This window comes from Pyrus communis, chromosome 6 (genome assembly GCF_041283825.1).
Source record: "Pyrus communis isolate YQ-2024b chromosome 6, ASM4128382v1, whole genome shotgun sequence".
In the NCBI taxonomy this organism is placed as follows: domain Eukaryota; kingdom Viridiplantae; phylum Streptophyta; class Magnoliopsida; order Rosales; family Rosaceae; genus Pyrus; species Pyrus communis.
Genome location: NC_142570.1, coordinates 24180794 through 24460240, shown reverse-complemented (window position 1 = coordinate 24460240; position 279447 = coordinate 24180794). Strand labels below are relative to the sequence as shown.

At 37.0% G+C, this 279447-nt stretch overlaps 30 protein-coding genes, 3 long non-coding RNA genes, 1 other non-coding gene and 1 pseudogene across 56 annotated transcripts; 17 read left to right on the top strand and 18 right to left on the bottom strand.

Annotated features, from left to right (window-relative positions):
* The first annotated feature begins 5953 nt into the window (after nucleotides 1-5953).
* LOC137711234 (cinnamoyl-CoA reductase 1-like) lies at nucleotides 5954-8860 on the top strand (annotated as a pseudogene).
* A 603-nt stretch (nucleotides 8861-9463) lies between these two features.
* Nucleotides 9464-14500, top strand: LOC137710794 (uncharacterized). Of its 7 annotated transcripts, XM_068449921.2 has the most exons (11): nucleotides 9601-10007; nucleotides 10161-10373; nucleotides 10507-10630; nucleotides 10958-11087; nucleotides 11269-11315; nucleotides 11399-11456; nucleotides 11753-11789; nucleotides 11911-12148; nucleotides 12714-12821; nucleotides 12955-13051; nucleotides 13984-14500. In XM_068449921.2, the coding sequence occupies exons 1-9, from the start codon at nucleotides 10005-10007 to the stop codon at nucleotides 12806-12808; spliced, it is 945 nt and encodes a 314-aa protein (XP_068306022.1). In that variant the 5' UTR covers nucleotides 9601-10004; the 3' UTR covers nucleotides 12809-12821; nucleotides 12955-13051; nucleotides 13984-14500. The 7 variants fall into 7 exon arrangements, with proteins under 7 accessions (XP_088552240.1, XP_088552238.1, XP_068306023.1 ...); XM_088696112.1 differs by having other exon boundaries at nucleotides 9599-10373; nucleotides 12779-12821; XM_068449920.2 differs by having other exon boundaries at nucleotides 9602-10373.
* A 150-nt stretch (nucleotides 14501-14650) lies between these two features.
* Nucleotides 14651-16671, top strand: SWI3B (switch subunit 3). 2 transcript variants are annotated; one of them, XM_088696118.1, is made up of 4 exons: nucleotides 14651-14936; nucleotides 15629-15759; nucleotides 15836-15906; nucleotides 16104-16671. In XM_088696118.1, exons 2-4 carry the CDS (start codon nucleotides 15718-15720, stop codon nucleotides 16237-16239), a joined length of 249 nt encoding a protein of 82 aa, XP_088552244.1. In that variant the 5' UTR covers nucleotides 14651-14936; nucleotides 15629-15717; the 3' UTR covers nucleotides 16240-16671. The 2 variants fall into 2 exon arrangements, with proteins under 2 accessions (XP_088552244.1, XP_088552243.1); XM_088696117.1 differs by having other exon boundaries at nucleotides 14651-15181.
* LOC137711236 (uncharacterized) lies at nucleotides 15955-17850 on the bottom strand. The gene is made up of 2 exons (XR_015963774.1): nucleotides 17657-17850; nucleotides 15955-17326 (listed from the first exon to the last, which is right to left on the bottom strand). It is a non-coding gene; the product is annotated as an uncharacterized LOC137711236 (long non-coding RNA).
* Nucleotides 17851-37302: 19452 nt separating this feature from the next.
* On the top strand, nucleotides 37303-41867 carry LOC137710547 (AT hook motif DNA-binding family protein). Its single transcript, XM_068449608.2, has 6 exons — nucleotides 37303-37505; nucleotides 38121-38740; nucleotides 39394-39446; nucleotides 40187-40318; nucleotides 40874-41035; nucleotides 41216-41867. Exons 2-6 carry the CDS (start codon nucleotides 38212-38214, stop codon nucleotides 41453-41455), a joined length of 1116 nt encoding a protein of 371 aa, XP_068305709.2. The 5' UTR covers nucleotides 37303-37505; nucleotides 38121-38211; the 3' UTR covers nucleotides 41456-41867.
* A 250-nt stretch (nucleotides 41868-42117) lies between these two features.
* On the bottom strand, nucleotides 42118-45324 carry LOC137711005 (NAD(P)-binding Rossmann-fold superfamily protein). Its single transcript, XM_068450193.2, has 5 exons — nucleotides 44809-45324; nucleotides 44314-44656; nucleotides 43674-43951; nucleotides 43276-43472; nucleotides 42118-42741 (listed from the first exon to the last, which is right to left on the bottom strand). The coding sequence occupies exons 1-5, from the start codon at nucleotides 44996-44998 to the stop codon at nucleotides 42295-42297; spliced, it is 1455 nt and encodes a 484-aa protein (XP_068306294.2). The 5' UTR covers nucleotides 44999-45324; the 3' UTR covers nucleotides 42118-42294.
* A 7873-nt stretch (nucleotides 45325-53197) lies between these two features.
* On the bottom strand, nucleotides 53198-54261 carry LOC137709726 (heavy metal-associated isoprenylated plant protein 28). Its single transcript, XM_068448710.2, has 3 exons — nucleotides 54136-54261; nucleotides 53762-53834; nucleotides 53198-53617 (listed from the first exon to the last, which is right to left on the bottom strand). The coding sequence occupies exons 1-3, from the start codon at nucleotides 54139-54141 to the stop codon at nucleotides 53412-53414; spliced, it is 285 nt and encodes a 94-aa protein (XP_068304811.1). The 5' UTR covers nucleotides 54142-54261; the 3' UTR covers nucleotides 53198-53411.
* A 1420-nt stretch (nucleotides 54262-55681) lies between these two features.
* On the top strand, nucleotides 55682-55766 carry TRNAM-CAU (transfer RNA methionine (anticodon CAU)). The gene is given in 2 exon segments: nucleotides 55682-55719; nucleotides 55731-55766. It is a non-coding gene; the product is annotated as a tRNA-Met (tRNA).
* A 6996-nt stretch (nucleotides 55767-62762) lies between these two features.
* On the top strand, nucleotides 62763-65865 carry LOC137711440 (HSP20-like chaperones superfamily protein). 3 transcript variants are annotated; one of them, XM_068450683.2, is made up of 3 exons: nucleotides 62763-63056; nucleotides 63671-64651; nucleotides 65245-65865. In XM_068450683.2, exons 2-3 carry the CDS (start codon nucleotides 63694-63696, stop codon nucleotides 65478-65480), a joined length of 1194 nt encoding a protein of 397 aa, XP_068306784.2. In that variant the 5' UTR covers nucleotides 62763-63056; nucleotides 63671-63693; the 3' UTR covers nucleotides 65481-65865. The 3 variants fall into 3 exon arrangements, with proteins under 3 accessions (XP_068306784.2, XP_068306785.2, XP_088552236.1); XM_068450684.2 differs by having other exon boundaries at nucleotides 62895-63056; nucleotides 63643-64651; XM_088696110.1 differs by lacking the exon at nucleotides 62763-63056 and having other exon boundaries at nucleotides 63217-64651.
* A 3469-nt stretch (nucleotides 65866-69334) lies between these two features.
* Nucleotides 69335-72504, top strand: PHT1;8 (phosphate transporter 1;8). The gene is made up of 2 exons (XM_068450833.2): nucleotides 69335-70096; nucleotides 71382-72504. The coding sequence occupies exons 1-2, from the start codon at nucleotides 69372-69374 to the stop codon at nucleotides 72196-72198; spliced, it is 1542 nt and encodes a 513-aa protein (XP_068306934.2). The 5' UTR covers nucleotides 69335-69371; the 3' UTR covers nucleotides 72199-72504.
* A 2767-nt stretch (nucleotides 72505-75271) lies between these two features.
* Nucleotides 75272-79169, top strand: LOC137709888 (protein CUP-SHAPED COTYLEDON 3-like). The gene is made up of 3 exons (XM_068448868.2): nucleotides 75272-75807; nucleotides 77162-77439; nucleotides 78246-79169. Exons 1-3 carry the CDS (start codon nucleotides 75597-75599, stop codon nucleotides 78993-78995), a joined length of 1239 nt encoding a protein of 412 aa, XP_068304969.2. The 5' UTR covers nucleotides 75272-75596; the 3' UTR covers nucleotides 78996-79169.
* Nucleotides 79170-112663: 33494 nt separating this feature from the next.
* Nucleotides 112664-117787, top strand: TMT1 (tonoplast monosaccharide transporter1). 3 transcript variants are annotated; one of them, XM_068449436.2, is made up of 6 exons: nucleotides 112664-113644; nucleotides 113805-113949; nucleotides 114120-114680; nucleotides 115533-116476; nucleotides 116677-116864; nucleotides 117034-117787. In XM_068449436.2, exons 2-6 carry the CDS (start codon nucleotides 113868-113870, stop codon nucleotides 117476-117478), a joined length of 2220 nt encoding a protein of 739 aa, XP_068305537.2. In that variant the 5' UTR covers nucleotides 112664-113644; nucleotides 113805-113867; the 3' UTR covers nucleotides 117479-117787. The 3 variants fall into 3 exon arrangements, with proteins under 3 accessions (XP_068305537.2, XP_068305536.2, XP_088552235.1); XM_068449435.2 differs by having other exon boundaries at nucleotides 112830-113735; nucleotides 113860-113949; XM_088696109.1 differs by having other exon boundaries at nucleotides 112902-113735.
* A 4234-nt stretch (nucleotides 117788-122021) lies between these two features.
* Nucleotides 122022-125051, top strand: LOC148696484 (uncharacterized). Its single transcript, XR_015963252.1, has 3 exons — nucleotides 122022-122485; nucleotides 123185-123243; nucleotides 124844-125051. It is a non-coding gene; the product is annotated as an uncharacterized LOC148696484 (long non-coding RNA).
* A 6977-nt stretch (nucleotides 125052-132028) lies between these two features.
* Nucleotides 132029-133909, bottom strand: MCD1 (multiple chloroplast division site 1). Its single transcript, XM_068450757.2, has 5 exons — nucleotides 133752-133909; nucleotides 133350-133619; nucleotides 133024-133190; nucleotides 132551-132917; nucleotides 132029-132435 (listed from the first exon to the last, which is right to left on the bottom strand). The coding sequence occupies exons 1-5, from the start codon at nucleotides 133794-133796 to the stop codon at nucleotides 132235-132237; spliced, it is 1050 nt and encodes a 349-aa protein (XP_068306858.2). The 5' UTR covers nucleotides 133797-133909; the 3' UTR covers nucleotides 132029-132234.
* Nucleotides 133910-134669: 760 nt separating this feature from the next.
* Nucleotides 134670-138268, top strand: LOC137710910 (GDP-mannose transporter GONST3). Its single transcript, XM_068450070.2, has 6 exons — nucleotides 134670-135130; nucleotides 135336-135464; nucleotides 135637-135676; nucleotides 136241-136316; nucleotides 136422-136622; nucleotides 136743-138268. The coding sequence occupies exons 1-6, from the start codon at nucleotides 135121-135123 to the stop codon at nucleotides 137886-137888; spliced, it is 1602 nt and encodes a 533-aa protein (XP_068306171.2). The 5' UTR covers nucleotides 134670-135120; the 3' UTR covers nucleotides 137889-138268.
* A 2585-nt stretch (nucleotides 138269-140853) lies between these two features.
* LOC137710911 (RING/U-box superfamily protein) lies at nucleotides 140854-141600 on the bottom strand. The gene has a single exon (XM_068450071.2). The coding sequence runs from the start codon at nucleotides 141489-141491 to the stop codon at nucleotides 140991-140993; it is 501 nt and encodes a 166-aa protein (XP_068306172.2). The 5' UTR covers nucleotides 141492-141600; the 3' UTR covers nucleotides 140854-140990.
* Nucleotides 141601-144506: 2906 nt separating this feature from the next.
* On the bottom strand, nucleotides 144507-146335 carry LOC137711221 (outer envelope pore-like protein). 2 transcript variants are annotated; one of them, XM_068450447.2, is made up of 5 exons: nucleotides 146147-146334; nucleotides 145857-145931; nucleotides 145494-145646; nucleotides 145171-145269; nucleotides 144507-144738 (listed from the first exon to the last, which is right to left on the bottom strand). In XM_068450447.2, exons 1-5 carry the CDS (start codon nucleotides 146237-146239, stop codon nucleotides 144655-144657), a joined length of 504 nt encoding a protein of 167 aa, XP_068306548.2. In that variant the 5' UTR covers nucleotides 146240-146334; the 3' UTR covers nucleotides 144507-144654. The 2 variants fall into 2 exon arrangements, with proteins under 2 accessions (XP_068306548.2, XP_088552233.1); XM_088696107.1 differs by lacking the exon at nucleotides 145857-145931 and having other exon boundaries at nucleotides 146147-146335.
* Nucleotides 146336-146471: 136 nt separating this feature from the next.
* LOC137710641 (dolichyl-diphosphooligosaccharide--protein glycosyltransferase subunit 1A) lies at nucleotides 146472-150688 on the top strand. Its single transcript, XM_068449722.2, has 10 exons — nucleotides 146472-146714; nucleotides 146993-147037; nucleotides 147264-147898; nucleotides 147993-148140; nucleotides 148219-148395; nucleotides 148639-148707; nucleotides 148868-148957; nucleotides 149654-149812; nucleotides 149886-150110; nucleotides 150283-150688. The coding sequence occupies exons 1-10, from the start codon at nucleotides 146613-146615 to the stop codon at nucleotides 150472-150474; spliced, it is 1842 nt and encodes a 613-aa protein (XP_068305823.2). The 5' UTR covers nucleotides 146472-146612; the 3' UTR covers nucleotides 150475-150688.
* Nucleotides 150689-150899: 211 nt separating this feature from the next.
* Nucleotides 150900-152780, bottom strand: LOC137710642 (FKBP-like peptidyl-prolyl cis-trans isomerase family protein). Of its 2 annotated transcripts, none has more exons than XM_068449724.2 (6): nucleotides 152433-152780; nucleotides 152122-152192; nucleotides 151954-152040; nucleotides 151698-151847; nucleotides 151531-151590; nucleotides 150900-151167 (listed from the first exon to the last, which is right to left on the bottom strand). In XM_068449724.2, the coding sequence occupies exons 1-6, from the start codon at nucleotides 152719-152721 to the stop codon at nucleotides 151105-151107; spliced, it is 720 nt and encodes a 239-aa protein (XP_068305825.1). In that variant the 5' UTR covers nucleotides 152722-152780; the 3' UTR covers nucleotides 150900-151104. The 2 variants fall into 2 exon arrangements, with proteins under 2 accessions (XP_068305825.1, XP_068305824.1); XM_068449723.2 differs by having other exon boundaries at nucleotides 152122-152195; nucleotides 152433-152777.
* Nucleotides 152781-153561: 781 nt separating this feature from the next.
* On the bottom strand, nucleotides 153562-160201 carry LOC137710315 (MLO-like protein 9). The gene is made up of 15 exons (XM_068449250.2): nucleotides 159725-160201; nucleotides 159415-159472; nucleotides 159012-159232; nucleotides 158505-158621; nucleotides 156762-156816; nucleotides 156540-156628; nucleotides 155902-155976; nucleotides 155678-155766; nucleotides 155523-155572; nucleotides 155365-155405; nucleotides 154986-155159; nucleotides 154860-154895; nucleotides 154669-154736; nucleotides 154252-154312; nucleotides 153562-154147 (listed from the first exon to the last, which is right to left on the bottom strand). Exons 1-15 carry the CDS (start codon nucleotides 159854-159856, stop codon nucleotides 153893-153895), a joined length of 1521 nt encoding a protein of 506 aa, XP_068305351.2. The 5' UTR covers nucleotides 159857-160201; the 3' UTR covers nucleotides 153562-153892.
* A 3683-nt stretch (nucleotides 160202-163884) lies between these two features.
* Nucleotides 163885-173404, bottom strand: LOC137710314 (transcription initiation factor TFIID subunit 4b). Of its 2 annotated transcripts, none has more exons than XM_068449248.2 (14): nucleotides 173220-173404; nucleotides 172979-173084; nucleotides 169334-169881; nucleotides 169161-169256; nucleotides 168088-169065; nucleotides 167123-167247; nucleotides 166930-167017; nucleotides 166680-166815; nucleotides 166427-166482; nucleotides 166290-166346; nucleotides 166062-166202; nucleotides 165848-165913; nucleotides 165500-165764; nucleotides 163885-164301 (listed from the first exon to the last, which is right to left on the bottom strand). In XM_068449248.2, exons 1-14 carry the CDS (start codon nucleotides 173259-173261, stop codon nucleotides 164126-164128), a joined length of 2880 nt encoding a protein of 959 aa, XP_068305349.2. In that variant the 5' UTR covers nucleotides 173262-173404; the 3' UTR covers nucleotides 163885-164125. The 2 variants fall into 2 exon arrangements, with proteins under 2 accessions (XP_068305349.2, XP_088552232.1); XM_088696106.1 differs by having other exon boundaries at nucleotides 168088-169083; nucleotides 173220-173377.
* Nucleotides 173405-174994: 1590 nt separating this feature from the next.
* Nucleotides 174995-182232, bottom strand: LOC137711239 (MLO protein homolog 1-like). The gene is made up of 14 exons (XM_068450468.2): nucleotides 181903-182232; nucleotides 181722-181779; nucleotides 181199-181464; nucleotides 180955-181071; nucleotides 178984-179044; nucleotides 178548-178633; nucleotides 178302-178376; nucleotides 177513-177601; nucleotides 177364-177413; nucleotides 177165-177205; nucleotides 176733-176906; nucleotides 175974-176009; nucleotides 175748-175876; nucleotides 174995-175482 (listed from the first exon to the last, which is right to left on the bottom strand). The coding sequence occupies exons 1-14, from the start codon at nucleotides 182026-182028 to the stop codon at nucleotides 175099-175101; spliced, it is 1692 nt and encodes a 563-aa protein (XP_068306569.2). The 5' UTR covers nucleotides 182029-182232; the 3' UTR covers nucleotides 174995-175098.
* Nucleotides 182233-189470: 7238 nt separating this feature from the next.
* On the top strand, nucleotides 189471-192246 carry LOC137710702 (uncharacterized). The gene is made up of 5 exons (XM_068449805.2): nucleotides 189471-189663; nucleotides 190489-190621; nucleotides 191030-191126; nucleotides 191437-191523; nucleotides 191841-192246. Exons 1-5 carry the CDS (start codon nucleotides 189630-189632, stop codon nucleotides 191973-191975), a joined length of 486 nt encoding a protein of 161 aa, XP_068305906.2. The 5' UTR covers nucleotides 189471-189629; the 3' UTR covers nucleotides 191976-192246.
* A 499-nt stretch (nucleotides 192247-192745) lies between these two features.
* GAPB (glyceraldehyde-3-phosphate dehydrogenase B subunit) lies at nucleotides 192746-195717 on the top strand. Its single transcript, XM_068449804.2, has 9 exons — nucleotides 192746-192944; nucleotides 193044-193157; nucleotides 193587-193748; nucleotides 193887-194054; nucleotides 194155-194315; nucleotides 194446-194507; nucleotides 194590-194639; nucleotides 194775-195181; nucleotides 195320-195717. The coding sequence occupies exons 1-9, from the start codon at nucleotides 192846-192848 to the stop codon at nucleotides 195453-195455; spliced, it is 1359 nt and encodes a 452-aa protein (XP_068305905.2). The 5' UTR covers nucleotides 192746-192845; the 3' UTR covers nucleotides 195456-195717.
* A 780-nt stretch (nucleotides 195718-196497) lies between these two features.
* Nucleotides 196498-199729, top strand: LOC137710825 (TLR4 regulator/MIR-interacting MSAP protein). The gene is made up of 9 exons (XM_068449960.2): nucleotides 196498-196653; nucleotides 196838-196864; nucleotides 196960-197039; nucleotides 197805-197877; nucleotides 197961-198003; nucleotides 198350-198401; nucleotides 198567-198591; nucleotides 198727-198818; nucleotides 199471-199729. The coding sequence occupies exons 1-9, from the start codon at nucleotides 196555-196557 to the stop codon at nucleotides 199499-199501; spliced, it is 522 nt and encodes a 173-aa protein (XP_068306061.2). The 5' UTR covers nucleotides 196498-196554; the 3' UTR covers nucleotides 199502-199729.
* A 167-nt stretch (nucleotides 199730-199896) lies between these two features.
* On the bottom strand, nucleotides 199897-204573 carry LOC137710824 (putative protein phosphatase 2C 27). 2 transcript variants are annotated; one of them, XM_088696105.1, is made up of 5 exons: nucleotides 204119-204257; nucleotides 203754-204021; nucleotides 202244-202435; nucleotides 201016-201221; nucleotides 199897-200673 (listed from the first exon to the last, which is right to left on the bottom strand). In XM_088696105.1, exons 2-5 carry the CDS (start codon nucleotides 203976-203978, stop codon nucleotides 200115-200117), a joined length of 1182 nt encoding a protein of 393 aa, XP_088552231.1. In that variant the 5' UTR covers nucleotides 203979-204021; nucleotides 204119-204257; the 3' UTR covers nucleotides 199897-200114. The 2 variants fall into 2 exon arrangements, with proteins under 2 accessions (XP_088552231.1, XP_068306060.2); XM_068449959.2 differs by having other exon boundaries at nucleotides 203754-204573.
* Nucleotides 204574-207092: 2519 nt separating this feature from the next.
* GLR3.3 (glutamate receptor 3.3) lies at nucleotides 207093-212182 on the top strand. The gene is made up of 6 exons (XM_068450730.2): nucleotides 207093-207927; nucleotides 208070-209418; nucleotides 209545-209822; nucleotides 210883-210914; nucleotides 211017-211423; nucleotides 211543-212182. Exons 1-6 carry the CDS (start codon nucleotides 207651-207653, stop codon nucleotides 212008-212010), a joined length of 2811 nt encoding a protein of 936 aa, XP_068306831.2. The 5' UTR covers nucleotides 207093-207650; the 3' UTR covers nucleotides 212011-212182.
* A 630-nt stretch (nucleotides 212183-212812) lies between these two features.
* LOC137711485 (glucan endo-1,3-beta-D-glucosidase) lies at nucleotides 212813-215081 on the bottom strand. Its single transcript, XM_068450731.2, has 2 exons — nucleotides 213320-215081; nucleotides 212813-213188 (listed from the first exon to the last, which is right to left on the bottom strand). The coding sequence occupies exons 1-2, from the start codon at nucleotides 214731-214733 to the stop codon at nucleotides 213157-213159; spliced, it is 1446 nt and encodes a 481-aa protein (XP_068306832.1). The 5' UTR covers nucleotides 214734-215081; the 3' UTR covers nucleotides 212813-213156.
* Nucleotides 215082-215704: 623 nt separating this feature from the next.
* LOC137710594 (serine/threonine-protein kinase/endoribonuclease IRE1b) lies at nucleotides 215705-220090 on the bottom strand. The gene is made up of 6 exons (XM_068449660.2): nucleotides 219759-220090; nucleotides 219448-219661; nucleotides 217717-219146; nucleotides 217028-217200; nucleotides 216472-216718; nucleotides 215705-216300 (listed from the first exon to the last, which is right to left on the bottom strand). Exons 1-6 carry the CDS (start codon nucleotides 219914-219916, stop codon nucleotides 215850-215852), a joined length of 2673 nt encoding a protein of 890 aa, XP_068305761.2. The 5' UTR covers nucleotides 219917-220090; the 3' UTR covers nucleotides 215705-215849.
* A 5861-nt stretch (nucleotides 220091-225951) lies between these two features.
* On the top strand, nucleotides 225952-229203 carry LOC137710663 (F-box/kelch-repeat protein At5g42350). 2 transcript variants are annotated; one of them, XM_068449751.2, is made up of 3 exons: nucleotides 225952-226275; nucleotides 226556-226642; nucleotides 226974-229203. In XM_068449751.2, the coding sequence occupies exon 3, from the start codon at nucleotides 227028-227030 to the stop codon at nucleotides 228768-228770; it is 1743 nt and encodes a 580-aa protein (XP_068305852.2). In that variant the 5' UTR covers nucleotides 225952-226275; nucleotides 226556-226642; nucleotides 226974-227027; the 3' UTR covers nucleotides 228771-229203. The 2 variants fall into 2 exon arrangements, with proteins under 2 accessions (XP_068305852.2, XP_068305853.2); XM_068449752.2 differs by lacking the exon at nucleotides 226556-226642 and having other exon boundaries at nucleotides 225960-226275.
* Nucleotides 227383-230531, bottom strand: LOC148696483 (uncharacterized). Its single transcript, XR_015963773.1, has 2 exons — nucleotides 230393-230531; nucleotides 227383-230254 (listed from the first exon to the last, which is right to left on the bottom strand). It is a non-coding gene; the product is annotated as an uncharacterized LOC148696483 (long non-coding RNA).
* A 541-nt stretch (nucleotides 230532-231072) lies between these two features.
* On the bottom strand, nucleotides 231073-235858 carry LOC137710524 (U-box domain-containing protein 44). Of its 4 annotated transcripts, none has more exons than XM_088696102.1 (4): nucleotides 235601-235858; nucleotides 233815-234384; nucleotides 233410-233719; nucleotides 231073-232861 (listed from the first exon to the last, which is right to left on the bottom strand). In XM_088696102.1, exons 2-4 carry the CDS (start codon nucleotides 234364-234366, stop codon nucleotides 231285-231287), a joined length of 2439 nt encoding a protein of 812 aa, XP_088552228.1. In that variant the 5' UTR covers nucleotides 234367-234384; nucleotides 235601-235858; the 3' UTR covers nucleotides 231073-231284. The 4 variants fall into 4 exon arrangements, with proteins under 4 accessions (XP_088552228.1, XP_088552229.1, XP_068305670.2 ...); XM_088696103.1 differs by having other exon boundaries at nucleotides 235596-235771; XM_068449569.2 differs by having other exon boundaries at nucleotides 235194-235769.
* A 949-nt stretch (nucleotides 235859-236807) lies between these two features.
* On the bottom strand, nucleotides 236808-244034 carry LOC137710515 (cysteine synthase). Its single transcript, XM_068449559.2, has 10 exons — nucleotides 243582-244034; nucleotides 241347-241456; nucleotides 240873-240930; nucleotides 240015-240278; nucleotides 239192-239329; nucleotides 238873-238924; nucleotides 238677-238756; nucleotides 238346-238405; nucleotides 237831-237911; nucleotides 236808-237165 (listed from the first exon to the last, which is right to left on the bottom strand). The coding sequence occupies exons 1-10, from the start codon at nucleotides 243837-243839 to the stop codon at nucleotides 237073-237075; spliced, it is 1194 nt and encodes a 397-aa protein (XP_068305660.1). The 5' UTR covers nucleotides 243840-244034; the 3' UTR covers nucleotides 236808-237072.
* A 322-nt stretch (nucleotides 244035-244356) lies between these two features.
* On the bottom strand, nucleotides 244357-252091 carry LOC137711698 (Calcium-binding EF hand family protein). Of its 2 annotated transcripts, none has more exons than XM_068450960.2 (13): nucleotides 251658-252091; nucleotides 250078-251152; nucleotides 249216-249434; nucleotides 248896-249134; nucleotides 247739-247813; nucleotides 247212-247283; nucleotides 247028-247126; nucleotides 246710-246781; nucleotides 246519-246633; nucleotides 245850-245918; nucleotides 245379-245676; nucleotides 245217-245295; nucleotides 244357-245120 (listed from the first exon to the last, which is right to left on the bottom strand). In XM_068450960.2, the coding sequence occupies exons 1-13, from the start codon at nucleotides 251790-251792 to the stop codon at nucleotides 244557-244559; spliced, it is 3111 nt and encodes a 1036-aa protein (XP_068307061.2). In that variant the 5' UTR covers nucleotides 251793-252091; the 3' UTR covers nucleotides 244357-244556. The 2 variants fall into 2 exon arrangements, with proteins under 2 accessions (XP_068307061.2, XP_068307062.2); XM_068450961.2 differs by having other exon boundaries at nucleotides 245217-245292.
* Nucleotides 252092-264065: 11974 nt separating this feature from the next.
* On the bottom strand, nucleotides 264066-269293 carry LOC137711699 (uncharacterized). 3 transcript variants are annotated; one of them, XR_015963772.1, is made up of 9 exons: nucleotides 268895-269293; nucleotides 268049-268267; nucleotides 267732-267967; nucleotides 266554-266628; nucleotides 266047-266145; nucleotides 265731-265802; nucleotides 265537-265651; nucleotides 264863-264961; nucleotides 264495-264634 (listed from the first exon to the last, which is right to left on the bottom strand). XR_015963772.1 is itself a non-coding variant. In XM_088696101.1 (8 exons), exons 1-8 carry the CDS (start codon nucleotides 269013-269015, stop codon nucleotides 264582-264584), a joined length of 990 nt encoding a protein of 329 aa, XP_088552227.1. In that variant the 5' UTR covers nucleotides 269016-269293; the 3' UTR covers nucleotides 264066-264581. The 3 variants fall into 3 exon arrangements, 2 of the variants coding, with proteins under 2 accessions (XP_088552227.1, XP_068307063.2); XM_088696101.1 differs by lacking the exon at nucleotides 264863-264961 and having other exon boundaries at nucleotides 264066-264634; XM_068450962.2 differs by lacking the exons at nucleotides 264495-264634; nucleotides 264863-264961 and having other exon boundaries at nucleotides 265334-265651.
* Nucleotides 269294-279447: the final 10154 nt, after the last annotated feature.

Sequence of the window (279447 nt, the reverse complement as noted above, 5' to 3'; positions counted from 1 at the left end):
AATCACCCTAAATTAAGGGATACAAGTGTGTAGGTAGGACGGCTTATAGGACGGCTTATACTTTGTGGGTAGGACGGCTTATAGGACGGCTTATACTTTGTAGGTAGGACGGCTTATAGGACGGCTTGTACTTTGTAGGTAGGACGGCTTATGACTACTAACAACCTTATCAACATCCCCCCGCAAACTTGACTCCGGGGAGGAGACAAAGTTTGAACACAGAGATCGAAAACGCGCCGTAGACAGCCCCTTCGTAAAGACATCTGCAAGCTGCAATGTGGAAGGCAGAAACTGAACTCGATGAGTACCAGAAGCAACTCGTTCACGAACGAAATGATAGTCAAGGGCAATATGCTTAGTGCGAGCATGAAACACGGGGTTAGCAGCCATGTACGTTGCACTTAAGTTGTCACAATGCATCAAAACAGGAAGACGAAGAGGCACCCGTAGTTCATGTAGTAAACTGAGGATCCAAATGGTATCGGCACAAGCAAAGGCAAGAGCCCTATACTCCGCTTCAGCACTAGAGCGAGACACTGTCCGTTGCTTCTTGGCACACCAAGAAATTAAATTATTCCCCAAGTAAACACAAAAACCAGTTGTAGAACGGCGGGTGTCTGGACACCCCGCCCAATCCGCATCCGAATAGGCAGCAAGCTGAAATGGTTGAGCAGAGGGTGTGAACGTAATTCCCATGCCCAAAGTCCCTTTAAGATATCGCAAGATACGTTTAACAGCATCCATATGGTCAGTGGTAGGACGTCCCATAAATTGAGCAACAGTTTGCACCGCAAAGGAGATGTCAGGACGCGTTAACGTGAGATACTGAAGTGAGCCCACAATTTGTCTATAAAGGAATGCATCTGGAAGAGGTCAACCTGAGGTAGCAGATAAAGAAGTCTTGGCAGCAACTGGAGTAGGGCATGGTTTACACTCAAGCATATTACTATGTTTCAAAATATCAAGAGTACATTTGTTTTGTGTCAACCGGAGGCCAGAAGATAGATGGGAGACTTCGACACCCAAGAAATAGTGTAAACGCCCAAGGTCTTTAAGTTCAAACTCCTTACCCAAAACTGCAATAAAGGTTTGAAGTAGAGAAGAAGCATTACCCGTCAACACTATGTCATCAACATAGAGAAGAAAAATCAAAATTGTAGAACCCTGATGAAAAGTGAACATGGAGCTATCCGCCCTACTTTGAACAAAGCCAGAATGGACAAGGAAAGCACTGAGGCGTTGAAACCAAGCACGTGGTGCTTGTTTAAGATCATAGAGTGCCTTGTGCAATTTACACACATAATTAGGGCGAGTGGGATCAACGAAACCTGACGGCTGCTGCATATAAACCTCCTCCATAAGAGAGCCATGAAGAAAAGCATTCTTCACATCAAGTTGATGAAGAGGCCACCCAAAGTGCACTGCTAAACTCAAAACTGTGCGAATCGTCGTAGGTTTAACCACGGGACTAAAAGTTTCTGAATAATCAACACCGGCTTGTTGGTGAAACCCCTTGGCAACAAGACGCGCCTTATGACGTTCAATCGAGCCATCCGAATTCTGTTTCAACTTAAACACCCATTTACAACCGACGATGTTGGCACGAGGAACCGGAGGAACCAAAGACCACGTACGTTGTTTTAATAAAGCATTGAATTCATCTGACATCGCCTGTCTCCATTCAGGGGACCTAGATGCTTGGCTGTAACATGTAGGTTCAGAATCTTCCCCAACCAAAGCAATGAAGGCGTGAGGAATGGGATGGCGCGATGCAAAGTAAGACCGAGCTTTAGGTTTAAAGATACCCGATTTGGAGCGAGTTTGAGGTCCAATATATGGAACTGGGGCAGTAACAATAGCTTGAGATGGCTCGCTAGCTGACGGGAGTAAGCTACTAGATGCAGGTGGAGCTGTGACGCTAGGACCAGAGGGAGGCACAACACCCTGTCCAGTACCAGAATCTGAAGCAGCTGCTGCAAAGAGAGGAGCAACAGGTGGTTGCAGAGAACTAGTAGATGGCGGTGTAGGCAGAGTTTGCGTCTCAGAGGGCAGCGAGTAAGGTGCATGAATAATTGGCACAAATGCAAAGTCTGATGGTGGCATCGTGGAAGAAGCAGGAAGAGCACCATAAGGATAGGAGTCCTCATTAAAAATAACATGACGAGAGAGATATACTCGGCCAGTCGGAGGGTGAAGACATCGATAACCCTTGTATTGGTCACTGTAGCCAAGAAAAACACAAGCCAAAGATCTAGGTTGTAGTTTATTAGTCATATAATCACCAAGATATGGAAAGCAAGCACAACCAAAAGTTCGGAAAGCCATATAATCTGGAGACCGTCCAAATAGCATTTGGAATGGAGAGGTCCACTTAAGAACATGAGAGGGTAACCGATTCAAAACATAAACAGCGGTGCAAAGTGCCTCAGCCCAAAATTTAGGAGGAAGATTGGCAGCAAGTAACAATGTGCGTCCCATTTCAGAAATATGACGGTGTTTGCGTTCAGCAAGGCCGTTTTGCTGCGGGGTATGCGGACAAGAAAATCTGTGGTGAATCCCTTTTTGCGCACACAAGGTCCGAAACGATAAATTATCATACTCCTTACCCCCATCACTTTGGAAGATTTTAACCATGGTCGAAAATTGATTATAAATAAGAGTGAGAAAAGTATTAAAGTGAGTAAAAACCTCTGACTTATTACGCATGGGATAAATCCATGTATACCGTGTGTAGTCATCGGTAAACAAGACATAATAACGAAAACCGGAGACTGACAAAATAGGAGACATCCAAACATCAGAATGAATTAATTCAAAAGGAGACTTAGCATAATGTTCAGAAGAATGAAATGACAGACGATGGGATTTAGCCAACGCACAATGATTACAAAAATTTTTATTTGAAACTGAAAAAGACGAGCCTAATACATCACTAGAGGCTAATACACTAAGAACTTGACGAGATGGATGCCCAAGACGACGATGCCAAAGTGATGACGACGCTAAAACGGAAACAAAAGCACGTTTGGGAGCTGACCAATTCCTAGAGGCAAGACCAAGCTTAATGGGATAGAGGCCATCCTCACATGGGCCCTGAAAAAGAACAACACCGGTTTTTAAATCACGGATGACAAAACCCCAAGGAAAGAACGTTAAACTAACAAGATTATCATGTGTAAACTTAGCAACCGACAATAAATTCTTTTTAATTGCTGGAACATGTAAAACTTGGGATAATCGAAAAATAAACGACCCAGACTCAAATGAAATATTACCAGTGTGCGCAATAGGGAGGGCCTCACCACTACCAACAACCACCTTGTCATGAGAACCATACCCAGTAGCCGAAGTCATTGTTCGAGCATCACTCGTCATATGATGAGTAGCCCCAGTATCGGGATACCATGTTGGATCAGAGGGAAAAGCAAGATGCATACCAGCAAAGGCACGAGAGATATCATCATTTGAACGAGTAGCTTGAGGACACAATGCAGCAATGTGGCCAAATTGGTTGCAGGCCCAACACTGAGGACCACGATTGACAGGAGCAGGTCCAAGAATACCAAGGCGTTGTTGTACAGCACCACGTTGACCATATCGCCCAACACCTCCATGTTGATTCGATCGGCCACCACTAGGGGTACAGGGAAACCGATTGCCACCAGAAGCACCATTGGGGCGAGAAGAAGAGTGACCACCGCGTCCATTAGACGAACCACCAACCGTATGACGGGCAAAATAGAAAGCAGAATGGGATGATGCAGCAACCTGTTTCATGGCGTGCTTGGACTCAAAGACTAGGAGACGGGTACGCAGATCATTAAAGGATGGCAGAGGTGGAAAATTGGTCAGGGCCAAGACAAGCATTTCATATTCAGGCCCCAAGCCGTTAAGCACATACGTAACCAAATCATCATTCTGAACAGGTTGACCAATGGAGGCCAATTGATCTGCCAAATGCTTGGCCAGACCCAAGTATTCTGCAATTGTTTGGTTCCCTTTCTGAAGAGAAAGCAACTGAAACCGATTATGGGTAGAATTGGCAAGGGATTGTTGAGAAAAATTCTGACGAAGATGCTCCCATATCTCACGAGAAGTGGATAGCCCAACAGTCAAAGAAAGAACGGGCTCAGTAAGCGTAGCACGTAGCAGGCTCACAAGTGTCTGATCAGTCTGGTACCACACAAGGTAATCGGGATTAGGAGTCGTAGTGACCACAGGAGGAACCACCGTAGAAGTAACATCAGAATCAACAGAAGCAGTGGGGGAGGCAGCAGGCGCTGGGGTGGTGATAAAGAGAGGAGGACAGGGGTGAGTTCCATCAACAAAACGCCAAAGATTTTGGCCAATCAAAAAAGGCTTAACCTGACTTTCCCAAGGAAGATAGTTGGTTTCAGAAAGCTTAACGGAAACGAGGGTAGAGATATTGGGGATTGAAAAGGTGGAAGATGAAGTTGCGGAAGCCATGAAAAAAAAAGGAGGATCAGAGGCTCAATACCATGTAAACTTTTGGATTCTCATTATCTTTCTCTACAAGGTTACAAGGATTTATATACATGACTTCAAGTATCAAGATCAAATCACCTTAAATTAAGGGATACAAGTGTGTAGGTAGGACGGCTTATACTTTGTAGGTAGGACGGCTTATAAGACGGCTTATACTTTGTGGGTAGGACGGCTTATAGAACGGCTTATACTTTGTAGGTAGGACGGCTTATAGGACGGTTTGTACTTTGTAGGTAGGACGGCTTATGACTACTAACAACCTTATCAACAGTAGGTATATATGTCTCTTACTTCATGTGCAATGTGACTCTGTATGCAGGGGGTTTGAGTCATTTGGATACAATTATTGGACATTGGTGGATGTTCGTGATGTAGCTGAAGCAGTGCTTCGTGTATACAAGAACTCTGAGGGCGGCGAACGGTACGTATGCACGGCACAGACGATTGGGATAAAAGATTTGGTGGACAACTACTTGAGGATTGCATATCCTAACTACAATTATCCCCACAAGTAAGTTTGTCTATCTATCTATCAGCCAGATGCCAGCGAAAAAACAATTGCTCAATTTTTCGTCATTGGCGATTCATGTTGATATGTTATTGTTGTAATGGCAGCCTTACCCACACAGAGGAGGAAGAAGAAAAACTGAATTCGGATAAATTGCAGAGATTGGTTTGGAATTACCGGCCACTGGAAGACACTTTTATTGATTCCATTGAAAGCTAGGGGAAGGCTGGAGTCTTGGAGTAGCCAAATAAAAATCCCTTCTGTTACTCCGGTAGTATGTATGATCAGCGTCCAATAATAAGTTTACTTGGCTAATTTCAGATTGATGTGTTTGTAAAATATTTACTAGTAGATTAAATTTACACACCCCAAATTACTTCCCTTATACCCTTTAAATTTTTTAATGTTTTTCTATCAAGTTTTAGAAGTGTGTAGAAAATAATAAAAAATTAAAAACGTGTGAGAGAAATAATTTGGGATGTGTCAATATAATTTCTCTATTTATTATGCGAGTAAGAGAAGGGTTTTTTTTTTTTTTTTTTTTCTTCACACGAGCCTGTTTTGAAAAATGAAAATGTCGTTGACGTCCTTCAGGTTACTCTTCTTGCTGACGTGCTCGGGCAGCCGCCGGAGGGCTTCATGTTCCCATGTCTTGGCAAGAATCGGACAGCTGGAGTGTTTTTCTTGGCCCAAAAGTTGGACTCTTACCTTTTTGTTGGCAATAGGTTGCACGTCTTCAATTTGGCACGTCAATAGAATGCCAAGTACCGACGCACTTGTGCATGCCTTCAACTTGGCACGTCCTAACATTTCACATGATAATCCCTCTTCATTCGTTCGGAAGATTAGAGTGCTCGATCAGAAATTGAGAAGTCAATCTTCTTGTACTGATCAGTCTCCTTGTCGAGACACCAACTGCAAAAGTCTGCAATGGAGATGATGGCGGCACCGGCGGAGGAGGAGAAGGAAAGAGTATGTGTAACTGGGGTTGGAGTGTTGGATAGTGGTCAAATTAGGCTAGGAAACAAAACAATAGTGATGAGGGAACATCATGATGAGGATTATGTTTCCTTGTTTTGTGGCTTGTTTTGTGGCTTAAATTGCTTCATGTTTTGTGGCTTTTTCAAAGCCATAATTATTTGGCATAAGAAGGGGCACGGGTGAAGAGAGAGTTGTAGAGGGATGAAGAGATGTAAAGCATCCAAAGAGATGGTGAGAGCATTTGGCTCTACCATGGGTAAGGGTGAGAGAAATCAAGAGAGCTAGAGTGAAAGATCTCTTGTGAAAGAACTCTTGGGGTAGAGTGAGGCTCTTGGGAAAATTCTGTGAGTGGGTGTACAAGGGATATGGGATTGGGTTATGTCGATTTAACTCATGTGTAACTTGTACTGTTTTTCTCATAGTGAAGAGCAATATCTCTCCGAGGACGTAGGCAGGTTTTTGCCGAACCTCGTAAATGTCTCGGTGTCTTTATTTCTTGTATTTTATTTTGTTCAACTCTGTGTGATTTTGGTGAGGTTGTAATCTGAATCTCGGTTCCGCACCAACGAACGGGCCAAGGCACAACATGGAGGATTTGTGGGCTCTTGGATTGTCAAGCTTCTTCTCTCTAGCGATTATCTTGTCCACGGAACCGTCCGAAACCCCCCCAGGTCGTCTACTATAATTTTTTTCTCTGTTACTGCATGCCACTATGATCATCCTTACTGCTTTTGTATACCGGAAATTCTCAGTTCAATTAAATGATGAACATGTCAGCTACATTGTTTTAATATTATTGGTAAGGCACCGATGACGTATTGCCACGTTTTGTTGTAGTGATATTGTTGATAATGCAATGATAACATGTTGGTACATTTTGTTGACTACTAGAACGATCGATGTAGTATCAGTTGCATACTGACGGTATTAAAAAACAGACTGTGAGGCTGGCTACAAAACATCGGCACGAAATCGATGACTTTGGACAATTAGTTCCGATGGAGCATAATTCATGTTCAAAATGGTTCATACATGTTATATTACTGAAAATTAATAAACTCGTACAGATGTTAATTGTTTTCATTTTACGACTAATTAATGCAGGGGATAGCAAGTATGCTCACTTGAGCAAGCTTGAGAAAGCATCAGAGAATCTGAAACTGTTCAAGGCAGATTTGCTGGACTACAATTCACTATGTTCAGCAGTTGCAGGATGCAGCGGAGTTTTCCATGTTGCCAGCCCTGTAATTCCTAGTGCTAGTGTAACAAATCCTCAGGCAAGAGTACCTAATTCACTGATACAAGAGTGATCAAATAAAAACAGAACAGAAGGAACTATCCCATGTGAAGTGATAAAGGACTAGCTAGGACTCCGTAATACAATTAACAAATTGTTATATACGTCAATCACATTTCACAATATATCATTGCGCGGTGCAATTGCGGGTAGAGTTGATTGAACCAGCTGTAAAGGGAACGCTGAATGTCCTGAGTGCTTGCCTAGAAGCCAAAGTGAAACGAGTTGTTGTTGTGTCCTCTATATCCGCTCTTTTTGTGAGCCCGGACTGGCCTAAGGGTCAAGTCAAGGACGAGACTTGTTGGTCTGTTCCCGAATATATGAAAGCAACCAAGGTAATTAGTCTACTCTTAATTAGTGAGCAATGAAATAGTACCATATTCAGCAGCACGTCAAAGTAATACATCAGTTACAATGTTGCACTACCATTATTAATAAGTCAGTTTTGAGTGTAATTTTGGGAAGCAGGATATTTTATTTTTATTTTTAAGCTGAGCATAAATATGATTTTTATCATTGATTATCTGGTATAGAAATGGTATTTTCTTTCAAAAACGTTAGCAGAACGGGAGGCTTTGGAGTTTGGGAAAAGAACTGGACTTGAAATCATAACTGTTTTACCTTCTCTTAATTTGGGGCCGATTTCTAGCAAAGGTTCTTAAAGGTAATACCTACTTTAATTTATTTTCCACACCGTATATGTACACATTTCTTTAGAATTGAATATGACCGGGAAGTCTATCGAACTCATTTTTGCCAATATTAGTGATCCCTACTGTTAGATTGAATGCTTATTATTAACTGAGGTTAAGAGGGTATATATGTTTCTTATTTGTGCAATGTGGCTATGTACCTAGGCGGGTTTGAGTCAATTGAATACAATTATCGGACGGTGGTGGATGTTCGTGATGTAGCTGAAGCAGTGCTTCTTGTATACAAGAAATCTGAGGCTGGTGAACGATACATATGCACAGCATATGCTATTGGAATTAAGGATTTAGTGGACAACTACTGAGGGTTGCATATCCTAACTACAATTATCCCCACGAGTAAGTTTATCATTTCGGTGATTGAATTCGTTCAAGTGTTTGTGAATGCGCCTCTAATAGGATTCATGTTGAGATGTTTAGTGTTTTATGGCAGCCTTAGCCACACAGAAGAAGAAGAAAAAAACGTGAGCTCGGATAAATTGCAGAGGTTGTGTCACATCCCGGCCCGGGGCGAATCACTTCCCGGGCCCGCTCCACCACCGTAGCATGATATTGTCAGCTTTGGGCTTACCATTCCCTCACGGTTTTGTTTTTGGGAACTCACGAGCAACTTCCCAGTGGGTCACCCATCATGGGATTGCTCTAGCCCCCTTCTCGCTTAACTTCGGAGTTCCTACGGAACCCGAAGCCAGTGAGCTCCCAAAAAGCCTCGTGCTAGGTAGGGATGGGAATATACATTTAAGGATCACTCCCCTGGGCGATGTGGGATGTTACAGGTTGGGTTGGAGTTACCGGCCACTGAAGGATACTCTTATTGATTCCATTGAAAGATACCGGAAGGCTAGGGTCTTGGATTAGAGAAATGAACAAGCCCCTTTAATAATATATATGTCTGGTTCGGGATCAACGAATAATTTCCCTTTGATGATTGCCCATCCTATTTTAAAATTCTAGATCCGTCATTGTCTCATGCATAAGCATTTTAAAGATGAATTTAAAGTTTGGGAAAAATAGACAAGTCCCACAATCAATAATAGAACCTACATCTGTTAAACTCATACTATTAAAACAATAGTGCTTTAAAAGTCAAACTCAAACGGTCTCATTCTTATATAGAGTATGGTATAGTTGTAAGCGATTCAAAATAAATTGAATGAAGTTTGATTATGTTTAAAGTTTTTCTAACTTAATAGTCTTGAATTCTTTCTTATACGAATCAAGCTCGAGTGAGCTTAAAAATGTCGCCCAAACTGTTTCGAGCTAACTTACAGCCCTAGGAATACAAATTGATTGGGTTTATTATTCAGATGGTTTTTGCTGAATATAATGATGTTTGACTTGAGAAGAGGAGAATACAAGAGTAGGCATTCTACTGCGTGCGGGCAAGTCTCTAATATGTTCATGGATTCCATGAAAAAAAATGAAAAAGCCAAGCCGACATCCGTGTTAGTTCCGCGTAGGCATTCATTCTTTTACGTGCAGGCAAATAGAAATGAAACAAACGTTGACGAGGAATTGTGTCTCTTTTGTTGTTTTGTGTGGAAAATAAGAAATGATGACGCTTTCCCTTTTCCTTATCTTTGTGAATCCGTCCTTCTCCATGCTTTTCATCTATTTCTTGCTGTCAATTTCTCCGCTACTACTAGTCTGTTTACTAGTGCTAAGTTTTACCATCACCATCCACCAACCCCTCTCTCTCTCTCTCTCTCGAGTCCCCAGCCAGCCAGCCAGCCAGCCAGCCAGCCTATCCCCACCACTTCCACCGGCCTAGGTCGTCCTTCTCTTGGCCCATCTGCTGCTCTTGCTGCTGGGGCCTTCTTTCTTTCTTTCTTTTTATCTTTTCCATTTTCTCTCCATTTTTTTTTCTTCCAAAACTCCTTCTTATTAAGCCTAATTAAGCTTTATTGGGGTGCTGGGTTGTGTTGGGGTTTAATCACCTTTATTCATTCTTTCCTACCAAAATTGACCACCCGAGATTCCCCCAACCTCACTACAAAATTCAATGGTATATGCATCTCCACCACATCTCAAGCTAGGGTTTTTTTATTTCTAGGTTTTTTCTTTCTTTTCATTATCTTTCTATTTCGGGTTAGTACTACTGTTTGTACATTGAATTGAATTGAATTGAATAATTTGTGATTGATTGATGGCGTATCAGAGTTCTGGGTCGAGTTCTAGTCCCTCTGGATTCCAATTCCCCAATTCCAGTTCCCCTTTTGGTGACACCACCTACACCAAGGTCTTTGTTGGGGGGCTCGCCTGGGAGACGCACAGCGACACCATGCGCCGCCATTTCGATCAGTTCGGCCAGATTCTCGAGGCCGTCGTTATTATTGATAAGAACTCCGGCCGATCCAAAGGTTATGGCTTTGTGAGTATTTCTTCTTTTCACTTTATGCCAGTTTGTTTTGCAAATAAAGAATCAATGGCAGTGGGATTGTTCTGTCTCACTCACAACTTTTAGAATGACTTGGTTTCTGTTTGTATTTACATGGAGGGTTCAGGTGACTTTCCGCGAACCAGAGGCCGCTGCTCGGGCCTGTGCTGATCCAACTCCAATTATCGATGGCAGGCGCGCTAATTGTAATTTGGCTTCACTCCGGCAGTCCAGGCCACCTTTGCCTTATGGTATAGTTTCTTATGCTCTTGGTTTGATAACTAACAATTTAGTCCTGCTTTGTAGTTTCCAGTTTCATGCTCAATTGCAACTAGTTCATTGTTTTCTGGTTATGTTTGTGTTTGTGCTATCAATTTCTTTTATTAGGTTCCAACGTTTTATTGACTTTGTTTTAAACACAGCAATTATATATATGGATTTGAAGAAAAAAAAGAACTAAGATCTTCATTGGTTTCCATCACATTTTCATGTTAACCTTTCAAAGTACCAAAATCTACATGTATTGTTTTTACTATAGCAAACAAACACATTACGCATGATATTTTTTTTACTTGCAGGACGTCCAAGACCAGCTTCTCCATACATTGGAGGCGTGCCAGCTACCCGTGGGGCTTACATTGGAGGATATGGCTACCAGCAGCCTCTTTCTTACAACTATCAACAAGGATTAGTTTATCCTCCATATGGGTGAGTCGTGCATTTATAGGATTAGGTGATAGCCATCGAGTTAATTGTACTTGTGTAATATTTGCTGAGCATCCACTTGTGTTGTATATAAGTTGTCAACGTTTGATATTTGATTTGGTTAACCATGGATCGGTGACATCTCAGTAAACAACTTAGTTCTCTTCCATTGTTTCTTGTGTAGTGCATGCGATTCAAAATATGCAATGCCATGTAGATTTCCAAAATCAGGTTTCTTCGTCATTTCCCTTGGTATTCAGGGTTCATTTTGTCTGGACTATGATGATGTGACATGGCATGATTGGTAATTGCAGGAGACGAAAAAGTGATAGTTGCAGAGGATATGTGCCCAGATCAATGTTTATTGAACAGGCAAGACTTAGGACTAGTGTTTTTTATTGAGGACCAACAATTGGGTTTTCTAGTCTCACCATTATTGATTGATCTCATACTTGAGATTTCTCATTCAAGTGTAGGAGCACTTCAGCCTTAGTTTAGTTCAACACCTTGGTTCTTGCATTGTAAGGGATTAGTTTTGGTGTCTTGTGTTGTATATTTACATGCATTGCATTGTTTGTAATTGTATTTTCATGATGTACATTAACTCTTCCAAATTGTCTACAGAAATTATTATATCAGCAGTTGTAATGGTTGTCTTATCCGTGCAGGTATGCAACATATGGACCTGACTACACTTATTCACAGGTCAGTAATGCTATTAAATGGCAGCATGAGGTGGATGTCTTTCTTTTCGGTTTATGAGTGAAGATATTATGTTGCTTTATTCTGACTTGCTTCCTCACTTTGCGTGCCATTTCTTTGGTAGGGTTTATACAACCCTTATGTGGGTCAGCAATATCTTCAAATATACGGACTTCCAGGGACAGCTAATACTTCTCCTTATCCTTATGAACAACTGGGTCAAACCATTCCTGGTGGTCAGGGTTATCCAACAGTTCATGGATATGCAATGCCTGCTCAGCAGATAATCCAGTTTGGTGCACCCAGTGTTAATGCAGTCACAACTTCCCCAGTCCCTCAAGTTCAAGCAGCATATCCTACGGGTACATCTCTCTGTCCTGAAACTATTGTTCTTTTGTTTTTTCTTCACACTCTGGTGTCCCCCTTTCTAGGGGATAAATTATGATTGTTCATCTTTCAGTATAAATTAGTGAAGCTGTACCACTAAACATGCAACTCATCAAACTCATAATTTATGTGAAATCAACACAACCTGGGGCTTGACCACTGTCTTGATCAAATTATTACTACCTATGAGGATGTGAGATCATGATAAATTTTAGTCCTTTATAATGCACATTTTTTGCTTAGAAGGCTCACCCCCTGTCGATATAGTGAATAGTATGCATGTGATTTGTTTAATTAATAAAGAATTATTTTTAACACAGATTTGCTCAAAGTCTTTGATTTCTATCTTTCAATTCTATAAAATACAAAGAACTTTTTTTTTTTTTGACAAAGAACAGACACGTACCTAATATGACAAGCATTCTTCAGAGTCTCATGATGGAGACGTAATGACAATTTGATAGATTTTTCATCTAGATCGATGTACCATGGAGTATATAGATAAGACTTAATCGACAAAATTCTGTGTTTTTTAATCAGGTATGGTAGCAAGTGTTGTGGCACAACCACATTTTATATTATCTGCTCCTCCTCAATATATGCAGGGTAGTGGTTCTGAGCAAAGAGCTGGGTGAGGGGTTGATTAAGGTTAGTGCCACATCATAGAATAGATTACGGTGTGCTTTGCAGTCCTATACCTATTCTTTGAGAAAATAGAAAAGAAAAAAGGGACACATCCGCCACTAGGTTCGTGTTGAGATTCTTTATTTACTCTTTGCAGGTATCCTTAGATTGCAGCAGGACTAAAAGAAGCAAAACTGCTAATTAAGCGGCAGGCTTCAGGTCGAGCCTTGGAAATTTTATTTTGCATTCTAGAGGTAAAGATATTTGGTCATTCTATGTACATATGCAAGATTTACCTATAGGACTGCAAGTTCTGATTATACAAACCTTTTCTTCCGGCAAAAGATATGCAAAATGAATAATATTATTCTCAGCAGGCCCTTGATAGCTAACTGATGATAATGTGGTTGCATATATCATTATCATTTAAAGTTGCAAATGGTTCTATATGAGGCTGTGGCAACAAAGTGTGAGAATACATTTTTCTCAGAAACTATGATCCATTTGTTCTGTTTGTCTTTGTTGGACGTCCGCGTGCAAATTAGTTTAATGGGATGATTTACTAGATTGCTGTTTTCATTAACCTGTAGCAGTTCATTCCAATATTCATTTGTGATTTTCCATCGCCATTAGTAGCACTCCGATTCTTCACCTAATAAACTTTACGTTGTAGTGCTTACTCAATAATTACGTAAGGGAGAGTGGTTCTTCTTGGCACATTTTGTTTGCATACTGGATTAAATTACCAATACCTTAAGCCTCATTCGGTTTAGAAGATGGGATTGGAATGGATAAATCACAATTTTCAAGTATGTTGAGGAAGAAATGAAAAAATTGTGACCGATGTGGTAGAAAACTTATCCACTCCAATCCTCCTCAAAATGGTAGGATTAGAAGGGAGAAGCTTTCTACATGTCTAATCTCATTCTAATCCCCTGAAAGTGAAAAATCGTTCTCCTCTACCTTCGCTATAACTTGTATTTAGAGGGTTCCATTCCAATCCAATCCAAGATACCAAACAAGGCCTAAAAGAATATATAGCTGGACTTGTTTTTGTTTGTTTCATTTTGTGTTGATCTGGATGTGCTTTCAGTCTAGTTATGATTTTATGATTTAAGGCTTGGCATCCCAAAGTCTTTGTTTCTGGATTTATGCCCTCTGTCTTATACATACATTTTTTTCGCAGGTCATACATAGTCATGGTCACCAGAGAGGTCAGATGTCAGTGTCACTCCAGATGGCATAGAAGGATGGAGGATGCCAGCTGCTCTTCCCTCCCAGTGCGACATTAATCCTCGGTGCATCTAAACCCGTGTTACTCAGGAAAAGTGGCAGGTTGTCATGGATTGGTGGGTGCTAGAAGCAGGTTTCTAGCAGCCAGATAGGACTAAAACAAGTCTGAAAAAACATGTTAGAATCAACGTATGATTCTTTTATAGTCTGCCTTGTCCCGGCATTTTGGGTGTATAGTCTGGTGTCACGTGTTGGTGGGCGGCCCATCACACGCGTAATGTCATTCAGGTATTTGTGCATACTAGTTATAGGATTTTCATTCAACTCGGAAAATCCTGTGATATAGAGAGTTAAGAGTGCCTGGCTTCAGAAGGGGAGAAGCTTCAGGCATGTTCTGTTTATTTGGAAAGAAAAATTTTTGGGTGTATTATACATATATGGTAAAACAGTGCCTCGCCTATTGATCCTTATGATTTGAAGGATATGCTTGTTTGTATATCATTTGAAAGATTGCTCGTTATGTTATAGATAAAAAGGGTGATCATGGTCACTCGATCCAGAGTTCACAAATCATGCAACACGATGTTTGACTCGTCCCAAAAACAGTGTGACATGGTCCTCTTTGCCAAAATGATGGGAAAAAAATTGGAGGAACTATCCACGGAGTGAAATCAAGACCCATTGCCCACACATAAAGGATTCATAACCACAAAATTGAAGAGAGAAATTAGAAACAATGGCACAGAAGCTGTTAATAAATGTCTCTAGAAGTCCCCAAACCAAACTCTCACCGGCACGCTCCTGAAAACGTTGCACACATTCCTCACAATCTCAACTCCATCGATGCTCTACACTCGAAGGGGCCTTACCACCGCGAAGGACGGCAGATTTCTCATTTATTCAACTGTAATCCCTGAATCCCTCCATCAAATTTCTTCATGAGACCTAGGGTTTGATCAATTACTCCCCCTCCGTGCTCAACAAGTTTCTGAGGTGGGAGGACAAGGGCGGTGAGGCTGCCTCTCTGGGCACTGAAGCCCTTGCATGTTCTCTCAAGGACTCTTCCATTCCCATCAAGGAGAGCCACCAAGAAGAGTGTGCCCCATGGTTGCAAGTCTGTTTGTGGCATTGCCTGCTTTGCTTCTAAAAAGGTATGTCATTCGGCTGTCTTTGCATTCCCTGAATTCAACTTGGGCACTCTTTTCTGGTAAAGAAACTTGGGCACTCACCATTTGTCTAATTCGTATAAATAAATAAATAAATATATATATATATATATATATATATGTGTGTGTGTGTGTGTGTGTGTGTGTGTGTGTGTGACAATTTACAATACTCGTCAGTTACTGCATGCATAACATTCTTATTTGTGGCTCCTGCGACTGACCTTGTCACTCCTTGTTGGGACCAGTACGGCACGACTCCATGTTCAAGCTGCTATTTTCGTGGGAATTATCAGATTGGTGGCACTTCTTCAGATTTCAGGACGGTGAATCGATGAAGAGATGGGAGGACAATCCTATAAATTTACGTTCTGAGGAGACAATTGTATGACCATCAAACTCTTAAGTTGAATAATGACTTGTTTTCTTTTGCAGAAGCTGATGCTCCATTGGATGCAGACAACAAACTAGACGTGCAGGGAGGGGCTTTCGTTGATACAAATTTACAGCTTGAGAAGGAAGGAATGAATGTCGAGAGAGCAATTTCTGGGATTACAGAGGTACAGGTATGTGAAATACTGGGTTATTGTCTGTGATCTTATAAAGTTGTATAGTATGTCCTAACCATCACAAGTTTTGCAGATGAAAGAGATTCAACAGAAGATTGTTTGCTTCGAGGTGTTAGAATTACAGATGGAGAAAGAATGGCAGGGGTAAAAGAAAGGAAATAGAACTGATGTACATACAATTCTTCCCAAACATCCACCAAATTAGTTACTCTGATTTTTTTATTCCATTTGAAATTAATGATTCGAAAATTAGAGACCGGTTTAACTTCAATATTTAAAAAATCCTTGGATTTACAATGGAATGAATGCTGCTGCAATGACTATCTGCGTTTCTTGCACAGGTTAACAATCTCTTTGGCAGCTATTTCGTTGGATTACCGCAATCTCTTTGGCAGCTATTTCGTTGGATTACCGCAAAATACCGAGTGTACTGACTCAATCAAAATCGGCGTAAAACTGTCTGGAGCCCTCAAATGAACCTGAAGGATTTGACAGCCTGCAAAACCAAATACAGCTTTCGCACTTGCAGTAAACGAAACGGGATTCAGTTTTGTGCACCATCCTATCTAGATTGTCTAATTTAAGCGTCGAATTTGAAGCTCACCTCCTTAACATTGGAACTGTATTTATCTGATTCCTCCTCCAAATACTGCACAAAGATATCGCAGTATTTGGCATGAGAAATAAAGAATCTGGATTCCAGAGCAGAACACACAGTACAACTTAGAAACGAACTTGTCAATGTCGAATAGATACCAGTCCGGTGCTGTATACAGTGTTGTACCAGCCGTTGGTTGCCATCCCAAGTGCTGAAAACAGGTGCTTGCAACTTTTACCGGGTTTTTGTAGCGAATACTCGATGAAGTAATTCGAAATTAAATAAAAAAAAGTACTTCTGAATTGATCTCATCCTTTCTTTAATTTAATAATTTCAGAAGCCCTGACGATCGTCCTTATCGTCATCAAATTCAAGCCGTCATAACTCATGAACAATCCTGAGTTGGTATGTATGACTATGAGTGGCGAATTACCTTTAGATGCTTTGCGATCTATAAGTTTTGCTGCCACTCCTGCAGGCCTTTGCCAGCTCCTATCTAATCCACTAACCTTTGAAGTCCCATATGCAATTAAAATTAATGCAAAACTAATGAGTAAATTAACAAAAGCTTCCACTGGCCATGTCAAATATATTTATGCATAAAATGAATCAAAATTAGGAGAAATGAAGGCTGGCTAGTACCAGTCTCTGCAAAAGCTTCTACTTTACCAAAGGATTCCATCTTTGTAAAATCCGGACCAAGCCCCGTGATCACAACGCTAACTGAGGCAGCAGCCCCAGAAAGAATGCCATTCTATACATATGTATGCAACAGAACCGAATAATATCGAATAATCGAAAGCATTGAGACTCAGAATACCCACTTGAGCGATTAACCTCTTGTTCTGGGTAGAAGGCAGCGACGGATTTAAACCCAGTTGGCTCTCCTGCGCCTACTTGCCAGTCTCCAAAAGGTAAAAGTACATACCAAACCATTAGGTATATAATCCCCAATGCAAATTTCACCTGGGAATTTAACCAGTATTTATTCACCTTGGAGAATCAATATCTTGAATTTAGTGATATCATCAGTGTAAATTCAAAAACCCTCCGGTATATCTGAATTGATTAAAAATAAAATAAAATAAAATAAATTAAAAAACACTCAAACAAAACATTTTCCTTCGGAATTCAACATATCCAATTCAATACTTTTAAACAATGAAAAATCAAAATGCTCCTATATATTATGTAAGCTAGAGAGAACAAAATCCTTGGCCACCAAACGACCAAGAGAACGAGACTCTTAAAAAGCAAAATACTAAGAGATGTATAACTAATTATATGTGGAATTACCATTCTCTGCCAATGCATTTTAAATAAGTTGGGGAAAAGAAAATGCAGCAAGCGTCGTCCCAAGCACAACTTGTCTCCTCGTATCTTGGAAATCAATGCCAAAACTAGAAAATAGAACAAATAACGAAGGGCACGACATGCCTTTGAGATTGAATGTGCAGTCTATTCGTACGAGTAAAAGGAGGAAAAGAGGAAAAAATATTCTCTCCTCTTCGTGAATCCCTTCGTGAGAGTTTCACTATATAACAGAAATATAGTTAGAGGGGTATTATTGTAATTGGAATATATGGCTATATAAGGGATTGTATAGCTAGTATAGCTAGTATTTCATTAAGTTCATTTGTATACATTTTCTTCCTTCAATCAATACAATTTCTCTGGTTTTCTTTCTATCATCTTCCTCTTCCTTTCTACCTACTTTATCTTTTGCAATGTAGTTAACATGGTATCAGAGCCACTAGGCTCACGCCATTGATTCCGGTGGTTCCATTTCCTATTAGTTTTCATCTGTATATAGCTTAATTTCCTTCCAAATTTTCATTAGATTTTAGGTGCTTCTGTGATTGTTCATGGGCTCTTTCTCCGTTTCTTGCTTCGAATGCCAGAAATACTTTCGTTCCGGGTTTTCTTAAATCTGATTCTTAGCATGGGCTGAATCCTCAGAGAACAAGATGTTGAGGGTGTTCCGAAATCCGAAAATTTGTCACCAGATACAAATCGGACAGAGTCTTGGTGTCACGTAGCTTGCTCTCGAAATCGGCCGTGGATTGGTCGAGGTCGACGGCCTTGATTGCGACGGTTGCAGAGTTAATGGGGATGCAGAGCTCACGTGAGATCTCACGGACCTCTCGCAATCCATGGTTCATATATAAAATTTCAATTTCTAGAAGACAATGCAGTTGCCGTCGACGCGGTCAAAATCCCTAAAACCTTCTTCACTGATAGAGATGCTGATAAGGGAAGAAGAAGGAGAGAATGAAGTCAAGATCACATCTGGGTTTTTCATCTTCCATGCGTAGTCTGTGATTTCAGAAATAAAGTGATATCTGGGTTTTCGAAATCGTAACGGGTCTTGGAGTCGTAGCATGATCTGAACGCAGTTGGCTAATGGGTTCTTGCCTAATTCAATCCCACGCGTCAATGAAAAATTCAGCAAGGTGATATATTTGGAGTTTGGGCCAAGTCTTTGGGACCAATCTTGAAGACCTTCAAGAAATTCCCAATATTGCAAATGAAAAGCTTGTATCTTTGGATTTAATTTCTGGGTTTCCTGCAACTGATGGAGTTGCCCAAGATTTCATGGGAAATTGCAATCTAAGTTGTTAGTTATTGCTTGTCTACAAATTTGATCAGTGCTCTGCTCTCTGGTGTGGAAGAAAGTTTAGATTTTTTTTTGTGTAGTTCAAGTGTTTGCTGAAATGCCCATCTCAAAAATTTTCATATCTGTATTTGTGATATTGGGGATATTTGGCTTAGTGCTGTGACTACACCTGCTTAGCTTGCTGTTGTGAATTTCTGCGATTCTGTATCTGTTATCTAAGGGGCATTTGGTGATTGAAGAAGGAGTTGTTCTTTGATGAGTGGATGTTCGAAGAGGTGTTCTCCGATCAGGTGATTCATATATCATTTCTTTATTCTACGATAGTTTTGTGGTTTGCAAATTGTGAACTGGTGGTTTGATACTGTAATTCTTGAAGATTTGTGATGAAATTTCTTGCTGTTTCTAGGTATATTGTTGGAATTTCAATAAAGTGTCAATCTCTCAAGGTCTCAGGAGTGTCAATCTCCTTGGTTAATTTTTGGTATCTGGGAAAATTTAGGATGCTATTAGGAGTGTCATTCTCCTTAGTTGATTTAGGTCCTTGGAGTGTCATTCTCCTTGATTAATTTTGGTATCTAGGAAGTTTTAGGAAGTTATCAGGAGTGTCATTCTCCTTAGTTGATTTAGGTCATTGGAGTGTCATTCTCCTTGGTTAATTTTGGTATCTAGGAAGTTTTAGGAAGTTATCAGGAGTGTCATTCTCCTTTGTTGATTTGGTTTCTTGGAGTGTCATTCTTCTTGGTTGATTTAGGTCCTTGGAGTGTCATTCTCCTTGGTTGATTTGGTTACTTGGAGTGCCATTCTCCAAGTATTCAGTGAGTTCTTGGATGCATTCAAGGGAATTCATGAAGCACGCCACCAGTTTGCAGCAAATCAAAGGTTCCAAAAAGGGTCCAGTCACAGTGCCTTAGTGTCAACAACTCCAGATCAGTCTCAAATACCTGGTTAGCTCAAACTTCACTTGGATACTCCAAGTTTAGTTTGAGGGGGGGAGTAATAACTGATATAACAGAAATATAGTTAGAGGGGTATTATTGTAATTGGAATATATGGCTATATAAGGGATTGTATAGCTAGTATTTCATTAAGTTCATTTGTATACATTTTCTTCCTTCAATCAATACAATTTCTCTGGTTTTCTTTCTATCATCTTCCTCTTCCTCTCTACCTACTTTATCTTTTGCAATGTAGTTGACACTTCTCCCCTTGTGAGAGTTTGTTTTTAACTGATTCCTCCCTCTTCCGTCGTCGGCCCTAGCTGTGTCCAGGGTTGGTGGCTGTCTCCCGTTTCTCTGTTTCTTCTTTTCTTTTCTGCATGCTCGTTGGCCTGTGTTTTGTCCTCGTTGTTTCGGCCCAATTTACCTGCATTCCTAGCTATGATCCCCTCTTCTTCCCCATCCTATCCATCCACCCTCGCTTTGTCCTTCTTTTGTCTCACTCAATTTAGGCTCTGCAGACCATTCCGATCGCTGGCGGTTGTGGTGCAGCCTGCTTCGGCTTGTTGTCTTTTTTTGTTGGAAGTTTTAATAAAATGGCTATCATTATTCATTCTTAATCAAAATGACATTTTATGTATGAAAAGACCATAATGGATCAAGTTCTTTTCTTTATTTACTCATATGCCATTATTTCATTATTGTAGCGGAGTCCACAATGATATTGACATTTCTGTCTAGAAATACATTATTTTACATGATGCTATTCAACTTATGCTAATTTGCTGCCAGCTCTTAATGCTTCCATCATGTTGTTGATGTTATACAGTTATTCTTCTGTCAAATTGTTCCAATACTGTTCAGCGCCTTCTACTAGCTCTGCATTTGCTTCTTTAGCTTCTTTTACCTTGTAACACATATGTTGTTTCTCCTTTGAAATTTTGAGGCTTCCAGTAGGACTGATGATTGATTCTTGTCTTACTGTAATTATACATTTCTTATTCTTCTGCTACTAGTAACATATCATACCTAAAATCTTCAAACTTATCTAAGACTAGCATTTGGATCCCTCGAAATCTTAAAATATTTTTGTATAAAGGAGTCCACCTGTGTGGGGAGATAGAGGATAGTCTAAAGAACTTTTCATTAATCATGGTTATATGGCCAGTTTTCTCCTTATGCATATGTACATACCAATTTGGAGGACTATTGATAAAACTTACGCAAATTTCTTTCCACTGTTCTATAAAATCTTCTGCTACTTTTATAAGTTTTTCAGGAAATGATTTTAGTAGGGAAATATGGTTAATAAAGATTTTATCAAGATATCTAAACTCTAATAGTAAGGCCACGTTAACTTCAACTACATTATGCTTTTTATGATGCTCATAACTAAAATGTCATGGTTTAAAATCTCTCATGTTAATCCTAGTTATAGATATGCTAACATCTAGTTTACAAATACAACTCTTTGTACTATCACAAATACATGGTGAATACATCTTTGTAATAATATTCATCTCTGGTTTTGGATCAAAAATGGATTGATACAAAGCACATTATAATTGTAATTCTAACTCTTTCATGGACTGTGATGATCTGCTCAGGATCTCATTTTGCATATCTGGTGGCATTATTCTTATTTTACTTTTGAAATTTCTTCTAATAGGATATCATCTATTATTAAGTCTAAAGATATATTCCTAAGAAAACTTTCATATCTTTCTTGTTTTGCTTTGTTATTCAGATGCTGATGCTGCTCCATTTCAATGTCTTCTTCTAAGAGCTCAATCTTAATCTCTTCTATAGGCTCATTAGCCTCTTGTTCTATAGGTTCGATAACCTTTTTTTCTTCATTATTATGCTGATCAATTTCTAAACTTATTTTCAATTCTCTTTTCAAGGTGTCACTTGCCTTTTGCTGTATTCTAAGAGATTGAAGTTTTTGGTAAACTTACTAAGTAATGACTCATGATCTCTAGAAATGACTTGAAGGTTGTGCTCAAAAGAATGAATATGATGCTGACTTTGATGGAAATTAAAATTAAAGCTATCAAACTCTTGTTCTAAGGCTCTAATTATTTTTTCATGACCTAACCTCATGCTTAGCTATTTGATTTGGATATTCCAAAAATTATCTAAAAGAACATGTTGCCTATCATAGAGTTTTGATACCCTTGACTTATACCTCAGAGTTGGATTTCTGATTCCTTCAACAAGAGTGTCATTAAAGTTGAAAGTGGGTACTGGTGGTGATGTTGGTATACTTATACTATTTTGGAATACATTGAATGATAGAGGTTCATTGTGCATCATTATGCTATTAAAATATGCTTTTGTGCCTTGTGGTCTTGTGCTATTTGAGGATGATGGTCCACGATATTCCATTTCTGTTCAACGAATTAAGCTTAATAAAATATCAACTAATGTATTGTCATTGCCTTTTATACGTTCAAAAATTGGTTTAAAACCATTTCCTATAATTGAATCAATAAAATTAACCTATCTTTGGGCTACCTATTTATTAGCATGTATTTTGTTATAATGAGAAACTATATTTTGACAATCTGTTCTAATAGTAAATACTTTATTGTGTAAAAATAAAGAAAATATCTCAAGTGAGTTAATTATTCCTAAAATTTCTAAATCTGTTGATGGTAATTTTGACTATACATCACTAAATTTTCCTGATGAATATCTACAAACTTTTTCGTCAAACTTTGGTGACTCCTTATGCTTTTTCTGGTATAGTATACATGTTCATCCTAATGATGAAGCATCTGTTTCAACTATTTTGTAACTATCATCTAATGGTAATGTTAATAGCTTAAGTTGAGTAATTTCTTCCTTTATATTTTGAACTAATTTAATATCTTCACTATTAAAATATTTTTGTCCTGTTTTGCTAGTTTTACTATGTAATATTGCTATTTTTCTTCCTAAATCAGGGATAAAATATCTTGCATAATTTAACAATCTTACAAATGCTTGTAACTGTTTTTTATCTTCTAACTTATCTGGAAATTCTAAGACTTCTTTAACTATATAATCTTGTAATTGTATTGTACCTGACTTGATATACATTTCTTAAAATTCTATATCTTGCTTTTCTAATATTATTTTATTTTTACTAATCACAATTTCATTATTGATAAATTCTTGTAAAACTATTTCTAAGTGCTTTCTATGTTCATTTCTATTTTCACTATATACTAAAATATCATCTACATAAACACTACAAAATTTATCATATTTTTTGAAAATTTGGTTCATCTTTCTTTGAAAGATCGATGGAGCATTTTTAAATCTAAATGGCATAACAAGTCACTCAAAATGTTCTTCTGGACAAGTAAAAGTTGTCCACTCAATTGATTATTCTGCTAATCGTATTTGTCAAAATCCTGATTTACAATCAAATTTACTAAAATATTTACTCTCTTGAATTTTATTTATAAGTTCATCATTATTTGGTAACTTATAACTATCTTCATATATATTATCATTTAATCTCTTGTAATTATAAACTATTCTAGCCTTACCTGTCTTTAGTTCTAAATGTTTTCTCACAATAAATGTTGCTGATCTATGTTTAGACTTAGAGGGTCTAATTACTTTTAAATTTAACCACTCTTTTATTTGTAGCTCAAATTCTTGTTTATCTATTAAACTATAAAGCATATTAGTTATCTTTATGGTTAATTCTGGATTAATTATATTTAATTTTGCTAGTATTTTATTTTTACTCTAATGTAACTATGGGTCTTCTCCTATAATCCTAATTTGTTCTGCTAATCGTAATAATCCTTCTAAATTCTCTGGTCTATCTAACTGTAATATTTCTATACGGTTTCTTCTTCTAAAATTGGATATTCATGCTTATATATTTCTTCATCAAACTCTTCTATATTATTATGCTCATCATTTTCTTTTAAGTTTTCTAAATAATGACTATCTTGGCCACTAAACTCTTCTATACTTATGCTTTTGTATGTTTCTATAGTATTGGTTTGAAAAATGTTATGTTGAGATTCATAAATAAAAACACCTTGCAAACTTTTCAAAAAATTTAAACCTAAAATGAATGGGTATGATCCTACTGGTGAAACACATGTTAATGGTAAATTAAATTGTTGTTTTTCTACTTTAATAAACTCATTATTAATGCATTGTGTTAAATAAACTGGTCTCTCATCAAATTGTGTTATTTTCACTGGTTTTGCTAATTTTTGTCTACATTTTTCTGATACTAACTTTTCTCTTATTACACTCTATGTACTTCCTATATTTATCATTGATGTTGTTTGTATTTTGTGTTCTTTTACTATTTCTATTTCACAATTTATGGTAATTAAAGAACTATTTTTTGGCTTTTCTATACTATAAACAATATTTTCTAATATTTCAGTATTTTCTTGTGATTCTGCTAAATTAATTTCTAATAACCTATTACTATAACACTTTTCACACAAATATTGAATATGTATTATAATATTTGTTTGCAACTAACTTGCTACACTTACAACATTTTTTTGGTCAACCTAAATTTATATATTTATACTCTTCTTCATGTTGTTCTTCTATGAATGCACGCATATATTCTTCTAAAACACTGTCTAAATTACTTGAATCTTCCAAGTCTGAATGTATCATATTTATACTTTCTATACTATAAATACTCTCATTATCACTTAAATCATCTAAATTGTATATTGACTGAATATCTTCATCTTCTTCTAACTTAAACAACTTCATCAAATATATTTTTTCTCTCAGTTGTTTTCCTAATTTTGGATATTTTGGTCTAATGTGTCCAATCTCTCAACATAAATAACATTTACAACTACTCTTATCTTTTTGTGTATATTTTTTAATCCAAGGTTTACCACTTCTTTTCCTAAATTGTTTTGTAATATATTTTCTCTTCCTATATGTTCTTGAAGGTCTATTGTTGTTTGTAGGGTTTATATGACCTATATTTCTTTTTGTATATTTTCTTATACTTATTTTTCTTATGGCAACCATATTGTTGTTGTAAATCTATATTTTTACAACTCATATAAAATTGCTTCCTAATTTGTTTCTTAACTTTTATTTGACTACACTCTTGTCTAAGTATATCATATACATGTTGAATTTCAGGTCCTATGGCAATATCGTTTTTCTTTGGATGCTTTTGTTATTCATTCCAAATCTTTTCACCTATTGGCCCTTTTATTTTTGTCATATAAGTATCTAATAAATTAATATCAATAATTCTACATGTTTTTCCTAAATATTTAAAGAAATATGTAGTATACTCAGCTATATACTGTAAATCACAATGTAATTGTTCTAAATTTCTAATTGCTCTTATTTGTTCGTGTTCGCTTTTGCTATCTAACATATAATGATCTAAAAATTCTTCCTTAATCAAAGTAACAAAACCATCAATATTAAAATGTGTTTTAGCTACCTGATGTTGTTCTAGATTTTGAATTTTCCATGATTGGAAATAATCAAAAACTAAATCATCTAAAGTATGCTCAAAGTAATCTAACATATTTTGTGAATTACTAAAATCTAACATTAATGCTGCATGTACGCAACATTTCTCCCATCTCTCAATTGTTCTTTCCTACTCTTGTGGATCTACATCATCTAAATTTAATATATTTCCTGCTATATTTATTTGTTCTAATTCTCTCAAATATGGAATCCTATTTTTACTAGGTGGTTTTATCATACTTTCTTTTATGTAATCTACTCCATCTTGTTCTTTATATTGTTAATTTGTTGGTCTAAAAAATTGTTTATCAGTTCTACCTGTGTATCCTGGATTTTCTACTCCTGATGTACTACTTTCTTCTGCTGGATTACATTCTACTTTCAATTCTAATAAATTATTATATTCTTTTGATCCTAAAATATGTTCTACTCCTATTTCTAAGACTAATTTTTTCATCTCTTCATCTGAAATTCTATGTAGTTCTAAATCATATGTCTTATATTTTTCTAAATATTGTTCTTTATCTAAATGATCAATATCTTCTATAAGTTTGTCTACAATATGATCAAAATTTTGCTCAACTAAATTAATATCTAAATTATCAAAAGCCATATGAATACTCTCATTTTTGTTCTCACTCTCATCTTGACACACCTCGACCCAGAAAGTCCACTTGGACCCGAATCGAGCTGTGCTGGCCGACACCTGGAAGGTGACGAAGCCATAAAATGTGATAGTGTATAAAAAGTGAATAAATTTGAATCTAAAAGTGTCTAAGTACCAGAGTGCGCTATGAGTGAGAGCGAACCCATTTCACACGCGATGTCAGAGCATAAGTAAGGTACAGTAGTGTGGGTAAGAATCATACCCTCAGAAATATCCATCAATACTAAGATTCACCATAGATTCTTATCGATACAAACTCAGCAGCTAAAACCTGAAGGGCACCAAACAGAAGGTGTGAGTAAGCAATAAAACCAAGCTTCCCAAAGTTATTACCTCTCTAAAAGTAATGCCCTAAATGTAAAACCTGTATCGTTTTCCATAAGACAGTACAACATATATACATATATCCAAACCATACTCAGAAATGACCAAAACCACGGTTTGCCATCAACTCCACCATACATTAATAAGTAGGCCAAATGAACTAAATCAATACAAAGTGATATATCAGTCAGAGTCATCTAAAATGACATGTACAACTTATCCATATCTCATCAATCATGGCTAGCATATAAGTCGGAGTCACCTATAGTGACCTGTACGACTTATCCATATCTCATCAATCCTGGCTAGCATATAAGTCGGAGTCACCTATAGTGACATGTACGACTTATTCATATCTCATCAATCATGGCTAGCATATAAGTCGGAGTCACCTATAGTGACCTGTACGACTTATCCATATCTCATCAATCCTGACTAGCATATAAGTCAGAGTCACCTATAGTGACCTGTACGACTTATCCATATATCATCAATCCTGGCTAGCCAATAGCTCAATAAGTATACCTGCACACGAGTCGGAACCACCTAAAGTGGTATGTATGACAGGACTGTGTGTAAATCAATACGCTCAAGTGCTACGATCACGTGAAGACTGGGCGAATAATCGCGGGTCACCTACGAGTCGGAACCACCTAAAGTGGTCTGTATGACATGACTGTGCATCTACCTTGAATCCAAGGTGAGCGTAAGGTGCGGGAGGTAAACATCACGTGAATGACTGTGCCCTGGCCAAGGGCGGGAGCACTAACACCGGGGTGCAGGTTTATGAGCTCTCAATGCATCTCAATATAACATGTGGAACTCATGGCAACCAGTACGACAGTATCGAAGTTGCCTAACACATAACTGTAGTCATGCTATAACTCAATCGATTCAACTAATACCATAAACTCACCTGAACTTACCTGGGTGTCCTGAGTTCACCTTTGCACTTGAAAACATTCCCAATAATTATATGCAAGTAATATACATTTTGAATACCATGATGCAATCTAATACTCAACCATGTCGTAACATTCTCAATTATAAACAATACGGTGTGAAGTGTACAATCAATAACGCCCTACTTCTGAACTACTTATTTTCAAGGATAATTATCCATGACGACCCAATTAACACTAATTTAGCTAACTAATTCATAAAACTAAAACTTGCATTTACCAATTTCCTTCGCATTACTCAATTTCCCAAGCAAGGCTTTTGTCTCAAATATTTTATGGCTGCATCTAACGTCTCATTAGACTGCCTACGTACCCTAAACAGGAATCAAGCCATTCGTAGTTCATATAGTACTTCAAGCATTCACAATAATTATATATGAAAGTAATATATCTAATCAATTTAAAAGTGTCGATAGAACTCTCAACAATATGTACGATAAAAAGGAAAAATCCACTTACCTGGAGCCCACGCTATGATTCTCTAGCGCACACATCGAGGCGTCCTGAATGATTGGTCCTTGTGACTAATTATCAAATCACATCTCATAACTCTTATCCGAAGAATACGTAATTCACATGAAACACAACCTCAACGACATTCTAAAATAGTTTGGGACTCATTGACCACAAGTCAACTGTCGATCAAAGATCGACGGTAGGGTTTACAACCCTGTATAACTTGACCCGGAAGATCCGCATATCAGATTTCCAATCTGTAACTCCCAACGATCCACAATATGTTTCTAGAATAACATATTAAAATTTCATTACGATCCAACAGTCAGATCTCCATCAATTGCCTAAAACAAGTGGATGTGAACATTTATTTTACTAACTTACAAATCCAATTCAGGAAGATCCGTAAGTCGGATTCCCGATCCATAAATTCCTATTATCTTTAAATATTACGTATTATAATATATCCAATTTTGGTGACGATCCAACGGTCGGATCATCGATTCACATTTTTATCAAGTAACGTATCGTAACAAATTTAGGTTCCAACTATCAACCTACGTCATTCAAATGATAAAACTGAATTCAAGACATTTGACATAGCCTACAAATAGCATTGGCGGTCCACTGGCCACGCGCCGCCGCGGGTGGCGGTCGTCCGCCCTACTCGTCGGAAAATCCAACTATTTCCAAAAATCCTCAAACTTCACATAAATGAAGATCTCAGTGAGCGGAGCAACTTTCATACCTGCCACGAAGTCCAAAAGTGGATGGAAGATGGTCAATTTTTCCCACAAAGCCGGTGGGTGCCAAAAAGACGTCGATTCATCGTCTACGGTGGTCCAACGGGGTCAAGGTTGGTTGGGTTTTGCTCCTGGGATGATGGGCTACAAAGCCCAAGTGGTGGCATCGGCCATCGCTTTGCCGATTTGCCGGAAAATCGAAAAGGATGGCCAGAGCACCATTGATTTTCGTCAACTTTTGTGACCTCAAACCGCCTCATACCATGGTTAATCAAGGTGGTTCTTGGGTGGGTTTTGTAGAGGGGAATGAGAGCTTCAAGTTGGTGGTGGTGGCATCGAAAAACTCCACCAGAGTTGGCCGGAATCGGCCTTGGAAAATGGGTGGTCACATATGTCGGGTATGGGTGCACGGGAAGCTTTCCCATTTTTTTTTTCCTTTTCTTTTCTTCTTTCTTTCTGATTGACTGCAAGCTTCACTTCTCTCTTCTAATTGGTTCCTTGTCCCTTTAATTTAATTGGTCCACTAATCCCACAAGGTGGGAATTCAAATATTTAAATAATCAATTTCAAACGTCCATAACTATACCGTTATAATCCGGACTCGCAAACGGCTTTCGCCTATACGTTCGTACCAATGAGTACTACGAGGATATGCTAAAAGAATAAGTCCCACATCTCTCAAGTCGATGGTCAACGGAAGTCAAAGTCCTTACGTCTAGGGCAATTTCGTAAATTCACGCTTTTAAAATAAAATAAAAACGTAAAATTTGGAACAGGTTGTCACACATCTTCTTCTATATTTTCTAATTCCTTGTAATTATTAAACCTAATTGTTGCTTTACCTGTACTTGTAATTACTAAACCTAATTGTTGCTTTACTTGTACTAGTTTCATATATTTGTACTCTATCTAATTGTCTATTTTTTGCTACTTGTAAATTAGGTAATGTCCACTGAGTTCCTTCTAAAAAGTTATTATCTACGGGTTTTGCTTCTATCATATTTACATGCTTACTAGTTACTACCAAATGTTTGAACTAAAATTTGAAATTCAAAATTAAACTTATGATTATATTTATTAGACATTTTTCCAATATACATTCAACTAATATATAAAGTTTTATACTCTCCTTTCATATTATAATTTTTTGTTCTTATGCTTACTTTATTATATGTACTAAATTCGTTTATTGTCATAACATAATTTGGAATACATCCTATGATAGCTAAATTTGAACTCAAGTCTACTTCAGATGTTATTATTGCTGCTTGCTGGTGATTATCTCATCTATCATCATATATTATATTAAAGCTTTTGTGTCTACTTGTGCTCTAGTTAATCCTGCTATTGCAATTAATTTTGTCCCTTTGTGAATCTGACTGAAATGTGATTTTCTCAAATGCATAACTGCTTCCTTACTAAGTAAATTAAGTGTAACTTCTTTATCAATACAACTAACTTCATATTGACTGATATTATTTATAATTCTACTTTTATTTTCAAATAAACCTAATTGGTACAAATTATATTTATTTTTCTGTGTTTTCTCAAATCCTCTTCTAATAAATTTTTGTGCTTCCTCTTTATTTGGATAAATATATTTAGCTCTAACTACTTCTTTTCCTTTTCTCCTAAAGAGTTCCATTTTTTGTTATCAAAATGATTTATCTTAGGTCTTCTAATATGATTATTTGTACTTAAATTTAAATGCTCTAATTTTTCTAACAAAGTTTGTGAAGTGATGAAGATGCATTATGTAAAACTTGATTTATTTCTGCTATTTGTTCTTCAACTTGATCTAATTTTTTAGTCAAACTTAAAACTAATTGAATAATGATTTTGCATAATGGGAATATTACTACTAGCTACTTGTGTTGAAAAATCTGTTAAACCTATTGGTTCTTTATCTAACTTACCAATTTCTTTCAAAACTTGGATATATTTTCTACCAGTTCTAGAATCGGTCATTAAACTAATAATCTATCTATTTTATTATGCAACTTATCAACTTGTTCACTCAACTTTTTTTGCACTAATTGAATTTTTTGAACTTCTAATTTTAAATGCTCAACTATTTCTAATGATCTAAGTTCTACTTGCTTAGGCTTACTATCTATGAGGTTAATAATCTCTTTTATCTCTCTTTTGCTAGGAAACCTTTGAATATTTTTATTATTATCTTCTAACTGAGATGTAATATAATCTAAATTTTGTCTAATTGTTTTTATGGAGTTTTTCTGAAAATGCTCTAACAACTGGTTTAACAATTGATTATGCTTATTATTTTCTAATTTTATATTTTCTGCTTGACTGATAATAAGATATACAATATTATTGGCTTATGGATTTTCTTCACTATGCAATTATGATTACGTTTCCTTAATGGAAAGTAACAAACTAAACTATTTTGGAATAAGGTTATTTTTCTTTTTTGTGGTTCGCTAATTTCTAAATTAAGGTAATTTATCATGAACTACAGTCCACCTTTCTCTAAAGTTACGGCTAACTGGTTTCTTGGAAACTCTCTTTCTTCTCTCAAAGTCCCTAAAACTTGATATGTTGCTCTTTTTTCTTCTAAAATTTTATGTTGCACTTCTGTATTATTATATTTACTAATAAATGAAGGATGTTCAAGATAACCAAGATAAAACTTCTGCTTATTCAAAGTCTTGCTAATTCTTTTGGATATATATGCTAATCTTCTCTTTATGCTAGTTATAGTTGGGTGTCTAGGACAATAAATACCTGGTGATTGTGGTTGACAAGACAAGGACAATAATATATGTTGTTCATACAAAATAAAAGAGTGTAATATCAGTTGTGTTAATGACTTCCATTCTCAAAGTACTTTAGTATTATAATTATATTGTTAAAATGCTAAACTTGGCTCTGATAATAAATTCGTTAAGCAAACCCGGTTAAATAGTCGAATGACCATTATAACAACTAGACATAAAACCTTGCATATGGAACTTGACATGTTTCAGTATGACGGCCATTCACAATGCATGTATAAGGCCTTAACGGTTGAACTCAGAAGTACGAAGAACTTAGAGATACCTTGGTGAATGTCCAGTTATTTGTATGGCATGCATTCAACTATAACAGAGTGCTCGAACAAAGTATGATTGTCTTGGCAGGTTAATAAAAGAACTACAATAGTGTTTCCCTATTTTGGACTAAAAGTCTAATTAAACAAACACACTAAAAAGAAAGAAAACTTACTTAAGACTTAGAGATTAGTTGAATCTGTACACTTGAACTTTTATTGATATATAAAATGTTTACAAAGAAAAGTGTTTACAAAGGATGCTAAGAAGGCTACAGATGCTTGAGTGTATGAAGATTGAAGAATGGTGTGAGTATATGGTGTGTGTATGGTGTGTATTTGGTGTTGAGGTGTGTCCTTACAATGAATGGAATTCCCCTTATATATACTGAATGAGAATACTATGGTATTAAAATTCTTTACAAATGAATGGTGTAGACGTATCTTTGGTACTTGTCATTTGTCACTTTGCTTCTACTGTTGCTGAAATTGTCAGCACTGTTTCTGAAACGTGGTCTAACTTATTTGTCTTCTTTTGCCTTGTTTTGATGACTGCATGTGAATTTGGTTGCCTCTTTTTGCATGTCAACTTGTGCATGGCTTGTGTGACAGCCCGTTCCGGATTTTTCGAACCGTATGAGTGAAATGACGGTTTTGCCCCTAATGGATAATTGTTGTTTGTGTGGTTGTTTTGGGTTTTTGGTTGGTTGCATCCCAGCCACACATCCATCATCATCATCACCCATCTCTCCTATTCCCTCTGCCCTGTCCCGAGCTCTCTTTCTCTCCTTTTCCTATTCTTTTTGTACGGACGACACCCAAAACCATTGAACCCTTCACAGATCGAGGAAATAAATTACATATTCGTGCTCGTGAGGTCCTTAGAAGTTCAACCATACCCATTTCAAGTAAGGATACCTTCGTTTTCACGTCGAACTCGGGATCCCCCGATTTGGTCACTGTTCATGCACATGTTAATTCTTGCGTTTTTGGAAATTTCAAGCTTGTAGGAAGCTTGGTGAGGTCCTTAGGAGGCTCAGGGTGGTTCGTTTAAAGGTTTTGGACGTCGGGATCGTGAGTTACAAGTTTGGCCAGAGTTGGTGGTGTTCCTGGCGAGATTCAGTGGGTTTTAGTGCTTGAAAGTGGTATGGATTTGTTCCTCTTGTTGTAAGCTTCATTTTGGTACCAATTTTGTGAAATTTGGTTGAAAAACGAAGATACAAGGTTTTAAAAATTTCCCGGTTTTCCAGCGCCAGCGACGGCGACGGAGTTTGGCCGGAGAAGATGACGGAATATTCCGTCAGTTTGGACGGAATATTCCTAACGGCGTTAACAGCATCAGTTAGATTTAACAGAATATTCCTGACGGCATTAACTGACGCCGTCAGTGTGCCAGGCACGTGCCTGCGCGTGGGCGGCGTGTGTGGCCGTGCCTTGGCCGGCGCGTGCGGCGTTGGAAAAATTTTCTAAAAATATGGGGATGTTCCTGAGGTTAAGTAGATCACGTTGGTGTATTCATACACCCCATTTGAGTATTGTATGAGAAGTTATTTCGTGATGTTGGTTATGTACTTTAAAATTAACGTTTTTATAGTTGTTACGCATATAGGTGAGACCTATCCCGAGGACGAGCGCGGTCACTCGAGGTAAGGGGGTGACGACCCTTCTACATATCAGTGAGTGGGCTTTTGGTTTTCCGTATATACCTATATACTTACGTTTTTCCCAGAAAGTGAATGGAAACGTTTATACATTTATATGCCATGCATTATGTTTGCCGTTTGTTTATCCATTATTAGTAGCATATATATATATATATATATCTGTATGTTGGTGTTGTGGGCGCACAGATAAGTGCCAGGTGAGTATGGTTTATGCTTATGTTCAGTAGTGATTTGAGATGCATAGAGAGCTCATAACCTGCACCCCCGGTGTTAGTGCTCCCACCCAGAGTTGGTCACAATCCTTCACGTGAAGTTCACCTCCCGCACCACACGCTCATCTTGGATCCAAGTTAGGTGCACAGTCCTGTCGTATAGACCACTTTAGGTGGTTCCGACTCGTAGGTGACCCGCGATTATTCGTCCAGCCTTCACGTGATCGTAGCACTTGAGCGTACTTATATTACACCCAGTCCTATCGTACAAAACACTTTAGGTGGTTCCGACTCGTGTGCAGGTATATTTAGTGAGATGGATATTTGAGCTCTAGATTCAGCCGTACAAGTCACGTTAGGTGACTCTGGCTGACAGATTACATGGCATTGATTTGACATTTCCTGAGCACTTGCATTCTATTTAGAGGCATTTGACATGGCATATTTCCGAGCATGATTTATATATATGTATATTATATTTCTGGGAAGTATACAGGTTTTATGGCAAGGGGTTAGAACTTTGTTTATGAAATGGTTTTTGGAAAGCTTTGTTTTTGCCCACTCACGCTTTTTGTTTTGCGCCCCTCCAGGTTCTAGTTGGCTAGCAATTTTGGTGGCTCCCCAGAGGATTTCCCCGGCATATCTGACAGATTATCACCAGTGTAGGACCACCTTTGGGTGTGTCTATGTAGTATTGTTTCTCTCGGACTGCATTAGGTCTTCCGTGCTCTGAATTTGTTTTTCACTTACGCTTGCACATGTATGTTCTTACGTTGTGCATAGCTGGTTTTTTTTTTTTTCGTACTTTTATTATTATTTATTAGCTTCCGCACTGTGCACATAGTTACGTCACTTCCACGTGAAAGTCAGCATGTCCTGATCTCGATCGGGGTGTGTCAGCTTGTTTCCTGGAGCCCATAACTTTGTCATTTGTATTTGCTTTGATGAAGAGCATGTGCCTTTCAATGGATGTTGGAGATTGGGATAGTTTTGCCTTTTTCTGTCAAAAGGTTTTCAAGGGCAACCTTGCCATTTTTAAAATTATTTGTTCTTATGGTTAAATGAAAGTTTTCTAGGGTGTTTCCATTAGTTTTTCATTTTTTGTTTCCTGTTTGGGCTTTGTTTTGCTTGGAGGTCTTATTTTTATTTTGTCCTGGACTTGTAATTGAGCCTCCTATTTTGTATAGATGTTGGGTTGTTGATGAAGTCACATTTGCCAACAAATAAAAAAAAAGAAAAAAGAAAAAAAGAAGACATCCAAATAGGTTGAGAGTTGATAGTGGAGTGCAAGAAATGCAAGATACTCGCTTGATTTGAAGGACCACGTAGGCAGTAAACAAATATTTCAATTTCAAAAGGAATTGATGGATGGTCAACCAAAGAAAAAGCAGATGGCAATGAAGGCGTTGGAGAGTAAATGCAAATTAAATTATTTATTTATTTTTGTACGAATGCAAAACTGCAAATTAGGCCTTGGCTTTTACTTGCTTCTCTGTATATTAAGGGAAAGGACAAAAATAATAAAATATTCAAAATATTAAATTTTGTCTTTTTCTTAATTAGAACTTTAAAATTTAAAAAAATTAATTAGTTACGTCTAAAATAATAATTTTCAAACAAATTCACCAAACCTAAAATTTAGATGTTAACCCCCCAGGTTGCTCCAACTTTCGGCCAAAAATAAATTTTGGATTAAAATTTGATTTTTTTTTTAATTTTTTGGCAAATTTAACCCAAGAAAGATGCTTAGTTATAAAAGTCTGACCCAATGTGTGCATAGACGCACTTAGACAAAGAGAGAGTGCAAAAGATTGACGCGCTAAAAGCAAGAAAACGTGCCAAATGCAAGGAAAAGGGGACAACGTTGAGGGGAAGTGGGGCCCAGCATGAAGGTGTTTTCACTACCCATGTGCAATCCTGATTGCTTTATTTTGATTGAACGTCATAGATTCTTGGACCGTTGGATGCTCTGACAACTCAGATTAAAAAGTATTTAATTTTAAATTTTGAATTTATAAGTACATTGAATTCAAGGGGTGATATCAAATGTGATCAAATCTAAAGGTAAAAAAAATAAAATCTAACGGTCCAAAACTTAATCAACGGCGAAGTGCAACACTTTGTTTCTAAAAATAGTCTCTTTGCCACTCAATACATATGTCTAGTGGTATTACTCTTAATTTGTAAGTAAGGGGTCTTAGATTCAAATATTGTAGATGACCTAATTTGATGTCAAATTAGGTTGCGTATTGTGTGACTTAATCAACCCACTATTTCCTGAGTGTAAAATATATCGTCGTAGTAAAAAAAAATCAATTTAGTAATTTTTCATTATTTATCGAAATCTAAATGTTTTAAAATTAAACATTCATAAAGTTAAATTATGATGGCCTACCTAATTTTTTTTTTTAAAGTACTTTAATGGACATAATTTAGCATAAATTTCATTCCTTAATAATTTAGGGCTAAAAGTTTTACCCAACACCATTGAAGCAGCAAATTGTATTTAAATTAAAACTGGCAAATGATACCCACGCGATGCTGCAAGATTAAAAATCATATAAATTTTTTGTATAAAGTACTATTTTCATACAAAAGATAATAATTGATGTGTACGTACATACTATTTACATGCAAAAGATTTGGTAGACAGTTCAAATAGTTAGCCTAACACAAACTATAAGGAAGCCGCCTTGCAATATATGATTTGGGTAAATCTAAACAATTGAACTCACACATAAAAATAGTAAAAACCTTTCCAATGAAAAGTATAAGCAAACCAAGAAAAGGGTTTCACTAAAAACGACTTGATTCGCTGCGAACCAAATTCAATCCCAATTTCCTTCACCAACTGTCTCCTCTAATCCCACCTAACTATTTATCAACATAAAGTTCGTATCCTATATGCCTTGAAATGCTAAACTTACGATTCACATACCTACAAATTGCAATTCAAAAATCAAAATACAAACGTGAATCAGAAAACTACCAAACATAAATCCAAATGTTAGGAAGTTTAAATATTACAAATAAATAAATAAGGAAAAATCCATGATCTCATGACAGCCACCAACAAACATTCGTTCCTTTGAAAATACCCAAATTAATTTCAAACGAAATCTAGTGAGAGTCGGTTCAAACTTCAAACGAAATATCTATAATCTACATTAATTCAAACGAAATATGCACAAACCAAGCTAAATTAATTCATTCAAATAATTATTTGCTTCCGTTGCCCAACCCAAATTAGTTCAAACAAAATTTACACAACACAAATTAAGAGATCAAACCAAATCTACACAACCCAAATTAAGAGATCAAAACCAAGCTAATTTTTTTCTTTTGGATTTCTGAGAGTCTTCCTCAGAGTTAGTGAATCGAGCTGGGTGAGGTGCGCTGTCGAGACGGTGAAAGGAAGCTCGTCGGGTGATGGCGAGGTCGCCGAGGTGGGGGACGTCGACGATGAGAAGAAACGGCATTGTGGTTTGGCGAAGGAGGAGATAAAGAATGACCAAAAGCAAAAAGGATCGAGCGAGAGGGAAGCGAAAGAGGGGAGAAGGAAGAAAAATAAAATAAAAAAGAAATCCGAGGGACAAAATCGAAATTTGGTTAAGTATGTGAGGGCAAAATTGAACGAACATTGTGCTTATGAACAGCATTTCAGTTGTTTTTCAGTTTTAGTATATATTGAATTTTTAAATATTAATTCAAAAGTTGGAAATAATCTTTATTTTATTACTATTATTTGAAATAAGGAAAAAATATTTTAATTTAAAAATAAAAATATATAATTTAACATAAAAATAAAAGATCAATTGACACACGTTTTGGCGTGTGCAAGTGACTAATTTCTAATTAAAGTCCGTAGAGGAAAAGGCACGAAATAAAAAGAAAATAAAAAATATCCGAATTAAAATATAACCAAATATTCAGATTTCTCGCATTTCTTAGAAAAAGGGCTTCGGAGCCGCTCTGTGTTTTCGGTCCGGAACCCTAGAATTTGCGCGTCGCCGTAATTTTTCTGAATTATTGGTAAGTCGAACGTATTTTTTGGGCTTATTTTTTTATTTTCCTTTATTTTCACTGTATTTTCTTAATGATTCTTTCACTGTAAATTGGCAAAAAATATATCTTATTTTTCTAAAAAACAAATTGTTCGTTGGTGGAAGTAAAATGCTGAATTTTGTTTCGTTTAAGCTTTAATGTTAAAATATTTTGCTTGATCTGTTCTGATACTTGAAAAAAAAAGCAAATGTAATTTTTTTTCCAGGTCATGTAATTCTGGAAGTTATTAGGGTTTGTTGTTGGTTGTGTAAATTAAGTTGGGCTTTTGGTTTTTACTCCCAGATTGGTGGGTAGTTGCTGTCAGGGTTAGGGTTTAGATACTTTTGGCAGAATGAGCTTACTTGGAATCTAACACCATCTTCTTCTTCTGCTTCTGCTTTGGTTTTCATTTTTGTTTTACTGTTCTTGAAAAATTCAGATAAATTGAATAACAATTTCTGTTTGAAAGAAAAGTTTTTATTTATTTATTTATTCATTTAGTGTGTATAATGTAGATTAGGGTTTGTAAATTGTGGTGATAAGAAAATGGTAAATTTCTTTGTACTGATCTGCTTTTTCTTTTTCTTTTTTAATTGTGTTCAGGAGTTTTGGTTTGATGGAATTTTAGTACCAGTGAAAATTGCGAATATATAAAAAAAAATTAAATTAAAAGAAAAAAAAAAGAAAAGAAAAAATGTCCGGATCTGAGACGGGAGTGATGACTAGTAGGGAGCCGTTTCTGCAGAAAAGTCCTCTTCAGTCACAGTCTGCCATTCAGAGCATGCGGTTGAACTTCAGTCCTGACGGCGGCTCCGCTCTCTACAAACCTGTCGCCGCCGCCACCTCACCTGCTTATCAGTCCTCAGCCGCCGCTTCCGGCGGAGGTGCTGTTGTGCCGGGGGGCGCCGGAGAAGGTGCAGTTATGGCCCCTGCTGCTGCTGCTGGGCTTAACATGAACACGGGTACTGAGCCTATGAAGAAGAAGAGAGGGAGGCCCAGGAAGTATGGGCCAGATGGCACAATGGCATTGGCTCTATCACCATCAGCCCCGCCTGTGACCGTCACCCAGCCCAGTGGTGGAGCATTTTCTCCTCCTCCTCTCCCTCCTGCCCCTGCCCCTCCTGGAGGAGGTTCTGCCTCACCACCACCCACTTCCACTTCCACCAAGAAATCAAGAGGCAGACCACCTGGTTCTTCCAAGAAGCAACAACTGGATGCTTTGGGTATCCTTTCCTTCCTTTTCCATTCTAAATTCTTAAATTCTTAAAATTTTAAATTCAATTGGGTTTTATTTATATCCTATGAATCTTATATTTTATTTTGTTTTAGTGCTGGGGTGCGTTTGGAATCTGCTTTGTTCTGGGTCTTTGATATTGTTATTATTTTTGTTTGGCAAATTTTCTGTGACGTAGGTTGGGGTTTCAGCCAACTTTACAGTGGCTTTGACTTGGTTTTATGTATCCAGATACGAAAAAACTTAGTTGTATGTACTTTTTTGTAATTTTTTACTTAATATCATCTGTATGGAAATCTGGAAGTTGTTCCCGTTTGGGTTTCTGACAGCAAATGAATGGATTTAATAATAAGGGATATATTTGCGGATGGCCTTTAATAAATAGAAAGGGGTACAACAAAGGTGGTATGCTTGAGATTCTTATATATCAAATTTACTTATCTGCCCTGGATTGCTGTATTGTCAACTAAACAAAATTTGTTTTACTGGTTCATTATATAACTTATAGATGCATGCATCCAGTGGCTATGGATCTTGTTTTAATGTTTCCCTTTCTAAGGCCAATTTTAATGTTGCTTTTTCGCTGCAAATAACTATATAATGATTACTGTACTATGGTTTACTTTGTTTTACTGTTTGTAGGATCTCCGGGATTTGGATTTACGCCACATGTTATCACTGTAAAAGCTGGGGAGGTTTCTACTTGCCCTTTTCTTTCTTTAATAACTTTGTTTTCGTATTCCCTGGTTGATCATCAATGCATCCATGCTTAGTCTGAGTAGTTTTTGAGCTAGAAATTTTATTTGATTGCATAATATATCTCTCTGCGACTTTAAACTAGTTCTTGTCCTTACAGTTTCCATGTTCTCTATATCCTGAGTAGCTGATCTCTTTCTTATTATGAACTTCTTTATTTGACTGATTATGCATGTCCTTCGATACGGTAAATGCATGTGTGATTTATCACTCACTGAATCTTGTTAAGCTCCTTTTTTCTGTCAACTGAAGTTCTGACTGCTTCGTCTGTTGCAATTAACGATATTTAGTTCCAATGGTTGGCAATGCTTGGTACATTTAATTCAAATATTTAGTTCCAAATTCAAATAATTCCGGTTTCTTAAATTTGCATAACATAGGAACTGAACATCTAGATTTACTATTTAGGGAGTAATTGGGCCATCGGAGTATTATGCTTTCCTTCACAATTTTCTGGGAATTTAGAACTTTAATCACAAAGTTCTCCTGAGGGTATCATTTGCCATGTCATGGTCAGATCCCACCTCAAGAGCTCATCATCAGTGAGCTAGCAGCTAATATGATTGAATGTCGCTAATTTTACATGCGCACCTGCTTTATTGTTTGGATGGCATACTCGTCATTTTTCTAGTTGATTACACTATATTGAATTTAAATTTTGATGCATTTAACCTTTCAGGATGTATGGTCAAAAATAATGTCATTCTCTCAGAATGGTCCTAGAGCTGTTTGCATCTTGTCTGCAACTGGAGCCATCTCTAATGTGACTCTTCGCCAACCGGCCACATCTGGTGGAACTGTAACATATGAGGTTTGTAAGATTGCTTTGTCTTGTCTGTTGGCCCTTCCTTGTATCCAAGTTGAACCTTTACATATGATACGTTGACTTTTTCATACAGTTTTGTTGTATGCTGGGCCTCAATAGCTGTTCTCTGGGAGCATTTACTGTGGATTAATATTCCAAGTCTCTCTAGGAACAGTTGTGTTTATGTTACGATACATGACTACGCCTATACTGATGAGTTTATGTCGCCATGTTCTGACATGATTATTTATGTTTGGTTTGAGAACTTTGGAACACCGAAGGTTTAAATTAATGAAATAGTTACTATCTGGGTTCCCCTCTAGGAGCATGTAATTAAAAGCTTGTTTGCTCTTCAGTCAGATGTAAGATTCAGTATGTGTCACAATTCGTCACAAAATTGAGTTAAACGCCAAAGTTATTGTTTTTCCATGAGTAATTATCATTAAATTTCTGTTAATCATTTGGTAATTACCATGGGGATTGGGTTCATCGTATGTATAATTTCTACCTATGAGTTCTCTCCTGCTAATTCCGTTTTATCATATGAATTTTCATATGCAGGGGAGGTTTGAAATTCTGTCACTCTCAGGCTCGTTTCTTCTATCTGAAATTGGTGGTCAACGGAGTAGAACTGGGGGCTTAAGTGTGTCGTTATCTGGCCCAGATGGCCGAGTTTTAGGTGGGGGTGTGGCAGGTCTTCTGACTGCTGCCTGCCCTGTTCAGGTATGTTTTATTTTTAGTTTGTACTTGTTATGTGAAAATTAATAGTTGAAGGAAATGGAGCATGTTGGAAGATTTTCCATGACGTGTGGGTTTATAAATTTTGAATCTAGACATAGTACGAGCCATATTTTATTTTCCATAATAGAATCAGTGATTTTGGGGATTCCCAATCCATTGCAGGTGGTAGTCGGAAGTTTTGCTGCAGATGGTCGGAAAGAATCAAAGACGGCAAACCAAATGGAGCCTTCATCTGTAGCACCGAAGTTTGATCCGGGCAGTGGGCCAACAGGGGCAAGTAGCTCCCAGTCACGTGGAACTCTCAGTGAATCTTCAGGCGGGCCTGGAAGTCCGCTTAACCAGAGCACAGGAACCTGCAATAACAATAACCCGCAAGGCATGTCAAGCATGCCATGGAAGTGAACGGTTTGGTAAAACTCGAGGCAGGCCTTTTCACTAATTTGTGCAGTAGGCATGATCAGCGGATGTTGTTTTTCTTAACTTTATTCGAGTCTATAGGGCAGGAACCCGTTGTAGTTTCAGCGCCGTGTGTTGTATGACTAGTAGAATAAGGAATGTAGAATACTTTGCAGCTTGACCTTATAGAGGAGAAATGGCCGGCTGAAAAGTGTCAACCAGGTAGCAAGAGGTGTGTGTGAATTAGAAAGTAGATTAAGTCTTGTGATTGTAGGACTTAATTATTAAGATTAATGATTAATTAGGATGAGTTAGTGATCTAGTTTATCACGCGTTTCGCTTGTTGTAATCTTTGTTGACCCTTGGATTATCCTGCTCAACTTCGACCTGTTCTCTAATGTAATATGCTTTAATTTTATTTTTTCCCCTCTATCCCTTTCTTGCTTTAATTTTATTTACACGTCGTGTGAAGTTATTAGAAATGATCATTGCCCATATTGTGAGCTTCACCTGAATCAACGATTAAGAGTCGTCCGCGCATGTCCTTGTCATGAACTTAAAATTGTTGAAATTTCTATCCAATCCCTGCTCCTAAGTAACTTCAGTTTTATTTTCTCCTACCACGAGAAACAAATGTGAATGCTTAAAGGAACCAAAAACAACAGTCATTTGCATTTGTTTCCGGCTTCGGAAACTTGGAAACGAAGAGAATAGTATTGCTTCAACTTTCTTCGGAAACATAGCTGTTTTTCTACCTCTCAAGTCATGGAGGCCATGTTCTTTTACACAACACATACATAAAACCACCGTCATACAATTGTACTACACTGCAGGCATGCTGCTGATTAAGGAGCTCCTGCCTTCCGGGCTCTCTTCAACAGAAAACGTAAGGAGAAAAACCCAAGCGCAAATGTCTGCCAAAACCATCCTCTTGAGTTAGCAGGGTCCACCCTTTTGGCCAGGTGCCACGCGTACACACCCTCTACGATGTGTAGTGCTGCAGCTACAAGGAATGCAATCCTTAATACTCGCATTGACCGGAAGACGAAGAGGCTAATAGCTCTGAAGAGTGGCACTGGCCCAATGTCTGGCAAATAAGCAGCACAAAACAGCGTGGCCATTCCGATCACACAAAATAGCCATGTGTAAATTGTTGGGCCATCCAGAGTTTTCCGTTTCCTCTCTTGCCAGTACGAGATTGTAGCAGCCATGCCCTCTCGAGGAGTCACCATTGGGACATATCCAAGTTCCTCCTTAGCCTTAAGGAAAGAGAAGTAATGTGTAACGCCAACCTGTAATATAACGAATTCAGCAAATGTTGGCAGTGACTGAATAAAAATAATTGGATTCACAACACGTGTCTACATACGATATAGATGTACAGTCTCAATCAATAATACCACGTCCAAACTAACAAAAATATCTGAGTGTGAGGTGTCCCTTTAATCAATTGATGGTTTTCTCATATGATTCGAGTCACGCTATTTCTTAGAGCTTGATTTCTCTCGGGATGAACCAATATAGCCAAGAGAAACTGATAATCAGGATATAGAAGCTTGCCACGCCCTTGAGATAAAAGAACGTAACCACGGTATCACTTCAAACAGTGAACAAGTAAATACGGTCCGGTGAATCAGAAATTATAATTAAGACGAGGGAAGTCATGTGTGCTAGATGGACAGTCTTTTCGACTTAAACCAAAATTATATTAACCCTCTCCATTGCAGACCTTATTGTTGAAAATTGAGAGGGTAGAATTTTGAATGGATATATGCATTAACCAAATCTATTCAGCCAAACACTAGAAAAGGAAGGAATAAGCAAACCTTGTAAACTTCAGCAGGAAGGATGAAAGGCTGCGGAAGCCACCATCGATTCAACCATGGATATAATAGAGTATAGACTGCCCAGAAAACCCTTCCCAAAAGAAGCGCACGAGGTACAGACAAAGAAGCATTAGGTAGGTCATATTTCAAGCTTCTCAGCAAAGGTCGGATGAACTCAAAGCTGTTGACTGGAGACCCTGTAAGAAAGGTTGGTTTTTTCCTTTTACATTTCAGATAATAATATTACTCATAATGTCTAAGAAAGAGAGATTTTAGTACAATAATATGTATCTAGACTCTTAAGACTTTTAAACTTATCCGTATTGGCAAACCAGTTAACAGGATGAGAAATAAAAGCAACTAAATTAATAGAGATAATGTAAGGGCTGCGTTGTTACCGTCAGACACAAAATAGGGCTGGCCAGCAGCTATGGGATGCCCTTCTTTATTTTTCCCAGGAATGTCATCCAAAAGTCCCATGCTTGCCATTATCAGCGCAAGTACTAGATTATCCACATAAATCCAGTCTGTTTTCACATTTGGTTCGCCAATTTTGAACGGAATCAGGCCTAACTTTGCCAGAGACACTATCCTTGGAAAGTGCCTTTCTTCACCTGGTCCATAGATAGCAGCTGGACGAACTGCACAGGTATAAAGACACTTCCCAGTCTTCTTCCTATATGAGATTGAAACAACCAGTCCTCAATATATAATCAAGCTACGATAAAATAATTATGGGAGAAGCGAATACAACACTCCTTCGCGCACATATCCTAAGTTAAACAAATTCATCACGCACAGAAAAGGTTGTGTCGCGAATACAACACTCTTTCGTTAACACACATATCCTAAGACACAAATTCCCATCACACTAGAATGACCATAAAGTAACCAACACCATCTCTTGCTCGTTTCTCGTACACTGAACCTAAGACAAACAAATTCCAAGTACACTAGAGTGTCCTTACTAACAAACACTATCGAACACTTACTGGAATAAGACATTAAGAACGATTGCAATTGAAAATACTTACTTACTTGAAAGGACGAGCATTGTACTTTAAGACCAACTGCTCGGCAATTGATTTACTCCGGCCATATGGATCGACATGGTTGTCCATAGGGAAATAGCGCAAGGCCTCGTTCCCATTGACAATCTCCCGTCCCCCAAACACAACATTATATGTGCTCACATAAACAAGCCTTTGAATCCCGAACTCGAGACACGCGTCCAAGATATGGCAGGTTCCATTTATGTTGACCTCATCGACACGACCGAACTGCAGCATTTCTTTTCCTGACATGCCATACGAAGCAAGGTGGAACACACAGTCTGCTCCCCGCAGAGCTTTTTCCACATCCTTTTTCTGGGTTACATCCCCTACACATTCATAATTCATACGTTTTCATAAATATAAAAACTTCCAATAAAACCCAAAAGTGAAAACAGGAACTGAAAACGAAATGGTTATTAGATTAAGAAAAAAGAGAAGGGAAAAAGAAACGAAATTAGAATTGGGAGGAAGACTAAACCTTGGACGCAGTGGACGCCGTGCTGGCGGAGGCGATCGGACCAAGGAGAAGCTGTGCGGAGATCAAAGGCTCGGACTTGGTGAGCACCTCTCCGGAGCAGCTCCAAGCAGAGTGCGGAGCCTACGAAGCCCAACCCACCGCTGACCACAAAAGTGTTGCCCTCTATGCCTTCGTTCTCGCTCAGGTGCATCTTCTCTCTCACTCTCACTCTCTCTCTCTCTCTTCTGTAAGAGTGAATGAGTAAGATTGTTTAATCGAATCAGAACTCCCAACTCCCAACTCAGATCACAATAAAAGTGAGAAATCAGATCACAACAAAAGAAATTGATGTGGCGAGTCTGTATGCTTTCAATTCTTCATTGATTATTTACCCAAAAACACTTTCAAATAGTTTTCATTTTTTATTTTTGTTTAATCTGTCATTTTCCTATACAGTGGTATGAACTAAAACTAATGATAATTTTAATTATATTTTAAAATTTATTAAGAAAATAAATTGTTTAACAAATTTTAAAATAGTGTTTTTCACTAATGAAATATAGCTGAATATAACTCTTAGGCTCCGTTCGAAAAACAATTTATGCGAAAGCATTCCCCATGTTTTTTCTGAAGCGCAATTCCAATGCGTAAAGGCTCTCATTAGCAAGGATCAAGATCTCCGTCGAATCCTCTTTTGGGGATCATGGGATCAAGTAATTATGTCAATTCATCGTAGATTAGATCAGTTTTCGTTAGGTACTATTTATATTAAATTTTGAATTTGAAATAATTTTTGATCGCACGATGTATAATGAACAGACATGATTATTTGATCTTCGGGATCCCCACAAAGAGGATTCGGCAGGGATCCTTATCCCATTAGTAATATGTAATTAAATCCCCTCAAGTGAATAACTAACTTTATTGAATAATAATTGTCTATTACATCTTCACCCTACACTGAATAGCTCATGTAATTTATATTAAAATATTAGTATTTTTTATTTTATAAAATAATAAAAAATATTTTTATTTTGTAATTTTGGATAGGATTTTTAATAGATTTCGTTACGTCATGTGTCTTTATCCGAAAGTATATATAGTTCAAATAGATTTCGAAAGATTTTTATCCAATTCCATCAAGCCGCTTGTTATTACCTTTTTAGAATTGTTCAACATAGATTTTTTATAAGACTTTTAACCAATCCCGCCGCGTTAGGTGTTATTATCTGTTTAGAATCTTTGAGAATAGATTTCGATAATATTTTTAACAAATCACAGCGTGTCACGTGACATTATCTATAACTTAATTCTTTCTTTTTTTCTCCATATAATCCATCATCCATCCTAAGAAATCACACACTAAAATCAAAATCTCTCAAATCTATCTCTCTCTATCCTTCTTCATAGTTTAAAAAATGGGAAGTTTTAGGTACTCCAAATTTTCATTCTATACTCCTCACAGGTGTATTTTTATTTCTAAATATAGAAAGTTTGGAGTATAGAATAAAAATTTTAGGATGTCAATAACAATTCCTTAAGAAAATATGCAAATTAAAATATAACCAAATATTCGCATTTCTTAGAAAAAGGGCTTATTTGCGTGTCGCCCTAATTTTTCTGAATTATTGGTAAGTCGAAAGTATTTTTTGGGCTTAGTTTTCGATTTTCCTTAATTTTTACTGAATTTTCTTAATGATTCTTTCACTGTAAATTGGCAAAAAATATATCTTATTTTTCTAAAAAAACAAATTGTGGTGGAAGTAAAATGCTGAATTTTGCTTGATCTGTGCTGATATTTGAAAAAAAAAAAAAAAAGCAAATGTAATTTTTTTTCCAGGTCTTGTAATTCTGGAAGTTATTAGGGTTTGTTGTTGGTTGTGTAAATTAAGTTGGGCTTTTGGTTTTTACTCCCAGATTGACGGGTAGTTGCTGTCAGGGTTAGGGTTTAGATACTTTTGGCAGAATGAACTTACTTCGAATCTACCACCATCTTCTTCTTCTGCTTCTACTTTGGTTTTCCATTTTGTTTTACTGGTTCTTGAAGAATTCAGATACTAAATTGAATAATACTAATTTCTGTTTGAAAGAAAACTTTTATTTATTTATTTATTCGTTATGTGTGTAGAATGTAGATTAGGGTTTGTAAATTGCGGTGATAAGGAAATGGTAAATTTCTTTGTACTGATCTGCTTTTTTTTTTCAGGGATTTTGGTTTGATGGAATTTTAGTACAAGCGAAAATTGCGAATTTAAAAATAAAATAAAATAAAATAAGAAGAAGAAAAGAAAAAATGTCAGGATCTGAGACGGGAGTGATGACCAGTAGGGAGCCGTTTCTGCAGAAAAGTCCTCTTCAGTCAGAGTCCGCCATTCAGAGCATGCGGTGGAACTTCAGTCCTGACGGCGGCTCCGCTCTCTACAAACCTGTCGCCGCTGCCACCTCACCTGCTTATCAGTCCTCAGCCGCCGCTTCCGGCGGAGGTGCTGTTGTGCAGGGGGCGCCGGAGAGGGTGCAGTTATGGCCACTGCTGCTGCTGCTGCTACTGCTGGGCTTAACATGAACATGGGTACTGAGCCTATGAAGAAGAAGAGAGGGAGGCCCAGGAAGTATGGGCGAGATGGCACAATGTCATTGGCTCTATCACCATGAGCCCCGCCTGTGACCGTCACCCAGCCCAGTGGTGGAGCATTTTCTCCTCCTGCTCCTGCCCTTCCTTTTGGAGGAGGTTCTGCCTCACCACCACCCAATTCCACTTCCACCAAGAAATCAAGAGGCAGACCACCTGGTTTTTCCAAGAAGCAACAATTGGATGCTTTGGGTAACCTTTCCTTCCTTTTCCATTCTAAATTCTTAAATTCTTAAACTTTTTTAAATTCTTAAATAAATTTAATTGGGTTTTATTTATATCCTATGAATCTTATATTTTATTTTGTTTTAGTGCTGGGGTGCACTTGGAATCTGCTTTGTTCTGGGTCTTTGATATTGTTATTATTTTTGTTTAGCAAATATTTCTGTGACGTAGGAGTAAAAGAGTAAGAAATTGATGTGGGCAGCTGTATCACATTAGTAGATACGCTTTCAATTCTTCATTGATTATTTACCCAAAAACAGTAACACTTTCAATAGTTTTCATTTTTTATTTTTGTTTAATCTGTCATTTTCCTATACAGTGGTATGAACTAAAACTAATGCTAATTTTAATTATATTTTAAAATTTATTAAGAAAATAAATAGTTTAACAAATTTTAAAATAGTGTTTATCGCGTCAACTAATGAAATATAGTTGAATGTAGCTCTTAGGCTCCGTTTGGTTTTGCGAAAAGCAATTTATGGGAAAGCATTCCCCATGTTTTTTCTTTTCTTAAGGGCAGTTACAATGCGTAAAAGTTCTCATTAGCGGTAGGTACTTCAATCCCCTTAAGTGAATAATAACTGCTTTTAATGAACAGTAATTACCTACTGCATTTTCATCCCTATACTGAATAGCTCAATCAATTCATATTAAAATATTAGTATTTTTTTTATTTTATAAAATAATAAAAAAATATTTTTATTTTGTAATTTAGGATAGGATTTTTAATCGATCTTGTCATGCTAAATGTCTTTATCTGAAAGTACAATTTTTTGTGATAGATTTCGATAAGATTTTTATCCAATTCCTTCGAGCCACATGTCGTTACCAGTTTAGAATCGTTAAGGATAGATTTTAGAAAAGATTTTTAACTAATGTTGTCGCACCACGTGTCACTGTTGATTTAGAATCTTTGAGGATAGATTTCCGATAAGCTTGTTTTTGTGGTTATAGAGGTAGTCACTACCCTACTCAGATGGATTGTTGAGCCACACAACGACATTTTGGATCCTAACTCAGGCCACATGTCTAAGATGCTTAAGTATTTAAAGTTTTAAAATGTGTCTAATAAAAAATTTAAGCATCTTAGATATGAGGCCCGAGTTGGAATCCAAAATATTGTTAAATTTTTTAGTAGACATGTTTTAAAACTTTAAATACTTAAGCATCTTAGATATTTTGGATTCCAACTTGGGCCACATGTCTGAGATGCTTAAATTTTTTATTTGGAATGTCCTCATTGGTTATTCGTATTTAAAGTTTCAAAACATTTTTGGTGTTCCATGGAGAGTCAAAAATGTTTTGAGACTCTACATACGAACAACCATTGAGGACATCCTAACAAAAAATTAAGTATCTTAAACATGTGACCTGAGTTAGGATCCAAAATGTCGTTGTGTGGCTTATCAATCCATCTAAGTAGGGTAGTGACTACCTCTATAACCACAAAAACAAGCTCATTGTCAATTACAGAACCAATAATCTTAAAAGGTTCTCATGGTGACATTTGCTACTATATGATCATCCTATCCCATCAAGAATGGAAAATCAAGTAAGGAACAGTCACGGTATTTTTCTTCGATTATTTAACCTATAACATTGGAAAATACAGTTTATGAAACGAGACGTAAAATTACAATTTAATTTTAAACGTAACACTAGATTATGACTATTCCAATTACTTACCTAAATCTTTTAACTTACAAATGAAAAAAAAAAATCCCTTTGAAAGATGCTGCTATGGAACAAAAGCCTATCAATAACAAGTCTTATCATGGATCTGTAATAAGAATGCCACTGAGACTTCCTAGTACATTGGCAACCAATATATACCTATAAGATGCTAATTATGCTCTATACAATAATTTGTAACAGAAAAATGTTTAAGAACATATCATTTCAATTGAATTAAAAGGTTGTTGGAACTTGGAATTACTCATTTTCAACATTTGTTTGTTCACGCAAATACTTGTCACTGGAGTGATGTATTCTCATATTTGACAGTTTGTTTTGTTGCTACAAAGCACTATAATCCTTTGGTATGTTTATTAATTGCTTTTAATATTATTTTCCTTAATTTCACTTCTCCTTTACGTCTTTCGTAAATTTTTTTCGCATTGGAAGATTCTCGATGATGTTTTTTATTCTTACTTGTGTTTGTGTTTGTTTTTTCGACTTTGTTGTGCATTTTCATGGCATACATAAGTTTATAGTAAAAAAAGTTATTAGCACAAGAATTTAAAGGTAACATCAATTTATTTATCTTTACCTTTTTTGTTTCTGAACTTTAGTGATTGTTATGTGAATGTGTTGTTCATTGTAGTCACCAAACACCTAAAATCTGCAAGCAGGCATGCTGATGCATATTATTTTTGAATATCCGGAGTACCGAGGGTGATGTGTGAGGGATTTGGGCTTAATTGTTGTCCTCTCGAGTAACAAGCTGATGATCCTAAAACCTTGAGCGGACAACAATTACGCCCAAATCCCTCGCGCATCACCCTCGGTACTCCGGATATTCAAAAATAATGTGCATCAGCTTGCCTGCTTGCAAAATTTAGGTGTCTGGTGACCTGCAAATAGCAACACATTCACATAACAATGACTTAAAATCAGAAACAAAAAAGGTAAAAGACAAATAAATTGGTGTTACCTTTAAATTCTTCTCCTAATAACTTTTTTTATTATAAACTTGTGTATGCCATGAAAATGCACAACAAAGTTGGAAAAAAAACAAACACAATTAAGAATCAAAAACATCGTCCAAAGTCTTTCATTGCGAAAAAAATTTAAGAGAAACGTAAAGGAAAAGTGGAATTAAGGAAAATAATATTAATAAAAGCAATTAATAAACATACCAAAGGATTATAGTGCTTTGTAGCAACAAAACAAACTATCATATATGAGAATACATCACTCCGGTAATAAGTGTTTGCGTGAACAAACAAACGTTGAAACTGAGTAATTCCAAGTTCCAACAATCTTTTAATTCAATCAAAATGATATGTTCTTGAACATTTTTCTGTTACAAATTATTGTATGGAGCATAATTAGCATCTTATAGGTATATATTGGTTGCCAATGTACTAGGAAGTCTCAGTGGCATTCTTATTCCAGATCCATTGTCACATCCCGCTCCGGGCGGATCACTTCCCGGGCCCGCTCCACCACCGTAGCACGATATTGTCCGCTTTGGGCTTACCATTTCCTCACGGTTTTGTTTTTGGGAACTCACGAGCAACTTCCCAGTGGGTCATCCATCATGGGATTGCTCTAGCCCCCTTCTCGCTTAACTTCGGAGTTCCTACGGAACCCGAAGCCAGTGAGCTCCCAAAAGGCCTCGTGCTAGGTAGAGATGTGAATATACATTTAAGGATCACTCCCCTGGGCGATGTGGGATGTTACAATCCACCCCCCTTAGGGGCCCGACGTCCTCGTCAGCACACTTCCGGCCAGGGATTGGCTCTGATACCAAACTGTCACATCCCGGCCCGGGGCGAATCACTTCCCGGGCCCGCTCCACCACCGTAGCACGATATTGTCCGCTTTGGGCTTACTATTTCCTCATGGTTTTGTTTTTGGGAACTCACGAGCAACTTCCCAATGGGTCACCCATCATGGGATTGCTCTAGCCCCCTTCTCGCTTAACTTCAGAGTTCCTACGGAACCCGAAGCTAGTGAGCTCCCAAAAGGCCTCGTGCTAGGTAGAGATGTGAATATACATTTAAGGATCACTCCCCTGGGCGATGTGGGATGTTACATCCATGATAAGACTTGTTATTGATAGGCTTTTGTTCTATAGCAACACATTTCAAAGGGATTTTTTTTTCTTTTTCATTTGCAAGTTAAAAGGTCTAAGTAAGTAATTGGAATAGTCACAATCCAGTGTTACGTTTAAAACTGAATTATAATTTTTGTCTCGTTTCATAAACTGTATTTTTTAATGTTATAGGTTAAAGAATCGAAGAAAAAGACTGTGATTGTTCCCTACTTGATTTTCCATCTTGCAAGTTGCAGGGATGGGATGATCATATAGTAGCAAATGTCACCATGAGAACCTTTTAAAGGTTATTGGTTCCGTAACTAAGAATGAGCTCGTATTTGTGGCGACAAAGGTCACTACTCTACTTCAATGGTATTTTGGATTCCAACTCGGGCCACATGTTTAGGATGCTTAAATTTTTTATTAGGGATGTCCTCATTGGTTGTTCGTATTTAAAATTTTAAAACATTTTTGGTGTTCCATGAAGAGTCAAAAATGTTTTGGGACTCTAAATACGAACAACCAATGAGAACATCCTAATAAAAAAAAACTTAAGTATCTTAGACATGTGGCCCGAGTTAGGATCCAAAATGTCGTTGTGTGGCTCCTCAATCCATCTGAGTAGGGTAGTGACTACCTCTTTAACCACAAAAACAAGCTCATTTTCAATTACAGAACCAATATGATCATCCCATCCCGGCAAGAATGGAAAATCAAGTAGGGAACAGTCATGATATTTTTCTTCCATTATTTAACCTATAACATTGGAAAATAGAGTTTATGAAACGAGACGCAAAATTACAATTCAATTTTAAACGTAACACTGAATTATGACTATTCCAATTACTTACCTAGACCTTTTAACTTTCAAATGAAAAAAAAAAAATCCCTTTCAAAGGTGCTGCTATAGAACAAAAGCCTATCAATAACAAGTCTTATCGTGGATCTGGAATAAGAAAGCCACTGAGACTTTCTAGTACATTGGCAACCAATATATAACTATAAGATGCTAATTATGCTCTATACAATAATTTGTAACAGAAAAATGTTCAAAAACATATCATTTCAATTGAATTAAAAGGTTGTTGGAACTTGGAATTACTCATTTTTCAACATTTTTTTGTTCACTCAAATACTTATTACCGGAGTAATGTATTCTTATATTTGGCAGTTTGCTTTGTTGCTACAAAGCACTATATTCCTTTGGTATGTTTATTAATTGCTTTTATTAATATTATTTTCCTTAATTTCACTTTTCCTTTACATCTCACCTAAATTTTTTTCGCAGTGGAAGATTCTGGATGATGTTTTTTATTCTTACTTGTGTTTGTTTTTTCAACTTTGTTGTGCATTTTATGTAGGGGTAAGCTAGTGAGACTAAATTAATTTCTAAATTAAATTTTGTAAACTAAATGATGTGGTTGTTGATAATTGGATTATTACTTAAACATTGATTAACATACTTATTTTCTATTAATGACACATCATTTAATTTATAAATTTAATTTAAAATTTTAATCTTCCTAGCTTACCTTCTAGCTTACCTTTTATATTGGGACTCCTCGGCTAATACAGATGGATGATGCTTTTGGTTCTCTCTATTTGTTATCGTGCCCAGAAGTGGTGGCTTATTACTTTTTCTTTGTTTCGACTTGCTTACCGTCAGGGTATTTTTATAATCGTGCTCGCTGTTAATGAAAATGAGTTGAAGAAAAAAAGCTATGTATTATAATTAATTTTTGAATGCATAAATATAGGTTATATTATCCACGCACATTTTTTTAATTTTCAACTGTTAAATCGAATAAATTAAATAAGATCAAATGATATAAATTAACAAAAGCGTGTAAGAGCTAAATTTTTTGTGTAAATAGCACTAACCTAAATATAATGTCTCACTCGCTCGATCTATATCTATTTAAATGTATCACCCATATTTATATATAGGCACTCCTTTTCTTAACTTGCAATAAAGAGAAAAAGAAAAAGAAAAGGAAGTTGTAAATTCTAGAAGTTGAAGTTGTTGAATCTGATCAAGCTTCCATAACTGGCGCTGGCGTAAGCAGAGAGGAGCTCGTTTTGTGGAGACCAGAAATCGGCTTTCAGTCCTCCTCTCTTGATCGCTTTCAGTAATTTGTTTCTGTGCAGATATCCTGCGGCTGTTGTTACCACCACCTTCTGACTGTATGCGTCTACTTCCACCTTTTCTATCCCTGCACCATGCAATCAAATGAATCACATTCACCACTAATATTACCAAGTAATTAATAAGTCAATTAAATATTAATTGTACTATAAACTACCTACGTAATCACTATATGTATGAGTAATGCAATGCATAAAGGTTGATGGACTACCTCTCAATTTTGAAAGGCATTTTCTAAGTCGCTTCTCATGTATGCCAACCATCTCCACCTTCAATTCCACTGTCTGCAAAGTCAAATTACTGTAAAATTAACAAGACTTGAAGGGGAATAACCTTATAAGTGAAATGATAACCGTACAAGTCGTTTCTTGTTCTACACACCTCTTTATTTTTAACAGTGTGATTGAATAAATCAACAAAAAAAAAAAAATGAACAGGATTAACCAGTAGTGCGTAAGGGGTGCAAAAATGTGTGTGGTTATGGTTTCCTTAAAATTAACCAAATGGTGGGCAAGAACAGATTTTTTAGATGATTAGATCAATAACCGGGTATCGAGCAATAAAAATACGTTGTTATGTAATTACCTCCATTGTCGAGAGAGATACTTTTGCAGACTGGAAATGATTAACTGATGATGTATGTATATGATGCTTGAGAATATATAATATTTTCAATTGGTATAGAAGGAAAGAATGGGGAACCTAAATATCAATAGAGATAGAGCGCAGGGCATTTTATACCCGGAGGAGGGGGAGGGCGAGGGGGACAGGGAAACAGTAATAAAGTGAGTGATGCTGGTTTTTGGTACTCCCCACAAAACCATCATCTGCTTTGTTTGCTTTGCTTTTTCAAAATTAACCCCCATCCTCATCCCAGAACAAGAAGCTCAAGCTTCTAGGGAATTATTGCCTTTGACCGTCCAACTTACCTTTCTTTTTTCCCTTATTCTTTTCTTTCGCTTATAGGACATAGGAATTAGGGATTAGGAACTAGGAACAAAGGGGATTGTCTCAAGGGAAAATCATCAACCAGTGAAATCCTGCGGCATGCATATACAATGTTTGGAGAGCTTTCATAGTATTTCAATAATCTGAATTGTCTAATTTTTAAGTCTTTTTTTAAAGATTATCTTAAAAAGCACACTTGAATTTGAATCTATTTAACCATATGATAACTGGTTGTCATTTTCGTGTTTTCTTTGAATATTATCTTTTTTTTTTTTTTTCACTACAATTTGATGTCTAAATGATTTTGAATTCGTCTAGTTTTTTTTTTTTTTTTTTCCAAGAATTATCTATGAATGATCAATGAATTACAAAACCGACTATTCAGATCATTGAAATAAAAATTGAAGCAGCTGTAATATCCCTCGGATAAGGTTATCTAAGAGAGCCCTCAATATAACATGAAAAAGAAACTATATGTATGTGTGGTGACATGCATGTTTACCTATGCTAGCTATATACTCTTTAGTTGATAAAGACAAAGTGATCCCTCGATCTCCATGTAATGTTGCATTGACCAAGCATGCTTCATACTTGTCCTCGTTGCGAACTGCAAGGTGGGGAAAAGAAAAAAGGAGTAAGGTAAAAGAGAAAAGAGAATAAATTAAAACCTCAAGCATGGAAAATATACTAGTCTGCAAGTTTGGAATTTTTGGGTTCCTTCTTCTATGCACCTAGCTTGCTTACCACATCAATATTAGATGCTACGGTTTTAAGGGAAGATTTGAATTGGTGCTTGTGTGTCATCCTCATCTAGTGAACCTTTTTTTCTTAAAAAGAAACACGCTTAAACTGGAGCTTGTAGTTTAATTAATTACTTTAGAACGTTCACTTCATTTAAATTCTAAATTTAATTATCCACCATCTACTATTTTGGGTAAAAGAACACACACATAAAGAATCATTTGAAAGGAGGTCTAACCAAACAACATAGAAATAAAACTCAACATAATGTCCTAAACATCTTAAGTAACCAAATTACTAGGGCCGGTTGGTTGTAAACTTGTAGGCAAATGGTAGCCTAACAAAAACGAATAAATAAAGATACCTGTGCAATTAAATGAAAAGAAAAATAAATAAAGATTCATAACTAATATTTAACATCCGAAACACTATAAACACAACTGGGGTGGTGGCGCAGTTGGCTAGCGCGTAGGTCTCATAGCTTCTGAGTGATCCTGAGGTCGAGAGTTCGAGCCTCTCTCACCCCATTTTTTTTTCCTTCAGATTAATTAGTATTACATGCGCGCTTGTATTGCCAAAGGAAAGAAAGTAGGGGTGCAATTTAGAGTGGGTTAATTCGGGTAGTTTTGATGTAGGCGTTTTCTTTTTAAAATTTTTTGGATTAAACATTTGTTCCTTTTAAAAATTTGATTAAACATTCTTCCTACAATTAAGGTGCCACTTATTTTATAAGTAACATCCTTTTAATGCCATTAATTAGTATTACATGCGCGCTTGTATTGCCAAAGGAAAGAAAGTAGGGGTGCAATTTAGAGTGGGTTAATTCGGGTAGTTTTGATGTAGGCGTTTTCTTTTTTAAATTTTTTGGATTAAACATTTGTTCCTTTTAAAAATTTGATTAAACATTCTTCCTACAATTAAGGTGCCACTTATTTTATAAGTAACATCTTTTTAATGCCATATTACACGATTTTCTATTATGATGTACCTTTAATTAATTAATAATTATCATGTTAATATCCCAAATCTCCTAAAATGTAGTAGATTAGTTTTAAAAATCTTAACACATCAAACCTGATCTAATTATGCTTCTAACGTGCATTTTATTCCTAACTCCACACCATACAAGTAACTAACGTGCTATCTTCTTCTACAACCATTAGCAATTTTTTCATGTCGTTGCTTTCCTCGACCGGCCGATCAAACCCTCTTTCGTTCTCCCTTGTTGGTCATATTCATTTTCTTCATATTTCATTTTATGCACACCTCTTGATCTGAGTATCCATATCAAAAGGTATGTTTTTTGTTTTAGCACACTTTTTACCCCATCTTTCCATCTTTTTCATGTACCATGGTACATTTGGGAAATAGAATTTAGTGGTATATTTTATTTTAAAGGATAATTTGGTACGTTTCAAACCAATATATTGGTACGTTTCAATTTAGCATCGGTACGTTTCAATTTAGCATTGAACATTTCAAGGTGAAATGGGTACGTTTTAATTTAGCATAGGTACATTTCAAGTTGTTATTGGTATGTTTCAATTTGACCTGAATACATTTCAAATTGATTTCAATTTAAATTTCACATTTATATATACGTTTCAATTTAGTATCAGTATGTTTCAAATTGTTATTGGTATGTTTCAAATTGACCTGAATACGTTTCAAATTGATTTCAATTTAAAATTCACATTTATATATGTGTACGTTTCTATTTAGTATCGGTACGTTTCAAGTTGTTATTGGTATGTTTCAAATTGACCTGAATACGTTTCAAATTGATTTCAATTTAAAATTCACATTTATATATCTCATGCCGAATAGCACTAATGTCAATCCAAAGCCTCCAAACTCATCGTTTTTATCAACAACTTTTATATTTCAATAATAATTTTATGATGTGAATGAGCCAACAAAAGGAGTATAAACCTTGACGTCAAAAAACAATTCAAAATTCAAAGTTTATAGACAATATTGGTGATTTAGTTAATAGTCATTAATAATATCCCTAAAAAAAAGGTATAAATCCTGACAAGCCAAAAAAATTCCCCTTATCAATTAAAAGGATAAAGTGGGAAATCAACATACAACATTTTTATTTAAAAAAAATAAACTAATGACATGTAAATAGAATAAATTTAAGGGGTTTTTGAATTTTAATCCTTCAAGAAGATTAAAATTAAAAAAAAATAAAAAATAAAAAATAAAAAATAAAAAACCTGGTGTTAGATTGATTATTGATTTTAGACCCTTAATGTGTACTTAATTCAAATTCATATTATAATTTTGTTTTTATATTTAATAGAATTATTTTTTGTCAAAGTTTTTATATTTAATAAAAAACTTATTTAATGTTATCACATTAAATTTTAAATTTATTATTATACAATTTTATTTAACTTTCTCCAATTAGTGTACCTAAACATCCATATCATAATATATTTTACTAAATTAGTGTACCGAAATGCCCGTACCTAAATATATTATAGTGAATTAGTGACAGATAAGAAAATACGTAAAAACTTAAGTGTACCAAAATTCCGTACCCAATTATATGATACTAAACTAGTGTACCGAAATGTTCATACCTAAATATATTTTTATGAATTAGTGGCAGATAAGAAAATATGCAAAAACATAAGTTACCGAAAAATCTCTAAGAAAATATTTTCTTATATAAGATGCCTACCATAATGAGAATTAAAATTTATAATATTTTCATAAAATTTAAATTCATAAAATTATAATTAAAAAAAGAAACATCGAATACATATGCTGGCATTAAATAGAGTCTAGGGACTAAAATTAATTTTTAATCTTGTATAAGACATTTTTCTAAACTTCATCTTATTTAGGGATTAAAATCTAGTTTTCTATAAATTTAAAAATGATTAGGTGGACACTAGTTAATGCGTCTTAATCAAAATTTTAAAAGAAACAAATGTTTAATAAAAATTATGTAAAAAAAGAGTGGGGGATTCTAATTTTCTCTTTTATATAAGTTTGGTTTAAGTTTTGGATAGCTATAATTGAAGCACCCTGAATTAGTCCATGCCAACCGAATTTCAAACTTGATTGGGTAGGTTTGAATGAAGTAAAAACTCACACAATCCCAACCAAATCATTTATTGGGTTGCGTTGATGCCTTGTCCACTCATGCCAACCCAAACCCAACTTGTTGTCCGCTCATGCCAACCCAAACCCAACCCAAATTCCTTCATGCACATGTGACCCATTTCGCTTCATTTTATTGGAACAATGAACGATGATGTTGCTTTTACGATTCTTGAAGTTGAAACTTTGGTATTCTCTTGTAATTTTATTTTAAGTTCGTATGGTTGAAACATTATAAATGGTCTTCACAATATTTGGTTAACTTTTGTGTGGGATGATGTGTAAAATTGAACAGTATTGATGTTGTTTGGATCAAATTTAAAAATCTAATAAAATGAGGTGTTTCAAGATTGAACCCTAAAAATGGGCAAACCCGAACCCAGTTGAAACCCGAACTAGAAGAAACCCGAATCTGAAGAAACCCGATGAACTTGAACTAACCAAAACTTGAATTATGAATGTTAGGTTAGGATTGCGTTGACCATCTAACCTACCCACGTTACAGCCCTAATGGAAAGGACGCCATAAGCCATAATCGATTATCTTTTCTGCTTGTGTTAAACAAAGTTCCTCAATTCTTAAACTAGAGGTAATTATGTATACTTCAAATTAAGAAAACATATTTACAATTCTAAACCCCAAATACGAGAAATTTGTCAGGGTAACATGTGTAATTAATATTTTATTAATAAACTGTAGAAATGTGATATATCACCTTCACGTGGTTTGGAAACACATAAAAAATTTATGAGTTTAAGGAGGTTTTTCCCATAAAGAGTATTACTTTAGAGAGGTTTTACTATATTTTGTGCAAGGAAATAATTTATGCACACCCATGTGTACTTTGCTTTTTACCTTTTGTAGACATGCAAATTTCGGTGAAAATAAATGTTCACCAACACATTAAATTTTGACAGGTGAGGGCTTAAGTGGCATGTATCATGTGTCTCACAAGTTGTACACATAGATGTGACTTATCAAAATCAGACAAGTCGTCAAGAAGGACACGTGTCAACACTTTGCGAAAAGGAATTATTTGATTTTAATTTAATTAAATAAAAAATTAGTTGATGGAGTCAAATCACGAACCGGCCCACAAATTGAGTCATGGTTCTTTTGTCGTTTAATCAAGCCCACGATCAAGGCCAAATCCATCCGTATGAAAAGCTTAGAGTGTCTATAAATAAGGGGCTTCAAAACAAAGAAAAATGGTCCAAAAAATCATTCACGCTCAGACACTGAAGCATTGAAACTCTAAAGTTCTCAAGCACTCAAACCTTGACACACCCCGATCGAGATCAGGGCATGCTGGCCGTCACGTGGAAGTGACGTAACCATGTGCACAGTGCGGAAGCTAATAAAATAATAATGGAAATAGTAATACGAATAAATAAAAACTAGTTTTACATAAAGTAACAACAACAAGTGCAAGCGTAAGTGCGACGCTAAGTTCAGAGTATAAAGCCTAAAGCAGTCCAGGAGAAAATGACGCAACAAAAGTACACCCGAAGGTGGTCCGCTGGTGATCGTCTGTCAGATATGCCGAGAAAATCCTCAGGGAAACCACCAAACGTGCTAGCCAACTAGAATCTGGAGGGGCGCAAAACAAAAGCATGAGTGGGCAAAAACAAAGTTTTTCGAAAACCATTTAATAAATAAGTTCTAACCCCTTGCCGTAAAACCTGTATACTTCCCAGAAAATAGATATATATATATATAAGTCATGCTCGAGAATATGCTATGCCAAAACCTCAAAGTAAAATGCAAGTGCTCAGGTAATCACACATCAATATCATATAAACTGTCAGCCGGAGTCACCTAACGTGACCTGTACGGTTGAATCTAGAGCTCAAATCTCAATCTCACTAACTAGACTTGCACAAGAGTCGGAACCACCTAAAGTGGTCTGTACGACATGCCTGGGTGTAATATATATATACGCTTAAGTGCTACGATCACGTGAAAGCTGGGCGAATAGTCGCGGGTCACCTACGAGTCGGAACCACCTAAAGTGGTTTGTACGACAGGACTGTGCACCTAACTTGGATCCAAGCTGAGCGTGTGGTGTGGGAGGTGAACATCACGTGAAGGACTGTGCCCAACTCTGGGCGGGAGCACTAACACCAGGGGTGCGGGTTATGAGCTCTCTATGCATCTCACATCACTACTGAATGTAAACATGAATTACACTTACTTGGCACTTACCTGTGCGTCCGCATCACCAATACATACACATATATAAATGCAACTAACCATGCATAACAAATGGCAATATAAAATATGGCATATAACGAATAAACGCTTTGAATCACTTTCTGGGAAAAATATAAGTATATAGGTATATACGGAAAACCAAAAGCCCACTCACTGGTATGTGGAAGGGTCGTAACCCCCCTGCCGCGAGTGACCACGCTCGTCCTTGGGATAGGATTCACCTATATGCGAAACAACTATAAAAACGTTAATTTTAAAGCACATAACCAAACTTAAGAAATAACTTCTCATACAATGCTCAAATGGGGTGTATGAATACACCAACGTGATCTACTCAACCTCAGGATCATCCCCATATTTTTAAAATAATTTTTCACCGTCGCACGCGCCCCCCACGCGCCGCCCATGCGCAGGCACGTGCCTGGCACGCTGACGGCGTCAGTTAACGCCGTCAGGAATTTTCCGTTATCTTTAACGGATTCCGTCAACGGCGTTAGGAATATTCCGTCCAAACTGACGGAATATTCCGTCGTCTTCTCAGGCGCTGTCGCCGGCGTTGGAAAATCGGGAAATTTTCAAATCGTGATATCTTCTTCGTTTTTCAACCAAATTTCACAAAATTGGTACCAAAATGAAGCTTACAACGAGAGGAACAAGATCATACCACTTTCAAGTGCTAAAATCCACGAAATCTCACCTGGAAAATACCCCCATTTCCGGCCAACCTCAAAACTCGTGATCCCGACGTCCAAAACCTTCAAAAGAACCACCCCGAGCCTCCTAAGGACCTCACCAAGCTCCCTACAAGCTTGAAATTCCCAAAAATATAAGAAATTACGTGTGCATGAACAGTACCCAAAATCGGGTATCTCGAGTTCGACGTGAAAACGAAGGTATCCTTACTTGAAATGGGTATGGTTAGACTCCAATGGACCTCACGAGCATGGATATGTACTTTGTTTCTTCGATCTGTGAAGATTTCATGGGTTTTGGGTGTGGTCTGTACAAAGGATATGAGAAATGGGAAAGGGAAAGGCACGAGGGAGGTGCAGGGATAGGGAGAAAGGGTGTGGGGTGTATGTTAGTGTGTGTGTGGCCCAAAACATGCCAACAAAAACCCAAAAACATACACACAACGTAAAAATAACACTAGGGGCAAAATCGTCTTTTCACGTGTACGTTTTTAAAATTTTCAGAACGGGCTGTTACAAACCTCCCAAACACTCAAACACTTAAGAAGACTCAAAAAACCCTCCACGTTCTTTGCCAAACACATGAAAAATCATCAAGCATTGCTACCCGTGCCGGTTTTTCCATCACCACAAGCCAAATCTATGCGGCAATCGCTCATCCGAGATCAAGTCATCGTGACCCTCGGATCAACAACACACATCTACACATCTTCAGAGGTCGAATAAGAGAAAACTTTGTAAACAGAAATTCTAACCTTAAACTCATTTATACAATACATTTATTTTGTACATGTATTCTTGTTTGATTTGCTACAAGATTTTCATGCTTACACCCTTTGTTTGGATGAGGAAAATAATATTGGAATTTGAACAAAAGTTAGAACTTATAATTAACATGCACTGATTTTCTTGTTTGGATTTATAAGCATCGAAATTTAGAATTCCCACGTGAAAAAAAAAAAAAAAAACTTGAAATTTTGGACCTCAAATTCTCAAGTTTAAATTCCATATAAATTGTTGTTAATTTCTATAAATGAGAGTTTAAAAAATATAAAATAAAAACAAAAACCTAGCCGTGAGTGACTATCAATGTCACTCCCACCCTTGTTGCCGCCGCTTCCACCCACAATCATCACTACTGTTGCCAACACCACCCACCATCGTCATTGCCGCCGCTATCATCACCACCTATTATCATCACTGTGTCGCCGCAACCACTACCCACCATTGTCATCACCATCACCACCGTCAACTCCGCTAGTACATATCCTATTATCTGTCACATTATATTAATGACTCTTATTACTCATTCAATTTCGTATTTGAATTTTTTTTTTCTTTTTTAGATTAACCAAAGAGAAAATTTTCAAATTTTAGAAAATAAATTCCACAATTTCGAATTCCAGAAAAAAAAAATTCATAACTTTAAAATTCCTTGAAAATCTTAAATTTCCTCGTCTAAACGTAGTTTAGTTTTCTTCTGATTTAACCGATTCCCTTGTGCAATAATACTTGGTTTTTGTTTTGGGCCAGAAAAAGTACCTGGGTTCTTTAATTGTTGCAAAACATGGACTCAGCCCATCCCCTCCACCGCCCCGCCCTCTGACATTTGCTTTATTTTCTTCTTCTTCAACCTCAGCAGACGGCAGCGATCACGTCTTCTGCTTCACTTCTCTATCTTCCTGTTAGTTTTTACTTCTAACTAACCCAGCTCCAGCCCTCTCTCTGGTAACCCCTTATCTGGTCTTTCTTCTTCTTCTAATCTTCTTCAATCGGCTCATTTACGAACCCCAGGTTAATTCTGATTCTTAATTGCTTTTTGATTGAGGGTTTAATGTAGATTACATTTTCTGGTTAGTGGTTTCCATTTTATTTTTACTTTTTTATTCAAATGTTCCTGCTTTCTCAGTTCATTGTTATGCATTTGCTAACTCGAAACTAAACAAATTTAAAAAAAAAAAAAAAGTTTAAATAATAAAAAAAAAAAACCCTATCTTCGGTTTACATATTTATTTATTTTAAAGGAAATTTTAAATTTTGAGTTAGATTCTATATACCCAGAATCCCATTTTTAAATTTTCAAACGAAAGAATTTATTTTTAGCCAAGCTGCATTTGGGGTATGAGTTGATGTAAGAATCTGACCTGTAATCAGTGTATGAGTATCAACCTCGACATTGTCTAACACTGTAAACCCATACAAATGCAAATTCTGTTTAAAAGTTATGCTTTTCAGTTTTAAACCATATGGAAGTAAGAAAATAGATATTCTATGCATGTGGAATCTACTTATCTTGAAACTATGAAGAGAAATTTCATTTCAGTATGTTCTTTTGAATCATTTATTTATGTAATGAAGTTAGTTGGATTTACATTTGTAGATGGATCTCAATAATTTTGGTATTTTAGATTTAGAAGAATAAGCTAGGAGCATGGACTTAGAACCAAAAGACGATCCTCGTAAAGCTTCATTGAAACCGTCATTTGCGGACCAGCATTTTCTAGTCAACTTCATAATGGGAAATTACTTGGGTCCTGATGTCAATATTGATAGCCTGAGATACTCAGCATTTCAAAGGATAGTGGAAAGTTTGCCTCCATATATGTCAAGTGATTTGGGGCCATCATATGTCAGTGTGTCTTTTTTGGAGAGTTTATATTACTATATCCTGAGAAATGCTCACCCTAGTCTCATTTTGAGACCAGATATGTTGCATAAGTACTTTAAGGGCAGCCCAACCTTACCAAGTTCAGGGGTTACAAAAGAAAGTTGGCACCAGTTCACAGATCTTTTTCCTTTGGCTCTTCATGAACAGATATGGTACCCAGAGAGCTTCAGAGTTGTTAAGGGGATTGTTTTGATTGATGATCCTGTTACATCATTTATGGAAGAAGATGTTCTTGAAAAGTTCAAATCTTTATCTGGTATAGATGGCCTAAAAATTGATATAGGTCAAACTATACGATATCAACATGAGTACCTGGATGGTGGAGAAAGTAAGTCTAATGGCTTGAATGACGATGGCAAGGAAACAAAGACAGAAAATATGTCTAATGGAAATGGTAATTCATCAGAAAGGTTTCTGAAAAAGTATAAGAGGAGGTGCGTCTCTCATTCTCCAGCAAAGCCAGCATCTCCCCTAGTTGTTTCTGAATCAAAGCATTATAACAAAGATGGAGCTTCATGGACGAGCAATCCAGATGGCCCTGCCCTGATGCCCCTTATCTCTCTTCCTAATATGGAAGAACCTACTTCTGATTCTTCTATTGTTTTGTCTGGGACTGCCAGGAAAGGCGTAGTTGGACCACCAATTGGTCTAGTGGACATTGGTGTTAGCAAGGTTGCATATTACTTCCGGGTTGCTCTACCAGGGGTCAGGAAGGATTTTTGTATGTTCTCCTTTCCTTATTTCTTTTCATTTATTCGTGCTGGTTTATGCTATTAAAATGCTTATAGTTCAGTGTCCCCCCTTTTTTTTTAAGTTCTCAAGGCACCTCCTCTACCTTTAATAGGATATTGTATCTCAGTGCATTGAGTAAAACAGAGTTAATCTGCAGTTAATGTTCCCATTGCTCCAAGATATAGCACCGTATGAATATTCTAGACAGAATTTTCTTAACAATGCGTACTTCTAATAAGTTGAACACCAGAAAGCCTCTTGGAGGGTTTATTATCCCCTCCCCACATTCTAGGCTAAGTGACTGCCGGGAATTTGTTTGAACCCATGAAGTGTATCTGAGCTAAAAAATAAGATACTGATTTACACATGAAAATTAAATTTGCATCTCCTCATTTACATCTATGCATTGGATCGAAATCAAAAGTTACATCTCCCGGGATGTAAAGGAGATGTAAAAGTGGCTTTGGATCCCATATATATATTTCCATGATTCAAGATTTTCTTGCATTTATGCTCTCTTGACAAGAAATCTTGAGCTCATGTTTGTTCAAAATTACAAGTTGATATTATTTGTGGCAACAGGTCAGTTTAGTTGTGAGATTGAATCTAATGGGAAGGTTCATCTCCAAGGCATCACAAGTGGTGGAAATCCCATAAGGAAACGTTCGCGTGTATTTCAGATGAAGTTGCAGCAATTATGCCCGGCTGGACCATTCACTCTCTCCTTCAGCCTCCCGGGACCTGTTGATCCAAGGCTCTTCGCACCACACTTCGGATCTGATGGCATTTTTGAAGGAGTTATCGTAAAAGACGAGTGATATATGTTGCCGAGTTACATACATTCTTGATGTAGCAGCGGTCGACGAAATGGTAGAATTTTCTTACTTGCCCAGTTACTAAGTTCGTAGTTTAGTAGCTCTTGCGTAAATGGTGTACAGAAGTATTGGTAGGACTAGGATGTAGTTTAACGAAGTGATCCTCTTCCAACATCAAGTATGCCGATGCCGTCTGAGTAGAATTTGGCGGGATACTCATGCTAGATGAGTGCTGACACGTGGTGACGTCGTCTAGACAATCGACAGAAGTTAGGGCAAAGTATGGAGATCAGTTCTGTAATTTTCTTTTCTTTTGGGAAATTTTTAGTATGTCACTTCGATTTAGTGCGTTATTTTGATTTTAGTATTAGCTTTCCATTTGGTTCAATGGGCATCTACAAGCAACAAATCACATCGGTTACGCGTTTAATGATCAAAGATTTATACGTTCTAAGGGTCTAGCACGCGGGCTCTAAAATCTTAATGTATGTTTGGCACTTGTAATTCTTGAATGTCTCTTTCTTTTTTCCTTGACCAATTCTACCAAAAACTTGGCCACTAATTGGCAATTGGCAGCAGCTGTAGAGCTGTAGAGCAAACAAAATGTTGAAACTTGAATCCCAAGTCAACATCGCCATCACTCATCAATATGGATTTGTAATTGAATCATTCAATGTATTAGTATTTTAAGTGCGATTTTAATGCTACGTATCAGTCAATATTACGAACGTTTTAATCGTTAAATTTAATTTTTTTTCAACTACTTGTATCGTCTGTTCTCAGTCTTTTGGTACTATTTATTGATGAGATGCATTGAAATTTTTTTCTAATATTTCCCCGAAAAGTCCAACATCTATCCTCGGAAAAGATTTAAGAGTAAAACAAACTATATCCTTTTTAATTATATGCTGTAGCCGGTACAAGAAACACGATGTAGCCATAACCGTGTGAAAATGACAACAGAATAAAAAAAATAAAAAAGTCACAAAATTAAGTATTAGTTGAAATTCATATGATTCCGTATATTCGTGGAATCATTAAGTAAAATGGCATCATTTGCAGTCCGTCGACCTTTGATCACATCAAATGTCAACTTCGCGAAATAACCTCGTTCCTTCCTTTCCCCCGGGGCGCCGCCCCAGCCCCACAATCCCCACCCGCCAACCTAGTAATTAATGGAATAGGATCCTTGGATTTTTTGGTGGGAATTCGAAATATCAATTAATTATGTGAATTCATCGTATATTATGCAGTTAGAAATTATTTTAACATTGAATAGAAATAATACCTACTGAAAACTGGCCGTACGATGTACAATGAATAAATACGATTAATTGATCCCTAAATCCCCACAAAAAAGATCCGAAGAGTATCCTTGTCTGTAATTAATTTCGTATGATTCTACGAGGAATGCAGACACAGTACCATTTCCTAATAACATATATTTATTGTATAAATTTAATATTTTTTACAAAAAAATTTGAATCGAAAATCTTTTAAGCATTCAAATATAAGAAACAACAAATTACCAAATAACATATTCATGATTAACTAGCCAATTTTTCTAAACATTTAAATGACTAAACAATCTTAAATTTAAATGATATTTTATAAGAATAATCCTCAATGAAGGTTAAGAAATTGAATCATCGAAATTATACAATTTGTACAATAAATATATGTTATTCGCAAGGTACGATATGTGCATTCTCAGCAGAGAGATGCAAGTATTATTCTATTACTAATATTATATGCTCTTTTGTATAAGTAATAGCATTTGAAGAAAATATTGGGAACTCACTGTAGCCAGTACCAATATAGTCCACCAGTTGTAGCTAAACTTTCTCAAACACTTGCTACCTTCGTAACCAAACACCCATCATCTTGCTCGGTCCATCTATTCTCTGTCAACTCTAACCCTCTCTTCTTTGGCGACCCCAACCCCAATTCTGTCCGGCGAAAATATTGGAAAATGAGGGTGTTGTAGAGGAGAACATGTTTGTTTGGTTTCACAAGTATGTTTGGATCCTGGTTTATGAAAGGACAATATTTAGGTACACACTATTCGGTATCCAAAATAGGATAATACTTGGTACACATTACTCAACAGAGAGGGAAACAAATTCTTTCCGGATCTGAGCCTAGAGATCAATAGATTCGCATCATTAAAATTTGATTTACAATTATTATAACTTTTAGGAATGTCTCTATTTGTAGCCGTTGAATCAAATTTATATAATCCCGATCTATTGATCTCTAATATCAGATCCGAAAAGGATCTGTGTCCAACAGAGAGTACCCAATTTTCTGACGATTTTATCTGGTCCGATAATTTTAAAACACCTGGCATTTCAACTCTCTTTCAATATTTGGCTATCTCTGTAACCAAACACCTCTCTTATTCTCCATCTTCTTTTCTTGCCCAGCCAATCCCTTTATTTCTCCGGCGACCATGGCAGATCCACCAAAGGTTCTCCGTCTGCCCAACCACCCATGTCTCTTATCCCTTGTCATCAAAATCTGTTACAGGTTGACCAATTTTTTTTGTCGAAATCACTTGCTGATTGATGTTGCAGAGACTTTGGAGAAGTGGATGGGGTTCAGATCAACGGAGGAGAGATGGATAGAGTGGAGGTGTGCCGCTATGGTAGACGGTTGGAAGAGTTGGGATGACAGTTGGACAAGGGAGCGGAGATGGAGTCGACGATTGGAGGAAAGAAGTTGGAGGCGGGTGGTTGGGATGGAGCAGAACGATGTGTCATGGCAAGGAAAGAAGATGGAGAAGAAGAGAGGTGTTTGGTTTCGGGTACAAAGGTGTTTGGTTCCAAAGATAGCAAAATATGGGAAGAGAATTAAAATGACTAGTGTTTCAGAATCATTAGGCCACATACGATGGTCAGTAAATAGTGTCCTCCTCAGTGAGTACCCAAGTATTATCCCCCAAAATATACTGACCTATTAAATGGCTAATAGTATTGCAACACCTGTCCATTTAGTATTCACAACCAAACACCAATTCCAATTTGTACACGCAACCAAACACCCTTTTCGGTTTTCTCTTACCCGTGTCGTTGCAAACCTGATCAGCCTCACCTTCTTCCATGTCAATCAAAATAAAACCTTCCATAGAACCATTCCATAATTCGCTGCCACCTTCCTCCGCCGCTGCCATGGCTGCCACGAGAAATAAGGGGACATATTGGGGCCGGAGTCGATGGTAGAGACGGGGTGGGAACGATGGAGGGGGCGGGGTTGGGTCGACGGAGGAGACTGAGTGGGAACAACAGAGGCAAAGGTTGAAGGAAGAGAGGGATTGACTAGGACTTGCAAGAAGAAAGAAGATGGGGGCTTGGTGATCCACATAGCAAGAGACAGATGTTACAATATTATTGGTCCATGAGTATTTTGTTACTAGTTAGTCAGTACCCAAGTATTATCCTACGTGAAATTACAAGAATTACACGTATCTTAATTTTATTAGTCCATGTAAGTGTTCAGTAATATTTGGGTATTGATTGGTGACACTCGAGTATTGTGTTAATGCTACATTTATCATATTTTTTATATTACATCTTTATCATCTCTGTAATGGACTTAAGATATATTGGACTTCATTTTATTAGAGATATAATACAAATGTAGTAAAAGCATGGTAAGAACAACATTTTTTGTAGGAAGGTTTAACAAAACACTTTCGGTACTGTTTACTTTTAACGAAAAATTATATTTATACATTTCCCTAATACTGTTTACTATACCTTTAAAAATAGCTTTTCATTAGTTTTTTTTTTTTTTTTTTTTTCTCTTAAACTATCAAAGCCTATATATAATCTCAGTCCGTAGTACGAAGGCACACTAATACAGGTAGTCTATTGAGGCAAATAATAGTAAGTTATGGCGTTAAAAGTCCTTTCTGCTCTTGACACGGCGAAGACGCAGTGGTACCACTTCAAGGCCATCATCGTCGCCGGCATGGGCCTCTTCACCGACGCGTACGACCTCTTCTGCATCCCTCCCATCTTGCGACTCCTCGGCCGCGTCTACTACCAGAAAGACCGAATCTTCCGAGACCAATCCTTCGACAACGACGACGATAACTTCTTCGTTCGCACTGATGTGGCTACGGCGCTCTTGTGCGTCTCTCTCCTGGGAACCGTCATCGGACAGCTCGTCTTCGGAAGACTAGGGGACCGAATCGGAAGGCGCCGCGTGTACGGGCTGTCCCTGATGGTGATGGTGCTCAGCGCCCTAGGATGCGGCTTCTCCGTGTGCACGTCGCCGGGCTGCGTTCTGGTGAGTCTTGGGTTCTTTAGGTTCATGCTGGGGATCGGGATCGGAGGGGACTATCCGCTCTCCGCCACCATCATGTCGGAGTTTGCCAACAAGAGGACACGCGGTTCGTTCATAGCAGCCGTGTTTTCCATGCAAGGGTTTGGGATTCTGGCTAGTTCCCTCGTGACGATGACGGTGTGCGGGATCTTCGACGGAGCGTCGAATGCGAAGGGGAAGGAGAAGACTCCCAGCCAAGCTGACGTCGCATGGAGGCTGATACTGATGCTGGGCGCCATTCCTGCTGCCATGACGTATTATTGGCGTATGATGATGCCTGAAACTGCCAGGTAATTCCCTTAATTACTAATTATCTTAATTTGTTATTGCTATCAATCGAGTAATTAGTGTGACATTTGGGGTCGGTTTTATATGGTTATCATTAGGTTTCGTCAATATCTGTGCGTCCCAGGTCGCTTGGCTGTATATATATGTGTGCGTGAGAGAGACCGGCAGGGTTAACATTGATAATTTGACAAATGAAATGTATGAAATTTGATTAGGAAATTTGATTTCCTGAAAATTGATTAGGCCTGCGTGCATCAGCGTGCGTAAGGTTGACTCTTCATCAGTGTTCCCCTCCTTCTGTTGAATAAATTAATGGTTTGAAATGTTGCAACTGCAAGCGCCTCAGGATAGGGATTAGACATTACTCGCTGGATCCTTGAGATCCTAGGCATCGGTGATCGTAATCGTGATCGTGACTTTTCATTATACATCGTACAGTTTTTATTAAGTACTATTTATATTTAATTTTAAATTTTAAAATTTAAATTTTAAAATAATTTATAATCGCACGATGTACGATGAACGATCACGATTACGAAATCTCTAAGATCCCTAAGAAAAGGATCATCGCCGGATCCTTTTCCATTATTGAGTTTATTTTTCACTGATTATCAAGCTCAGTTATTATTATTTTTTTTAATTACATTGTGGTCGATATCATTCCTTATTTATAGGTTTATTTTGCCTTAATTTTAGGATTAAATATTTTTTTGTATCTCAATTCTTTTTTCTTTCTCCATCACAAATTAATTGTGTCGACTAATCTATGTTTTAGGTATTATATATCAGCATATATACTAATACTAGTATGAAGTTATAAATGTATGGAAAATAAACTTTTTTGAACTATTTTTATGTATGATAGGTGGCATAATAGTTCAAAAAAATGTATGCATTTGATGTGAATAGCCACATCATTTGAATTAATCAGATTTTTAAATTTAGTTCATTATTTAATAAATTAATAATTAAGAAAAACTAGTTAATTAAATGATGATTGTGGTATACGAGGAGTGTTTCTCTTTCCTTTCCTTGGGTTTTGCAAATTTTTCAAATGATATGGTTATCCACATCAGATGTCACCTAAGATGGTATAGAAATGTGGTATAAAAACATGGTATGAATAGCATTACTCATTTAGATATGTAAATGTAATATTGAATTGAGATGGTAACACCATATATATGAAAGTGTAAAAGGGATGACATGGATGCATGCATGCATGCCTCCGTTTTCTTGTAACTATGTAAGGTTGAATCCCTTATTATTACTTTGTTTGATGATCAGATATACAGCACTGGTTGAGCTAAATGTCCTCCAAGCGGCAAAGGACATGGAGAAAGTGTTGGATGTCTCAATGAGTCAAATTGTAGAAGATGAATCATTGTCATTGCCACAAGATCCACCCTCCTATCCCCTTCTCTCCAAGCAGTTTTTACGTCTCCACGGCCGTGATCTCTTCGCTTGTTCTGCTTCATGGTTTCTTGTCGATGTTGTCTTCTACAGCAGCAACCTTTTCCAATCTCAAGTATATGGAAAATTCCTCCCGAAAAAATACAAAGTCAACGCCTATCAAGATGCTCTATTTGTTGCACTGCTGCAAGCCATAGTTGCAATGTGCTCAACAATTCCAGGTTACTGGTTCACTGTCTACTTCATCGATCGAATTGGAAGACGCAAAATCCAAATGATAGGTTTTCTTGCCATGGCATTGGTTTATTTCGCGCTAGGGATACCCTACAAGTTTTATTGGGTAAAGCATGTCGATGCAGGCTTCATGGTCCTCTACGGCCTCACTTTCTTCTTCGCAAATTTTGGACCAAACACCACTACTTTTATTGTGCCTGCTGAACTTTTTCCGGCACGATTCAGATCGACTTGTCATGGGATATCAGGGGCTGCTGGGAAGGTTGGGGCCATTGTTGGAGTTATAGGGTTTGCGTTAGTCTCACATGGTAAAACAGAGGAGCATCCGGTAGAGATGACGGTCACATTGGTAATTTTGGGCGGAGTTTGCATTTTGGGAATGATGGTAACGTATTTTTTCACACCCGAAACCAATTGCAAATCACTAGAAGAGAATGAGGAATATGATGAAGAGTAACTGCTGCCGCTTCAGAATTATAATGCTACTCGTCCCATCTATTTGTACGATTATTTGTAACATATCTAATAGAGTATGATCCACTACACATGCAGGTCTCATCTTTACTTGAGAGATAGTACAAATAATGATTGGATGGTAAGAAAAATATTTTTGGGTAATTTTTCCTTCAACGTGTGTTTTAATTATGTTTAGAATTATGGATATGTCTATGTCCTGTACATTAATTATAGGCTCAGATTTGAGTGAGATAAAAAATAAGTAGTGGATTATATATATATCAAGGCTTGTGCACACGTTGTGATACTTGTTAGTTATCATTAACTTCTGTTAAGTATGAGTGGCAAATAGATGCATGATATTGCAAGTGATCTTTTACCACAATAGTGAAAAAGTGTTGTGTCATTGTATGATGGCGTGAGTTCAAACTCCATCGGTAACTAATCTAACATTTAACTTACTAACGTTATCGCTCGATTCAAAATAAAAAATAAAAAAAAAGAAAAAGATGCGTGATATGGTAATACGCCAATTGTTAGAGTGCACTAACAAACTCAAAATAACAGTCAAAATCAAAATTATAACAATTTTACAAAGTTGCTGTGGTGTAGTGATTATCACGTTAGTCTTACAAACTAAAAGAAATTATAACAATTTTATTAACAATATAACAAATTACGTCTAATTGCGCTTCAACAATTTATATACAGAATTTGAATCTGTCCACCACGAATACTTTATCTAATTCAAGTTCCTAATACCAGGAACTGGAATTTGGCGAACTTTCATGTGTTTTCTCTCAAAAAAAATAAAATAATAGTGTTATAAAAAAATGGGGTGTTTCGTTGTGTATGTTTGGAAGAAGGCTGCGTATATAAAAACATCAAGAACCCTTCCGATCAGACTAAACAAGTGTCACTGGCAGTTGTGCCCTTTCTGTTAAAAGGATGAATCCCTCTAACCAAAGTCAATTTAAAATTTGAATTTAAATATGAAAGGTTGATTTGATAAAAAAACAAGGATAAAATATCAATGAAGGCCCATCTTTTTTACTATTAATATTTAACTACGCCTAAACCTTAAACTTCTTCAAGCGTGTAAGCCAATTTACTAAGTCATATTCTCATAAGCTTATAAATTCTTGTTGAAAAAACTTCACTTCATCGACGCGGAACAAAAGAAGTTAGCTTATTTTTCATTTAAACTTTCAACACTAATTTGACATCGGCATCCCAAACAATTCGATTAGCTAGGTCATTACATTATAACAATTGCATGCAGCAAAGATTGGCTAAAGAATGACGTCATGCATGTAGGCTTATGTAAGCTAGCTATGTGGGGGCGTTGTTATCTTTTGAGTGTGGAGCACAAATCAATTATGTACGTTTATACTATACTGTCGTAATCACCCAAACCCAAACGAAACAGGCTTCATGCTTCAGGTGCAGCGCCGACGCCATTGAATATTGTCACCACCTCCCTCCCTCCCTCCCTCCACAACCCCCAAATTAATTAGGTTAACCAAAGGAAAAGAGGAAAAGGACCACATTCTGATGAACTACCACTGTAGGTCCTCATGTTACCAAACACACACCACTATTGTTCTCAAAAAAAAAAAAAAAAAAAAAAAAAAAAAAAAAAAAAAAACCCACTATTTAAACATATTCGGAGTAAAACTTACACATATTTGTCATTTTGTGGTGCTGGCAGAATAGGTTTCTCAAAAATTTATATCCCATAAGTTACTAAACAGTAAACATACAAGACTGCCGGCCAAGAGGAAAAAGACCAATAAACAATTTACACTCGCAGGCTCAAAGCATGATTTTTTTTGCTGTCAACTGTTTTTTCATAACTAAAAGATTTATGGAGTACAATACGCTTCAACTGTTTTATACTATTATCAAACTCAAATTTTACTTATTTAGATGCTGTCACTGCTCCCTTATTTCTATCGTTATTATTAATAAAAGTCCATTATGTGAAAGCTTTTTTTTGTGAAGCCCTTTTCATTAAAACCTTCAACAAATATTCACATTAAAATTTTAAAATGAGTGTAGAGATACAAAATATAGGCTCGAATAAAGTTTTCCTAAAGTAATGATATATCATATATGTAATCCAAGTTACACTCTAGTTGGTTGTTGATCGATAACAAAGACGAATGTACGAAAGTATATAATTAACTAGCTTATGCGGCGTCTTAGCTCTGCGTTCATCCTCACAAAGGAGATCATGGTACGAAAGGATATGGAGAGCAATAGAAATAAAAATACACAAAGAAAGAAACGTTGATAGTTGATCCAAATACTTGTTCAACTCATGATTCATGTATTCATTTTCATTATCAGATCAAAGTGCTTTCATAGAAGTCGTGAATCGAGTAGTAATCTTTTTGCGGAATCTGAAAAAAAATATATATATAAAAAACGTAACCCTGTTTTTTTATTAAATAGAGCTATGTTAATCAAGTGATATCATCCACAAACGAGCCGGGTGAAAGAAATTAATGTGGGTATAGATAACCACGATGATTCATTTTTTTAACTTGATAAACGGATATGATAATAGCAAACTTTCGTGCAAATCTTAAAAAATATTTTACAAAAAATATGAGATAACGGAGACATTATAGAAAGTCATACTTTGAGAGAGTATTCTTAGCATTTTGTTTATGCAAATAACATAAAATTAGTGAAATATTCTCTTAAAGTGAAATTCTCTATGAACTCTATCATTTCATTATTTAATGTCAATTATTTACTAAAATTATAAAATATTATGCAAATAATATAAAATAACACAAAATTTATAAAAGGTCCCTATTTCGAAAGAGTCTAGTACTTACTATTTCACCTAATTAAAATTATACATCAATCATTGTTTAAAGAAAGAGAATAATCATTACTTAATATAGTTAATCTTATATTATCTGTTCAAATGATGATATATGTATGGCGTCACTGTTGAATGTTAATACAGGCTAGGGCAGGGACCGTAGACTAGCTAGTGTACCTACTGCCTAAATAGCTGTTAAAGAAAGATATACTCACACACGCACGCATGAATCTCTGCAAACAGCTTTTGCATTTACTCCTACCAGTCCTCCTCTCTCATCACTCAACACTCATCATCTACACTGATCACACAACAATCTCTCTTGCTTTTACAATTAGGAGTCGTTTTCATTGATGATCCATTCGCTATATATTTGCATTATTTTTCGGTTTTAGTGCACCGCCCCCTCCTATCCAAATCCCAGACTCTTCTCCTTTATACATGCATTGCAACGATCACTTTACCTTCATCACATTAAAGAGTTAAGAACATCCAGAGCAGTCTGTTGCTTTAGTTAATCAGTATTATATTTGGTTTGGAAAATATATTTAGATTATATAATGTTGGGAATGGGAATGGAAGAAGTTATGAGTGAGCTGATGAGTGGGGAGGATGAAAACGGACAAGGTTTTCAACCAGGGTTCCGGTTCCATCCGACGGACGAGGAGCTCATAACCTTTTATCTGGCTTCCAAGGTCTACAACGGCTCTTTCCGCGGCGTCCGCATTGCTGAGGTCGACCTTAACCGATGCGAACCATGGGAGCTGCCAGGTATATATCCTCAGCTAGCGCTATTCTTAAATATTTCTCTTCTGATGTCAAATGTATAATATTATATATCTATTTTATTGGTGGGAAAATTTAAATGCATGTTTGTTTGTTTTCTTTTTAGCAATTTCTGCATGAGCTAATTAAGTTAGTTCATTCGTATACAAAGTCCACGAAGAAAATTCATCTAAATTATGCTGCGATTCGATTTTGGGTGTAGAGGACTGAGTACGCTATTTTAATCAATTTGACTAGTTCTTCCTATGCATTTATCTTCGGGTTAATTATTTTCCATTAGTTTGTCTTAAATTAATTAGTTGGTAAATTATGTTATTACTCAAAACTGTAGATGGGATTTGTGGTAATTAATTCATTAGATATCTACTGCTCAGTACTATGATTTGATGATATTCTTTTTCATTTGAAAGTGAAATATCTTATGTTCAAATAATTTAATACCAAATTAGATTGGCGATGCTGTTGAAATTTTTTTTTTATTAATATAAAAATATCAGTGTACTGACTGAGAAAAATTAATTAGATATCTAGCAAATCCAAGTAATAAATGTTCTATTATGATTGAAGCAAGACAAACAATCATTTTATCTCATATAGATCTCAGACCAACGGTTAATGCATTCCTTGTTCAGTTGAATGTAAATATATGTATATGTATATATATTTGGCAGTTGAATATGCAAAATATTTATGGCTCTGGCCAGAAAATCTATCTCCTCCTGCAATTGCACACCCAGTAGTGCAGAGCAGTCATCCACCTCATTATTTAATGCTGGATCTGACAAATTTCAATCACTTCATAAATGTGTCGTCTGTTTTTAGTTTGGCTTATTAATGATATTCATTCCTGTTTTGTACCGTATTTTTATATTATTTTATATAGCATTTGATGTAAATAATTACATTATTTGAATTAATCAGATTTTTTTTTAAATTTAGTTTATTATTTAATAAACTAATAATTAAGAAAAATTAGTTAATTAAATGATGATTATAGTATACGAGGAGTATTTCTCCTTCATTTTCTTGAATTTTGCAAATTTTTCAAATAATGTGGTTGTCCATATCAGATGTCATTTAAAATGATATGAAAACGTGGTACAAAAACATAATATGAATAACATTACTTTAGTTACTTAGGCTATGTTAAGCAGCTATCTATTCATACAATTATGTATCATGCAAAATATCGTATGAAACGAGTTTATTGTTTCGGTGATGTTTTAAAGATGCACACTGTTCATATAGCAAACATTATTAGTGGGGCGATGAATTTATTTCATCCAAGTCTTTTCTTTGTTTCATGTGATTTAACTGTTGATGATGGGGTTGGATGCAGACGTGGCAAAGATGGGAGAGAGAGAGTGGTACTTCTTCAGCCTGAGGGACAGGAAGTACCCAACGGGGATGAGAACCAACAGAGCGACCGGAGCCGGCTACTGGAAGGCCACCGGCAAAGACAGACAGGTCTTCAGTGCGTCGACCGGAGCCCTACTTGGCATGAAGAAGACCCTTGTCTTCTACAAGGGCAGAGCTCCGAGGGGCCACAAGACTAAGTGGGTCATGCATGAGTACCGTCTCGACGGCCACTTCTCGTCCTATCGCCACGACTGCCAGGTATGGACCCACAACCCCTACCTCCACCCGTGCACATGCACACCTATGACCTAAGTTTCCCCGTGTTTGTACGTGGGAATCCAATTTACCTGTCTAATCTACACTCTAGGGCGTTGGGAGGGGTTGGAATTTTAGCTTTGCGTTTTATAGATTCACCTGCTGCAACTGCATATTTTACCCTCTCATTTGTCGCTTTCCGGGGTTGACATTTGCTTACTCGGTATTTTCACTAAACCATTGTCGCTTTTTATTATCTGTGGACTTTACCTTTTCATCACCAGTGGAATGCGATTTGATTGATTTAACAATTAACCTACTATATGATCGCGCGCTTTATCGCAATGTTAAAAAAGCATTCAAGTGCATCGGTGTCGATTCGATTCTCACGAGTTCTATTTTTCCAAAAAATTAATTTTTAACAAAAAAAAAAAAAAAAAAAAAAAAAAAATTAATTTTTAACCCACTAACACTACCAGTTAACTCAAAAAAACAATTAACCTGCTATACATCTGTCTTGGTGCGAAAAAGTTGAACGCTGCCATATTTCTTACCCTTAATAAATTATTTACTTAGCTTAGGATGGTTTTATTTTGTGAAAACTAAAAACTTGTTTCATAACTATTTTATTGAGTTTTCAAAATTCAACGTTCAATTCCACTTCTCAAAGAATGAAAACCAAAAAGCAAAATTGTAAAATGAAAACAAATGATTCTCAAATGATCTCTTAACTAATCATCTAAATTAGTTATTTATGAAATTGTGATATTGTAGTCCTCAAATAATAATAAATGCTTGTGTTTTTGCAGGAGGAATGGGTGATATGCAGAATAAATCACAAATCCGGGAAGAAGAAAAGCCCACTACTTGATCACGAAGCTGCTGCTTCAGCAATTTCAAATTGCAATTATCTGCCTCCATTGCTGGATCCATCTCCAGCATTATTATTGCAAGAATCATGCCCTGAATATCAGAATCCAATACAATTGCAAGCTCTTCCTCCAATTCACCAAGAAAATCATGATACCTTCTCCTCTTTCCCAGCAATAAATGCCTTCCAAACCCACCAATTACCCTCTTTCTCCAGATCCCTCCTCTTCAAATCCCTCTTCGATCAAGATTGCAACAGCAACAGTAGTTCTAGTACTGTTCCCAAACAGTGCAAGACTGAGCTCGCCAACTACTTCTCCCGTTTCCAAACACCGGATAACAGTCATAACAATAATAATAGCACTCGCAACAACTTGCATGACTTGAACTTTGTGGTGGAATTGGAAAAGAATCATGATCATCAGTACCAGCCAAACCCCCCGTACCATCATCTTCATGATCAATACAATGATCTCTTGCCTTTTGATTATTTGGACTACAGTACTAGTGTGCTGGGGTTCTCATCAGCAGAAGCAGCAGAGGCTACTACCAGTACTAGTACTGCGACTGCTGCTGTTCATGCTCATGACACGTCTCCCTCAGTTGTTTTCACCAGGGCCGGCTTTCAGACCATGTTAGATCTTCCTCCCATCAAACTCCCTGGAGAATCCTGCCGACCCTATGCATAATCATTAATGCTGGATCATGTATGCCAGCCAATATTATATATTTTGATATATATTATTTACTAGCAGGTAATGTAATAGGACAATACTTGGTACCCACTAGTGACTAGTGAATGCTAAACCGAGGTTTAATTCCTGAAATGTGTATTCGTTCTCATAAACGATTTGGGTTTAATTCTTCAAATGTGTATTCGTTCTAGCAAAGGAGGCAAAGATATATAATACAACTTTAACTAATATGGCAAGAATAAATAATAAAGCCTAACCTAATTGCAAGGAAACCAAATAGTAACAAAACCCGATAATTCACCAAAGTCAACTTATGTTAAAAACTCACGCCTACGGTGAGTACCCAATGTACCAACCCTTATCTAAGGTTAGCCCATTATTACATGGGTAATGTAAATAGGACAATACTTAGGTATTCATTTGTTGAGAATATGAATGCCACTAGTGAGTCCTCAATCATTCCCTTCTCCGGCGACCCCAACCCTCAATCCCTATCTTCTTCGGCGACCTTGAACCCAACCTCATTCTCTCTTTCTCCTTGATGGCAATGACGGTCAAAGATGAACCGTCATGTTAGGGAGGGAGAGCGACAAATAAAGGAGAGAAAGGGAAGTTAGCTGTGTGGATGCAAATTTCCGTCTTCTTGATCTTGGATAAAATTGTACCTACAAAACAATTAACACCTTAGGTCAAGGCCAAGAGCCTCACGCGCTCATGATGAATGAGGGGGGGGGGGCTTTGGCCGAAGAACCTCTAATGCCAAAGTTAGAATTTAGAGAGAAAAAGTGTTTGGAGAATTTTTGGAGTTTTACAAGAGTGTGGACTTCCCCTTTCAAAGAAAATGGAGTCCTATTTATAGAGTATGGCCGGCCCTCTTTGGAAGAGATTGGCCGGCTCTTGGATGTTTTTTGGGGTGTAATGGTGATTAATTTGGTAATCCATTAAGAATTAATCCATTAATTAGCCTAACAAATTTAATTTATAGGAAAGGTTTTGAAGGTTATGGAATGATTTCCTTATAGAGGATATAGAGCAAAGATGAATGAGATAAATTTGAACTTATTACCTATTTTGGGCACTCTTGACTCGTTTGATGGATGATTCTCCACTGCTCGCATGTAGGAAACCCGGTGTGTCTCGAGGGTAATTTTGTCCTCTTCACCTAAAAATCCACGTGTCGCCTCTTGATTATTTTTGGCTCCACAGATGCCCCCACACTTGCTGATGCGAGAATTTTACACACACAAATTAAACCCTCTTTTTGTCAAATTGTAGTAAGTATGTAAGTAGAGATCGTTCTGGACCGGGGATTAGGAGGGATTGTTAATCACTTGGATTTGACTCAAAAACGTAAAAACACAATATAAAACACTATACTAGACTCAAAGAATGCAAAACTAAACTTTAAAACACTAAGACAAACCAAAAGACTCAAAACAAGTTCAAAAGACTCAAAACTGCCTAAAAACACTAACTAGGCAGTTTCTGACCTTAAACCCAATTTTGGACGAATTTAAGATTATGGCCTGATTCAAAACATTTTAAAACATAAACTAAACAGATTCTAAGCACTAAAGAACAAGAAAGTAAAAAGGGGTTTTGATTTGACGAGATTAAATTAAAGCAGAATGTAAATATGAATGTGATGGAATTTAATGGATGGGAACCTAGCTAAGGGGTTCATCTCCACACATGTTACACTTGCATAATAAAACGATTTCCAATTGCATTTCAATAAACCATGAATTCTCAACACCCCAAGTTAACCGTGATGCACTAATTAACCTTCAAATCTTCCTAACGTTATTGAATTGGATGATTGCATACGACAACCCAAAACATTCCCCACAAGTCCCCTACATGATTGCATAATAGAGATACAAGCAAGAATCATTACGCTCTATGAAAATTATAAGTGTTGACGAGGCATTCGTTACTATGGAATACGCATGAAACTTATGCCAAGAATTCGTTTAACGCGATTGTTTATAAGCAACCTCCACTACTTGTGAATATAAGTTCGTAACTATTAGGTGAAACTCACTTATATTCTAGCGTCATATTCATGCATGAAAATTAAGCGTGCACTCTCAATAAACATACATAAATAAGTTATCAATCAAACTAAAAAAACAAATTGAATTCACAACTTATGAAACGTAATTAGAAGTAATCAACTCAAAATGCAAGCATAAACATATATTTCGAATTCCCCCTAGCCAAGGGGGGGTTTAGTTCCTCATACGTACAAAACAAAGAGAATTGAAATTAAACATTGAAATCAAAGAAACACCTAAACATTCCAACAACTCAAACTTGAATTGTATGAACGTTTAGGCCCTCTTCTCTTCCTCTTCGTTGTGGCACAAGGTCTAAGGATATGTTTAGGGCTTTAGGTGTATGTGGAATGGAGTGGGGAATGGTTGGAGTGGCTGCAATGAAGGAGAAGAAATGCAGAAAATGGAAGGGGATGCACGACACAAAGGATGGTGTTTGTGTTGTGTGTTGTGTTGTGGTGAATGGAATGAATGAATTGTGGCTGCAATGCATGCTTATTTATAGGTAAATAAGAGGGAACATGACGGCTAGGAGGTGGGTGGAAATGTGGCTGCAATGTTAGTGAATGATTATGAGTGAATGCATGTGGATGTGGCTAGGTTGGAAAGCTGGAATTGTGATGGGAAAGCCACGACAAGAATGGGAATATGTGGCTGCATGTTTGGGTTTGTTTAAAGGATGCATGTGGGTGAATGTTAGGTTGGAAATGCATGTGGAATGCTGGAATTAAGGGGGAAGAATGCACGGCAAGGGAAAGACTGACAGCTAGGTTATGATGATGAATGCATGTTGGAATTGTCAATGTTATGCACGGCAAAGTGTGGATTTGTGTTAGTGTGAATGATGGCAGATTGTGTGGGTGATATGTGAATGTGGTTGAATGATTAAGTGCATGTGGGTGGAAATGTTTGAAGATGCATGTGTTTTAAATGGTTAAAAATGGGAATGTGGGTTGGAAATGCATGTGCAAAACAGCTAGGAAAACTTGGTGGAATGCTGGAATTGCAAGGGTGGCCACGACATGGGTTGTTTTTGTGTGTTGTGGCTGATTTGTTTGTTGGTTAAAGATGCATGTGGATGAATTATACAATGGGAAAGTATGTGATTGACAACTAGGGTGAATGGTGGCTGCAATGATGAAGTGTGATGGCTGAAAATGGCAAGGGAAGGCACGGCATGGGTTGGGTTTGTGTGCATGGCTGATTTTGGTGGTTTATGCATAGGTTAGGCCCTTTGTTTTATGTCCTAAGGTGCATACAAGGCCTTCAATTTCATCCAACACTTGGGCTCCAAGCATAAGCTATCCATCCTTAGCCCAATAGTGCTCCAAAAGGCCCCAAAACACTCCACAATGCATCCTTTCGTCAAACACGTCTTATGATCCTGAAAACACACAAAAGAAGCATAAAGGACTAAAATAACTAAAGAAACATAACGTAAATGTACGACAACAAGCCATTTAAGTCGCATGAATATGCTCCTATCACTTGCTGGGTTGCTCGTAGGAAAAGGCAGCAGGTGTAGAGATCTTCTTGCTCTAGGAAACTTAGGACTGCATCCTATTTTGATGTAGATTCCCTTTTTAATATGAAATTAGATCCTTCTAGGAAAGGGAAATAAATTTCTCTCAAAGCCTATTTAAGTTCACCTTAAGTGGGTTGTTAAATCAACTTTGGAGAGCGATTTATTCTACTCTACAAGAGAGAGAAAGCTTAGAGGATATTTGTTCCCTTTCCCCTAGCAATCTTCTACACTTACCCGTGCAAAGGACCATCTTTCGTTGCTTTCTTCGTCTTCTTCATGCCGCAAAGCTTAATTCTCGTTATCTTCTTCTTGGGAGATGTTGCCACGGGGCAGCCGTCGGGGTGGTGCGGCACATCAGTTGGCAGAGGCTAGGAGTTGGTTTGTTATGGGCCAAGGAGGTGGTGTGGCATGGGCCATTGCTTGTGCTACTCAGCATGGGCCGAGGAAGTGCCGTGGCATGGGCAACGGTTTGGGCTGCTTGCCAAAAATGACGAAACTGCTTGAGTTTGATTTCTCAGCTGTCGTAGATGGAGCAGTCAAGGATAAAGCTACCCAGATCGAAGCTGCTGAAGATGAAGTGTCAGATGAGTGAACTGTTAAGTGCAAAAATGGTTGCTGCCCCCTGATTATTTGCTACCTAGTTAATCTTTAAGTATTCGATCTTTTAAGCTATATGACCTTCTTGCACTGGAGAGCTTACCTAGATGGGTGTCGGGGAATTATTTTATCCTCTCACATTGGAGAGCAATTAGTTTATCCTTTTGCACTGGAGAGTAGACCCATACGGGTGTCGGGGAATTGGTTTACCCTTTCACACTGGAAAGCAATTAGTTTATCCTCTCGCACTGGAGAGTAGACCCATACGGGTGTCGGGGAATTAGTTTACCCTCTCTCACCAGAGAGCAATTAGTTTATCCTTTTGCACTGGAGAGTAGACCCATAAAGGGTGTTGAGCAGTTGTTGTGGACAGCAGTTGAGCCAGGCTTATGAATAACTTCTTGAATCTTCATTAAGAATAAAGAAATAAATCAACTGTGTCGGAAGGTAGAAACTGCATAACAAGATGAATAATCTTCAGCTTGTGAAGCCTTGTTCGTCGAGCTACTTGAGACTTCGAACTTATTTGGGGAAATAAAAAAACCAAACAAGGTTCAGGGGTTGATGGAGACTTCCTCTGCTTGTGTAGGCCATTTTGTTGACCTGTCAAGATACTCGTCGCATCGGCCCTCATTTGTCAGCTTCTCAAGTTACTGCTTCTACTTCAGGCAGCTGTTGGTAGTGTGGCCCCGTCCTTGATGGAATGCGCAATACTTTGTATGATCCAGCCTGGTAAGATCGCCTTTCATGGGTGGCGGCATTTATAACCAAGGTTTGTTCTTGAGCTTGCAGAGAATTTGGCCGATTGGAATTGTGAACTTTGTGAATGTGTCAGGCGCTGAGTATTTTCTAGTCCGGGAATGTTCCATATGCTTCTTTTTCGACTCGTTTTTGTTAGACTGCTTAGCCTCGTCCCATAGTGCATGCTTTTCTGCCAAAGCATACGAAGCTGCTAGGGTCAGTTCTTCTCCCATGATCAGTTTTCCGAATAAAGGATGTTCGGTGGGAAGCCCATTTCTGAATGTTTCCATTGCTATATCTTCATTGCAGCCAACAATTTTTGCCTTCTCTGCTTTGAACCTCTTGACATAGTCGCGAATTGTCTCCCAAGGGTCTTTTACGATGCTAAAAAGATGGTCGGATGTCATTTTGATTGAGCGGTTAGACGAATACTCTTTAGTGAAAACAAAGGAAAGTTCGTTGAAACTCCGAATCGATTGCGGCGGTAAAGTGTGAAACTAGTCTTGTGCTTCGCCTTGTAGAGTTGTGGCAAAATTTTTGCACATAAGCGCATCGTTGTTCCTGTAGAAGATCATGGTACTGCGGTAGTGCTTGAGATGTCGATTTGGATCTTCGTCTCCCTTGTACGGAATGAAGTGAGGCATAGTGAACCTGCGAAGTGGATCTGTCAACTCGATTTCCTTCGTGAATGGTGACATGTTTATGTTGGTAATGTCTCGTTGAAGCACATCGTCAGCAGCCTCATTACGTTGGAAATTACGCAATCGTTCATTTAGGAGCCTCTCAACTTCTTCTTGAATTTGCCTTTGTTGGGGCAGTGGAACTTTCGACTGCCCCCGGTCTTGACCTATGGGTTTGGGCCGCTCTTCCCTATGCTTGATTGGTCTGTGTTGCGGCTGCGATGCATGTGGCATGTTTTTGGCTGGCGAACGGGCTGCTCGTAGGCTACTGGTTGAACTTGAGTTAGATTGAGTGACTGTTTTTCTCCGTCTGCTGTGCTGCCTACTCCAATGTGAGGTGGAGAATACTCCTTGCAAGCCTAGTTGTGAATGAACACTTCGCTTGGAAGGTTGTCCATGTTGATAATTGGAGTGTGACCTCAACCGTGAACGTATGCTCATCCATAGGCTTGATCGAAAATATACGCTCCTCTGCGCGCTAAGATGAAAATATACGTTATCCCAAGGACCCAAGCGGGAGCGTAAACTACTAGAACGCTCGGATCATGGCTGGTTGATGGGCCGCTTGCCCGGACATTGGTAGATAGGTTCATCTGCCCTTGTCCTACTTCGGGACACTTCGTCCGGGGCACGTTGGATCTTGGTGCGTTACAAGAGTTGATTCACCAAGGTCGTCTGTTGTGCAAGTGCGCTCGTTAACTCTATGACTTGTCGAGACAGGTGTTGTTCGCCATTTGGATTGGAAGAGCTTGGAAGGAATATACCTCATTGAGCAATGGAAGTGTGGTAGGCTTCGGGCGTGAGATTTGAGTTGGGAAATGTCAAATTTGAGAAGAAATGTGGTTAAAATGCCCTCGGCTTGATGGTAGGTCCGAATGGTTGAGATAGTCTTGGGCCGACTTGGGCTACTTGGGAAGCCAATAGGGTAGGCTGGGCCGCGAGAGTAGGCTGGGCCATGGGAGTAGACTGCTTGGCAGGAGCAGGCTGGGCCATGAGAGTGGGTTGCTCGACGGGAGCAAGCTGGGCTGCAATAGTGGGCTGCTCGATGCGTGATGCACGCGAGTGCGAGGCTTGGGCTCGGCTTGGCAATGCATCGGGCTTGCGTTGGGCTTACTTTGGTGGCACGGCTCGGGTCATGCTAGTGGTGACACCATGGACCTCCCCACGGGTGGCTATCATGGTAGCCACCGCGGTGGTTCTCGTGGTGGTTGTGCCACTTCACCTATTGTCATATTTAGCCTCATGGATCACCGTAGTCCCATCTCTTGAATGTTGGAATTTTCACTTGTTGAATTTTCTAAATTTTTAGCCATTGTACTTCTCTTTTACGTTTTATCAAAGAATCTTTCTAAATAAAAAATTGGGTAAAGTACAAAAAACTACCTCAATTATTGGGGTCGCGACAATTTCATACCTTATCTTTTAAAATTGACAATGTTATACCGCATCTTACAAATTTGTGACAATGTCATACCTCCGTCAAATTTTCTGTTAGTTTTTCTATTAAATGATGACGTGGCAAGAGACGGGGACCACTTTCTATTAAAAAATTAATAAAATATTATTAAAAACTAAAAAAAAATATTTAATATTTTTTAAATATTAAAATAATAAATAAAAGTAAAATTAAAAACAAAAAAGGTAAAGTACAAAAAACTACCTCAACTATTGGGGTCACGACGGTTTCATACCTCATCTTTTAAAATTGACAATGTCATACCGCATCTTACGAATTTGTGACAATGTCATACCTTCGTCAATTTTTCTGTTAAGTGCTAACGTGGCTTGATTCGGAACCTACTTTCTATTAAAAAATTATTAAAAACTAAAAAAAAATTATTTAATATTTTTTAAATATTAAAATAATAATAAAAAGTAGAAAAAAAAAACCCTCATTTCGTCCCTGTCACATCCCGGCCCAGGGCGGATCACTTCCCGGGCCCGCTCCACCACCGTAGCATGATATTGTCCGCTTTAGGCCCCGACCACGCCCTCACGGTTTTGTTTCTGGGAACTCACACGAGAACTTCCCGATGGGTCACCCATCCTAGGAATGCTCTCGCGCGCTACTCGCTTAACTTCGGAGTTCCAACGGAACCCGAAGCCAATGAGCTCTCAAAAGGCCTCGTGCTAGGTAGGGATGAGAATATACATATAAGGATCACTCCCCTGGGAGATGTGGGATGTCACAATCCACCCCCCTTAGGGGCTCGACGTCCTCGTCGGCACACACGCGACCAGGGTTAGGCTCTGATACCAAATTGTCACATCTCGGCTCGGGGCGGATCACTTCCCAGGCCCGCTCCACCACCGTAGCACGATATTGTCTGCTTTAGGCCTCGACCACGCCCTCACGGTTTTGTTTCTGGGAACTCACACGAGAACTTCCCGATGGGTCACCCATCCTAGGAATGCTCTCGCGCTCTACTCGCTTAACTTCGGAGTTCCCACGGAACCCGAAACCAGTGAGCTCCCAAAAGGCCTCGTGCTAGGTAGGGATGAGAATATACATATAAAGATCACTTCCCTGGGCGATGTGGGATGTCACAGTCCCTCCCCTCCCCCTCCTCCCTCCTCTCTCATCTCCTCATCTTCATCTTCTTCCCTCACCTGCAAATCCCAACAAACAAAAAAAAAAAAAAAGAAGATCCAATTTGTCTTCCCCCCACACCCACACTCTTCTCCCTCCTCCAACCCAAAAAAAAAAAAAAAAAAACCCCAGATCCCGCCGGCGGGAAGATGGGTGAGCAGAGAAGGTGGAGGATAGGTGCGGAAGAGGATGTGGAGAATGGATGAAAGTGGTGGATTTGGGGTTTGATGGGTTTTCAAAAAAAAAAAATTCCTTCTTTTTTTCCTCTTCTTCTTCTTTTGTAGGGGAGTTGATGGTTTTAAAAAAAAAGAAAACAAAATTTTCCTTCCTCCTTTTTTTCCTCTTCTTCTTCTTCTTCTTCTTCCTCCTTCTCCTTCTTCTTCTTCCGCAGGGGGGTGTTGATGGGTTTTCAAATTTTTGTTTTTATTTTTTCTTCCTCTTCTTCTTCTTCCTCCTCCTTTTCTTCCTCTTCTTCTTCTTCCTCCTTCTCCTTCTCCCTTCTCCTTCTTCCGCGCCGACAGGGGGGAATTTTTTTTTTTTTGGGTTTGCAGGTAGGGGGGAAGAAAATAAAGATGGGGAGAAGAGAGAGGAGGAGGGAGGGGGAGGGGAGGGACGAATTGATGGTTTTTTTTTTCTTTGCTTTTTATTATTATTTTAATATTTAAAAAATATTAAAAAATTGTTTTTTAGTTTTTAATAATTTTTTAATAGAAAGTATGTCCCGAATCAAGCCACGTGAGCACTTAACAGAAAAATTGACGGAGGTATGACATTGTCACAAATTCGTAAGATGCGGTATGACATTGTCAATTTTAAAAGATAAGGTATGAAACTGTCGTGACCCTAATAATTGAGGTAGTTTTTTGTACTTTACCCCTTTTTTTTTTAATTTTACTTTTATTTATTATTTTAATATTTAAAAAATATTAAATTTTTTTTTAGTTTTTAATAATTTTTTAATAGAAAGTGGTCCCCGTCTCTTGCCACATCAGCATTTAACAAAAAAAGTAACAGAAAAATTGACGGAGGTATGACATTGTCACAAATTTGTAAGATGCGATATGACATTGTCAAATTTAAAAGATGAGGTATGAAACTGTCGTGACCCCAATAGTTGAGGTAGTTTTTTGTACTTTACCCAAAAAAATTCTCATAAGAACATACGAAAATATACAAGTGGACTAGAAATTAGAAAATAGAGAAAAAAAAAAACCTTTTATGTGAGAGTCTTCTATGAGTGTATTTCTCTCCTCTCAATGAAAGCACCAATTTGTGGATGCAAGTTTCCGCCTTCTTGATCTTGAACAAAATTGCACCTATAAAACAATTAACACCTTATGTCAAGGCCAAGAGCCTCACGCGCCCACGATGAATTTGGGGGGCTTTGGTCGAAGAACCTCCGATGCCAAAGTTAGAATTTAGAGAGAAAAAATGTTGGGAGAGTTTTTGGAGTTTTACAAGAGTGTGGACTTCCTCTTTCAAAGAAAATGGAGTCCAATTTATAGAGCATGGATGACCCTCTTTGGAAGAGAGTGGCCGGCCCTTGGATGTTTTTTTAGGGTGTAATGGTGATTAATTTGGTGATTAATGGATTAATTAGGAATTAATCCATTAATTAGCCTAATTAATTTAATTTATAGGGAAGGTTTTGAAGGTTATGGAATGATTTCCTTGTAGAGGATATGGAGTAAAGATGAATGAGATAAATTTGAACTTGTTACCTATTTTGGGCACTCTTGACTCGGGTGATGGATGATTCTCCACTACTCACGTGTAGGAAACCCGGTGTGTCTCGAGGTTAATTTTGTCATCTTCACCTAAAAATCCATGTGTTGCCTCTTGATTATTTTTGGCTCCACAAGATGTTTTATTAGGTGTTCAAGATCATCTCTAAAGGGCCTGTAGTATTAAGACCTAGTAGTATTCTTCTTCATTTGTAAGTGAGGTTTCTTTTAGGTCAAATTCTCGCCAAAAGTGAAATTAAATCATATTATTGCTAGTCCATTGTGAGGCTAAGCCCACCCCCTGACATCCCGCTTGTGTTTCAAGTGTTTGATTGGTTGTTTCGATAAATGAAAAAAATTATAGAATGACATTGTTATTTAACATATAGGGTGGAGTAAAAAATTGCAAAATGTCAAATTGCCCAATAGTCATAAAATATCATTTTAATGGTTTAAATTGGACATCTCCCCTTTTCTTTTTTTGAACAAATGATATTATCTACACTAAGGGGTGGGAGAGTTGGCTAAGCCTCACAATGAGCACCATAATATGTGGTTCAAATTCATCTTTGGCAAGAATCGAACATAAAACCTCTTACTTACAAGTGAAGAGGAATATCACTAGACTATAGCACCAAGTGACAAAAATAAATAAATAAATAAAATTTGACATCTCATTTGAAGATGCTCTAAAAATGTTTAGTTACAAGAATATTGTATTAATTTTTTTTTTTTTTAACAAATAATATTATCTACATTAAAGGAAATGAGGTAGGCTTAGTCTCACAATAGGTTAGCAATAATGTGGTTCAAATTCGTCTTTGGCAAAATTCGAATTTAAGACCTCTCACTTACAAGCGAAAGAAGAAATTGTATTAATTTGTTTTAAAATATGATATGTATAATGATTTTAGTGGGCCATCTTAGAGGTTCATTAAATTGGATAATCTCTACCAAATAACGTCCAACGGTCGTTGTAGCCTCGTTGGATCAATAAAATCTATGCACTGTTGAACACTTGTTGCGCTTTAATCAAAATGCAAGGGAGTAATTAATTAAGGATTTTGTTTCAAATAATTATTTATATTTTGTCAACTCATCAATATTAAAAAAGGGCATTAATAAGTTTAAAATATACAAAATTAAATTGATGAGTTAATAAAATATTAAAAGCCCTAGCCGAATTGTTTCCCCGCTCTCCTTCTATTAATCTCCAACATCTAAAGCCATTATACGTCACGGCTCAAATTGAAGGATACCCTATTTCCAAGGTGTTTGTCGATTGTGGAGCCACAGTCAACATCATGCCGATTTCCATCATGAAGGCATTACGTCGCTCCAATAATGAGCTCATACCATCAGGAATAGCAATGTAAGTGTTGCAGGTCATAACCACATGACTGCATTCTTTATAATTGATTCAAAGACTGAATATAATGTATTGCTTGGCCGCGACAGGATCCATCAAACGAGCTGCATTCCCTCATTGCTATACCAAGTTCTCATCTTTTGGGACTGCAAATCGGTGGTAGTCCATCTAACCGATAATCAGCCGTTCGAGACCAACATGATTCAGGCCCACTATTATGACGATCACGTCAGCTACATTACCCTACAGGGTTTTAATAAGGATAGACGGTCAACTTGAATCTTAGTCCAGAAAGCTATCGAGGTAGGCGCCGAGACTGTACACCAGGATTCAGCAAGACTCGGCTTGGCAGACCTAATTACCAACACCGATGACTGACGCTGCCAAACAAGAAGGTGTCTGGCCACGGTTTCATCCATCATGGAACGTCTACTGACTCATTGGTATGCTATTTCCAAGTAACCACACTCAGGCATAAACTTAATCGATTTTTTGGCCGAGGGAGATAATAGCCCAGTTTTATCATTAGACAAAGTTCAGACCGCACCGGTCGAACTCAAAGATAGTCGATCCCAAGTCAAGGACCCATTAAAAGGGATAAATGTTGGCACAGCTGATGAGCCTTGGTCGTTGTTTATTAGTGTGTTGTTGCCTCACCCTATGAAGGTTGAACTTAGTAAATTACTCAATGAGTTTAAAGATTGTTTCGAGTGGAATTATCATGAGATGCTGGACCTTGACCGAAACCTTGTCAAACATGAGTTACGTATCAAAGCTGGTTGTAAGCCTTTCTGACAACCTCCTCGCCGATTCTCGACCGAAGTACAGCTCGGCATAAAAGATGATTTAGTTTGACTTTTAAAAGTCGGGTTTATTCGGACTGTTCGATACGTCGAGTGGTTAACCAATATCGTCCCAGTGCTAAAGAAAAATAGAGCCCTACACATCTGCATCGATTTTCGTAATTTGAATCTGGCAACTCCCAAGGATGAATATCCGCTGCCGATCTCAGATTTGTTAATTGATGCCGCAACCAATCATGAAATATTGTCCTTCATGGACGGCTATGTCGGCTACAACCAGATATTTATCGCTGAAGCTGACGTTCACAAAACTGCCTTCTGTTGCCCGGGGGCACTCGGTACATACGAATGGGTCGTCATGCCATTTGGCCTCAAGAATGCTGATGTTATATACCAACGAGCGATGAATACGATATTCCATGATTTGATCGATAATAGAAGTATATATCGACGATGTGGTAGTAAAATCGAAGTGTCGCTGAACGCATCTAGATGATCTTCAACAAGCATTCCTTCATATGCGCCAGCATAATCTAAAAATGAACCCGGCCAAATGCGCATTTGATGTATCGACCGGTAACTTCTTGGGTTTTCTTATGCACCATCGTGTCATCGAGGTTGACGAAAATAAAGCTCGCGCAATCATTAACGCTCCACCCCTGACGACCAAGAAGAAGCTTCAGTCGTTACTCGGGAAGATAAATTTTCTCCGCCATTTTATAGCTAATTCGGCAGGCAAAATGAAAACATTATCGACTCTCTTGAAACTTAAGGACTCAGATAGGTTTGAGTGACGAGAAGAACATCAAGTGGCTTTCAAGCAAATCAAAGTCTCCCTTACCACGCCACCAGTACTAGTACCGCCTCACCGCAGTGGGCCTCTCAAACTGTACATTTCGGCAGCTGACGGGCTCGTCGGTTGCCTCCTCGCACAAGATAACAATGCTCGACGTGAACAAACTATCTTTTATCTTAGTTGGAATCTGAATTCACCTGAAATCAATTATTCACCCGTCGAGAAACTTTGCTTGGCTTTGTTTTTTGCCACATCAAAACTTTGACATTACATGCTTCTATCAGTTACACAAGTCATCGCCCAAACAGATGTTATTCGTTACATGCTTACATGGCCTATCGTAAAAGGTCAAATTAGGAAATGGACAATGGCATTATTAGAGTTCAGTTTGCAGTATGTACCCCAAAAGGCCATCAAAGGTCAAGCCCTAGCCAATTTTTTGGCCCAACACCCCTCTCCTTATGGTTTTAGAGGTAGCGAAGTCGACATCGATTTAGTCGAAACACGAGACAACTACTGGATAATGCATTTTGATGGTTTTAACACCTCAACCTCGGCTGGCGTTGGCATCGTCATTCAATCTCCTGACCACTACCGCTGGTATTTCTCTCTCAAGTTAGACTTCAGCTATACGAATAATCAGGCCGAATATGAAGCTCTCATCATCGACCTTCACACCCTCCACGACTTAAGAGCAACCCGTGTCCTTATCCTTGGTGATTCCAAACTGGTGATTAACCAACTAAGCGGCGTTTTTGGTTGCATGAGTTGTACTTTGGCGCCCTATCACATGGTTGCCACCTATTTGGCCGAGTAGTTTGAAAGAATTACATTTGAGCACATTTCACGTGTTAGAAACATTGACGCAGACGAACTCACCCAAATAGCCTCTGAAGCATAACTTTAGGGGGCAAGTTAGGCCGGGCAACACCCATAGAACGGCGATCTTACCCAGTCTTGGTTAATCAGCAAGTTCTCTAGCACAGTCAAGTGATACGTACACGAGTGATTTCTTTACCATCATTGCTAGAGCGAATAGACCTTGTAGATGCATGTGTCATTGAGACGTTGGTAGATGATTAGAGAACGACAATTATACGATATTTCGATAACCCAAGCGACACACACAACCGCAGGACAATAGTACATGCCATAAACTGCGTGTCATACCATAATGAGTTATACGAAAGGGTGATGATGGTTTTTTGTTGTTATGCCTCGACCTATATGAGGCAGCCCAATCAATGGTTGAAGTACACGAAGGGATTTGTGGAGCTCATCAATCGGGACGTAAAATGCGTCACTGACACGTCTACTTTTGGCCGAGTATATTGAATGATTGCATTGAATACGCACGAGGATGCATACAGTGTCAGATCCACAGACCTATACATAGAGTCTTAGCCGAATTACTTCACTCAGTCACCAAACCATGGCCGTTCAGAGGATGGGCAATTGATTTTCAAATTTTATAATGCCATTTTGAGAGAAAGGTCAAACGTTTGATCTTCAAAAGCATTTGATTTTCAAATTTTAGGGCGACATCGACCGGGAAATCCCTAATTATTATGGGTATCTTGGGAATCTTGGGGGAAAGATCGAGGTTTTCATGGTTTGAGAACGCACGATTGTGTGTTACAACGGATTTAAAACATTAATGTGGAAGAGATGTTTCGACTAGCGCATGCTTTCGAGGGTCATGATTAAAGGCTGCTAGGTTAACCAAAGGATTGACACACGGCAAGACTTGTAGGGAAATTCGGATCGTGCGATCGTGTGTCATAAATGCGCTTGACGGTTAAGATGTGTGAGGCTTTTCATTATCCCGTAGTTATCTTCTGGGGTTCGCTTCTTCAAGGTCGAAAATCGGCTAAGGGATTCTAGGCCGAAGACCTCAGAAACGAGGGGGCAATGTTTGGGCCCAAAATAATATTTTTGGGCCAAGTGTATGTTCGGCCCAAAGCTTTTCCAAATATACTATGGGTTGCTTGGTGGTCCCAGGCTATTTAGTAAGGTGGTTGAGTCTTATTGCAAGAAGGAATAGTTTAGATTAGTAGATAGGTCGAAGAAGTCCTAATACGATAAGGGGGCCTAGTGCAATATGGATTCTCGACTGGCAATGAATACGGCCTAAAAATGGGGGTGAGTTCAAAGTCCTAATAGGGGTAGGATTGGTCGAGATAAAGTTGGAATAGAATAAGAAGTCTTAATCCGAATGTGGGTTCAACTTGATCTCAAGGAAGATTTGTTGCTATAAGTAGAGAGCAAAGTACATCATTCAGACGACCTCCAATTCAACACACAATTGCCCTGCGCAAACATCTCAAACATCTTGAGATTTTTTTATTTTCTTTTTCCGCCAACACATCTTCAGTTTGGATAAATAGCATTGTGAAGGCAATCGGCAAACATCTTCAGTTTGGATAAACAGCACTGTTGCCGTAGAATCAGCCGACTGAGGAGCACCTTCAATTTGGATAAACAGCACTGCATCGAGGCCAACTGGTTACCTATCCAAGTCTCGGTCGAGAAGGGTTTCCAAATCCTTATTGGCAGAGGTTATCTTATTAGCCTTCCCAGCGAAGTAAGGTGTCACAAGTTACTACATTCAGCGCATTGAACGCCGAGTGATTTTATGATTGGATACTCAAAAGTGAGTTTCAGAGTTCGACATTCTGACGGCCGAACCACATTTACCATCAAGATATACATCTCCTTTGAGTACTTGTGTCCATATAATATGGTGTCAATTCGACGTGTTTATACTCTTACGAATATAATCACTGTAACCGAATCCAGTGCCGACGATTCGTGAACTTCGTAAAACTAGCAGCCTTGCCTTCAGGCTCAAGAACCCAAAGGCCGAGATTTGTTCTTTCCTCGACCGCAGTTGCAAGATCAAGGAGTCAGTAGTGCGCTCAACGCAACATCAACAAATTTTACTCTTCAGCCAAGCTCGGCTAACGAGTTGGCACGCCCCACATCAACCGAATGACGTAGTTAGCTCATTAGTTATTCGGCCTGCGCGCCACGTAGGCTTTGTAATTTTTAGGGTCAACAGTTTTATAAAAAAAATTAGTTGTTGCAAATATCCATTACATTCCTATATACGAAATCTAATCATTATTATTTTATTTGTACATAGCAGTACGTACTATGAAATAGAGAAAAAAAAAAAGAATTAATGTGTCATTTGCGCACAAAGCATATACCATGTATTCCTCAAAAGAACCTAGCCATCTGGAGAGCATGCATGCTAATTAAAGGAACCCAATCCCAATCTTATATCAAGCTAACATCAAAATTGTACGACCAAATCTTGCAGTGCCTTTGATACTCATGGCGCCACATCGGACATAAAGAATACCCAGTTGATCTTTTAAGTTAATTAATTATGAGTTTTTATCACTATTAACAGAATGTACACCTCAACACTTAGTTAGATTGTACACCTCAACATTTGGTTAACATAGTTACTAAGTTTTCTAATATGACAGTTGTAATTGTGAAAGTATATATAGTTGGATAACCAATTGTAAACATTAAAATTCTTCACAGTGAAATAAATAGCTTGTTTCATACAATTCTCTCTCTCTCTCTCTCTCTCTCTTGTTCTTAGCTTTTCTGCATTTTCTTAATATCTTAAATGTCTGAGATCTTAAGATCATGATTTCTTCTTAGTTATCATGATATCCAGAGCTTAGGTTCAGTGAATCTAAGGAGGTTTTTAGGTCGTGATTCTTGGTGTTTTTGTCGCCAACTCGGAAATTGGGATTCATCGATTCAGGTTTTGTTTTTCTCTGATTCTTCTTCGTAAGTTTCATCGCTCTTTGTGATAATTCTAGAGCTCTCTGATTGTGTTGTTGAGTATGTTGTTTGTCTGAAGATTGATGTGGCGATTTTCTAGGGCACGAAGCCTTTGAATTAATTGTTTGCAATTTGAGATTGATCTATGGAATTTGAGCACGAAGCTCCTTATAGTTTTCAATTTGTATGCAAATAAGTCTCTCAGTGTTGATTGTTTGATGAATTCTGGAAAATTGTTGCCGTATGAGTTTCTGTGGAATGTGTTAGTGTTTGGCATGAAGCCATTTGTTGATGTTTGATTGAGCATGAAGCTCTTTGAAGACGTTAAGTTCGATGTTGTGTTACGATTTTTCTCAATTGTTGATTTGAGATAAACTGCTTGTTCATCTTGTTGTAACCGATCCAAATTGGCGATATGGCAATGAATTTTATCAAGCTGGATGGTTTATTGGGTATGATGACTATCAGACTACAGGATGATAATTTTGTTAAGTGGTCTTTTCAATTTAAATCAGTGTTAGAAGGATATGATCTATTTGATAATTTTGATGGCTCTTCTGTGAGTCCTCCAAAGTTTGTGTTTACTAAAGAAACTAGTATTACTACTGAAATCACTACCGCATATAAGGAGTGGATTAAACAAGATAAAGCTTTTGTTAGCTTACTACTAGCTACACTTGGAGATGAAGCAGTTGAGTACGTTGTAGGTTGTAAAACTGCACATGAAGCCTGGAGAAACTTACAAGATAGATATGCCATAGTTTCTAGGGCTTGGATTAATCATTTGAAGACTGAGTTACATACCATAAAGAAAAGTGCTGATTGTGTGGAGAAATATATGCTCAGATTGAAAGCTCTTAAAGATCAACTTATGGCAGCAGGAGAAGTTGTATCTGATAATGATATTATTGTGGCTGTTTTGGCTGGTTTACCTGCAGAGTTTAACATGATTTGTAATGTGATTGTGGCTAGAGATACTCATATTTCCTTAAAGGAATTCAAAGCACAAGTTCTGGCTGCTGAAAGAACTGCTGAAGAATCTCATTCTACGTTAAGTTTTTCTGGGTCTGCAATGTACTGTCAAGGTGAATCATCTAATACAGGTCAAACTTCTTCTGATTCTTCTCAGTATTTTAATGATGGGTTTGTTTTTGTAATTGGTAGTAGTGTTGTCTCTCACTCTTCTGCTTCTAGACCAGCTAGTGGTGTTGTTTTTCAAGCAAATTTGCCACAGTTTCATCAGTATGGACATGGGAATTTTCAGAATCAGAGAAGTTATCAGAACTATAGAGGGACTAATGGAAGATTCAATAATAGACCACGGTTTACTGGAAATTCTGGCAGGTTTTCTGGGCACTCCAACTATTTTCCTAGCAATTTAAGCAATAATGGAGGTTCTAACTTTGGCACAAAGGGAGGATCAGATTGGCAGAAGTGGAATGGCAATAGTGGGTCAAAGTCTACATTGATTCCTGAGTGTCAAATTTGTAACAAATTAGGACACATTGCCGCAAATTGTTATTCTCGATATGATGCAAGTCTAGCATTGCTCATCCAGTTATTGAGTGTCAAATTTTTGGAAAGAAAGGGCATACTGCTCTTAATTGTTATCATCGCAACAATTATGCATATCAAGGTGCACAACCTCCAACTTTTCTCACTGCACAAACTCAACACAATTTTGGATCTTTTTCTCAGCCCAATTGAGAAAGTGCATACTGATGTATGAGGGCCTTCACCCACCATCTCTATTGAAGGTTACAGATATTGTGTAATCTTTGTTGATGAATGCATAAGATTTACTTGGATTTTTCCTCTTGTGAATAAATCAGATGTGCATGCAATGTTTGTTAAATTCCATGTTCTTGTTGTTAATCAATTTAAGACAACAATCAAGTTTTTACAGTTAGATGGGGGAGGAGAATATATGAGTGGGCTGTTTAAGAAGTTCTTAGATTCATATGGTATTGTACACTTGGTATCATGTCTATATACACCCCAACATAATGGATTATCTGAGAGGAAGAATAGACATATTATTGAAACTATTGTAACTCTTCTTAGTGCTGCATTTTTACCACAACAGTTTTGGTTTCATGCTTGTTGTCATTCTGTTTTCTTATAAATAGAATGCCATCTCAGACCTTGAAGATGTATTCTCCTTATGCAAAACTATTTGGACAATCTCCTTCTTTAGCAAACCTTATGGTCTTTGGTACTGCTTTGTATCCTTATTTAAGCTTTATAATGTCAATAAGTTGCAGGCAATGAGTGATATGTGTGTATTCCTAGGTTATTTAGTTGGTTACAAATGAGTATTGTGTTATAATAGGGCTACAAAGAGATTGTTGTTGTCTAGACATATAGTTTATGATGAAGGTGTTTTTCCTTTTCAATCATCTGGTTCTTCAACTTTGCATCAATCTCCAGTTCTGTCTTCTTCTCAGGGAATTTTATCTACAATAGTTCTTATTGTTTTACCAAGAAATATAAATGGGTTTGAAGAACAATTCCAAAATGCTAATGAGTGTAGTCAAAATTTGGAAATGCCATCACTCTTATCTTAGAGTTCAAATGTTTATGCCAATCCAATTAATGGGTTAACACAAGCTACTACTTATGCTACTACTTCATCATCAAATCCTTCTTCCTCTCATATGTTGCCTATCCATGCTCATTGTCCAACTCAGGTACCTTCTTTCTCTATAAAGTCATCTCCCATAAATGATTTGTCAAGTGCTCAGTCATTTAATTTGAATGATATACATGATCAGTCTCATACTATCATTCCTGGTACTGCCACATCTGTTTCTACACAAAATATGGTTACTCGGTTGAAAAATGGTACAATATAGAGACAAAATTATGCAGCTTATCCTGTCTCTTTGTCTGTTCCAGAAGTCTTTCCTAACTTAGATAATGGTGATGTTACATTTTGTGGTTTTACTGCTATCTTGGATATTCATGATTCTTCTGAGCCCACACATTATAAACAAACAGTCATGTCTGAATCTTGGAGAACTGCTATGACAGAAGAGTTTAATGCTCTTCAAAAACAAGGTACTTGGGAATTGGTACCTCATCCAGAAAATAGAAATGTTATAGGCAGTAAATGGGTGTATAAGATCAAGAATGATTAAGAAGGGAAGGTTTCTAGATACAAAGCTAGGCTTGTTGCCCAAGGCTACAGTCAAGAACAAGGGTTGGACTATGAAGAAACTTTTCAGTCCAGTTGTTAGCCATACCACAGTTAGCTTGTGTTGTCATTGGCATCTACAAATGAGAATTAAGGCAATTGGATGTTAAGAATGTCTTTTTACATGGAGAATTGCAAGAAGAGGTTTTTATGAAACAACCTCAGGGATTTCAAGATCTTAAGTATCCTACTCATGTCTGTAGACTTCTAAAGTCCCTGTATGGTCTGAAACAAGCTCCAAGAGCCTGGAATGCAAAATTTACAAGCTATCTTTCAGCCTTGCAGTTTCAATCTTCTCATTCAGATCCCAGTTTATTTGTGAATGTTAGTGGCAGTAATGTGGTGATCCTTCTATTATATGTCGACGACATTATCATCACTGGATCATGTTTTAAGTTGGTGCAGCAAGTACTAGATGATTTGGCCATTGTGTTTGATATGAAAGATATAGGCAGCAGATATTAATACTCGAAGGTCAACAACTGGATATGTTGTTTTTTCTGGGATCTAATCCAATTTCTTGGAAATCTAAGAAGCAAGGAAATGTGTCTCGTAGTTCCACAGATGCTGAGTACAAAGCCTTAGCCAATATAGCGGCTACATTGCTTGGATTCGATTGGTTCTTAAGGGTCTTCATATGTTTATTCCTTTTGCCCCGTTATTACATTGTGACAATCTCACCACTTTAGCTTTGTGTTCTAATCCGGTGTTTCACACTTGTATTAAACACTTAGACACTAATTTCCATTTAATTCGTGAAAGAGAGCAAAAAGGAGATTTGGAAGTTCAATACATTTCCACAGAAGCTCAGATTGCAGATGTATTGACTAAAGGTTTACACAGTTCATTATTTGTTCATCATTGTTCCAATCTCAGGCTAGGATATCCCAGGTGTTAAAGGGGAGTATTAACAGAATGTACACCTCAGCACTTAGTTGGATTGTACACCTCAGCATTTGGTTAGCTTAGTGACTAAGTTTTCTAATATGACAACTATAATTGTGAAAGTATATATAGCTGGATAACCAATTGTAAACATCAAGATTCATCGCAGTGAAATAAATAGCTTGTTTCATACGATTCTCTCTCTTTCTCTTGTTCTTAGTTTTTCTGCATTTTCTTAATATCTTGAATGTCTAAGATCTTGAGATCATGATTTCTTCTTAGTTATCAAACACAAATGTTGTCGTCTTTATTGATTTCCCCATCCTCCTTAGTAGTGATGAAATCGACTTGTGTTGCTTCTTTGGCAACCACGTCCCTATCCAAAAAATTTGATTGGTGGGTGGTTGGTTGAAATTTAGTCGGCAAGACATGGACCATGCTGATTTCCAGGGGCTCGATGACCAAATGACCTATCGAGTCTTGGTTGTTATCTTCCAGGTTAGCAAGTGTGGTATCATTCTTTAAAGTGTCCAAATCATCTTTTACCCCGTTATGTACCTGCTGTTGTGGCACGTTGACTGAACCTATTTCATTTCGGTCGTCGTCCTCGAACTTGTTTGTTGCCGAAGAGTGATTTTGTTCTTGTAGTGCTTTACGGGCTCGTTCTTCGTAGGCGATTCGGGCGTTCTTTGTGTCCAGGTGTGCATCTAAACTCGCCACACGATCCTCCTTATCGGCTGTAATGAAAAAGAGAGACACGACCAAGAAGACTTCGAAATGATATCGCAAGTGCTGAAGGTCTTCGAGGAAAAAATGTAGCTCGGCAGTGTCTATATCTGTGTATGGATCGACCTCAAAGCTGATGACTTGAGCCTAATGTATATGCTGGAACCTAGCTTTTATTGCTGGATCAGTGGTTTCCTGGATAATTTATTCAGCATCAGGACAGGTCAGTGCTACATCGAGGGTTTCCTAACATACCTTGGGCAGTCCGTACAAGTCATTGGTGGAATGTTTCTTATGAAATTCTCACATGTACTCCAAGGATTCATCGAGAAATAGAGGGTGTAGATTTTGTTGAACTTTTATTAACGGTTCTTGCGGTGGTAACGAGGAAAGCTTGCTTTCGGCTTCTTGTCTGAAATGCTCGAGACGAGCTTTCATCTCTCCAGGCCGAAGAAGGAGTTTGATGCGTTTTTTGGACTTTTCAATGGTGGTTTCAAAGTCGCGATCAACTGCCTTTTTCTCTTGAAATCGGTCGTCGCCGCTTCCCGCTGCTTCTTTTGGCTGCCACCAGGTACTCGAATTAGCTTGTGCTTCCAGTCATCGGGCCATGCAGTCTATCTGCTGGTGATGACGTTTTTTAGGCTTGGATAACGCCGTATATATACCAGTAAGAGAATTGTAACTATACCAACGTTGGTTGCGTGGCTTAGGTGGCTTGAAGGTTTTTTGGCCCACCGATGAACTCGCATTGCTGAAGTTACACGAGTAATAATTCTCATTATAGAATGGCGCGTCAAAGTCAAGACGTCGTCTGACTGGGGTTGGATCTTTTGTTTGTACCTGTGGGCCGAGTCTCTCGAACACCTATTGGTGTTGGCCCACACCGAGTTCCTTCAGCGGTTTTGCTGCGGCTATGGACTGTTGACATGAAGTTGGAGCCTGAGGTATTCTTTCTTTAGGTTCAGTTAGGACAACTCGTGTTTTACAACGATCGCATAAAACCATTGGTTCATCAGTTTCTTCGAAATTAGAACCTAAAATAGATTCGACTATGGCCGGTCCTGAAAACTCCATGGGCGGTTCATTTGAAAATAAATCAATCTTAAGTCTCGGCTGAGAGTTCTGCTTATGGATATATTGTACTGGGACGAACTCAACCTTCCCTTTCTCTTTGTTTTTAGGTAGATGAGCATCCACCATGCCAATTGTCATTGAAGGAAAGGGATTGATATCAATCGCCATCTGTTTCTCAGGAAATTTTAACTTACCTTTATCAATCCAACTTTGAATCACATCATGGAACATGACGCAATTATTGGTGGTATACTTGTTTGAATTATGATACTTGCAATATGTTTTGCCTTTCAACTCTTCGGCCTTAGGGATGTTGTGTCCTGGCCGAAGTTTTATGATCTTTGCTAACAACAACTGGTCAAAAATTGCATCGGCCTTGGTGATATCGAAAGTGTAGACTTTTGATGTTTTAATTGTCTCTTCAGAGGCCGAGCAGGTTTTGGCATCCTTGGAATTGATTTGAGTTAATGCCTTGCAAACATATGGTTTATCTATGACTATTTCAGTCGCGTCGACATTGGCGTTTTGGGGATCCTCGTTTTCGGCCAATGCGTAACTAACTGTGGGATTCTTGTATATCGTTCCCCGGGATGGGAACTTTGAGATCTTTTTTTCTCGGAGAAAATAATCATACTGCTCAACGCACTATGCCAGTTCGTACATATCTCAGATATTTTCCCCCAGGAATTTCTTTTTGTATTCCACATCCAAGCCGTTTCGAGTGATTCTAACGAATTCAACTTTAGGGAGAGGTACTCGGCACTAATTTCTGGCCGACTTGAACCTTGTCAAGTATTCAATTGGCGACTCGTTTGAGGCTTAAGCCATCCTAGCTAATGATGAGACTGACATTTCCATTCCCGGTTGATATAATTGTTCATGGAATTTTTCGACCAATTCCTCCCAACTCTGGACGGAGTTAGGTGGAAGGTTGATGTACCAAGCAAATGTTGAACCTGTTAGTAAGAAGTTGAATAGTCGTAGTTTATGGAAGTCGCTATTAACGTCTCCACATTGCGCAGTCAAACGAGCTACATGTTCTAACGAAGATAAGGATGATTCTCCAGCGAAAAGACTGAAGTCTGGGATCTTGAAGCCTTTAGGATATTCGAACTTCTCCACATAAGCCGGGTACGGATGGATGAACTTTGGGAACTTCGGCCCCTTTTTTAAGGCTGAGTCTATCATCCTTTGGACCTCGATCATATTGACGGATGTTGTCTCTATTCCCTGGTCGAGCCCGTCTGTTTTACTACTAAATCCCCCTCTTTTTTCCAAGTCAATTGGTTGGAGTCGAGCGAATTCTGTCTCGGCTTGTAGTAGAACATTCTTAAATGGAAGTTGTCGAGGTTGGCCGACATGGCCATCTTCGAAGGCTTTAATGACCAATAGTTCAAGCAATCTAGTCTGCATATCACTATTGTTTTGTATTGCTTCGAGCAAATTGTTCATTTTCTGGCCAATTGGCTGTTCAACTTACCGACATTGCTCATCAAGTCGTCTTCGAAGAAACGACCTAGTCGGGGGATCAGAACCTTCCCCACCATCTTCATCGCAATCTTTCATTATTCCTTCGATGAAAATGCCTATAGTTTTGTTGGGAATTTCTGCGTTGCGAGGCTGGCTGCCGAGACAAACTTCCTATTCTCCGTGTGTCACACTTGCATCCTTGGGTGGCATAGTAATAAGGGGATTTTGCAACTGTAACAAATCTTGTCCAAGGCCTTGTACTGGCAAGTCTGTTGTTGACTTTCCTATGACTGTTTTCTTTTTACTGATCGTGTCTCGATAGTCATGAACTCCGAAGGTTTTAGCATTGGGTCCCACCGGGTGTGCCAAAATGTTGACCCTAAAAATTACAAAGCCTACGTGGCGCACATACCGAATAACTAATAAACTAACTATGTCCTTCGGTAGATGCGGGACATGCCAACTAGTCGGCCGAGCTTAGCCAAGGAGTAAAATTTGTTAATGTTACGTTGAGCGCGTTGCTAACTCCTTGATTTTGCAACTGCGGCCGAGGAAGGAACAAATCTCGACCTTTGGGTTCTCGAGCCTGAAGGCAAGGCTGCTAGTTTTGCGAAGTTCACGAATCGTCGGCGCCGGATTCGGTCACAGTGATTATATTCGTAAGAGTATAAGCACGTCGAATCGACACCAGATTATATGGACACAAGTACTCAAAAGAGATGTATGTCTTGATGGTGAATGTGGTTCGGCTGTCAAAATGTCGAACTCTGAAACTCACTTGTGAGTATCCAATCATAAAATCACTCGGCGTTCAATGCGCTAAATGTAGTAACTTGTAACACCTTACTTCACTGGGAAGGCTAATAAGATGACCTTTGCCAATAAAGATTCGGAAACCCTTCTCGACCGAGACTTGGATAGGTAACCAATCGGCCTCGATGCAATTCTGTTTATCTAAACTGAAGGTGCTCATCGGTCGGCTGATTCTACGGCAACAATGTTGTTTATCCAAACTGAAGATGTTCACTGGTTTCCTTCACATTGCTGTTTATCCAAACTAAAGATGTGTTGGAGGAAAAAGAAAATAAAAAATCTCAAGATGTTTGAGAGGTTTGCGCAGGGCAATTGTATGTTGAATTGGAGGTCGTCTGAATGATGCACTCTGCTCTTTATTTATAGCAACAAATCTTCCTTGAGATCAAGTTGAACCCACATTCGGATTAGAACTTCTTATTCTGTTCCAACTTTATCTCAACCATTCCTACTCCTATTAAGACTTTGAACTCACCCCCATTTTCAGGCCATATTCATTGCTGGTCAAGAATCCATATTGCACTAGGCCCCCTTATTGTATTGGGACTTCTTTGACCCATCTACTCATCCAAACTACTCTTTCTTGCAATAGGACTCGACCACCTTTACTGAACAGCCCGGGACCACCAGGCAGCCCATAGTATATCTGGAAAAGCTTTGGGTCAAACCTACGCTTAGCCTAAAAATATTATTTTGGGCCCAAACAAAAACTTATATAATTGAGTGGTATGTATAATTATAGGCAGGATGGTTTTTTTTTTTTTTTTTTTTTTTTGTCGTCGTCTTGAAATTCTAATTCATGATCAATGAACATGCTCATGAAGAAAAGATGTAGCATATTCATAATGAAGCTTGTGCATTACATGCTTATAAACCAATTTGTATGCAGAACCTATGCATACCTGCTCAACCAAATCCCTCAACCTTTTCCCGATCATACTTACACATTCAATTTCATCTAATGATGGCCAACTGCCTAGAGTGGACTTTCCCCAGCATGAGGTTCTCTATTGGAGCTTCATGTAAAAGAACTTCATATGTGAATAACACCCAAATGAAAACCCAAAAAAAAAATTGACGGTCCATGAAACATTACTTAGACATCTTTAGGCTAGGCATTTCAAATATTATGACATATGTAGGACTAAACTATCACTAATTTATTTGAATTTTTGCACAAATGATATTGAAATGATGATTTAAGAAATAAACAGTTTTGATTATGACATATTGTTGACCTTAAAAATTACAAAGCCAACGTGGCACGCAGGCCAAGTAACTAATGAGTTAACTACGTCCTTCGGTTGATGCGGGGTGTGCCAACTCTTCGGGTTCTCGAGCCTGAAGACAAAGCTGCTAGTTCTGCGAAGTTCATGAATCGTCGATGCCGGATTCGGTCACAATTATTATATTCGTAAGAGTATAAGCATGTCGAATCGACACCATACTATATGGACACAAGTACTCAAATGAGATGTATGTCTTGATGATAAATATGGTTCGGTCGTCAGAATGTCGAACTCTGAAACTCACTTGTGAGTATCCAATCATAAAATCACTCAGCGTTCAATGCACCTAATGTAAACTTGTAACACCTTACTTCGCTGGGAAGGCTAATAAGATGACATTTGCCAATAAGGATTCGGAAACCCTTCTCGACCGAGACTTGGATAGGTGACCGGTCGGCCTCGACATAGTGTTGTTTATCCAAACTGAAGGTGCTCCTCTGTCGGCTGATTCTACGGCAACAGTGTTGTTTATCCAAACTGAAGATGTTCGCCACTTGCCTTCACAGTGCTGTTTATCCAAACTGAAGATGTGTTGGTGGAAAAAGAAAATAAAAAACCTCAAGATGTTTGAGAGGTTTGCATAAGGCAATTGTGTGTTGAATTAGAGGTGGCCTTCTCAGCGTTCAAAGCCTTGTATTTATAGAATTCGTAGTGCCCCGTTGCCAAAATAGATTTCCCAATTCCACTCTAATTCTTCTACATCCGGATATTGTTAATAAAACCCTTTGATAATATCACTTCACCTTAGTCAAAGTGTCAATACTGTGCTCCAATTTGTATTATTAGCTTAACATATTAATTTGAAAGATAATTAATTGGAAAGACAGTTCACTTCCCAAAACAATCACCTTACTTTTCTCAAGAATCCGTATGCCCCACATGTTGGAAATGCCTATCCAATTTGCAATTCGAATTCATCCCATCTGCAAGTTACCCATGCATACATGAAGACCACGTATCCCAATTTTGATCAAATTGTATTGCCACCTTATCACCACCACGTGTAAAATCTTTTCCCATTGTTCCACGTGGCTTTGTACGCGAGTCCATTCAACCATAGACCCCATGCAGCCGACTAGATACCAAGCTGACATCCATCACCTAACCTTATTAGGTTTCCTATTCACCATTATCTTCGGCTTGCATATCCATGTTAGGCCATGTGAAGTGTCTAAGAATCTGTATAATTTATTTTGTATAAGAAAATTAAGATAATTTATTTAAAGATAATTATTATGATTAAAAACCATAATATTATCTCTTAACAATAGCAAATTATCCTAACTTTCTTATTCGACGATTGAGAACCATGCTTACTCAACGGCCTCGATCGCTTGGGCCGATTGTGTAAAATCGGGTCCAAACACATAGGTATAGGAAAGATTCGTTATGTAAAAGGAGGAGGATTGTCCCCTCCTATTTTTGTCTCCTCTCATCCCCAACTTTTAATTTTGACCATTTAAAAGCAATCTGATGGTTTAAAATTGTGCCAAATATTTAACGAGCCTTATTTAATTTTTCTTATTGAACAAAAACAATCAAATAAATAAAAAAAGGCTCATTAAATATGTGATTTAGCTTCAAGTCATCAAATTTCTTTTGAACTGTCCAGAATGAAAGGAAGGGATGCAACGGGACAAAAATGGTAAGGAAGAGGATTAAAAAAAAAAAAAATTGATCCATTTATAATCCTCCGTCATCAGTGGATGCCACGGGACAAAACTGGTAAGGAAGAGAATTTAAAAAAAAAAAAATTGATCCATTTATAATCCTCCATCAATTGGACTAATGGATCATCCAATTGGAAACGATAACCGAATGCATCCAATTAACCCAGCGACAGCCTTCCAATCCTCCAGCTTTAGACCATGGGCGAAAGCCTGGCGGAATAATGCCCCTTGGAGGTGGAAGGTCTACGAGTCATGAACTTCTTTTTCTTAAAGAATAAGCAATGAGGGTATCTGAGGACTTCATTTATAATTCTTATAATTAATTTGTTGTGACAATACATATCTTGTCTGAGCACTAAACTAGACGGTTAGCATCATAAAGTTACGGTTTTTTTTTTTTTTTTTCTCGATAGAAAAATGAGGGCTACCACGTTGACCCTTTCCGATCGACCGTTTAATCACTTTGGGGTTTAAGGTTTCTGTCGATATTAAATGTGGCATGATGTCTTTCGTCGTCGAGTTCAGTTCGTTGGGTCGGTTTAGTTGCAAGGTTTTGCTCCCTTGGTCAGTGGTAGGTCGAGAAGCTTTTCCTTATCAGCCGTAGTTCAGGTGCAAGTCCTATTAAAAAGGGTGGGACGAGGAGGTTCAATGGTATGATTTTAGTTTTTATTGTAAGCTTCTAGTCACATCCAATTTTAACTCTTGACGCAGAGCAATCTCTTCACATCTAACACCATTTTAAATGTATAACTTTTCATTAATTTCCTCAATATATTGGTAGTATGAGTTTACTAGGTTGGAGAGTTAATATTGGAGATCTTAAAACTTATAATTTAAATTCATATTAACGAGTTTGAGATTGGTTGGGTATGAATACAGCTTGGATTGATTATGTAATGTTTAGGGTTGAGATAAAGTGAAAAATACTGGTTTGAACAAAAACTTGAAATGTAGTCGCCAAGGGCGTTCGGACCTGGTTGATCGAATGTCTTAATAGTTAGCTTCGGTTGGTTGCTGTTTAACGTGTCCGGTTGAGTTCGGTCTATATGTTGGAGATCGGTTGATTTTGGTTCAACACCTTTGAAGTTTTTTCGACATTGTGCCATCGAATAACCATTTTTTAATTTTTTTTTTTTTTGCTTTGTCCGATAGTATGTTTACCTTTATATATTTTAGTGAATTGTTACACCGTGTTGTGCAAGAGCTTTATATTTGTGTTTTTTTTAACTCGAGCTTCTTAGGTTAAGAGGATAGTTCTAGATCATACATGTTACATTATGATATATTAACTAGATTCAGTTGTGAAAACATATTGTTTGAATACATAACAAAAAATATACTGAACTTTATGAGGTGCCCCTTCAGATCTAAATTTGTGGCTCAACTCATTCCGATATATATAGGTCAAATTCACCTCTATTAGAGAGACAGTTAATAAATATGGTACAAATAATTTACTAAAAATGGGTATAAAAATGATTCTATTTCCTTACTTCCCTAGTGTTTACAAACACATAAAATAAATACATAATTATCGACTCTTCCGTGAATTTCATAATATAATCCAGTTATAGAAGAGTTGGGAATTAGAGCAACTAGGAATGCTAATTGATTCATACTGATTCCTTCTTTTCCTTCTCCAAATCATGATTTTTTTTTCTATTTTAGATAAGTAAATATGAAATTAGTATCAGTTGAATATCATGCATGTATTCAGTAACTGATGGTGTGATTGAATTGGACTGCCGTCTTCGTGTAAGGAATATAATTCAAACTTCAAAAGTTGTAACATGTGATGAACCGAAAAAAAAAATGGTAGTAACATGTGTCATCTGGAGTATTGATTTTTATATTGAAACGTAAATCTGTGTGGAAAAAGGTTTATATGAACTTGTTGAATTTGGGGAGGTGGGATCTGCGACCAAAGAACAACCTATCAGTCAATTGAGAACAATATCACGGTTTCAAATCAAATCCGTCTCCCATGTCCATGTCATATGCCTAACTTAGAAACAACGTGGCACGTATTGGGCGGTGCGATTTTTGTAGTTTTGCTTGGTACCCATTTGCTTGGTACCCACGTTGCATGTAGATTTTAGCTAATGGTCTGCCTGGTACAAATTTAGAACCAAATTATGGCATATACCCTTTGACAGGTAGATCTCTTCTTTTCCTTTTCTTAATTTTTTTTTTTTTTTTTTTGGTACAATTCAATAGCTTGAGTAGATTAATTTGTTCAATGGTGGAAGAGAGGAGGATCGGCAGGATGAAATCTACACTATAGTGCATAGATATTATTGTCCTCTGCTACTGCAGTAAAACGTCATTTGCCTTCTTTTCTTCCCTCTTCACTTTGATTTATACACACACATATATAGGGAAGTGTTTTTCACATGCCCTTTTTATCTTCTTTCACTCATGTTTAATTATTATCATTTATTTCGTTTAATTTGATCACACTCTCCTAATAAAATTTAATTTCTTAATTTATAGTTTCTTATGAATGCCCATGAGTTTTAACTTACGTAATCCACGAGATCTGATTTCTCTTATTTTGTTTTGCTGAGTGAGCCTCCAACTCATGAATCTAGACATTAGGACCAACCTAAAATCTAATAACATAAATTACAGACTTACGTTACAAGTCTAAGAAGCAAGCTAATAAGATAATTGTGCTTTCAAAATGTGATTTAACGAGGCTTGCTAAGCAGGTGTTGGTGACGAAACTTTTAAAATCTACAAGGTACATGAAATTTCTTTGTTAACGAAAACTTTCGACTACTTAGAAGCACCGCAGTCAAATCCATGAAATGAGATATTTTTCTTTTACCACTAGAGATATGCTATTTATGTTACAACCTTTGACCCGCTAGTCATAAGCCAAATGCAATACAAGCCAAGACAAAATTTCATACATCAGCAGCTTGGGCAACCATATATCCAGCTTTAACAAAATAAACACTCTTGCTTTGATGGTGCCTAATCAAATTTTCATAATTTTGTAAACTAGGCAAAGGAATTGACACGACAAAATGGAAGCGGTTTTAGAAAAACTTGGTATATAAGATATAAATCCCAACAACCATGAGCACTTGTAATATCATTAACACAAGTGTCAATCGGTAGGATCTAGGAAAGAAGAAACTCAAAAATTTCAAGATAGTGGTAGGTAAGGATCGGAACAAAGTCTATGGACTGACCATCTCCTACTTTACAAGGAAGCTCATGAGGATTCTCTTCGGATCTTCTTTGTAAGGATCTTCACATCCTAATCGTTTATTGTATATTGTGTGATCAGTTTTCGTTAGGTACTATATGTGTTTAATTTTAAATAAAAAATTCAAATGCCTTCTAACCACATAATGTACGATGAATGGTTATGATGTAAAGATCCTTAAGATCCCCACAATTTGGATTCGGATGGGATCCAAATCCGAGTTTAGAGCCACATTTGTATCCCACATCAGCTAAAAGGAGAGTTATTTAGTACTTTATGATCAATGATACCACACACATATATTGTCGAGGCCTTTTTGTGAAATTCTATACCTATTTCTCTCAGACGGTTAAAGTGGTGGGAATATCGTCAATACCAATGGAAGGAGATCCCCTCACGATCTTTCCTATCAAATCCTAGGGATTCGGAGATCTGGACTCTTGAAATTTGATGGGCTCCTTTAAACATTATAATAATTGTAACCGTTAGATTAAATTTCAAGAATTCGGATCTCTGAATCCCTAGGACTTGATGTGAGAGATTTGGAGGGAATCTTTTCCCAATACCGACTTGTGTGTGCATGTGCGGTCCGTTGTGTGCTTCTGCACAATAAGCTCCTATTCAATAATTCATATCTTTCCACATGTCAACAAAATTTCATGATGGATGTATATCTCAAAAGTTGTACCTTGATGTGTGTTAACTTTTCTTTTATAGAAATTTATTCGGTAAACTTGTGGGTAATAACGTAAAGCACAATATTAATGTTAGGGAAGTTATATATTTAGATCATATTTTGTAAATTTATATGATTTGATTATTGATGATTAAATTATTAATTAAGTATTGATTAATGTGCTTATTTCATATTAGTAACAAATCACATTGTTTATAAATTTAGGATATAGGTCCACCTGACATTACTCTAACATTAAAATAAACTTATAAAAGAGACTTCAAAAAAGCTAATTGTTGTTACAATGCACGTTTATCTTCAATCTTAGTTATTCAATTTTCTTTTGTTTTTTTTAACCAAAAAAAGTTATTCAATTTTCGTGTCATTCAAAACTAATTTATTTATTTTTTTCATTTTGTTATGTTTTTTGTTTTTGTTGACCCTAAAAATTACAAAGCCTATGTGGCGCGCAGGCCGAGTAACTAATAAGCTAACTACGTCCTTCGGTTGAATGCGGGGCGTGCCAACTCGTCGGCCGAGCTCGGCCGAGGAGTAAAATTTGTTGATGTTGCGTTGAGCGCGTCGGTGACTTCTCTATCTTGCGACTGCGGCCGAGGAAGGAACAAATCTCGGCCTTTGGATTCTCGAGCCTAAAGACAAGGCTGCTAGTTCTACGAAGTTCAATATCAAATTCGGCTCTCAAGGTGCCGAATGTAGTAACCTGGTAACACCTCACTTCGCCGAGAAGGCTAATGAGATGACCTCTGCCAATAAGGATTTGAAAATCCTTCTCGACCGAGACTTGGATAGATAACCAGTCGGCCTCGACGCAGTGCTGCTTATCCAAACTGAAGGTGCTTCGGGAACGGCTGATTCTACGGCAACAGTGCTGTTTATCCAAACTGAAGATGTTCGCCGGTTGCCTTCACAGTGCTGTTTATCCAAACTGAAGATGTGTCGGCGGAAAAAAGAAAATAAAAAATCTCAAGATGTTTGAGAGGTTTTGCGCAGGGCAGTTGGGTGTTGAATTGGAGCTCCCTTTTAATTGTCTGCCGCTTGGTATTTATAGAACTAACTTAGCGCAAAATCCATATGTAACCATCAACCTCCACAAATAATAATTTACGCGGAGATGATGATTATCCAATGAAAGTCGTGGCACTCAACGTCTTTGGTGCTAATCACGCATTTTAGCCAAAACCACGTAACAAAGCTTGGTATGCCAATTCCTTCTTTGCTAAAGATAAGCATTGTCATTCAAACCTTGGAATATCAAGCTTTATCCATAGAATATTCACTTCATTTGGCAGCCTTGAGTTTGCTAATGATTATCCCATGCATGCATCACAATGGCTTACTTCACGTAATTAATCATTCAAGTTGGACTCCACCTTGGTTACCAACTGATGCCACCACATGCTAAGCCTCTTATAATGCATGATGCTCAATCCCGCGTTGAATGCTAAGAATTCCAAACTAAATTGAACTATTTTGCTTGTTTCGATATAGTTTGAGTCACATTTATCTCGTACAAGAAAAGTGTCAAGATAATTCATTATTAAAAGATAATTATCATAATTAAAAATCATAATATTATCCTCTAATAACAACAAAATTATTGTAACTTTCTTATCCGATGATTAAGAATTATCCTTACTCAACGGCCTCGATCGCTTGGGCTAATGGTGTAAAATCAAGTCCAAACAGTTTTATTTGATTAAAGGGATGATTGATACGAATAAGAACTAGAAATAAAATGGTGCGAGGAACTAGTGGAGATCATTCGTGATAAATTCGGATATGAGTTTATTGAATTTGCGGTCCGTCGCCCATCATTATTTTCTAATTTTAGGTTTTTTTTTTTTTTTTTCCTTCGTCAATATGCAAGCATCTGTCATTGTTTGTCCTCTTCAAAGTTTCGGACGAAACAAATATTAAGGGAATTTCTTTTGCGAGCCCCGACTAATTTTGTGAATCGAAAAGAAGCGGAGAAAGGCGGAATCGGAGAAAAGTCCGAACAAACCAAAAATATCAGCAGCAAAACTAACTGATTAACAGGTGACCGGGAAATAAAGATAAAAATAATGACGGACAACAAGACAAGTCAAGAACTTGGCAGCTTCAATCATTTAAAAAATAATAAAAAAATAAAAGTGGAAGCAATCTACATCTACTCTTGTAATTGGCTTGTGATTGGACTCCAAAGATTAGTAAGCTCAACACACACACTCTCCCCCCTCCCTCTCTGTCACTCTCTCTCACTGTTATAGTGGTACAGTAGCAGTTGTAGTATTAGGAACTAGGAAGTTAGGAACCCTTTTTAAATGTTCATCTGTCCTTTAAATTAGTATATGAGATTCTGGTTGTGGGTGGGCTCCTGCTCAATTGTTTGACAATTGTCCAAGTTATCCAGAACTCAACTCAGTTGGTAGTTAGAGAGTGAGTGAAGTGGCTGACGGATGTTGAAGGGTTGTTGGCCAACTGCTTCTTAAACCCATCTCTCTCTCCCTCTGTTTCTCTTCTCTCTTCTCTCTAGATTGCTGTGGATCGATCTCGATTGAGAAAATGAATCTGAGGAGCCATTCTGGATCTTAATCTGCAAATAATATTAGTAAAAAATTGCAAAACTTGAGGCTGGATTTTGTCTCTATACCAAGATTCCGCCTAAGACCAGCCAGCTAGCCACCGAAGCCAGTCCTCACCCATCACCCATTTTTAGGATATTTACCCTGCTGCTCTGGAAGCACAGATTGCAGTGCGTACACACACACACTCACACACACACACACACACACACTCTCTCTCTCTCTCTCTCTCTCTCTCTCTCTCTCTCTCTCTCTCTCTCTCTCTTTCTCTCTCTCTCCAACGGCCCTTTTTATTAAACTCATTAGCGAGTGATCTTACATAAAGGAAACTCTCTGACCCCCTGAAGGAAGAGGTAAGCATCAAGCATCTTACTTTGAAGTGCTTATGGGAGATGCAATTGCAGACCTATTTACCCTTTTGCAGTGAGGAGTGGCTACTTATGAGTGAGTTGGATCTGGGTCTTGTTTGAATGATTTTTCAAGTTCTCTGATGTGGCTACTTTTTCGTTTCAGGTAATTTTTGAGATTGGGGGTCTCATTCGTTCATTCGTTTGTTCATAATTCATAGGCGAAAAGATGAAGAAGGGAGCCGTGCTGGTGGCTGTTGCTGCTACAATCGGTAACCTGCTGCAAGGATGGGATAATGCCACAATTGCCGGTACTTATCCGCTACAGATTTTCGATATCAATATCTTTTCGAGTTTAAAACTAACCCATGTTTGAAGTGAATTTTAAGCATTGCCCATTCACAGTCAGTTTGCGTGGTTTGTTCATTCGAATCACAGTTTAGAGCCAATATATAGTTATTTCTTGCTTGTACGTTTCCAGGGGCTATTGTTTACATAACGGAAGATTTCTCCTTGGGGAGTTCTTTAGAAGGCCTTGTTGTGGCCATGTCACTCATCGGAGCAACATTTATTACAACTTGCTCAGGAGCCATATCAGATTGGATTGGTCGGCGGCCAATGTTAATAGCATCCTCAGTCTTTTATTTTGTGAGTGGTTTGGTAATGGTGTGGTCACCCAATGTCTATGTACTATGTATAGCAAGGCTGTTAGATGGATTTGGAATCGGCCTAGCAGTTACTCTCGTCCCACTCTATATATCTGAAACTGCCCCACCAGATATAAGGGGATCCTTGAATACTCTTCCGCAGTTCCTTGGTTCAGGCGGCATGTTTCTGTCGTATTGTATGGTTTTTGGGATGTCACTAATGGACTCACCAAGCTGGAGATTGATGCTTGGGGTTCTTTCCATCCCCTCCTTGATCTACTTTGGGTTAACGGTGTTTTACTTACCTGAATCTCCTCGATGGCTTGTGAGTAAGGGCAGGATGCTTGAGGCAAAGATTGTTCTCCAGCAGTTACGTGGCACTGAAGATGTTTCTGGTTTGTTCCTTACTATTGGCTTGCAATATTTTGTTTGTATGCATAGATCCGCTTCCAGATTGCATAGAATCTATCTCTTGTTACAGTGGACCACTTCTTAATTAGCGTTGACTCATTCATTGAATTGCGCTTGGTATTGCATGCTAAACTTCATCATATCACAAATTCATGCAGCATTCACTGAAATTTAGTACGATAAACCAGAGCGTTTAAAAGGCTGCATAATATCTTTGTGTGTAAAAGATGCTCGGAGATGCCTTCATTACTTCCTTTGGTTTCCCATTTAATGCTATTTTTATTTAGACAAGTAGATTTTCACAAAATGATTTAGACATTTAGTTAATTTTTACTAATGCTCGTAGGAAACTGTGTTACTTATGAAGAAATTATGTTCTCAGATGTTTTCGTTTAGCATACCACAGCTCTCTGGTTGTTATATATAAACATAATAGAAAAACTAGTATAGGAAGGTATGCACATGTTCACAAGAAGGTCCAATGGTTTATTTCTTTTTTTTTTTTTTTTTATTTTTTTGATCGAATCCAAACGCTTTCTTGAATAATGATCAGATTGTTATATGTTTGCTTCACATAAAAATCTGATTCGTCATCACTGTTTGTACTTTTTGTTTTCACTTTCTTTGCCACGTATAGATTAATGCTCAGATTGTTATATGTTTGCTTCACCTCAATATTGTTTTCGTAAACCTGTTGATATTGTGCTAGACTAGGAGTTTTAAGAGTGACAAGTACACTCTAATATAAGATTGAGCATTTATAGAAATGTCAAGCTTTTCTATTTGTGTAAATCTATGCCCCTTTATTGTAAATGTTGCTAACACATGGTTTATAGGTGAACTGGCTTTGCTGGTTGAAGGTCTTGGAATTGGGGGTGAAACATTGATAGAAGAGTACATAATAGGCCCAGCTGATGAGCTTGACGATGGTCAGGATCCAGCTGACAAAGATAAAATCAAGTTATATGGACCTGAAGAAGGCCTTTCCTGGGTTGCCAGACCTGTCACCGGACAGGGTTCTCTTATTAGTCTTGTTTCTCGCCAAGGAAGCATGGTAAACCAGGGCGTGCCTTTAATGGACCCTCTTGTCACTCTGTTTGGTAGTGTTCATGAAAATTTCCCAGAGACTGCAAGTACCCGAAGCATGCTTTTCCCTAATTTTGGCAGCATGTTCAGCACAGCAGATCGGCCTAAGACTGACCAATGGGATGAAGAGAGTTTGCACAGGGAAGGTGAGGGCTATGGATCTGATGGTGCTGGGGGAGACTCAGATGACAATTTGCATAGTCCATTGATTTCACGTCAGGCAACAAGTCTGGAAAAGGATTTAGTGCCCCCTGCTTCCCATGGCAGTGCTCTAAGCATGAGGCGGCACAGCAGTCTCATGCAAGGAACAGGGGAGACAGTTGGCAGCACAGGCATCGGTGGTGGATGGCAGTTGGCATGGAAGTGGTCTGAGAGAGAAGGCGAGGATGGAAAGAAGGAAGGAGGATTTAAAAGGGTATATTTGCATCAGGAGGGAGGCCCAGGCTCCCGTCGTGGGTCCCTTGTGTCACTTCCTGGTGGTGATGTTCCTGCAGAAGGTGAGTTTATCCAGGCTGCTGCTCTGGTTAGTCAGCCGGCTCTTTATTCGAAAGAGCTCATAGATAAGCATCCTGTTGGACCTGCAATGGTTCATCCAGCGGAAACAGCTTCAAAAGGACCAATATGGGCTGCTCTGCTTGAACCAGGAGTTAAGCATGCATTGTTAGTTGGAATGGGAATCCAGATTCTCCAGCAGGTAGTAAATCGTTACGGATAATTCTGAAGTTTTCATCTCTATCTTTTTATAAAGAATAATTCCAAATACATTCACGGTTAAAGTATCTCCCTTTTTGGGCAATTAGTTAAGTTAATCTCTTCTTTCAGTAGGTAATTAACCTCAATTTGTAATCTTCACTGGGTTAAAGCGAATGACTGAAGTGTTAAATAATTGTGCAGTTTTCTGGCATAAATGGGGTTCTCTACTACACTCCTCAAATTCTTGAAGAGGCAGGCGTTGAAGTACTCCTTTCAGACTTGGGCCTCAGTTCAACGTCTGCATCCTTCCTTATAAGTGCATTCACAACATTGTTGATGCTTCCTTGTATAGCTGTGGCCATAAAGCTCATGGATATCTCTGGTCGAAGGTGATTTATTCTTCTCTACTTTTATCTGTTTTTATAATCTGAGCTCAAACTCTTCGGTTAGGGGCTCACATTCGAGGTCATATCTTTAGCTACATCGCTTATAAATTGGAATAACTGACAAGGAACACGTGTAGAGTTCAAATCTTAACTGGTGCATTCCATGTTGCAGGATGCTGCTGCTGACTACGATTCCAGTGTTGATAGTATCACTCATCATTCTCGTCGTTACCAACCTTTTGAGCTTGGGTTCAGTTCTTCATGCAGCACTATCAACCATTTGTGTTGTCGTCTATTTCTGCGTCTTTGTCATGGCGTATGGCCCGATTCCAAATATCCTGTGCTCTGAAATATTTCCCACAAGGGTGCGTGGCCTGTGCATTGCCATCTGCGCCTTGGTGTACTGGATTGGGGACATCATCATCACTTACTCGCTACCTGTGATGCTTGATTCAATGGGCCTATCCGGTGCCTTTGGGATTTACGCAGTGGTTTGTGTCATTTCTTTTGTATTCGTCTTCTTGAAGGTTCCGGAAACCAAAGGCATGCCCCTCGAAGTCATCACCGAGTTCTTTTCTGTTGGTGCAAGACAAGTTGCGGCTGCCAAAAACGAGTGATTGCAAACTCGTGCAGTGTTTTTGTGGACGTCCATCTTGTTACTTGTAGCGCCTTAGAATATTCAAGCAGGTTTACCCTTCAATTTTGCTGTCTGTATGATAAAGTAGATTTGCCGAGTGTTTTTATATGGGGAGTCAGATTTCTGGGGAATAGGGGAATGCGGGGTCTGGAGATTCTCCAGTGCAACCTGTCTTAATATGGAATAAATTAAGGGGAGTTTTAATGAAAATGATCTAGCACTATTCATTATTAATCAAAAGGATATTTTGTGTATGAAAAGTCTATAATTGATCAATTTCTTTTCTTTATTTACTTTTATGTCATTATTTTATTATTGTAGTAAGGTCCACCATGATGTTGATATTTTTGTTTGGAAATACATTATTTTACATGATGATATTCGATTTATGCTAATTTGCTGCCAACTTTTCATGCTTCCATCATGTTGTCGATGTTACGCAACTCTTCTTCTGTCAAATTGTTCCAATATTGTTCATTGTCGTCTACTAGCTTTGTATTTCTTTCTCTATCTTCTTTCACCTTATAGTACATTTCTGCTGTTTCTTCTTTGAAAATTTAAGGCTTCCAATAGGGCTAATGACTAAACCTTGTCTTACTGTAAATATGTATTTCTTCTTCTTTTGCTACTAATACCATATCATACCTAAAATCTTCAAACTCATGTAAAGCTAACATTTGGATTCCTCAAAATTTTAGAATATTTTTGTATGAAAGAGTCCATCTATGCGAGGAGATAGGGGATAGTCTAAATGACTCCTCATTAATCATGGATACGTACCAATCTGGAGAACTACTAATAAAGCTTATGCAAATTTCTTTCCACCTTTCCAGATAATGTTCTGTTACTTTTATAAGTTTTTTAGGAAATGATTTTAGTTTGGAAATATGCTTAATGAATATTTTATCAAGATAGTCAAACTCTATTAGTAAGGTCGAGGTAACTTCTATCACGTTATGCTTTTTCTGATGCTCATAACTAAAATGTTATGGTCTAAAATCTCACATGTTAATCCTGACCACAGTTATACTAATTTCTGATTTACAAATACAATTTTGTGTACTATCACAAAGACATGATGGATACATTTTTGTAATAATATTCATTCCTGATTTTGGATCAAAGATGGACTGATACAAAACACATTGTTATTGTAATTGTAATTGTAATTGTAACTTTCATAGACTGTGATGCTCTACTCAGAATCTCATTTTGCATATCTAGTGACATTATTCTTAATTTTTCTTTTGAAATTTCTTCTAATAGGATATCATCTGTTATTAAGTCTAAACATATATTCCTAAGAAAACTTTCATATATTTTTTTGTTTTTCTTTGTTACTCAGATGTTGATGCTGCTCCATTTCAATGTATTCTTCTAAGAGCTCAATCTTAATCTCTTCTTTGGTCTCATTAGCCACTTGTTCTATAGGTTCAATAATCTTTTTTTTTTTTTTTTTTTTTTTTATTCTTATGCTGATCAATTTTCAAACCTATTTTTAATTCTCTTTTCAAGGTGTCACTTGCATGTTGTTGTATTCTAAGAGATTGAAGTTCTTGGTTCATTTTGGTAAACTTACTAAGTAATGACTCATGGTCTCTAAAAATGACTTGAAGGTTATGCTCAAGAGAATGAATATGATGCTTGCTTTGATGGAAATTAAAATTAAAGCTATCAAACTCTTATTCTAAGGTTCTTATTAGTTTTTCATGATCTAACTTTATGTTTGGCTGTTTGATTTGGATATTCCAAAAATTATATAGAAGAATCTGCTGCCTATCAGAAAGCCCTGGTATTCTTGACCTATACCTCAGAGTTTGATTTTTGATTCCTTCAACAATATTGCCATTAAAGTTGAAAGTTGGTACTCGTGGTAATGCTAATCTGCTTATACTATTTTAGAATCCATTAAATGGTGGAAGTCCATAGTGCATCATTATGCTATTGACAGATGTCTTTCTGCCTTGTGGTCTTGTGCCAATTGAGGATGATGGTTCATGATATTTCATTCCTATTCAACAAATTAATCTTGATAAGATATCAGCTAATGTATTGTCATTATCTTTTATATGTTCAAAAATTGGTTTAAAACCATTTCTTGTAATTGAATCAACAAAATTAACACATCTTCGGGTTGCCTGTTTATTAGCATGTATCTTGTTATAATGAGCAACTATATTTTGACAACCTATTCTAATAGTAAATACTTCATTATGTAAAAACAAAGAAAATGCCTCAAGCGAGTTAATTATTCCTAAAATTTCTAAACTGTTGATGGTAATCTTGATTGTAAATCACTAAATTTTCCTGATGAATATCTAGAAACTTGTTCATCAGGCTTTGGTGACTCCTTATGCTTTTTTCTGGTATAGTATATATGCTCATCCTAATGATGAAATATCTGTTTCAACTATTTTGTAATTATCATCTAATGATAATGTTAATGGCTTAAGTTTAGTAATTTCTTCTTTTATATTTTGAACTAATTTAATATCTTCACTATTAAAATACTTTTGTCTAGTTTTGCTAGTTTTACTGTGTAATACTGTTATTTTTCTTCCTAATTCAGGAATAAAATTTCTTGCATAATTTAACAATCCTAAGAATGCTTGTAACTGTTTTTTATTTTCTAACTTATCTAGAAATTCTAAGACCTTTTTAGTTATATGATCTTATAATTGTATTGTACCTGACTTGATATACATTCCTAAAAATTCTATATCTTGCTTTTCTAATGCTATTTTATTTTTGCTAATCACAATTCCATTATTAATAAATTCTTGTAAAACTATCTCTTAGTGCTTTCTATGTTCATTTCTATTTTTACTATGTACTAAAATATCATCTACATAAACACTACAAAAATTATCATATTTCTTAAAAATTTGATCTATCTTTCTTTGAAAGATCGATGAAGCATTTTTAAGTCCAAATGGCATAATAAGGCACTCAAAATGTCCTTCTGAACAAGTAAAAGATGTCCACTCAATTGATTCTTCTGCTAATCGTCTTTGTTAAAATCCTGATTTACAATCAAATTTACTAAAATATTTACCCTCTTGAATTTTATTTATAAATCCATCCTTATTCAAGAACTTATAACTATCTTCATATGTATTATCATTTAATCTCTTATAATTATAAACTATTCTAGCCTTACCTCTTTTTAGTTCTGAATGTTTTCTCACAATAAATGTTGCTGATCTATGTCTAGACTTAGAGGATCTAATTACTTTTAAATTTAACAACTCTTTAATTTGTTGCTCAAACTCTTGTTTATCTATTAAACTACAAGGCATGTCAGTTGTCTTAATGGTCAAATCTAGATTAATTATATCTAATTTTGCTATTATTTTATTTTTACTCCAATGTAACTGTGGGTCTTCTCCTATAATCCTAGTTTGTTCTGCTAATTATAATAATTCTTCCAAACTCTTTGATTATTATAGTTCCTTGATCTATCTAATTGTAATGTTTCTATACGGGTTCCTTCTTCTAAAATTGGACATTCATGTTCAAATATTTCTTCATCAAACTCTTCTATATTATTATGCTCATCATTTACTTTTGAGTTTTCTAACTAATAATTATCTTGACTACTAGATTCTTCTATACTTATGCTTTGAGTGCATTTTTGCTCACCACCCTATTTATTACCGTTAGATGAGTTTAAATTTTGAGATTTGTGCTTATCCACTACACGAATCTCCAAATTCAAACTCATCTAACAATGATAAATAGGGTGGTGAGTATACACCACACTAAATGGTGGTGAGCAAAAATGCTCCCTTATAGGGTGGTGAGCATACACCACACTAAATTGTGCTTATCCTCTTTTGAAAAATGTTATGTTAGGATTCATAAATAAAAAACCTTGCAAACTTCTCAAAAAATTTAAACCTAAAATGAATGGATATAATCATACTGGTGAAACAAATGTTAATGGTACTCATTATTAATACAATGTGCTAAATAAATTGGTCTTTTATCAAATTATGTTATTCTCATTGGTTTTGCTAATTTTTGTTTATATTTTTCTGGTACTAACTCTTCTTTTATGATACTCTTTGTACTCCATGTATCTATCATGGCTGTTGTTTGTATCTTATGTTCTTTTGCTAATTCTATTTCACAATTTATAGTAATTAAAGAACTATTTTTTTGCTTTTCTATACAATAAACAATATTTCCTAATATTTCAGTACTTTCTTGTGATTCTGCTGAATTAACTTCTAATAACCTATTTGTGACAACCCGTTCCAAATTTTACGTTTTTATTTTATTTTAAAAGCGTGAATTTACTAAATTGCCCTAGAGGTAAGGACTTTGACTTCCGTTGACCATCGACTTGAGAGATGTGGGACTTATTCTTTAAGCATATCCTCGTAGTACTCTTTGGTACGAACGTATAGGCGAAAGCCGTTTGCGCGTCCGGATTATAACGGTATAGTTACGGACGTTCGAAATTGGTTATTCAAGGTTTAGTGTGTATTTAAATTAAGAAGCCCAAAATCAGAAACGGAGGGAGGAAAGAAAAAAAAAAAAAAAAAAAAAAAAAAAAGGGAAGAGAGCTTCCCGTGCACCCATACCCGCGCCACCACGAGACCATCTTCCAAGGCCGATTCCGGCCAACTCCGGTGGATTGTTTCGATGCCACCACCACCATCTTGAAGCTCTCATTCCCCTCTACAAAACCCACCCAAGAACCACCTTGATTGACCATGGTATGAGGCGGTTTGAGACCACGAAAGTTGACGAAAATCAATGGTGCTCCGGCCACCCTTTTCGATTTTCCGGCAAATCGGCAAAGCAATGGCCGATGCCACCACTTGGGCTTTGTAGCCCATCATCCCAGGAGCAAAACCCAACCAACCTTGACCCCGTTGGACCACCGTAGACGACGAATCGACGTTGGGAAGTTTTAGGCATCCGCCGGCTTCGTGGGCAAAATTGACCATCTTCCATCCACTTTTAGACTTCGTGGCAGGTATGAAAGTTGCTCCACTCACTGAGATCTTAATTTCTGTGAAGTTTGAGAATTTTTGGAAATAGTTGGATTTTCCGGCGAGTCGAGGCGGCCGACCGCCACCCGCGGCGGCGCGTGCGGCGGCACGTGGCCAGTGGGCCGCCAATGCTATGTTTAGGCTATGTCAAATGTCTTGAATTCAGTTTTGTCATTTGAATGACGTAGGTTGATAGTTGGAACCTAAATTCGTTACGATACGTTACTTGATAAAAATGTGAATCGATAATCCGACCGTTGGATCGTCACCAAAATGGGATATATTATAATACGTAATATTTAAAGATTATAGGAATTTACAGATCGGGAATCCGACTTACGGATCTTCCTGAATTGGATTTGTAAGTTAGTAAAATAAATGTTCATGGCCACTTGTTTTAGGCAATTGGCGGAGATCTGACCGTTGGATCGTAATGAAATTTTAGTATGTTATTCTTGAAACATATTGTGGATCGTTGGGAGTTGCGGATTGGAAATCTGATATGCGGATCTTCCGGGTCAAGTTATACAGGGTTGTAAACCCTACCGTCGATCTTTGATCGACGGTTGACTTGTGGTCAATGGGTATCAAACTATTTTAGAATGTCGTTGAGGTTGTGTTCTATGTGAATTACGTACTCTTCGGATAAGAGTTCTGAGATGTGATTTGATAATTGGTCACAGGGACCAATCATTCAGGACGCCTCGATGTGTGCGCTAGAGAATCATAGCGTGGACTCCAAGTAAGTGGATCTTTTCCTTTCTATCGTACATATTATTGAGAGTTCTATCGACACTTTTAAATTGATTAGGTATATTACTTTCATATATAATTATTGTGAATGCTTGAAGTACGATAGAACTACGAATGGCTTGATCCCTATTTAGGGTACGTAGGCAGTCTAACGAGACGTTAGATGCAGCCATAAAATATTTGAGACCAAAGCCTTACTTGGGAAATTGAGTAAGGCGAAGGAAATTGGTAAAGGCAAGTTTTAGTTTTATGAATTAGTTAGCTAAATTAGTGTTAATTGGTTCGTCATGGATAATTATCCCTGAAAATAAGTAGTTTGGGAGTAATGCGTTATTGATTGTACACTTCTCACTGTATTGTTTATAATTGAACATGCTACGACATGGTTGAGTATTAGATTGCATCATAGTATATCAATATGTATATTACTTGCATATAATTATTGGGAATGCTTTCAAGTGCAAGGTGAACTCAGGACACCCAGGTAAGTTCAGGTGAGTTTATGGTACTAGTTGAATCGATTGCGTTATAGCACGACTACAGTTATGTGTTAGGAAACTTCGATACTGTCGTACTGGTTGCCATGAGTTGCACATGTTATATTGAGATGCATTGAGAGCTCATAAACCTGCACCCCGGTGTTAGTGCTCCCGCCCGTGGCCAGGGCACAGTCCTTCACGTGATGTTCACCCGCACCACACGCTCAGCTTGGATCCAAGTCAGGTGCACAGTCTTGTCGTACAGACCACATTAGGTGGTTCCGACTCGTAGGTGACCCGCGATTATTCGCCCAGTCTTCACGTGATCGTAGCACTTGAGCTTATTTATTTACACCCAGTCCTGTCGTACAGACCACTTTAGGTGGTTCCGACTCGTGTGCAGGTATACTTATTGAGCTATATGCTAGCCAGGATTGATAAAATATAGATAAGTCGTACAGGTCACTATAGGTGACTCCGACTTATATGCTAGCCAGGATTGATGAGATATGGATAAGTCGTACAGGTCACTAGAGGTGACTCCGACTTATATGCTAGCCAGGATTGATAAAATATAGATAAGTCGTACAGGTCACTATAGGTGACTCCGACTTATATGCTAGCCAGGATTGATGAGATATGGATAAGTCGTACAGGTCACTAGAGGTGACTCCGACTTATATGCTAGCCAGGATTGATGAGATATAGATAAGTCGTACAGGTCACTAGAGGTGACTCCGACTTATATGCTAGCCAGGATTGATGAGATATGGATAAGTCGTACAGGTCACTAGAGGTGACTCCGACTTATATGCTAGCCATGATTGATGAGATACGGATAAGTCGTACATGTCATTTTAGATGACTCTGACTGATATATCACTTTGTATTGATTTAGTTCATTTGGCCTACTTATTAATGTATGGTGGAGTTAATGGCAAACCGTGGTTTTGGTCATTTCTGAGTATGGTTTGGATATATGTATATATGTTGTACTGTCTTATGGAAAACGATACGGGTTTTACATTAGGGCATTACTTTTAGAGAGGTAATAACTTTGGGAAGCTTGGTTTTATTGCTTACTCACACCTTCTGTTTGGTGCCCTCCAGGTTTTAGCTGCTGAGTTCGTATTGACAACAATCTGTGGTGAATCTTAGTATTAATGGATATTTTTGAGGGTATGATTCTTACCCATACTACTGTACCTTACTTATGCTTTGACATCGCGTGTGGAATGGGTTCACTCCCACTCGTAGCGCACTCTGGTACTTAGACACTTTTAGATTCAAATTTATTCACTTTTTGTACACTATCACATTTTATGGCTTCGTCACCTTCCAGGTGTCGGCCAGCACAGCTCGATTCAGGGTCCAAGTGGACTTTCTGGGTCGGGGTGTGTCATATTACTATAACACTTTTCACATAATATCGAATATGTATTATAGTATTTATTTGCAACTAACTTGCTACACTTATGATATTTTTCTGGCCAACCTAAATTAATGTATTTATATTCTTCTTCATGTTATTCTTCTATGAATGCACACATATACTCTTCTAAATCACTATTTGTGCTACTTGAATCTTCCGAGTCTGAATCTATCATATTTATACTCTCTATACTATAAATACTCTCATTATCACTTAAATTATCTAAGCTATATATTGACTGTATATCTTCATCTTCTTCTAACTTAAACAACTCCATTAAATGTATTTTTTCTCTCGGCTGTTTTCCTAATTTTGGACATTTAGGTCTAATGTGTCCAGTCTCTCCCCATGAATAACATTTACAACTACTCTTATCTTTTGGTGCTTTATATTTTCTAATACAAGGTCTGTCATTTCTTTTTCTAAATTGTTTTGGAATATATTGTCTCTTTCTATATGCTCTTGAAGGTCTTATGCTATTTGTAATGTTTATATGACCTATATTTCTTTTTGTATATTTTCTTATGCTTATTTTTCTTTTGACAACCATATTGTTGTGGTAAATCTATATTTTTACAGCTCATATAAAATTGCTTCCTAATTTGTCTTTTAGCTTTTATTTGACTACTCTTTTGTCTAAGTATATCATATACATGTTGAATTCTAGATCGTATTGCGATATCATTTTTCTTTGGATGCTTTTGCCATTCATTCCAAACTTTTTCACCTATTGGTCTTTTAATTTTTGACATATAAGTATTTAATAAATTAGTATCACTAATTCTACTTATTCTTCCTAAATATTTAAATGAAATATGTAGTATACTCAGCTATATACAGTAAATCACAAATTTGTAATTATTCTAAATTTCTAATTGCTCTTATTTGTTCTTGTTCACTTCTGCCATCTAACCTATTATGACACATCTCGACCTAAATCGAGGCATGCTGGCCGTCACGTGAGAGTGATGTAGCCATGAGCGCAGTGCAGAAGTGATAGTGATATGGAAATGTGGGTAAATAAAAACCAAACTAGCTAATCTATACTAGATAAATATATAAGTGCGAGGGAAAGTGTTTAAGGTGTAAATACACATATTCAGAGCACAGGTAACCAAAGTGCAGTCCAGCATGCTAAATATTAATTATACAGAATATGAAAGAAGTAAAGTTCCTACATTATTTGAAGTCTGTCAGAACCGCCGTAGAATCCTCGTAAGCCACCAACATGAACTTCTACCTAAAACCTGGAGGAACGCAAAACAGAAAGTGTGAGTGGGTAAAACAAAGCTTTTCAAAACCATTTCTCTTTCCAAAAGTAATAACCCCTCACCGTAAAACCTGTATAATTTCCCAGAAAATAGTAATACATATGTATTTATAGAAATCAAGCTCAAAAGTAACGAAAATCAAGTATATGCCATGTTACTATCTCATCAGTAAATATGTAAGCCAAGTGATGTAAATCAATGTAAAAGTGATATGCAAACCGGAGTCACCTAATGTGACCTGTGTGGCTGAACCTATTGCTCATCAATCCAGCCGAAGTCACCTAATGTGACATGTACGGCACTAAACTTGCACACAAGTCGGAACCACCTAATGTGTTTTGTACGCATGTTGGGTGTAAATAAGTACGCTCAAGTGCTACGATCATGTGAAGGCTGTGCGACAAATCGCAGGTCACTTATGAGTCGGAACCACCTAATGTGGTCTGTACAACAGGCTGTCACCTGACTTGGATCCAAGTTGAGCATGCGGTGTGGGAGGTGAACGATCACGTGAAGGCTAGGCCCTGGGTACGGGCGGAGCACTAACACCTGGGTGCAGGACAATAAGCTCTACGTGCATCAACTCATAATCAACTACCATGCAACCATACCATCAATATATACTCACCTGAACTTACCTGGGCCTCCGTAGTATCATGCAAAATTATGCAAAGCTATACTAATGCATATGCTAAAATGTAAAGCAAACATGACATAACATTTTAAACGAAATTCCATTTAAAAACAGTTTCTGGGAAACGCATATATATAAACCAAAAGCCTACTCATTAGTATGTAGCAGGGTCGTAACCCCCAAGTCTCGCCTGGCTACGCTTATCCTCCGGGAACGTCTCACCTATATGTGAAAACAATTAATTTAACGTTAATTTTAAGCACATAACCAAAATCGTGCAATAACTTCTCATACGTTGCTCAATTGGTATGTTTGAATATACCATCATGGCCTACTCAACACCACGAGTATCCCTATATTTTTAGAATAATTTTCCAATGTTCCACGCACCCTCACACGTTGGACAAGGCACAGCCACATGCGTCGGCTATTCGCAAGCACGTGCTTGACACACTGACGAAATCCCTAACGGCATTAAGGAATATTCCGTTAAATATTAGAATATTCTATTTAAAACTAATGGTGTTACTTGATGCCGTCAGCATATTCCACCAAAGTGGACGGAATATTCCCCTTCTTCTCTGGTGGATTCGTCGGATCCACCGGGGCCGCCGTTTGTGTCGCCGATTTCTGGAAAAAACTTCAAACTTCAATATCTCACTCATTTTTCAACCAAAATTCATGAATTTTATATGGATTTGAAGCTCTTAGAGAGTAAAACCTAACCTTACCTATTTGAAGCCCTATAATCGATGAGAAGTTATCGAAAAATTCCTCGAAATTTCGGCTAAACCTAGAAACCCACAGTCGAGCTTATTCTGACGTCAAAACTTAACCAAAACTAGTCTAAAACACCAAGGGAGTTGTGTTGATACCTTTTTGAGTTTCAAAAGCAAGTGGAACCTCGATGATCACGTCGGGGAAATAGGGTACCCCGCGGAGCTCCTAAGTTCTCGAGTTCCCGTGAACTTTTCTTCATTCCAAAGGTGTCACTAGACTCGTGGAGCCGCAAGGAAGATGATGATTACCTCCAATCACTCGATCCGTGAGTGTTTGATGGTGTTTGAAGGCAGGAGGGGTTGGATTGTAACTACAAACTTGACTTGGCCCTAACTCGCGTCAACACTCTCGTGACGTCGAGTACAATTCAATTACATCCATGGGAAAAATAATTTAAAATTATGTACATGCATCCCCGTCACCAAGTCTCGAGGGCATAATCGTCATTTCCACGCATTCGAGAATAAAATATATATATATATATATATATATTAATTCCAGACGGGCCGTCACATATTATGATGTAAAAATTCTTGTTTAATCAAAGTAAACAAACCATCAATATTAAAATGTGTTTTAGCTGCCTGATGCTGTTCTGGATTTTGAACTTTCCATGACTGGAAATAATAAAAAACCAAGCCATCTAAAGTATGTTCAAAATAATCTAACATATTTTATGAATTACTAAAATCTAACATTAATGCTGCATGTACGCAACCTTTTTCCCATCTTTCAATTGTTCTCTCCCAATCTTGTGGATCTGCATTATCTAAATTTAATATATTTCCTGTTATATTAATTTGTTCTAACCCTCTCAAATATGGAATCCTATTTCTTCTAGGTGGTTTTATCATACTTTCGTCTATATAATCTACTCTTGCTTTTTCATTATATTGTTCATTTGTTGGTCTAAAAAATTGTTGATCAATTCTACTTGAGTGTCTTGGATTTTCTACTCTTGATGTACTACTTTCTTCTGCTGGATTACATTCTTCTTTCAATTCTAATAAATTATTATATTCTTTTGATCCTAAAATATGTTATACTCCTATTTCTAAAATTAATTTTTTTCACCTCTTCATCTGAAATTTTATGTAATCCTAAATCATATGTCTTATATTTTTCTAAGTACTCTTCTTCATCTAAATGATCAATATCTTCTATAAGTTTATCTACAAAATGATCAAAATTTTGCTCAACTAAATTAATATCTAAATTATCAAAAGTCATATGAATACTCTCATTTTTTATCTCTCTCATCCTCTTCTATATTTTCTAGTTTCTTGTAATTACTAAACCTAATTGTTGCTTGACCTGTACTAATTTCATATATTTGTACTTTATCTGGCTGTCTATTTCTTGCTATTTGTAAATTAGGTAATGTCCACTGAGTTCCTTTTAAAAAGCTATTATTTACGGGTTTTGCTTCTATTATATTTACATGTTTACTACCAAATGTTTGAATTAAATTTTGAAATTCTAAATTAAACTTATGATTATATCTATCAGACACTTTACCAATATACATTAAGCTAATACACAAATTTTTATACTTTCATTTCATATTATAATTTTTTGTTCTTATACTTACTTTAATATATTTACTAAATTCACTAATTGTCATCACATAATTTGGAATACATCCTATGACTGCTAAGTTTGAACTTAAGTCTACTTCAGCTGTTACTATTGCTGCTTGTTGGTGATTATCCCATCTATCATATATATACACACACACTAAAGTTTTTGTGTATACTTGTGCTCTGGTTAATCTTGCTAGTCCAATTAATATTGTTCCTATATGAATCTGACTAAAATATGATTTTCTCAAATGAGTAACTGCTTCTTTACTAATTAAATTAAGTGTAACTTTTTTATCAATATAGCTAACTTCATGTTGACTGATGCTACTTACAATTCTGCTTCTATTTTCAAATAAACCTAATTGATACGAACTATATTTATTTTTATGTGTTCTTTCAAAACCTCTTCTAATAAATTCTTGTGCTTCTTCTTCATTTGGTAAATATCTTCAGCTCTAACAACTTCTTTTCCTTTTCTCTTAAAGAGTTTCATTTTCTGTTATCAAAAGGATTTATCTTAGGTCTTCTAATATGATTATTTGTACTTAAAGTTAAATTTTCTAATTTTTCTAACAAAGATAGTGGAAGTGATGAAGATGTTTTATGTAAAACTTGGTTTATTTCAGCTATTTGTTCTTCAACTTGATCTAATTTTTCAGCCAAACTTAAAAGTTGTCACATCGACAAAAATTTAATCAGTAATCTGAAGAGTTACTCACGAATCGATACGTATAACTTGAAATCATATATGATTAATAATTAAGATTTAATTATGATAAGGTGTCTTATGAACTAAAATCTTATGTGGAATCTTGCTAAATGGTTCTCAATTCTACACGTGTCATATCTGAAATCATATGTTGAATGTATGAGTAATACATAATAGTAGTTTAATTATTTTAAATAATACATAGTAGTTGAATCACGTGAATAATACATAATAGTAGAATGTATAAGTGTTTTACCATAGTTTTTCTCAATATACTAAAAATCAACAAATATTGAAAAGACTAAAATATAGCTCCTACATAATTGGAAATGAAATTATAATCCGGCACTTATTCTTTAAAATATATATATTTTGATGAAGTAAAATGAAAAAGAGCTCGGTTCTATATTTAGCTTGGCACTGTTGGAGACGTAAAGATTTAAGGGAATTTTCATGAAAAGGATTTGGGTTAAGTTTATTTTAATAAAAAACAATGCTATAGTTTTATTTAATGAAAAAGACATAATTTTAATATTAAAAAAATTAAAACAAAAAAAATTGACGTGTACAAACTGTTTATGAAACTTACTAAATTGTTTAGGAAACTTAACAGTACTACACTGTTTATGAAACTTAATACACTGTTTATAAAACTTAATACATTGTTTATGAAATTTAACAGTAATATACTATTCATGAAACTTAACGGTACTCCTCTGTCGGTAGATGAAGATTAACTATATATGTAGTTATATAATAATATATATGTGCAAAAACAATAGAAAATTCCTAATCCTGCTTTAGTGTATGTAATCTACAAGGGACGAATGTGACTAAATTCTTGCACGAGCAGTCTAAACACATTGAATGTCGCTTTTGTTCCCGTTGTTCTTCAATATACACCTCTTTCCCCCCGCTTCACATCATGGGCAGTTTGGTTTAGACCATTTCAGAACACCCGAAGATGGAACTGATAAAACATTACGTATCTTTGTACAAGATTGCAGGTTATCAATTTCGTAGTCGGGATCAACGACATAAACGTGATGGCCGGGGCCATTTTAAAAGTAAATGTACTGTCGTCTTTCCAGATCTAAAGAACAGTTGAATAAGGTAATGTTCTCCTAAAACTCTTTTGAGAAGTGGAAATGAGAGATTGAAATGTTGAGGATCTTTGAAACTTTTACCAGCAAGCAATTATCTGAGTCGTATAGATGGACTATACTTATAATCAATGATTTTGATAGAGAATTTGGCCGGAATTGGAGGAGAAAGGAGATGAAGAATAATGAGGAGATGATGAAGTATTGCACACGCTTTACTTAGGTTTTTTTTTAATTATTTTACTCTTATTATTAAATAAAGTTATAGGATGACTTTTGATTAAAACTCAAAGTTTAGAATCCATTTTCATTATTTTTCCTAAGATTGGATTTTTAATCCTTTCTTCTTCTTTTTTTTTATTGAATCCCAACTTCAAATGATTCAACAATCTAACATTTAATCTAACAAATCTATCGCTTGACCAAAAAAAAAAAAAAAAAAAAAAAAAAAAAAAACAATTCAACGATTGCTCAATACACCAAATTAATGCTTTATATAATTAGCTAGCTCGCGGCATGTGCATATTTTTAAGAAACTCGACCTTTATCTGGTCATGAAAACCTTCCTCTTTGATCTTCTGGTAGCTCCATCTCATTCAAAGCATGTCAAAATGGCAAAGCAAATCGTTCTAGGGCCGGCAAGGCCATCATTATATCGAGGTCAAAACAACAATAAACATGTGGATGGTTCAGTTTCACCTTCGCTGTATTCAAGCACGGAAATCAGTAATTTTAAAGACATAAGATAAAGTAAGGGAGTACGCACCGTTCAATACTGTGATCTACGAGAACAGTAAGAAATGAAACTACAACACCGTTCAATATACATTTCATCCTTTACTTTAAAACCGGTATCTGAACTAGCTACATCGTATCCCAAAACTTGAAATTCAATTAATATCTAGACCGGCTAATTACATTCAACTCAGAATTCCAGCTTGTTTAGCAATTTGACGGACGACAAATACAAACACAAGCCAAGATCATATTCAGTCATGCATTTCCTCAGAAGGCAGCACACTGCGAGATGAATTTGGGGCATGTTCTGATAATGGTGGATTGAAGTTACCTGCTTGCTTATTGATGCGGCTTTCTTCTCCACGGTCAGGTGACTTTGGACCTGACTTGAACGCATTCGTAAAATCACTAGCATCGGTAGAGTCATTCACTAGCCTGTTCAACTTTTGCTCCTACGAAAAGAAAATCCGGAAATTGGCAAGATGAATTATTGCAATATTAGTCGAAGCAATGGAAATTCCTTTCCCCTTGTGCTGAAAACTGTGATGATGTATTACAGATACATACCCTCTGCAGTGCTTCATGCTCAGCTTGAATTCGAAATGGAACACCATGTTTTTGATACACATTGTTTTGTGCCAAGTCTTCGTCAATGTCACCAACTGTGGTTGCAAAAGGATGGTTGGCAGGAATCCACCTAACCGTATCAGGGTCAACATCCGGCGGTATTGAATCCCCTTCCTTAAGGAAAATTGTAGGTCTCTTCCACTGGTAAGCGCGCGACCTCCTTTTCTGATGGACAACTTGCTGCTCTTTTGTGAGCGTAACAGGGGCTAGGCGGTAAACCTTTCCGCACATCTCTAGAGTTGAATTTCCTTTACCAAGCTTGACCAGTGGATTATTGAATGGGTCATCATACTTGAGAGGCGTTGAACTGTGAAATAAACAATCGGAATTTAAGTCTTCAAAGTTATCGTCTCAACAAAGATTATTATACAAAGACCATGAGAAAACAAGTGTGATAAGGATTGAAATCATACATGCCTCTTCTATCAGACCTAAGCTGACCGCGTCTAACAAGATCAGCGACAGAGCCAGGGCGGTCGTACTTAGATTTCCTAACCACAAACACTCTCACGGCAATGACCACAAATGCAGTTGCTATACACAAACCAATTGCCAAATCGAATCCCTCTCGTTGTCGCATCTGATCATTATCCCGAAAAGAAAGCATATTACAGTTAAACCGGTTGCAATGCATAGACCGCAAGCCAATGTACACGTTGTACAGACACTGAAACAAAAACCCAGCAAGAAAAAAACATTCCCATAACAGAAACCCTAAAATTAGTAATGAAAATGTTACCGAAAGGACCAAGGGGTTGACGGAGCTGATCATTCCCTGCAATTTTCCGATTGAGTCTTTGTGATTTGTTATGGTAATTTTGTTCTCAGTCTTCGCTACCTCACCATTAGGAGATGTGTGGTCGTCACCAGCAGAACCAACCGAGCCGTCAATGGCTCTCAGTCGAAACCTCTCACTGGATTTCAGTCGCCGAACCCGGCCGAATTCGGGCCTAACTTTCAGTAGGAGTGAAGGGGTCCGATGGTTTGAGTCTGAGCCCCAAATCGAGGGCTATTATTCGGAATTCAAAGCCAAAATTAAAACGGTGAGAAATTGAAACAAATAAATTTGTGAAATTTGGTATCGTGACTGCAAAAAGCGCCATGTATGACAGAGGAAATGAAAGCGTGTTCAGAAACATACCTGAAAGGATAGCAACTGGAATTGGAGAGAAGAAATGGAAGCCATTACATTAGAGGATGACTGGGTCTAGTGCTTCAGTATCATATCTGAGAATCAATTAGAGCAATTTATTTTAATTTTTGCTAAATTAGCTAGTAAATAGTGTAAAAATATATATACATATATATCTTGGCTAAGTATTTAATTAGGAGTTTAAAATTTTTAAACAACTTTACACATATTATTCAATTCCCACGATTCTATATGCATTCAATTATGATTGAATTTTAAGACATTTTTAAAAAGAAAAACTTTAAATATAGAGATTTTATAATGTTTTTCAAACGTTTAGAAAATTACACCTCAACTTTTAGTAATTTTACTTAAAGTTCACATAAAATGTACGAAACTTCATTAAACTTTATGAATTTATAAATCTTTCATAATCTTTCAAAATCTTAAAACATCTCCATCATTGAAACACGGAGATTTAACTGAATAATTTTTAGGTATTAACTAATTTTTTTCTCAAAAAAATAATAAATTTATTAAAGGAAAAAAAAAATCTAGGGCCAAGAATAAATACTTGATCAAATCACTTAATTTTAAATAAATCAGTTAGCTTTAATTATAAAGATTCACCAAAAGTACCTTTTTCCCTTCTAGACCTCCCAAATGAATTTTTATCTTAAGATAAATAAAGAATATTAGTGAATTTTTATCTTAACAGTGGAGTTGATTTTTTTAATTCTTTCTAAATTATAAGTAAAAACTCATTTAGAGAGCCTATTAGAGATTTAAAAATGGAGAAAAGTTACCAAAATAACACAGGGCGGCCAGTCGTTTGAGATAAATTTTAAGCTTCTATTATACACGGTACGATGATAGTTAAAAGAGGTTGAAATGCTCCAATAAATCTTCTTAGCCTCTTAGAAAGTTGGATTGATTTGCTGAGTCCCCCCAGCTAATCTCTTTTTTCCTTTTTTTTTTTTTTTTTCTTTTGAATAAACGATATCATCTACACTAACTTAACGTGATTCTTGTTTCGAAATTGTGTTTCGAGAAATTGACAGTAATTCTCCGAAAAATTACCGCGAAGCAAAGTTTAGCAAACAACGATTTTTGTATGTTTACTACCACCGTCGCTGAAGCTGTCTCCTTCTCCTTCTCCCTCAGATTCAAAGTAATAATTCTACTTCCTTGAGATTCAATATAAAACCTTGAGAAGCCTAGAGGGCCCAAAAGCCATGGCAGCTACTTACACTGCTCCTTCCTCGCTTATGCATTTGCTATAAACCCTAATCCCAATTTCCTCCTCACCCACTCAAATTAATTGTTTCTCCCTCAAAATTCAAACCCTTCTGAATTTCCTTCTCTGCTACACGAACTTATGGGCACAGGTATCTCCTATAAACCCTAATTATTCGTTGCTTTTTCTTCATACCCATTTGCTTTTACTTCTTCGCATTTAGATGCTATAATTTGGTAATGTATTTTGATGATTTTTCGAAACAAAATTTGTGGTTCTAATTGCATCAATCATTTGCTTACTCTTGCTTTAATTTTTTATTATAAACATTTTCTAATTTGGTTGATGAATTCCAGCTCGTAGTTTGACGGAGGAAGAGAGAAAGAGGGGCAGGGAAATTACTTGGGATGATAAGGAAGTCTGCGGGCACTATTTAGTTCGGTTTTGTCCGTTCCATCTCTTCGCCAATACTCGAAGCAATCTAGGTGCATTGCTTTTAAATTTCGTGTTGAATTGCACCTGTTTAAACTATTTAGTTGCTGAGAAAGAGCAAGCAAGAAATGTTTGAATTGGGATTCGATTCCCATTTCATTTGCTTTTCGGATTTTTGGAGAGTATAACACATCACTGACACCAAATCTTTTGTTTATGAATCAGGACAGTGCCCTAAAATCCATGACCCGAAGTTGAAGGAAAGGTGACTAACTGGACATTTTATTTAGATTAGGATTTTCTTGTGGGAAGTGATTCTTGAGGTGTCATATTGCCCCTTTTTTATACATCTAGATCGAATGCAATTAAAGGAATTATCTTTTCTTCTTTCATGTTAAGTTAATTGGTTGTACTGGATTGGCTACAAAATATCCATTTTATGCATACAGATTCATACGTGTGAAGTAAAACTTCAAATTACTTAAACCAATTGCATGTCGCAATACTTCAATGTCGCTCCAATGTATGCATGCATAGCAGGTTCATACATGTGTGTACAATTGCTTTCATTAAGCGTTTATAAGAGTATCTAGACTGTTTGTTGAAACTCAAAGTTTAGTTTTCAAAATCAGATGATAATCTGAGGTCATTAAATACTCTTTCTTCCATTTCATCAGAAATTTACAAACTTACTGACTGCCTTTTCATCATAAATCCATCAGCTGCTGCGTTTTATTTTCCTTCAAGGACCCCCTTTTTCTACCTGCTATTGGACTGATTATTTTCTCCCTTCTAGTTTTAAGTGTTACTTTTTATTTTCTTATTATAGTTTTGAGAAGTCACCACAGCATGATGCATATGTGCCCAAGTTTGAAGCCGAACTTGCTCAGTTTTGTGAGATGTTGGTAAGTTGCACTTCTTTCCATTGGGTGATGATCAGGAATTATTCACCTATATTTATGCTCAATGAAAATAAAAATATTCACCAGTATTTCTTTGTCATATCGCAGGTGATCGATTTGGATAGAAGAGTAAGGCGTGAGCAAGAACACCGTCACCAAGAGGTGGAACCTGCACTACCACATCCACTGTCAATTGAAAAGTCCAAACATTTGTTTATTCTGGAGGAAAAGTTAAAGAAGTTGCTTGAACAAGTGGAGGCCCTTGGTGAATCCAGCAAGATGGATGAAGCTGAAGTGTCCATGAGACAGGTGTTGCTATTCTTGCCTGATGTATATTTTATAATGTTAAGCATTTGTTTCCGAGTTTTGGAAAAAATATAAAAGAATAAAAAATGGTGTGGACTAACAAATATTTTAATCCTATAACAGATGTCTAATAAAATTGTTGTGGAGAATCCTCAAGTTGGTCAGGGCCGTCAGGCTCAGGGTGGTTCAAGTGCCCCTACTCTTTTTGGTAATATCCAAACAAACTGGTCCAGTGTTATACTCCAGCAGATCTCAGTCTACGGTATAGCTGCTGGTTACTGCTTATCTGCCTCATTGCTTTCCATTATCAACAAGTGGGCTGTCGTGAAATTTCCTTATCCTGGGGCCCTAACTGCTTTACAGTATTTTACAAGTGCTATGGGGGTCCTTGTATGTGGCTGGCTTAAGTTGCTAGAACATGATTCACTTGACCTTCTTACTATGTGGCGCTTCCTACCAGCAGCAGTTATATTCTACCTCTCTCTCTTCACCAACAGTGAGCTCCTTCTTCATGCTAACGTTGACACTTTTATTGTCTTCCGTTCAGTTGTCCCAATCTTTGTTGCAATAGGAGAGACTCTCTTCTTGCACCAACCATGGCCATCAATAAGGACATGGGCCTCACTTGCCACTATTTTTGGAGGAAGTGTGATTTATGTGCTTACAGATTACCAGTTCACAGTCACGGCTTATAGTTGGGCTCTAGCTTACTTGGTAAGCATGTCCATAGATTTTGTCTACATAAAGCATGTGGTAATGACCATCGGCTTAAACACATGGGGTCTTGTATTGTATAACAATCTTGAGGCTCTTCTATTGTTCCCGCTGGAACTACTTGTAATGGGTGAATTGAAGAAGATTAAGCATGAAATCACGGACGAATCAGATTGGTATTCTTTTGATGTGCTTTTGCCAGTGGGGTTATCATGTTTATTTGGTTTGTCTATCTCTTTCTTTGGGTTTTCTTGCCGAAGGGCAATTTCTGCAACTGGATTTACGGTTCTTGGTATAGTGAATAAGCTATTGACTGTCGTGATTAATCTGATTATTTGGGACAAGCATTCAACCATAGTTGGTACAGTGGGGCTGTTAATATGTATGCTAGGCGGTGTTATGTATCAGCAATCTACAAGCAACAAGCCTAAGGTTGTAAATCAGGTGAAAGCACAAGAGGCGGAGGAAGAACAACAAAAGTTAATTGAGATGAACTCCAGCTTAGAAAGCAATAGCAATGAGAAATGGAATGCTGAATCGGAACAGGGAAATTGAGAGAAGGAATTTTCAAGAGGTAATATTGTTCTATACTTTGCTTCTGGGTTTTAATTTCCTCTGGTCCAAAATTTATTGATTAGTAATTCTCCGGTGGGAACTTCTCATCGAGATGACTTGAGTTTCAAGTTTCACAGAATGCCTGTGATGGATATGTGGACAAAGATAAGCATTGTTATGACAACTTGGTTAATTGAATTAGTTGTTAGCCAGAAACCTCTCTGTACTGATAAATTTATTGCTCAAGTCCAGTATACTACATTTATTCGCCTTGGGAACACGCTGTCAGACAAAATTTTGCGTTCTTTTGTTTTGTAAACTTGTATTCATCAGATCAGATAGTCTCGTCTCAATAGCAATACCATATTTCTTTCCTATCATCATAGATTCATAGCTTATTGCTTTTAACTGTGTACTTGTTAAAGTTACTGAAGACAGTGTTGGCTTTTAACTGTCTTTAATTCGATTAAAAGTTTTGAGTCAGCATGAACGGGCGTAGTTAACTAGTTTTAAATTACCAATTTGTAATTGAGAGGGAATTTTTTGTTATATTTCCGAATATGTTTTTGTTTACATTTTTCGTTGTCAAATTTCAAATCTTCCTCTCCTCCCCTACATAAAGATAATTAGACAAAGGCTTGGTAAAATTGTTAATGTCATAAATTATTTGCACTACCCTATCTATAAAACTAGTACTTTCAAATGTTTTTAATTCAAAAGGTGATTTGCTACCTCCGGTTGGGGGTGGGGCCATGTCCTACTGAGGGCTTAGGATGTAATTGTATCTCCACATGAGGGGAAATTTTTTATTATGACGGGAACACGGATGTTACATCACGTGTTTTTCTATAAACGATGGAAAATTTTATTTTTTAAGTTATTAACTTTTTAACACATATATCCTATCATTTGTATAGTGATATATAATGTACCATCTCGTATGTCGGTCACACTGAAAAATCTCTTCAACATTTGGTGACAATGAATTGTTCATTCATCATATGACCGGTCATTTTAAATTCTACTAGTTACAAGCCTACTCGACTCGGCATTCATAAAACCCAGGTCCATTTAACCCATTTATTTTCAATAAATATCCATGGGCAATGATCACAGAAAATAAAAGAAGAAAAGGAGAAACAAGAGGCGGCCACTGACCCTGGCTGGCGACGGAAGGGGGGCGGGAGGAATTTAATTGGAACTTCGGAAGCTGGTTAGGTTTATCTTTATTATTCTTATTTATTGAAAAAAATGTTTCATTCTTAAAATCATAAGATAGTACAAAACTCAATTGTGATTATTTTTGTTTTATTTAAATGTCGAAAACTGGTTAGTTCATTTTTTTTTTAAGGAAAATTAATGAAAAATGTTTGAAATATTTACGTTTTAATGACAAAGACAAAATAAAGAATAAAGTGAATAGTATCAAGATTGACTTTTTAGTGTAAAAATATAGTTTTCCGTTAAAGTGAACAATACCGATGTTTTTTTGTTAAAGTTCCAATTTTGACATTCCGGGCGTTCAATACACTATCTATATATTGTAGATAAGATATTGTGCATCATTCCATTTCAACTATTCACTTTTGTTTTCTTGTGTTTCTAGAGTGGCTAATTTCTCTTGTTTTAAAGGGTGTTCTAGAGAAGATGTCAAAATAATGGGGTTACTTTGATAAGTTGGGTGGGTCATAAAGCTTGTTTACTCAACGGTTCCGAAGAGAAGGGAATAAATGGCTTGTGAATAAAGAACTGTTAGCATAATATAGAGGATCTGCTTAATTTTGTCTGTTTTAGGATAAATATGCCTTCTAAGTTAGTGGATTAGCGAATATTAACACATGGACATATCGTTGAGTTGTTGCCTTGTATCATTGGAAGAAATTTCTAAGTTAGAATTTAACATATAACTCATACAATGTAATTGATTTGCATGATTTGGCTTATTTTAAAATTTAAGTGAAAACACGGCAATAAGTAAAGAAACTTCAAATTTAAACACAAACCAAACTGATAAAACACAAAATGGAAAAAAGGTAGGGTTTTCAAAACTTTCAATGTGAGGGTGATTCGCTTCAGAATGTGGAAGCGCCGAATGATCCATCTCTCAATCTGTCTTTGGTTAGACAAATTGTGGAGGACATCAAGGTGTTATTCCCAACAATCACTGAGGCTACCTTTTTTTCGTTCTCGCCGTCAAGCTAACGTTGTTGCCCAAAAGCTCGCACGTTTGGTCTTTCTTTGAGTCAAGTTTGTGAATGGTATACAAGTTTAATCTTAGATTTACTTGTTGAGGAAAATTTGTTACCTTGATTTGGCTTTTGTAATGAATCTCTGTAATGTGTTTTGATTAATGAATCTACTATCGTTTCCTTAAAATAAAAGAAAAAAAAAAACCTTGATATTGGACTGATTCTGAACAAAGAATATTAGCTCTTCACTAATGGTCCTAGCTTCTGATTTGAACAATACCAAGGAGTGGGTTGTATCAATACAAATACTGAAATACAATAGGCCCACATTTGTTTTTCTTTTTGAAATGAATATAGCAATCACGTTGAGTCATGTTCGAAAAATCAATCATTTGTCCAAAAGAAGTTTGCATGAGAGAGTATCTCTCATTATTTTGGTAAGTGTAACTTTCAGTGTTAATTAATTTGTAGCAGCTAATTACAATTAACATTAGATCAAATCAAATGTCTTCTTAATTCGGTACACGAAAAGATAAACTTAAAAAAAAAAAAATTAATTCACTAACGCCGTCGTTCTGTTAAACAAATATTCAATACTTTAACCATTTCACTAGGAAAAAAGAGATTTTAAATAACAAACTGAACTTTACAAATTGAGAATAAGATGATCAATTGTAGTGAACATGAAAAATTGAATTAAATTAAATAATAGAAAAATAGAATTGGGTAGAATAATTTTTATTACTTTATACAGAGATTCCTATGATCGAGTACACTGTACAACAAACAATGGAAATAAAATATCACAAATCAATTACAACAAAATGAGGTCTAATTAAACTCCTTGAATGGTGGGATTATGATTTTGATCATCATCACCTTCCAACGGATCTGAGTGTTAAAAGCAAATTAATTAAGAGTAACCCCCACACTTGTGGCACTTACTAGAGATCTCCGGAACCTGACGGCAGGACGGGCAGGACGAGTGCGATCGGAGCCACGTGTCGATGCACGCAACGTGGAAGCCGTGGCCACACTGCGGAAGCTCCCGGATCTCGTCCCCGGAGGCGAACTCGGTGAGGCAGATGGCGCACTCCGTGAACTTGGAAGTGCAGTCCGCCGTGTACGTAAGCTTCGGGAGAGAGCGTAGGACCTTTTTCTTCAGGCCCTTATTTGGCGGCTGTGGCGGAGGAAGAGGAGGTGTGGTAGTTGTGGCGGCAGCGGTGAGGCGGCGAAGCCAGACGCAGCGAGCGATGACGACGAGGCCGAGGACGCAGACGAGAGCGCAGAAGAGGGCGAGGAGGACTAAAGCGGAGTCTGAGCCCGTGGTGGCGGAGGACGAGGGTTCATCTTCCGGTCCGGAAAACAGCGAGGAAGACTTGAAGCCGCTTAACAATCTCAAAGGACGAGTCATGTCGAGAGATGGGGTTTGTTGAGTCAGTTGGTAGTTGCGATAGTGTACGAGAAACGTTTTTATAGGTAACAATCAGCTTTGGCTGTTGAGTCCTTGTCAACATGCCTTGTCAACATGTCGGAGCTGGATCCTTCCTATTGCGACAAATAAGAAAATAAATGAAATCATAGAGACAAACTGACCTACTTCTATCATTTTCGATATCACACTTTACTGCTTCTAATTATGAACTAGTGACATAGCTGTCTTCGGATTTTACTAGCGAGTAATGTTTTTCAGACACACAATGGTAACATTAAAATAGAATTCAACATTTCTAAATTTCAAATCGAAGAATCATACAAATGGATGAACCAAGCCGATTTGGAGTTAATATTTATTCACTTCGGATGAAAAACCATAGCAAATGATATATCAAACTGTACATGATACAAAAATATAATCAGAACTGTACAATTTCTTATCATCATTTATAGATGATCCTTACAAAAGAAAATATCCGAACCATAGATTTGTAGTCTTCAAAATGTATAGAACGAAATAATGGTGTTAGTGCCAAATAACATACTCTCGATGAATAGTTCATTTATTTTATATATTTAGATAATGAGTAACAACTGAAAAGTTACATGTATGAAATCAGTACTGTAAAAATAAGTTATTTGCAAAGGGTGAATATGCATTGAACATCAATTTATTTGATATATTTAGATGACTAAATGATTTTCGATTCGAATTGAATTATTTTTTGCAAAAATGATCTGAAGATGATGATTAAGAAATTGAACAGTTCTGATAATTTAATTTTTGCGACAGAAATACCTAATTCACAAAGTATAAATATTGTAACATGTCGGTGTCAACTATTTCAGTGTATTCAATGACTTGATCATTTTCCAAATGAACTAAGCACGTTTTTTTCATTTTATACTTCAAATACATGGATTTCTTACGTGAGCTATTTTGTATACAAGAGAATACCATCTCCCCAGTCTCCACTAGCATTCTATCCTTTTATCTCACTTATTAATTTAATTATATTAGGTACAGAGTTATCTGACTTATTAATTTAATTATATTACGTACAGAGTTAATGGTACCGAATAAGTGTAAAAGGAGAATGTATTTGTTTTATATACAAAAAAGACAAGGCAAGGCGTCTCCACCATCCCTTCCCTTCCCTGGTGTTTGGGAAGTGGACAATAGTATAATACGATTCGTCTTTGTATCCCAATGTGGTTTGGAATGCAGCTGGACCGTTAAATGTGCTCAATTACGAGTGCTGTTTGGTTCAAAACCATTTGGGATCCTTTGGACGGTTTGGTGGCATGAATAAGTGCATTTTTGCTCCCTACCCTAATTTATAAATGGTGATAATGCTTATTATTATACTAATTATCATTATATTAGTTTAAATTTTAAAATTTGCTCACTACCCTAAATTATAAACGTGCTCCATGGCCCAAGAGTTGGGTACCAATCAGCTCGAATTGGAATATAATTATGAATAGTTAGTGCTTGTTATTGCTGTTTTGATCTTAGCTTTGTTGTCTGTTTTTCTTATTGTTGCAGCTCTCTTTGTTGCGTGTTTGTATTTTCAGCTACTCTTTGCTACTTGTATTCTCTTTTTCTTATCGATACATTTTACTTATCCAAAAAATAAAATAAAATTTCCTCTCGAATTGGAGGGATATGCAGCCTTCGTTGTTGCTGCGCTCTCTCTTCAAAAGGATGATAATATGTCTTTGTGGGGAGCTATAATTCAGGAGACGCGTTATTACCTACACTCCATTCCTCAAACCACAATCAAGCATACGCGGAGAGGGTCAAACAAGGTTGCTCACAGATTGACGCAACTGGGATTTACTCTAGATCAAAGATGAGTTTGGTTCGAGGAACCGCCTGATGTACAATTTTGTCTGGGTTGAAATCTCCGACAAAGTTTTTATCGAGGCCTATTAAATATGCACCCTATCCTACTATTTGTACGACTTCTATATTATATCAATTAACACTGTACTCTTTATCAAAAATAGATAGATTAAATTGAACTCATCCAACAATAATTAACAGGGTGATGAACAAAAATATTTCCACAAATATAATATGATTAGAGAAATTAAAATGGACTAGAATATCGGAGATGTTGTTTGGTAGTGTTAAAGTCCCACTCTCTCTCATCCACTTGAGTCGAATGGATGGCGATTGCAATCGATTCGGCAATTGATTCAATTGAGAGTTTCAAACAACGAGTTTCGAGATTTTGAATTTCTTTATTAACATATATGAGATTATTTACACTAAGGGGTGAAGAAGTGAGTTAAGTCTCACAATCGGATAGCCATAATAATTTAGTTCGAATTGCCTTTGACGATAATCGAACCTAAAATCTTTCACTTACAAGGGAAAAATAATATCACATGATGGTAGTACTAATTGACTTTTAAGGAGTTACACATGACCTCAGTACCTGTGTGCACCAAACACAGGACAAGACTTCCCATCTTATCACTCCAACACTAACCCATCCCTTCCAAAATGGAGGTGAAATCGAATCAAACAGAAAGTATGAGAAATCAAAATCAAATTGAAACTCCGTCACCAAACAATAAAATGGAAACTTCATCGCCAGCCAGACCATTCTGTTTTCTAGGGTACAGCTACAATCAAATTTTCAATCCTAGCCCAAACTCACAATCCGGTTGAGTTGCCTGCACGAAATTGAAACTCTCAGCCGAATCCCAACCTAATTGGTCCGAAATACAGTCTGATCCCTATCGAGACCGAACCAATTCTTTGGTTTAGTGCGTGTTATTGGGACTCCAAAAATCTCATTTTACACTTCTCACAAGTGTATTTTTCTTTCCAAATATAGAAAGTTTGGAATGTAAAATGAGATTTTTGAAGTACCAATAACAATTCCCTAGCGCTTTTACCATCAGTGGATTCCAATATGGTAACTCAATTGAACTTTCAGCAACTATGGTATGGCAAAAGCTATGAATATAAAAAATATAAGCCAAAAGAATCGGATAATTGACCACTAAATGTTGCACTTTGCTTTTCAATGTCAAGTTTTAGCACAATAGCCTGCCAATTATAAGTAAATACAGTACAACAACGTTTTGCAACAACACATCTGACCTACAAAAGTTCCCCCTTCTCACAAGTCAAACCTCACATTCCATTTACCATTACCATTGGCATTGAATGTCCAATTGTTTTCCCTGATCTGCATATATGGAACCTGAAAAAGGCGGAAAAATAATAAATACGAAGTGGAAAGTTCAATGTCGCCTTTAACTACAATTTACAAGGAAATGATTCAAAACTGGAACTGAGTTTTTTGACAAGCAATAGGATAATTAATTAAATTCATCTAACCTACAGGGATGGGTATTCGATATTGGGAACTGAGATTGATCAAATTAGCTCTAATATTTCATTCAGTCCACCAAAAGTGAAATACAAAGAGAAGATGTATACTAATCTTCTAGCATAAACGTAAAATTCGTTCGTTGCTGTTGTCTTATGATATTAGTAATTATCTATTCAATAGAAGATCTATTGATAAGAAACAAGATATTGTTGAATATATGAGTTCATATGAAATGATTCCAACAATGTAAACAAGACCCGCACAACAAGTCATAACCAAGTTTGAGCTAAGTAACAATACCTTGTCCAACAAGTCATAACCAAGTTTGAGCCTGACATCTTGGTCATTTTGAAAGTTCAAAATGCACCACGAAAATTCAGCAGCTCCAGTGGAGTTTCTCTGTGGAAGAATTAGAGCCAACATCAACATACAAAGGTTCTAACTTCTAACTCTAAGAAGGGATGACAAACACGCTAGAGAGCAGAGATAGAGAATAGAGAGCATATATTTTATTTTGCCGGTCTCAAGAGAGCGCATGTTTTGATTCAGCAATCATATAAAACGGGCACAACCGCACAAGTGTTTGCAAAGGTCAAAATAAAAGCAATTGAACTAGTACCAACCTCTTTAAATTCTTTGTCAAGATGACATCTTCCCTTAACATTGAAGCTGAACAGGCCATCTGTTGTCACAGGGAATGACTTCTTCGCACGGACAGTGTAGTGCAGTTTCTCGCGCTTATCATATTGCAATCCCACTCCAAGGCTTGCTGAAAACTACAATTGATTGTCATTGTCATTGCCAAATTCGCCAAGCATATCAACTATCCATTATTAATGATTAAATTTCAAAAAAGGAACAACATCGATGTTAGCCTAGCCTGGCCATAAATTGCACAAATAGATAATTCTATTTGATTGTTCTTGAGCTGCAATTCTAAATAAACTGCTGTAACCAGAACTTGGATATTGGAAAAATTGACATACGTCGGGGTAGAAGCGCCTCACTACCGCTCTCAAAAATGTTGGAACTCCAAATTTAGTATCTAACTCTCCAAGAATCTGACACACACGCACAGAAAAAAAAGGTCAAGCATTTGAGCACTGAATTGAATTCCCCAACATTGTATTACAACTCTAATGGCTACAAACTGGGAAATTTACTAATATTCAGTGACCACAGAAAAATGCATGAAAATTTCAACAGCAAAGCAATCAACCAAGAAAGCAAAACAGAGAGAGATTAAAAATTGAAGAAAATCGGGAGAAGAGAGGACCTGCAAGTGGGTTTTGGAATCGAGGGCGAGCTTCTGCTTGGCGTGGATTCTCAAAGCTTTGGCATCGCCGCCATATCTCAGAGAGGTCTCCATTTCACCACCGAAATACGAATCCGAAACCCTAGCTGGATATGGCGGAGAAGTCAAGTGAAGAGAGGACAGTCACCTACTCACACTACTCTCCCCACTCATCCCCGTTATCTTAAGGATTTTGGAGAGAAGACCATCACGTGCGTTTTTCGTTTCACACCCAATCATTGACGGCCACGCCATGTTTCAGCACGTGTTCTGCTTCAAAATTGGGCCAATTGGGCCTTGTCAAAGTGAGATGGGCTCAACTGGTTCCAGGATTTCTTCATCTGTTTTCCCATCCTCAGAGACGACGTACTTTGGAGACTGAAGAAACCCAAAACCTCTGCGAACGGCTGCTGCATTTGCTTTGGGGAGAGAGGGAAGGAAGAGAGAGATGCGAGAAATGGGTTTGAGAGTGGATGTGTTTCTGCTGGCACTCGCCGTCGTGTGGGCGCCTGTGTTGTCGGATCTGGTGATCTCCAAGGTTGACCGACGCGTAAGTCTCGTCTCCCTCCCTCCTTTCTCTGCAATTCAGCCTTACTCCATTCCCAGAATCCCTGATTCCATGAATTGGATTGTGTTTTTAATGTTTGCCTGATCAATGTTGTTGGAGATCTCCAGCTTCTCATTTATTGTTTCATGTTCTAAATCGAAAATTCTAGTTTTCATTCATCGAAGTTTGTTTGTTTTTTTTTTTTTGAGGTTGTATTTGGTCTTCGTTCGTGTTTGAATTTGACATTGAGCTTTGGTTGTTGGTTGGTTGGTTGGCTGCAGATTGATTTGACATCACAAATTGCGCGGATCACTTCCACGCTGAAGGTGACCCATCACTACCCTTTCATTAATTGAATTGTTAACATTTAATTGATTATTCTTGAATTTATTTGAGACTTAATGAAATTAGTTTCTCGGCTCGATTCGACGGGTGTAGGAATCACGCCAAGAATGTTTGGAAAGTTTTGCTCCTTCAAAAAATGAATAACAGATAAGAAACCATGTTTGCATATATCTTGAATTTGAATTGTGTGCCTTTCATGCTCTGCAGGTGGTAAATGAGGGAAGCAGTTTGGTTACAGAAGTTCTGTTGGCGTTTCCCGAGAATCAGGCTAAACATTTGGCACATCTGACGGCAACCCCCACCGAAGGCAAAGGAAAAGCGAAAGGTTCTAGTATTGGCTACCCAGTTCAAAATGTTCATCCGAAAGACATGCCTCCTGCTTTGACATTTTATTCTGTTGCTTTACCAAAGGGACTGGGCAAGGGGGACAGCTTCACTTTTGATCTATTGGCTGTTTTCACCCATGTATTGAAGCCGTTTCCAGAGAAAATTACTCAGGCTGACATTCAACTCCTAGTGTTTCAGGAAAGCGCATACTACCTCTCTCCTTATGCGGTCAAGGTGCAAACACTCAGTGTTAAATTGCCTGATGCGAGAATTGAGTCTTATACAAAAGTAGAAAATACAAAGAGTGTTGGTTCAGAGATCAAATATGGTCCTTATGAGAATCTTTCTCCCCTTTCCTACTCACCCATAGTTGTTCATTTTGAGAGCAATCAACCTTTTGCTGTTGCTGAAGAGTTGGTGCGAGAGATAGAGATTTCCCATTGGGGTAATATTCAAGTAACAGAGCATTACAAGCTTGTCCATGGAGGTGCTCAAAGCAAGGGAGAATTCTCAAGGTCCCTTTTTCTTTTACTTTTAATTGTCTTGTTGGTCATTTGGTGCTGTGCCATTCGGGAGCTTAAATTTAACTTTTGTTCATTTCTTCTGCAGACTTGATTATCAAGTCAGACCTCATGTCAGAGGTCAATCAGCCATTAGGCGTCTTGTTGCGAAATTGCCACCAAGAGCTCATTCTGTTTACTATAGGGATGAAATAGGCAATGTTTCAACATCCAACTTATGGAGTGATTCTAAGAAGGTAACTATTTTACCTCGCGTGGACTAATATTCCCAGTTGTTATTCCTGATTGTACTCAACTTGTATGTATGATTGCAGACAGAACTGGAAATCGAACCTAGATACCCTATGTTTGGTGGTTGGAGAACTGCGTTTACCATTGGATATGGCTTGCCGCTTCATGAATATCTGTTTGAATCAGATGGAAAATGTGTCCTTAATATTAGTTTTGGTTGTCCCGTGAATGAGATGGTCATTGACACCCTCATTGTGAAGGTTGGTAATGTGATGATTTATTGATACTATGTCCTTTGACCCTTTAATTCTTTTTTCTTCAGCTTGTGTACTTATTTGTTAGATAGTCATACTGAGTTGCTTTCATATTACTTCCTTTTAATGTGTAGGATGTGGTATATCAGAAGAATGTTTAAAAAGCATGATTTAGAGTCAGATTATGTGAAAAGAATTAATTTCCTCCTGCATTTTTTTTTATTTTTTATTTTTGACTGTGAACTGCAGGTTGTTCTACCTGAGGGCTCTAGAGATATATCTGTATCTACTCAATTTCCTCTGAAACAAGGGCGAGAGGTATTATTACTATTATAGACCAAGTTATAATTTATTATTTCTCTTTTGCCTCATCTTTTTTTTCTATTTGGAAAAAAAGCTTCATTTTCCTTTTCTTTCCTTTTTTTTTTTTTTTTTTTTTTTTTTTTCTTCTGATTAAATATGTGTACGACTCTTACAGACAAAATTTTCCCACTTGGATCTTGTTGGGAGACCAGTGGTTGTACTCGAAAAGACTAATGCTGTGCCTGAGCATAATCAGAAATTCCAGGTAACTATATTACATTTTCTCATAAAAGAGGAGATGACTGAGAATATCAAATTAGAATGTTTTTTTATTTTTGTTTGCTAAAATATTACATTTACTTAGTTTCTAATGTTGATTATTGTTTTCGACACCAATGTACATTTCTAGCGGTCTATAGGAAACAAGACGTGACATTTAAGTTTCCAGTATTGCTTAAATGAGATTGCAAGTGTCTAGCGATGCTTGTAGTGGTATCAGTTGTGGATATATTTTCCAAGCTTTCTGCTTCATCTTAGTCAGATTTAGTTTCTGTTTTAGGTGCCTGATTTTCTTTACCCTCTCTCTGGTAATTATGAATTTATCATGTATAATCAATCATCATTTTAATACTTTATTTATCTATTTTATAGAAAAAGTTGTCAAAAATAAAAATGTTGGTCAGCTGCTGTGTTGCCTGCCATGTAGTGTGTCATCTTCCCTGTCTTCCCACTGTTATCCTGCTACTCTTTTGAGGTTCCTAGTAATATATCATTTCCGTGAATGTTGAGATCGTAGTTCATAGATTTCATAATTTCTGCATGATGTATTATGTATTATGTTGGACTGTCTAATATTAACTTTCATGCTTCTTTTCTGAAATTAAGGGTGAAGTGAATCTCCGTACATGTGTTAAGACTTTGTCCTCAATTTTCTCTCAACTTTATTATCCTTCCTTTGCAGGTCTATTACAAATTCAACAGCCTCGCAATGCTTACTGAACCGTTGATGTTGATTTCTGGATTTTTCTTTCTTTTCATTGCTGGCATTGTATACATGCATGTGGACATGTCAATATCCAAGTCTTCTCCGTCTTATTTGGCCAAACTGCAGTGGGATGAAGTAAGTTTTTGTCTTGTATTTTTCTTTCTTAAATAATTTCAATAAGAAAACAGTAATTATTGTCTTGTTCTAGGTGCAAGCAGCAATTCAGAAGATCCAAAATATCATCAACCGATGCCTGCTGATACATGATAAGCTGGAAGCATCATTACGTAATCTTTCCCGGACAGGGGATGTCCAAGCTTGTAAAGCTGCTCGGAAAGCAGCTGATGGTTCGTTGAAAGAGCTTTCAAAAGAGATGAAGCCCTTGTTGGCATTCTTGCAATCTTCTCAGCAGGCTGCACAGATACTACCCAAGGTTGGTTCGCCTTTTAGTTGTAATTATAATATCTTTTTGTTTATGTACTGCCAACCACCGAATTAATTGGAACACTTCTCGATACACCGGGTTTTCGTGGCATGCAGAGTGTTATCACAGTACTGCTATGCATCTTTTAATTATAGCATTTATTATTTGGTTGCTCAAACAGGTGGAGGAGCTAGTTGTGAAGGAGAAAGATTTAGAAGAAAGGTTAATGGCGAAACACTCTACAGTTGTGGATTGCTATGAGAAGAAGTATGGCGGAAGGGAAATCGAGAGCCGGGTTGCTTCACATCTGCAGAAAATTACCGCCTTGAGGCAGGAGGTTGACGATCTTCTGGAGTTTATTGACGAGATATAAGAAATAGGCATATTTTGCGCTTGTTATAATATTCTCCGGAACTTTAAAGTGAGTGAAACCCAAGACTAGTTGCTTGTAGTTTTGTTTTGACAATGCATTGTATTACGAGTGCGATGGACTTGATTAAATTTAGCTTTGATCATATTTATTCGCATAAGTTACAACACGAATGATTAGGTACGATGAAGTTCAAACTAAGTTGTTCTGTTAGCAACTCGAAATGTCTGCATGTTTTTAAGGTGTAGGTTTCTGCAAAGCTCAGTCGACCGCGCTTATTTTTGACAGGTCAAGAAGAATTCTTTGTGCTATATACTGAATTCATTCAAACGATTTTTCGAATTAATCGACACAAATATGTTGCGTTACCATTTTAACCAAACGAGCCAGTTTCATACAGCAATGACAAATTGCTATAGTCGTCCAGATTACGTATTGAAAATGCAGATTCAATTGATATGAGCCATATGACCTTTACAAACTTTCCGTTGCGTACACAAGTCTCTCTCAAGTTTATCCCTACTCTTTGAAAATGGCGGTTTCAACTTCCAACTCATCCCCATTCTCCCACCGAAACATGAGACGGGAGATTGTCGAGCGAAAATAAACTACTGTAATCAACCTGTGCCAGGCTCACTTTCCGTCTGGCTGAATTACTTGCAAAAGCTCCAGATTTAGCTCAAACGTTGCACCAGGCTGCAGATTTGTGTGGAAAACATTCATTGTCAAATCTATGCTCAACATATTTGTTATATACAGCAAGTGATTTGCACATGTACGTAGCACTACAAGCTAGCTAGTACACATTATAACATGATCGATCAGGACTGTCTAAGAAACAAACAACGCTTCAGATCTTTTGAAGATTTGTCCAAAATTAACAAAGATTCGAGTTAAGCAGTGTATTAGACAATAACGATAGCACTGCAGTACGAAAATGCTCTCATGAACGAATAAAAGAATGATAGATGTTGTGATGCCTAGCCCTAGGGTAAGGTCTTGGAGTCAACTGTCAAGACTAATAAACGGAACAAATGATCGATGTTTAGAGGCGCTTACAGGGATCTCATTCATGCCCCTTTGGCCATAGCCAGCCTCTGGAGGAACAATCACAGTTCGCTGCAAGGATACCAGAAAACAATGACAAAAATTCAAGGAAACGATGAAACTAGATGGAATAAGTACCACATTTGTTGTATTTAGGCATAAAAGGAGGATTCCATCACCTTTCCCCCGACTTTCATCCCCTCAGTTACCGAGTACATTGCTTGAGGGGGTTTTGGTGCAGCTTGTGCAGAAAATAGACCATTGGCATTGTCCACAAACTCACGCTTTCGTTCTTTCCCCGGAGTAGCTCCAACTTTGAACACGTATGGCTAGTACAAAACAAGGAATTACGCGTTGGTAATTCATTCAAAAAGAGGCTGTGCATGATATGAACACACAGAACACACCCACAAAACAAAGAATAGAGTTGAGAACCTGCGCGATACTACGATTTCCGGCCAAGAGTTTAGATTCCCTGCTTGACACGGCTGTAATCCCCCGATACAAGCAGTCAAAGTGGACCTGCATTCAAGTACTTTATTGAATAAGAAAATTAACATCAATCAATCTACTTAAATTAGAAACACAAATGCATGTATGCACCTCAACTGTTGATCCTTTCTCAGCTACTGGACCCCTTCCCTCAACCAAATCATAATATTTTAATCCATCAGCTGCTGAAGGAACAAGAAATCAAGCAAGCAAAGATGGGTTAAACTTGTTTGGTAACTGTTCAGTTTGCAATTTTCATATTGCGGAATAAATTGTGGGTTGACCATTGCACCTAAATATAATCAACCAATTTTACCAATGGATAAATACAACTTTGTACATAATTATCCTTCAAAATCAACAACAAAATTCAAGAAATTGAAACAGTTAGATATGAGAAAGTGAGTAATTAAGTAACTTACGGGTTGTGCGGTAGTCTTCAAGGGGGATGATTTTCCTGTTGCGTCGCTCTCTCGCAAGTGAAGGCGGAGGAGGAGACGCTGCTGAAATGAGGGTGATAGGCAGCCAAGTACTAATGAGAATGGCAGCACATCTTCTTGAACAAGAAATCAATGACGAGGAAATGGGCAGCACTTTTTGTACTACTGAAACTTGCTCTACTTGCCCTTTAGTACTGCTGCCGCCACCTTTTGAATGAGAATGATGACGACTGAGACGCTGATTAACGGTCAAGCACCTTACTGATGCCATGGCCGTTGGAAATATAGCAGCAGGATGCCTGTTTTTTCAACCGCCCTTTCTATACCATATCCATATCCTTTTTTCTTCAATTTACCATAATACCCATACTACACTCTTTCTTTATTTGGCAAAAGAATATGGGATGAAATATTTTGTTTTATTAAGTAGGCAAAAGTGAGAGAGAACCTTTGTTGGGATTGGAGTGGAACAAGATCATATCCCATTGTCTTGCTATTTTTACTTGTTTTGGATATGGAAGATGAATACAAAAAGAAAAGGAGTGAAAAAAAACTTATATGATTTCTTTCTGCTATTATTTGCGCTTTGTGTTCACAAAGGAAAAAGTAGAGTTGGCTTTTCGATCGTGTTTGGGGTCTCAAAGTGACCCCTTCATATAGAAAAGTTCACTGACAAAACATGTACAAACTTACACAACCATACACCAAACTTGTTGTAGTAAAATAGTGAAAACCATCTCATCGTGTGCAAAAGACTTCAGTGAATAGTGAAGACTCAGATGACATCCATTCTTACAACATTTGTTATCTTTTAAACGATGGTATGAATCTGACTTTCATCCCCTGGAAATTACTTTGACTTTAAACCCCCCCTAAGTCGAGTTTGCGAGTCTCACATTATCCTCTACTCTTAATGTATTTTTTGCCCAATGTAACGTGATACATGAGTGACCGTTTCTTTTTTCTTTAAACTTGATGTTGGAAAATGATTCATAGAACACTAGCTAATGGACAATTTAAATTACTATATTTAAAACTTTATTAGGGAACATTCGTATGATCTAAAATAGAACATGCTAAATTTCAGGTGTTTGTGTTAATAACTCTAAAATTTAAAGAACACGAAATCAATGTAGTTGATTGATACTTTTGGTTTTAAAACAAAACATTGAATGAAGAAATAATATTACATAGAAAGAGAAGGGGATCTTTTCACCAGAGTCTTGAGCTGATGGATTGTTCTGGCCTACTACTTGTACAAGATTAAGTTCATGTTAACTTCGGAGAATTTGCAAGATGTCATGATGTGACAAATCATATGCACACAGTTACTCATAAACAATAGGGATATTTGGTATTCTTGCCGGCCTTAAGTTGCTTGCCGGAGCCTCAAGTTTTGCAATGTTTTATTTCTCCCACATTCACCGCCACAATTGCGAAAATCACGGTCCTGATAGGAGGTCAGCGTTGTTGCCTTGAATATCTACGCTGGCCGTGATGTTTGCTGTCTGTTCAGGAGTTGATGCGTTTTTGTCCATCTTAGCCTTTGGTGGTGGCTTTGTTACTGAGTCGCCACCCGAAGATGCTTTACCTCCCGACTTCCCACCAGCCTTCTTTGCAGCAGCATTTTTTTGCCATATCTTTAAAGCCTTGTTAGTTTGTTCATCAAAGATCGACTTCTTCATTGTTGATCCCATCTGCGAATGTAATTTTAACGTCTTGGTATAAGTTGAATTCCACATGAAGAATCATAAAAAGAGTAAAAACGGCACGGAGAGGAATCAATGATTAGTGATTGTACCTGCGTAACCAATGCATATAGCGGAAGTGTGATGTAGCTGCACATAAACTGAACTGCTACCCTGCTCACATACCGTTCATTATTCATTATTTTGTATACGTAATGATACTCTCTTTGTTCACTACAAATTAATTCAAATGATATTCTGCGCTCTACACATGAAATGAATAAGATATCGCCATAGCACCTTGGATAGAACATGTTGAGGATAATGATAAATGTTCTCTTTTTAAATTAGTTTGTCCAGAATATGTTCTTTAAATTCACAGTCAAACAACATAAGCATATGTTTGGCGCGAGTTACTCTAAATATATAATGTATTGCGAGAAGTTTATGATCAAGGGATATTCTTCGTTTAGTGCATTCTCGCTGTAGAATTAGCAACGAGGAAGAAAAAAGAGAGAAGGTCGACGTACCCAAGTGCAACTCTAAGTGCTGTGAGAACGAAATTGTCATGGAAACAAGATCTCAGCCCAAACTCGTACTGCATTAGGATTCAAGAGAAAGCTTTTAATTTAGAATGCTGTTAGTGACATATATAATATAATATAAACATATATATACAAAAAAACAAAATACAGAAAGAGGCGATTAGCTTGATTATTACCCATATCCAGAAAAAATATGTAATCTCAAATGCATTCTGCACAAGTATAATGCAAAATTAGAAATCTTTATTATGAAAAATTAACCCACAAAGAATTTGCAGAGACTTAAGACATAAAAAATGTACCTGAAAGAGGACAAAATGGATCAGATGAAGAACTAACTGAGGCCAGCCGAACCAAAAATGCTCGTCTGAGACTTGCACCAGAGGTATTCCTTGGACTACAGCATGCCTTTCTTGGATTTCAAGTGCCATTTGTGTTATAATTGCTTGCAGCTTTGTTCCAACAGCTAAGATTATCTTCAACCAATCAAATAGTTAGTCAGTTTTTAATCTTTTTAGAGGGCAATTACCTCCCATAAAGAATAAATCATCATAAATATTCCTCGATCCGAAGGCAATTTCTCCAAGATAACTTTTTTGAAGTGCCAATAACAGTTCATATTTTACTTGTGTTGCAAGGAAGAATATTTTAATGAAATCATCTATATTAAAGAATACTTACAATTAGAGGAAGTATGGATAGCACAAACATAGCTTCCCATCCTGAAACAAAGAAAAGGCAAACTCAGTTAATTACCTAAAAGAAGAAAGAAGAAAGAGACATACATATACATATATATATATACATATATATATATATATAAAATATGAATAACTTACCATGAACATTGAGAAGCAAGTAGAGAGTCATTGTAGTCCATAAGAGTGGACTGTCAGCATCAAGAGAATATATATATATAGTTAAGAAACAAAACATTTGAGATTAATTGCACAAATTTGAAGAAATTAAGAAATTTTAGTAGTAATTTTCTTACGTGATTCCCACAACCACCTTAAAGTCATCTTCTAATGACCTTTTGATATATTTTTGAAAGTCAAACTTACTTCCAGGTGCTAAATGAACCTATATAACAACAGACCAGCAGCCAGTCACCTTAATTGTTAAAGATTAATACAGTATTTCAAGTGCAAAATTCTTAATTTCAAATAATCAAAATTATTAAGCTAATTAATACTAATTAAGAGTAAAGAAGCTTACAGCGATGAACCCATGCCGCATGGTCAAGTAGTCAGCCCTACGAACAGACCTAAAGAATTGTCTGAAAAAGCTTACCTGAACAAATTCAATATTCAAGAACCACCCAATAATCAAGAGTATGTTATGATCTTGTTAAACAACAAACCAAATTAAGTTATATTGAAGCTCCTTCCTGCGTTGATTACATAAAAGTGGGAGAAAGTTGTCATCATTTAAAAACAAATGCGCACATCCTCCCTAGAGCTACTTCAAATGCAGTTCAGTAGTCGGAGCCGTCTATGTTAAAATAATTTTCTTTCAAAGATCACATATCTATGGATGAAAAAAATTTCATGTCGGAAACTATTTGGTCATCCAAAAACTAGTTTGCCGGAAAAATGAAATGACAAGTATGATAATCAAATAGCTAAAAGCCTAAATGATTTCTCATTTCACGGACTCATTAGATGGATGATGATCCTTGAAGGAGAATCTAAAGTACAGACGGTTCTAATCATTAGATTGCAAGCTGGAATACTTGAAACTTCCTATATCAAAGGGTATACGTAATCGTATGATTGTAAGCCCTTAATTTAATTACCAAAATTCGGTTTCCATGAAAAGAATTCTGAAAAGAGGAGTTAGTAAACTATTCTTACAAGATAGAAGGTGACTGGTGTTTTAGTCCAACACTTGGTGTGGTCTCTCACAAAAGATGTCTCGTGAGTGAGCCTGAATTTTGTAGGATCTGATTAAAACATAAAGTTCCAATTTTAGAACTCAACACAGAGAAGTCAGAAATATGACTAATGATGATTTATAGCAAATTATGGAAGACACTTAATTGTAATTAGTAGAGGTTGTGTTGTGGAATGATTTACCATTGAATTCATTATCATTTTCCATCTCTCGTTCCCACACCTTCCAAGCACGAATCTGCAGAAGTTAAGGGGATTCAGAATTATACTACTCCTGAAGATATACAAGAATTCAATATAATTCCCTCAAAAAATAAAAAGGAACTGAATAACGATCAAGTGACACAATCTCCAGCATCATCTGGAATCATATTCGATAATCCCATAATTCCACTGGGGGTAGGGATAAGAGAAGAACTTAATTTGTGCCCCCTTGCACTATATCTATATTCAAAGGAAGTTTGATTCTCAATATGTATACGAAATTTTGGGAAACTGGCCACTTAGACGCACAAGAAGATTTTTGCCTCTATTTTCAAAATTCATCAAAATTTGCCCTCTTTCAAGCGTGAAAAAGTTTGACTGATCCTATCGATTAAATGCATTCGAAACATAGCTCCCATTGCTCAAGAGTCAAGATCCTCCGACAACAACTTGAGCTCCTTCTCGAGAACAACTCGAGTGCCTGTCGAGCCACCTCTCTTTTCTCGAGTATTATATCTGTTTGCTGCAATATTACTCAAATGGTGTCGACATGAGCTCGAGTTATTGTGGGGGTGATCTTGAGCATTGAAACCTCAGAAATAGTTTTAAATGCAATTCTAAGAATAGGGTTTGCAAAATTTTCATATACAAAAATTAAAGGGAAAATTTTTTCAAACTTCTAAAAGTGGCATAATATTTCTCCAAATTTTCCAAAATTCCTATCCTTATTCCTTAAGGCCTCATTTGGTAGATATGAAGGATTGAATTGGAATGAATAAAACACTATTCTCAATGTATGCTGAAGGAAGACATATGGAAAAAATTGTGACAAACTTGTAGGTATACAGGAGATGGATTAATCAAGAAGAAAATTTATCCATTCAATCATCCCCAAAATGCTAGGAGTAGAAGAGAGGAATTCTCATAATGTCTAATCCTCTTCACCTATAAGTGAGAGGTCTTAAATTTGAATGGGGTGATGGCAAGTTTAATTAATACCAATTTATTCCCTCACCCCTTAGACCAACTCCAATGGTGGGCTAAAAGCCAAATTACCCCCCAAAATTTCCCCCCAAATCCACTCCAACCCAAGGGGAAATTTTGAGCTAAATGCTAAATGCTAAACCAATGTCAAATTCCCCCCGAAATTTAGCCCAGAAATCGGGGTGGACTCTACCCAATATTTATCGGAATTTAAATTTTTTTAGATTAAAATGTTCATAAAATTAATTTACGATAGTCTACATATTTATTTACTTTTTTTAATTTAATTTAACAAAAAAAAAAATAGCCTAAGTTAATTCTTTAATAATTCCGGACTAAAATTTTAGGGTAGAACGGTTGGAGTAGAAAAGTTGTTTTTGGGCTAAAAAATTTTACTTTTAGCCCAACCATTGGAGATGGTCTTAGTGTAAATATAAAAAAAACTCATCTTTTAATCCCCTCAAATACTAAATCATTTTATTTTACCTTCAAGCTGTCTGGAATTTAAAAATATTCTATTCCAGTCAATTTCTCTATACCAAACAAGGCCTAACTTCTATCTTCATGTCCATTAGAAATATGACGGTTCAAACTAATTCTATTCTGGGTTTTAGTAGTAAAACTTCCAAACAAAAAGTTATGACTTTAAATATCTGATGAACATATCTTCAGAAAAACAAAAATTTTCCTGTAAGGAAAATTTCAAATATAGATAGAAAGGTAAATGTATATACCCACCTTTAATCTTCCAAGGGTCATTGTTAACGCACCGTAAAAAACGTGAAATATTGCTAAAAAGAATATGAAGATGTGAAGTTGGTGTAATCCATTTAAAGATATCAATGGCACTTTTCCCTGCATCACAAAAAAATTAAAAAAATTAAAAAATCCAACATTTCGATTAGGCAGAAGAAATGAGTGCATTACATTTAGCAGTAGCGTTATTATGTTTATCATTTTTTATCGACAAAATGTTGTGTGTTAAATTTTATCTCGTGACCTTCTTCAATAAATTAGAGATTGGGTGTCACTTATGTTGTACGTTATCAACAAAGGTAAGGATTCAAATATGTGCATGGTTTGAGCATATTTCAAGTAAAACATGCGTATTTAATTCAAGTATAAGAAGGTATTCATTTGTTATGAAGAAATTGTTTTATCAATTGTTGGGGTAATAAACTTATTAAATTGAAATGAAAGGAGGAGAAAGAAAAAGAAATGAGTAATATAGATTTGGTGTGTTACCGCTTTGCAGCCAGGACCTGCGCTACCACCAGCTAAATATCTGCGTTCATACCATAAAAGCCTACGACGATGGTCACCCCCACCACCACCTGCTTCTTCGTCAGGGTCTCTGTACGGGCAAGGCAACATTGTGTCTGCAGCCTCTATGGGAATACACACTTGAGATATATACTTTTGCCCAAATGTCAATAACAGAGATATAAATCCCAAAACCATAAGCTCTGCGTGATGAAAGCAAAAGACAAATCAGAAACAAAATGAACGAAATTAGATTACTGATTATTTCATTCAGGACTTAATTACAAACACATATATATACATAATACATGAAATGAAAGCGTAAGATGTTTATATTGTCAGAATGGCAAGCAATTAAACATTGTCAAATATATGTATTACATACCCCCTTTCACTTTCTCAAGAGCTTCAAGCAACCCCACCTTCTTTTTATGATGAAAAAACTGCAATTGAAAGACGGGATAAGTGTATGCATGAAACCCTCCAAACGTTTGAATAAGAAGGTAAATTGAAATATAAAATCAACCGCGCTGTTTGAACCTCGATCGTGTCCTTGCGTTAATACAGAGTTGGAATTAACAATGAAGATGAACATATTTTAAAAGGAAATGATTAAATTAAATGACAATTTAATAATTGCATACATATATATATATATATATATATGGATGCATGCATGCATGCATGGTACGTACCTCTCCAACCATGTGAAGAACCTTTTCCAAAACGATAGAAATAATAATGATAAGGAAGCAGACGGCGGCCAGAGCCCATGTTGGCGTCTGATCGAGTTCTCTGCCGGCATTACCCCCTCCTCCACCCGCCATTTCAAACTCAACCCTACGCCGCGGTACCTAGCGTGCCTTTAATTGTGACCTTAATTATTTAATCTCTTGTTAATTCAAACAACAACCAAACCCGGAGGATTTGTTAATATAACTACTGTTATATTATCAGAAATTAATGAACAAATGATCGGAAAATCAAAACTAGCTCTCTCTTTATCTCCATATACATATATATAATACAAATTAATTCAGGTCACGAATTAAAACGCCTATATATAAAGCTAAGAATATGACCTGAGGAGGAAGGAATTAGGAAAAGAAGAAGAAGAAAGATTATGTAATATGGTCGTCACAATCAGCAGAGGTACAAGCCAGGCTTCTAACGGTCTTGAACCGGAGAGGAAATGTACGGAAGGCTGGCCGTTACTCAACTGGCGCAACGCATGGCGGTGTGGCGCGTAAATTGGGATTCTTTGCCTTAAAATCTTTTGAGGCCGAGACCCTGCCACGAGAACCACAAGTCAATGGTCAGTAATCAAACAACAAAAAACCAAGTGGCAATGCTGACTTATGCCACCCTCCTATAAAATCATTTAAACAATAGGATCGTTACACTATATTTAGGGTTGGGGATAATACACGTAATTCATCTAAATTATTACGAGTAGGGAGATTTTAATTTGAAAGCAGAAGATAGGGAACACTACTTTAGTCAACTTGGTTAAATTCATGTCTATGCTAACTTCACAGATGACGTGAACGTGAAAACCGACTTCAATTTATTATCGATGTCATTACTTAACGCTAATAACCTAATTGAAATTGAATTTTCAAACCATTAGATTGTTATTTGAAGTATTTAAAAGATTGACATCAATTTGGAATAATGCCTAAAGAGTGGGTTGTTATCTATAAACTCTTTAAAATACTTCGCTAATTTTAACAGTAATTTAAGGTTGCGAGAAATGGCATTGGATAGTATATGATCTCTATATATAGTTCAATAAATTTCAGTTTAGAGTGTACAAGACCATTGAATTAGGGATGCTCCTAACCTCATATAAGGTGTAAACGTCCGCTAAACGAATGTGTCACGGAAGCAATTCATCTTAATTTGTCCCAACAATTGAATCGATGGAAGAAACAAAAGATAAAAAAAGCTCGCAACTAAGGTCAACAACACTTAACAGTGGAAAGGGTGTTTATAGTTGTTTGTATGACTATTTCTTATTGAAAGATAAATAACAAAAAAAAAGTAAAAGAAAAGCATTGACTTTTTTATTTAAAAACTTTCTTCCTTTTTCTTTTGTCGAACGATACATTTTTGTTACATTAGGAGCATGTTTACCAAAGGGGGATGAAACGATGGGAATCAGAATTGCACATATCCCCAACCATTCCAGCGTTTACTAAACCATCAGGAATCAAAATGATTGTGGGACCCGCATAAAATCAGGAATTCAACTTCTGGCCGGAGTCCAATTCTTGAGTGGGAGGAGCTATATGGATTCCTGGAAATGGCTTTCATCAAGAATCCAAATTTTATACCGGTAATACACTCAAACTCCAAAGATGAGAACAGTCTCAGTGTTTGCAGCCCTTGCGATGGTGATGGCTGGCCATAGGTGCTGCCTTCAAGCCCTTGCTTGACAAGGCTCGCGTTCCTGACGAAGACCAAAGAACAGGGAAGATGGTGGTCTCGCGATCAGGGGTGGGTCGACAACAGAGAAAGATGGGGAAGAGACGGGGACGAGAGAGAGATGCCTGGAGAATTTTAGAAAGGGGTGGGTTAGCAGAGAAAGATAGGGAAGATAGGGGAAGAGAGAGAGGTGCTGGGAAATTTCAGAAATGGATGGGTCGGCACGGCATCGAAGAGATGGGGGAGAAAGAGGACAGGAAATGAATTTTTTTCTTTTTTCTCTTTTTTTTTTGGGTTTGTTTTATGTTGGTAACTAGTAAGGAGCAATGAAAGAATAAAAGTTACTAGAAAATAAAAAAATAGTTATTCTCTCTACTGAAAAATGAAAGAATATAAATTTTATTAAAAATAATTAGATATAAAATAAATTAGTTACAAAAGGGGTATTTTAGTAATCACATTAATTTTCATTCCGATTCATGTGAATTAGTAAACAGTTTATATAAATCAATATCATTTATACTCCGATTCCAGCCAATTTTAGTAAACATCTTTAACAAGAATTTGATTCTGATTCCACCTCATTCCAATTCCTCCTCAATCCAATTCCTTATCAATTCAATTCCTCTCAATATGATTACGGATTAGTAAATGAGCCCTAGGTGTTAAATTAGACACTGATGGAGTTGAAATCACGACGTCATGTAAGAGCTTAACACATTTCCACCACTCTGTGATAAGGGGTCACTTGCTTTTTATTTAAAAACTTTCAACTAACCAGTAAAGCAACAAGGTCGTTGTAGTGTAGTATACTGGTAAGTATTTCCGCCTGTCACGCGATCGTGATTTCTGCCCATATTCTTTGCATCTTTTTGAATAGATGTACGCTATTATTCATTAAGTACTTTTTCCGGCAATTAGTACAGGAATTACCTCCAAAAGAACAGAAATTCATACACACATCTCTAATAAGTTACACCATTTCGGAATCTAGTCAAAGAAAAATGCCGAGACTGATGTGTTCATTTAGTACAACATGATGCAAACGATGCACTGCACATGATAGATGCTGTGAAACGAAAATCGAAAAACGAAGAAAAATCCTGGGTCCAAACTCTATGCATGAATAAAAAAGGTGTACTCAAAAGTCAAACCAATCTTGAAGAAGAAAAAAACTGGTTTGTTATGAATCGCTTGGGACAAAGACAGGAAGCTGGCCACCCCTCTATGCTCTACCCTGCTGGTAGATCCCCTCTCCAGACCAGAAGCCAATGAACTGATATTCCTTGTTCCTCTGCTTGGCTGTTCATTCAGAACAGGCCCCCAAAAGACTAAGATCTCGCTTTTTTTGGCAAGACCCAAGTTACCCTTTTTCATAGGAAGTTGTCCTATGTTTCCATTCCCATTGCTTTGTTCTGCTGACCGCGGAGATTGATCTGTCGATGACAGATAAATGGGATTGAACTGATCTATGTTTGAAGCTTTCGGCTCTAGCGGCGACGTGGTGAGGCTAGAGATTGGTCTGTTTGACTATCTTACAACAGCACAACCCTAAGTTATTTTCTTGCTGGCCTTGATCCTGTGTTCTGTGAGTGACATTCTTAGGAAGACACCAGTGCCCGGGATTGAAGAATGATACAACATAATCCGATGCGAAGCCCAACGACAAGTCACTATGCTTGGAACCAAAGCTTTGGCAACGGGACATGGTCTCTAAGACACCGTCCGCTACAGCTTCTCGTTAATCCCGCATTGAAAAGGCATACAGAAGAAACATGCTTCAAACTCCCTGGTTTCCCCTGGTTTCCTGGAGTGGATTGTTGTACAATTCAATTGTACCATGTGGATGATTTGGCATCAGGGCGTGTCAATCAGCTTCGTAGTGGTGACAGGAACAAGATCAAGACAATTTCGATATGCCATCACCGACTGAGACATGCATTTTTTGGTCATTTAAGAAAGTTACTCTCGTCATTATTTAGTGATGTTTCAAACTATACATTTTAATGTAGTGATTGTATTTTAGCTGAAAGCCATCGTGCTTCGTACTAGTTAAGATTCAATAAAATAACCACACCATTTGAGTTAATACATTCCGACGTGTGGGCCCCTCCTCTGTTACTACACAACACAGAATACGTTGGTTTGTAATATTTACGGGCCTCTACCATTGACCGTTTCGGGAAAATTGGAAGGGACCCTATACCCCTGTTCCAATTTGTAAACAGGCGCGACCTCGTCTTCGTAAAAGTCGTCGCATCGATCAAACCTCCAGTACAACTCCACAGCTCTTCGACTCGAATCATGGTGTCGGGGCAACGGTCCAAATTTATTCAAATAAGATTTTTCGTATTCCACAATTTCCAGATCCAAACCCAATAACTAATCAAAGCTTGAATTAAACACGAATTGGATGAAACCCAGAAGATGAAAAGAGGGTTACGCATTGGAACTGCATGATAAAATAACACAAATAAAGGGAAGAATAGTAAAACCATCATCGGCCAGCTTTGCCAACAACAATAAAAGCTTATGGTTCAGCAAACTTACCAACACCACCATAATTACATTTACAACCAAATGAATGGGAAGAATAACAACTCCGGAAAGCACAGGTTCCGCGGGCATTCTGATAGGCGGGGTTGCTAGAAGGTTTCAAACTTCTACCTTTATTCACCAGTGGTGTTAGATTGAACTCTCTCAAACAAGCGATATATCAGAGTAGATCTCGACATCTGAGGTTCTCTCTCTAGGACAGCAATCACATCCTTAACAGATATACTACGAGCCACCTTCGTTTGAGGCACATTAACTTGGTTCTTTCCACATTTTCTAATAGTCCCAGCTACGGAAAATAATTTAAATAAATTAATATATAGCTCAAACATGCCTAATGAGAATAATTGTCCAAAATATAAAAAGAAGAAAGAATAGAAAGAACATATAATTAGCGAAGAGAATGCAGAAGGTCTCAAGTTAGAAGAGAAACACCGCCAGCCTCAAGCTTCCGTAATATCCTATCCACAGCCTCCACAGTGTTGAAAATTTAATGGGCATATAGCACTTTATATGCTTTTGTATTTTGATTACTTCATACCTAGGGATATGCTTGTAAATGCAACTCAGGATATGCTAACTAAGGCACTTAAATACAATGACTATTTAAATTATGTTACTTGTGCAGAACCAAGGTGACGCAGGGCAAAAGCGTTAAGCTAATGGCCATCTGTTGTAGTGGTGTCAAATCACAGGAAAAATTCCGGCAATATATAGAAAAATAGAGATAGAAGGCAAAACTGAAGTTGGAATGAAGATAGTTGAGTTCTAGGGAAAACGGGACCCAAAAGATCATTTTAATATGATTTTCTGGAATAAACTTATAAAAACTGCATGTACAAAGCGTCTTGATAGATTAGTTATACTAGGACAATAACCAAAACACTTAATAAATCCTACCCCTCCTAAGTATTTAAAAATGTCACATGACCCATGAGAAAGATAAGGGATATAACTTAGGGTATGTTTTAACGAAGGAATGGGTATGAGAAGGAATGGCATGGGATGAAGAAACCCCCCTTGGTTATCGCATACCTTCATTTTTCAGATATTGTCATACCCAAAATCAATGGGACCCACCTACTTTTTTCATTCCGGTGGTTGTTAATAAACACACGAACAAGAATGGTACCCATTCCTTATCATCTACCAAAACACAAGAGGCTAAAGAAGTGAAAAAGAGAAGAAAATAACTAAAATCCCAAACTAATTAGAACCCTAGCCTAGTTGGCTAGCTGACCCTATTAGCAGTCTTGTAAAGCCTTTTAGACACTCCTGGTGCAGGCATTCTCTACTAGCATCAATCTCATGACCTTTGCCAATATAATTCATATTAGCACTGACACAGTAGTACAGTACCAACTACAGTGGCATACTCTATAGTACTTCGAATCTTGTTTGGTGCAGCAGTATCCCAGGTAATGGCTATGGATACTACAAACTATAAAATCAAGATCAGACAAATGTTCAAGCTTAATGAAACTTACCAGCTGAAGCAACAGGAGTTCCACCGCTCCTTTTCTCTGCTTCTTGATTGTCCTTCATAGTTCTTCCAGCTGATAATGTAGGCTTGCGGTTTACATCTTTACCTGGCTGGGACCCAGATGCTACATCAATCCCACCTTCACGTTTTTGCCGGGCTTGCTCAGCCATAAGTTGCCATTTTGACAACATGTCATCTCCTCCAACAGCAGCTCGGGCAGCAACATTTGCTGCTGTTGTCCTCATTTTGTCATCTTCCTCTTTGTTTGGCTATCAAATAGAAAGTTACAGAAGATTAATTTCTCTATTTATTGTAGAGGTAAGCATATAAATGCTGTTCAGGATTTTAATACCTTAAATGATTTCGAACGACCTTCATCTTTGTCCTTATCACCATCAACTCCGTTGCTAACCTCAGGCTGTATGTAGTCAAATCAAATACTTATGAAAAATAAAACACACCTACACTCCTACAAAAATATTTTGTGTGTGTGTTTAGCACACTAGCAGTTTACACCATGGTTGCCTAGTAAGAATAGCAATGTAGGATGCATATAAGATACTCACTTCATTAAGCTTTCGAAGCTTTTCTGCCTCGGCTTGCTTTTTTTCAAATTCTTCCCTGGCATTCTGGTTGAGATTCATAACTTGCTGCCGAACATCAGAGGTAATAATAGTGCAGTGTCTCGGCTTCTCAGCATCAACTCGCTAGCGGAAGGAGATTCACTCAAAGTCAGGAATTATTATGATGCAAGAGAATTCATGTTCAGCAGAAGGAAAAAATTAAAAACAAACCTGCTTTGACAGTCTGATCAGATTATTTATTAGTCCCCTCATTCTTTCCTCCACACACTGAAGATTCATTTGTCTTAAGAGTTAGATAACATGGAAGTTTATCACAATAGAAAAGAATATAGCAGCTAGCACCTCACCAGTGACAAGCACCGCTCCACATCATTGCTTACACTTTTCAATCCACATTTGATCACTGCAAGACCAACCAGCATAAATTCCAGATCAATTTCCTTCGTGAGATGAACAAATATGGAATTTTAACATGGGAACTGTTATTGGCACTCCAAAAAGGCAAAATATGCCTTATACAATTATAAAAAGTGCAGGATGACTTTTTGGTGTGCCAAGCGCCCTTTCAACATCTAAATGATAAAAAGATAGTGTATTAACTAATTTCTGCCAACTTTTTCTGCAAGGGTTCCTTCTGCAAAATCAACCTCTCTTCTTCTTCTTGCACAAACTTTCGAGATGCTTCTGAAGCTCGACTATCCTCCTTGGGCCCAGAAAACAGCTGCTCTTCCTCTTCCTGTTTAAATCAAGAATTCAAAAGGTTCTGAGCATGTTACTTAAAGAGAGAAACTGTTCATTTAATTAGCTTATCCTCCATAGCAAGATGATTTGAAAGGACTCAATACTGTACCCTAAGATTAACTCCACTAACAGCAGTCACATCATTCAGTTGTTCAATGCTTTGATCCAAAAAGGTCCCGGATACCTTTTGCTTCTTACTGAAAAAGATCCAAATGTGTAAGGGTTTAACAGAAAGTTATGTTGAAGAAGCAATGAAATCAATCATCCACAAGATACGACACAACAATATGGATTTATTTTACCTTGACGGAGGAGGGGAAGAACCAAGTGCTTCAAGAGGCTTCTTTTGGCCAACAGAAGGCTTTTTTGGAGGTGCTCTATTACTAATCCCAGCAGGAGAAGTTCCAGAGGGTATTCGATGGCCTAACTGGCATAAATAGATAAGTACGAAAATGAAAAGACAATCAACATATCAAGTAACACATGATTTTATAATATACATACATTTCAGCACAAAGCAAATGAGGCAAAAATGGATTCAACATGAAATTAGTCCATCCAACCATTTTTTCATGTTACATTTTAAGGCTGGGACTGATTGTGATGTAAAAGTAGAACAATAACCAGAATTTAGAATATAGACAGGGATTCCAGAACAAAACTAGAACTAGGATTCAAGATACAAGAAATACAGGAACTTTAAGACTAGAAGACAGAAAGAAATAGATAGGCCGACAAGAATCCAGAAAAAGATACAGGATTAGAAACAGAACTGTTGAGAAGAAGATCAAGATGGAATAGACTCAGAGACCAAGATACTCGGGGAGAAAATTTGTTTAATCAATCATTCAAGTCTGTCTATAGAACTACAAAGCACATTAATAAAGTAATCCTAAATCTACTAGGAACAAGAAAGTAATCTTAATTCTATTACAAACTGGAAACTAAATAATATATAAATGAAGTTAAAACAATCCCATTTCAATTCCCTAACCCGTCCAGCATCAGAGAGGCACAATAAAACAACATAATGTGGCCACAAAGCATATTGTTATGGATTAACATATAACAAAGCCTGCGCAAGTGGATAAATTACAAGACACTGTAACAAAATAGAATAACTCTTGTTTTTACACAATTAGTTTTAAATAGAGTACTACTTAACAACATAACAATGCATATTTAGCAGAGAACCATAGATGAGTCAGCAACACGACATAACAATGCATATTTAGCAGAGAACCATAGATGAGAAGAATTAAAGTACCAAGACATTGGGATCAGCTTGCGTTGTTACGGAAGAAGAAACAGAATTCGGGGGCACTGTGCTTGTAGAAGATGAAGCCCCAATGCTTACAGATGCTGGAAACCCCATTCTTGAAGATTGCTTATCTAACGGCTCGTCCATTGAAATTCCAGGTGACCCATTCCCCTGTTCAAGTTTCGCAGCAGAAGGCAATTCCTGTGAATTAGATAATGGGGATTTGTGCTGCTGCTCGGCAGTCTGATCAGTCAGTTCCTGTTTTGCAAAAGGAATTGATGACAAAGGACCAGAATGTGGCTCTTTATTTGAGGATTGCCAAGGAGCTATATTCTGTTGTAAAGTTGAATTATTTGTAAAGTGCGAAAGAGATCCACCCTGCAGTCTACTAGGGTCCTTCATCGAATTTTGCCTCTCCAAATTGGACACACCCATGACGTTCCCTCCCTTTGCTTCCCCACCTGACTGAGCTGAACCCATGCTTTGATGTTGTGGTATTTGTCTAAGTTGTGAATCATGAGGTTGCTGTTTGAGAGGCAATGTATTGATACTTGTCCCCGTATATGGGTGATAATTACCACCAGTACTTCCATACATGGAATAGGATGATTGTGGATACTGCAACTGTTGTTGCTGTTTATTAAGTATTTGCATAGGACCTGATGAGCGCTCCCTTTCTTGATTCCCAGCTACCACACTAGAAGAAGACATTTGGCTTACTTGCATTCCATGAGAGTCTGACTGACGTTCTGCCTCCCGCAGTTTTTTAGCACTGTTTTCAATGACTGAATGGCTTGAATCAGACTGCAGTTGAACTGTTGAAGATGGAATGTGCGATGGGTCTGTCGGAGAGTTGGTGCCTCTCTGATTAAGTGCAAATGAACGAGGATCAGCGAACTGTGTGGAACCTGCACTAGCGGATGGCATCCTAGGAGACTGTTGCTGCACTGAAGCCTGAGGCAGTAACTGGTGTTTAGGACCTGGCTGCAAAGTTTTTGTATGCTGGTTTTCAGTTTATCAAAAAAGGATACATTATAACATTTTTCAAATTATATTAATTAAACCCATGATACACATACCTGCGATTGTACTTTCATTACTGCCAATTTGAGCATCTGGTCCCCAACAACACTTCTAATGTGCCGAACAAAAGCGTCTTTTGAGATTTCATTATTCTAGAATAGAGAAACAGTCAAAAACCAGAAGATTTAATAAAACACCCAACACCTTGATATAGAAGTGTAGGACCAACCTTGAGTTTGCCAAATAGAGTATTAAGTTGCATGGCCCTGTCCTTATCAAGCTGGGGCAATAGGACAGGTAGTAACAGGCCAAATGGTACTTGTTTACTACGATTCATTGGGTTGCTTGGCTGCTCAGTGATCATTGACTGTTGACTGCTCATCCTCTGAAGCTTTAAGTACTGAGATTCGCTTTGCGGAGTAGGTGTAATGTCCTGCTCCTGTTTGGAGACGGGAATTTTTCCGGAAATCGGCGTGCCAGTTGTTTCATGTACCTGGAGGGATTTTTGTTCTGCTTGCCCTTGTTGAAGATCACCTTGGGGTTGCTTCTGGGACAAAGAAAAGTGACCAAGTTCCTGTGAGGCATCACTTTTTAGCTGCATATTTTCAGCAACAGATCCTTGTTGCTTTAGCTCCATTTCATATGAATGCAGTTCTCGTGGTTGTGCAATTTTTTCGTCATGTTGCATTTCGCAAGCTGTACTTTCATCCTGACCAGTTGTTTGGAACTGTGGTAATGGCTGACTAGAAGTATTATTGCTTCCTTGAGACAAAATCGCTGCATTATTCAGTTGCACACATTATTCTGGGTATGAATATATGCAAACTTCATGACAATTAACTAGAGATTATGGGTGCAACAGTTGATATTTTAGGGTCAGCAAATGCCCAAAATAAATTGATAATGATGTAATAAGTAGAAGTTGAATAGATTGACAAAATAGAACTAATGGTCAAGGTACATTAATATCAGTGTCAATGGAAATATCGAAGGTTCTACACTGACACTGACAAATATTATTAAAAAAGTGTGGACATTTAAAATAAAGAATCAAATGATGCTTACCTAATTAGTTATCTATAATTTTTACCCAAAAATATTTAGAAAACATTTAGATGCATATATATGAACTTTACATGATTTAAGACAAATATAACGAACAATGGTAATCCTTGTTATTCAGAAAATGTTTCTTTAGGTCTATAATAATGTAATAGAAGTCAACATTTTACCTTTCATGAAGACATCCCCAATTTTTTCATGTAATTTTTTCATCACGATCTTTTTTAAAAGAACATTACCTTTTTTCTAAGTGAAAAACGACACATTAATACTACAGAAACTACTGGAATCCCTAAGAACGTTGTTCCATCATCGTTTTTGAACTATCTGTTCAAAATTTGAAACATGACGAATGAACTTCTAAAAGCTATGATCATAATCTTTGGGTCAATCAATGTAAATAAAACATTTGGTGTGGCCACTGTAGAGGCAAACTTCAAACTATAGCAACTTACTTTATTTTAGGGAAATAAATTTAACACACCCTTTTTCTCCCCATGAACACCCTGCTTATTTGTGGCGTTTAGACCAAATAAAACAAAGGTGAATCAAGGGGCAAATATAAACAAGTGTGTGCAAAAGGAGAAAAGGGGAGTGCAGAAATCATTTCCCTTATTTTATAGCTGGATAATACTCTCTCCCATGAAAAAAAGTGTCTCTGTCCAAGCTCATTTATGACTCCTAAGCTTTGCCCTGATACCACTTTGGATTATAGTACTTTAACTTGTCCAAGCTCATTTATGTTTGCTGATTACTAGTATTCTTTCAAGTAGTGTGTTGGGTGATGCATATTTGTTCTGTTCTCTACGTTATATAGTGCATTCATGTTATTATGAGTAAAAATTTCTGGTGTTTTTCCAAAAATGCTGATTGGCTTAAAGAAAAAAAAAACCCCTTGTTCTGGATTTTTCATTTGGTGCTTATAAAACAAGGGTGCTGTTATAGGCACTCCAAAAATCTCACAGTGCACTCCAAACTTTCTATATCTAGGAAGAAAAGGTACACTTATGAGGAGTGCATGAGTTTTTGGAATGCCAATAACATCACCCTAAAACAAAAGTGAAAAAGAATCATACTTTCACTCAACGCGGCTTAACTTCAAGGTCTTTTGGATCTTTGTAAGTAACTAAAGAATGAATTACTTTAGCTGATTACCTTTATATTCTTAAGACAAAATTAAAAGTTTGTCTTTTTTTCATTTCATCTTTTAGAAAAGAAAAAAAAAATTAACTTCTTTTTCTATTTGAAGTTAGGTTAAAAGAACTATCTTGACCAATCCAGAGAAAATCTGCATCATTTATTCAAAATATGATTCGATCCTTCCATGCAAGTGCAACCCATAAGAAAAGTCAGAATACCCACATAATTCATGTTCCAACATGGATATGGTGTATTGGGGGAAAAAAAAAATGTGGAAGCTCTAAAAAACGGAAGTGTTTTAATCAACAACTGGGTATGAAATCTATAAAATATGCACTGTAATGTCTGGCCAATTACATAGGGCCCTAGATAATCCAAAACATACTAATTCAAAATAAGTTGTCATAAGTTTAAGTTCCAGGAGTAAAAGTGAGATATAGAAGAAAATTTGAGAGGCATTGATGAGAGGAGTACAAGATGAGAATTCCAAGGCATTGACCTTATTGGACACTGACAGAAAGATGAAGATGTTTAGTTTCAATTTTCAATTGATAACCACTTACAGTAGAAGAACCAAGGATCCAAGTAGAAGTAAAGATGGCAAGTTACACTGTACGGCTTAAATTAAATAGCAAAGGTAGAATGAGGGTGAAGAGTAACTTTAACTCAACTCTGTCGTAAACCAAAAGAAAAAAGGATGGAAAGTTGCAACCTTTTCCATACTGATGTAAAAAAATGCCTTCTCCAGGACCTTGTTTTCGATAGACTATCATGACTCACAATTAACCAAGCACAAAGAATAAACAAACAACCAAAACACCACACACAAAAGAAAAGGCACACACCATGAACCCAGAATTATAGTGATTCGGCCAAAACTTGCCTACGTCCACTCCGGTGATTACTGAGATACTCCACTTGTATGAAAGCCCCTTTGGTTTACAAGAAAAACCCCATTTGCTGTTACAAATCCAGGTCTTAATATCTCTTGCCCCTCACACTCTCTCAAAGTGTTTCACTCTACTGTTCATGTTAACAGTCAGTCCCCAACAAGCCTATTTATAGTACATAGACCGATGGTTACATGCCTATTTTCTGATTAAGTTTCCTATTCTATATGGAATAGGAAAGTACACTTTCTTTTTCTGATTAGGCTTCTCAGATTCCTAATCTAAATTGTACAAGGAAACTTAATCTTTCCTAATTCTTTTAGGACAAAATCTCTGCACCTAGCTTCCCTAATACAATCCTAAACAAATTAGGACACCATCATTCACGAGACAAATTCCTAACACATACAGACCCAAGTTTCGGTCTACAATTTATGGGGTCTGCACAAAATAAAAAATGGAAATGAATACTATCCTTCCTAAGATCATATTTGAATAACTCATGCTAAACACTATTAACATAAAAAGAACCATGCAAGCAGGATCAATTAGAGTGGAAAATCTGACCTAAATTTTGTTCCAAGAGATATTAGAATCGAAACAAAAATCAAGCGGAAAATTGAAGCTTTTCTATCCAATCCAAGATACTCATGCTTTCCAAAAGACAAACACCAAAGCTAACAAATTATGAAAAGTAATAAAATTGTAACAAAGTGTTGAGAGTAATCAGCAAAAGGTTATGATTAAGGTGTTTGAGTGAGAAATAAGGTTAAGGAGGATACCGGAGTCGGAATCAGATGGCTGGGAAGCAGAGGCATCTCCTTCAATGTCCCTATTGAGGGCAGCCTGGAAGGCCTCCACATCCGCCCCCGAATGCATGGTTTCGTCCTTCGCACAATTCAAACCAGAAAAAAGAAAAGAAAAGAAAAGCTTCAAAATTTAACACATGTAGAGACTTAAATTAAGAGCTACAGATGTGACAGAGACACAGAGAGAGAGAGAGAGAGAGAGAGAGAAGAGAACCTCATCGTCTTCGAGCAGCTTCTTCATAATGGAGGGGTCCATGATGAGATTAAGATATATGCTGCTGGTTCCCCACTACTCAAGGAATCAAAACCTCTCTCTCTCTCTCTCTCTCTCTCTCTCTCTCTCTCTCTCTCTCTCTCTCTCTCTCTCTCTCTCTCTCTCTCTCTCTCTCTCTCTCTCTCTCTATATATATATATATATATATATATATATGCTGTTAGCACTGTGAAGACAATCGAGCACGGCCACAAAGGCAACCTGTAGATTTAGAAGAAAAAAAGCAAAGGAGTTATCGAGAATAAGATGGTCATAGAAAGACAAGCAACGAAGCAATTGAATTGGAGCTGCAACGGATTTACCTCTCCAATTCAGCAAATGTTGATATTTACAGCCCCATCAATCAAGCATCGACTATCGAAGAAGAAGAAAGGAGGGAGGGCGGCCGGCCGGCTGCGTAACTGGGTTCCACAGCTCGCGGGTGAAGAATTGAATAGAAGAAATCAAAAGCAAGGACGAAGATGAAGTGAAAGAAAAGAATTCAAAACACTGATTCTGTTTAATCGAAGGAGGAGGAGTAGAAGAGCAAATCAAAAGGAGGAATGGAGGAGGAGGAGAGAGGGCTGTTAAAGAGTTAACACGCGGTTGGGCTCTGCGTCTCACGGATGGGCCGGGGTTGGCTTTGGAGGTGGGCTATGGGCTGTTGCATTTAATTTTATTTTATGGGCTGGGTTTGGTTTTTTTTTTGTTATGACCTCCACTGCTTATGACTTGGTAAATAAAACCGGTGAAGTTGCAATTCGTCGTGGTGATTTTCGGACGGATCGGGTAGGAAACAAGGATTTTAATAGAGTTCATTGATGCAATGTCAATACTCTTTTAGTGTTCGTTTGAATGTGTTTTTATAATGGTTGAAAGCGCTTTCGGTGAAAATGTTTTTGGAACCAATCCTTAGTAAAAAAAACAAGTAAATTCTGGAAAATCACTTAAAGTGTTTCATGGAAGAAGCACATAACTAGTGTTTCTTGCAGAAAACACTTTACGTGCTTTTGGACCAAAAAACATTTTCTCTAAAAGCGCTTTCAGTCATTTTAAAAGCACATCTAAACAAGTCCTTATTTATTTCGTGGAAGTGCTTCAGAGTCTATTGTGAATTTGTTTCGTGATTGTGCCCATGTGATTTGCTTTTGGCTTGCTAGTCTCTTGGACCTACGATCGAGTGGATATGGCAAAAATTTCTTACAAAAGATTAAATGATGTCGATCAAAAGACCCAAGATAGAGCAATGTTATACTTACAATCTATTTGTACCACGGTTTTATAATCTTAGATGACATCTAATGTGGAATTTAAGATGGATAGCCACATTATTTAAAACAATCGATTTTTTTATTTAATTAGAAATTAAAAACCCAAAAAAAAATAAAAAATAAAAAGAAACCCTAAAACCTAGCAATGTGAAGCCCGTTTGCGTCCGTCGTCCTCCTCATCCCTTCCCCCTCCTCCTTCCTTCCTTCGCATACCCTTTCATAGTCACCATTTTCATAGTCAATATCACTACCTTATTATTCTATGGAACATCGATCGATATGTAAATATGCCAAGAATAAATATAAAAAGCTAACTATCTACTAGGATATTAAACTACATGCAGGGTCTAATATATATATATATATATATCGTTATACAAACAAGTTCTTTTGAACATCATCTAACTTTAAGGGTTGATCAACAAGTATATTGTAGATCAAAATTACTTGGAGTATTTACTCATAAACTCAAAGTTAGAGTTCGAACGTTCACATCCGCTCTATCCTCTTTTGTATAAAATTTGAAGAGTACTTAATTATTCATTCTTTTAAGGAAAAAAATATCAAGGTCAACTAGCAAATGTAAAATCAACATTATGTGATCCTTCTTTCATTTCTATTGCTGTTGCAGGTTGGTCTCCTAGTCTTCTAAAACCATTCCCTTCATGTGCGGAGCCTTCCATCTCCGAGAGCTCGGCGTCAGATTGGTAAGATCTTGGGGAATTGAGGACGCTTTCAAGGTCGGATTGATTGGACCTGAGCTTTTGGTTGTGAAGCAGATGCAAGGGTGATGTACCCCGACTTGGGGTATTTTCCCCGCTTACAAATCCTGAGGAAGAAGCATCTCCTTTAGTATTCCTCAACTTCTTTCTTTGCTTTGCAGCCTTTTGCCAGTTCTTAAGAGCCTTTGCCGTTTGCTCCTCAAAAATTGCTTTCTTCATATGAGATCCCATCTGCAATTTAACATAATATGCATGCATGCATGCATGCATACACATAGGTTACTAAATAAAATATAAAATTCTTAATTTTGAACAATAAAGGGCAAAAAGAAACGTCTTTTTTTCTTTTTTTCCTTTGGAAATTAAAGTTGAAACTTTTAATCAAATTCCTCAAATTTAGAGGGTGTTATTTGAAAGAGTCCTCACTTAACTAGCTGGTGTAATATATGGTCGAATCAAAGCATGAAGAAATGTTACAAAGGGGCAGTTAACTCACTTGTGTAATCAAACAATAAAGAGGGAAGGTAATGTAACTGCATAGGATCTGTAGGGCTACCCCAAGGAAAACCCTTATCAATATCAGAGGCAAGTTGTCGTGGAAGCATGATGTGAACCCAAATTCAGACTGCATCCATACATATATAAATATTAGTTATAGTATACATAGTTGGGAGGTGCAATAAGATATAAATATAATTTTATATGGGATTGTGGTAACTTACAGATATCCAGACGAAGTACGCCATTTGGAATGCGTTCTGTGCAACAAAAAGTGAGTTCTTAGATATCATATTGGGCGGTAGCTTCTTATACGACTATATAGAGATGGGGTTAAATTGAACGACACAAGCTTTTACATATTTTGACACAAATTTTGTAGGCTCATTTTGTAATGTATTTCAACGATCCGAATTGTCCATATTTTAGTACATATTTATAGATCATTTTTGCAAAAAATTAGACAAATCCAAAAGTTAAACATGCAAAAAATCATGGTTCATTAGATAAAATTGAAATGAAATGTATGCAATCAAACAACTAATACTATTGATTTAATCGCTTTCTGGCATGGATATTTCTTTTAAAAGAGAATCCAAAAAATAAATTGTTCCAGTTATTAAACCACATCACAAATTTAGAAGAAGCATTCTTATCTTATTGTTTTTTTTTTTTTTTCAAAATTCGTATGTTATTGTTTGATGACTGAATGTTTTGTTGTTGGAGATCCAACGCCGCTTTTCAAAATTTTAACTTTTTTTTATTTAGTTCTTATAGAGATTCTAATTCTTCAATTGAAGTACTTTTAGGACCCCTAAGATTCCCCTGACAACCTAAAATAGTCTTTTAAAGTAGTGGTGGAGACCCTATTACCTTAGGGTCTTCCATTCGATATGCCTAAGAAGCTTAATTTTGTAAGATAATTTGCCTAAAAGAAGATGATAGGTAATTTGACATGAAAAAATAACCAACTCTAAGCTTACCTGGAATAATGTAAAATGAATTAAGAGAAGAGTCCACTCAGGTCGGTTAAACCAAAAGTACTTGTTGTTTGGCTCCACAACGGGAGCGCCTTTAACAACTGTATTCCGATCATGCATTTCTTGAGCCATCTCCACGATGATAAGCTCAAGCTTTGTACCTACCAGAAGAAGAATCTGCACGAACAAAATTAAATAATTATTAATCAGATCATCTCCATATATAAAAGATGAGAATATGAACAGGAACTTGCAGCTAGCACACTACAGAGCTTTGTACTTCCGCTTTCGAAAAACTAAGGGATTGTTTGGTATCTTTCTTGAAACTAATGATTACTACATAGTTTAATTGCATTCATTTTCAAATTGAATACCAAACAACATATAATATATATTAACTCGATCGTTGCTAATGTGATGATATCATTGTCTTACAATGAGAGGAGCCAACGACAACCAAGTGAGCGTGTACCATTCTGTTGCATTAACAAAGTAGAACAAGATACCAATTGATCAGTATTTAACGATATTCGATTTTCATGGCCAGTAAGAAATCAAAATGTGCGGTTCATGATCTTGGTCTGTGTGTGCTAAAGAGAAGCAGCTTAGAGAGATAGAGAGGGAAAGAGATTACTGTAAACGTTTAGAAGCAAAAAAACGACGGCAAAAATCCATAGTGGTAAACTGCATGCAAAATAAAGAAATTAAATAATTAATACGTTGTTATTAGCGTAAGAACATTATCAAGAAGTTAACAAACACATCGTATATTTAGAGAGAGACCTGATTCCCACGACGACCTTAAAGTCATCTTCCATGGATCTCTTAATATACTTATGGAAGTCAAATTTGCTATTTGGAGCAAAATGTGCCTGCATGCATGCATTAGCCTATTAATGCCAGAAAGAGAGCGAGCAAGGTTCGATAAATGAGTGCATACTGCTAATGCCAGAAAGAGAGAGCAAGGTTCGACAAATGAGTGCATACTAATTTTGAAAAAAAAATAATAATAATGCTACACTTAATACATTTTTTTTATATTTTTTTTGTATCAACTCTCTAATAGAGGTAAAGCCTACCAACACACATAGGTCTAATATGGTAAAAGTAACGTGGAGACCGTTTAGCTATCAATATGTGTCGAACAAATTGCTTGCTATGGTAACAAGTAATATCCCTCATGATTAACTGTCAACTTTGTTTGATCCATATGGATGAATAAACGGTCTCCAAATTAAATGAAATTTTCTTAAGATGATCTTTAGATAATGATAAGAATTGAACAATTGAAATTTTGATGTTTGTATAATAAATGATGTCACATTGTTATATAAGTTGAAATGACACTTTAGTTACACGTAAGGTGCCAAGCTGTGGAGAAATGTTTTAGAGTATCCAAAACATGGATCAGTACATCACGTATCATAATAGAAGGGGAGGAACACTTGAAAGAAAAAAAAACTCTACTACACTTATATTTTGACAAATAATATACCGACTCAAGTTCCAAAAACACTGAAAAGTTTCTCCAAGCTGTGTCCATGTTACATTTAAGCTTTAATTATTACTTACATTAATAAATCCGTGGCGCATTGTCAAATAGTCCACCCTTGTTACTGAACCAAAGAATTGCCTGAAGAATGCGACCTACAATGCACGAAAGAGGCTCTCATAAGGGGGAAGCTTTGATCAAGGTGTTTTCTTCTTTTTGTTTTTTCGTTTGATTTTTGGTGGGTGTGTGTAGTAATTTAGGACAATTTTCTCAACAAGTTTATCCAAATAACATTACTCAAATATTATACACATGAATCAACTCACAATCCATCTTATTCCAGGCATTGTAGAAAAGCCAGAATGACGCTTCACAAACGAAGTTTGTCGAGTAAACCTGAATCTTGAAGGATCTGCAACATGATCACTATGTCATTCTCAACCCTTTAATTAATCACATTAGTTTACACTAATTAATAATGTTAAATGTTCTAATATTCGTTGTGGCCAGAAGGCCTATAGAGTAAACCACCAAAAAGAAGCATATGCATATATATACATATATATAGGGAAGTGTTATTGACACTTCAAAAATCTCATTATACACTCTTAAGAAGTGTATTTTTGTTTCCTAATATAGAAAGTTTGGAGTGTAAAATGAGATTTTTGGAATGCTAATAACAATTCTTTATATATATATTACATATATAGAAGTATATATATGTTGGCCAGCAGAATAAACTAAGAAATAAAATATTGATACCATTTGTAAACTGATATTCCAAGGACGATGTCTCTGATTCCCAAGCTTTCCATTTCTTCATCTGGTCAACACTCATACAGTAAGAGCATTGTTAAAGCTGATTAATTGATTTTGATTTTGATTAATTAATTAATTAAGAAATATATAATTGTAATTAACGCAGGCTTTATCGTTTCTTCTTCATCTTCTTTTTGAGGTAGGTGGTCCTCATCTCATATCTAGGGCTGGAAAAAAATCCCAAAAATCCCAAACCAAACCGAAAAAATCCCGATCCCAAACCAAAAAAATCCCAAACCAAAATTCCCGAAAATTTCGGTATGTCATCCCGAACCAAACCGAAATTTTCGGTATGGGATTCGGGATTACATCTCCATTTTTTCGGTATTCCCATACCGAATAGAAATAAATATTATATATATATATATATTATTTTTTAATTATAAGAGAATTATTTTTTAATTAATGGTATTGGTAGCCACTAGTGTGATTAATCTTTGTCTCAACTAAATAACTAATGTTTGTTTGTTCAATTTGTTTGTTTTTATATTCCAGTTGTCTCAACTAATGTGATTAATCTTTGGATATTAGTTTCCTGCATACCTAGCCACTAGTGTGATTAATCTTTGGATATTAGTTTACCTAGCCACTAGTGTGATTAATATGTGGATATTAGTTTCCTGCATACCTAGGCAAATCAAGGAAACAAAGGAGCAAAGACCATTATGCATGCATGAACATATCAGTATACATATATTGTATATATATACACGGACAAGGTGGGTACAGGGCATGCAATTAGTTGAGCTCAAATTTTTTTCTTTTGTTTTCGAGTACACAATATAGTTGTTCTTTCAGACATGGGCGCCGCCAAAATTTTCATTTAATTACAACTATGTGGAGGAGGAATCAAAGTTGGAATGTGGGGTGAGATGGCATTAGCCCAAAAACTTTGTGCACAAATGGGTAGTGGGTAGATTGAAACTTAATTTTAGCCCAAAAACATAATATGTCAAATTTTAGCCCAAAAACATAATATGTCAAATTTTAGTCCAAAAACCCAAAAACATTTCGGGATTCCCGATTTGTCCCGAAATCCCGAAATTATTTCGGGATTCCCGAAAATTGGGATTCCCGAAAATTTGGTTTGGGATTGGTATTGAATTTGGGATTCCCAAAAATTTCGGTTTGGGAATCGGGACAAGGGTTTCGGTATGGGATCCCATACCGAACCACCCCTACTCATATCATGATTTCCATTAATTTATATGGGTGAAGTACTGGCCGGCTGGCCGGATACCAAGCCACAGAAGAAATTACGAGTAGAGAAGGCCAAATGTAAACATGTTTTGACATACATGATTTCCCATTCAACTATTTTACAATATTAATAGGCTAATTAAATAAGATTTTATTTAAAAAAAATTAATATGCTAATTAAGTATTTTTAAACTTGCAAGTTAGACTACCTCCATCCTCTTGTTAGATTTGTCTGACAGACCAATCTTTATATTGCGAGTGAACTTGGACCATATATTTCTCCAGGAAACAATTAACATCATCAATGAGAATTTAAACAGTAATTAGGTTGGCACTTTGGTAAAAGAACATATTTCTTTATGCAAGTTACAACTAGCAGCTTCCAAATATGTTATGCTTGTGCTAAGGTACAAGTTCTGTAGTGGAGAATAAGTGAGAAAAACAGTCGGGGAAAAACGTGAGGTAAAGTTGAAATTGAGTAAGTACCCTTGTTTTTTAAATAAATAAATAAATAAACTAAAACTCGATCCTTTAATTATGGGTTATAATATACATTTAACTCTTTTTTGTTGATAAGGAGAATTCTCTTTTTACTTTTATATAGATAAAAGATTTAGACACTTACACGTTAAAAAAAAAAAAAAATGTTTCTTTTACGCAATGCCTGGGTATATAACCACACCAATAAGTTATGCATATATGGATTGAACTTACTTTGGCCTGCGCAAGTGCCATAGTGATGACACTGTAGAAAACATGAAAAACAGCAAGCACGAATATGAATATATGCAATTGGTGCATCCCAGATGCAGATATCAATGGTACTTTACCCTGCACAGTACATGCATGGACAAATCAATATGGAAATTATATTTAAAAATTAATTGAAGAGTACACATTATATAGCAACTAATAATGATTAATTACGTGTTGTGTTAATATGTAATTAATGACGTACTCCTGCGCAAGAAGATGAATCTCCTGCACTAGGGGCTAAAACCCGACGCCAGATCATGTTTTCAGCATGTGACAGTAACTTTCGTCGTCGATCATCGTCGCCTCCTCCTTTATTACCTTTATCCTTGCCGCCCTTGTCACTATACTTGGACTCGTTTAACTGACATGGAAGCATGGTATCACCATACTTGGTTGAGATGCATATTTTTGGAAGAAATCGTGTTCCAACAGTAAGCAGTAGAGATATGAACCCCAAAAGCATTAGCTCTGCATGCACACACAATATACATATAAGCAAATATTTTCAGTTTCTAACAGAGATATCATCACATATCACAACATGCCATCAGATTATGTAATTAATTAAATTCTTGTTTGAATATATATAAACATGTGTGTGGGCTTGTGGGGTGTGGGTGTGGGTGTGGGTGTGGTGTCTAGACAGAGAAGACATACGACATACGAAAAAAAAAAACTTTAATTAGCATAGTGTATCTAATGATAGTAATTAAATTTGAACTGACCAGCTTTTATTTTCTCCAAAGCTTCAAGCATAGCTTTCTTATTGCGTTTCTGGAACCACTGTCATTGTAAAATTAAATTTTATATACAGTTCTCCATGACCATATATATATTAGTAAATAACTAATAGTAAGAAATATTTCTGGCATATACTGCACCTGACGTATATACATAGGTACATACCTTTCCAAGAGCATGAATTGCTTGTTCTATGATAACAGAAATAACTATGAAAACTGCACAGGCGATGGCAACAGCCCATGTTGGCGTCTCCTTTAAAGTTCTTTCTCCCGCAGCTGCTGGTGCCATGTCTGCCTTAAGAAGCGTTTGAGTATGTACTCGATCTCAATCCCGTTATAAATTAAACAGTACTTCTTACACTTGAATGATCAAACTAATTAATCCTTTCTAGCCAGCTTGGCAACTGTTAAGGAGAATGAATGTTAGTAAATATATACTAGCTAGCAAAACGACCAGTTCAAATTTCTGGGACTGATTTCCTTTAGCTAGGTTAGGGAGAGAGAGAGAGAGATCACTTTGTAAATCTATATGTGCTTTGTTAGCTTACGAATTAAATAAGCCAACTTAGTGTGATACAACATATGTGTAGCTCATTTTGGTTAATTCAATATATATAGAATCAATCCCAAAGCTATATAAACTTGTCACATGCTTAATGTTTGTTTGTGCCTTGTCCTAAATGGTAGGTTATCAGTAGTCCGGTTGTGGAACAATCCACTTCATAGTTTTAAATGTCAAATTAATTGTAAATATGGAACAATTTAAAATATTGCCGGCCGGCTTATTGGAGCCAAAAGGAGAATGCATGCATGACATTTATCTTCACTTAGTATTATAGTCTACTGATATTTATCTTCACTTTAAGAGGTATGTTCGAATCTCTTGAATAACGATCAATTTTAATACAAATTTAGCCCCACACATCTTAGTATAAATATGTATATTGTTGCCTCTCAGAAGCAAAAATAAAAAAATAAAAAATAAAAAAAAATAAAAAAAGGGGAAGAAGAAGAATACGCGTATCCGAAAATGATATATGTTGCTTATAAAACCAAAACCTATTAGTTTCATTTTCAATTAAAAAGATTTCTTAAATTTGCTCAAAGAATGTAAAAGTGACATGGCGGAGAGATATTTCTAAATTTTTATGTTTTCGGAACACGAGTTGATACAATACATATCATGTTATAAGTAGAGAAATTTTTTTTCAAGTGTTCATCTACTTGTATTATTTATTATTTTTTTTTTTTGATAATATAAACTAAAAAATCTAATGAGTATATAAACTCACAATGCACTAATTAATTGTTAGATTGCGCTTATATGCATGTGTAGGCAACTCACAATAGCAAAAGCGTATCTTATTGCAAGCACTTAATTAGAAACAAATGAATTCAGAATAATCTAAAAATGCGACACTTAAGGAGTATTGGAGTAAGGTTGGTTTGGGATTGTGGTGTTTAAAAAAAACAGCTTATTAAAAAATTTGGAACATAAAATGTGTTTGGTAAAATAAAAAAACCAGTTTTTTTTAATTGTTGTCAATGACTGTTAAAAAGCAGAAGCAGTGTATACCATACTTCTAAAAAAAGTGTTTTTGCTTTCAAAACATAGTGTTCAATGACCATTTTGTAACATCCCACATCACCCAGGGGAGTGAAATGAATCATGTAAGCCTTATATGTATATTCTCATCTCTACCTAGCACGAGGCCTTTTGGGAGCTTACTGGCTTCGGGTTCCATCGAAACTCCGAAGTTAAGCGAGTTCGCCTCAGAGCATTCCCAGGATGGGTGACCCTCCTGGGAAGTTCCTCGTGAGTTCCCATAAACAAAACCGTGAGGGCGTGGTCGGGACCTAAAGTAAACAATATCGTGCTACGATGAAGTCGAGCCCAGGATGTGGTGGGGGCCCGAGCCTAGATGTGACACATTTAATGAAATTTTCAAATGACAAGTATACCCCCACATAATTTACAAAATTATAACCTTTGCCCCTACATTATTCTTTGAATGCTACTAGACCCACTCCAGTGTCTTATTTTCCCACCCACATGATAATCCCACCCACATGATAATCCCACCCACCATAGAAAATTAAAAAAGTAAAATGTTATTTCCCCACCCACCATTATTCCCAAAATAATCATAATATTTTTTTTTTTAAATAACTCTAATACATCTTTAAATAATATTATAAATAAATAAATAAATATAGAAAAATAGAAAAAAATGAAAGAAAATGCAAAACCTAAGACCTAGACATTCATCATCTCCTTCACACTTAACGCCACCCTGCAGAGACCCTGGATCCCCAAACCACTCTTCTTCCTCCAAAAACCGCAGATCTCACACCTAATTCTCTTTTCTCTCCATTGAAATTTCTCGCCTTCATCTAGCACACGTCCATTCCTTCCTCCAACCTTTTCGTCGATTCTAACCCAAATCTTTCCCAACCTCTTTCCACCAAAGATATCACACCCCACCCACCATTATTTATTTATTATTTTAAACTTTTTTTTTTTTTTCAAAATTTTAGTATTGAATTAAATAGGGGTTTAAGAGTCTTCTTTCAAAATGATAAATATGTTATTAACTTTTTCATTAAATGGTGGGTGGGAAAATAAAACACCGGGGTGGGAATATCACCACTCTATTCTTTTTTACAATTATTATATCATATTAAATACTATATCATTTTTAGTCATTTAACACAGTCACAACATATATATAAAAGGTTACCAATATATAACTTTCCAAGAAATGCTTGCATTTCCCCACTGGGGGAATGAGCTCACTCCACTACTGTCGAATAATGTATCTTTTCTATAGAATTTTATAATTGAAGTCGTCCAAATATTTAATCTTCATTAAAAGATCATTCTTACCAAAAAAAATATATGAATTGGAGTTCGTTTAGTCATTCAAAATGTATCATATACATTAACAATATATGTACCAATTAACATATTTATTAATAATTATCTATTTATTTGATATATTTGGATGACTAAACGAATTCTAATTTGAATGATTTTTTGAAATCTTCCAATCAAAATTAAGAAATTGATCGGTGATTATAAAATTTTCACGAAAAAGATATGTTATTTGAAGGCCAGCTCATTCCTCCAAAGGAAGAACGCAAGCATAATTCTAATTGTTCACAGTGTTTCCTTCGTTCAATTATTTAATTAATGGTTATGTATAACGATTATTTTTTTCTTTTCCATTTTCTTCTTTCTTGATGGATGATGGTTTTAGAACTTCGAAACTACCGAAGTGATGAAGAATATTTCATGAGTAGACCTGTTTTGTTATTTGACCCAGTCTTCTTCCCAAATTTTGTAGTTGGAGTTTTGTTTGTGTATCGTCACTTTGCTGAGTCCACCATGACTCGTTCAAACTATATAGTAATTACATGAGCTTTTTCTCCAAGCATTGTAAAGCAAACTTTATATGTCCGATTATAATTGCAAACGTTTCGTCACGTTTCCATTTCTTTCTTTTAAAATGATTGGGGAGACGTTAAGTACAAACTAGTGAGCTCGATGTTGATTTATTTTTGGTGATCAAAGTATTTTTTTTGTTTCTGTTTGTTAGATATTTAAAAATCAATTCCATGGAGGAGATTCTGATTTTATAGAGCCACAGATGAAGTGTAATATGGTGTTAACTAAACCCCCATTCATTATAATCTCAATCCTTTGAAAACAATCGTAAAAAACACTTCATTTATAACAAATATTCAACCCATTAGTTTGTTATTGGGAGTTTATCATAAAATAGTTCTTGAAATTTACTAAACTCTTCTCTTTGATTCTTCAAGCATAAATTTGATCAATGTTGTCCTTAAAATATAGCGCAAGACAAATTCATGTCCTCATTACGTTAAAAATTATGTTAGTTTGGTCACATGACATGCGGATGAGAGGCCTACTGCTTCAATAATTCAGTGCAATGTGGATTACACCAAATATAAATTTTATTACATAACTTTCAACGAGCATTTGTGATGAAAATCAAATTCCTTTTTTTGGGAAAAAAAAAAAAACATAAGCGCTCTCTTCTTCTCTTTACCAAAATCCTAGATCTACAAAATTCATAGCCGTCAGCCTCTTGCTTCGGCCTGGGTCAGTGGCAACCCACTCCCCTTTTTCCTAGCTTCATCCATCATCTTCTCATGGATTGTTGCTGATCTATTTTTCGTTTTAGTATTTCAATCAATAAGTGCTTTCTTGTGAGATTATTTGTGAGTATTTTAAATTTGTATTGGTGTATTATTAGCTTCTCCTAGCTCTACTTAATTGTTTATGGTAGCTTCATGAATGGTGTTGAGCACACAATTCATGTTGGTATGGACATTAGTTGGTTCGTTGTGAATTTTTTTTTTTTTTTTTGGAGTCGTCATTGCTTGTTGTGAAAGGGTGTCTTCATGTTAGTTACTGAATAAAATCATAGAAAATTAAAAATACATCATTAATTAGATATTGCTAGTAATATGTTCAGCCAAAACCACAAATGCATTAAAAACATAATACCCTCTCTATTCCAACAAATAAAAGTATCTCCAAACATGGTCTCTATTTTTTGTTAAATTTTAGCTAAAAGGACTATAAAATTATTTTAGAATCTTCTTAAAATAATTTTACTCCAATCATACTCACTAGTTTAGAGTTATAATGATTGTGGACCAATAAGAATAAAGCTTTTATTTAAAATATTAATTAAATATTGGTATTTAATGTTGTGAGCTCCTTCCTCACTCCCTAGATTTAGGAGCTCCTAAGAGAACCTCTATCTCAAGAGGTGGATAGGGAGCATGATTGGAGATGGATTTTTCCAAATCCTCCCTAAAATTTAGCTAGTAGCTCATTTGGTGAGCTCATTGACGATGCTATAAATGCCACTGATTGGTAATAATTCACTTTATCTCAGAGCTCCATAAATGCACTTGCGAACACATATGCATCAGAAATTCTTTTGGCTTTAGAGTGTCATCTCAGTCTTTTTAGTTTGGATGTGCATGATTTCAAGACTTGGAAGTGTTACTTTGCTTATTCTTGGGCCAGTCTCGCTCTCAATTCCACCAGTATGGTGACAACTAGTTTAGCCAAGTTGACTTTTTATCTTCTTTGAAGTTTCTTTGAATAAAGAACCTATTGGATATTATTCACAAAATCCTCTTTGATATTTGCCCAAGTTGGCCCCGTTTTGCTCAAAATCAAGCCTAACAACCCCATAAGAAACTTCAAACCCAATTCATGATCAAGTGTTTATTTTTTCTTAAGATCATGATTATTTGTGGTGCAATTCAATCCCTATTAAACCAAGACTCACCAAATTCTTGAGATTCCATCATAAATCAAGATCTAATTAAGTTTTTCATTCTTGGTAGGCAAGTAATATCCTCAATGGAATTAGCTTCATCAACCAATTTAGACCTATTGGATCTCCCAAATTTGTGCAGTCCGGTGAGCCATATCCAGCTCTGCTTACAACTAAGGGTATTCCTAGTTGTTTTGACCACAGTAATTGCCACGTGACGTGATCCCAAAAAAACAATTGTCCAATAGATGATGAGCTAACTCCAAAAACTCGTCGTCAATTCGAATTGTAGGCTCTAACTCGGCTAAATGAAGTCGAAATCGCCAGTTAGTCATACGATGGTGATTTCATTCCTAAGCCTTGTACACACCGTTCATCACACTATGGGAGTTGGCCTACTTGAAACTTTTTTCTCAATTCTTAACCACAAGAATGGGGAAGACATCGAAGGCAGAGCTAGTGATCAGAGTGAAGTCGTAACAAGCTAGTCATATTGCAAGGTGTAGCTAGATCACCATAGTCGGGTTTCTTGCGCAATGGATCTCTCTCTTTCTTTGGATCAACGAAGTGCAACTTGCCAACGACCATTGATTGATGGAGGGCGACGATGGACTACGGTCCCAAAGTGTATATGATCTCCACCAAACATACGTAACACTTTAGCTAGTACACAAAAGCGTATACCATGATTCTTCTGTCATACAAGTAAAGAGATCCATTCATTGATAAGAAAAAGAAAAAAAATGTGAAAACAAATAAATAACACAACTCTCTAAGTTTTCTAACCCCTTATACAATTGAAACATCATTGTATGGAAATATTTAGAATATTCTAGGCCTTTAACCAGTGAACGTTGTTCACATTCGCTAGGTGTACTATATCGGGTCACTTTTAATCAATGTGTGCCTTTACTCCTTGTTTCATTTCACTTGTCTCATTTCAATCACATGGTACTAGGAACCCCTGAAAATTAATGATGAGTCGTTATTATTACTATATATCTTACCCTAATCTTAGTATTAATTTATTAATTATTTTGTGAGAACTTTGATCTTTTGAATTATATTTCCAATGTAGGACATACGACTTCCTCTTGAGCAAAGAGTGATCAAACAGATGAATTTTGGAGTGATTCCAATTATAGGATGTTCGTGAGTCTCCCAACTTGTTCGTGTCAAAGTTTTAGATTGTATCTTTTGGTGATGGGCCTTATGGAGATATGTTTAGGACATCTCAAGCTTTAAAAAGTCATGTTGGGCATGTTTTGGAGCTATTTTGAGCATAGAACGTGACTGATCAATTTGCTGGGCGGTTTCTTCATGTTTGACTTGGAGATTATTTCCTAGTTTCTAACTTATTATGTTTCCTAGTTTTTAGCAGACTTTTTATAGGAAGGATTTTATTTTGTAGTATAAATAAGGCTAATTATCCATTAGGATTCTCAATGCATTACTTTGAAGAATTCGACTTAGAGAGCTTTCGACAATTCAAGTTTATTTTCAAAGTGTTTTCTATCCATATTCTTAATAGTATTTTGCGTTATAGTTGTGCGTAACTAATCTCTTTTGGCAAGGCCACGATCCTTAGCAATAATATGTAGTTTATTTTCAATTTACTTATGATATTTCTAGATTGGAGGTCCAAGTAGAGCAAACTTTAGGGAAATCTAAATATGCATAGAAAGGGGGTGAGCTTAGCCTTACAATGGGCTAGCAATAATGTGATTCAAATTTGCCGAGAATCGAATCTAAGACCTCTTACTTATAAGTAAAGAGAAATACCACTAGATTGTAGTACTAAATGACAATAATTAATAGATTTGATTTTTATATAAATTGTTTAGAATAATCATGTGGAGAACAACCTTGCTAAAATTATTTATACTATAATTATTTTGTTCTCTTACAAGTATTTTTATTTTAACAGGTGGTAAAAATCCCAACAATTAACCCACCCACCAACCCCACCCCCATCCCCACCGCCATCGCCCACCCACCACTCCCCACGCCCCATTCCCCAACCCTGGGGCGCGAAAGGAAAAAAAAAAAGTCTTAACGAAACACTCCTTATACTGTTCACTTTTAACGTTAAATACATTTTTACCTTAAAAATTCACTTACAACACATTTTTATCATTTTGATTAAAACTCAAAGATTTCAACATCTTTTCATTAGTTTTCTTTAAAGAAAAAAACTCCCTTGTCGAAGGGCATAACATTTACCAGTTGAGTAATGTTATTCATACCATGTTTTTATACCATATTTCTATATCACCTGAGATGACGTTTGACTTGGACAACCACATAGAATAGCATCACACTTGCCAATTGCTAGTTGCCATAGCGGCAGAGCCCGTCTCCTTTATAATCGTTAGTCACTACCGATAATTAATAATTAATTTCTTAATCAACATTTGAGGGAAGCAGCATTGCATTGTTATTACCGAACCAATTAAACAAGTCGTCTTCTTCTTCTCCTCCCAACACAAGAGTCGAACAACACTCGTTTCCACTCTCTTTGTTGGTGAGGTGTGGCGTGCAAAATCCAGACCTCAAAGCATTAAGCATGGCTGCGGTTTCGAATTCGCTGGCTTTGACAGGTAAACTCCGCCCCATGATCTAACCACCGCTTTCTTTGTTGTATTATTTGCTCATTTTTTCCCATCTTTTTATCGATTTATGATTACTAAATCTTAGTTGTAGAATTAACGATTAATGTGCTTTCTGACAACCATTCTTGAATTCGATTGAATGATTAATGTCCTTGAGTTCGATTGAATTATTAATGTTGGGTTAATGTATATGTTTTGGAACATTTCACGTTCATAAACTACGGATTCCCCGATGTGTTCTGTCATGTTTCAAGGTTTTTGCTCGAACCCAAAAACAACAACAGGACGAAATTTGAAATCGTTTGTTTTCCAGTTTTGGTGGTGCATTGGTTTGGTAGCCCCGGAGAAGGCCAAGTTCGTCTACAGCTCTACTGAGCTCCGTTTTTTTTTTTTTTTTTTTTGTCAAGCCTTTCCTGAGCGCCTATTAAATTAATAAGCATTGCACAGGACTTTATGGCTACTGCTTTTGCATCTAACCTGAAACTAATCGGAAATTTGCCGAGAGACCCATGATCTTATACCTTATTATGCTAGGTTTAGAGTTCTCGATGCGATGTTCTGTAATCTGGGAGTAACTGATGTAGCTAACTGGTATGAAAATGGTAGTCTAGTTTATTTAAATATCCCCACCTGGTCTAAGGGTTTTAAATAATATCGGTTTCCATTATCTAAGTCATTAGAATTAGAACTCGTTTAAAGTTTTTTGTGAAATTTTCGCTGTCAGAAATAAGTTGATTTATGCACCGTGTATCTGTTTTTGAGCTGGATTTGGAATGATGTTTCCTTTTCTGTTCCTGTGAAATTCTTCACCAGGATCTTCTCTGAAACCATCACAACAGTATCTTGGGAGTGTGACCCCGACAAACTTTTCACTGAATGCAAAGCTTATTGGGAAAGTTCAACTTTCTAACTCCAAGCGGTCCATCTCAGTTCAGGCTGCATATAGGTATTCTGTTTGGTCTTGCGTTGTGATCACTAGTATTTTTCAGGGCACGTGCTAGTAGTTTAATGCAAAATGCATGGTTGCTGCTGATTTAATTTCCTTAAGCATGACTTGCTCAGTGATCATACGAAAGTCCATTATTGTATGTCACATTGTGTCCTCCTCTTGTGATCATGGCCCTGTAACCCTGTTTAATTTCATTTTCTCATCATCCGATTTAGTATTCAGTAGTGAATAGTATTATTTTGATTTCCCATCCGTCAGTTGGTGGTGTTTTCACGATCGCAATGTTGAAATCTAATTGGTCCTTCGAAAATCAATTATGTATTTTTAACCTTTATGTAATATTCAATTATATCACATTTTCTTTCATTAATATTCTAATGTCAATCTCTAATTGTGTAATTACAGTGATGGTGGCAGGTCAAACAGTTCAAGCATCTTTGTCAGTGGCTTTGTATTGGGAGGACTTATAGTTGGCACACTGGGTGCTGTGTATGCACCTCAGGTTACTTTTCTTCTGTGATTAAAAAATTGTTTTTTTTTTTTTTAATTTTGAAAATTCAGTCATTATTTTGCTCCATGCTACTTTGTGTCTATGTTATTCATCAGTCAATTATTTTACTTTTCTTAATGTTTACATTTTGTGAGTAATGACTCATGAGTTATCCACTTTAACGAAATGTAAATGTATACTCTACCGCACATTTAGCAGTGGATGGTGCTCTGTGATGCGTAAATGTTGCAGTTTGTGGGCTTTTGCATTAAGCTAATGAAACCATTTTTTCCCACTGAGCTTTTTCCTTTTTAATCAACAGATCAGTAAAGCACTGGCCGGAGCTGACCGAAAGGATCTGATGAGAAAATTGCCCAAGTTCATATATGATGAAGACAAAGCTCTGGAGGTGAGAAGTTTCGGTTGAATGGTTGACCCTTTCTTTCCATAATCAGTTACAAGGATTATTTGCAATGGCCGTTTTCTGTTTGATATTTTTTTCTTTGGTTTTCCATATGTTTTAAGCATTTGTTGGAAATGCTGAAAAGCTAGTTTGTTGTTATTGTGGTTTTGTTCGATCAATTATCTTCACTAACCATTACTTGCCAAAACGTTTGGTTAATGTTGGCTATAGGGAGACAGACCATTGTGATTCTAGTCCCATAACGGTCATTTTTTATTTATGTATTTGTAAATTCACAACATGCATGTGTTTTTGCACCACAGAAAACACGAAAGGTACTGGCTGAGAAGATAGCGCAGCTAAACTCTGCAATTGATGATGTTTCTGGTCAGCTCCGACCAGAGGATGACCCAGATGAATTACCTGTGAACTCGGAAGAAGTTGAAGCTTACCTGTGAACTCGGAAGAAGTTGAAGCCGTCGTATGAGTCCTCTGAATTTCGTATATTTCAGTGTTTCGATATTTTTCTCAATAATCAGTGTAGTGTTTCTTTTCTGTGGGAGCTCATAGTTCTGGTAATGTAATTGTACCCGCTGTGATCCTAAGATTGCTAATATTTGGACGACGCCAAATATAGGATTCTTCTCCTTTTCAATTGTATTTTGGTTAGCTTGTAATTTGTACTGTAAAAATAATATTTGGGATAAGGCTTTGTTGTTGATGTAGTAATTCGTACCGTAAAATAATACCATATACTTTTTACGAAAACAAAAAAACAAAATAGTGATGCTGAACTCAATTCAATGGTTCATGCTCTTCTGAAATTAGTTATCCATGATTTGTGGTTGAGATTTTCAACCCTTAGTGTTGTGGCTATTATGTGTCTTTTTTTATATAAGCAAGACTGTAAATTCATATAAATTACGGAGAGGGAAATTCGAACTCAAGTGCAAAGGAGAGCATCCTGCTCTAACCAATTTGGTTGCATGCATTTTTCTTTCTTTTCTTTTTTCGGAAATATGTTTTCTCCTCTTTTTGTCTGTTTTTCGGTCGGATTTATATTCATCTCGTGACAAAAGAAATTCGACGGAAGGGCATTTTAGGAAGGGACGGGTGGAAATAATTTGCGGTTCATATTTTGAAAGTGTTAGCCATAGACATGATCTTATCTCCTATATCTTCATGTACCATGCTATAACCACAAGTTCCTTTAATCCAATTGCAACCATAATTTAAAACAAGGTAAAGTCCACAATGCCAATGGCAAGGAGTTCAACTGTATATATATGTTGGCAAAGTCAGTCCATTAGCTCTAGTTGCTTGCAGCCATGGCCTCACACGCAGCTCTCGCCTCTTCGCGAGTCCCGGCTAACACCAGGCTTCCCTCCAAGCCCTCCCACTCATTTCCCACCCAATGCTTCTCCAAGGTCTCTCTCTTTCTCTTGAACGGAGTTCATCGCGTCGTGTTATTTATTGGCTTTGCTAGTTTGGTATAATTTGCTTACTTTTTTTTTTTGGCTGTGCAGAGGCTTGAAGTTGGTGAGTTTTCAGGACTAAGATCGAGTTCATGCGTGACCTATGCAAGCAATGGCAGAGAGCAATCCTTCTTCGATACTGTCGCTGCCCAACTTACTCCCAAGGTTTTATCTTCCCATATTCATTCATTTCATAGGGCAATATATACAATCTGTGTTGCATTTCTTTAGAACATCTCGTATAGATATGATTCCTTCGAATTCTGAGCATGCTTCTAAGCTTCAGTTGATTGACTAGACCAGTACCACAAGCACGATAAAGCCATGTCTGAAAACCTTCACTCATATGAGCACTTAACGAACTGAAATGAAGGTGCGGTGACACAGTACAAACTATAAGTGCTACCTATGCCATGCTTACTAATCGGCTACAGCACGTTGGTTCATTACAAGAGGGTTACGTTTCCAGAAAATGCATTTGTGGACTCTCGGCAATGACCAGTATATTCCAAGAATGCTAACGTTTGATCAACGCTATGTTATTGAGTGGTTTTTCTGCTATGTACTTTATTAACTGTTGTTTGTTCATAGCAGACTGCAGGACCAACTCCTGTCAGGGGAGAAACAGTGGCCAAATTGAAGGTGGCAATCAACGGATTTGGACGTATTGGCAGAAACTTCCTCCGATGCTGGCATGGCCGCAAGGACTCACCCCTCGAAGTCATTGTTGTTAATGACAGTGGTGGTGTCAAGAATGTAAGGGAACTTATGACTATTATTTCCATTTAATATCCTTCTGGAGAGTGGACAGCCAAAGTACTGGAATTATATTAGCTTTAATTTAATACGATTTTGGAAAATGCATTACTGAAATTTAATTCAATCCGAATGCAGGCTTCACACTTGCTGAAATACGACTCAATGCTGGGTACTTTCAAGGCAGACGTGAAAATCGTTGACAATGAGACCATCAGCGTTGATGGTAAGCCCGTCAAGGTTGTCTCTAGCAGAGATCCCCTGAAGCTTCCATGGGCTGAGATGGGCATTGACATTGTTATCGAGGTAACCGAATGCTCTACTTAATACTTGAATATCAATACTGAGGATGCCCTGGATAATATTGTAAATAGCAACTTATATAACAGAATTTGAAAACATACAGGGAACAGGAGTCTTTGTCGATGGCCCTGGTGCCGGCAAACATATCCAAGCCGGTGCCAAGAAAGTCATCATTACAGCTCCAGCAAAAGGTGCTGACATTCCTACCTATGTTGTCGGGGTGAATGAAAAAGACTACGGCCACGACGTTGCCAACATTGTAAGGTCAGTATTCTCAGATAGATTAGCAAGATAGAGAGGGGGAAAAGCAAAAAGAAAACAGTTATGACTGAGCTCGGAGTAAATTCACTTCATATTGTAAAGGTATAAAAGTTCTATTTCTGTGTATCTGCAGCAATGCTTCTTGCACCACAAACTGCCTGGCTCCTTTCGTAAAGATCCTGGATGAAGAATTTGGTAAGACATCATTTGTATGTTCAGCGTGAATCGAACAACACACCTTCTAGGACTAATAATTTGCTCCTCATGGAACTTGCAGGCATTGTCAAGGGAACCATGACAACTACTCATTCCTACACTGGAGACCAGGTAATGGATGGCGCCTACATTCTCCTCTGCACACAGATTTCATTCTTTCGTTTACGATCAAGCATTGACATTTTGATATCGTTAAATCTTATGATATTGGAGTTATGTGTTATTTAATGCTTATTCCAATTTCAGAGGCTCTTGGACGCTTCACACCGGGACTTAAGGAGAGCCAGAGCGGCAGCACTAAACATAGTCCCCACAAGCACTGGTGCAGCAAAGGCTGTGTCCCTTGTGCTGCCTCAACTCAAAGGCAAGCTCAATGGCATTGCCCTCCGTGTGCCAACACCTAATGTATCAGTGGTTGACCTTGTGATCAACGTTGCAAAGAAAGGTATTTCAGCAGAAGATGTCAATGCAGCCTTCAGAAAGGCAGCGGACGGACCACTTAAGGGCATATTGGCAGTGTGCGACGTTCCTCTTGTGTCTGTGGACTTCAGGTGCACTGATGTTTCCTCCACCATAGACTCCTCCTTGACCATGGTCATGGGTGATGATATGGTCAAGGTGGTGGCCTGGTACGACAACGAATGGGGATACAGGTGAGGTCACTAGTTACAAATCTACAAAGAGTTTTCCATTAACAAAGCTAATGTTGCATCGAATGCCAAGTCTAGTTCGCTCTTGACTATTTATGCGATTGAGTCTTGATCTTTCATGTCGATTATTATTTTTCGCAGCCAAAGGGTTGTGGATTTGGCACATTTGGTTGCAAGCAAGTGGCCAGGCGCGGCAGTAGTGGGAAGCGGAGACCCATTGGAGGATTTCTGCAAGACAAACCCGGCAGACGAGGAGTGCAAAGTCTATGAAGCATAGACTAATGTTTTCGGCAGGGTTTAGCAGCATTTGTTATCAGCAAATGCTTAATTTGTAATGACAATTGACGAGGGGGAACAAAATCATCAAGTAAATTACAAATTAAGACAATTCTCTGAATGATTATGTTTTGAAATAATGATTATCATCATCATCAGAGTTTTCTGTGCAAAACTTTGATTAGATTTTGCACACCAGAGAGAATGAATGACCTTGTCCAATCCAACCACTGTTGTTCAAGTTAATAAAAAGATTTCTCACATCTCAATGTCTTCTAAGCTAAATCTTCTTGAGCAGCCTAAAACTGATGGGAGCAATCGAGCACAAGCAGTCTACAATGTATAGGCTAGCTATTTTGCTTTTTATTTTGTTTTGATAAATTATTAACTCGAATTCGAGACCTCCGACGTATAAATGGAGAAGAATACCAGTGCTAGTTACAGTTTTTTAATTAGACTTTATAGACTTTGATTGCTCTTCTCTTGATTACTTACAAGGAATGTTTGCTTCTCACAGCTAATATTCTATGTTTACTTACCAGGGTTGGGAGGAACTCCATAACTCTGAGCGTTTTCACGAAATTTCGTGTTTATAATCGGAAACGTTCATATTGTAAATTACACTGTAGATATCATCTCTACAAAAAAAATCAATTAAAATTAAGATCATTTAATTATTGAACTGTGTAAAATCAATGGACGTATTTGGTTAAATAAATATAAACCGTCTATTTATTTACTAAAATTAATTAACTAAATGATCTTAGTTTTAATCGGATTTTTTTTTATTTTTGTAAAGATTACCTTTATTGAATAATTTACAATACAAATAATTCAAATTATGAGTAAAAAGTTCTTTCAATAAACCAATAAGTATTTTGACGAGAACTCCTCAACTTTTAAGGAGTCAAGCTTTTCTCGCGAGTGTTAGGAAAAGAAAAAAAAAAAGGCAATTTATAACACGTGAACAACTTTATCTTTGGAGAGTAACAGCGAAAGCATATGGGCCGAGTTCTTGGCCCATTGGTCAGCCTTAAAAAGATACTCGATCTGGAGAGAGAGAGAGAGGGAGAGACTGAAAGCGGAAGAAGTGAAAGAAAATGAGAGGGTCAATGGTGGTGAGGTTGGCTTTGATCTTCACCATTTTGTCGATGGCTGCTTCCATCGACGACAAATGCACTGCTTGCAATGCGGTCGCGGTAAAGTCGGAATCCTTTCTTTCCTTGTCTTCTTCTTCTTCTTCTTCTTTTCCCTTTTTTTGTTGGTCAAAATCTTCTTTCCCATTTCCTTGATCTGAAAAATGGAAAGAAAAAGTAGAAAAAAAAAAAAGTAGTAAAGATTTCTTGGAATGGAATTTAATTCGGGTTTGAAATTGGGTTGCAGGAGGAGCTTGAGCTGGGACTTTCCAACGTAAGATTTTCGATTATCCTATGTTTTTCGATTTCGCAATTCTACACATTACATCATTAGTTACCGGATGCAGTTTCATAAGATTTGTTTTCCAGGAAAAACCCAGAAACCATTTGGATATGAGACACCGTTTGGACTCAACCGGTCAACGGAGAGGAAGGGTAATCGATTACAGGTACTACCTGCTCTGCATTGCCTCCTCAATCTCAATTTTACGCTCGCTCTTGTATAATTTGTCATGAATTTACAGCCCAAATGCCCCACATCCCCAAATTAGTATTAAAACCGTGAATTTAAGGGGGTGTATTCAATTGGGAATTTGAGAGATTTTAATGGATTTATAAATCCATGGATTTTTATGGAATTTAACTGATTTGTAGAGATTCTATGTAAAATTTTGATTCAATTCCTTAGAAATTTCATGGGAAGAGGTGAGATTTGTGGATATTTAAAATACACTACAAAATCCTCCAATTCCCTGTAATTCCTCAACTTTTCCAAGTTCATTAAATTCAAATTTTAATTGAATACACCTGGAATGTTATAAACTTCTTTAAAATTCTAATTGAAAATACCCAGATTTCTAAGGATTTTAATAAATTATTTTAAAATCCTGATTGAATACACATTGAATTTCAGAGAATATTGAATACCCCTAGATTCATTAAAAGATTTAAAATCCATACACCCCCAAAGTTTCGAGTTTTACCTATACTTCTTAACATGTGGTGTCAAACTTCGCAAATGGGGTGATCTATTGACTGATTGCATTTAAATGCGTTTGGTGAGATTGTATATATGTACATAGTGCTTAGTCTTATAGCATTGGTTGGCGAGATCATGACGATGACTATTTGTATATGATCACTTGTACAAGTTGTTTTTACTTCACTTTCTTTTACAAGTGGTTGGTGACTATTTCCGCAATTGTTTCCAACAGAGTCAGCGAGCTAAGAGCGGTTGAACTCCTCGATGGACTTTGCGATAAGATGCAGGAATACACTCTTCACAAGGTCAATGCACCTAAAAGGTTGCTTTCTTCTTATTTATTTTTGTATTTTGTTGGGAAACATCCAACTCTGGTTTTTGTTTGCAGAAAGAGTGGGTCAAAGTGGATAGCTGGGATAACCTCACGATAAGTAAGTATTTCTTCGTCTATATAATCCATTCTATAGCTGTTGTTTTTTTCCTGATTCATATTTGCATTCTACATGTTATCTTTGTGACTGACATATCGATTCAGTAAGCAACAAGCAGATGTGCTGCCTTTTATTTTAGTCAAAGCGAACAAACTAATGGTCTAAGAGAATGATTAAATAGATCCTAGAATAGTAGAAAATGCAGAAAAGTTTGAAATAAATTTAGATCCAATATTGCGAGTTGATTATCTGTACCATATGTAAAATGAAGGGAGTTCTTATTGATTCAAAGATGAACCATTTCATGAGATTATGATATTCTGAACAGTGAATGTGTGTATTTCAGGTAAACAAGAAGCTAAAGCATATTCAAAGGATTTGTCGACCTATTGTGGAAGGTGAGATTCCAACTTTTTTCCCAATACCTATCGTTTACGGAAATTTTAATATTTTATCTTTCAAAACTCTAAACTGATTGTACTCTTATGAACAATGAGCATTTTTATAAGCCAGTTAAGGCTACCATGATTCAGAAGCCTAACCAGTGTATTTATTTTGGACAGATTACTTGAGGATACAGAAGACGAGGTGACTTAATACTCCTATATTTTTGGTGTTGATGAAACAAATGATTAATGGTTATCTGTATTGTACATTGAACATCAATGCTTTTTGTCTGAACATCAATGCTTTTTGTCTGCTAATTTGAAATTATGCTTGCAGTTGACTGAATTGATAAAGAAAGAGTCTGTTAGAGTGGGGGATGTAAGCAAGGTCCTATGTCAAGATCTGAGTAAACACTGCAGCAGGGCAAGGTACACTTTGTTTGCCATTCATCGTTCGGTAAAAAAAATATGAGTAGCAAAATTAGATAACTTCTAACTCCTCCCAGGCCCCCAATCATATCATACCATGATATCAACAATAGATGCTAACAGTTTTCTTTAACACTGGGCCCTTACTTAAGGGCCAGCTTGACAACCATTTTGTTTTTAATTTTTGGTTTCACTTTTCGTGCTTGAGACAATAGGAAAGTGTATGGGGGGAATGGAAGAATGAAGAAGGGTGATGGGAGAAAGGGGAAGAAAATGAAGAAAGGAATGAAAACAAAATCTTGTGAAAACAACGTAAAATAGTTTTTGGTTTTTAGTTTTCATTTTGTGTGCCTTTCCGTGTACATGTCTTCTACAATTCTACCATCATCCTTCATCGACTTTTTCTTCGTCCCTCCTTTCCCCTATGTAACCAAAAAGCGAAATGGTTATCAAATTGGCCCTAAATTTCTTTTGTTTTCGATTTTGGGTAACGTGAGCTTAAAGGTTTTGACCACAGAAACTCATCTGCTTTCTAGAATTATTATTAATCCTGACTTTGTCTGGGGATTGTCCCCGGTTAGAAGGTTATGCTCGATAGCAGGCTTCCCCTTTTGTATAATATCCTGAAATTGTTTATGGTGTCTGTGTGCAGTGTATCGAATGGATCAGATGGAGAACTTTGAGTTAACCGAGTTTACATGCTTCACCAGCAAGCAGAGACGATGAGCCAGTTAACTTTTACACAATGTTTCGTCAGTTTAAGTTGGCTTTGTTTATGAAGTGTTATGCTTGAGTGACATTTTGTTATTCTGTAATACCAGCAAATTTTGCTTCTGAACTTATGCCATTATGTACCAATTTGTGTCAACTAATACAAGACACCAAGTCAATGCATCTCTTATACAACTGAATTTGAGTTGGATTTTTGTCTCGTCGGTCGCACTAGTTCTTCATATAACCAACATCTGCAGGGATTTTAACACGTTTTAGCTTTGTAAACTACTGCATGAACATCCCTGTCAACTTTCATTTCTCATGACAAAAAAGGTCGAACAAACGGAGAATAGCAAGCAACCTATTTGCCAGAAATCAAACAACGAAGATGAATACTTCCCATTCGTAGAACATAGCTTTGTTAGATGTACAGAATATGCAGCATTACAAACAACCTGACTTTTAGTAACACAACAATCAGCAGCTTATGCCTTCGGGTTGAGAAAAAAAAGAGCCCCCTCATGTCCGTTTCAGGCCCTTTCGCTTCTGTACATAACTCACTCATTGGACCATGTCCTTATTTCATGAGTTACAGTCCAGTACACCCTTCAATAAATTTAGCCCTTCTAAAGATATGCTCCTTCGAACTCTGGTTTGCGGTATCTCTATTTTAGGGGGAGGGTCCGGTAGAAAACAAACCACAATAACAGTTAAATTATCGCATGTGTTGCGCATGAGCGCCTCCCTGACCAGTTCTCTTGAGCATCTCTCAGGATCATTGTGGACCATCAATTCTTTCCTCGTCATTGTGACAGCGCATTGGCTGCTCATTACGTCCCACAAGCCATCACACCCCATTATCAAAAACTCATCATCTTCAGTTAGGCGTGTCTCCTGCAACTCTGGCTCTGCACTTAGAGGACAGGCAGAACCTTTTGCACCCTTCATGTGCCAGTCTCCTAGAGCACGGGCCACAGATAACTGGCCATTGAGATAGCCATCATATATGACACCGCCAAGATTCTCAATTCTTAGTCTTTCAGATTTACAATTTGGTTTGTGGTCTTTTGACATCTCTACTGCTCTACCCCGCCTCCCCAACACAGCTCGACAATCCCCAGCATTAGCAACCATCAGGGTCCTACAAAAAGTACAAAGTATGTAAGACTAAGACATGAAACCTAACTAAGATTCATGACTTCTAAATGCAAGGTATTTAGAAGCAATTCTACGCAAACCCAATGCTCATCATTCAATTTCTTTCTTCTTTCATAATTTACGTAGAGAACTATCACAACCATAGTCAGATATAAGTACGCCTTATCTATAGAAATCAGTATAGGCACGAGATGTCCTAGAACCTGGGAGTTAAACTTGTGCCTAATTAAAACAACTGTAAGAAAAACTAGCAAAATGTTCATCAGCACCAGTAGCATCCCAAATGCAAATATATACTTAAAAAGTAGCAAAAGAGCGGCCTTACCTTCCCCAAATCAGGGAAGTCAGAGCAGTAGTGCCAGAGGAGATGTCAAGAGAATTCGCATCTGCAAATGCATAATCAGCTTTCAGATAAGCACTCTTAATGGCCCTGTCCAAACACCTTGGAAAATGGGAATCCTCAACTACGTATTTAAGGATGTTTTTTCTGATAAACGATGCTGCATCTGTGCCTCCATGACCATCAAATACCTGTTTACATGTGTATAAATTAATATCACGGAAAAAAGCTGTATAAACCGCAATGTACGCCACTTTTCAAGATCACTGTTCAAATTTACAAGAGAGGGAAGGGCAGACACCGTTGAATTTAATAGAAAGTATGTAAAAAGGTAAAAAAAGACTATTAACAATTGAAAGTCCAGTATACTAATTTCTCAATCCATGGATTCAGCCAGTTTATCCAGTATACTAATTTCTCAATCCATGGATTCAGCCAGTTTATCTCCAATTAACATATACTAATCTCTCACTACAGGGAAAATATTCATTACAACTATATTAACGACAACATTTTGTGTAAGGGAGATGAAATAAATCATTGGAGGTCAGTGATACTACAGAGTAAAAAATTGTTCAACTTGGAAAAAGACTGATGATGATCAAATACTTCTTGGGAGAAGCTATATGGTGGTGGCCAGGGGAGCACGTGCCCCCTCACATTTATTGCAAATTATACTTCTCCTAATATGCTGTCTTTCTAACCATTTTGATGATTTTTATTTGGTCTTTTTTCTAAAAAAATTATTCTTTGTATCTTTTGCAGACAGCAACCTTCCTTGGTCCAATATATTTACATTTCCTAGTTCGCAATTTTTTCTCTTCCTAGACATCTCTGTTTATTTTTGGGCGTTGAACTGGAGAAATCATTTAAAAATCAAGGGAAATAATAAAACAAAGGTGTGCAAAATGATAAAGGGTGTACGAAAACCATTTCCCTTAGGAAAACTTGAGTTTTTTTCCCCTCTGAAAATTGATTTATATTAGGGATACAAGTTGAGGGTCCCCCTATGTATAAAACTCCTGGCTTCGCCCCTGCTTTTCAGTATGGACTAACAAGTAACAACCCTGCCATATACTCTACAGGAACCACAATGATAAAGAAGCAGACAAATTACTAATGTTACCATCAACTATCCTGCCTTAAGAAGGGCATTAAAATGTCTTCTGACTAATGAGCAGTTAAAGTGGTATGGTAAGAAGGGGACACTCACCCCATAGAAAGCTCCAGGTGAAGAGAAGTCATCAGTTTCACCAAAATGATCAATAAGATTATCTATGCATACGTGTTCATCCTCCATGTACTGTTTAGGTCCTCTTTCAGCACAACTTCCTGAACGGAACACAGGGAGAAACCCTGACTTTTGATTGGAGGGCGACTTAGTGGATAAGCTGTCATCATCCAACTGGACAAAGGTGATAAAGTCAGTTCAAATGAAATCCTGAAATTTGATGCCAAAAGAAAACAGAAGGGAATACTGAATCCAATAAAAAGAAATTCACTCTTTTAGATGCGAAAAGACAGTGGAAAAGAAAAACAGAACTTGGATTCTTACAATTTTTGGAATTGCATCAGTATTATAAAGATTCCAAGCATGACTTTCCTTTTCAAGTTAATTGCACAAAAACAGAAATCAAAGCAAAACATTACAAGAACGATATGCAAGGATGAAAAACGAGCTCACAGTAACCTTTACATTATCCAAAACACCAATCTCATGAAGCGATTTTATCAAAGACAAGTTTTTACACACAAACCACATACTGCAAAACGAAGTTTGGGTCCTTTTGCATGCGATGAAAAGATATAGTTATTGATCTTTGTTTCATGCTAAAAATGAACAAATTTATACTCCTATTTTGTTCAAAGAATCTGTGACACAAAGTTGACACTAGGGCTACATGCAAGTTATGATACGGGCATAATGGCGTGACATTTGTGAGCTTGTGGACATGGTTATTTCATTAAGCACACATTAACAAGTAACAAGTAATCATATCGAACCCAACCACTATGAAAGTGTTATTTTACCAGTCTATGTTGAATATTTATGATGACATTGGCTTCCAAACTTCTACTCTCCAGTACACAGTTTCTGTAAATTTAATATTTGACCTATCCATCGATTAAAGCTCAAATCTGAAGCCAATTTTGATTAACCTGTTATGTTTTTTCTCTCTTTTAAAGCCAATTTTGATTGACCTATCCATCTATCCGCCTAATTGTTAGATTCTAGACATTCAATACATATTGTGGATAAAATGGATCACCAAAAGTCAAAATTTACGCGAATTTGACATTAGATTTGTTGGGTGATTAACCCATTCTTTTCTTATGTTCTTGTTGTTTGGTAAAAAAAAGGTTTCGGGGGAGGGGAAGCTACCCCATCCAAGGCCAGGGCACGCCACAAACCTCATTGAGGACTTTCAGAGGGGGTCTTAGCCCTTTTTTTTGGTTTTTACAGATCGCCCACCAGGATTGTCGACAGCGGATCTCGAACCTAGGCCTTGGATTGCTTTTGTTTTTGGTAAAAATGACCTTGGATTGCTTTCAATAGTCTACAATTTCTTGTTTCTTATATGAAAGCTTTTTACGGACTCTGTTTGCTCGTATATACTCTATCCATTTACAGTAATCATACACTAGAACAGGAGTTACTCTATGCATTTACTTCAACCATATGAATATTGATAACTTAGCAACCAAGAAAACAAAATGCTTACCAAATCATCTGCTGTCAGATGCCCGATGGAGCTCACGCTGTGCCGCAAGGCTGAGGAATACCGCGGAGGCTTTCGATTTGTCATTTGTTTCAAATCACTCAAACTATCAGAAACCTCATCTTCCAATGCCGCTGCATTATCCTTATTGCACCCAACTTCCAGCACGCTAGAAGGAGCCGAAAATTCAGTACCGGCCGCCATGCTCACAGGCAGATCAAAAGTCATATCACATATGCTTCAATTCAACACAAACCCCCGAAAACGATTCCTTATACGCAGCAGAAAATTGTTGACACAAATGTCCCAAATTAGAAGCAATAATTACCAAGCTAGCAAACCAAAAGCATCAACAATTTACCATGTACCATTTACTGAAAGGATTCCAGTTTCATCCAATAACCAGAGAGAATTCTCAAAGTAAACGCAATACTTGACAGAGAAATTGGACAAGGCAATTGCTTTGAAGAATGTGAAAGAAATTGGAAAGATATCTGAGCTTTTTTAGAATGATGGAGGAGAGAGAGAGAGAGAGAGAGAGAGAGAGAGAGAGAACGTTGAGTTGGTTAACTTTGCTGGTGTATTGTTGGCCACCGGCGATTCTAGGTAATCCACCGGATCTCGTAGCTGGACGTACGAGTACGGGGAAGGATACCGACACGTACGTTTTGCATTCAATTCAAAGATCTGTTTGTTGACGTGGATGTTACCGACAAAATGACCCCAACCAAATTAATTCGGTTTTACAATTTAAACTTAAGAAAATTGAACCGTACCGGACAATAATTTCGGTTCAGTTTTGAGCTAGAAGCCAGACCCATATGAACCAAACTCGGGCCTATGGCCTGATTGGTTTGAGATTGCTCCTCCAACCGACAAAAATATTTATATGGAAACGACTCGGTTACAGTCTCAGTGGTGTTGGTTCTGCTAAAACAATGTCATGTATAAATTTATCAACATATGAAATTGCATTGGATCATGACGTCACGCAACGGTGAATTTATTCAATGTAAATGTAAATCGTTCTCCTTCTAATAATGTTCAAGTTGTACCTGTGGAAAGGATGTGTTGTTTTCATTGTCTTCTACTCAAAAAGCCTCGTTCATATTATGCTCAATTTAGCTACATGTATAATTTAATAGGTGTGGAGTTTTATGATAAGGGACGTCAATTTAATTAGAAACAAAACACTTCAATATGAGTCTTATATATATACTTCTTTTTTCTTTTTGAAAATTTGACTGTTATAGAAACATTTCGAATATTGGTTGCTACAATAGAAATAGTACATACCCACACACAAAGCGTGCGTGAAATATTTTTTGTTTTTTAAATCGAAGGAGTGAGGAAGAGAGAGAGAGAAGTGGGAGTGGGGAGAAAGGGAGAGAAGTTTATTTGTTTATTTGTTTATTTCTTTAAATTAGACATGATACAATCACTTGTAGGTGAGGTTTAAAAAAAAATCGCAAAATTTTGTTTTGTAAAATTACATTACTGTTCTTAACTTTTTTTGTTGTGATCGAAGACAAAAATGTCTTTTCACCCTCTTTTGATTGACAAAGTGGATTTCATTAATATCATTGGGAGATTACAATGCCGTTTATGGAAGAGGAATTGGATATCACGGAGATCACTATACATAAAAGTAATTTAATTATGGTTAGACTCGGAGATGACAAAGAATACAAAAGGAATTCTCATTATGGTTTAAGAGGATTGGGTCATGTTGAATTTGGTCTTCAAGCCTTTGTTAGGATGTGCGATGTGGAGAGAGAAAAAAGTTCGTGAAAAACCTTGGGGATTAACCATAACTAGTTTTAATTAAGAATAGATTAATAAGAGTTTTTCTCACACTGTCTCACTAATTAGTATTTAATGAAATGAATTGCACACATATTAATGTGAAATTTTGGAAAAACTAATGAAAATGATATCAACTAAATTAGTTTTTTTTTTTTTTTTAATCGAACTGAATTAGTTAATTAAATAGGTTATGATTGATCAAGTTTTTTACTTAATTTTATGAATGAAAGATACTGTATTGGGCCTTAAAATTAGTATCAGGTTTCTAGGCCTATTGAGCTTGTTAACTTAAGTTGTGTATGACAACTTAAATAAAATGGATCTAAAGGCCCTAGGACACCATTGACCGCTTTTACGGGTTTTAGATGGCTAGGATTTCATATATGACTCACCTATATAAGTAACTTTATGGCTCCATTTAGGCTTAGGAGTTTTTGTAGAGAAAAATGAGAAGGATGTCGTCCAGTATCTTAGTAAATTGAGTGTTAGATTTCTATCTTTGATTTCGAGTTCATAACTCTCCTTCTCTAAAATAATATAATAGTTTTAAACTTTCTCCCTTCCTTTTAAATCATCTTCAACCCTTAAATTAAAATCTAAAAATTTTCTTCTCCATGTTGTCCAATCAAAATGGATCTATTGGGAATGCACATGGGTGGCTGGCAACCCATCAGGCTGGGCCCCACTTCTACATAACACTGTTCCATTTGCCTTATGTTTGGTGCGCTCCCTTGCGTTTGGCGCGTTCCCTTGCATTTTCTCCCTCTTTTCTGGCGCGTCCACGCGCAGGCAGTGGGCCAGACCATTTACCCTCGGCAGTTTCTTAGGTTAAATTTAAAAAAAACTAATGAAAATGATTTGAAAACTTTGAGTTTTAATGATAAAAATAAAATAAAAGGTAAAGTGAATAATACCATAATTGACTTTTTAGTGTAAAAATGTAGTTTTTCGTTAAAGTGAACAGTACCGAGGACTTTTCGTTAAAACTCCCATTAAATTTACTCCAAAAATCAATTTTGGAGGGTTGGAGTAAATTGGGGGTTTATAACCTAAATTTTAGATTCTAACTCAAGGATTGGAGTGAGTCTATCTACATTTTTTTTTTTTAACAAATGATATTATATAAACTAAAAGAGGGAAGAGAGGTGAGCTTAGCGTCATAATAGACTAGCAAGAAATGGTTTAAACTCATAAATTAAGAGGGGAGGGTGGGCTTAGCCTTACAATGACCTAACAATAATGTGGTTTAAATTCGTTTTTAGTGAGAATAAAACCTAAAACCTCTCATTTACAAAAAAAAAAATAATAATAAATAAATAAATACAACTATATTGTAGTCTAACTGGCAATCAAACACCTTCTTTATTTACAAAAAGAAAAGTTAAAAAAATGCAAGCACAGTTTTTACACAAAGTAAAATTTCCCACTTTTCTATGGGCCCGCGTGAACTTTCACTTTAAGACTTTAAGTCCAAACCCAAAAGTATATGGTGGAGGATTTATTTGAATTATCAAGGTTAAATTATTTTAATATTTTATATTAATTTTTTTTAATAGAAAGAGAGGTAAATAGGAGGAGACAGAATTCCCTTCAAAGTATAGGCAAACAGGTAGCCTTTTCGTCAGAGAAAGGAAATTCGTTGATTGGCGAGGAAGAGAAGAACAATTCCCTCCTCTCTACACTATTGATTTCACTTGGTTGGGAGCTTTACTTGTCAGGTTAAAGCATGATTCTCTTCTGCACATCAACTGGTTGAGATTTAATTAAATTAAATTTTTAAGTTAAATCTCAATCGCTTTTTATCGTTTTTTGATGCTTAAGAGGGTAAAGCTCCAGTGTAATTATAATCAGTACTAGCAGCAGAGTAGAAATTGGGATTCTCTTGTTTAATCCAATTACTTATGGCCGAATCAATCGCTGTGATTTTATAAGTGCTTTTCCCGAAAGCTGTTTCCCATGTAGTTGTAGTGCCTTCCCGACAAATGAGCTTTTGAGTTTGGGTTTTTTATTCTCCTCAAAATCAAAGAGAGACTCAGAGCAGAGCTTTCTCTTTAGTGGGAAATCCAAATTCTTCATAGAAATAGTTCATTCACAATGAAATTAGGGTTTAGGATTTTTGAGTTGGTGTTTGTGTGTGTTGTTTTTGGGGTGTTGCCATTTGGATTTGGGTCTTCAAATGCAAGTTCAAGACCAGCGGTTGTGAACATTGGAGCAATTTTCACCTTTGACTCCACCATTGGAAGAGTTGCCAAGCTTGCCATCCAGGAAGCTGTCAAAGATGTCAACTCCAATTCCAGCATTCTCCATGGCACCGAGCTTGTTGTACATATGCGGACCTCCAATTGCAGTGGCTTTCTTGGAATGGTTCAAGGTGACCACTTTTTTACGCTATTTTTGGTTGGTTTTTTTGTGTTTTCTAGATTTTGATAGTCAAGAATTCTGTTTCAGAAATTGCTTTGAGATTGTACGTAATTCGTTGTTGTGTTGCTAATTAAAACTTGTGCTAATTACAGCTCTGCAATTCATGGAGACTGATATTGTGGCCATTATAGGCCCACAATCCTCTGTTGTTGCCCATATCATATCCCATGTTTCAAATGAACTCCAAGTTCCCTTATTGTCATTTGCAGCCACAGACCCTACTCTCTCGTCCTTTCAGTTCCCCTTTTTCGTTAGGACTACACACAGTGATTTATATCAAATGACTGCTGTGGCTGAAATCGTTGATCATTATGGTTGGAAGGAGGTTATTGCCATTTATATTGATGATGATTACGGACGCAATGGAGTTTCAACTTTAGATGATAAACTTGCCGAAAGGCGCTGTAGAATTTCATACAAGTTAGGAATTCCCCCTGGACATGGAGCTACCCGGGGTGACCTCATGGATCTTCTTGTTAAGGTCTCCCAATTGGAATCTCGAGTTATAGTTCTTCATGTCAATCCTGATTTAGGTCTCAATGTTCTCTCTGTGGCACAATATCTTCAAATGATGGGTGATGGATTTGTGTGGATAGCTACAGATTGGCTATCGTCTCTTTTGGATTCTGCTCTTCCTCTTTCTCCTGAGATCATGGATACGATGCAAGGAGTTCTTGTGCTGCGCCAACACACACCGGATTCTGATAGAAAGAGGGCCTTTTTCTCCAAGTGGAACAAGCTAACTGGTGGTTCCTTGGGACTGCATTCTTATGGGCTTTATGCTTATGATTCCGTTTGGCTGGTTGCTCATGCTATTGATGCATTTTTTAACCAGGGTGGGATTATTTCGTTCTCTAATGATTCTAGGATAAATTCTGTAGACAAAGGTGGTAGTCTTCACCTTGCGGCAATGAGCATATTTGATGATGGTCCGCTCCTATTGAAAAATATATTGCAGAGTAGTTTTCTTGGGTTGACAGGCCCTGTGAAGTTTGATTCAGAGAGGTCTCTTGCTCTTCCAGCATATGATATTATTAACGTGCTTGGTACGGGGTTTCGACGAATTGGTTACTGGTGCAACTATTCTGGTTTATCAACTGTCCCCCCTGAGATGCTCTATTCAAAGCCACCTAATCGTTCAAGTGCAAGCCAACAATTATACAGCGTTGTCTGGCCAGGCGAGATGGTGTCAAAGCCCCGTGGTTGGGTTTTCCCAAACAATGGGAAACAACTAAGAATTGGTGTGCCTATCCGGGTCAGTTACCGAGAATTTGTATCACAAGTTCGGGGGACTGATAACATGTTCAAGGGTTTCTGCATAGATGTATTCACAGCTGCTGTAAACTTGTTGCCATATGCTGTTCCATATCGATTTATCCCTTTTGGAGATGGCAAGAAAAACCCAAGCTACACAGAGCTTGTGACTTCCATTGCAACGGGTGTGAGTAAATATATTATGCATTTGGTATTTGAATTTTAACTCATAAAAGGGCAAGTTTAATCAGCTAATGCACTTATGTATATGTGTGTGCATTCATTAGCTACTTCTCTCTTATACTAATTGCAGGTCTTTGATGCCGCTGTTGGTGACATTGCCATTTTTACAAATCGTACAAAGAATGTGGATTTTTCACAGCCATACGCTGCATCTGGACTTGTTGTAGTGGCTCCGTTTAAGAAATTGAACTCCAGCGCTTGGGCTTTCTTTAGGCCATTTACTGCACGTATGTGGGTTGTCACTGCTGCTTCCTTTCTTGTTGTTGGTATAGTTGTGTGGATTTTGGAGCACAGGATAAATGATGACTTCAGGGGTCCGCCTAAAAAGCAATTAATAACCATCTTGTGGTAAGTTCTATATTTAAGTTTCTCATCATGATATTTGCTAACTTGCACAAACTCTTTTATGTTTTTTGGCCAACTTACAAACTGATTACCTGGTTAGTTTTTCCTTTGCTATCTCACTATATCACTGCTTAGAGCACTACTATCTTCAGGTTGTCTGTGATATATGACGGAAAAGAAAATTTCGGAAATTTAAATATGATAGATATATGGAGGACATGGCAGTTGATTTGATGTTTATTTGAAGCCAAAATAATGATTTTGGTGCACTTTCTCTGTCACTTCGGTAACTCTCACTATTCCATTGCTTAGAACACTACTATCTTCATGGTTATGTGTATATATTATGAAAATTGGAGCACTTTCCCTCTAAATGCCTTCAGCAGTCATGATGTTTCCAACCCCTGTAAACACAGTGGGTCGGTATTAATGGACTTGCCTCAACCCATTTGGGATTGCTTTCGTAGTAAGCAATTCTGCTCATAAGCACTTGCGATAAAAGTGCTTTTATTAGAAACACGTTGAAACTAAAAGACCTTTCCCTTAGAGCTTGATAGAAACTGTTTTCCATGCTGAAACTTTTCATGGAATCTTCAAGTAGGTTGTGGAACTTAATGTTCCTCAAAAGAATGGAGACAACAGAGGAAGCTAGTGATGGTAGGAGTCAATCGTAGAAAGCTTCTGTACAAGAGATGAATTTCAATTTTCTGAAAGGTTTTTTTCCCTTTCTAAAACGGAAGAGGGCTGAGGTCAATATGTGTTTAATCAGAGCTGTGTTAAAATTTGTGAGCGCAGAACACCTCAAATGTGACTACATTCCTCTTTGATGTACCCTTTTTTTTATTTGGTCAGGGTGTGTGATTCGTTTTGCTTCTTATTGGAAGAATCCTGAGTGTTTGCATGGGTTTTGGCCTCCGTTTGCGAATCTGTCCATTGTATATGTCTAGAGCATGTTATGGTGCTAAACCAATAATTTGTTTTTCACCTGAAGTCCAAGACACTTGCCTCAACATCAAATATTGGTTTCTTTTCTAATTTACTGACTTGTTTATTAACCTTGCAGGTTTAGCATCTCTACTCTGTTCTTTTCCCATAGTAAGTGAGGCTTAGATTCTTTCGTCAAAATCCGGCTTATTTGGGCTTTATTGAAACAAATTTTCATTTATTATCTGACTTGCTTCTGTGCCCCTTCCATAGGAGAGAACACTGTGAGCACCCTTGGTCGTGTAGTGCTAATCATATGGCTCTTTGTGGTTTTGATAATCAACTCAAGTTACACCGCTAGTCTGACATCAATACTCACAGTGCAGCACCTATCTTCTCCTATTAAAGGAATTGAATCCTTGAAAAGTAGCGATGAGCCAATTGGTTATCAAGTTGGTTCCTTTGCTGAACAGTATTTGAGTGAGGAACTTGGGATACCCAAGACCAGGCTTATCGCTCTTGGGTCTCCTCAAGCATATGCACTGGCGCTCCAGCTTGGTCCTAAAAAGGGAGGTGTTGCTGCTGTGGTTGATGAACGCCCTTATGTTGAACTCTTCCTCTCATCCCAGTGCAAATTTAGGGTTGTAGGACCAGAGTTCACCAAAAGTGGATGGGGATTTGTAAGTATTCTTTCTTAGAACATTCTTATTTTGAAAACAGGAGCATTAGATCTTTTAGAAGTTAGCCGAAATGAGAAACACAAAGTTTTGACATGTCTTCCTTTTCTTTGCCATAATAGGCATTTCCGCGGGACTCTCCATTAGCTGTTGACATGTCAACTGCAATTCTACAACTATCAGAGAATGGTGATCTGCAGCGTATCCATGATAAGTGGCTTATGCAAAGCTCTTGCAGTTTAGATACCACTGAACTTGAGTCAGACCGGCTTCATCTTAAAAGTTTTTGGGGCCTCTTTCTCATATGTGGAATTGCTTGCTCCGTTTCTCTCTTCATATATCTTTTGCAAGTTTTGAACAAGTTACGCCATGCTGAAGTCACACAACATATTTCAACTAGTCCAGGCAACTCCCAATCTGGGCGTCTCAAGAGATTTTTATCCATAATTGACGAGCGGAAAGATCAGTCCAATAGTGGAAGCAAAAGAAAGAAAATAGTTAGATCATTCTCCGGCAATGTTACTGATGGCAAGTTGGAATTAAAACAAACAGAAATGACTGCAAGGAGTGACATTAATTCCGACAACTAACTCGTTCATTAGATCATCATAACTGTATCAATGCATGTAAGTTCTCATCTTAACCATACCTAAGCATTAATATTATTTTGAACCATCTGCAGTGTATAATTTGTATTCTAGGAACATATTCTGGATCTATATTTATTCACTGAAATGGAAGGAATTCTGCCGTATCTCTCAATCATCGCTATGATTGTTTATATGTAATACTTGGTGTCCAAATTCAAGTTTGTGTTTCTTGATATCTCATGTTTCGTCTAGCTTTGCTTTCAGTTTTGAATCCTTGTTCTTATTTAGTTAAACATCCCGATTCAGTACCACCAGGAAAAGAAACGAAAGTTAAATATTCTGATAAGAGTTCGTCTGCAATGTTTATTAGTCTAGATGCTGTCAGTATAAACTTACATTTTACTCGTGCACCGTTTATCCGTCGCCGTATTTGTTATATAACTTTAAGAACTACAGATCTTGTTGTATAGTTATTTTGAATCATCCAATTGTCGTAAGTTGAGTTGATCAATAGCATGACTTATAAACTCGAGATCTTCAGATTTCGAAACTCTTTAAATATTTACCGTAGCATTACTCTTTGATGAAATCCAAATGCCAGATCAAAACATACAATTCGTTATCCTGGAAATTACTTTCTCGCTCGCTTTCGTGTGAATTCATGTTTTTTCTTCCCTTTGAATTTGCAGACTTTCTCAGAAATTCTCATTTGGTTTCAGATTTGAGGATTTAAGACCAGAAACTCACTCCCTTGAAAAAGTACACAGTGAAAAAAGATTCCAAATCACAAAAGAGGCAGGACTTTATCCGGACAGAAAAGCCTTTGATTGGGGAGGCATGTCACTTTTAACCATGTGCAGTTGTGCACCCAAAGAAAAAGACCCCTCCTTTTTAGGACAAAACCAAAACCTGAACCCACCCTCAAATTTCAAACTCCTCCTCCTTTTCTTCTGTTTTACATTGGGATGGGATAGTGACATAACAAAGGCTGTGTCCTCATCATGAACATAAAAAACCACATAAGTCTTAAACCCTAATTTTAGAAATCACAAATAGTACTCAGCATTGAAGAGTGAAAAGTCAAGATCTAGCTGTCTCTGTGTTGTAAACCACATTGTGCCCTCCTGTCATTCCTCCCTTATTCATTTACTGTTGAGGATACCGGCATGTCCCGTAAGCTGATCGGAAATCGGAAATCACAAATCACATAATCAGTTAATAACAAGGAGGGAGATTCGAACTTAGATGCAAGGGAACGGCCACATTTGGCGTTAGTTAAACTTGTGATATGAAAATGGTAAATACTTACTTGGATCACTGAAAGTAACCAAGCCAGTGCCCTTGAAGTCACAATTCCAGTAGTTCCTGCCATGCATCTGATAGTAAGCATTCATAGCATACGATGCATGAGCAAGCAGCTTATCAGGCTCGAAACAATCACCGTGCTCGTAAATCTCCCTGCAGTCCACACCACCTGCTCCGCAGCAAAAATCCAACACAGCTTGAAGCACCTTATCATCGGCGTGTGGCTTAGCCACGCACCAAACTGACGGTCCCCTCAACACTCCCGCTACTTTCTCACCAAATCCAGAGCCTCCACCGGATCCACTTCCGTCGGTGTTGCTGCAGAATTGGCAGCTCAAATCCACATTGTACACCTTCGATCCGTCCCCGTTGAAAATCCCAAAATTTCTCTCCGTCACACCCCCGTCTTTTTTGTTCTCGTTGAACAAAGCAAACACAAATATTTCAACCTTGTCATTAGGCTTCATAGGCGTCCCTTTGTTAGACTGGGCACGCTCAATCAACCTCGTGTTGTAAGTCTTGGCATTATCTGGCGTAGCCGCCATATCTCCGGAGTCACCTTTGGACGGCCACCCGGATTCCGACACCATGATCTCCACCTTCCGGTGGCCAAGTCCCAGTGCATCAATGGCAGATCGAACAGCATCAATTTGTGCATCCAGCATGTTGGTGTATACATAGCCCTTGGGGTCACGCACGCTAGTCGAGGTTGAGTTCCCCAGTAATGCGTACTGTAGATTGACCATGTCGGGGTTGTCCCGGTAGGCGAAATAAGGGTAGGCATTGACCATGAAAGGGGCGTTAGTGTCAGCCAAGAAGGCGGCTATAGAGGTCATAGTTGGCACGAGATTTGTAGTGAAAGTGGAGGCTGAAGGTGGAAATGAGGATGCCAAAACCGCCATGCTGTGCGGCGTGGTGACCTTGATCTTGCGGTCCAGCCCTCGGGCTATAAGCACCGAGTGCAAGTTCTGCATTGCTTGGACCAGAGCTGCTGGGTCCGATGGGTTTGGGTCCTTCTCATCGTTTCTTGCTGCAGCCCCGGTTGTTAAGTACTCGTTTCCTACGGCAATGGCAGTGATGGAAGTGGCAGGAATGAATGGCAGGACGCGAGTGGCGAACCACTCGTCCGCGGCGGCCACTTCCGTGCTGATGTTGGGGACATGGCTGTTCTCCACAGCGACAATGAGGTCGATCCCGGTGTTGGAAAAGGCCTGGAGGATTTCGGGGTTGGTGTCGTAGATTTTGACCTTGTCTATGAGAGTGGCTTGGAGGAGCTGAGCTACTCTCTTTGGCGGTGGCAGGTTGTTTCCGAGAGTGCCGTAGTTTATGCCTACAGCTGAAACAACGGCGTTGGGGAATGGGCTGAAAATCAAAGGGTGGAGGAGGAGGAGGAGGAAGAGCGAGAGGGAGGTGGCCATGGTGGTTCAAGCTCAAGCAAGTATTGTGTTTAGGTGCTGCGGCATGAATTGTGGTGCATTGATTCATATAATATGCATCGGATCCCAATTTTGCACTTTTTACTTTGCAGTGGAAATTGTCTGTCACTGTTATTTTTACAAAATTACAAGATTAGCCCTGCTATTTCAATTTTATATTACATAGGAAATGGATAGCTTGGACATTTCAGCTCGGAATATCTTCTGGACATGTCACGTGGTAGGAAGTCAGGAAGACAAATCTTTGTTGCAGGCTCCCTTCCTAAATGCGTGAGCTTGACTGATTCCAGGATTATGATATTTTTATCAATTTAATTAAAGGAGATTTAACGAAAAGTTTACAGTACTATTTACTTTAATGAAAAAATATATTTTTATATTTAAAAGTTAATTCTGGTACTATTCATTTTACCTTTTATTTTGTCCTTATCATTAAAACTTAAAGTTTTTAAACTCTTTTCATTAGTTTTCCTTTTAATTAAGTGTTTATTTTTTCCTTTTAACTCTGAATGAGCAGCCACAGTAGCATTCCCGTTGCAAAAAAATTCTTCTCCTTCTCGTGGAGTAGACATCGATTCATGCTTCAATTTCTGTTTTTCGTTTTTTTCGGTTTTATTTTTGTTTCAATTAAGCCATTCCAAATAGACTTAGGGTAGCAGATAGAAAATCGGGAGGGTGAGACAAAAAGGCCTACAAGTAGGAGAAGGATTGGAATAAAATAGATTTATCGCCACAGCAGTGTTCTGGTCCAATAATACAATATCATATGTAAATTTATTCTCACATAACATTACATTTCTGATCCAATAATACAATATCATATGTAAATTTCTCCTCGCTTAACATTACATTATCGGATAAGGAGTCACGACACCACAGTGGGAGTAAATCCCCTCCATAACTTTTGCTTAATGCTTTAAAATTATAGCTCTCTAGCAACGAAATGCTATAACTAGTAATAATTAATAATCATGTTCATTCATCGTGGCACTGTTAGTGTTCGTACATATGATGCAAATTCCAGTTACAAATTTTAAGTTAATTCATGGAAACAGGTCAACAATGTGGAAGGTTGAAGACAGCTTTTCTAGGGAGCAGTTACATCTGATTGCTTTTTATATACTTACAGAAGAACTCTTCCTCTTTGCAGTACCTGTATAACACTTTATACACCTCGATTAACAGTTTTGGAAATCGACTTGAAAAATATCCGTCAAACCCCTCAGGAACTGGACCCAATATCTCCTTAACTTCCTCAGGAAGTTCCCTGTAGTGATTTAACTTGTTCCGTATCACTCGTAGTAAATCACGAACGCTATCAAACTTGTAACGCCTGTATCGTCCAATGTTATTTATAAATGCAGATTCCATCTTTTCATCCCACTTCCCATTTAAAGCCACCGCTGCAGTACTTTCTAATGAATTTAGTAGTTCGGACTCATTCTCCCTATCTTCCAATTCAACCCGATCACTAGCATCTCGAAGGAATGAAAGTCTTGTCTCCGAACTCCAGAAGAAAGGATGATGTAACACATCCATGGATGTTGGCCTGGAGATCATTAATTCAGTGAGAACGAACGATTTAGAGCCAATAGGTGTCCACATGGATGTAATGTGTATATCCATGTGTCTAGACTCTACAGGTGTGTGCATAAGAAGAGGGGGTTACTCTACATAAAATTTAGTTTTAAGTTGATGGATAGTGAATAAAGAATCTTACCGAAGATCAGGGTTGGGATTCAAGAGACGAGTAAAAAGGTCTACAGCTTCTGGTATAGTGTCTACTAAGAACAAGTCTTTGCGGTCATTCACTATATTTACATCACGCTCGATGCTATCACCATAAGGGTGTTTGCCCCCAGTGACGCAGAAAAAGAGTAGACAGCCTAAACTAAACAAATCCACTGCACGCGTTTGGCGCAGATGGAGAAGTTGTTCAGGTGCTTGCCAGCCTGAACTACCATAACCTGCAGCCAACAAACAAGTAAAGAAATAAAAGGAAATTTTAGTATCCATTAGAACACAAACAATGAGTTGAGGTTCATCAGTAAGAAAGTCTACCCAAATACTAACAGAAGTGATAATGTTGAACCAAAAGGCCATGGAAAATATACATCAATAAAAGGTTAACTAATGGATAATTCCGGGTTGTTTTCAAATTCAAACTCACCACATTTCATCATTAGAACTCATTCATACGGGCCTAATAACCATATCTAGCACATGTTTGTCTCGAACTCAATGAACATGACCATTCAAATAGTTCCTGCACTTACCAGTAGCATGCTGGGTTATGGAAGACTTGTCCCCTTGTAGGCGCTTGCTGATACCCATATCTGAAAGCTTGGCACATAAAGACCTGCCCTTTATTATCAAAACATTTTGAGGCTTTAAGTCCCGATGTATAATTCCAAGTTCATGTAAATGGGCAAGCCCAGAAACCAGATCACTGCAGAAAAAATGCTTATGTCAAAATCTTGAGTACTTTATTCAGCTCTTTTCAAGACTTTTCTTTTTTCAGAATAAATCTTCGCAAGATTCAAGGAACACATCTATATTAATGGGATCAAATTTCTTCAGGAGCTATTACTGAAAATCAAATCTAAGATGTGCTTTCACTAAATAGAAGCAAGTACAAACTTCAATCCCTCACTTAAAACAACAATTTCAAAGGGAAATAAATTGGGAAAACAAAAATGCTGCTCTTACCACATTTTTCATACCACATTTGTACCACCTATCTAATAGAGATGGGACCCACATGTGTTGGTGGGCCCTACCTCTATTAGAGAGGTGGTGCAAATGTGGTAAGTGTAGCATTACTCTTGGGAGAATAAGTTTCGATACGACAAAATTACAGTAAGTCCCCTTATGTAAGTTGCCAACATTTTAAGGGATGAAGCATTAGCTGGAACAGTTTGATAAAAAGAAAGATGGAGAGGCTATTGCAAGACATTAAACTAACCTCATTAATTTTAACAACTGGGGTGAAGGGTATCCATTTGCCTTCCACAATTCAATGTCCTTGTTATTTCCCATCATGGAATGCAATCGAGTGGTATACTCAGTCCAAAAGCGGGGATCCTGATCCGTGGTGATTTGGCTTTGAATGGACCCAGAGTGAAAATAAATAAGATCATATAAGTTACATGTACAACGCTCCAAGGATAGATAAACAAAATCTTGATCATACTCCACTCCATGCCAACGTACAATATTTGGATGCTGATCAGAAGCAATAAGATTCTGAACCTCTTTGAAAGCCACATCATGATGAGTCCTCACAAGACGTTTAACAGCTACTGGACGACCATCATAGATTCCCTCAAGTACAATGGTACCATTACTTCCCTGAGCAATTTCATTGTTGGAAACACACAACTTGCCAATCCTGCGTCCCTCTATTTGACCATCAAGATGATCAGCTGAGGTCAAGAGAAATTTCATTTCACTTCTTTCATTTTGTATGAAAAATTTAGATTCTCCAACCTTATCTTCATGTGACGTATTGCTCATGTTCTTGACATCAATGGAATTTCTCTTATTGTTTCCCAGTCTACGGGTTCTCTTCTTCTTTGGAACCCCAGCTTGCATCTTAGTTTCCTCAGCCACCTGTTTGAGTTTATGTTGTTTTCCAAATGCTCTTGGACAGCGAAAGATACAGACCACAATGGACAATAGTGTGAGACAGAGAGACAGTAATTTTGTTACAGCTTGAGCCATTATGCCTTCATTGCCGCCAGATGGATGATTCCCTTCAATAATCGCAGGAACATGAGATGGATGATTCTCGTCAATAATCGCAGGAACATGAGATGGATGATTCTCTTCAATAATCGCAGGAACATTGACATTAGGGGAATGATCATAGGCAGAACTGTCTCCAGAATGGCTATCATTTATCCCAGCATATTTTGAAAGATACTCTGTCAATATGGGATCAAGAGTACGGGAGATATAAGTTTTGTTCTGACTAGGCAAAATTGAGTCGGAAACCCCGCTGTGTCTTAAAGCAAGCTCATTTCCAGTATTAGATATTTGAGGGCGAGATTCAAATGTAGCAAATGTCACGGTCCAAACAACCTTACCAGAAGAATAATGTGCGATTTCATAATCTGTTCTCACGATGTAAAGCATATGTTCAACGGTTTCCAAGCCTATGGAACCAGACTCTACCAACCCGTGAGCATCTTTCACTTTCAGAGACAGATCACTTTCGGTACTCCAAACCACTAACTTGGACGGAGTATCAGCCGATTTATACATGTGAATTAGTTTTCCGGTCTTGGCATCAACAAGGAACACAGTGTTCCTCCTTGATCCCGTTGTGACTCCTCCATCCTTTGACCAATACGGAGCACCTCCTATGAATTCTTCTACACTCGATGACAATTTCTGTCATATAATGAACCATAATCAAATATAAAACAATGCAACCACAACAAAGATATTACGACAACAGAGATCCAAGCTATGGAAAACCAATTTACTGACACTTGAAAGCTGCCCACATAATCTTGGCAAAGATTGAGATCACGAATATACAAATGATTACCATAAATCATCAACGTAAAAACTAAATATCCATTACATTACATTACATGCAAAAAAGACATATTCGAATATAATAGAAGTAAAAAATGAAACGAAAAAACTGAACACGGATTATCAAAGGTGATACTGTGAGCCGGTATACCTCTTTTCCGCTGCGGGTATGGCTATAGAGCGCCCCGTCTTCGCCCAAATCAATGAAGTGATCATCACTCCTAGTATCGTTTAAAAAACTGGCATCCTGATACGAAGTATGAATTGGGGCCCCAGAAGAGAAGCCCCACAGGATACTCCATGGATTAGTGTTAACCATATATATGGTGCCATCCAATGCAACAACCAGCGTTATATCATTTCCACTGCATCAAATTTCAGAATTCAAAAGTTTATGAATTTCATTGAAATTCGACAAATTAAGCCGAAAAATTTGAGACTTTGAGAGCAGTATGTGCTTACAGCTTCGGCAGGAGAGAATTGAAGCGGTTGGAAGGCGAGGAATGTGGAATGGAGAGGCCAGTCGCGGTCTCTGGTTCTGGGACTGTGATGGCTGCTTCTCTGGTCAAACATTCAATTAGCGGAGCAAACAGGAGAAGGAAGATGAGAGGTCGTCTCATTTCTTAGATCCAAACGAATCGAGTAAATCAGAGATCTTTCAATTAGGGTTTTGTGGTGACCTGGGAAACCAATTGGGAAATGGAAATTGGCGACGACAGACAGCTGAGAGGCGAGCCAATTTCAGTACGCGTATTTTGACATTTACGATTTTGATGTTTGGGTTGGATTTATTTGTGTTTTTTCCAACTAGGAATTTGATTAAAATAAGTGAAATTTTATTTAAATCCATATAACTTTTTTCTACACTTAATTTAAATTTTAAATGTTAATTGTCTATTTTATCTTATTACATAATTACTATTAAACACAAATGAAATTAATAATAAAACTCAAATTTCTCAATAAATCCAGACACTATAATTAAACCCTAGCATTACCCTTTATTTATCATACAATCATTTCGGCTAAAACCTTAATAGTTTTGATAGAGAAGAACAAGCTTTTATATTGATAGATAGTAATTTTGAAGTTTTGATTCCTCCAAGTATGACTTTGTTTATGAATATTTTGTTTGTTTGCTTATTTTTTAGATTAAATTTCATACTTATTATATTATATTGTATTTGGTTTTTTCTGCCTTCTGTCTGCACCCCAAAACACTATTGCAAGGACTTTTGATTAGTAGTGCAAAGACATATAACTTGATTCTTGGTGCAAAGAAAGATTGCCCAACCTCATAAACCTTGACCACTAACTAGTAGGTGGCATGTCTCCATCCAAATCCAAAGCATCAAGGTCAAATGTTTTTGGCAAAGTGATGGACTAAACTGGAGCTGTGGAGCCAAAAATAATCACAAGGCGACACGTGGATTTTTGGTAAAAAGGACAAAGTTACCCCTGAGACACACCGATTGTTCTACGCACGAGCAGTGGACAATCATTCTTTAATCAAGCCAAGAGTGTCCAAAATAGGTAACAAATTCCAAATTATCTCATCCATCCTCATCTTAGGTAATTACTTCATAACCTACAAATTATTCCATATAAACGGAGAGTAATTGGTTAATTAATGGATTAATTCCTAATTAATCCATTAATCACCAATTAAATCACCCATTTTCACACAAAAAAAACCTGTAAGGGCCGACCATCTCCATTCCCTGTATATATGACCCTATTTTCTCTAAAAAGCCAAGTCCACGCTCTTGTAAAACTCCAAAAACTCTCCAAACACTTTTTCTCTCTAATTCTAACTTTGATATCGGACGTTCTTCGGCCAAAGCCCCCTATTCCTCGTGGGCGCGTGAGGCTCTTAGCCTTAACCTAAGGTGTTAATTGTTTTGTAGGTGCAATTTTGTCCAAGATCAAGTAGGCGGAAATTTGCATCCACATGAGCTTGCATTGCATTCTCTGGCAAATTCAAATCTATATAAGGATCTATTGGATCCTAAGTCTATGGATGAGTTTGGTAGCATAAAAAAAAAACATGGAAATGCTAGTCATATGCAATTATACAGGGGCAAAGGACACCTCTTTAAAGAAAAAAAAACATTCAATTAGAGATGTTATTTTATAAAGGAAATGGGTGTAAAGATAACTTTACATTTTGAATTGGGGTTTGAGAGGGTAGTTTAGGTAATAAATTTGGGTTTAAAGAGATATTAATTCTTTACTTAAAAAAAAAAAAAAAAAAACTATGACAGCCCGTCCTAAATTGTTCGTATCGTAAATGTGAAATGACAATTTTGCCCTTGGTAGTTATTTGTCATTTTGGGGTGATTGTTTTGTGGTTTGGTTGTTTGCATCTGGACCACACACTTACCCACACCCACATCATCTTCTCCCGTGTCTCTCTCTGTCTCTAACTCTCTGTCTCTCTCTCCTTCTCACTTGTACGGACGAGACTCAAAATCCTTGCAAACGTGATGGATCGAAGTGGAAAATGGTACCTTTCTGTTCGTGAGGATCATACAAGTTCAACCATACCAATTTCAGGTAAGGAATCCTTCGATTTCACGTCGTACCAAGAATCTCCGATTTGGTCACTGTTCATGCACAAGTGAATTATTGACTTTCAAGGAATTTGAAGCTTTTAGGAAGCTTAGTGAGGTCCTTAGGAAGCTCGGGGTGGTTCGTTGGGTGAAATTGGACGTCATGATCGTGAGTTGCAAGTTTGGCCGATTTTTCTTGAATTTCTCCGATGACATCTCGTGATCTTTGGGGCTTTAAACAGGTAAGGAAATGTTCTACAAGTTAAGAGCTTCAATTTGGTACTGGTTTCATGAAATTTGGTTGAAAAACGAGTAAGATATTAAGATTTGAAAATTTTCCAGTTTTCCGGCGACGGCGACGGTATTGGAGGTGTGCCGGAGAAGACAAGGGAATATTTCGTTAAGTTAATGGAATATTCTTAATGACGTCAGGTTAGTTTTAACAGAATCTATTAGTTTTCATGGAATATTCCCTAACGGCGGTTAGGGAATCCGTTAGTTTTGGTCCCACGTGGAAGCGCGTAGGGCCGTGCCCTCGCCGATGCGTGGCGGCGCGTGAGGTCTCGGAAAATTATTTTAAAAATATGGGGATGTTTGTGAGGTTGAGTAGATCACGTTGGTATATCCAAACATCCCATTTGAGCATTGTATGAGAAGTTATTACCTAGTTTTGGTTATGTGCTTTAAATTGATGTTTTTATAGTTGTTTCGCATATAGGTGAGACCCATCCTGAGGACGAGCGTAGTCACTCGAGGCAAGGGGGTTACGACCCTTCCACATACTAGTGAGTGGGCTTTTGATTTTCCGTATATACCTATATACTTGTGGTTTTTCTCAGAAAATGAAATGGAATGTTTATATGTTTTAAATGCCATGCATAGCATTTGCCTATTTATTTATGCATTAGTAGTTGCATATATTTTTGATTGGTGCTGTGGACGCATAGGTAAATGCCAGGTAAGTTTATAGATTATGGTTGTGAATTAGTGGTTATGTGAGATACATAGAGAGCTCATAACCTGCACCCCCGGTGTTAGTGCTCCCGCCCAGAGTAAGGCACAGTCCTTCACGTGATGTTCATCTCCCGCACCACACGCTCATCTTGGATCCAAGTTAGGTGCACAGTCCTGTCGTACAGACCACTATAGGTGGTTCCGACTCGTAGGTGACCCGCGATTATTCGCCTAGTCTTCACGTGATCGTAGCACTTGAGCGTATTTATATACACCCAGTCCTGTCGTACAGACCACTTTAGGTGGTTCTGACTCGTGTGCAGTACGACCACTTTAGGTGGTTCTGACTTGTGTGCAGGTATAGATAGTGAGTTGGGGATTTGAGCTCTAGATTCAGCTGTATAGGTCATATTAGGTGGCTCCGGCTGACATGTTACTTGCATTGATTGACATTACCTCGGTTACTTATAGTTTATGAGGAGGCATTCGACATGGCATATTTCTGAACATGTTTTCGACATATGTGTATATTCTATTTTCTGGGAAACTATACAGGTTTTACGGCGAGGGATTAGAACTTTTGATAATGAAATGATTTTGAAAAACTTTGTTTTTGCCCACTTACACTTTCTGTTTTGCGCCCCTCTAGGTTCTAGTTAGAAGCAGCTTTGGTGGTTCACGAGGACTTGACGGTGGTTCTGACAGAACATCACAAATGTAGGATCACCTTTGGGTGTTGTGTATTTAGTATTCATTCTTCTGGACTGCACTTAGGCTTTCTGTGCTCTGATTATGTTTATCACGCTTAGTCTCACACTAGTGTGTTACTTTAACTAGTTTATTTAGTAGTTTGGTTTTTATTTTTTCGTACGTTTATTATTATCTTTTGCTTCCGCATTGTGTACATGGCTACATCACCCTCACGTGACGGCCAGCACGCCTTGATTCCGGTCGGGGTGTGTCAAAAACAATATGGGTGAAAATAGTAAGTTGAGTGTAGAAATAAGTTAGATGGGTTCAAATAAAATTTCTCTTAAAATAAATAAGTAATTTTGTTTTATTTTTTATGGAACATATTTGTGACACTATTTTTTTTACACAAATTTTGCATGTTTTTGTGGAGCACACTTCGTAATGTATTTTTTAACGACTCAAACCGTCTGTCTTTTGAGTATTCTCTAAAAGATCATGTCAACCAAAAACACCTAAATTTGAAACTAAATGACCGTTAGATTAAGTGTTTTGGTTTCTTTGTAGAACCATATTCCTTTATTTTTTTTTTCACTACAAATGAATGTGTTAATGATTTTGAATTTGTTTAATTTTTTGCAAACATAATCTATAAATAATGTTCTAAAAGATAAACTGCTCAAATCCTTAAAATACAATAAGAAGTGGGAGTTACAAATGAATGTGTTGATGATTTTGAATTTGTTTAATTTTTTGCAAACATAATCTATAAATGATGTTCTAAAAGATAAACTGCTCAAATCCTTAAAATACAATGAGAAGTGGGAGTTACAAAAAATATGTGTAAAAAGTTAAGTAAAAAATAGTTTCGCAGATCCACTTATATATATATCTTTATATATAAAGCCAAGGGTCCAATGAACAATGTTTTTTTTGGTGTCACAAGCTTTACAAAAAAATAAATTGACAAAAATGCCCTTCAAACAAAAAACTTCAAAAGCAATTCAAAATAATGCATCAAATGTGGCAGAGGTATTTTCATCATTTAAACAATATTTTTTTAATAATTAAATTTTTTTTTTGTATAGTTTTATTTTATTTTTAAATAATTAGTATCTCACAATAGGCTAATAATAATGTGATTCAATCAATTTTTTTATTAAATATTATTTTCTCTATTTTTAAACATGTTCAAAACATCTTAAGAGGAGTGTAATGCCGATTATAAAAAAGGTCTTTCGCACACGGATAATAATGTAATTAAATTAGTTGTCTAATGATTGTTTTTATTTTATTTTTTGAACAAACAATATTATCCACACTAAAGAGGAGGGGATGGTATTAGTCTCACAATGAGCTAGCAAAAATGTGATTCAATCAATTGTTTATTAAATATTATTTTCTCTATTCTTAATATAAATTCAATAGAGGCCGATTTTATTATGTGGATTTAGCTTCTTTAATTGATTTATGAGGGATTTCTTCTAGCATGATCTAAGATGATTCATTTACTTCAAATATTTGACTTTTCTTTTGTTAATTTACCCATATAAATACATTTAAAATGTGTAAATCTCTCGTAGCACGTCGTGATTCGAAAAATATTTCTGCACACGCTCATGCGTGTGCATGAATTCTAATATACACACACTAATCACTAACTTTTATGTTTAATAGTTGCAACTTGAATTCTTTAACATTGATTTGATTTATGACCCGAACTTTTATCTCTCTGCATGATTTGACTTACTAAATGTGTGTGAATAATGAAATTAAGCAAAAATCGGGTTGGGCTAAAAATCAGATTTGGGCCCCCAAAAAAGCACAATATCAAATTGATAAAATCCAACCATCGTACCACGCCAACTAAATTTTGTGACATACTGAAATTTAGCATACCAAAAACTTAGAATAGTAGTGGTACTAGATCTTGTCACATCAAGAGGGTGGTATTGTAATTGAAACCGAAGTTTGGTTACATTAATTGTACTGTACCCATCCTTTACATCGTTCTATAAAAATATGACATCAATTTTACCAAAAAAATTAATTTAAGATCTGAATTTGTAACTAAATCGTTAAAACTATTTAAGAATAAATAACTTATATTGAATGGTTTCACTTCTAATTGTACCGAGTCTTATGGTGTAAATTCCTACACTTACCTAGTTGCGCAAGTAGTTAAGTTATAGATTATTGTATGTGTCAATTAGTAATAGATTATTAACTTGATTCTAAAGTTTGGACATAATTATTTATATAAATTATTAACTAGGCTCTAAAGTCTAAACATAACTATTTTATAAACACGTGAACGAGTAACGTCATTAAAACTATATCTTAATTGCAATCTGAAAAAAAAAAAAAAAAAAGATTCAATTCCATCATAAGTTACAAAAAAAAAAAAAAAAAAAAAAAAAAAACGAAAATAAGACACTTAAATCTTTTGGATCTCTTTTGATTAAAAAAATTCGAAAAATTGAATTTGATAATCCGAGAATCTCATCTGCTTTTTCTTTCTTCCTCGCTTTACCTTCTTCACCATCATTCAATCCCATTGAATAGCGCTCAGATCGCTCACTGCAACAGTGCTGCGCTCAATTGCCCGTTTGCTTTTCAAATCTTTTCCTTTCCCTTTCTTTTCTCCATTTCTTTTTTAGCTTTTCAATTTATTCCATATCAGTCGATTCCAAATTCGAAATCACTCCTCCCTTCTCTCGTTTCTCGGCAGCCAAACCCATTCGTATCTGCAAATTTCGATCTCATTAGGGTGTTGATTCCCGGTATGTTGCAAAACTCCCACTCCTATTTTATTTATGTAATTATCAGCAATCAAATGAGCTATATATATGTGTATATTTGTTCATTCAATTGGATTTAAATGCTATCGGGTAATCTGGTGAATTGGAATTATTGATTCGATGTATTGTTGTCTGTATTTTCTTTGCCCTTCTGTTTTAGTATTATACTGGAGTCCTTCTATGGTGATTTTGACTAAATATGGTATTCTACCCATTGTTTATTTCGATTTTGTAATCCTTTGCTCTATGCTTGGTTGCCCAGAAAATTGAGGGAGAACTTTGCTCTGTGTTTGGTTGCCCAGAAAACTGAGGGAAAACTTTGCTCTGTGCTTTCTCACTTTATGCAAGTGTAAGTATCTGTCTTTTTTCGGTTAATGAGATGGAAATGAATTTAGGAGGATTCTTGTCGCAAAGATTTGCGAGGGTTGTAAAATTTGAGTAATCAAATTTCTTTTCTTGCGATTAGAAAAGGAAATGCTGAAAATTAATCTCTTATTTTTCAAGGGCATAGTTTTAAATAACCTAACCAAATCTTAAGTATGCTGCTGCACATGATTTCACCGCTCGTGTTCTATATGAGTTTCTGGGAGTGCCAAACTTATATGGATATGCATGCTTATGGTCACTCTTATGCACTCTTGATTAGTATCTTATACTTGTGGTTTTGCTTCTTCTTTTAGGGTTCATGACTCTTGCAAGAGAGTGCATTTGCTTGCTAATGACTATAGAACAGAATGTACTCTGGGAGACCATCTGGTGAAGAATCTCTTCATCAAGATTTTGAAGCTTTGAGTGTATCGAAGTGTCTGATGAGAAATGTTAGCCAGAAGTTGAGGAAGAAGAATCAGAGGTCTGTAGGAGATGAGGACGATGGTGTGAGGGGAATAGCTTTGAGATGTCTTACTCTGTATGGAAGGGGTGGAGGTTGCAAAGTAGGTGCTGACACATGTGATGATTTTGGGGATACGAGTAACAGGAGGAGGTCAAGTGCCAGCGATGAAGGCAAGGGATACAGACCAATATGTGGTACCGAGGAATCTGGAGTGGATTGCTTCTCGTATGGGGTGAGGGAGAAATTTTGGAAGAAACATAACAGAAAGGATTTTGAGCTTGAAGAATCAATTAGAAATAGCAGGATGCACATTTTTCTTCCAGACGACATACTGGAAATGTGCTTGGTGAGGCTCCCACTAACCAGTCTCATGACTGCACGCCTCGTGTGCAAGAAATGGAAACACTTGACTACTACTACTCGGTTCCTGCAGATGAGACAGGAAGGCTCACATCAGACCCCATGGTTGTTTCATTTTGGTGCTGTTAAAGATGGTTATTGCTCTGGTGAGATACATGCATTGGATGTGTCTCTAAATCAATGGCATAGTATAGATGCTGAAATCCTAAAGGGAAGGTTCATGTTTTCTGTTGCTAGTGTCCAGGATGATATTTATGTTGTTGGGGGTTGTTCGAGCTTGAACAACTTTGGGAGGGTGGATAGGAGCTCATTTAAGACACACAAAGGGGTGATGCTGTTTAGTCCCTTAACAAAATCTTGGCGCAAAGTTGCTCCAATGAAGCATGCAAGATCAATGCCTATTTTAGGAGTCTCAGAGGTCACTTCAGATTTTTCCACCAGTCAAAGTTATCAAAGTCGCCAAGATAGACGTATTCCCAGATCACGGGTAGGTGGAGTGTCAGAGGTCTATGAAGATCCTCACAGGCTTTCTCTTAGGCGTCAACACAGACATTCTGCTGATGACAATGAGTCTTTGGTGTTGCCCAATAGAAAGTCGTATAAATTTATGAAACAAAAAAGTGATCACTCATCCATGAAGGGTTGTAGAAGGTTTGTGCTCATTGCTGTTGGTGGTCTTGGCTCCTGGGATGAACCTTTGGATTCTGGAGAAATATATGATTCTGTTTCAAGGAAATGGACAGAAATTCAGGGTTTCCCTGTGGACTTTGGGATTGCTTGTTCTGGGGTTGTTTGTAATGGGATGTTTTATGTTTATTCTGAAAGTGACAAGCTTGCAGGATATGACATAGAAAGGGGTTTTTGGATTGGAATCCAAACCACTCCCTTCCCACCCCGTGTTCATGAATATTACCCAAAACTGGTATCTTGTAATGGCCGGCTCTTCATGCTTTCTGTCTTCTGGTGCGAAGGGGATGGTCAGATAGGCCGGAGAAACAAGGCTGTTAGAAAGGTATGGGAGCTGGATCTCATGCACCTTAACTGGACCGAGGTCTCAGTACATCCTGATGCTCCAATGGACTGGAATGCTGCGTTTGTGGCAGACGGAAACATGATATTTGGTATTGAGATGTTCAAAATATTTGGTCAAGTATTGGATTTTTTTACTGTATGTGATGTGTCTGATACGGGGATGAAATGGAGTCATATCTCAAGGAACCATGTAACTCGCGAGCTGGATGCCTCTTCATGCTTGACCAAGTCAATGGCTGTGCTACATCTGTAAGTTAAAGACTGTAAAGTCCTCTGTACGTTGTAACTCACAGAAACAAGGTATTACACACAACACATGATCATCATTGGTCAACGCTCTCGTTCTCCCTCCCTTCTCAAGAGCATTTTGGGCGTACCTGCTACCGTCAAGTTCAGTGTTGAATCCATTGGGCAAAGCATTTTGTGGTGAAAAGATTTGAATGGAGATTCTTAATAAAAACCCCGACCATTGGAGAAATACGGTATGCTCGCTCATTCACTCGCTCATGTAGTCTCGGATGTAATTTGTTCACCAACATTCATGAAATTGATTCTGTAATTTAAATCTCTCGTCTTTGTTAATTATTCCCACCTCATCATATTCATATGTTGCAACTCTATTGAATTTAATGTGGTCCCTCCTGCTGCTAATGATTTTGAATGGTGGATGTCCTATTACTTCTAAATTGATCGACGGTTGGTCAATCTTAAAGAAGCGGTTGTTGAAATGCACTGTAAGTTTTCTGTTGAGCATTCTGATTCTTTTTCAACATTGTATTCACTCGATCGCGCCATCAAGAAACTGAAAAAAATGATTTGAGCAAACCTCTCTTTGTAATACTTCAACCGAACCAGCAAGATTTCCCGATGGTGAGAACCAAATTCGCCTAGTTATGTATTACGGTTCGTATCATGCCGATAATTGGGCGAATTTGTGAAGATGTGGTTGCAGAGGCTCCGTGGAGGGATTATCAGAAGAACCCAAACAAGCAGACTATGCGGTCCTGGGTTGGCGAGTGTATGCGATGGTGGCGCCTCAAGCAGACGAAGCAAGCAGAGTGAGGAGAGAGGGGATGCGACTTGATTTTGGGTTCTTCGAGATTTGAAACGAGCAGACAAAGAGATTCTGGGTTCTCCCTCTGCGATTTTGGGTTGGCAAGTGTAGGTGATGTTGGCGATGCGAGCAGACGTAGCAAAGATCTTAGCAATCCCATGGTTTTCAGGGGTCTTGCTAAGACCTTCTAGTGAAAGAGTCCATGCGAGTTCCGTTTTATCCCATTAAACTTAGTTCGTATACGTGACAAATGTAAGACTACATGTCGTTCAGTCCAGTCCAGTGAGAGTTAACGAGTCCAAACAAACGCACCATTAGTACACTTAAATTTGCTGATTAAAATTCCATCCTCAAATGAAAAAATTATAATCTAAGTTTCATGACCTTTTCAATATAATCGCACTGAACAAGAGAGTTTCTAGGTTCCGATTAATCCATTTTCAAATTTTCCTAAACTTTCTCGGTGACCAAACAGCAGAACGGACACTCAAAACAACAATCTTTATCAACTTCTACTCCATATATATAGAATAGCCAAGAAAATAAAGAATTTAAAAGAAAGGATCGGAATAGTTACCGTTACGGGGATCGGTAAACGCTTCCGGCTTCGGACATCAGAATCGTGGAGTTGACAACCCACCCATAGACTGTCCTATTTGGCAGCCATGTTCAGGAGAATCTAACTGCGGCAATCAATCAAGAAAAAAAATCGTAAGAGAAACATGTTTGAATGAAGTTACAATGCATGCGTTGTCTTTTGTTTTTCCCGCTTTTTCCAGGGAACCAACCAAACAGGAACGGAAAGTGTACGAGAAACTGACCGAAATGAAGTTCAAATGTAGAGACGGACGACGTCGGAGCTGCGCTGTGGATTAAAAATATAGAAAAGCTAGGGTTTGTGGATTGACCTTTGGAAGGAGGAAGCAGAGAGAGGCTCGTTAGGTCGTCGGTCCATCTTGCATGTTGCACCACTCCCTTTTTCATGAATGGAGGAAGGACTGAATGGCTTGCACATGGGGATTGGGGCCACTCTTTTTATTTAATCCTTTCGAATAAAAATTTATTTCCTTTCAAATTTGTTTATTTTTTTGCGCCACCACTTAACGATCAGTTTGATAATTGATTAACGGAGATCTATTATTGCAAGGAATTTTTAAATTGATGTATGACATTATAATGTTTAAGATGTGAGGTATGAAATTATTATGCGGTCAAAAATTAAGATGATAAAATGTAATTTAAATAAGTAAACTCTAGTTTAGGGTCAAATTTGGAATATTTTGAGTTTCAATGGGTTTCAAAAAACTTGCAAATTCAAATAAGTGTTCAAAAGTCACTTAGTACTACAGTCAGGTGGTATTCTTCTTCAGTTAGAAGTGAGATATCTTAAATTCGAATCTTATAGATGAGGAATTCAATACCAAATAAGGTTGTCCATCGTGTAGCTTAGCCGAACTCCCCCTCTCCTTAGTGTAAAAATATCGATGTACTAAAAAAAGTGTTTTGAGAAGTGGGTGTTCCAGAATTGAAATCTGGGTGTAACAGAATTTTCCTTAACAATTTGTACACAAAATGCAGCTGATTAACAGAAACCAAGTAGATGGAGACACCACCATCCTTAAAAACAAATGAAAAATCTGCATACAACAAATATATACCCCCTCCAATTGCAGCTTTGCAAACTATAACAATAAAAACCACCGGGGAAGATGCCTATCCTGCGTTCGGAAAGACACCAGAGAAGTTTGGTAACCTGTCAATGTGCTTCAGGGCACGTTCAGCAGTCTGCCGGGTTCGATAGTCACCATGCTGGAAGGCATCAACAAGTGCGGTGCTCACGTTCGGATCTCCAGAAACTTCATAGGCTATCTCATCACTCCGCAATAGTCTTTCAACTACCCAGACTGCCCTCCTCCTCAGATTCTCTGTCCGTTTCTCTAACAACACGTCAAGAATAGGCTTCACCCCCTCTGCCTCACACAACACCATAACCCCTTGTTCGATATCAAGCCCATCATCCAACAGAGTAGAGAGTGCTGCAAGTGCTGCTTCGACCACCTTCTCGTTTGTGTGGTCGAGAAGAGCTACCAACTTTTCCACAGCATGTCCCTCCAAGAGACAAAAACTATCTCTAAGTGAACATGTCCCACGATGAAGCCGACACAAACCATTTATGGCAGGTGGTTGACTAAAACATGAAAAAACTGAAGCACAGAAACCAGGTGTAGGCAACTCGGGCAATCTTGTCAAATTTTTGGATTCTTGTGATAAATTCTCCAATGCTGCTGCTGAACTCATCTGTAAATTCTCCAGTCCGTTGGCCTGTAGAAGTTCAATGAAAAGTGCAGCAAGATTAAGTTCACGGCACAGAGAAACTGCACCTTGCTCATCAGCCAACACAAGTGTAACCCTTGCTAAAACTCGTACAAGTCCTTCTAGAAATGGTGTCACAAAGCGGCCACCCTTACTCCCCCCTTGGCGGATCTTAACTACTCTAGAATGTACCAGCTCAAAGGCACCGTCATCTAGCATCTGCCTGGCAAGGCCTAGATCCCTCTCCGGAAGTTCAGCTAAGATGCCAATGGCTGCTGATTGCTCTTCAGTGATTGAAATATTCTCTGATATGACTTTTATTAGGCTTCCAAGTTGGCCCACTGTGCCACGTAGGGCGTCAGCTAGCTCCTGGCCCACATGTGGGGAGAGGTTCTGGAGAAGTTTAATGGAAGCCACACGTAATTCCTTTTGTGGAGCCTCAATAAACTGCACCAAACTAATAATGGCACCAGAGCTTTTAATGGCGGCAACAACACTCAAAACAGTTGAAGGAGAGCTAGTGAGTCCAACAAGAACCTGGAGAAGCTTGCTCTCGATTGCTGGTCCAGTGTTGCTAATGAGATGTAGTAGGTTATGGACAATGTCTTCTGAGACTAGCGTTTGTTGATCAGGTCCAACCAAGATGGAATCAAAATCATAGTCTGTGCTAACAACATTAGCAAGAATTGTTGCAGCAACCTCTTTCAGTCGCATAGGAAGCTGGTTAGCCCCAACGATAAAGAGATCTTTGACCAGAGACGGAAGTATTCCTGCCTCTATCAGTACCTTGGCACTTGCCTCACAAGATGAAATTTGGTTGAGAGCTTTCAAAGCTGCTTCTCTTGACTGCATATCACCACTTCTCATGATGTTAATCAAAGCTGAACCCACACTTTTAGCCACTATCACCTTTACATCATTGTCCAAAACTAACTCACCAAGGAAATTAGACATCGAAAGTTGGGTTTCTGGATGGCCTGCGATCATATCAGCAAGGAAAATTGAGTTATGCTCAACATTTTTTTTTAAAGTTTTGAGAGAGATAAAAATTATCTTCATTTGAAACAATAAAAGAGAAGTATAGATCAAACTAATACCAACAGTCCACTAAATTTAATTATTAAAAAATTAAAATAATCAGAGGTGGAGGTAGAGAAAATTAATCTGTACTCGAGTTTAGACCAAGAAGTCATAGGCGGGACAGCTACATTTAATTATTAAAAAAAATAACGAATGGATAGTTGTCTCATAAGTAGGAAAACTCGTCTTGGATCAAACACTAGCAGAATCATGCAAGCTGTGGTGGACTGGAGACGCTAAGCAAGGTGCAGAAACTACAATAGTTCAATTTAGCAGTTAGCACGATTTTTTGTTTTGTCTTTGAAAAAAAAAAATTACAAAAATGAATGTTTACCATATTTGCAGGACATGTAGTGCGAAATAAATTATCCAAAGAGCATTGGCTGTTTGGTTGTCCTACTTCTAGCAACATGCTAAGTGTAAAGATAAGAGAAAGTACAAGTACCTTCACGAATTTGTGTCAGAAGAGGCTGCAGTCTACCATTTTCAGCCATCTGTCTCACATTGTTCTCACACTTCTCCAGATTCTGTAATGTTTTATCAGCGTTCTCAACAGTCAAAATGTTATCTGATTTGCTGCTTGTCATTCCAACCAAAATAAGAATCGCTCCATTAATTGAACCAATCTTCTCACATAAGGCTTCAGATTTGGATAGTTCATACAGCAAAGAGACAGCTTTCTCCCTCTCTATGGATTGCTCGTGATACAAGAACTTCACTATAGTTCGTACTGTATCCCCATCAGCCAATAATTCCTACAACCAAACAAATATTAATATGAGGCCCTAGAAACATCCATGTTAGCAATTTCATGGAAAATGACAAGAGAAACAGAAAAATCTAGGACTACCTTATTATCGGAATCATCCTCCACCACAGTTTTAAGGGTTTCCAAAGCTTTGCACCTTACTTTACGACTGCTCTTCAACATGTCAACTATCATAGGAATCAGCCCTGCATTGCGTGCAATGTGCTTATTTGATCTTGTTTTTTGGCAGATTTGCTGGACAAACTTCAAGGCCAAAAGAACTTCACTTTCTGAGCTGCCCAGATTCAATGACTTACGAGCCATATCAAGCTGAGCAGCTTCATTTCTGGCATTCCACTCTTCAATGGTGTTCCTCAAAGCTATGCTAGGCTTTAGATCAGCGCTTTTCAATTCTTTTAGTGTCAGTGGGCAGACCAACTTCCTTCCACTCTCCTTGCATTCCCTAAACCACTTTTCAATTGCTTCTCGCTCAAATGTTTGACCGTTTTCTAAGGTAACAGGATCACGCATAACTTGCTTTGTTAAAGGACAAAAGAATGCATCATAAATAGGCTCAATGTGCAATCGCTCAAACTTATGGCTGTCATCTGATGGACTGCCGGTGTCATAATTTCCATGCCAACTTTCAGCCATCTGACCTAAATCCTCCTACTGCACCAAAGTAATACAGCATACGGTTAGAACAGCACACCAACAATCACAAACTAGCTGTAAAACCAAATCAGCTCTAAAATCAAATGGGGAACCAAAATGAACGTGTGCAAAGAGTATGGGAAATGAACTGAACTGTTTTCTAACTCCATTTCAATGCCAAAAGGATTTTACTTTGGATGTGCAGTATACTACAAGTGTTGCATTGCACGAATGTTCTATACAAATTATAATAGATTGGGTCAGTAAGATACACCAGAGCAGCACATTTGCAGCAAATTATCATGTTCGACTAAGAACTGGACGTCAGAATCAAACATTCAAAATTTCCTATATCCTGCAGATCATCAAAACTTATATGTGGAATCTCTAAAATCCAGGTGTTGGACGAAACACCAACAGCTTGATGTCAGCTTCTAAGGAAGAAGCTACAACATCCAATATTTGCATTTCCCACTTGAACTACAAGCGGTAGAAATAGGGAGCAAACTAAAGTAAAACACAATAAGAGGATTGGATCGATAAGATAAAGCACAACAACACAATAACAGCAACCCAGATAGAATGTGGTCTAAGAAACTGCAAATTAATGATCTTTATGTTAGTTTCTTCCACAGGGCCGAAGCGGATACAGATTGATCACCGCGCAAATCAGGGGTTCGATTAGATTAGATAAGATTAGATTAGGGAATTACATATTTATGAATGAAAATCATGCCCAACTATTAAGTTTAGTAAAAGGTTTATGCTTTCAACTAAATTACCAGGAAAAAAAAAAAAAGAGCGCAAGAAAAGAAACAAGTGCATACCTTTGAGTAGTTATGGAGTTTTTGTGGCCAAAGATGGTGTTCTAATTTAGGTCTGAGAATTGCTGACAAATTTTGAATAAGGGTTGAGGAAAGCATGAGCAAATACAAACCTATTCTTCTTCCATGGATCAAAAAATCAGATAATTTCTTCTTTTTCATTAAAATAAAAAATAAAAGAAATGGAATTGGGGTTTTCTTTTATTGTAATATGTGGTTGTTGATGATGGTGCAGTGTGAAAGTATGAAGTTTGATGATCTGAGGAAAAGGGAGAGGGACAGAGAGAAAAGAAGCAAAAGCTAAAAACCCAAAGGCAAGAAATTAAAGAGAAGAACAACAGCAGCAAATACCAACAAGAAAAATAAAATTAAAAGGAAGACAAAAATTAAATTTGATATTAGTACGCAACAATTGAAGAGAGAGAGAAGGTTGACTCGATGAGAATAGTCATCTCTACTCTTCCAGCTTCTGCGTGTGAGAACCAGAGCTTCACCCGCCGCCCGACCCCACTTTAACCAGGCTGGCTTGCTGGCGACTTCACCCGGTTGCCAACGACTATTTAACTACCGGTTAAAATTACAACGCCAAACGGTGCCGTTGTGTCATTTTATTTTTCTACACAAGCAAACAATATTTTATTACGGGATCGAATGAACTTGTCATCTATACAAATTGAACCCAAAATACCTTATTTATAATTTACAAATGAAATATCACTAAACGGTAATCTAATTGTCGCTTACTTTTGCTTTTTCAATTGAAAAATAATATACGTTTTTCTATTTGTGAAATTTTTTTCTTATTATTGTCATCACACCGTAAGAGGCAAAAAGGAGTATTAGGTACGTAACTTGGTTTCGAATTGAAGTAGAGTGGGTGACTAGAAGTGGAAGGAGAATAGAAAACTTTAGCAAGACTATCAAAAATTGAAATTTTTCGGAAGTAGAATAAATACGTATATCATAGATTATTTTATTAAATTAGATGTTAAATTAGTTATCGATGAATTTAAACCCACACCATCATGCAAAAATACAACTCCTTTCCACCGTTGTGATAAAGAGGCACTTGCCATCAGTCAAATAATTGAATATATATGATTGCTAAAAGGCTAAACTGAGTGGCAAAATTTAAAACACAAAGCCTAAGTAAAGTCTGGGAAGTAAAGCGTATAATTTGGACGACAGCAGGACCCAGACAGGCCAAACTTAAACTTTGTTTTTATTGGGGCTTACATATTACACCCTCCAAGTTGGGATTGATTTGAATCAGAGATTTTAAATTTTTCACATTTTAAAACTTTATCTATTTATGTCTTTTTTCTAACGAATTATTTAAATCTCAATTAAATTGATTATACGGTGAGCATGAAACATTGAAACTCGTAATTTGGATGGATATATATAAGCCACATATGTACCAAGTTGACTGAAAAACTCATCAATTTAATGAAGAAATAGACATCAAACAGACAAAAGATGGAAACTGATACAAATTACAAAATTTTAGGCTGCATTGTGAGGAAATTGAAACCTCATGGCCATTCTAAACATTGAAAAATGCAGTTTTATTTCTTTTGCCTTTATGTAGATGTAATAAAAAAAAATAAAATAGAATTATGGAACTCGATTGAATGAATTAACTGGTGTGCCCTCAAATAAGCAACACCTGCAAATTCATCTCCATCTTAATTATTTCAAAATATTCATGTCAAACAACCAGGTCACGAATGGACAATCTTATACCATTGATCCTATCTCTAAGGAGTACATCAAGGAGATTTATGGAGAAAGAAATGACGTGTGAACGGGAAAATATAAAAGGAAAATTTCGGGATAAACAGTGTGCATCGCTGTCATAAAATTGCTTCAGCAAAGGAAATCATGGCTCCGGTTGCATCTTCTCACATTCTTCTCTGATTGACTGGAAAAGAATTGTGGAGAGATAACGTTCACCAAAGCTCGGAAAGACTACCTGGAAGCAGTAAAATTCTCAAGTGCATTAATACACACAGAATTGAAAGCAATATAGTTTTGAGTGCGTGCAGATCAGACAACAAACAGCCCGAGAAAGTAGTGATAGTGTGAACAACCAGGACTACCAGCCCGTCATTATATCATGCTTCTCTATTCCATAAGCGAGATTTTACCTTGACTGCGTAGAATCCAACCAACAAGCACACATGCAAAACATGGAGTGACTTTTATCTCTTTTACCAAACTGGTAAAAAGTAAGATGTCACGTGCACAATCGAATTAATTCCTGTGGGAATTCCCTAGTTTTGACTCTACATGAATTCCACAGACCTCTTGTGACAAGCTAAGTAAGATCCATGGCCTCTTTTTCTGGACAAGATCTAATCTAATATAAGAGCCAGCAACAATTGTAGGAACTATGCATCCAGTGAAACCATCTCAAGCCATCTCACGTGAAAAAATTCGAAGAAAAAGTCTACATTTTCATAGTCCCACCTCAGTTGTAGGATATAAATTCTAGAGCCTATTCAATCTTCTGCACTCGGTATAATGTTGTGTGTGCGTGGTCTAAAATGAACACCTTTTATATCTTCCCAACTTGCAGTACGTAAATTCTGTGCAAAAAGAATTACTTTAAGAGAAAATAGAGGGAGGATGATATACCGCTATAAGCTTCCCTGCATTCTCAGGCCTCTTACCAACCTTGATTGCAGCAGCAGCAGCTGCTCCTGAAGAAATCCCAACCTGATATGAAATAATTATTAGAAAATATTCTGAAATTGGATCTCAACTCTACATTCTACTCCATGGACTTTTTCCCTACTTGGTTTCATTCATGGGCTGTGAAAGAATGTCGCAGATGGAGAGGTTGAGGAAAGAAAGTTCATTTTTGCTCCGTTGACAATGAAAAAAGTTTCATATCGTCCACTGAATGTGCTAAAATGTGCTGAAATGTGTGCAAAAAAGTGTCCCTTTGATCTAATCGTCTAAAATGTGCTTCCAATTCTTCTCCGGTTGTAATCTAAAACCTATGTGTGCAAAAAAGCATCCCTTTAATCTAATCATCCAAAATGTGATCTCCCACTTAAGGTGATTAATCCCAACACCCAAGAATGAGGATTAAGTTAATTTTTCCTTCGTCTAAATATAAATTTAGATGAAAAGTAGAAAACACATACCAACAAGCCTTCCTGGAGTGCTAATTGCTTTGCAGTTTCAACAGCTTCATCACTTGAGATCTGCCAAAGTCACAATCTGTGAGAAACAACTAGAAAGCAATTCCAAACAGACCTGATGTAATTAATGATACATAGACAAATGACAAGAAAAATAACATTTGATAGGATCAATTACAGGGTAAACATGATTTGTATTGCAAACGTCAACGTAAGCACAATTGATTGTGTAACTTGGAAAGTTAGCCTTCATACAAGGATATTTATTTCAAGTGTAAAGAGAGAAACAAGTATAAAGAATGTAACTAGATTGAGTTGGAATAAGATCTTAGACCTCTATAATTTCATCGACAACATCCTGGTGCAAATTTCTAGGTATAAATCCAGCTCCAATTCCTTGAATCTTGTGGGGACCTACATTTTCGACAATGAATAGTAAACAAGCATGTAATTAACGAACAAATGACAGAATATTTAAAAAAAAAAAAACACTGCATTAAGATGATCAGAACGCTGCTCTACTATCTTACCTGGCTTTCCACCTGAAAGGATGTTGCTTTCTGTTGGTTCTACGCCAATAATCTGTTAATTTTTAAGATCAGATGGTGGAAACAAAAATAACAGAATGGAAAACAAAGAAAGACGGCGAAAAAGAAATGGAATGCAAATGAAGAAAAATCCTCTGTTTAAAAACAATTTTCCCTCCAGCCAATACAGATATAAACCAGGATATGATTCGAGTTAACTCTTCCTCATAATTGACACATTCAAGGTGAAGCTATCAGATCCTGGTTGGTCAGCATGTTTGCGTTTATGTCTTGGAAACTGTGAATCAGAAAAACAACATACCTTTACTTTGGGATTTTTCTCTTTAAGGAACCGTCCTACACCAGAAATGGTTCCACCTGTTCCAATTCCTCCGACAAATATATCCACCTTGCCTTTTGTATCTTCCCAGATCTCTGGACCAGTTGTCTCATAGTGTATCTGCATATAGAACATCCAATATAAATATAGACATCTAACTGTATTGTAAGCCATAATGTCATTACACTACAACTAGTTAGAAGATCTCTCTGCCAATTTGCCATCCTTATGGAAAGGTGACAAAGGTCAAACTCACATGCTTCTGGATGCCAAAAAATGTAAAGTTGGATGCAAATGATCAAAACAGATAAAAGAAGAGTGAATGTATCTACTATCTAATAAGAAAAATAATCTACCAAGAGACAATTTTCTCTTTCATGTGAATATCTCTCGGATTTGAGTTGAATATTATCCAATTTTCCAACTCCATATACTTCCAAGGTTAAGCTCATACACAATGTTCTTTCCAAGGCTAAGCAAAGCACTATTCTGCTTTTTGACATATAATGAACAAAATTTGGGCCGCAGGAGTTCCAGTATACTTATGCATCAAGATCAGCACTGTACAAATATTCCCATGGACAGGATATAAACACCTCGTCCACCATCACTGTGGATATGTAAAACGAAACTAACATGAATTCTCTGGTCTTTTGCGTAGGCATATGACAATTACAAAAAGACAAAGAAAGAAAACCAAAACTGAAACCTGGCAGTAAATGCAAATGCAAGTGGCCGAATAGCCTAGATGCTAAAACGACCCGTGTTAAATAATAAACAGAGTAGAGATAGGATGCCAAGACACCTTAGGATTAGCAGGGTTGTCGAACTGTTGAAGCATGTATGCATTTGGAGTACTATTGCATATTTCTTCAGCTTTCTGAACTGCTCCCTTCATTCCCTTTGCTGAATCAGTCAAAACAAGCTCAGCTCCAAATGCCTTTAAAAGAACCCTTCTCTCCAAACTCATTGAAGCTGGCATTGTCAAGATGAGTTTATATCCTTTAGTTGCAGCTATAAATGCAAGGCCAATGCCTGTGTTTCCACTCGTGGGTTCCACCAAGACACTCTAAAAAAATAAGGGAATAAAACAATGTCAAGAATGTAAAGAAACTATGAAAAGGAAACAAAGTGAAGCTTCACAGGCATGTCTGATTTTACATGAACCAAAACAACAAATATCTAAACATGTGAACCATGCACTCATTTCAAGTTTTAAACAGCCAAGACTAAATTATGGGAAAAAGATCATTGCTACATGATTCCATGATTTTTTTATAAATTTTGTTCAACACAAGTCTACACTCCACAAAGACATGGCAATGAAAAGCAGCCAATATTTTAAGGACATCCAATTACAGGTGGATAATATAGCATGATGCATGCACAGAAGGCCAGCATCGCAATTATGAATTATGATACTATTTAGTATATAGGCATCTTTTAGAACTAACCCTCTGCAACAGGAACCCTAATTTGAATTGAAATCAAAACCAAAGAACTAATGGCTGGTCAGAGAGCAATAACTTTAGGGAATAACCAACGAGCCAATTAGCAATGCAACCTAATTAAAAACCATCTTACACATTAGTGCACATGCATAAGAGCTATATTCTTTTTTTAGTCTTAAAACATCATGAGATTTATATCCATAATAAGCTACCTGTCCAGGCTTTATGAGTCCTCTTTGCTCAGCATCAGTTATCATACTGTAACCTATTCTGAAGATGAACATCAAACACATTAGTAATAGTAGGAATATAAAACATATGATATTTACAATAATCAAAAGACAAATAAACACATTAGCTTTCATCATAACAAGATGTGCCATTACACAATACTCATACAAACACGATTAGGGAGAAGGCCAGTAGTGCACATTTATTGCCATAAGCTTTTGAGTTTTTTAAACCAGCAATTATTATATATGGAAATTTGCTCTCCATAACTGCTATCTATTGAAAGCTAAGCAATGAAATGTAGAGTTCATTATCAAGTAACTATGTCATTTCATATATCAATCCAGGGGTTTGTTTCCCTCATATCAGTCTGAGAATAATGTTTCAGAATCACGTTAAAAAACCAAAAAAATCCTAGTGCTGAGTACCCAGACTAACAGTCAATGCTTCCTCACCTGTCCTTGACACTGCAACATGGCTCCATAATCTCAAGCTTGGCAGCAATATTTGCAACTGACCCCTTTACAATATTATTCAGGTACACCATTGGTGTTTTCCCAATAAGCTGCATCACCAAAGTAGCGATTGTAACAAATGAATTAAAAAGAAACATTAGCACATCAAATTTAGAAAAAAAACACATACACGTTGTAGTCACATGATTTCTAGTTATGTCTATTAACCAGAAAATGGAACGTTCAGTACTACTGTACTCAGTGTTAAGAAGGGAAATAGCATTTCCAACAAAATTCAAATAATACCATCACATAGATCAGCATTTCAACTCAACCCAAGTAACTACATTTTCAAGACTCACACCACATCAAAAAATTTCACTCATTCTCAGCTATTTGTGTTTGGTATGACATAAGGCAAAAGAACTGCCATGCTTTACTTTGAATCTTGATAAAAATATAGAAGAAAGAGATGAGTGCTTTTCTACGAACTATGAATTCTCATATTGGATTTTAGGGTGGACTGGAACAGGCCTCATCAAAGGAGACAAAACTAATCCTTTTCAGTATACTATACATATTGAAATTTTCTTTCCCCGACAAAGACTTCTCGGTAAGAAAAACAGCTTGAAGCATCTGATATAGTGATTGAAAATATTCTGTCCCTGCACAAGAATAAATCTAAACGATATAATCACATGAAGAAACATAGTTTAAGTTTCTCAGATTTTAAAGTTCAATGAACTCCAATTTTTTTAGAGCCAATATTTATATAGAAATATAAAATAATCATACGATTCTAATTTCCATGCAGCTAAACTAAATACTCTGACTTCCATGGATTATTCCAGAACTTCCTTATATAACTAGATCTTGCAGCCTATTTAAGCATGTTCCAGATTTTCACAAAAGGCGATGTCTATTCATTTATTCAATCAAAAAGCAAATGCTACCCTACGATGTCTATTCATTTATTCAATCAAAAAGCAAATGCTACCCTAATCTCAGCAAGGGCCGACCTTCTCAATTCCTAATAAATTCAATTTCTAAAATGTCATAACTTTTAAATTTTTCTGATTTAAAAAAAAAAAAACAATATTGCCCATTTATAGTTTGAGAGAATTATTTACTCACGAAGTGACAGTTGATGGCATTGTAATTATCATAAAGTAGTTTAAAGGGGTAGAACCCCATTGGTGCTTTCATTAAAATTTATTTAGTTATCAGGAATATAGATAACTACATAATTTGGCACAATGCTTATTAAAATTATTTCGAACTTCATCCTTCTTTGTCTAGTGTGAGTAATCACACAGTTACCGCTCTCCCAGAAAGATCTTGATATTGACGACAATAACAATGACATGGATTCACTCACTTTCAAGCAAAACAGCTACAAAGATGACATGCTCTATCAACCTTCTGAATTTTCTTGGAGATAACGTAACTGTGCAACCTAAATAGTGGGTTAATTGAATAAAACAAAGCATGAAAGATACTTTATTTGGCTATCTGTATCAAATTAACATTCCTAAGCAAAGACCATATCAAGTACACTAAATAAAAATGAAAAACGAAACTAGAAGGGCGAAAACTACCTCTCTCTTGTTCTTACAAATGATCCTAGTCCTAGATATTGTCAATTTTTTCAAGTTAATTAAAAGGTATCCACAGTCAATAGTAGACCTGAAGTAACTCACAACATCGTTTCTTCTCTCCACAAGGAAATCAAACCCCAAGTGAATCCACAGTGAGAGTTGACCTCACAAGCATCAATCAAAGCATCCCAAAAGTAAATAAAAACAATAACAAAACCAGTGTAAGAAAGGTGGATATTCCTAACTTCCTTATTCCGAACTTGTAATGGAGAGAAACTTAACCTTGCCATCTATAGTTTCAACAAAGCAAACCGACCAGCTTCATAATTTCGATCAATTGCATGGAAAAAATGACAGTAATTCGTGACCGTTGAGCTTCACACGTGGACAACCCTGCTCTGATACCACCGTAAAACCAATTGGCAATACGAGGAGTAGCCCAAGACCATATAAGCACATGACAAACCTTGTCCCTCGCCGATGTGGGACAACTCTCAACAAGTAACAAGTAAGCAGACTAAACTAATTAAATTTTAAATCAAGAATCGCATTCGAATATTGACAACAAACGTAGCAGTCAATTACCCACTGGAATTCGCATTTCGCAGAGGAAAAAAAAAATGAAAAATGGTTATACCTGAGTGACATCTTCGGCAATGTTGAGACCTTCAACGGCAGTTTGCGGCTTCACAGACACAGCCTTGCACACCACAGACGAAGACCAAGACTTGCCTTTCAGCCTCAAACCATTGATCTTGGTTATACTGGTGGACCTTAGGCCGGTAGTCATGGTGGGGCACGCCGCCCAGAACCGTATGGGAGCAGCGACCTCCGAGGGGCCGGAGAGGGAGGATGATGTCAGCGGATTGATCAGAGAAGCGGAAGACGAACCCATCTTTCGTTGCTTTCGCTTGTGAGCTTCTCTGTGTGAGCGTCAACTTGTTGAGTGGTGTGGGTGCGGATTAAGGTTGTATTTAAAACCCGTTAAGCCAGGCCAGCAACAAAATTTTTGACCCTTTTGCCCTTTGAAAAACTACCATTAACTCCAAACCCAGCAGACTTTTCATTTTGTCCACGACCCTTTTTTTCCATGTTGATAATGATAATGACTAGGGCAGAAAATAAAACCGGAAAGAACTCAACTGCTCGAACTGTGCCGAAATTGACCCGATAAACCGGTCTAACCCACATTGCTAGGCTGAGAATTCAAGATTGTCTTTATTTTATGAAAATTGTTATTAACACTCCGAACTTTAATGTACACTCAAGTAAACCGATCCAGGCTGAGAATTCAAGATTGTCTATATTTTTATAGAAATTATTATTAGCACTCCAAACTTTGATATACAACAAGATTGATTATTCTCGTCAATTATTTCATATCAAAAGAGAGTAATAAATTGTACACCGTATTGAACAAATATAAATGGTCTGTCATCAAATAATACATGGCCATACAAACAACAATACAGGTTCTTCCAAGCCATACACTTACACAGAATTTATCACACAAAAATTTGGCTACCATCGACAAACCCTCAACCCTCAAACAAAATGGAGAAAACAAGTAACGAATTTTCGGCTTTTTTCACGAGGTACAGTGGATTTCCCGTTAGAAAGCGCTCCAGTTATCAGATCCTTTCTTCGATGTTTGACTCTCTGATGAGACCTTAAATGGCCCAGAAGAGCCGAATGGATCTGTCTCGTCAAAAGAGTATGCACCCTGGCCAAAATCTTTGGTGCTGTCTATGGAGTCGAACCTTGTGAGCTGCGGCTCGCGACCCTGACCAAAGTCCCTGCTGCTGCTCATGGAGTCAAACCGACCAAAGTCCTTGCTGCTGCTTATGGAGTCGAACCGTGTGTGGCCCCCAAAATCTCTAGTGCTATTTATGGAATCGAACCTCGAGAACCTCTCAGGCTGGGAAGAAAAGCCAACGTCATGCCTGTTGCTGCTGAAGGAATCAAACCTTGATAAATTGTCAAAGTGGTAGTCCCCAGCCTCGCTGTATCTTGGAGAGTTCTGAAATTTGGAGAGCGGAGTGCTGGGAACAGAGTCTTCAAAGAACAGGCTCTTTTTCTGAAAGCTTGTTTCTGCGTGGGGGGAACCAGTTCTTATTGGGTTGAGACCAAAGTCATCCGATCCAAAGAAATCCTTATGCTTCTCAGCCTCTGAGCCCTGCAGGTTGACATCAAATATGGGAAAGATTAGTATGTTTGGTGTAATCTAATAATCAGGAGCTAGAATGGTGTGCTTCAGCATGTCCAGGAGTACCTTGGTGTTAAAACCCCAGACGGAGTCAGTATCATCATTATTGTCAAAGGCGCCACCCCAGGTCGATTCATCAAAACTTCTGTCACCAGAAATTTATAAAACCACCGTCAGGACTTATGGGGGAGAGAGAGTGATAAGTAAAGAAATGAATTAATTCCATACCCATGTGTTTCTGCATCTGCTTCAGAACTTTTACCATAATGGATGTCAGAGAACTCTCCTGACGGGCTTTCTGGAGCATTCCTGGCAGCTGGACTGCCATTTGAGCTTCTTCCATATTCATCTTCACCATGGGCGAAAACAGATTCACTTCCAAAGGCATGTTCCCCATTCCTTGATTTGCCATCAGCAAATGATGATGTATCAGGAGTGGAACTACGATCAGGGGAAGTATGTTCCCTCTGAACAGATGCAGATTGTGCTTTTGCCGAGGCATCAATTGTCAGATCATTGCCAAATCCTGAAAAAGTTGTTCACATGTCCACATATAAGAATGAACAAATATTTCTGTAACATCTCTGTTGGATTACTATGCTTTAAGTGCATCTGCATATTTGAGAATAATTACTAGATACTAACTCATTAAAAAAACAAAAAAATATATATATAAAATCTGTGAACAATAGGACAAACCTTCATCTTCAAACTTATCCCAATCTTCATCCCAAACAGCGGCTCCCTCTTGAATTCCAGGTTGCCAGCCTTAAGAACCATCCCATGCAAAAAATGTCAGTTAAAAAAAAACCAAAATACGAAGGCTAAATTTTGGGACTTCGTAACGAACACATCAATAATGATAAATTCAAGCATAAGTGCAAAGGGTTGAACAATATATAAAGTTAGTTTCTCATATAAAAAGGGTGTGAGCTTAAAGCAACTCGGAGTTTTCTTCCTTGGAAGTTTCCACAAAACTTTCCCATGCACAGGGCCACGTTACACATGCACTTTTTTTACGGCATCAAGACTTCCTTGTAGATAAACCCACATGGATAATTGTGTTGTATACTAACAAACAGGCTAGTGCATCTCTTAAACTCAGTTGACGGTCTTAAGCGGGTTAAATGAATTGGAAGATCTATGATTGCAATTGACTTGTGGAGTGGTCTTACAAGAGTGTCCCTCAAGTAAGCTTATTTGAAGGATCCCTGAACCGAAGCTCATTCTAAATATATCTGATTAGGCTATTCCTTTTCTTTATTATGAGTATACAGTAATATACTAGATTATTTGTATTCTCCTTGAATATGGGACATTGCTTAAGTGAAATAATAGAGTACAGGAAAACAAATGTGACTGTAGTACCAGTTGGAAGCTCAATTATTGCACTTGACTTCATGTTTAATCCATGTTTCTTGCATCGTTCTGTAAGAGCCTTTACTAGCTCCTCAAGATCATATTGTATACGATCAGCACGGACCTATCGTAGACACAATGCATCAGAGACAAACAAAGTTACACGCATAGTTCACCATAGCTAATGAGAAGGAGTTTACCTGAAGAATACCGTCTGCACTACCTCCTTGCTCCATTTTAACAATTGCTTGATGCAATTCCATTTTCCTCTCCTGAGAATGAGTCGAGTAATAAATAAGCAATGAAATTGAAGGTTGTTGTAAAAAAGGCACACTTCAAAGTAATAAAAGCACTCATTATACAACAAAACATTTGAATAAAGCAGCTACTGGGGGGAACTGCGTATTATTACTCGTGTATGAAAACAGCAGAAGAAAGAAAAAGAAATACATATATATGCCTGCAACAAATGGCATGGCTGCAATAAACCAATACTCCTGAAGCAAGAATATAAATACCTGAACTTCGCGAAACGTGGCCTCTTCAATAGTTAACTTAGATGCTATTTCTGCCACTTGTTTGTACTTCTCCTCATATTTTTTGGCCAGTAACTCAGCCTGCAATACAACTCATTAACATGAATTAACGGGAAACCATTCTTGCTAAATGTTAGTAGTACAATTCATCTTTGTAAGAAAATACCTCACGCTTGTCAGCAATTGCCCTTTCTGTGATCTCATTTAATCTGTTATCACATCTGCTTTTATACAGAACCTGTAAGAAATGACCAAAAGAAAGTTAAGAGAGGCAGAAACCATGCACTATGGCCAAAATTCCACTGCTTTAGAAGCTTATAACAATACCCAGCAGAAACATAGAACCAGAGGCAATGCCTGAATATTATACCTCAGAACTTAAAAGTGGATAAAGTCACTTGATTGAATTCAAGGATCCCGGTAGGAAGGTTACTAAAATCACTTTCTATAGCAATTTGTTATTTATGATCCCACACTACCATAACTAACATTATAGAATCACTAGACACCAATATAATGTGAAACAGAAGGCATTTCAACTACCCCCATGAACAAGCCCTCTATTGTCACATCCTACGGACAAATCAATATATCAACATATACAATTGAACAACTGAGCTATACTGTAAGGAAATTTAACAGTACTCTAGACCAATGACCAGAAGAAAAACAGCCAAGGACAGAGCTACTAACAAGTTCCTGCATTTTTGTGCGATAGAACTCCATCTTCTCTCTCGAGTCCAAAATCACATTCTCAGTTTCTTCAACCTGCCATGATTAAAAGAATGATTTCTAATCCCATGAAGACAAAAATTAAAAATCTGAGAAGAAAATATAATTATCAAATTACCAATAATACGAAACCTGACAAAGCACATAACTTTCTGCAAAATCATATAAAAATTCCTCCATTCTAAGACGGGTTGGGAGAGGAATAAGAATGATTGAGTAGTGAGTACTCACAAATTTAAAGGCAAGAGACACTCAACTCCAAAAATATGTCAACACCAACAATATTGCAGGAAAATAAACAAAAAGCAAATACACGAAGCATGGAAAATAAAGAAAAATCAAGGTTGAAACAATAACCAACTTCAAGATGTTATTCTTAAACTGTTTGACTGAGGATTAATTATTTTAACGAGGAGCAACTTCCAAGACTGTTGTGCTTCATCTCCTCTTTTTTTCCAAGACTGGAGGTATATCAGATGATTCAACAAAATATTCTGTCTACAAAATATTCCTGAGATCATTTCCACATAAACAAATTTTATGAGGTTCAAAATGATATTAAGATAACAGTAATATCTCTGGTCTTTCCTTGTTCAAGATGTTGGATTGAACTGGAAATTTAGAGTGGACTCAATTTGCAATCTAACTGTTGAACAGCGTTCTATACAATATAGGACTGTACTGTGCATAATATTGACCTAATGTGATCAGGTAGGACGCTTATTAGTTTCTCATTTAGATCTCATAAAGATACTTTTGCGTATTAGAATGGCTATATGCTGGTCTTTCAATTTATAAGTTACTTAGACTTTCAAAACTGAATAAACCTTAGGCTTTCTGTCTCTGTAAAAACTAAGTTTCTTAAGTGAAATTTTGCTTCAATGAAGTGATTTATCATGCTTAGGACTTAGGAGAAAAGGAAGAAGGAAACTTGTTCGGGACAACATGACCCACTTCGAGGGGAAGGAGAGGCGGGTTATGAACTTCCTGTCTGAGATTGTTGAGTAATTCATATTTGTATTACCAATATATCAAATGACACCGCAGAAAATAAAAGAGACTGTTAAAACTTGAAGCAAGACTCTGTACGTTGGAATAAAAAGAAGAAAGGAAATTGCCTTTTTCCCTGCATTAGGCTCTTCGGGTTTTGAGTTAGCTGAATCATGCTTCCCATTATCATGTTGGGTTGTATTCAAACCCTCCATCCCTCGCACTCTCAAATTCTGCTGATTTGGTTGCAATGCACCATCAGCCTGGGGAAGACTTCGTTGCATTGGTGGCCTCAAACCCGCAGCAGGTGCCACACCCTGCATTCCTTGATGTTGTCCACCTTGCATCCCTTGATGTTGTCCAAAACCTAATTTCAAGGAGAACGTGTATCTAATGAGCAATCTAATGAGGCGAACACTAAATGTAAAAAGAGAAATCTAGCCATTACCAGGGTTGGGACTCCAAGCTGCATTTCCATAAGCCACTTTGGGTTGACCAGTCATTGAGAGTAGAGTCTCATCATGCATCACATTATGTGGAAGTGTGTCTGGAAGAGGACGACCTTCCCTGTAACGTTCCATCAAATAGAGAGAAAAGCAGAACTCCCTCAAGGAAAGCATGCTGTCATTATCTTGATCAGATAAGTCCCACACCTGCTTTAAAACCTCTGAGAAATGCAAAAATGGACATTATTGAGCATTTGTTGAACCAAACAAAGTCTTCAAAAAGATTGTCCAATTACATGTAAAACAAAAAGCATAATTCCATCGATACAAACATCTTGAGGGTAACAAAGATCTTGGATCAAAATTAAATTTGGCCACTGTATAAATGTAAATTAAGTGCTTGACCTGTCCAATGACGAACAGTTAAATTACTGTAAAAGTAAATTGAATGTCCATTCATAGATGAATGGAAAACTGATTTGAATCAACCACATCACCACCAAAATGTACACCTTCATCCTGAATATTTTCAACGCTTTTACTAATATAATTTTTCACATATGAAAATCCACCACGTCACCTACACAGTTTACCACTACTGAACCCCAAATATCCTATTCAAATCAGTCCCTTCACACATGTTCAATGATCACGAGGTTGAAATGTGATATACACATTACCAATTTGATCCACTAATTCCAAGAAACTCTTAACAAATAACCATATGAAATGCTGAATGATGGACTTCATTTAAAGAAAAATTAAAAGGGTTACTTATTCTCCTTTTTCAAATTGTTAAATTAAAGATTAGTCATCTGACCTAGTGCATTAGTTATGCTTACATTCAAATCAAAAAAACCTTACCTCTTGGTAACCTCCAACTCAGAAACAGATTCCGTGCCTGCTCACCAGTGATTCTCCCATCTCTGTCAGTGTCTACTTCCATAAACACTTTTGTATATTTCTGGATATCAGATGGCTTCATCTTTGGCCAAGGAATCTGCGAATTTCCAGACGTAGAGTTTCCTGCTCCCACTGAACTCCCAGATGATGGAAAAGAGGAAGAAGCTGGAGCTGAAACCTGCTGGCTTGGGTTCGAAGGTCCCTGCGGCCGCTGAAACTGACTGCCAGAAGGCTGCATGGTGAATGCACTCAATGAATCAAGTGCATTGAGCTTACTGGAAGATTGGGGCCCACTGGAAACTGGAAGAGTGGCTGATGGGGTAGGTATGCTTCTAGCAGAATATATAGACCCAGAAGATTCCTGTTTCGGTTGACTGGGAGTTGCAGAAAATAAATCACCTGATAAAGCCGAACTGGATGCAATTCCATTGCCAGAAACAACTAATGCTTTGGAGTCACCAGTTGTCGGCAGGGAAGGCATGGAAACTGGAGGCTGTGAGTTTGGTGTAGATGAGGGCATGGAAGGACTAACCCCTCTGGGCCCAGCAGGAGATGCACCAGCGCTTCCACCAAGCCAATTATTTGAGATGTTTGCGTTTGGAACATTGGGAGGCCCCATACCACCACCAACACCTTGTTGGGGTGGACGAGAATTCACGCCAGTAGGCATTCCAGTCGGCATGGCTTGAGGAGGTCTCATGGACTGATTTTGCTGGGGTGGAAAATAATTCTGGTTCGAGGATGCATTAGGAACTCCTGGTCCTCTAAATCCAAAATTTTGAGATGTTGGCGGGGTTCCCATACCCATCTGTGGCCTAGATGCTGCAGCCACTGGATTTGATTGAGGTGCAGATGTGGGTGGAAGATTAATCTGAGGAGCAGGAATTTTTGCAGCAGCTGGACCGTATAATGCCGCCTTGACAATATCCGGAGTTAAATCTCTCTTACTCTGTGCAACAGTCACAAGTCTGAGTGCATTGTAAAATTCTGGCCGACCAAGAAAACCAGTTTTGTTCTGATCAGCATGCATCCATATCTGCAGCTCGTAAACATACAACATTTGGTCAGCCAGACGTACCATGCTAAATCAAATTCTGAATTCTGTAGATTAAATAAGTCCGAATATAAGCACAAGCAAGAGCAACACAGAAAACTTTCCAACAATCTTAAGCTGTTACAACACCGTGATGTATAATACTAACAATAAGATGAACAGAACACAGAGACATATGACCAACTAGGCACAATGTTCACTGAATATCAACTAGGACAAATAATAAACTCGTTCCCAAAACAATGAAGTCGTAAAACTGTCAATTAGAACAGGGTGAGAGGAATGTGAAGTTGGTCTATAGTAATCCATTCTCTGTAACTTCCCTAGTTTCTCAAACGACAGAATTCATACACTAATTACTATTTGTGGTAATTCAGATAGATATTCAATCTTATGAATCCACAAATACACACACAGATGGATGATGATTCAAATATATATATATATAAATAGAGAGAGAGAGAGAGAGAGAGAGAGAGAGAGGAACCTGAGCAAGAACTGGTTTGGGCAAATTGGAACCCTGGAAGAAAGCGACGGCTTCAGCTCCGCTGATCCTGCCATCTCCATCCAAATCTGCTCTCCTGAAGTAGGCTTCCAGCTGATCCGCATACGGACCCGCCATTTTCCTCCGATCTCACACCAGATCACCACCACACCCGCTCAACACAATCGCAATCCCCGAATCCCAAATCAAATCATACAGGACGTATACCACACATATACATACAGATACACAGTGGATAGAAATTGAATCTCTCTCTCAAAAATTTCTTACAGAAAGAAACAATGGCAAGTCGAATCGAATGCGTGGGAACCAGAGGTTGGTACTTGCAGGCTTGATCGAAGAGACGACGGAGAGAGAGAGATTTGGATATTTATTTCTATTTAAAAATATAACCAAAAAATATTGAGAGAAAATGTGACTACAATGCTTAGCCATCCTGGGTTGACCTCGCCCGACCCGAGACCCCGTGGGTCTTCTTTGCTTCTACAGACAGTTGGGGCCGGGCTTATTGGGCCCACGGGACCTGCAGTCCAGAGCTCAGAAGAAAAAAACAATTTTATTTGTTGGGCCACCAGCCCCAATAGTTTTTGGGCCCGCAACCCGCCTTATATTTTGATCTAATATTTTATTCTTTTTCTTTAGACCGTGACGTATATCTAATAGTCCTCTAGATACTCGTTCTAGAGTCTGAAAGCTATCCAAATTCACTCTACTTGTACTATATTGTATATTGTGTTTGCTTGCAGGTCATTAAAGTCGAATTGAAGTTTCAAATAAGTGTCATTGAAACCTGAAGTTTTTGTAAATTAATATATTCATGAAAACTTGAAGATTTTCATGCTAAAATTAAACCAAACATGTATAATAAAATCGAAGTGTTCAATCTTTTTATCTATAGATATCTTTTTTAGTACTATCCACAATCTTGTTCTTTTGTTACAACGATATGTCAAACCTTACCAAACTTAATTTTACCGCTCCAAAAGTCTTTGGCAGAAACTTGCTCAATTACCTGAGGAATTTGTGGCCTCCTTGACATTTACATGTTCCTGGTTCTTATGCAGGGTTCCAATTACAGATAGGAAGCTTAACATGGGCACTTGGCAGGTATTTAAAAGTTAAAAACAATAATTTTACTTTTCCCAGTTTTCTAATTGTAAATTGCTTGGATCTCTCAACCTTGTAATCATGGTTTATACTAGGGGTTTTTGAACATTAGTCCTTGCAAAAGATTAAAATTTTAAAAAAACTCGGTGCTAGATTACATATTCAATTTAATCCCTTAAAGTGTACTTTTATCAAAATTTATATTCAATTTTTGTTATTTAATGTGTATTTTTATTTAATCTCTCCACATTAAATTTTAATTTTATTAATATGCACATATTTAGTTCTTTAATTATAAATGAACATAAATGAGAAAATATTAAAAGAAATTTGTGATACAAAATATATAAATACATGATTGTGCTGTGCCGAAATATATATAATTGACTTTTTTGTACCTACATGATTGTATCGAAAAATATTATAATGAACCTAAATGTGTAACATTCCACATCGCCCAGGGGAGTGGATCATGTAAGCCTTATATGTATATTCCCATCTCTACCTAGCACGAGGCCTTTTGGGAGTTCACTGGCTTCGGAGTTCATCGGAACTCCGAAGTTAAGCGAGTTCGTGCGAGAGCAATCCCAAGATGGGTGACCCACTAGGAAGTTGCTTGTGAGTTCCCAGGAACAAAATCGTGAGGGTGTGGTCGAGGCCCAAAGCGGACAATATCGTGCTACCGTGGAGTCTAGCCCAGGATGTGGTGGGGGCCCGGGCCGGGATGTGACAATATGAACTCCGAAGCCAGTGAGCTCCCAAAAGACCTCGTGCTAGGTAGAGATGGGAATATACATATAAGGCTTACAGGATCCACTCCCATGAGCGATGTGGGATGTTACAAAATGTATGTACCGAAATGTATTATATTGAATTAATGTACCTAAATATCAATACTAAAATGTACGTACCGAAATGTATTATATTGAATTAATGTACCTAACTGTCAATACCAAAATGTATGTACCAAAATGTACATACCGAAATGTATGTACCGAAATATAGTATCATTGAATTAATATACCTGAAAGTCAATACTCAAATGAGAGGTATTATGTTTGAATCTCGTGGATGGCAAATTCGATACCAAATTAAGTTGTTCATTGTGTGGCTTAGCCAAACCCCCCCTCGCCTTAGTGTAAAATATATCGTTGTACTAAAAAAATAAAAAAATAAAAACTCAAATGTGTGTACCAAAATGTATGTACCGAAATGCATGTATATGTTTAATGTACCTATATGTTTGTATCGATGGATATACCGAAATATTTAAATATATTAATGTACCTAAATAAAGAGAATACAAAATTGTTATTGGACTATATATTATAAAAATAAAAATAAAATTAGTTGCCTAAACGTAGACATTAAAATATTATGATAAATTAAATTTAAATGTAATTAATACATTAAAATAGGAATAAAAAGATAAATAAAACATCAAAATATAACTAATAAATGAGATGATTAAATGTATTAGGGACTAAAATTGGATTTTAATCTTACACAAGGTTAAAGTCTAAAACTCATCTTTTTTAAGGATTAAAATGAAGTTTTCTATTTATGTATTATATGTGTGTCTGAATATGTTCAATTTTTCTATATATTCTTTGGTTCGTTTGTTCATGTTGAGGTATGTTGTTATTGTTGTTTCCGTAAATGCAAATTCAAATTATGTGCCTTTGTTTCGTATGGAATCAATCAAAATATTTCAAGATTTTAGTTTCGTATAGTAAATCGTGTTTTCTCTTTAAGCATGTTGTAATGTGTAATGTATTGCTATCATCATGTGTTTTGATCAAATTTCAAGTTTTGCACCATCACCGTCAGCCTATCTTATGCAGACTTCACCTCTAAGCCTGCAACAAAAAATATCAATGTCAAGAAGCTTACAAACTTTTAGTTTATTGGGAACAAACTCGCGGATTTAACCTTTGCATATATTCTTAGCCCCTTCTGTGCGATATAATTTTTGCGGTCTTTCACTTTGATGATGCTTTTTATTATTACTGTTGTTTCTAACAATGTATTTCCGTTGCCTTCCCTACCACATTCTCATTCCCAGTCCATTTCATTAAATTGCTACATCATGGTTCGGATCCTTGATTTCCACTACCATGGAATTTGCATAACTTCTTTTGCAAGATCAACTTGTAATTTGTATATGGGATAGGTTTTGATTAAATTGATTGATTTCTGTACATGATATTGCCTTTCTATTGATTAAAGTCTTATTTTTTTGTTACCTCCCTTGTAACTCGAACTTAATGTTTCTTTTTTTAAACTAAAATATCGCCACTATATACCTAAAACTCAATGTTCACTTCATTTTGATGGGATTTCGTCAATTCCTGTTACATATTTGTTAAGTTGCTTAGGTGGCACAAGTCTAATGCTGACTTATGATACCATCCAATAAAAAAAAGCTACATGTCATACTAAAAAGGAAAAGTATAAACACCCCATTAAACCCAGAAATCTTTTAGCACCACCACCCCTCACCGTCGAAAGGCAAGGACATAACAAAGAACAACGCCAACTTTCTCAAGTTTTTGATTACCAAAGATGAAATTTTTAGTTTTTCGAACTTTTTTAGGTAGGGGTCTGTACCCTGTGATGTTTTCTATTTTATATGAAGAAAGTGTTAGTACCTTCAAGGAAATACTAAACTCGGAAACAGAGAGAGAGAGAGAGAGAGAAGGCATGGATGAGAGAGGAAGAAGGGTTCATCGAAAAGGATGGCGTCTTAATCATGAAACAAACATGATTACATATTTTGTTTTTGTCTATTTATTCGCCTTTAATTTATTCAAACTTACTAATATTAAAACAAGAACGAAAGTAAGAGGACAACAAAGGAAGAGCGGAAAAATCAATTCCTTGCTTTTAAACCGTATCGTGCCAATGTTAAATTAGGTTATTCCAATTCCAAAAAATAAAATGAAACTTGCACGTATCATGGGGCTGGCAATATACAAGTACACCGGACTTGATTTTGAGATTGTGGTAATAAATTAGAGGGGAGGAAGGAAAGCAAAAGGGAGTATAAGTGATATTTATGATATACAGCTACTTATCTGAGGATTCAATGGTTGAAAATGATGTGTAATAAGTGTCTTAGTTTTGTTTCATTTCGATGCATGTGGATGTGGTTGCCATTTTTACCAATTGTTATTAAGGATGGTATTTGTGACATCCCACATCATCCAGGGGAGTGATTCCTATATGTATATTCTCATCTCTACCTAGTACGAGGCCTTTTGGGAGCTCATTGGCTTCGGGTTCCGTAGGAACTCTGAAGTTAAGCGAGAAGAAGGCTAGAGCAATCTCATGATGGGAGGCCCATTGGGAAGTTACTCGTGAGTTCCCAAAAACAAAACCGTGAGGGAATGGTAAGCCCAAAGCGGACAATATCGTGCTACGGTGATGGAGCGGGCCCGGGAAGTGATCCACCCCAGGCGGGGATGTGACAATTTGGAATCAGAGCTTAACCCTGGTTGCGTGTGTGCTGACGAGGACGTCGGGCCTCTAAGGGGGGTGGATTGTGACATCCCACATCGCCCAGGGGAGTGATCCTTATATGTATATTCTCATCCCTACCTAGCGCGAGGCCTTTTGGGAGCTCACTGGCTTCAGGTTCCGTAGGAACTCCGAAGTTAAGCGAGAAGGGGGCTAGAGCAATCCCATGATGGGTGACCCACTGGGAAGTTGCTCGTGAGTTCCCAAAAACAAAACCGTGAGGGAATGGTAAGCCCAAAGCGGACAATATCGTGCTAAGGTGGTGGAACGGGCCTGGGAAGTGATTCGCCCCTGGGCGGGATGTGACAGTATTGGTACGATTATCATACCAAAATTCATGTACCAATTACCATACCAAAATTTTGATATGACAAACTATATTACCATTACCGTGCCAAATTTTCGGTATACCGAATTTCAACATGCCAAATAGTTCGGTTGACATGGTATGATAATGGTAATTACCATTTTGTTTTGGACCATTCTTTTGGGCCAAAATTTGATTTTTTTTTTTTTTTAACAACCCAATTTAAGGCCCAAACGTGTTTTGGCCACTCCCTTTGGGTATCTAAAACTTTTTTATTTAATTATGAGAATTTTATAGAAATTCATTTAAGAAATAAGAAGTAAATAGATAAAAGAATTGCTAAAAGAATCCAGTATCCCTAAAAAAATGGTACAAAAATTCCTAAATTTCATCTCTACATTCTTTGAAATTGTACAAAAATTAACTTTATAGACAAAGCCAGGGAGAGACATCCCAATTTGATGAAGGAGAAGATGAGATGGACTCTGGAGAGAGAGAAAGTGAGTCGCCGGAACTGGAGCGACAAAGATGAAGTCGGTGGCTAGATGAGTGAAAAGATGAAGTCGGTGGCTAGATGAGTGAAAAGATGAAGAGTCGCAAAACAAGAAGGCTAAGGTTTTTTTTATTGGGAAAGTAGGGATTAGAGTGTGAGATGATTGGATAAATGACTAGGAAAAAAATATAAAGTGCATATATAATGATAATAATACCTAATTATATATAAATGAATAAATAAATGATATAATATTAATAGTAGTGGTACGGTAAGGTATACCATTGGTAATGATTTTGAATATCATTACTGTACAAAAAATGTATGGTATGGTACAAATACTGTACCATTACCAATGGTACAAATTTTTTGGCACAACTTTGGTATGGTATGGTTGATAAAACTTTTTTATTTAATTATGAGAATTTTATAGAGATTCATTTAAGAAACAAGAAGTAAATGGATGGAAGAATTGTTAAAAGAATCCAATATCCCTAAAAAAAATAATGCAAAGATTCCTCAATTCCATCTCTACATTCTTTAAAATTGTACAAAAATTAACTTGATAGACGAAACCAGGGAGAAAGACATCCCAATTTGATGAAGGAGAAGATGAGATGGACTCCGAAGAGAGAGTCGCTGTAACTGGAGCAACAAAGATGAAGTCGGTGGCTAGATGCGTGAAAAGATGAAGAGTCACAATGCAAGAAGGCTTAGGTTTTTTTATTGGGAAAGTAGAGGTTAGACTAGAAAAAAATATAAAGTGCATATATAATGATAATAATACCTAATTATATATAAATGAATAAATAAATGATATAATATTAATAGTAGTGGTACAGTACGGTATACCACTGGTAATGGTTTTGAATATCATTACCGTACCAAAAATGTATGGTACAGTACAAATACCGTACCATTACCAATGGTACAAATTTTTTGGCACAACTATGGTATAGTACGGTTGGTATGATAACTTAGCAAAAAATTCCACCCCTAATTATCATATAATTTCATAATTGTATCCTTATAATTTTTTAGAGGAAAGACACATGCGATTTTGACCTAAAAGTGAGTAAGTCATATGTGCAGAAAATTTTCAAGACAAACACATCCACTCAAATTTTCACAAATTCACCTCAAACTCAATTTTGGCATTCGCCGTCGTATATCTAAAAAATACAACACTTTCACTACAATGTGACGGTTGAAACTAAATATTAACACACTACAAAGTCTGAAGGTAGATCGAACTTGAAATTTCTTCTCCTTAGAAACATCCGTTGTGAGATCAAAATCAAGCTAATTGATGAACTATATAGTTGTGGCATGTTTTTTATTTAAATATTTTTTCCTAAAGTATAACATGTTTTTTACTTGAAGACACTGCACATTGCCCTTCACCCAAAACATCCATTTTTGCCAATAATAACAAAAACAAGTTGTTGGTTTTTTATTGTCATTTTCGGCAATCGAATTGAAGTAAAAATAGCAATCATGGAGCACTCGAAACCAGACCCTTCACCTACATTCTTCCGTCTCCACCGAATTCTCCTCCACTTTGTCCAAAGGCCATGGAGCATTCGAAATTCTGCGAAGGGGAACCTGCTGCTCCCTGCATAGAAATTCTTTTGTCTCCTCCAAATTCTCCTCCACTTTGTCCAAAAGCCATGGAGCACTCGAAATTCTGCGGAGGGGAACCTGCTGCTCCTTGCACAAAATCTGGGGAGAAGATGAAAGGTATGGACTTGGACAATGAACGTACTGATGCAGAGCACTTCCACACTGCTCTTGCAACATGCAATTCATCCGCTTTGCACTCTTTGAGGAAAGGCGATACATTCACTCTCAGGAGTCTAACGTTCAAGGTCACTGAAACTTTCGGAGAACATTGTGTGGTTTCCCTTGAGATCTTTTGCCAGGGGGAACCCATGAGAAGGGAGGATGATGTCGATGATGTTTTGAACATTAGTCCTTGCAAAAGATTAAAATTAAAAAAAAAAAAACCAGTGCTAGATTACATATTCAATTTAATCCCTTGAAGTGTACTTTTATCAAAATTTATATTCAATTTTTGTTATTTAATGTGTATTTTATTTAGTCTTTCCACATTAAATTTTAATTTTATTAATATGCACATATTTAGTTCTTTAATTATAAATGAACATAAATGAGAAAATATTAAAAGAAATTTGTGATACAAAATATATAAATACATGATTGTACTTTGTTGAAATATATATATATATATATATAATTGACTTTTTTTGTACCTACATTGTACCGAAATGTATTATAATAAACCTAAATGTATATACCGAAATGTATTATATTGAATAAATATACCTAAATATCAATACCGAAATGTATGTACCCAAAATGTACATACCGAAATGTACGTACTGAAATATATGTACCAAAATGTACGTACCGAAATGTACGTATCGAAATATATGTACCCAAATATATGTACCGAAATGTACATACCGAAATGTACTATATTGAATTAATATACTTAAATATCAATACCGAAATGTAGGTACCGAAATGTACATTATGAGATCAAAATCAAGCTAATTGATGAACTATATAGTTGTGGCATGTTTTTTATTTAAATTTTTTTTTCCTGAAGTAGAGCATGTTTTTTACTTGAAAACACTGCACACTGCCCTTCACCCAAAACAGCCATTTTTGCCAATAATAACAAAAACGAGCTGTTGGTTTTTGATTGTCATTTCCGGCAATCGAATTGAAGTAAAAATAGCAATCATGGAGCACTCGAAACCAGACCCTTCACCTACATTCTTCCGTCTCCACCGAATTCTCCTCCACTTTGTCCAAAGGCCATGGAGCACTAGAAATTCTGCGAAGGGGAACCTGTTGCTCCCTGCACATAAATTCTTCCGTCTCCTCCGAATTCTCCTCCACTTTGTCCAAAAGCCATGGAGTACTCGAAATTCTGCGAAGGGGAACCTGTTACTCCCTGCACAGAATCTGGGGAGAAGATGAAAGGTATCAACTTGGACGATGAACGTGCTGATGCAGAGCACTTCCACACTGCTCTTGCAACACGCAATTCATCTGCTTTGCACTCTTTGAGGAAAGGCGATACATTCATTCTCGGGAGTCTAACGTTCAAGGTCACTGAAACTTTCAGAGAACGTTGTGTTGTTTCCCCTGAGATCTTTTGCCAGGGGGAACCTGTGATAAGGGAGGATGACGTCAATGGTGTTTTGAACATTAGTCCTTGCAAAAGATTAAAATTAAAAAAAAAAAAAAAAAAAAAAACCTGGTGCTAGATTACATATTCAATTTAATCCCTTGAAGTGTACTTTTATCAAAATTTATTTCAATTTTTGTTATTTAATGTGTATTTTATTTAGTCTTTCCACATTAAATTTTAATTTTATTAATATGCACATATTTAGTTCTTTAATTATAAATGAACATAAATGAGAAAATATTAAAAGAAATTTGTGATACAAAATATATAAATACATGATTGTACTGTGCCGAAATATATATAATTGACTTTTTTTGTACCTACATTGTACCGAAATATATTATAATAAACCTAAATGTATGTACCGAAATGTATTATATTTAATAAATATACCTAAATATCAATACCGAAATGTACGCACCGAAATATACGTACCGAAATGTATTATATTTAATAAATATACCTAAATATCAATACCGAAATGTACGCACGGAAATATACGTACCGAAATATATGTACCGAAATATACGTACCCAAATATATGTACCGAAATGTATGTACCGAAATATATATACCGAAATGTATTATATTGAATTAATATACTTAAATGTCAATACCGAAATGTATGTACCAAAATGTACGTTGTGAGATCAAAATCAAGCTAATTGATGAACTATACAGTTGTGGCATGTTTTTTATTTAAATTTTTTTTCCTGAAGTAGAGCATGTTTTTTACTTGAAGACACTACACACTGACCTTCGCCCAAAACAGCCATTTTTGCCAAAAATAACAAAAATGAGCCGTTGGTTTCTAATTGCCATTTTCGACAATCGAATTGAAGTAAAAATGGCAATCATGGAGCACTCGAAATTGTACCCTTCGCCTACATTCTTCCGTCTCCTCCGAATTCTCCTCCACTTTGTCCAAAGGCCATGGAGCACTAGAAATTTTGCGAAGAGGAACTTGCTGCTCCCTACACAGAAATTCTTCCGTCTCCTCCGAATTCTCTTCCACTTTGTCCAAAAGCCATGGAGCACTCGAAATTCTGTGGAAGGGAACCTGCTGCTCCCTGCACAGAATCTGGGAGAAGATGAAAGGTATCGACTTGGACGATGAACGTGCTGATGCAGAGCACTTCCACACTGCTCTTGCAACACACAATTCATCTGCTTTGCGTTCTTTGAGGAAAGGTGATACATTCACTCTTGAGAGTCTAACGTTCAAGGTCACTGAAACTTTCAGAGAACGTTGTGTGGTTTCCCCTAAGATCTTTTATCAGGGGGAACCAGTGAGAAGGGAGGATGACGTCGATGGTGTTTTGAACATTAGTCCTTGCAAAAGATTAAAATTTAAAAAAAAAAATGGTGCTAGATTACATATTCAATTTAATCCCTTGAAGTGTACTTTTATCAAAATTTATATTCAATTTTTGTTACTTCATGTGTATTTTTATTTAATTTCTCCACATTAAATTTTAATTTTATTAATATGCACGTATTTAGTTCTTTAATTATAAATGAACATAAATGAGAAAATATTAAAAGAAATTTGTGATACAAAATATATAAATAGATGATTGTACTGTGCCGAAATATATATAATTGAGTTTTTTGTACCTACATTGTACTGAAATATATTATAATAAACCTAAATGTATGTACCAAAATGTACGTACTGAAATGTATGTACCGAAACATACGTACTGAAATGTACATACCGAAATGTACGTATCGAAATATATCGAAATATACATACCGAAATGTATTATATTGAATTAATATAATTAAATGTCAATGCTGAAATGTATGTACCAAAATGTACGTACCGAAATGTATGTACCGAAATATAGTATATTGAATTAATGTACCTGAAAGTCAATACTCAAATGAGAGGTATTAGGTTCGAATCTCGTGGAAGGCGAATTCGATACCAAATTAAGTTGTCTATTGTGCGACTTAACCGAACCCCTCTCGCCTTAGTGTAAAATATATCGTTGTACTCATATAAAAAAAAAAAAACACTGAAATGTGTATACCAAAATGTATGTACTGAAATGCATGTATATGTTTGTATCAATGGATATACCGAAATATTCAAATATATTAATGTACCTAAATGAGGAACATATAAAATTGTTATCGGACTATATATTATAAAAAAAATTAGTTAACTAAATGTAGACATTAAAATATTATGATAAATGAAAAAAAATAAAAATAAATGTAATTAATACATTAAAATAGGAATAAAAAGATAAACAAAACATCAAAATAGAACTAATAAATGAGATGATTAAATGTACTAGGGACTAAAATTGGATTTTAATCTTACACAAGGTTATAGTCTAAAACTCATCTTTTTTTAAGGATTAAAATGAAGTTTTTGATTTTTTCTTTCTTTATTTACATTTCTTTCAAATTTACCTTTTTTAATATTGCACCGAGAAGTGTTATTGATATTTCAAAAATCTCATTCTACAATCATCACAAGTGTATTTTTCTTTTCAAATATAAAAAGTTAGAAGTGTAGAATAAAAATTTTGGAGTGCTAATAATAATTCTCTATTGCACCATCGACAATATCTTATGCTCTCCTCATACAATCCCCTAATTACTTGAAAAAAAAATAAACAAGCCACAACTATAGGGTTCATCAATTAGCTTGTTTTTGATCTCATAACGGATGTTTCTAAAGAGAAGAGATCTCAAATTCGATCTACGTTCAGATTTTGTAGTGAAAATTTCGACGGGGAATACTTCAAGTATGATCCACCTCAAGAGATCTCAAGTTGCTGTATTTTTTTTTTAAATATCTCACAGGAAGTACCAAAATTGAGTTCGAGGTGAATTTGTGAAATGTTGAGTGGATATTTTTGTCTTGAAATTCTTCAGCATGCATGATTCGCTCACTTTTAGGTCAAAATTGCATGTCTTTCCTCTAAAAATGATAACGAGACAACACTGAAATTATATGACAATTGGTGAATGGTAACCACATCCACATGCATGTAAAGGAAACAAAACTAGGCACTTACTGCACCTTGATATGTGGAAGTTTTATTTATTTTTTATTTTTTTGGTATTGGAATAGTCTAATTTAACATTGGCACAATACTGTTTAAAAGCAAGGAACTGATTTATGCGCTCCTGATTTGTTGTCCTCCTACTCTCATTCTTGTTTTAATATTAATAAGCTTGAATAGAATAAAGGCTAATAAGTAGACAAAAACAAGATGAGTAGTAATACAAGCACAACATTGATCCATCTTTGGCGGGATTTGATAATCAGGAAATTAAACATTACAAATATATTACAAAGATAATTCTGAATAGAATAAAGGAGATGTGAAAATAATTACCAAAGCTTTCCAAGCTACAGGTTACCACGATATGTAATCAAGTTCGTTTCAAGATTCAGACCCCATCCTTTTCAATGAACCCCTTCTTCCTTTATCATCCCCGCCTTCTCTTCTCCCCCATTATCTTGAGCTTATTTTATTGGGTGGTATCATAAGTCAGCATTATGCTTGTGCCACATCAACAAGTGAGCCCCACTTATGCAACATAAGCAAACGTAACATATATGTAACGAAATTGACAAAATCTCGCCAAAATGAAGTGATTGAGTTTCCAGTTGTAAGTTCGGGATATTTAAATTTTAAGGGAAGAAAGTGAGATCAAGTTCGAGTTTCAGAAGAGATAACAAAAAATAAGACTTTGATCAAGAGAAATGCATCATCATGCACAGAAATCAGTCAATTTAATCAAAATCTATCAAATATACAAATTACAAGTTGATCTTGCAAAGAAGTTATGCAAATTCCATGGTGGTGGGAAGCAAGGATCCGAACCTAACCTAATCTTCTCATGTAGATCTTATAACGTGCATAACAAGTTACAAGTTCAGAGCTCTAACAATTTCAATCTAAGTAGGAGTATTCATTCTGAGAGCGTCGACAGCCATGTCTATTTCAGACCCACAAAGGATTTAGAAATGTAGCCCCTCAGATTCAGACCTTGACATGGTTTCATAATGAATCCAGCCTGAGAAACTTCGGAAACTCATTGATCAAAGATCTACATGCAGCATCAAGTAGCTCCCCATCATCGGGATCAGGTAGATATACTCTTCCACACTCTGCAGATGTCTGAAATTCCTCAAGCAAGCCTTCAACGCTTCCAAACTGATAGCCTTGTACCCACAAGGTACGATCCAACGAAAAGGGCGTCTGTGTTCACATTCACTGCTACGCTATGTTATGTTATCCACTGGCTGACTCCTATTGCAATGGCTGCCAATTTCTGGTTTCCTGAAGAAAAATTCAAATATAAACATCACAGAAAAATTCCAGCCGCCAGTTCGAGTACCAATATTCTTGGGTTTTTTTTTTTCCCTCTCTGAACACGACTAAATTAGGGAACAAGGAACCGTTACTTGTAAGGGAAGCTATGAGAGCAAAAACTCGGTACTGGCAATGATAATAAGCTATAATACAAAAGGAAGGAAATACATAATGCCTTTGTTTTAAGAAGCATACCATGCCAAACACCAGCATGAGGCCCTCAAGCCGCGAAGCCTTGACGCAGAATGTCTTTGAAAGTGCACGGATGATCACCTCCTCAGTCAAAGGCGAAGCCTGTGATTTATTGATGTGGCACGAGCACTACTAAATTAAACACTTTGCGCGACGAGGGACACTTTGTCGTGCAAAGCATCTTGAGGTCGCACAAAACCTATGGCGATGGATCAATCGTCGCGCAAAAGTCGTGAAAAAAGACCTTGCGCGACAATGAAGTGGACATTCGTCGCGTACTACGCAACGCTTTAGTACAAGTCGTGCGAAAGGTATACGGACAAAGGCTTTCGTCGCACGATATAAAAGGGTACAAGTTTGCTTTGTGACAAGAGAAAATTCTTGGGACGTCTACAATTCGTTTTTAAATATTTGCGCGACGAAAAACCTTAGACGCTCGTGATTTTGAGTGATGATTGCATTTGACTTGTGAAGTGGGTCTTAAAAGAGTATCCCTCAAGCAAGCTTACCTGAAGGATCCCTGAACTGATGCTCACTCTATATATATCTGATTAAGTTATTCCTTTTCCTTATTATGAGTATACAATGATATACTAGATTATTTGTATCCTCGTTGAATATGGGACATTGCTTAAGTGAAACAATAGAGTACAGGAAAAAGAATGTGACTGTAGTACCGGTTGGAAGCTCAATTATTGCACTTGATTTCATGTTTAATCCATGTTTCTTGCAACGTTCTGTAAGAGCCTTTACTAGCTCCTCAAGATCATATTGTATACGATCAGCACGGACCTATAGTAGACACAATGCATCAGAGACAAACAAAGTTACAGACAGTATTGTTCATCATAGCTAATGGGAAGGAGTTTACCTGAAGAATACCATCTGCACTACCTCCTTGCTCCATTTTAACAATTGCTTGATGCAATTCCATTTTCCTCTCCTGAGAATGAATCGAGTAAAATATAAGCTATGAAATTTAAGGTTGTTGCGAAAAAAGGCACACTTCAAAGTAATAAAAGCACTCATTATAGAAAACATTCGAATAAAGCAGCTACTGGGGAGAACTGAGTATTATTTCTCGTGTACAAAAACAGCAGAAGAAAGAAAAAGCAATACATGTATATGCCCGCAACATATGGCATGGCTGCAATAAACCAATACTCCTGAAGCAAGAATATAAATACCTGAACTTCGCGAAACGAGGCCTCTTCAATAGTTAACTTAGATGCTATTTCTGCCACTTGTTTGTACTTCTCCTCATATTTTTTTGCCAGTAACTCAGCCTGCAATACAACTCATTAACATGAATTAATGGGAAACCATTCTTGCTAAATGTTAGTGGTACAACTCATCTTTGTAAGAAATATACCTCACGCTTGTCAGCAATTCAAGGATCAATTGAGCCAGATGTCTCCCGGTAGGAAGGTTACTAAAATCACTTCCTATAGCAATTTGTTTTTTATGATCCCACGCTAACATAACTAACATTATACAATCACTAGACACCAATATAATGTTAAACAGAATGCATTTCAACGATCCCCATGAACAAGCCCTCTATTGTCGTATCGTATGGACAAATCAATATATCAATACATACAACTGAACAACTGAGCTATACTGTAAGGAAATTTAACAGTGCTCTAGACCAATGACCAGACAAAAAACAGCCAAAGACAGAAGCTACTAACAAGTTCCTGCATTTTTGTGTGATAGAACTCCATCTTCTCTCTTGAGTCCAAAATCGCGTTCTCAGTTTCTTCAACCTGCCATGATTAAAAGAATGATTTCTTATCCCATGAAAAAAAAAAGATTAAAAATCTTTGAGAAGAAAATATAAATATCAAAGTATCAATGATAACCTGACAAAGCACATTATTTTCTGCAAAATCATATAAAAGTTCCTCCATCTCTAATATGGGTAGGGAGAGGAATAAGAATAATTGAGTACTCATAAATTCAAAGGCAAGAGACACTCAACTCCAAAAATATGTCAACACCAACAATATTGCAGGAAAATAAAAAAAAGCAAATACACAAAGCATGGAAAACAAAGAAAAATCAAGGTTGAAAAATAACAGTCGTTGGTCCCTTTCAGACAAAACCTTTTTTCATGTTTAAACAATAAGCAACTTCACGATGTTATTCTTAAACTGTTTGACTGAGAATTAATAATTTTAACGAGGAGCAACTTCCAAGACTGTTGTGCTTCATCTCCTTTTTTTTCCAAGACTGGAGGTATATCACATGATTCAACAAAATATTCTGTCTATGACATATTCATGAGATCGTTTCCGCATAAACAAATTTTATGAAGTTCAAAATGATATTAAGATAACAGTAATATCTCTGGTCTTTCCTTGTTCAAGATATTGGATTGAACTGGAAATTTAGAGTGGACTCAATTTGCAATCTAACTGTTGAACAGCGTTCTATACAATATAGGACTGTACGGTGCATAATATTGACCCAATGAGATCAGGTAGGACGCTTATTATTTTCTCATTTAAATCTCATAAAGATACTTTTGCGTATTACAATGGCCATGCTGGTCTTTCAATTTATAAGTTACTTAGACTTGCAAAACTGAATAAACCTTAGGCTTTGTGTCTCTGTAAAAACTAAGTTTCTTAAGTGAAAATTTTGCTTCAAAGAAGTGATTTATCATTCTTGGGAGAATACGATTTGGGACAACATGACCACTTCGAGGGGAAGGGGAGGGCGGGTTATGAACTTCCTGTCTGAGATTGTTAGAGTAATTCATATTTGTATTACCAATATATCAAATGACACCCCAGAAAATAAAAGAGACTGTTGACACTTGAAGCAAGATTGTGTACGTAGGAATAAAAAGAAGAAAGGAAATTGCCTTTTTCCCTGCATCTTCTTCAGGTTTTGAGTTAGCTGAATCCTGCTTCCCATTATCATGTTGGGTTGTATTCAAACCCTCCATCCCTCGCACTCTCAAATTCTGCTGATTCGGTTGCAATGCACCATCAGCCTGGGGAAGACTTCGTTGCATTGGTGGCCTCAAACCTGCAGCAGGTGCCACACCCTGCATCCCTTGATGTTGTCCACCTTGCATCCCTTGATGTTGTCCAAAACCTAAATTCAAGGAGAACATGTATCTAATGAGCAATCTAACGAGGCAAACACTAAATATAAAAAGAGAAATCTATCCATTACCAGGGTTGGGACTCCAAGCAGCATTTCCATAAGCCACTTTGGGTTGACCAGTCATTGAGAGTAGAGTCTCATCATGCATCACATTACGTGGAAGTGTGTCTGGAAGAGGACGACCTTCCCTGTAACGTTCCATCAAACAGAGAGAAAAACAGAACTCCCTCAAGGAAAGCATGCTGTCATTATCTTGATCAGATAAGTCCCACACCTGCTTTAAAACCTCTGAGAAGGGAAAAAAATGGACATCATTGAGCATTTGTTGAACCAAACAAAGTCTTCAAAAAGATTGTCCAATTACATGTAAAACAAAAAACATAATTCCATCGATACAAACATCTTAAGGGCGACAAAGATCTTGGGTCAAAATTAATTTGGCCACTGTATAAATGTAAATTAAGTGCTTAACCTGTCCAATAACAAACACATTCATTACTGTAAAAGTAAATTGAATGCACATTCATAGGTGAATGGGAAACTGATTTGAATCAGCCACATCACCACAAAATGTACACCTTCATCCTGAACATGTTCAACGATTTTACTAATATAATTTTTCACATATAAAAATCCACCATATCACCTAGACAGTTTACCACTACTGAACCTCAAAGATACTATTCAAATCAGTCCCTTAACACATGTTCAATGATCACAAGGTTGAAATGTGATATATTTGATCCACTAATTCCACGAAACTCTAACAAATAACCATATGAAATGCTGAATGATGGACTTCATTTAAAGAAGAATTTAATGGGTTACTTATTCTCTTTTTCAAATTGTTAAATCAAAGATTAGTCATCTGACCTAGTGCATTGGTTATTCTTACGTGTAAATGAAAAACCTTACCTCTTGGTAACCTCCAACTCAGAAACAGATTCCGCGCCTGCCCACCAGTGATTCTCCCATCTCTGTCAGTGTCTACTTCCATAAACACTTTTGTATATTTCTGAACATCAGATGGCTTCATCTGTGGCCAAGGAATCTGCGAATTTCCAGACGTAGAGTTTCCTGCTCCAACTGAACTCCCAGATGATGGAAAAGAGGAAGAAGCTGGAGCTGAAACCTGCTGGCATGGGTTCGAAGGTCCCTGCGGCCGCTGAAACTGACAGAAAGAAACAATGGGCAGGTCGAATCGAATGCTAGATGCGTGGGAGCCAGAGGTTGGTACTTGCAGGCTGGATCGAAGAGATGACCGAGAGAGAAATTCGGATATTTATTTCTGTTTAAAGTATAACCAGAAAATGTAACTACGATGCTTAGCCATGCTGGGTTGACCACGCCCGACCCGAGACCCCGTGGGCTCTTCTTTGCATCTACAGCCAGTTGGGGCTGGGCTTATTGGGCACACTGAACCTGCAGTCCAGAACCCAGAAGAAGAAAAAATCAATTTATTAGTTGGGCCAGCAGCCCCAATAGCTTTTGGGCCCGCAACCCACCTTGTATTCCGATCTAATATTTTATTCTTTTTCTTTGAACCGTGACGTATTTCTAATAGTCCTGTAGCTGTGAGGATCCTCGGCGGATTCTTGTGAGGATCTTGAGAATTCTTAAATCACATCCGTTTATCGTATATCGTGCGGCCAGGACTATTGTAAATTTTTTTATTTAAAATTGAATATAAACAAATACTTAATGAAAATTGGCCGCACGATGTACGATGAACAAATGTGATCGAAGGATCTCCGGGATCCTCACAAAGAGGAACCGGCGAGGATCCTCACAAAGAGGATCCGGCGAAGATCCTCACAAAGAGGATCCGGCAAGGATCCTCTCTCGTCCTGTAGATACTCATTCTAGAGTCTGAAAGCTACCCAAATTCACTATACTTGTTATAGATTGTATATTGTGTTTGCTTGTAGGTACCCAATGAACTGGCTCATTAAAATCGAATTTGAAGTTTTGAATAATCATCATTGAAACCTGAAGTTTTTGTAAAACAACACGCCCATGAAAACTTGAAGATTCTCATGCTAAAATTAAACCAAACATGTATAGTAGAACCCAAATGTTCTGCCTTTTTGTCCATCGATATCTTTTTCCATAGTACTATCCACAATCTTGTTCCCTTTATTACAATGATATGTCGAATCTTACCAAATTCAGTTTTACCGCTCTTGAAGTCTTTGGCAGAAACTTCCTCAATTACATGAGGAATTTGTGGCCTCGTTGACATTTACATGTTCTTGGTTCTCATGCAGGGTTAAGGATGGGAAGCTTAACATGGGAACTTGGCAGGTATTTAAAAGTTAAAAACAATTATTTACTTTCCCCAGTTTTCTAATTGTAAATTGCTTGGATCTCTCAACCTTGTAATCATGGATTATACTTGGAAAGATCTATACTTATTACATATTTGGAGAATGGCTCATTATTCATCGAAGGAATAGAACTGAGAAGTAAATTATGGAATAGAACTAAATAAGAATATATTGCTAAAATATTTCAGTTATACAATGAATAAAAAGTGCAGTACGAGAGTAATAAAACCGAGTGAAGAGTAAACACTGGGCGGAGCATTATTTGGTGTACTCGCCCTATCCTCAATAGTGAAGTTCTTGTAGAAATTTTCCCACACCTTGGTATCAAGGGTGAAGGAAAAGATGCCGTATTCATTTATTTGCCACTTGCAACGATGCATGCAACGTTTTTGATCCCTCTTGGGCTTGTATATGTTAAAAGCGGCCTTTACCCATTTCCCATCAGACCTTCGCCACTGCATGTAGCAAAAGAAGAGGGTTCTATCCCAGAAATCGTCGTGGAACGTAAAGTTGTACGCGCCGCCGTGTGGAATTACATGGTTGCCCAAGTCGTCACTCTTGGATTTGCAGTGAAGTTCAATAACAGTGTTTGATACTAGTGTGTTCTCTACGTCAATATGGATTTTTCCGAAAAAAATTGCTGAAACAAATTGGCCTAGGGCAAGCACGGCAACAATAATGAAAATGGTCCTTGCAGCCATTAGAGTCTCTCAAACAGCTTCGTTAGGCTATTTGAACGTAAACCAGAAACAAATCAGAACAAATTGGAAACGAACGTAAACCACACACAAAAAAAAAAAAAATATATATATATATTCTGAGAACAAAAAAGCCAAATTCAAGATCAATTTATTGACGAATTATTCTCTAACAACAAGACCCAATTCATAGTTGGCAAATGTGTAAGTTATTCAGAAACAAATGCATAATTTAAATCAGGGATATTCTGACAGGAAGCCAAATCAAAGAAAGACAGAGAAAAAAAAAAAAAAAAAACCAAGAAGCTAAGTGATTGGCGAGCAAAAAACATGCACATCCTAATTTATATTTTACTAAAGCCCAAATCTGACTGAAACCCACAAAACAAAACCCAAAACATTGCAAAATGGCCCAGACTAGGGATGGAACCGAAATTGCCAAACCGAATTGAAAATGTTCCGAAACCAAATCGAAAATCCCAAATCGTTCGGTATCCAATCCCGAAAAGTTCTGTATTATTCGGATCTCAAACCAAACCAATAAATATTTTAATATAATTTTATATATAGTTGAATTAATAATAGTCGTTAGATTTGGTTGAGATTCAATCTCAACCGTTGGCTTAAAACTTAACTCTCTCTCCCCACTTCCTCACAGACCTCAGAATCTCCGTTCTCTCAAACTTGGAAGACAAGTCCTGCCAAACCCCCCAAAACCCTAAATCCCCAACCCTCCTCATCTCCTTCTAGTGCCCAATCGCCGCCAAGAGATGCCACGCCGTGGCCAAGCTGCTCAGTTCAATCTGGAGTATTATCAACTCTATATGTCTTTTAATTCTTTCGTTGAAGCCTCCTTGCTGAATTACAAATTCTGACTTCTCTGCAAATGGTATGAAATGCCTAATTTTCTGGGTTTATAGAAAATCCCGAATCGTCCCAAAATCCCAAAGACACTCTCCTCTCCTCACCGATCCATTCATCAAAAAGCAAATTAAAAACACAGAGAGGTAATAGGAATAGGAATAGGAAAGAGACAGAGAGATAGAGAAAAAAGCATTACCAGCGGAGAAGAAGGCCGAAGAAACAGTCGGAAGAAACAGTCGGAGTCGGCGATTCCACACCAGGCAAACAATAACAAGGGCGAAGCCAGTGGGAGGCAGGAGAAGAATAGAGAAAGTGTGCGAGAGTGAGTAGACTGAGAAGAGAAAGTAGTCATGAATGCCATTTTTTACGAGTTCAATTGGGTTGCCGGAAATGGCAATCACAAAGCCACCGATCTGTTTTTTTTGCTGTTATCGGCAAAAACTCTGCGCGCTTCCTTCCCTAACACCCTGACATTACATCACTCCTCTACCCTTGTGGTCCGCGTTGGCAGCACGCATTGGCATCACGCAACCAGTTTATCTGACCATGCATTGGCATCATGCCAAATTTAGGATATTTTGCTCTGTAATTACACTATCAAAATGCCCTAATTTAAATATTTGTATGTACATTGGTCACCTCCTCAAGTGATACAGAATGTCTTTGCAAGAGCACTGATGATCTCCTCAAGTGACCTGAGGTACCGACAAAGATCCATCTTGTGATTTGGTAGATTCAAAATGCATGCGTCCAAGGTTAGGAAAACAGACCCTGTAACCAATTAAGTCACATGTTCCAACGGATTATAATTCCTACTTGACCACCGTGGGCTAACAAGTTCAAATTACAGTAAGGAACCTTCTCTTCTGCCTAGCCCATGCCTGACTACAAGGAACCTTCTCTTCTCCTCGCACAAATCGTAGTCGACCTGGTGGGTTCCATGGGACATTACGACTATATGAAATGATTTGCAAACTGAGTCTCTAGTCTTCAGAGATTATAAGATGTGGACAGCAGAGTTTGAACGTCTGAAACTTTATTCGATTTGGATAAGATGCGCAGAGAGAGAGAGTGAGAAGGAGTCGAGGAGCGGAGGAGTCGAGCAAGAACAATAAGACAATTTCCAGACTAACCTTTACCATGTGGGTTTGATTATCAATTTTTGTAAATGATATGACAAATTTGTTGATGATTTGATTATTAATTAAGTGTTAATTAGCGTGTTTGTTTTCTATTAATGAGTTGACATATCCAATGATGAAGCGATGAATTGTTAGAGAGAGGAGCATGATTTAAAAGAGTAAAAGGTCCCAAACAATGTAGACAACCAAATTCTTTTAGGGAATTGTAGACAATATTAATGTTTTTCATAATTTTTCAATACAACATAACCATTTAGAGTCCAACTGATGACATTCCATTTATTTGTATTCCCAGTTGGATCAATTGACTCATAGGCTTATGCAAAAACATCCGTCAAGACACAGTTCAATTCATCAATCCTCAAATCTCCAAGATGTTGACTGTATTCTAAGTACATGATTTATTAGTCAAAATTTGACAAAAAATTCACCTATCATCTAATGACTTCTTTGAAAATTCGATTCTTTCAGATCGAAAAAAGTTTTCGGGTAAATTAATGAAACTCCACCCACAACCAAATTTCGAAAATACGTTATGCACTATTCGAACATCGGATTGAAGCCTAGCACCTTAATCGGACCGATACGGGTCTTAAAAGAAAAAAAAGAAGTAAGAGAGAATAAATAAAACTTGAGAGAGAGAGAGAGAGAGAGAGATAAGAAGAACAGGAAGAGAAAAAAGGGGCGAAATGGAACAAACGAGGAAAAAAAAACAAAAAAGAGAGTGGTGCGGTTAGGAAAGAAGAAAAAACAGGCTGATAAAGAAAGATGGTGGGGTGAGTACCCAAAAGTCCAATATTTTTTAACAGACAATATTATTTAAGACCTCTCACAATATATTAGCAATATAGAATTATTATTAACATTCTAAAAATCTCATTTTACATTTCAAACTTTCTATATTAGGAAAGAAAAATACACTTGTGAGGAGTGTAGAATGAGATTTTTAGAGTGACAATAACACTTCCCTAGCAATAATGTGGGTTAAATTTACCTTTAGTGAGAATTGAACCTAAGACCCCTCACTTACAAGGAAAGAAATATCACTAGGCCGTAATACTAAGTGGCAAAAGTTAACATATTTAAAAATGGGGATTTTGTACAACGCCGTGACGAAGCTTCATCTTCTTCACCAGATAAGAAACATAGATGAAGTCGATGCCAAGATGAGAGAGATTAAGTCACAATAGAAAGATGAGGGCTTTTCTATTGAGATTTTAAATTAGTTTCTAAAAGTAATCGAGGCGTTCAACCGGGATTCCAAATAAGTTATTGTAATGTTTTGTAATATTTCAATTTCTATCATTATCATTAGTGCCTTTTTTATGTGTGATGCTAGGGACACTAAATTTTTAAATTAAATTTGTAAATAAAATGATGTAGTGGAAGATAATTGGATTATTGTTTAAGTGTTTATGTTTATTTTCTATTTATGACACATTATTTGATTTAAAAATTTAGTATTCTTAACATTATCATTTTTTTAATTCTAATATGTTTCGAGGTTAACACCCTATTCCTTCAAAATTTTACTTAAAAACAATTGATGACCCACCTGCCACCTTGGAGAGAGTTAAACCTTGCACAGCCCTTGCTTGATTTTAGGGTCAGAGAAATAGTCCAAAAAACTTGGACAAATGAATCATAGGAACCGAATCTATTACCCATTTAGAAGTTGATCAGTAAATTACAAACACCTTTTTAATTACAAGGAAAGAAACCCAAAAAATGGATGTTAGCAATGTTCAAGGGATGTATCATGGAAGAACATTTGAATTTGAAGGGTGTGAAGAAAAGAATGAACTACGATTTTGTTCTTTGTTGGGAGAATAAGATGAACAATATTTTCTTTTTATTATAAGAAATTTGTCACTCAGTACTATGGTCTGGTGATATTCATCTTCATTTGAAAGTGAGAGGTCTTACATTTGAATCTTGAATGACGAATTCAATATCAAATTAAGCTGCTCATTGTGTGTCTTAGCCGAACTCCATATTCCCTTAGCGTAAAAAGATTGACGTACTAAAAAAAAGAAACTATTATGATTTGTGTGGCGCACATTGAAACATTATATTGAGGTTGAACTGTTGAAGTATATGTGACACACCCCGACCGAGATCAGGGCGTGCTGGCCGTCACACGAAGGTGACGTAGCCATGTGCGCGTGCGGAAGCTAAGAAGATAGTAATATAAAAGTACGAATAATTAAAAACTAACTAGCATACAAAGTACTAGTGTATGTGAGACACAACTCAGAGCAAGTCTACAACAGTCCAAAAGGAAAAGATACGACATAAATACACCCGAAGGTGACCCTACAATGGTGAGTGTCTGTCAGAAATGCCGGGATGCCTTCTGGGAAAAACCACCGAACCTTCTAAACCACTAGAACCTGGAGGGGCGCAAAAACAAAAGCGTGAGTGGGCAAAAACAAAGTTCTTTGAAAACTCTTTAGCAAAATACGTTCTAACCCCTCGCCGTAAAACCTGTATACTTCCCAGAAAATGAACATATATGCGTATATATAGGTATGCCAATCATGCTTCACCATATGCCATTCATGCTCACAATATGCCATTTATGCTCGAGAATATGCCACAACAGAATCTCATAATCAAATATAAATGCTCAAGCGTAATTCACATCAATAACATATAATCTGGCAGCCGGGAGTCACCTAACGTGACATGTACCGCTGCATCTAGAGCTCCAATCTCAACTCAACATCTGAATCTGCACACGAGTCGGCACCACCTAACGTGGTCTGTACGACAGGACTGGGTGTAATATATACGCTCTAGTGCTACGATCACGTGAAGACTGTGCGAATAATCGCGGGTCACCTACGAGTCGGAACCACCTAATGTGGTCTGCACGACAAGGCTTGCACCTAACTTGGATCCAAGGCGAGCGTGTGGTGCGGGTGAACATCACGTGAAGGACTATGCCCTGGCCCTGGGCGGGAGCACTAACACCGGGGGTGCAGATTATGAGCTCTCTAAGCATTTCAAACTACTATTACATAACAACATGAATACCGCTTACCTGGCACTTACCTGTGCGTCCACAGCACCAATACACATATATAAATGTATGCCACTACCAATGCATGTGATGATGCGTAAACGTCATTCATATGATGCATGGCATAAAACAAATAACCTTTTCTATTTAATTTCTGGGAATATAAATGTATATAGGTATATACGGAAAACAAAAGCCCACTCACTGATAAGTGGAAGGGTCGTAGCCCCCTTGCCTCGAGTGTGAACGCTCGTCCTCGGAAAACGAATCACCTATACGCGAAAAAGCTACGAAAACGTTAATTTAAAAGCACATAACCAACTTCTCGTAATAACTTCTCATACATTGCTCAATTTGGACAATTGAATATACCAACGTGCTCTACACAACCTCAGGATCACACCCATATTTTTAGAATAATTTTTGGACCCCGCACGCGCCCCCACGCGCCGTCCTAGGCACGGACCTACGCGCCCCCCACGTGTGGCCACGTGCCATGCACACTGACGGCGTCAACTGACGCCGTCAGGAATATTCCGTTAAACTGACGAAATATTCCGTTAAACTTAACTGACGCCGTCACTGCCGTTAGGAATATTCCGTCAGATTTGACGGAATATTCCGTCACCTTCTCCGGCGAGACTCCGGCGCCGGCGACGGCGCCGGAAAACTGGAAATTTTTCAAACTTTGTTTTCTCCTTCGTTTTTCAACCATTTTTCACGATCTTTATACCAAAATGAAGCTTAGGACTAGTAGAATCACGATAGGCTAGTTTTAAGGCCTAAAAATTGCTAGATCATACCTGTCCACAACTTCAAAAGTCGGCCAACTTTGAACTTAGCCTTCCCGACGTCAAAACTCGTCCAACGAACTACTCCCAAGCTCCTGGGAACCTCACAAACACAACTACAAGCTTAGAATCTCCTAAAACAAGCTAGATTAGGTTTGCATGAACAGTGCTCAAATCGGCCATGGTGATATCGACGTGAAAACGTCAAAGTTCTTACCTGGAAATGGCACCACTGGACTCCTCTCAGCCTCACGAGCACGAGGGTGGTCTTGGTTTCTCGATTGGTGAAGATTTGAGTGTGTTTGTGTGTATAACCGTATGTTTGCAGAAGGAAGAAGAAGAGAGGAACTCGGGGAGAGAGAGAGAGAGAAAGACAGAGTGAGGGAATGAGGGAGGGAATCCCGGAAGAACAAGAAAGTGTATGAGTGTGTGTGTGGTCCTACAACACCACACAACACAAAAATACACGTAAAATAACAACTAGGGGGTAAAATTGTAAATTCACACGTACGTCTCGTTAGTTTCGGGACGGGATGTTACAATATGCCTTCTTTCGTCTGTTCACACAGTTAAAAAAAAAAACTAAAATTAAATTTAAATGGTGAGGTGAATTTAATTGGTCAGAATAAAATTAATGAAGATATAAAAATAGAGATGGATCGAATTGCGCATGCATCCAAAAGGTTTATTTATTTATTTATTATTGATCATTTGGGAATTAATTACATGCATATTTTTTATGATTAAATAGAAATTAATTAAATTCTCTCATTTCTGCCACTCATATCCAATATCCCATGCTCCGTTGAATTCATTATACGTAAAAGCTGCAAGTTGACGAATGCTCCACCAACAGTGAGTTATACACCGCTTTTCATCTCTCAGGGCATTGTACACCTCAAAGCTTCCGCTGACATCTTCCCACCACATGGTGCAAAAGAACAATGTGGTGAGCGAATTAGTTTTGAACTTCCATGAAAACGAGTCTTCAAACATTAAGTCATGCTGGCCAAGGTTATCGTCTCCGGATTTGCAGCTAATCCTCAAAACGATCCCTGGACCTAAATCATTAGTTATAACCACCACTCTCTCCAAATTACCGCTGCATAACATCAGCAATGGCAAGAAAATGAGCAAGACGAGCAGCATTATCTTCAACATTGCCGGAATTGTATTTCGAATATATGCACACAAGTTTTGTTTGCCCCGCACCCTTTAAATATTTCATGACAATATCTGTTTATGGAATATGACAATTATTGACAAGCATTAAACAATTTTTTTTTTTCATTTTTGAGAAAGTACGATTTTCTATTGGGGGATCCTAGAGATATTATTTATTTAGAATATATTGATTTTGTATACCACGTGTTGTTATGATTGATGGTTGAATTCTCTTTTAAAATTATTAAAAAATTAATTCAAGAATTAACTGCTACATTATGTTGTTTAGAAAATATATATCAAATAAATGGCCTCTATGTCATTTATCAATTTTCTATTGGAAGAAATATATGTTGAAGGAATATGACAATATCTTTTTATACTTTAATTGGAGCTTGGAAGATTCCTGTTGCACAAGGAATGGGGTGTTGGAATTTCAGTGATCTAAAATTAAAAATATTTTTTTAAAAGTATAGGGAAAATGTTGTCATTCAGTATTACAGTCTGATGATATTCCTATTTAATTGTTAGTGAGTTAAATACGTGTTAGAGGAAGAAAATTGGATTAACTACATTAACACACTTGAGGTTTATCTAGTTTTCACAAAACCCTCTCACGTTTGAAATATTATACTAACACCCATTTAGGTTTTAGTTCACTTTCAAATAACACCTTAAGTAAAAAAATCTAATAATAAATAGACAACTTTACCCCTTATTAATTACTTAAAACTCATAAACAAAAGCTTTATAATTATATATATAAATTGTAAAACATTAATGGTTTCACAGCTGCAATTATAAAAATCTGATTTCAAGTAAACTTATAGTTATAAAAATTCGATTTTAAGATGGTTACTAAAATTTGTTGGCTCTGGTTTTTTTCATATCTGGGCATTGTTCTTCAAAGGTATTAATTTGGTTTCACTTTTTCGTTCGATTTAGTGGGTTCATTGAAATTTTTGTGTTTTTTTGGGTACTGTTTGCTCCCCACAGTTCTACTCCCAGCTCGAATAGTGGAGGCTCTGAACTGTGTACTGTCTGTCTGCATTTTATTTTTAATTTTTGTTTTTTTTAATATTTAATGTTTTAATGTAATATTCTTTTTCAATGCATTTATAAATTTTTTGTTTAATTATAAGGGTAAGTTAGTAAACTCATAAGCAGATATTTCACTTAAGGGGTTATTTGAAAAGTGAATTAAAACCTAAGAGGATATTAGTAAAATATCTCAAACGTGAGGGGTTTTGTGAAATCTCAATTATCCTCAGAGGTGTTAGTATATATTTTTTTTAAGAGTACAATATTTCATTCATTAATAAAAAGGCATTACAAATAAATATCATGAAGAATTCGGCCCCAAAATGATCATTGCAAACTAAATCTAAAAATATTACACTAAAGCATCACTAATCGCAAAGTAATAAGTAGACTTCAAGCACTTGTTCAAGTTCTTC

Excerpts from the sequence above, each read along its gene's own strand:
- LOC137710794 (XM_068449920.2), top strand. The coding sequence starts at position 10,149 with ATGGCGTATCAGAGTTCTGGGTCGAGTTCTAGTCCCTCTGGATTCCAA. Across the intron at positions 10,374-10,506 it reads GATCCAAAGGTTATGGCTTT|GTGACTTTCCGCGAACCAGA; the intron begins GTGAGTATTTCT and ends TGGAGGGTTCAG. Across the intron at positions 12,149-12,713 it reads TCAAGCAGCATATCCTACGG|GTATGGTAGCAAGTGTTGTG; the intron begins GTACATCTCTCT and ends TTTTTTAATCAG.
- SWI3B (XM_088696118.1), top strand. The coding sequence starts at position 15,718 with ATGAATGTCGAGAGAGCAATTTCTGGGATTACAGAGGTACAG. Across the intron at positions 15,760-15,835 it reads CTGGGATTACAGAGGTACAG|ATGAAAGAGATTCAACAGAA; the intron begins GTATGTGAAATA and ends CAAGTTTTGCAG. Across the intron at positions 15,907-16,103 it reads ATGGAGAAAGAATGGCAGGG|GTTAACAATCTCTTTGGCAG; the intron begins GTAAAAGAAAGG and ends TTTCTTGCACAG.
- LOC137710547 (XM_068449608.2), top strand. The coding sequence starts at position 38,212 with ATGTCCGGATCTGAGACGGGAGTGATGACTAGTAGGGAGCCGTTTCTG. Across the intron at positions 38,741-39,393 it reads GCAACAACTGGATGCTTTGG|GATCTCCGGGATTTGGATTT; the intron begins GTATCCTTTCCT and ends TACTGTTTGTAG. Across the intron at positions 39,447-40,186 it reads TCACTGTAAAAGCTGGGGAG|GATGTATGGTCAAAAATAAT; the intron begins GTTTCTACTTGC and ends TTAACCTTTCAG.
- LOC137711005 (XM_068450193.2), bottom strand. The coding sequence starts at position 44,998 with ATGCACCTGAGCGAGAACGAAGGCATAGAGGGCAACACTTTTGTGGTC. Across the intron at positions 43,473-43,673 it reads GCCCTATTTTGTGTCTGACG|GGTCTCCAGTCAACAGCTTT; the intron begins GTAACAACGCAG and ends CCTTTCTTACAG. Across the intron at positions 42,742-43,275 it reads TTCCTGCTGAAGTTTACAAG|GTTGGCGTTACACATTACTT; the intron begins GTTTGCTTATTC and ends GTTATATTACAG.
- LOC137709726 (XM_068448710.2), bottom strand. Across the intron at positions 53,618-53,761 it reads ATGCCTTTCAAAATTGAGAG|GGATAGAAAAGGTGGAAGTA; the intron begins GTAGTCCATCAA and ends TGCATGGTGCAG.
- LOC137711440 (XM_068450683.2), top strand. The coding sequence starts at position 63,694 with ATGGACTTAGAACCAAAAGACGATCCTCGTAAAGCTTCATTGAAACCG. Across the intron at positions 64,652-65,244 it reads AGGGGTCAGGAAGGATTTTT|GTCAGTTTAGTTGTGAGATT; the intron begins GTATGTTCTCCT and ends TTGTGGCAACAG.
- LOC137709888 (XM_068448868.2), top strand. The coding sequence starts at position 75,597 with ATGTTGGGAATGGGAATGGAAGAAGTTATGAGTGAGCTGATGAGTGGG. Across the intron at positions 75,808-77,161 it reads CGAACCATGGGAGCTGCCAG|ACGTGGCAAAGATGGGAGAG; the intron begins GTATATATCCTC and ends GGTTGGATGCAG. Across the intron at positions 77,440-78,245 it reads CCTATCGCCACGACTGCCAG|GAGGAATGGGTGATATGCAG; the intron begins GTATGGACCCAC and ends GTGTTTTTGCAG.
- TMT1 (XM_068449435.2), top strand. The coding sequence starts at position 113,684 with ATGCAATTGCAGACCTATTTACCCTTTTGCAGTGAGGAGTGGCTACTT. Across the intron at positions 113,736-113,859 it reads TGAGGAGTGGCTACTTATGA|GCGAAAAGATGAAGAAGGGA; the intron begins GTGAGTTGGATC and ends CATAATTCATAG. Across the intron at positions 116,865-117,033 it reads ATGGATATCTCTGGTCGAAG|GATGCTGCTGCTGACTACGA; the intron begins GTGATTTATTCT and ends TCCATGTTGCAG.
- MCD1 (XM_068450757.2), bottom strand. The coding sequence starts at position 133,796 with ATGGCTTCCATTTCTTCTCTCCAATTCCAGTTGCTATCCTTTCAG. Across the intron at positions 133,191-133,349 it reads TCAACCCCTTGGTCCTTTCG|ATGCGACAACGAGAGGGATT; the intron begins GTAACATTTTCA and ends GATAATGATCAG. Across the intron at positions 132,918-133,023 it reads AGGTCTGATAGAAGAGGCAT|TTCAACGCCTCTCAAGTATG; the intron begins GTATGATTTCAA and ends TTTATTTCACAG.
- LOC137710910 (XM_068450070.2), top strand. Across the intron at positions 135,465-135,636 it reads CAATACTCGAAGCAATCTAG|GACAGTGCCCTAAAATCCAT; the intron begins GTGCATTGCTTT and ends TTTATGAATCAG. Across the intron at positions 136,317-136,421 it reads CTCAGTTTTGTGAGATGTTG|GTGATCGATTTGGATAGAAG; the intron begins GTAAGTTGCACT and ends GTCATATCGCAG.
- LOC137710911 (XM_068450071.2), bottom strand. The coding sequence starts at position 141,491 with ATGACTCGTCCTTTGAGATTGTTAAGCGGCTTCAAGTCTTCCTCGCTG.
- LOC137711221 (XM_068450447.2), bottom strand. The coding sequence starts at position 146,239 with ATGGAGACCTCTCTGAGATATGGCGGCGATGCCAAAGCTTTGAGAATC. Across the intron at positions 145,932-146,146 it reads ATTCCAAAACCCACTTGCAG|ATTCTTGGAGAGTTAGATAC; the intron begins GTCCTCTCTTCT and ends CGTGTGTGTCAG. Across the intron at positions 145,270-145,493 it reads TTGACAAAGAATTTAAAGAG|AGAAACTCCACTGGAGCTGC; the intron begins GTTGGTACTAGT and ends ATTCTTCCACAG.
- LOC137710641 (XM_068449722.2), top strand. The coding sequence starts at position 146,613 with ATGCGAGAAATGGGTTTGAGAGTGGATGTGTTTCTGCTGGCACTCGCC. Across the intron at positions 146,715-146,992 it reads TCTCCAAGGTTGACCGACGC|ATTGATTTGACATCACAAAT; the intron begins GTAAGTCTCGTC and ends GGTTGGCTGCAG. Across the intron at positions 150,111-150,282 it reads CTGCACAGATACTACCCAAG|GTGGAGGAGCTAGTTGTGAA; the intron begins GTTGGTTCGCCT and ends TTGCTCAAACAG.
- LOC137710642 (XM_068449723.2), bottom strand. The coding sequence starts at position 152,721 with ATGGCATCAGTAAGGTGCTTGACCGTTAATCAGCGTCTCAGTCGTCAT. Across the intron at positions 151,848-151,953 it reads GAAATCGTAGTATCGCGCAG|CCATACGTGTTCAAAGTTGG; the intron begins GTTCTCAACTCT and ends GTTTTGTACTAG. Across the intron at positions 151,168-151,530 it reads GGGGCATGAATGAGATCCCT|CCTGGTGCAACGTTTGAGCT; the intron begins GTAAGCGCCTCT and ends ACAAATCTGCAG.
- LOC137710315 (XM_068449250.2), bottom strand. The coding sequence starts at position 159,856 with ATGGCGGGTGGAGGAGGGGGTAATGCCGGCAGAGAACTCGATCAGACG. Across the intron at positions 156,817-158,504 it reads TGACCCTTGGAAGATTAAAG|ATTCGTGCTTGGAAGGTGTG; the intron begins GTGGGTATATAC and ends TAACTTCTGCAG. Across the intron at positions 155,406-155,522 it reads CTTGCTTCTCAATGTTCATG|GATGGGAAGCTATGTTTGTG; the intron begins GTAAGTTATTCA and ends TCTTTGTTTCAG.
- LOC137710314 (XM_088696106.1), bottom strand. The coding sequence starts at position 173,261 with ATGGACCCCTCCATTATGAAGAAGCTGCTCGAAGACGATGAG. Across the intron at positions 166,203-166,289 it reads TGATCAGACTGTCAAAGCAG|CGAGTTGATGCTGAGAAGCC; the intron begins GTTTGTTTTTAA and ends TCCTTCCGCTAG. Across the intron at positions 165,765-165,847 it reads GTCGTTCGAAATCATTTAAG|CCAAACAAAGAGGAAGATGA; the intron begins GTATTAAAATCC and ends TCTATTTGATAG.
- LOC137711239 (XM_068450468.2), bottom strand. The coding sequence starts at position 182,028 with ATGGCACCAGCAGCTGCGGGAGAAAGAACTTTAAAGGAGACGCCAACA. Across the intron at positions 181,465-181,721 it reads TTTGGAGAAAATAAAAGCTG|AGCTAATGCTTTTGGGGTTC; the intron begins GTCAGTTCAAAT and ends GTGTGCATGCAG. Across the intron at positions 178,377-178,547 it reads TGCCTGGAATAAGATGGATT|GTCGCATTCTTCAGGCAATT; the intron begins GTGAGTTGATTC and ends CGTGCATTGTAG.
- LOC137710702 (XM_068449805.2), top strand. The coding sequence starts at position 189,630 with ATGGCTGCGGTTTCGAATTCGCTGGCTTTGACAG. Across the intron at positions 189,664-190,488 it reads GAATTCGCTGGCTTTGACAG|GATCTTCTCTGAAACCATCA; the intron begins GTAAACTCCGCC and ends ATTCTTCACCAG. Across the intron at positions 190,622-191,029 it reads TCAGTTCAGGCTGCATATAG|TGATGGTGGCAGGTCAAACA; the intron begins GTATTCTGTTTG and ends GTGTAATTACAG.
- GAPB (XM_068449804.2), top strand. The coding sequence starts at position 192,846 with ATGGCCTCACACGCAGCTCTCGCCTCTTCGCGAGTCCCGGCTAACACC. Across the intron at positions 193,158-193,586 it reads CTGCCCAACTTACTCCCAAG|ACTGCAGGACCAACTCCTGT; the intron begins GTTTTATCTTCC and ends TGTTCATAGCAG. Across the intron at positions 195,182-195,319 it reads GACAACGAATGGGGATACAG|CCAAAGGGTTGTGGATTTGG; the intron begins GTGAGGTCACTA and ends TATTTTTCGCAG.
- LOC137710825 (XM_068449960.2), top strand. The coding sequence starts at position 196,555 with ATGAGAGGGTCAATGGTGGTGAGGTTGGCTTTGATCTTCACCATTTTG. Across the intron at positions 198,004-198,349 it reads CTGGGATAACCTCACGATAA|GTAAACAAGAAGCTAAAGCA; the intron begins GTAAGTATTTCT and ends TGTGTATTTCAG. Across the intron at positions 198,819-199,470 it reads AAACACTGCAGCAGGGCAAG|TGTATCGAATGGATCAGATG; the intron begins GTACACTTTGTT and ends GTCTGTGTGCAG.
- LOC137710824 (XM_068449959.2), bottom strand. The coding sequence starts at position 203,978 with ATGACTTTTGATCTGCCTGTGAGCATGGCGGCCGGTACTGAATTTTCG. Across the intron at positions 201,222-202,243 it reads CACCTGGAGCTTTCTATGGG|GTATTTGATGGTCATGGAGG; the intron begins GTGAGTGTCCCC and ends ACATGTAAACAG. Across the intron at positions 200,674-201,015 it reads ACTTCCCTGATTTGGGGAAG|GACCCTGATGGTTGCTAATG; the intron begins GTAAGGCCGCTC and ends TACTTTTTGTAG.
- GLR3.3 (XM_068450730.2), top strand. The coding sequence starts at position 207,651 with ATGAAATTAGGGTTTAGGATTTTTGAGTTGGTGTTTGTGTGTGTTGTT. Across the intron at positions 209,419-209,544 it reads TGACTTCCATTGCAACGGGT|GTCTTTGATGCCGCTGTTGG; the intron begins GTGAGTAAATAT and ends TACTAATTGCAG. Across the intron at positions 209,823-210,882 it reads CAATTAATAACCATCTTGTG|GTTTAGCATCTCTACTCTGT; the intron begins GTAAGTTCTATA and ends TTAACCTTGCAG.
- LOC137711485 (XM_068450731.2), bottom strand. The coding sequence starts at position 214,733 with ATGGCCACCTCCCTCTCGCTCTTCCTCCTCCTCCTCCTCCACCCTTTG. Across the intron at positions 213,189-213,319 it reads GGTTACTTTCAGTGATCCAA|CTTACGGGACATGCCGGTAT; the intron begins GTAAGTATTTAC and ends ATTTCCGATCAG.
- LOC137710594 (XM_068449660.2), bottom strand. The coding sequence starts at position 219,916 with ATGAGACGACCTCTCATCTTCCTTCTCCTGTTTGCTCCGCTAATTGAA. Across the intron at positions 219,147-219,447 it reads ATACCCGCAGCGGAAAAGAG|AAATTGTCATCGAGTGTAGA; the intron begins GTATACCGGCTC and ends ATTATATGACAG. Across the intron at positions 217,201-217,716 it reads CAGTTGTTAAAATTAATGAG|TGATCTGGTTTCTGGGCTTG; the intron begins GTTAGTTTAATG and ends TTTTTTCTGCAG.
- LOC137710663 (XM_068449751.2), top strand. The coding sequence starts at position 227,028 with ATGTACTCTGGGAGACCATCTGGTGAAGAATCTCTTCATCAAGATTTT.
- LOC137710524 (XM_088696102.1), bottom strand. The coding sequence starts at position 234,366 with ATGGCTGAAAGTTGGCATGGAAATTATGACACCGGCAGTCCATCAGAT. Across the intron at positions 233,720-233,814 it reads AGGATGATTCCGATAATAAG|GAATTATTGGCTGATGGGGA; the intron begins GTAGTCCTAGAT and ends GTTTGGTTGTAG. Across the intron at positions 232,862-233,409 it reads TCTGACACAAATTCGTGAAG|GCCATCCAGAAACCCAACTT; the intron begins GTACTTGTACTT and ends ATATGATCGCAG.
- LOC137710515 (XM_068449559.2), bottom strand. The coding sequence starts at position 243,839 with ATGGGTTCGTCTTCCGCTTCTCTGATCAATCCGCTGACATCATCCTCC. Across the intron at positions 240,931-241,346 it reads TGTTGCAGTGTCAAGGACAG|AATAGGTTACAGTATGATAA; the intron begins GTGAGGAAGCAT and ends GTTCATCTTCAG. Across the intron at positions 239,330-240,014 it reads ACAACCCTGCTAATCCTAAG|ATACACTATGAGACAACTGG; the intron begins GTGTCTTGGCAT and ends TTCTATATGCAG.
- LOC137711698 (XM_068450960.2), bottom strand. The coding sequence starts at position 251,792 with ATGGCGGGTCCGTATGCGGATCAGCTGGAAGCCTACTTCAGGAGAGCA. Across the intron at positions 249,435-250,077 it reads GAGTTGGAGGTTACCAAGAG|AGGTTTTAAAGCAGGTGTGG; the intron begins GTAAGGTTTTTT and ends TGCATTTCTCAG. Across the intron at positions 246,782-247,027 it reads CCACGTTTCGCGAAGTTCAG|GAGAGGAAAATGGAATTGCA; the intron begins GTATTTATATTC and ends ACTCATTCTCAG.
- LOC137711699 (XM_068450962.2), bottom strand. The coding sequence starts at position 269,015 with ATGAAGCCATCTGATGTTCAGAAATATACAAAAGTGTTTATGGAAGTA. Across the intron at positions 266,146-266,553 it reads ACACAAAAATGCAGGAACTT|GCTGAGTTACTGGCAAAAAA; the intron begins GTTAGTAGCTTC and ends GTTGTATTGCAG. Across the intron at positions 265,803-266,046 it reads CCTCGTTTCGCGAAGTTCAG|GAGAGGAAAATGGAATTGCA; the intron begins GTATTTATATTC and ends ATTCATTCTCAG.